This window comes from Spea bombifrons, chromosome 2 (genome assembly GCF_027358695.1).
Source record: "Spea bombifrons isolate aSpeBom1 chromosome 2, aSpeBom1.2.pri, whole genome shotgun sequence".
NCBI lineage: Eukaryota > Metazoa > Chordata > Amphibia > Anura > Pelobatidae > Spea > Spea bombifrons.
Window position 1 is genome coordinate 94,599,038 of NC_071088.1, and position 279,895 is coordinate 94,878,932.

The following is a 279,895-nucleotide window of genomic DNA, read 5'->3' on the forward strand; positions in this document are numbered from 1 at the left end:
GGGAGTTTTGAAGACATTATTGGTCACTATAGACTTAGTTCATGAGATGCCATTCCACAGAACCTGATAATTTTAGATCATAAATATCGTATAGCATAATCTGTCCTCCTGACCCTTTGCTAATTTTAGTTACAAGAAACAATTTAGTATGTATAATGAAGGAAACTGTCTTGTAATTTTGACATTTAGTCGAATATCAAGTCTCCCATTATGCATTGTTTCCAGGGTGGAACATGCAATAGGGCCACTTGACTCTGCCCCTTTGCAGATGATGGTCCATTAGCCATGTGAAAGCATGTAGGGTTCACTCTTCCACTTGAATGCACAGTACACCTACCGATACTGCTTGCCAGAAGGTGGGAAGCAGATGCTATTAAATTTAATCCCCCCCTGACACCTGCACTATTTTGTGGCTTTATGTCCAGTATAGCTAGACCTTCTGAAGGGAACACCACACTTGAATGCATACACTGCTTTTAAAAATGAATGTTTTTATAAGATTAAAAAATAAACAAAACCAAAACAAAAAAAAAAAAACCTTTGAGGTTTAAGTAAAACACGAATAGTGCAACTCCAAGAATAGGGACATAGTATCAACCTACCAAAGTAAAATTAGAATAATTTTAATATTGAACTTTCTAATTCAATATATCCTCAAGAGAGCCTATGTGTAATCCAAATTTATGTACAATTTTATGTACATTTCTATTTCACACAAAATGGATCGCTGCTCAGTTAGTATATTTTTTTTTCTTCCCTACAAAAGAAAAAACAAAAAACATTTTGTACACCAAAAGACTGATACTCGTGGCATGTTATGCAGCTCTGGGAAAAATTGATCTTGTGCAAGTCTTAAAAAGAGCTTAGGCGATTGTGTTCACTAAGAGCTTTTTGAGCAGTATTAGGTCTCAAATAGCTTGTTAAAAGCCGTTCCAACTTCAGAAATCATGTCGCTTGTGGTCATTGAGCGTCCATGTTTTTGAAATGCTTGGTGGTTGCATTGTCTTGTGAGAGAACAGGCTCCAAAGGCGGCCACAAGGAAAGGATTCTGACTGAATAGACAAAAAGAGAAATGGTTTAGAGTACAGCTCCCTGTCACTATGGCAACTGGTCTATAAAAAGCGTAGGGTTAAGCTACTAAACAAATGCTTTAATTAAGGTTTACACATGAAGCAAATTGTGGCGAAAGCGAGATCAGTACCTATGATGCCATTACAGAGTGCAAAAATGAAGCTCTAACAAAAAATACTTTTGGTTGTGGAAACACTTGTCACACAGAAACCACAGTGTAGCAGTTTCATATTCAATAACATACCCATTAATTTTTTCTGGCCCAGCTAGAAATGCCCAGTGTACCAATACACCAAGGGAGCCAGACAGCAGGTCTCCCTGTCCTCCACAGCGGCGACTGCTGCCTTCATGACTGCACACTAACACTGCAATAGGACAATAAGGAAGGATTTGTGACCAAATATAATGCATATTTAGAGAAAACCAGCACTACCATCTGCACATGCAAAATACTATTATAGGTTTAGCATAACATACACAATTTTCTTTTCATTAATACTTGTGAAAAATAAAAGGACACCTTTGAATTCTATGGTTTTACATTTCAGGACAAAATAAAAATCTGTTCCTTAAGTAGAAGATAGGTGCTGCTAATCAAATGCCTCTTGATTCTTTGAATTGATCATCGGCAAGCGTGACCTCCTCTATAAAAGCCGAAGTTTTTGCCCATCAATCTGGGATGGGTTCCAAGGCCACTTCAAAACAATTTAAAGTACATCATTTTACAGTATGAAAGATTATTCAGAAGAAAGCATTCTAGACAGTTGCCAATCCTCCCAGGAGTGGACATCCCGGGAATGGTCAGACCATGCTATTCTCAGAGATACTGCAAAAAACCATAGGAGTTACATATAAGACTCTACAGGCCTGAGAGTACAATTAGAAAAAGACTGAACAATTATAGTTTGTTTGGAAGGGTTGCCAGGAGAAGGCCTCTTCTCTCTACATAAGATGTATTTAGTTTTTCACGCATGGCTTCTCCCATTTGGCTTTATTTTTGTAGAACAAATCAGGACAGTTGTAATATGGCATGTGATTTTTTTCATCTGAGGTTGCATTTACCTAATTTTTAGGCCTGCTGAGGAACAGATGATTGTTATTATGTCCCAATATGTTAAACCATATTCAAAGAGGGTGTACTTTCTTTTTCCCACGACTAAGTGCAAAAAGGAAATGTGGGATGGGAATTACAAAACAAGTCTGGACTGTAATAACGAAGTTAATTAGTATAAGGCTGGTTACTTCTTCTATAGTTGCATTAAATACCACTTATTACTAAAGCAAGTGAAATTCAAGCGCAAACCTCTCCCCCTGGCTGATGGCTCTTGTGGTGTATTTCTGTGTAGAGAGCTCTGTCCACAGTATTAGCAAACTCAGTGTTTATTAAGCAATTGCCTACCAAGGTCCCATCTCACACCAACCTTTGTCTCCATCTGAAATGAGGTCACGTTCTCCTTTCTGAACAATGGTTATATTCCCCATCGCTTGACTGAGTCTTAAAACACTTCCGTGCTGGTCGTTGCTGTCCACGGGTTCTGTGAGCTGGAGTGTTATGGTTAACAAACACGTCACACTATAGTAGACAATATGTGGTACCTCCATGTTTTAAGTATACTTTCTGCATTCTAAAAATTACACATTTTAGCTGTTCCAAGGAATATACACGTTTCAATAAGTTTCTATGTGAATACCGATCATTTTGTTAGTCGATGAGGACATTAAAACATCCACAAAATATGAGGTTTTATGCTACCTTAGTTTGTTAAACAGAGGACACAAAAACACCAGTTTCTAAATGATTAAATCCACTCTTTATCAACACATCTAGTAAACTGTATTAGGAATAGCACCACTAGCCCAATACAAGTGTAAACTGTTGGGAGCATTTAATTATTCTGTCCACTAGGGACAGGTTAAGGTTAAGCCTGCCCTACCTAAAGCATCCTTATCTTTGTGGGAATTAAACCGTTTATGTAAAAATGTTGACTAATTCTTAAAATTCAACTGCCTCAGGTAGCAGGATTCATTCTACTAGCACAGCGAGTGTACACGTTACCATAGCTTCATAAAGCCTGCTGAACTCCATAAAGTTTGGGGTGAGCACAGCTCTCTGGTAGCCTTGAATAATGGCAGGATGCTGGGCAATAAGCCAAAGTCCATCCTAAAACGGCAGGAAACACCAGGTTACAGAGGACATAACAGTGAAGTCACAACAAAGAGCGCCCCTGCAGGATACTTACTGCATCAATTACAATTGGAATGCCTTTAGACTTGGCCTTTTCAATAATGCCCTAGAAGTAAAAAAAAAAAAAAAAAAAAAAAAAAAAAAAATAGTAAGATTGGTTACATTAGATGAAATGCATTTGAGTCTCCTAAGGGCACACAGACATTTATTCAATGTCAAAACAAAAGGTTAATATACTGTTTAATTCATTGCTTTAAAACAAAGATGCATCAAATGTGGCATTATAACATCTTCTAAAAACAAACCTAAACAGTTTGGCTTCATTGCTGCATTTTGTCTTGCTGCACGGTATAGTAATTATAGTTACAGGTCATTAAGTAAACCAAAACTGGCGTATAACTGCATAACATTGCTCCCGTTTACATGTGTTAATGTTAATCTAAGCTATACCTATTGCAGGACATGTTAGGACTTTTTGCCACAGGAGCTCGATGGGTCAGTCTACTACTTGCAGGTGAGTTGACCATTCCAGCTCTGGATTCACTTCCTAAGTCATAATGTGTAGTGAATATACCTATTTATAAATGTACCATGATCTATAACCCACAACAAAGTCTGAAAGTCTTCTCTTCTGAATACACAACCAATGAATGTAAATACATAGTCAGGTACCCATGGCTGCTAAGCCCATCTGGCTGAATTCTATAAATTTGACCTGAATGTGAACAAACAGACCCAAAACTGACAGTATAAAAGTATACTTTATATACGTATAAACATTGTTAGCTTTCTAAAGGATGTAAGAATATCTTCACGATGACTTGTGAAGTTGGGCCAGTAGCATGTGAAGCCAACATGAGAAACATGTTAAATGTTATTTCTACTTAATTATTTCTCCAAACTTAAAGGTTGCAAGCAAACAACAGTTTTATATGCAGAGTTGTGGCACTATATCCTGGAAAGCGATGTAAGAGTGGCTGTTGTAAGACACACAATGTCCTCTGATGGTCTACCTACAATGATAGAATTATGGTGGTAACATCTTAGCACCTGAATCGCCTCACTAACTTCCTCTCCTCTAATTCCCTCCTTGACCCTCTACAGTCTGGTTTCAAACCCCTTCACTCTACTGAAACAGCTCTAACAAAAGTCTCCAATGACTTGCTTTCTGCCAAAGCAAAAGGTCACTGCTCTATTCTAATTCTACTGGATCTCTCTGCTGCTTTCGATACTGTTGATCACCACGTTCTTCTAGACTCACTTGCTTCTATAGGCATTCGAGATACAGCTCTCTCCTGGATCTCCTCATATCTGTCTAACAGTTCCTTCTCTGTCAACTTCTCAGGCAAGACATCATCACCCCTTCCACTTTCGGTTGGTGTCCCCCAAGGTTCAGTCCTTGGCCCTCTGCTGTTCTCTCTTTATACTTCCTCTCTTGGCAAACTAATCAACTCATTTGGCCTCCAGTATCACCTATATGCAGATGATACCCAAATCTACCTGTCTTCTCCTGATCTCTCTCCATCTCTCCTGTCCCGTATTACCAATTGCTTGTCTGCTATTTCTTCATGGATGTCACAACACTACCTGAAACTTAATCTTTCTAAAACTGAACTCATTATCTTCCCTCCCTCCATCTCCACTCCACTACCTGAATTCTCTATCACCATTAACAACACGACTATCTCTCCTACTAACCAGGCCCGATGCCTTGGGGTCATCCTTGACTCAAACCTCTCCTTCATCCCTCACATTCAGTCCCTCGCCAGATCCTGCCGCTTGCACCTAAAAAACATCTCTCGTATCCGCCCATTCCTCACCCAAGAATCCACAAAAACCCTGGTTCATTCCCTTATCATTTCCCGTCTTGACTACTGCAACACTCTTCTGGTTGGCACTCCACTGTCTCGACTCTCTCCTCTACAGTCTATCCTAAATGCCGCTGCTAGGCTCATCTTCCTTGCACGTCGCTCCTCTTCTGCTTCCCCCCTCTGTGAATCCCTTCACTGGCTCCCAATTACCTTTAGAATTAAATTTAAGATCCTGGTACTGACATATAAGGCCATCCATAATACTGCTCCTCTGTACATTTCTGACCTCATTAGCAAATACTCTCCTACTTGATCCCTACGTTCCTCCCATAGGCTAAGGCTCTCCTCCTCACTCATCACCTCTTCCTTTTCCCGTACAAGATTTCACTCGAGCTGCCCCATATCTCTGGAATCTACTCCCAAGGAACCTTCAGCATTCACCCTCCCTCCCGACATTCAAGAAACATCTAAAAACCCACTTCTTCAGAGAAGCATACCATCTTAGTTGCTAGAACTTCCTTGTCATCGATACAACCACCACACTACCTCTCACCCTTTCTCTGTGCCTTATGTTTGTCACCCCATTTCCCTCTAGATTGTAAGCTTGCGAGCAGGGCTCTCTCCACCAAGTGTATCGGTTTGTCTTAGTCTGTCAATTCTTGTCATATCCCTTGAATTTATGTATTGTATTAAGCGCTGCGTAAACTGTTGGCGCTATATAAATAAAGGATAATAATAATAATAATAATAATAATACCTGAATGAGAAATGTCACCAAGTACTCTCAACAAACTAGTCTTTGACAAATACCTTAGCAGTTTCCAGGATGGACTCATCTCTTCCCAACCCTGGTCCTATTACAACGGTGTGCATTCTTGGGAGCCATTTTTCAATCTCAGAAACAGCATTTGGATGGTCACTGTTTAAACAGCAATAATGTTAGACATCAGCAAGAAACATGCGCCACATTTTAAGACCCTGTTAGCAAGCTGTTTTTTTATGTTCTCTCTAGCCAACAGGTATTGTATTGTGCCAAATCACACCAGAACTGACAACCATATACTAATCACATTAACAAAACAAAGTATAATAATTCTGGCTACTAGATATTTCCTCGATACCCAGCAATTGTTGTAAAAAGTACTTACAGAACTGGATGTACAATTAGCTCCGGACTGTATGACTTTATAACAGTTGCAGCTTCTTTGGTACAAAACACGTGGGATAAATCTGCCCCCTGAAAAACAGTATAATGTCAGCAGACTGGACCGCACTCGCAAACACGTGCCACAACCTGGATTAGCATCAAATGGTAACAATACAGAATTTTTCTAACAAGAGACACATTTTGGTTTTATTTCGTTTTTACGTTGCTCATTACAAATGCATAACAGTTTACGACAGATACACCTCAATAAATGACTGGCTTCGTCGGATAAGCGTTTACCTGCTATAAGAACATATAACCCGCCTGAGCAGAGTCATCCTAGAAAAATATTGCTGCCAGCTGTGGGGAGGGGAACTACATATTTTTAAAAGTGGTTATTCCAAACTTATTTGGGGGGACATTACATAAAGTGCAGACAATATACATTTTATTTATAATATTTATAGAAATAAGACCTATTTCTAGGTTATGTCAGGAATAGCATGTGATCTGCGTACGAACCTGGTTGTATATGTACTTACCACTTTAAGAGCTGAAATAGCTGCAAAGTATGGAGCTCCAGTGTATCTGCCAACAAACGGTATATGTCAAGGTCTTTGCTGTAACCTTGTGCTGCTGTCACAACTAGTATGTCATACTAAAAATTATCAGACATATTAATAGTTACATATAAAAAACAATTCTACTGTCAAGTGGCAGAAGGGATGCAGTTACCATAGTAACCTATTAGGCCTAGGGTGACAGCCAGAGGAATATTCCCACTGACTGCTCCACTTTTAGCGGTTTGTACCACAATATTTCACGTATAATCCCCCCTAGGATGTTCCAAAACCTCTTATTAATAATATTAATACGTATCTTTCCAAATCACATTTTTTTTTTTTTTTTTTTTTTAGATGTGCTGATTAATTTTATATATTAGGTTACATTATGTCAGGCCGCAAGAAGGGGTTGTAACAATATAACCAACTGCAAAAGAAGGCAACAGCAAGCTGGGTAGTATAGCTTGAGGCATTAGAAGCAAAACGAGGGAAAGGGGATCGGATTCTACAATCTACAAGAAGGAAGTATTTTCTCTCTCTCAAAGGAGGTGAAATGTTAGACAGAAGGTCAAAGTCTAAAGCTAGACTGTCAGACGCTTACATTATATATTGGCAGATAAGCCAACAATTTTAGGTTAAAGAGAACGTACACCTCAGAAACCCGTTTGTACCATGGCCGGATTGGGGGGCAATGAGACAGACTCATCTTAAGGAGAAGTCACTTAATTTTGCATAAAATATATACGGGACAAACTTAATGCTATCCGTAATACAAAGATAAGACCGACTAAAAGGGAGGTTTTTACAACCGGGCAAAAAATGGGCAGCCTGGATGGGTGAATAGAAAAAGGAGATAAAACTTTTAATAGACCTAAGTTAAAACCGGGTGTATACCGTCTGTAGAAACCAGTAAATCAGGGATATAATATCCTTCATTGTAGCAGAGAAGCCACAGTATACGTGGAATTCCTGGATGGGCAGAATGATTCTATGTTTTTCCCTTTGGTGTAGTTCAGGGGAAGGTTGTCTGACCTTTCTACCCTGTGTGGGCGAGTCAGGCTTGACCCTTTTTCACAAGCGATTACAACGTATACAGCATCTACTCACTCTTGACATCCCCCAACGATGCCTATCTTCCCATCCTGTCCTTTGTGCTTTTTTGAAGTAAGAGGTGGTATAACATTCCTCACCAGCTGAAAAATGTTCTCCATGTCCTTAGCGGGGCGAGTCGGTCGTAGAGAGAACGATCTCTCTAAAACTGAGCAGAAAAAAAGTTTCAACATTAACATCATGATCCCACCGAGCTTTGAAGTTACAGGAGCATTCCTGCTTATCATCCCCCCCCCATAGTGACACCGAAACACTACAGCAAAACAGATCAGAACTGGCAAGGTCCATAGGTTTTACCTCCATCAGTACCAGAAGGAGAGAATAGGGTTGAGTTTTATTTTTAAGTACCTTTTCACTTATATATTTGCTAGCCAATTGGCTAGAACATTGTAAAGGTGAAAAGTAACCCCCTCTTGTCATTTTTCAATGGCAGATGCCCTTTAAAATGTATAACAAAATTTGTATGCATAAGAACGAAGGAATAGCATAGAGAAAATCAAAGACTGCTCACATCCCTCTAATAAATTGAAAGCACAACCAGATTAAGTCTGATGTCAATAGGATTTAACATGGGGAAACATGTGAAGGGTTAAAGCACACTGGGAGAACATCTGAAATAGAGAAGAAACATTATTAGAAGTTACATTCGCTCACATTTTATAATTTTGTAAATCTTTTCAGAATTCAATGACCATCAGTTACATGGTAACATCAAAAGCGTATGCTAAATAATAAAGGAGGTTTGTAGGACAGTTACTCACACAATGTAAGTGTTGCCCAAAGTCTTTGCTGCCACAGACACTGGAGAACTTCAAGCAAACTGCACATAAAAGTTGCCCAAGTTTTAAACCCTGCACTGATGCCATGTCACATACCAGATCAACTCAAAGAAAGGTAAGGAGGCAGCACGGGAGGATCCGCTGCCACACACAGAAGCGAGTGTGCAACAGCAAACCGAAACAGGACTCTCTACCTCCCCATATTCTACACACTGTGTATTCCAAGAGAAAATCATTCTGTATTGCACAATGTGCTGTATTTTTAAAGGGAAAACGGACATTTTAAACACACAGCTCAAGAGCTGATTCAATCTTGCCTGTAACATACCCGGATGATTTATGGATGGCGTAGGTTAGTGGATAATTCTGCAACTGTGAGACGAGACCGCGTCATCCACACCAATGAAGCCACTATTTATTTTGAGACATCAACCTTCTCTAAAGGTAGGATTAAAGGAAAACAGCGAAAATATGCATTTCCATTACATGGACTTTTTGTGTTATACCTATAGGAGAAGAAAAAGCAGATGTAGCCGTGTTAAAGGGCATTGTGTATGCTCGGAGATTGGACCTGTGAGGAGGGCTAGCATGGCTGGAGGCTGCCGTCTGAGAAGCAGAAGAGATGCCGCTAAGCATTTGTCCCAACATCTGTAACATCTGGATTTCTCGCGTGTGCTCTGCTTCCCGGCGCTTTTCCTCAATCTGCAGTCTCTGCTCCTCGTATTTGTAAAACTTCTCCTCCGCGTCCATGCTCTGCTGTAGGAAGCGCTCCATCATTGCGTCCAGGGCTACGCTGCAATGGTGCTTCTTGGATTTCTTGAGATGTGGAACGTGTGGGTTTATGTTGGACTGAATAGGTTTATAGCCTGTGATGGAAAGTAAATAAGATGCACTCTATTAGGTACCAAATAAAGTGTGGAAAATAGAAGTATTTGTAGCGGGATGAATGGAAATCAAATCATGAGGTACATGGCCTTCCAGCCATTAGCTTCCATGCAGCATCAGGTTCTAACCTTTGAGACGGTATGTGAAGATCTCCATATGGCACCAGTGAGTACGTTCAGTTTTCTGCTGCCCTGCATGTAATCAGCATCATTCAGCTCTCTTTCTGCATGGCTGAGCACATCTCTTAAGTACTGAACTTAAAATACACTGGATCTTCTCACGGACTTGGGGAAAATGCCTCTGGTGCCACCAAGTGTTTCAATGATGCAATCAAGGTCGTTTTAGCATATTAAGTAAAATGTACCTGCCAATGATGGACTCTTATAAAAGATTCATTCTGTAGGGCAGCATTAGAATGAATAGAGCCCTGCAGTAAACACGCTCCAGAAGGATCTGTTGCCATGTGTGTGTATGGTATATATCCCAATAAAATATTCATTATAGATAATAAATGGTACAGGGAGGGCTCCAAGCGTTCTAGAGAGTATAATGATTGCATCATTTCTCAATCTAGATGAGATTGGGACCCCTTTACTGCCCCATTCTGGGGACTTGCAGCTCCAATGCTTTTTTCTTTAGCTTCCATCTAGTTATTTTAAAAGCAAGGTTCGGGGTCTCACAATACGTCACACATTACTAGAGTGTAACTCAAAGCATTAGAGTGCGAGCAGTGATGTTACCCCTAGGAAGGGAATGGCTCCCCAGGTGACTATACCCAGAGGCAGCCGGTGGCCCGTCACAGTGACGGGGGGAGGGGTGTATAGGCTACCGGGGTGTGCACTCACCATCATTGGGCGGCACTGGGATGGCGAAGCTGGTGCCTTCCTCCACTTTGATGGGGCGCTCGGTGTAACAGGAGGCGCCCTCCCCTGAGTCCTCGGTGAAGTTATCTTGGGACGACTCGGGGCCCCCCTCCCCGGCAGGTTCCTCCTCGTCCTCCATCTCCTCCTCCTCTTCCCTGGTGTCCTGGCGCAGCTCCTCCAAGCAGGGGGGCTGAAGCAGTAGGATACCGGGCGGATCTGGCAGTGGTACACAGGCCGGTTCCCCGCTGATAGCCGGTGCTGGCCGGTTGCTGAGGATCCTGTCCATCTCATCGTAGTAGCGGCAGACATTGCGGGCGTGCCCGTTCTTGTGGAAGGCCTCCCGGGCCTGGTAGTACTGGCGCTTCAGACCCTTGATGCGAATCCGACACTGCTCAGGGGTGCGATGAAAGCCCAGCTCTCTGAGCCTGCCAGCTACGTCCCGGTACACATGGCTGTTGCGGAAATTACCGTCCAGAGCATACTGCACGTCCGCCTCCCCCCAGATGTTCAGCAGGGCACGGGTCTCTAGGTCCGACCACAGGAAGCCCCGGGTGCTGGTGATCAGCTTCTGCACACTCACTGACATCCTGCCGGCCACCGGTATCTTGTCACTAACTGGGCTCACCGAGCTGCACCGGGGGGGCGCCTTACTCACTGACACTTCCCCATCTCTATTGTACCCGGGCCCTGCCAGCCGTACTGAAGAAAGCGGCTGCCCGTTGCAGTCATGCCAGACACAAAGCCGGAGCGGCGGCGGCGGCAGCGGGGAGGCACACACGCCCACACAGTGTCCGGGCGAGCCGGTCTCACAGCGCAGCGAGGCGGTTGCGAGGGGCACGGCCAGGACTCATGCGGCTCTGTATAGGCAGCATACATACGGCTCAAACCCTCGCGTAATACTAACAATCCATTTTGTAAATGTTATCATTTCTCAATAAAGCTTCATGGAATCAAAACATCACAACAGGATAAAAAAAAAACCATAACAACAAGGGAGCCAAGTGCACGCGCAGACATAACGTCATCAATCTGTGTTTAGACTGTCTTATGGCGGGTGTGAACCTTACCGGCCCGGCCCATTCATAGACAGCAGATGTCATACCCCACAAACATGGTACACCCTATGACTCCCAGCCAGCTTTCAGTTGGACACGGACTAGTTTAGGATTTTGAGAGAGGTAATACGAAAACAGCTATTTTTACATTCCCTTTTAATTTGAGAAAATTCCAAACATTTGAAGTAGTCGCAACCATTGCTATATTTAGCAATGTCCAGACCCCTACAGACTCAACACAATAAGTCATCAATATTTGCTATATTTAGCTTTCATGCACAACTGCCAATAATGGATTTGGTTCAATACAAAATGAATTGAGTGTCATGTTCCTTTTCATCCCATGGCGGCTGGGATCAGCAATGCTCCCATCCGCACCTTACCCAGACCGACGCACTGTTGTGACGAGATCAGCAAAGTGACATAACAGTTCTGCAGCGCGACCGTCAGGGAGCACGTCAACTTTTAGATTACCAAAAATAATTGAAAATGTAAGCAACGGTACTTTAAAATATCGTCTATTAGACCACTTGGTAATGTATACCTTTCAGCAACAGAATTATGCAATCGCCCAATGTTAATCAAAATCTCAAGCTCTATAAGTAAATTATCAGATATTTGGCTACTCTTTTACCCAGGGCAAAAATATAAATATGATACTCATAACTTGACGTAGCGTTAGATAAGAACCATCTAGTCCACCTATTTTTCCTGCCGTAAATACTCAGACCTTAATCCGTTCTTCGTTTCAGTTTTGGTCTATTCGTTTTTGGACAATTTTCGTTTCCTGCCCTTTTGGTTTGGATGAAATTCTGAGAATTTTTTTTTGTCCTTCACTCATTCTCAAAGTCTACCTGGCAGATGAAATTCAATGTAGACAAATGTAAAGTCATGCACTTCGGGGTAGCGAATGCACAAGCAACCTACACCCTAAACGGTAGTGAATTAGGGGTAATGATAAATGAGAAGGATTTGGGAATTGTTATAGACAACAAACTAGGCAACAATGTGCAGTGTCAGTCTGCGGTTGCTAAGGCCAGTAAGGTATTGTCGTGTATAAAAAGGGGCATCAAGTCACGGAATAAAGATATAATTTTGCCTCTGTATAAATCAATGGTAAGGCCGCACCTTGAATATACTGTGCAATTTTGGGCACCTTTTCTAAAGAAGGATATCATAGCACTAGAAAGGGTGCAGAGGCGGGCTACAAAATTAATAAAAGGAATGGAGCACTATAGTTATGAAGAAAGGTTAATTAATTTAAATCTGTTTAGTTATTTAGGGGATATGATAACATTATATAAATATATTCGGGGCCAATACAAACCATTGTGTGGAAATCTGTTCATAAATAGGACTATGCATAGGACACGTGGTCATGCATTTAGACTGGAAGAAAGGAGATTTAGACTAAAGCAGAGGAAAGGGTTTTTTACAGTAAGGACAATAAGGATGTGGAATTCTCTGCCTGCAGAGGTAGTTTTATCAGAGTCTGTACAGACGTTTAAACTGCAACTGGATGGATACCTGGACAAACATAATATTCGGGGATATAATCTTTAATTATGGGGAAACAGCTTATTGATCCAAGGAGGAATCTGACTGCCGTTTTGGGGTCAAGAAGGAATTTTTTTCCCTGGTTAGTGCAAAATTGGAAAGAGCGAAACCGGGGTTTTTTGCCTTCTTTTGGATCAACCGCAACAAATTAACAGATATAGGAAAGGCTGAACTTGATGGACGCATGTCTTTTTTCAGCCTATGTAACTATGTAATACCTCCCTTCTCTGCCAAGTGCTTCCATGTTCCTGTCTCATTTTCTGCTGCTTCTTGTTCTTTCTGGCATCAGCTCCGTTATTCAGATACTTCTGGAAATAGGCGGAGCCAACTCACACACCCTGTCCCCAATTGGAGGAAAGGGGGGGGCTGTCTCCGTGGTACGCACTGTGACTCCACCCTTTTGCAGAAGTACTCCAAGAAGACAGAATAATGCAGACGGATTCAACGAGAAAAAGAGGTAAAGAAACTGTGTCCAATATTCTGGCCTCTTGGAGCACTTCCACATAAGGACAGAGCCATGGCGCGCACCACGGGGACAACCTCTCCCCCGATCCTCCAATCAGGGGAGACTGTGTGCGCGGAGGCTCTCCCCTTTTGTGTAAGTGCTCTGGGAGACCTGGTTAACGGAGCTGATAACGGGGAGAGGCGGACAAAAAAAGAAGACAGAAGAACAAGAGGTTGCAAGAGAATATGCATAACTGGGGAAAAGAAGATGGGGACACGGAAGCGCTTGGGCTTGGGCAATTTTAACTCTGTGTGTATTCACTAACTTGGGAGACTGCAGGCAAGATGAATATTTAAACTCTGTCCTAAAGCCATATGAGTCCTTGATGCACGAAAAGACTAACATTTCATAATCATAATAATGTCAGACAGTTGAAATGTTCAAATTCCAGGGCTAGTAAATGCACCTATACATCTTCCTTTACCTTTGAAACAGTTCCATTATCCTGTAAATCATTATTAGAATTGAAAGTAACATGAAATTTGTAGATTTCATACCAAAAGCAGGCTTGCTAGAACTTATCTTCCATTGAGGTGCCAAACCTATTCCTGATCTGTGCCCAAGGGTCTGCCTTATTGTATGGTTTCTCTTCACATACAGCCCAACCTATGTCAGATACCTCTCTAGTCTAAATAATAACATTAATTATTAAAGTAAATAAAATAATGCTATTTCCCCCTTCTGTTCCATATACTTGGAACAGTGTTTTTGCTGTCTAGGGCTATTTGTAGAACAAATCAAGTGCCAACCAATATGCAATAAGTTATTGATATGGCTGCAATGAGAGCCTTTGAGGATTGCTTGTATTTATATTATAAGGTAGCAGGTAGTGGTTTATTCATTATTTCAAATAATTAGGATTAAAGCAGCAGATTCCAATTATAAATCGTTGCAGACAGTAGTAGTGAATGAGAATCGAGGCGCTGAGCTGCACCTTCGCCCAGTAGTTTCCTACTTTGATTCAAGTTGCTATATTAAACGCAGCTGCCAGGGAGGTACCTGCTTCCTGTAGACAGTACAGCAAAATAGCAGCTAAGACCCCCGTAGTGGCCACTGCTACCCAGGCACTGAGGGAGCCGAAGACCGCCATGCCCTGTCCACCACCTCTTACCTAACGCTGCGCACCGAGCACCGATCATTGGTGGAACTTCCGGGAGGACGAACTGACAACAGCCTTCATCCAGCTAACTGACAGCAGACATAGCCAATCAGAAAGCTACGCTCTTCCCACTACACGAAAACAAGCCTCGGAAGCGTTACAGTGATCGTTCAAAATTGTCTCTAACGCAGGGGCCATTTAAATGGAGCCAGTTCCTAGGAGCGCATAGAATGGTGGTGTTCATGCAAATTAAACTCTACGCACTCTATACGTCTACTGCTGGTCCGTGTTACCTCTCGTGTTTAACACTCTCCAATTCAAAACAGACAAGGAATTGCTTTTTACTATCATTTCCACAAGTGACAGTTCGCGAGGCTAATGAACTGTGTTAGATCTGTGTAGGGACTCCTGAGCGGCGGACGCCATAAGGCGATGCGGAGTTCTTAAATTATTTGAATGCCCTATATATGGATTTGCCAGAGCTAGTTAGCTGCATTATGGTAATTTATCCGAAATGGTAATCCCACTCTGTGTGCCCAGTGTAAATAATGTTTCTGATGCCCCCCAAATCCTTAGTCTTCTTCTGTAAAATACCGAATGTAATACCGGGCTCTGATCACCCAAAGGCAAGCAGGCAGCAGCTATAAATATATATATATCAAACGTCCCGTGCGGGTGTTAATAGGCCTCCGTATGCTGTGCTGCCATCTAGTGGTGATTTTCTGTTGTATATTTACAGGTTTTTAGCTACCTATATCTTGTGCCTGTCGACCTATCATTTTAAGTGTATTATCTAATCCAGGGCTGGATTGCGGATGACTAAGGCACGTTAAATCAGGGCTGCCAATTGAAGGCTGCCGACTTCTGCCTGTTACATTTTCATGGTCAGACTCAGCGAGACCCGGTCTGCCACTCATCTGTCATCGTAGGTGTTAGTGCTGACACCCACTGGAAGTTCACTCCAGCCTTGCTGAACTCTCCCATTGCCCCTCCTGCTGGCAAATCGCACATATTACATAGCTAGGCTATGGAGCCCTGTTTGCTGTTCAGTACAGATCAGGAAAAAGAGATGGAGAAACAAAGCATTTTTCCTTTTCCAAAAAATAGGAGAAAATTACATATAAATGTCAATCTACTAATTAAATAAAAAAAATATATTTTTTTTTGGGAGCCCAGTGATGTCACCATGACTTCCCTAGCATCAAAAATGTGTATGAGAGGCCCCCAAAGGGATCTCGAGGCATACTGCACTGGGGACAGTCCAAAGAGAAAAACAATAACAGTGTAGTGTGCAACCATGTGTGCAGAAACATTGACTGTGACATCAGGGGAACCATTTGGCCCATCTAGTCTGCCTGTTGTTTCTGACGTAAAGACTCAAACTTTATCAGTCGTTAGACTTAAAAACGCCTCTGTCCATCAGGTGTCATTTAGTGGTCGATGGCCTTAAAGAGCCAGGACTGCTTCATTTACTTTCTAAAATATCTTTTTTTTTGTTAAGTCTCTGCTGCCCGCACTGTCTTTACTGGAGGATTGTATATAAAATCTCTCTGTGCTGATAACACCTGAAACTGTATCATTTTAGTAAAATAATGATGCTATCACACACACAGATAGCTTGACCCCCTTAGGCTAGACTGAGGATTTTACAAAGAACAAAACTGACAGACAACTGTAGCAAGCGCTGCATATTGTATCCTGAAATGAACTCCGGTAACAGATTAATACAGAAAGCGAGAAGGTTCCATTCATATTCTAACATAATCTTATTCAACATTAAGGCTCCAACTTTACAGTTCAGTATGTTATTAGCATACCAGAAACAGCGGCGTTTCCTTAAATCAGATTCTGAATAATATGCAAAGTCACAGTTTGTTCTCACTAAATGCAATTAGTCCTTTGAGTGCTAGAGGAATGTAAATTACTTTTTGAAACAATGAGCTCCACAGCACCTATGTTACTAGAAGCTTATGCTGTCCCAGTGAATTACTACGCTCAGCCCAACCAACTCATATATATATTGCAACCCCTCCATTCAGTGCCCATTAACAGTATACTTAAAGTAGGTCCATTCTTTGCATATGCCAGTCCAGGGGGTGACTGGCCAGGGCAATCACTGCAGTGTACAATGTTATCTTGTGGTTATTGAACCAACCTTTGTTAGATTTTGTCATTGTTTCTTAGTTTGGAGAGTGATGCCCCCAGCAAATGGAAATGGGTTTGCATGATCTCAAACTTTAGTTCGGTGTAAAACCAAGTAACTTCATTAGTCCTGCTAATATGAGCTTGGGATAAGGATATTATCACCTTTCTGTCATCTCCTTCTTGGGGCCGTATTAGTAGTAGCACGCACCATGCACTTGTGATATAGGTAAGTGCAGGCTAAAACCTTTCATCCCAGGGCAAGACCACTCAGAAGCCCATCGTTACAATCCATATTAGAAATATAAATATACATGTGCTTCCATACCCCCTCCAGACTAACTGATCACGTAAAACATGAATATACTTACCTCTACAATCTTTAAGGCTCCAGAATCACTCTGACTGGCAGATATAAACAGCACTGCAGTCTTACCTACTTTTTAGCAGTTTTGTGTGTATCTCTCGGGCATTTTGTATCCCCCAGTGGTTTACCCTCTACCATCTTTGTTGAAGGCTATTTTAAGCATCCGCATGTCATTAAATAACCATATCCCAAACTTCTTTACTTTAATGATATATGTACTCTCAAAACACAGGAACTGGGGTGCAGAAAAAAATGGCAGCAAGTGCAGTTTGCTTGCCGAAGAGCTGGAGTGTAGGTTCCCTGCAAGTTTGGAGCTGCAAACGAAGTTGGGGATTTGGTCAGAATTAAAGGTTTCCTCAATGCTGAAAAGAACAGGCAGATACTTATCCATCAAGCAATACCCACAGGAGACATCTGATCATCCCCAAATAAATTCTTCCACATAACAATGACCCCCAAACATACAGCCAAAGCCATTAAGAACTATCTTCAATGTAAAGAAGAACAAGGAGTCCAAGAAGTAATGGTACGAACCCCTGATCTCAAAATCATTGAGTCTGTCTGGGATTACATGAAGAGAGAGAGAAACAATTGAGGCTGCTTAACCCCTTCAGGACTGGCGTCCTCTTACTGCGTCTTCCCTTGAAGACCGCAATTGTATTTAAATATTTTGAGTGGAGGAGAGAGTGGCTGCTACGGATCGCTGGGGACACCCAGCGGTCAGTAGCTGCCGCCCCTCGCGATCCCAGCGTCCATAGCGACGCTGGATCGCACATCATCGATGACGTACCTTGTACATCCCGGTCTGGCGGTGACAGATGGAAGTACCAGGTACGTCCCGGTCCTGAAGGGGTTAAATCCACAGAACTGTGGTTAGTTCCCCCAAGATGTTTGGAACCTACTAGGTGCAAGAATTGATGCTGGTTTGAAAGCAAAGGGTGGTCACTCACTTTGCCTTTTGTTAACTGATAAAAATAAACTATGTCTATTTTTTTTAAAGCATTCTAACTTTACAGCATTTTTTTCACAACAATCAAAGGGTTAAACTGCACCGTTTATTAGCATGTACAAAATAAATCTCTCAGATATGCAAAACTGTGTCAAATCCCAGCTGGTATAATTATTTTATGCAGTATGTGTTGCCTAAGCAAGTTAATTAAACATGCCAGATTTAATCTTTCTAATATGAGAAAATGGATTCACTGTGGTTCTCTCAGGACTTTTTTCTATTCCACATCTCATTTAAAGTAAAGCTGTAAAGTACATTTCTTGTATAATTAAGATCACAAGTGAACTAGGATACATATGTATACCAGGGCTGCTTAACATTTTAATTACAAGAACATCGGGGAAAAACAAGATTCCCTCGAGTGTAGGGTGGTATGGAGCTATACCTACTGTATCACCCTACACTAGAGGGAATCTGCACAATTATAAATGACTTACAACCACTACTAACAGATGATACATAGAAAATTGAACAAACATTATTGAGAAAGGTACTAAACCATGCAATATATGTATGTCGCTGTTCCATTTTGTGCCCTGCAGCTTCCAAAACTCATAAAAACCTATGTATGCGGGGTATTTCTGTAATCTGGAGATGCATCTGAATACATTTTGGCAGTTTCTCTGTAGTTGCATGTAATCTGTGCAAACACGGAAAGGTTGGTGAAAAAGCAGTGACAATCAATGATACAGTAACCAACTGGTAGCATGATAAGTGTCCAAAGCTAACTACTGAAATGTCCTGGGATTTCTTCTCTCCAAAAAATATATATTTGTATAGGGGTATTTTGACCTGGTGGGCTACCAAACAGTCCCAAATAAGACATAGGCTTCACAAAATAAAATTAGAAAATTTCAAGCTTGGAAAACAGACATGCTTTTTCAAATATTTTCATTTTTAATGTGTTATTCATACTAAATGTTGGACTATAATATAACCCTGTTTTATTCCCTTTTCTATTCCTTGAGATTGAAGGGTTTACGGAGCAAGAACTATTAAAATGTGTTGCATGCAAACTGGAGCATGCATCCTTTAGCTTTTGGATGTACAAAATGAGACCTCAATCTACCCTGGCTGCCTTCAATGAAATCAGGATGCATTAGAATGTTCACTTCTTAAATATACTCATGTGCATTCCCATTTATGTCATTGAAGCAACAGCCTACCACATGAATTGTAGCAAAACATTAATGTTCAGATAGCATACTGATTTATTTAAAGTTCAGCTCCCATTGACTAAGAGTTCTTCTGAGCATGTGCAAAAAACATACCAATGTATGCTCAGTATTTCAGTAGAAGTAGCTGGGGGAGGAGTTAATGAGACAATCGTCTAGAATGCCGGCATCAATTTGCATGCAGTAAATCGCACCGGAGCCCATGCAAAGATTAACGTGAAAATAAGGCTGGAGTGTCTATTAACAGAAGTCTCTCTTGTACACTGAAACATGTGAGACCTCTGCCAGGAGCAGTAAGGGGGGCTGCCGATGAACCACTACACTTTATCATTACATACAGCCCTAATAATGCCACTACTTTCAGTGTACATTGTTGGCACTCTAAGCCCAGTTTTGAGGTTCTAAGGGTTAATATGTGCGAACCCAAACATGAAGGGAATGCCTTTTGGTATTATTGATTTTACCTTGCTATAAAGTATTTCGAATTTAGAACCACAACTTGTCAGATAAGTGTCATTCACTGTACTCCTAGCATGCCTGGTTACGGGGAGATGGCCCAAAGGATTCAACTGCTGTCTGGTTATCCATTTTTGATGTTGGTTTGGAGAAGGCTGTCCTCTTTTTCAACTTGTTTTCTGTGGACACTGTGGTCCGAGTTGTTCAGGCTTGTGCAGGCTGTGACTGTGCACCCACTCCTAATTCTCTATAAAGCAGAGAAGAAAGGCAAACATGTTCCAAGCTGCTGCACAAGGTCACTTAAAATCCCCGGATTAGATTTGTTTACGGCATCCAGCAGCATGCTTGTTACTACTTGACATTCATCCATATTATGACTTTATAACACTCCACTTGGCCGACTCTGTTCAAGCTCCCATATCTAGATGAAGTCATTGTGAGGATTGACTCCTAAAATTACATTAAGCATACGAAGGCAGATTTTTTCGTCAGGGTTGTTCTCCTCTTCCTGATTAGTTCGTCACTGGCTGACACAAAGCGTTGGCTAATGTTTTTAAGGTTTGGTGCATCTCAATGACGAAATAGAAATCTCTAACTGGGTCACAGTTAATAAAATAATATCTTTTAATTACAAAACTTGCCAAGCTTAACCTGAAAAGGATCCCGGGTGCCTGTAAAAATCAGCATTGAGTGCTTTCCATGTGATCTGAGGTGATTAAGTTGTCTGATTGTAGATAAAAGGATCATGGAACCCTGGTGGATTGTAGTATTGGATTATGGTGATGTAAAGTCTATTGAATATTCTGCTTTATATAGCTGCAAACAGGGCTGAACTTGCTTCAGGGCCTCAGCAGTCTGACTGGTCCAGGTGAGAGGGACTCACCCAGGGGCGTAACTAGAAACCTCAGGGCCCCAGTGCGAGAATCTGTTAAGGGCCCCCCCACCCCCCCCACCCCCAACCCATCTATCCCTTTCTCACAATCTACCCTCTCCCTCCCTAACCCCCCTTCTCACGATCTACCCACTCCCTCCCTCCCCCCCTTCTCAAGATCTACCCACTCCCTCCCTACCCCCCTTCTCACGATCTACCCACTCCCTCCCTACCCCCCCTTCTCACGATCTGCCCACTCCCTCCCTACCCCCCCTCTCACGATCTACCCACTCCCTCCCTACCCCCCTTCTCACGATCTACCCACTCCCTCCCTACCCCCCCTTCTCACGATCTACCCACAATCCCTCCCTACCCCCCCTTCTCACGATCTACCCACAAGACCCTCCCTACCCCCCCTTTGTAGGTCACTTACCGTCGCCGCTGCTGCTGCCGCAGCCGCCGCCTGCCTCAGTGCTGCCCAGAGTGCTGTGTTGGGAGCGTGAGGCGTTTGTCTCGGGTGCCGGCGCTTCACTGCTGAGCGCCGGCATATGACGTCAGTGGCGGCAGCGGCGACGGCGGCAGCAGCGGCGGGGAGCGGAGGCATCCTGGATTTCTGTCAGGGGGGCCCAAGAGTTGCCGAGCGGTCGTTTTCAGCAACCGCTCGGCACCCCTTGGGCCCCCCTGACTGGCAGAACTCCAGGGCCCGGTCACAGTCGCGACCCCGGTAGTTCCGCCACTGGACTCACCTGTCCCACGAAGCGGTGATCTGATCGGGTCCTGCGACGTGTGGCAATCATCCTCCCTCACTGATACTGCGCACCTGCAAATGACATCTCACTGACTAACTATACATTATGCAGGGCCAACCAAGCTCTTCCTGCAGCAGAAGCATGTTGGGGTTGGACCTTGATGATCATACCTGGGAACTTCTCGGCTCCGGCTACCCGGAGCCTTCCCTTGCCGGACGCGCCCAGGACTGCACACTGATGTCGGTGGGCGGTCCCACTGATGACGGTGGGCAGTCCTGCTGATGTCAGTGGGTGGTCCTGCTGGCGTCAGTGGGCGGTCCGGCTGATGTCGGAGGTGTCCCCACTGATGTCAGGGGCTTTGCCGCTGACGGCAGCGGGAAACACCCCCATTTAAGGGAAAAAATGGGTGAGGAGTGGGGCGTGTCAAGACCCCGCGACTTGGAGAAGCGGAGGCGCAGCGCTCACCCGGAGAGTTCCCAGGTATGGTGATAATGAATAGTGAAGTCAAGAAGTTGGAACCAAAACCATCTTTCTGATCCTTTCTGTCAGCCCGCGCGGGAAGAGAATGTTGTGTTTAGAGTGCCCCCTTTTATTTCTGAGCCTCAGGAGCGCCAAACGGAAAACTGGAAATGGGTGAATCCAAGATGGCTGTCAGCATACACTGTACAGTGTCTGGCCCAGGTCAGTCACTCATCGCACATCCCTGCTCCTGTGAATTCTCATTTCAGCTCTCACTTTGGTGAATAAACCCCAGTGCCATACTTCAATGCAGTGGACCCTGTCATCCTAACTTTTTTGGCCATTTTAAATGCACACGTATATTTACTCACAGATACATACACTCCCCCACATACTGATCTGCATTGGTACACCTGGTTATATGAAACCTCGGGTCACCCCTGTTGTGCGGCTGCTAAGTAAAGGTAATAAAAATGTCTCAGTAACCCGAGCCGCGTGGTTACAATAACCTAAGGTGCGTGTGATCGGTCTGCAATATCTTCACTTGGCCTGGAGAACAGTGTATATTGTGGCCGGCTTTATATCCATACAGAGAAGAGCAAGTCTTCTGCCCTTATCTACAGCAAGGCGTGATGTTCTAAAACACTACCTAAACATGTACCTAAAAGCTCACCTGATCTCGTACAAATTTAGGCATCTCGTATACTGTAGGGTCTGATGCATGCGGGGAGAACACAACTATTTTTAGCTAGCTTGTACTTAAAGTCACTTATGCTTCTCAACCCTTGCCTGGTTGTCCCTATAAGGAACTGGTTTGTCAACCTGACATGACCCCGCCGAAAACTATCCCTGATATAGGCACCCTTTCCAGACATATATACTGGTGTATATGTGTGTGTGTATACTGTATATACCGGTATAATCATTTAACATAATTATTTAACCTTTAACACTGCAACTTTATTTATCAAGGAAGTAAAGTGTTGGCACACGTATTAAAAAGTATTACGAGAAATAAAATAAAGCCACAAAGGACCAGGATGCTCATTAACAAGAAACCCCCACCGAATTCGGATTAAGCCAAACAATAATGAATACTAGTCACTTTGCTTTTGCAGGACAGTGGGAGGGGCTAGCGTTGGGGCGGGGCCTAGAACAAACTTCCTGGATAGTCGCCGTCCCTGTTATTCCGAGTTAGCAAAGTGCTCAGAAGTGGGGGTGCAGCACCCCGTGACAGACGCCCGGGCTGCGTGCGCTGATACCCCGTGTGGGGGAACTACTGGAGCCCAGGCTATGCGTGTGCAGCGCTCGTCCACCGGCAGCGAAGTTTGAGGAGTAGATGGGGGGAATCGGCAGCTGGTTTTCATGGGCAGAGAGGTGTTCGCTCAGCTTCGGTCTCCGCAGCCCCTGACTTTGCAATCGGGCTTCTAGCGAGCAGCTGACTTTCTACCACGCCCGGGGTACAGGATGAAGAAGCCAGACGTGAAGGTGGTGTTACTGGGGGACATGAATGTGGGGAAGACGTCTCTCCTGCACCGGTACATGGAGAGGAGGTTTCAGGACACCGTCAGCACAGTCGGGGGGGCCTTCTATCTCAAACAGTGGGGGGCCTACAACATCTCCATCTGGGACACCGCAGGTAAAGCCCGTGCTGCAAGCACCCCAGGGGGCATAGTGGGCACTGGGTCACCCGACTTTCTGATTGACGTGTTCTTGTAGCTCAGGTGCAGAGAACTTAACAGCAGAAGCGCATAAGGAGTGTAAAGTAGGCTAATGTTTACAGGCAGGGAGCCCACATCACATTGTGCTGAGTAGAGAACTTTCACAAGTCATGTGTGCTGTCTGGTTGTGGGTTCTTAAGGGCTGAAACACAGCTCTATTTACTGATCGTATTCGCAGTCAGACGAGGTGCTTCTGTTTGCTAGCCCAGGCTGGGTGGAAGTGGCTAGTGAACTGTGCTTCTGAGCTTTGTTGGGCATGATTTTGAAGTTATGTCTGAAGAATGTCTAAGAATGGCTTATTATTTCTTGGGGCACATTGTTATTTTACTGGGCATATGTAGAACAATCGGGAGACGTTTGTGACTCACAGACCTTTTTTTTCCTATGTATAAGCTTTGCGTAATGCATGGTAAATGTGAATAGTCACTTACCTTTATGTTTCATGTGAATTATCGCCTACTAATGATGATCCACTGGGACTTGTGAAGCTAGTATTCGGGCATGGAGGCTACCTAGAGATCTGGACACTACACTGATTTGTGTAAAGATCTGAAAAGTACTAAAAACAGAAGTGTGTGTGTGTGTATATATATATATATATATATATATATATATATATATCTATATATATATCTATATCACACACGCATTTGGATTCGGACTCGACAAACCCTGGTCGCTAGGTCGCCATGACGAAAATAAATCAATCGGATGTCACGGGTGCATGGCTTCCAAGAGTGTGGGGTTGGCAGGTATTAGCACATGGTTGTTGTGTGTGTGTTAGTGTATGGCATTATTGTGAATTTATGTCACAATATTGTGTTAGTGTACATTATTGTGTATGTTGTTAGCGTGTGTGATTGTGTAGTGTGTCTGTGAACATATAAATTCAGCATATGTGTGTCTGTCTTATTTTATTTATTGTATTTTATTGTTTTCCATAGGTTTAGTGACTGCCCATTGTCCTTAAGGGGTTAACTTGACTTGCTAATAATTTAATGTATTAGTAAATTTGTCATCTTATAAAATGGATTCATGTTTTCACTTATTTTTTATTCCTTTTATGAAATAGATTTAAAAAAAAATACATTTGTTTTGGCTGGCTCCTAGATCCAAACCAAATTTGTAACAACATTTGTATCTGTATACATATTTGCCAATTTTGGAATAAGGAAAACCCCTTCCTTGGTGACTACAGGTATTTCAAATACAGCCTTATGTCTTTCCTTCAAAGATAGTGTTTTGTGTGTCTCTAAACTGAATGTCTCTGTCCTACAATGACCTCGTTCCTTCTCGTCCCTTTGGTTTCATTTCACGGCAGATGAATCATCTGTACGCGTGACCTCAGACATCACATCATGGGCCATTGCAGTGGTGTACCAGTGGGATTGCCATTTAATAAAATAGTCATTGTATGATATCTGTTTTCAGCAGTGCTGATGTTTGAGCTGGATCGCACAAGGAAGTGTGATTCCGGTTCATTTTTGTAAAATATTTTCAGGACTAGGAGTTCAAATGTGTCCCTGTCTTCTATGTGACCTTGGCAGATATAGTTGAACATAAATCCTCTGCTTGGGAACCGTTTCCTGAAGCATGAGTTTCTAGAAGCAGCATCATCAGGCAGTTCATGGCTTCAATAGTTTAGCGGATAAAACCTCAGTGTTTCCGCTCCCTTCATCATAGGGACCTGCTTGTCATGCTTTCCCATGAGAAATTGTTGATATTCTTTTAAAGACACAGCTAGCTTCTTGTGAGCATCCAGAAGCATTCAATGATCCAAAGATGGAAAGAGAGAGGTATTTTTTTTGTCTAATATGCCTTCAGGTGAGCTGGAGATAGTGCCCAAAGTAGGGCTACTTTCCAAACCAAATATGTTAAATGGGAACTTCCATCAAACCCTTATATTCTTAATTTATTGTCCTGTGGTGTAAGGAATAATATTATTTTTTCAAAAAGTCTCATAACTAGTAACCATCATCTATTTCTGTGTTTAAGTGCTCCAACAAAAAAAGCAATAATGTCCTTGTGTGATTATACTGAGCTGCCCAGTGTTTCAATATAATTGGTAAAGAAAAAAAGCTGTGTAGATGCAACGTGCACTTGTGACCCCAACATTTATGAGATGCCAAGACCTGACCTTTGTCAATGTGCTCGCTTTTTCCAAAGTAGTGAGTAGGCAGGTGAAGTCTCTTCCTCCTTGATTAAGAAAGCAGAAAACTATTTCAATGTTTCTGCTTGATTAAGAAAGCAGAAACATTGAAATAGGTTTGCCTAAAATATATTGCCATATTACTTCACGAAGAGGGCACATGAAACAAGTGGTTATTCAATGAGAAAAATAGTTGTAGTAGTAGTGGAACCGCTATGAAGAGCTTTAAGCGTTCTGTTATTCGTTGTGTGCGATTGAGTATAGTTACCACCTACTGTATCATTTCAAGAATGTACGCTGAGTTATACCAAAGCTCTAGGTTGTTGTGATGTTTTATTCTGCTCTGAATAATTGAGCTCATTGCTGGTCTCCTAAGTTGGTTTCTGCGATGGCTGGGGGGTAAATATGTGACAGCTTTGGGCGAGTATCTCTCGCAGGACTAGTTAGACAGGCATGATTATAAACAAGCAACCTGGATTTGTTTTTTGGCATGTTAAATACTTTCAAAACAAATGTTAACATAGTTGCAGTAAACGTAAGCCCATAATAACATAAAGCTAGACAAATGATGCAGAACAAATGTACCCCAATTTAAGCTGTCCAGTTACATGAGGCATCCTTTCTGTTTATTGCTACGATAAAAGGAACAAGGGATCTCAAACAGGTCAAAAAGTCACTCGCGCATCAAGCACACTGCTTACCTAGCCTACCTAGCCTAGCAATTCAAGTAATAAAACAATGCGATTTTGTGCTGATTGTGAACTGTGGAGAAGAAGTTGGTCCCTTCAGTCGGATTATTATAAGGCTATAAAATGTAAACAGCATATTCTTACAATTCTTCTATTCTACTGCAAACAGCATTTTTCTCCCCATTAGTACTGATCTCAGCAGAAATGCAGCCAAACCCCGCATCCTGGAAATCATACACTGCTTGTGCTTCTAGATCCGTAGGCACAGCAATGTCTGGAAACAGCTGTGATGCATACTTAGTAACGCAGACAGAATTGGTGTGTGTTTTAAAATGTAGAGGTCATGGTTGACATTTATCATCACAATGTCGAAGTGTGGTCAGGGATGATTGAGTTTGATATATTTGTACATTCAAACTCGCCCATTGTCTCCCTGAGAATCCTGTACCAAATTAGTATGAGTTGGCAGGAGAGTTAAAACGTGATGGATTCACAATGTTAAAGGCTCGTCCCTTGGAATACCAATTTCTGAGCAAGTGCTGCATAATCAGTGTGGTCATGATCCAAAAAATCTTATTAAATTAACTATACTTTATATGGAGCCATCCAATCCTTTTCTTAGAGAAGAAGCTTACTGTGGTTGACCCTTCGTAACGTAACCTCAATGAGGTTTTATTCAACTCCTTCACTTTATTATACATTATTGGGAGCCAACCCCAGTGAACTGCTCCTGGAAAAGCTTCACTGACCATGTATAATGTATAGCTAACACTTAGCCACCAATTACATACCAGGTACGTCATGATGATGAGATTGTGGGGTCACCACTGTAGATAACTGCTCAATGACAAGAGTTGTTAAAAACCCAAGACCCAGGTTAAAAATATATACGTATTTGCCTGAACCCAAGGGGCCCATTTTTCTTTTTATATGTAGATTTTCTTTTATTTTTATATATATATTGAGTAGTTTAGTGAGGAATTAAATAGGGGTTAAAAAAATAACTAAAAAAAAGACAATTTAATATATAGAATATAGGGTGGCTTTACCCTCAGGGGGAGTTATAAAATATATTTAGGTATTGTTTCACATTCATACCAGCTGTGAATAATATACCTATAAAACTGCTAATATATATTTTTAACTCGTGTGTGTGTGTGTGTGTGTGTGTATGTGTATATATAATATAATATATATAATTTTAGGAAAAGGAGAGCTTATATATATATATATATATATATATATATATATCTATATATATCTATATATCTATATATCTATCTATTTGTATGGGCATTCCAAAAATTGCTTTGGTTCTGTAGTGTAAATTTCTTCATTCTCTTTACACATTGAATTATACATGGCCAGCTTAACTCTTCTCAATGGAGATACTTGCTCATGCTGACCCTTTATAATGAATAGTGAAATAAGTTAAAAATACAACTTTTCCTTTAGTGATGAAACTGCAACTCTCCTGCCAACTCCTTAAGTGAGCTCTCAGAAATGTTTATAGGGCAAGTTTCTTTATATAGTGTTACAATTTCACACAGGCCTTTTATTTGTAAAGGCTTTTGTTGCAGAATAAAGTATGCTTGATGTTATTTTTTGACATTCTCTATTTAGACTCACCCATATGTTAATACTTATTTGAAGCAGAGATGCTTACTTCTCTGATAATGCCTGCCCCCATTTGGCCCATATCAATAAGACTGATAAGCCTTTCATTTTGAAACCTATTATATCTCAATTTATAAATGACTGCTTAATATAATTGCCTACGTATGTATTTTGCAGTAAAAGTATACTGGACATTCATATTTAGCCTTCGCTTATGAAGGTGAACCCAGTCAGATTCTCTGGGTTAATATAATCTGTGGATTTCAAATAGAACGTTTTGGTAACGTCAAGGGAAAGCTGTACTATAATTTTGGTGTGTGCCCTATTATTGAACCATGTAACGCTACTCGTGTTACAAACATTTTTAAGATGCCTTCCCACCGCTTCAAATATTTCTCAGCCCACTGCAATTTAGAATTAGCGGCTTGTTTGTTTACTGGAGCTCTTGCAACTATTATGTGGGTTAAATGGTTCAGCCATTGTTATAATATGCATTGTTTATTAAGATATGACGTGTATTTAACCTCCCACCACGTAGAGTAACCCTCAACTTGCCCTAACTGTGCCACTCTTGTTCCTAGACGTGCAGAACAAAATACGACGTGTGTTCCAAATAATGCATACAACGCTTCTGAATCAATTACAAGGAATATACTTTGGTTTAATGTATTTTTTAATGTATAGTAAAATAATGCATGTAACATCGTTATTGTCTAGCTGTTGTGGTGATTGAGTTGTGTTTGAAAACTAAAACCATGCATTTACATGTATTTGGTGTATGTCCATATCCATACCTTTTCTGCTGTGGAATTGGATGACTTGGTGGGTATTGAAAGTGTAAAAAGGGTCAAGCTCTGTTACTATATACACAGGGGAAAGGGTACATGGTATGTGGAAGAACTTTGTTGCCGCCACAATTTCAAGCTTAACTTCTATTGTGAAACGTAACACATTTTCCATGTCTACTCTTATCTTGATAAATATGACTCCTTCAGGTGCTCTTGTGTTTGTCTGCTCCTTGTCATGGCCCACTACCCACCCATTTCCCTTTTAAATTGGGGTTGTTTCCCACTGATGTCGGCTTGACAGCCCACTGATGTCCCGGATAGGCTTCACATAGCCATAGCCTAGAGGTTCGCTGGTATGGTGCCCCCCCCATTCGTGTGCATTCATTTCATTGGGAGCACTTTCCAGCCTCTGACTGGTTGCTTCATGTACTTTTAATATGCATCCTTCCTTGACGAGGCTGTCGGGGACAGTAAACGCTCCCCTTAAGTAGAACATATATACTTTTCTCCGCATTTTGTTGAAAGTCTCTTATGTCTAGTTTTTTTTTATGTTCTGGTCCATGGCTTCAGGAAAGAATGGATGGGTTTTACTAACTCTCTTACCACGTGTGTTTTGTGGTGATTTAGGTCAGTTGCATTTTTTTTTTTTGTGGTTACAGGAAAATTGGGTACTGATTCCAATATACATTGTCCTTTAATTGTTGGTTATACAGCTTGCCAGGACAGAATAGTCATGGAACAAATATGTAGAGTTTTGGAAGCTTGAACAACCTCAGTCTGCCTCAGTTCTGTAACTCTTTATTCTGTTCATTGTTTCAAATCAAGAACGGTCTTGCATCCAACCAAAGCAATTTATAGAACACCCAAAAATATTCAGACTGTGTAATTGCCCTTTCCTCATAATCTCAGTACTGTGCAAAGGTTTAGGCAGGTGTGCTGTAAAGAATGAATGCTTTCAAAAATAGATATGTTAAAAGTTTGTTTTTATCACGTAGCAAGATGCAAAGCGAGTGAACAGAAGAAAAATCTCAATCGAATTAATATTTGGTGTGACCACCCTTATTCCTTCAAACCAGCGTCAATTGTTTTATATGTATGTTGAATCATGATGACTAAATAAAACAGAAACGGCTGTGTAGGAGGAATAAAACTGGGTATGGAACAGCCAAACTTACTAGCATGGTGAGGTTGCTGGAGACAGTTTAATGTCAAAAGTCATACACCATGGCAAGACACTTAAGGGGAACACAGGCATTGGGATGCAGAAAATGTGTTTAGCTGTATCAGTTTGTTAGCTGAAGGGCTGGAGAGCGGTACAAGAATGAGTGTTTGCAGGCAACCGTGAAGCATGGTGGAGGTTCCTTCCGAGTTTGGGGCTGCATTTCTGCAAATGGAGTTGGGGACTTGGTCAGAATTAATGGTCTCCTAAATGCTAAATACAAGCAGATACTTGTCCATCATGCAATACTAGGGAGGCCCCAAATTTATTCTTCAGCATGACAACGCCAAACATACAACCAAAGTCATTAAGAACTATAACAAGAAATCCTAGAAATGATGGTATGGCTTCCACAGACCCCTCATCTCAACATCAAATCTGTCTAGGATTACATGAAGTGGGAGAAGTAACTGAGGCTCCCTAGATCCACAGATCAACTGTGGTTAGTTATCCAAGATGTTTGGAACGACCTACCTGCTGAGCTCCTTAAGACTTAGGTAACGTAGTATGTCATTGCAATAGAAGAGCTCAGTAACGGCTTTTCATAACTAAACAGCAAAACGCTGTCCAAAGTAAAGTATTTTAAAGTAGTTGTGCATTAGAGCCTTTCTGTTGACATTTTCACTTTTTTAGGATTGTTAACTTGATTACACAATGTACATTCTTTCTGGAAATATTGATGTAAAACTGGTATTTTCATCTGGTGTACTTATAGTAGTCACTTTCCCTGCCCCCAAGGACCCCATTAAAAAAAAAAAAAAAAAAAAAAAAGAATGATAGAAATAAGTATCTACTAGTAATTTACTTCTTGAGTTGCAAACAGGACAGTGGCAGCTAACTATGGAAGGGGACCTATATTTATCACAGAGATAAATATCATTGTTTTATATAAAAGTTGGATGTTTTGGTAAACAAAGTAACGACTGAAAATTGTAAATATGCTTTTGTTTGCATTATGTAATCCTTTTTTAATGTGTTCTAGGACGGGAGCAGTTTCATGGCCTCGGTTCCATGTACTGCAGGGCAGCCTCTGCAATCATCATGATGTATGATGTTAGCAACATGCAAAGCCTCTTGGAGCTTGAAGAACGGTTCCTGGGCCTGACTGACACTGCCAGCGATGACTGCATATTTGCAATTGTCGGGAACAAAGTTGACCTTACTGATGACTACGATGTAGGAGAAGTAGGTGAAAATCCTCGTCCTTCCAGCAAAGCCCGCAAACAGGTTCAAGTAGAAGATGCTGTTGCCTTATATAAGAGGATAATCAAGTATAAGATGTTGGATGAAAACTGTGTGCCCGTTGCAGAGAAAATGTGCTTTGAGACAAGTGCCAAGACCGGCTACAATGTTGATGCTCTTTTTGAAGCTGTTTTTAACATGGTGGTACCATTGATTATTAAAAATAAAGTAAACAGACCGCAGGATACTGTCAATCTTGCTGAAAGCAATCACAAGAAGCAATCAAAACGGGGTTGCTGTTAATCATACAAGCCTTTTTGCCAAGACCATGGCTAGGTACTGATGTCGCTAAGACATTGTGGATTGACTGTCCACGATTAATGGAGCCATACAATCCTGGGAAGTTGCAGCTCAACAATACTAGTCGATCTGACAGCGTAATAGTATAAACTGGCTAAAGACTGGATGTTGTCTATGTAACCTAATGGAAATAACCTTCCGTTTAAAAAGAACACAATCAGAAAATGAGATGAAATTTATGTGTGTCAATGTCTAAACACAATCACTTTATTATATCCAACTGATTTCCCTCGTAGATTTCTCTAACAGAATTAATTTTGTTTACCTTTAAACATTGCAGCTACTTTTTATTTTATTTCCTACATGCAAAGTACATAGGTGATTATGTTTAGCCTGTAACATTTTAAAAAAGTGCAATAAGAGGAGTGCAATAAATTCCCCTTGTGTTATTAGTGAACTCACTCTTGTTTTTGATGGAATGCAACATTGCATTCGTTAATTCAAGCCTTTGCAAGTAGATCATACATGAAGAATATTCATGAAGTGTTGTAACAGCAGTGTAATGTGAAAAAATATATACGTTTTCTACTTTTAGCCTGAAATTGACATGCAAAAATCCCATGTCTTGTTCTTGGTAATGATACCTTGCTTTGTGTATGTGTAAATATAAATATGTTTGTAATGATTAACATAAATTATATTTCTATAATTATCATTGAGAGGAGATTTGTATTCTGTGTCGGTGATTAAGTCTTGCATGAAAAATATACTTAATGTGGTATCCAGTTTGGTCTTTTGGGTAAATGAGACAGGACTTCATAAAACCTTACATGTGGGTCCCCAATCTCAAAGGGTAGAGATGGAGTCTGTAATAGGTACCGTATATTCCGGCGTATAAGACGACTTTTTAATCCCAGAAAATCTTCTTAAAAGTCGGGGGTCGTCTTATACGCCGGGTACTAACCAAGTACCGAATACTTACCCAGCCGGAGAGTCCCACGAAGCCACAAATCTCTAGGGGAGGGGCGAGTGGAGAAGCTGCCTCCCCTGGGCCGGTCTTCAGGGCCACGCCGAGGTAGGTGCAAGATCGTGATCTCCCCAACTAGCCCTGATCAGCAGGGCTGGTTGGGGAGATCACGACTTCCCTCTAACTAAACCAACATTAGGGAGCTCGAGGTCTGGCACTTCAGATCTCGGCTTCCCTGCTCCCTAATCACTATGTGCCGGCTATTGATGCCGAGCGCAGTGATGACGTCATGTCCGGGCCCTCGGCATCAATTGCCGGCGCGTAGTGATGAGGGAGCAGTAAACAGAGGTCTGACATGACAGACCTCGCGCTCCCACGACTGGATGGAAGAAAGAAGATAGAAGATGAGAAAGGTAAGAGATGGGGAGAAAGGGGTGTGAGTGCAGTGTATGTATGTTGGTGTGAGATGGTCAGTGTGTTTGTAAGCTGGTGTGTGTGTGTGTGTGTAATATATATATATATATATATATGTGTGTATGTATATACACACATATATATATATATATATGTGTGTATGTATATACACGTGTGTGTGTGTGTGTGTCTGTGTATAGATATATGTATATATATATATGTATATATATATATATATATGTATATATGTATATGTGTGTGTAAAGGCAGGGGTGTGTGGTGAGGGCAGTGTATAAATGTGTATGTATTGACAGGCGTATGTTAGTATGTGTATATATATGTATATATATATGTATATGTGTGTGTGTGTGTGTAAGGGCAGTGTATGTATGTATATGTCTGTATAACAACCAACCAATCACCGGTAAGGTACATCGCTTGCCGTGATTGGCTGGTTGTTGTACGCTGGGTAGAGGGGTAGTCTTATACGGCGAGTATAGTCCAAACTCTATATTTGAACTGGAAAAGTTGGGGGTCGTCTTATACGCCCAGTCGTCTTAAACGCCGGAATATACGGTAAGTCTATTTGTATGTCATGCAAACCCAAAAGGGGAAGACCTGGATGAAGAAGTCATCTGTGGTGTTGGAATGATGACAGCCAAAAGGTAACACATGGAGGCCAGATGATGGATATATGGGGCTTTATTGAAATCGAGTCCATCTATTTATGTGATCTTCTGTTTGAGACCTTTTGTGGTTTTTATTTTTCTGATCTTACAGAAATAAGTCTAAAGGGGATCTTGAACAAGGATGAGAATACCCATGATGGCGTGTACAACCCTCCTGGGGTTTATGGGGGAAATCTGACATATCAAAGTCACCTACTTGTATATGCCTCAACTGTGTTAGGATGACAAAGTTCTAGATACTTTTTTGTTTTATGTAAAGTTAACCTTGAGCCCCATTTATCCAGGCTATGTTCAACAAGCAAACCAGAGTGCTATTAATGTAGTTGTAGTCATGCCTGTTTATTTCAGTGACTGACTCCTTTAAAACAAGTCCTACTAAATCATCTGCTATAAGAATAAATTAAAAGCCAATTTTCCAAGGCTTCATAAACCCCAGAATTTGAGTGTGATTCTTCACTATTCCTTTAGTAGTACCACAAGGTCTTTGTTGAAACGTGAATGAGGACAAAATGCTCACATTCCAGCAGGATTTAGGCTCTTGAAAGTAGTGTTTGAGATCCCCGTTTTAATAAGTAGTCATGCCTAGTTTTGCCCTGTTTGGAGATGGCAGCCGCTTGCGAGTTAAGGCGAGTAGACTTAAGGCTCAGCTGTTAGACATCCCCCAGACAGGAATGTGCGGGTTGTACAGCAGCTGCCTTTTTGTGCTGAGTAACTGAGCAGTGCAGCTGTTACACACCTGTGAGAAGCTCATACGGCAGCTGCCTTCGTACAGGGCCTAAATAACTCGGAAGCTTAAGAAGACATTTTTAGTGAATGGTGGGACGAGCCGTTTTCTTGAAAGTTAATTATAGTTTAAAAGTAAGCAGCCACCATTACAATGTGGCTGATCGCTCAGGCCTTTTTTGATGTAAGCACTTGCCGATTATGAACTCTGGACTTTGTTCACAAAACCACAGGTTTTAGTAAAAGGGGAATTTTTTGGGCTCCTTTTGTAACTGGGAAATCTCGTGCAAGCTGGAGCTAGCTGGTTGTGACCACACAATGGAGAAGTACTGCTGTCTGTCCTGGAGAGTAAGTGGTTCTCTTGTTGAATTTGGTCTGGTCTGGTCTCCTCGGATTGGGATTTCCTGACTTGAGAAACATGCTTTTTAGGTCATCCTTGTTGCAAAAGAAGTTTTGCTGGTAATGCATCAAATAATGAAATGTAGAAATGAGTTCATGCCACAAGGATGGTTGAAGTAGCGATGGTTTTTTTTTACTTTTTGGTTTTCTGCCTAAAAAATCTCCATTGATATCATTCTAAATGGTTGTAGAAAAACTCCAAGACATGTACAATTATACCGTATTACCTTTTATGTGTGACCTGTTAACTTTCCCAGGTATCCTTCCTGTGGGTAAGGTTCATCTTGAAGGTCTGGCTAGCCTACATTTGTCTGATATGGATATGTGCAACATAGAGAATTGTAACCAGCACTTACGTCAGTGACATATACAGGCTTAGGGTGGCAGCTCTCCCCTTGGTGCTAATCCGTGGACAGAACAATTAGGCCCCTGAGTGTGCTGCTGCAAGAGACATCTCCCCAACCAGCCCATTTCCACAATGCAGGCTGTGATGATCTGGCCCTGTCTCCATACAGTCTCTATACACTGCTTTGAACTGGGACATTGTCGTATCCGATGTTCTGCCGAGATTGGGTCAGCTGTGAAGGGGCTGGCTGGGGCACTGCCGTGGATCAGGCCTAGGGCAGCTTCACCATTAACTACTGTTAGTAGCGAGGGCCAGAGGCTAAAGATAATATTGACTAGTCTGGTTAGGTTGTCACTGATATCATTACACACAGTCCTAGGCAATATGTAACTCTTAAAACAAATTTGTACTAAATTATAGGTACCAGCTATAATTTAATTAAATATCTGGGTCACATTCCTTCTTCCTTGGGCATGGGAGTGGTGTTTGATCATGCAGGTTCTCTGGTTGCTTCCATTTCTACTCCACACCTTAAGGCTACCAGGGGCTAGCCCTACCCTCACGCGGTAGCTAACCCCAGGGTGTATGGATACCAACTGCATTAACTCTTTGTAATAGACAGTAGACATTGAATGCTAATCCCAAATCACTCTAATAGCAGGTTAAGATAACATATGGACCATCAATGATAAAATAAAGACATCATTTTATTCATTCTAATTACAGCAACATAGAAACCTTGACAAGCTCATAAAACCCAAAACATATAAAGGAGATATGGTGGTTATTATAAAAGTGTACTGTAACTTAACATTGCACCAGAGCTACAGTGAGCATGGTTCTTTGAAATACAATTCTAATCATAAAATCTACTGGGCAGCACCAGGGCTCGCAGACACAAACACACTATTTGTATACAAATACATTGTACAAATCCTGTCTGTTTGGTGTAGGCTTACCCATGATAACAGACGTAATGACCTTTCCTGCAGATATTTGTTGATGTATGGATTATAAAACAGCTGCTATCTAGAATATGGGATTAAGGAACAATATACCCACTTGCGAAAGCAACACAGGTGTTTTCCACTCTTTCAAATGGTTTTGAAGCCTATAAATGGTGTTTTGTGGGACAGGATTAACAAGGTGTTGCTGGTATAAAAAACAGATCGACAACAAAACATGATGATAGACAACAAATTGAGGTTATAAAAACATAAAATGTTATCCAATAGAAATTTCAATCATTTTATTAATAAACCTTTCATTCTGCAACAATGGTGTCTCTCTGAGTATTTACTGTTACACCCATTGAAGCTGACACATTTTTTAATTTGTATGAATTATCACCCCTTCATTTGTGGAGAAACGCTAGTCTTCTACATAGGATGGTCTTAGTTGAACATACATTTTTTTGATAGATATGTTAATATTTATTATTTTTGTTGTGTATGTTTAGTGTGTATAGATTTTTGGATAACAGAACAAGCGTATGTACACAATAACTGTCAAGCCTCAGTGCTTGTAATGGAAAATAAGCCATCCAGTTGCACATAATATAAAAGAAGATAGAATATAACACTTGTATGAACTCATATATCTTCCACATTTGGAAGAATTTTTGAGATGTTAGTAAAATATTGTGAAAACACCACAGGGTTCTGGGTAATTGGTTCAAAGACATTAGATTTGACAGTACGCGTAATTCCTTACGTCAAGCCTTCCTGATCTATATGTAGACCTTATTATGCAGTTGGTTATGTACAACATGCCACATATCTCACACAATATGCAGGTGTGACATGCTATTTATTTTTACAATACACATCATCTCTGATAGTTTTTTTTTTAACATTCTTTTTCATAAAGTTTGGTGATGAGATGTATCAGGGTTTGACCTGGAGTCACCGGGCGAAGTGCTGCTTTGAGGGGGTCACTCTCCTGTTTCTCCAAGCAGAGGAGCATTGTTTATCCGCTCCCACTGGCCGCCCAAATACCTTCCCACTCCCAACCAATTTAATGCTGTTTGAGCTAGCTCCTTCGCCTTTTGTGTTGCTTCTCCTTTCCCTCGTAGAGTGACACCCTTAGACAAGGGAGAGAGCTCTCGGTAGCCTGCTCTGTGAGGTTCCCAGGTATGCTCAGGGGACATACCATGTCAATTTGGAATAATGTCTATATGCCATCCCAAGAGACGTCCAACCTCATCATCTATATTTTCACTATATGAGGGTCACAGTGAGGATGCTTATGATGGAGCATGGCAGGGTACCACTGGGTGCTCCAGCACTGGGCTGTAGTCTTGTGATTAATTGTGTATTTGATCTGTAACACTGTCACTTTCTCCTAGATATTAACCACTATCTAAAAATAATGAATTTACAATCTATACATTAGAACATTACCCAGAACCCACAGCTGTTTATTATTGTTATAAATGATGGGAGATAAGCAAGGCATCACAATGTGGGAGATATACTAATGTACTCACAAGGTTATTTTATTGGGTTAAAGATGTAATATGTCAATTCAGTGACAAATTCGTTTACCAGCAGAGAAGGTCTTAATTCAAGCATGTTGAAGTAAAGCTTAGTGCATAGGGTGGTTAAAATACAAAATATATGCATATAAAAGTATATTTTAACACATTTCAAATCAATTTATAGCTTGTGAGGTAATAAGTTAAAATTGAGCACCAATATAAATTTTGTTTAGTGTCTTGTTTTTTTTTTTATTAAAAAAATCTTTATTTGCTGTTACAAATTCTTCATGCACACTTGGCATCGGCTGATGTTAGTTCGAATCAGCCCTGCTTTCAATGTATCAGCAGAAGGAGAACTCTGGAAAGTCTGATCAATAGTTGTAAGCCAGAAGCTATACTTATTTGCAAAGTAGTGGCAGGTCCCACGGGCACCATTGCATTCAATGAAAGGAGTGGCCCTAAAGTCTTCCAAACAGCTGCCAGGGGAGGACAAGGACTGTCCACCACCCTCATCTCCAGCCGCAGTGTGCTGTACCAAAGAAAGAAGAGTAAAACATCAGGAATTGGGCACATACAACTTATAAATTTATGTATATATATATATAAAATGACATTTAGAATGCGCAAAACGTCAAGAGTATCACATAATACCAGTAAAGGCAGGACATTTTGGATTATTTGTTAACGATTATACATTTGGATTTCTGCTGTAAGATGCAAATAAGATATATATATATATATATATATATATATTTATTTTCCATTTTCAGTTATTTGTGTCATATGCTTGTTTGGTTTTAAGATATTTAAAGAATGATTCTAAAATCAAGCAGATTCTGTAATTGATATTTTCTGTAATTTAAATTGTAGTCTACTGTAAGTAAACGACAAAATAAAAAAGACTGCACAATGTTTCATTTTGCACTGGATACCAATGTATACAAAACAGAAAAAATGTTTGGGCACTTGATGGGTAAATGTGCAACACCCCTATTGGGCATAAGATAACTGGTAGCAATGGCATGTAGCATATTTTATCATATGACACCTGTACACAATAGCTGAATAAGAGTTTGACTGGTTTGAAATGTCATATCTTTTATATAAGGAAAAAAGGATTACCATGAGGAAGGAATATCCAATCCATAAACTCCTCCAGCCTGCAGGGCAGTGTGGGATAGACATATCTTGGCTGTGGACAGCAACAGCAACTGCTGGAGCCTCGCAGACTGTGCAACGGCTAATGTATGGTTTAATCTCTTCTTCAACTACTGGCATCATTGGAAGGGGAGCTGTGGTTGAGAGCCAGTAGGATTTATCATTACGACTGGCGTAGTAGCAAACGTCACCTGGATTGCAGTACAGGAAAGGCATTGTACTGAAACGCTGCAGACATGATCCAGCCAGACCTGTGGATACAAACCAGAGTTCACTTTCCATCCTTGGTGTGTGCCAAATTCATGTACTGTCCATGTCCAAGTGAAATAGTTTATAGTACTATACCATTACTTAATGTTAACTGAATAACCTCATTTTACTATTAAAGCTTCCCACCTCACTAGAGAACAATGAACTGTTTATTATCCATTAGCCTGAACACAACATTCTAGATTAATATTCATACAAATATATAATCCAAAGATAAGTAGGTATATATATTGGCCTTCCCCACTGAGTGCACAAAAATATAGTTTATTTTATAAGAAATAAAATACCCAAATCTTGGTTGTGTGCCTTTTCCTGTCCTTCAAAATATAACAGACTATATCCGCTCCATAACTTGGCCATGCCAACAGGGCACATTGGTTCTTGGTCAGTCTGGCTGTGCTTCACCAGGAGATAGCCAATGTTGACGCTTCTTCCTGGCATACCTGGCAGCCCTGGAGTACCTGGTGACCCAGGAACACCTGCAAAACATGCGCCATATATCATCAGCTGCAAGGGCACAACATGATTGATGCAAACCTGACTTAGGAGAAGGTGGTGCAGACAGATGTCTAGAACATGCAAAGCGAAAGGCTGTATAACCGAAACCCAAGTTAAAATAAATTACTTTGAAGATTTATGGTGCTTAATGTCACATAACAGATTTAATGACCTTAATCCTTCCAACCAATTCTGAAAACATAAATAAAACAGAGGTTTTACACATTACTCTGTAATACAAAATGCTAGAACATGAGCTAAAACAAAACACAAACAGTAGCCAGTCAGAGGGTTGGTGTCTAGCTGCTCGTTGTCTGTACATGCGCTGGAAAGACAAGGGTTGGACTTTCTGCTGGTCTAGTGGGGTAGGAGAAAAATCTCTGGCCTCTATGGCACAGATATATTTTGCAATATTCTCTTGTTGTATCAAATGCATAGATCTCCTTGCTTGAAAGATTTTAAGATCATTCCTTGCACCAACACAAGGTGGCAGGCTCAAAAACACAGAGTATCAATTTAGGATGAATTCAATTTATTTTATCTCATTGGTTGTTTACCTTTATAACCAGTGGGACCTCTTTCTCCCATGGATCCTGATTCTCCTCTGTAGCCAGGTGTAGCAGGCCAACCTGTTATACCAGGTAATCCTTCTTTACCAGGTACACCTGTAAGACCTAAAGAGGCAGAAAACATACAGTAAGAGACCACTTTATAGTACCACACAGATAATATTATCAAATGTATCCAAGCATACCTTTATCTCCTGGAGGACCTTTAGGTCCAACATCACCTGGGACACCATGTGGACCAACAATTCCATGAGGCCCTGGAACTCCGCGATCTGCTATTAATTGCCTTGGCGCAGGTGGCAAACCTGGAATGCCTTGAGGTCCCTGCAAGCCTTTTAAAACATAAAAGGGAACATTTTGCTTTTCCCCATATTCAAAGTGACCTTCATATACTCCTCAATGTGTGCATGTTTATACACTTGTGTATAGAATGAAACAATGCCGTGTTGAGTATAATAATGCTAGTTCACAGAGCCCACACATTTTACTTCTACAACTCCTGCAGTAACTGAAATAACCCAGATGAAAACACATTAGGGGCGGGCTGGGCCATGGGGCAATTGACCCCCAGGTCGCCCTTAATCTAAATTAAACAGCCGTGTGGCTGCCCACTGAGGTGGCTGATTCGGCCGTGTCAGGGCTGTCATTAATGCAGGGCAAAAGCCTTCAGCATTGCCACTGCAGTCACTGCGGCTGCGAGTTTTAAAGCCACGCCTGCGGCTTTAAAATCATTAAGTGGCCGGCGTGCCTGCACCATGCCGCTCAGTGCCTCAGTGATGCTCTTTGTGTCGCCCCTTTGAAGACGCGACATGCCGCTCAAGGGGGGTGCTCACATGGAACAGCTCCTCGTGACAGGGAGAAGAGCACGTTAGAGGAGAGCAGTCTGCAGAGAAGGAAGCCAGCAAAAAAAGTAAGTATTAAAAAAAATAAAAAAAATAGTTGGGGTGGTAGGTGGAAGGGGACCCATATTCAAAGGGGGGCTGCCTTAGGACAACAATTAAATACAAAAAGTGGGTGGCTGTGATTGGGGCATCACATAAATCAATAAGCAAAGGGGGGTGGGTGGCTGGGGGCAATACACAAGGGTACATTAACTAGTACAAAAGGGGGAATCAATACACAAGGGAGGGGGGCTGGCTGGGGACATCACAGACCAAACACACACCAGGACAGGCTCTGCCACACCGACACCCAAACACATGCACCAACGCCCTCCTGAATCTGTAGTTACTTCAGAAGACAAAACTTTCTAGGCCCAGAAATCAGTGAGAGGAAAAGTAAAGGTTTTGTGGTTATTTGCTCTGTTTCAATCTAAATATTTTATTAAAAAGGATGAGTGGCACTAAATTGTGTCTTCAGACGTCGTGTGTATGATGACTTTTTTTTAAGTGTACTGATGTACTCCCAATCCCATCACGTTACATCAATATGTGTTAGAAATTTGGTGGCGCAACGGGCCCCTTTGACTAGACTTGCCCCCCAGGCCTTTGGCTGCCAGGCCTCCCTGAAACACATCAAAGACATTTTCTGAGGGAATCAAACATTCCATTGCTAGATAAAAATTAATATCTTATCACAGCTAACATCTGAAGGGATGTTTTGTATAGTCTTCGGAAACAGCCATTAGTAATCTAATTAGAGCTGAAACAACTAATCGATAAAATCGATAATAATCGATAATGAAAATCTGTTTAATCCTCAAACAGAGATCGGATTATAACACCGGAATCCAGATCCCCCGCAACGCTGCAGGGGACCGGGATTCCCCTCACTGTCGGCCGGTCTCTCACTTCCGTCTCTCTCCCCCTCCCATCTGCCTCCTCCCCCCTCCCATACATCACTCTGCCTCTCTACCCGTTACTGACAGGCACTTTCCCTGCAGCTTCATAGAAGCCTCAGTGTAAGTGAAGGTGAGTAACGGAGTCTGTCTGTGCGATGCAGACCCCCACCGGCTGACAGAGAATCATCCTCTCTGATAGCCGGTGAGGGTCTGCATCGCACAGACAGACTCCGTTACTCACCTTCACTTACACTGTGGCTTCTATGAAGCTGCAATGAAAGTGCCTTCAGTAACGGAGCCGGTTAGAGAGGCAGAGCGGTGTATGGGAGGGGGGAGGAGTCAGAGGGGTGTATGGGAGCCACCCTCCAATACACCACTCTGGCTCCTCCCCCTCTCATACGCCACTCTGCCTCTCTACCCGGCTCCCTGGTGTCTTGTCAGAAACGGAGGTTCACAGGAGGCAGAGTGGAGTATGGGAGGGGGGAGGAGGCAAAGTGATGTATGGGAGGGGGAGGAGCCAATGTGATGTATGGGAGGAGGCAGAGTGGAGTATGGGAGGAGCCAGAGTGGAGTATGGGAGGGGGAGGAGCCAGAGTGGTGTATGGGAGAAGGCAGAGTGGAGTATGGGAGGGGGAGGAGCCAAAGTGATGTATGGGAGGGGAGAAGGCAGAGTGGTATATGGGAGGGGGAGGAGGCAAAGTGATGTATGGGAGGGGAGGAGCCAAAGTGATGTATGGGCGGGGGAGGAGGCAGAGTGGTGTATGGGAGGGGGGAGGAGGCAGAGTGGAGTATGAGAGAGGGGAGGAGCCAGAGTGGTGTTTGGGAGGGGGAGGAGCCAGAGTGGTGTATGGGAGGGGGAGGAGCCAGAGTGGTGTATGGGTGAGTTATAGTGGTGTATGGGGGGTATTATGAATTTTTAGGGCATATAGGGTGGTATAAGGCATATGGATATTAGGCATATCAGGTGGGCATAAACATATCTGGGGGTAAAAGGTTTATCAGGGGGCTCAGTGGCATATAGGGGGTATAAGACATCGATATTAGGCATATCAGGGGGGCATAAAACAAATCTGGGGGTAAAAGGTATATCAGGGGGCTCAGTTGCATATCACTGGCATATAAGGAGTATAAGGCATATCAGGGGCACAGTGGCATATCAGGGGGCACAGTGGAATCTGGCATATAAGAGGTATAAGGGATATATGGGGGCAGAGTGGCAAGCTGGGGGTCAGATGTGCATAACTGGGGGCAGTTTGGTAAATAAAAAAATTTAAACAAGGCTTTTTTCTCAGTTTTTATTAAATATGAAAAATAGTTAACATATGAATTAATATTTACTAATAACTTTGTATTAAAACCTAGTTTGAGAAGCACTATGTTTGGGTTCTTGTAGCTTTTATTATTATGTCAGTAAAATAAGAAGGTGAATAGAGAGAGGCCATTGCAATAAAGAGATGAAAGTGTAAATTGTACGTTTTTTATTGCAATTTTTCTTCAATTTAAAATAATGTATTTTTTTATCCGATTAATCGATTAATCGACAAAATAATCGGCCAACTAATCGATTATTAAAATAATCGTTAGTTGCAGCCCTAAATCTAATATTCTCCTATGGTCCCTGACTGGGTAGAACAGCAACAGAATTAAGAGTTTAATTAGCTTCAACACCTGTTCCATTGCCATGTGCCTTTAATATAGAAACAGACAAAAAAGCATTTAGTCAAGGACCTTAACATGCAGAGATCTTGTCCTCTCACCCTCTGCAGTTTGGTGTTAGGGGGCAAAAACCATTACATTTACGGTTATGGATATAACACATGGTATGTTTTGTCGCAATTGACATTAAAACTGTAGACATTTTGTCACTCACCTGCTGGTCCCCTGTCACCTTTCACTCCTTGAGGTCCCCTTTCTCCTGTAAATCCAGTTATTCCAATAAACCCCATCACTCCTTGGTCACCTTTATGACCTGTTAATTTAAAAATATAATATAATTTGCACGTATTTTACTAATGTATTTATGGAAAACCTGAAAGAAAGAATGTGTTCATTGGAAAACAATGTATAGACAAATAACTTTGCCCCGAAGCTGTCTTCGTGCTCACGCACCAACCATTTCTCACCTTAACAACTCTCTAGATCCCACACATCACATATGGCACCCATCAACATCACAAAGTTCATATACATTACTCAGCATATATGGCAATATGTACACTAGACTTGTTCTTGTCCTTCTTCATCTGCATATCCGCGGACATGACCTCCCCGTGAACTTCCGTGAAATGCTTTCAGTGGTTCCTCTCCCAAAATTGGAGGATTGGAGAGAGAATTTTTGTTCATGGGAGGCTATTTTTGGTAAAATGGCGAAGTTTCTGGGAACACCCCCTCCCTTGATCATCTAATCGGAGGAGAGGACATCACCGGAAGCTCCACCATTTTTGCAGATATTCAGCAGGAGGTCATGTCCGCGGAGATGTGGATGAAGAAAGAAGACTGAAGACAGAAGAGAAAAAATAAGATGCTAGAGAAGAAGCAGAGCTTCGAAACATTGAAGTGGAAGACATTTCAAGAGCCTGAAAAAGAGAATGAATGAGAATAAGAGTGTGAGAAAGAGAGTACAAGAGAATGAGTTAGAGTGATATATGTGGGCGCCAGACAATGATTTTTGTTTCTGAATGTAAAAATTCAAAACAAATGGGAATTTGTTGTCCGACAAATAATGGGCCCACAATGAACTGAAAAATGAGTAAAGATTGTTTATGACCTATATACACTACAAACCAACCACATAGAACTTACATGGCTTCAGTGAACCACACTACACTCAAAAGGCACCCACTTATTAGCTATACAACAAAAACATTGATATGGAACAGACATTTTTTGGGATGAGAAAATATATATTTGATACCTTTTGGTCCAGAGATACCAGGGATTCCAGTAAAGCCTTGTGGTCCTCTGTCACCAGGAATTCCTTTGGCACCGTAATTTCCTGGTAGCCCAAATAGTCCTTCTACTCCTTTTGTTCCCGGCAAAGCGGAAATACCTGGACTTCCTTGTGAACCTGGAAAACCTGAAAGACCATCCAGTTAAAGCAGCAGTCTATCGGTATCATTAATACTGTATATTCACATTACCATAAAACTAAACTGATTTCAGATAGCTCAAACAAATGTACATAGTTCAAACCATTAACCACTGCCTGAAATTCAGTTAACAGTTGCCACAGAGAACATGGCCATAAGCTTTAAAGATTGATCCATGGAACCAGATGCCTTGGCTGTTCAAATCATATACTTTTTAAAAGGTATTACTTTGCTAGAGCCAAGATGTACAAAGCACTATTTCAACTTTCCCAAAAACAACAAATGTAATGCTCTATTAATATAGCTTTTACAAGAGACAAACATGTTACCTGGTAACCCGCTAAGTCCTGGATCTCCCACATCTCCGGGTATTCCAGATATATTGGAAAACCCTGGCAGGCCACGTGGTCCAAGCAATCCGGGAAGACCTCTAAAGCCAGGTAAACCTAAGAGGAGGAGAAGTTGGTTTATTAGATTACAATCCGGCAATATGTCTGCAACATAAAAAATAGGAATACATAGGACTGCAAAGAAAGATAGTGGATATTCTGTATTGGAGTTCGATGTACTGTTGGTCTTTACCCATTTCATCTGTAAGCTGTGCATTTAAACATTTGCAAAATATTTTATAAATGAGAAAAGGCTATTTTGTATCTCTGACACTTCAGTACAGACAATGTGAATGATGCAGTGGCGAAGATCTTTAATGTAATAAAGTGATATATAAAAATGTACCACATTTTATACATAATAAATGACAAATACATATTTCTCCATCTTGGGGAAGGTGGCACATAACTGTATTCATAATTTCATTCATAGATCGAAACACCAGCTGTGACATAGCTGTGTTTACAACAGACAAACTACTAAGGTAGTCAAAAATAAAACATTAATGCATTGCCAATGCATTACCTAATATACAAAGCGGCAGAATGCAATACCAAGTAAATGGTATACACAAAACAATGAAGAAAAAGGGTACTACAAATGCATTGTCATTTACATCTATTTCACAATAATATGTAACATATGTATATGACAAGCAAACGCAAGATCAATTTCCAATGATGTGAACCATGCATCATATTTCAACAAACATCTAAATAAAATAACATACATCATTGTATTATAGTTTACTCCTTATTTTGTGAGATTTTAGACATTTATACATCAATATTCATTTTGAAACATCTCAGAAATATGACTAACCTGAGTCCCCTCTGCTTCCTTTAGCACCTGGCTCACCAGGGAGGCCAACGACTGTGCTATAATCGCCTGGTTCGCCCTTGGAACCGCCGAGGCCTTTCATCCCTGGCACACCAAAATTATCTGCTCCTGTTTAGGTAAAATCACAAAAGTTCGTATTCCTGTCTGTTTTTTGGACTAATAGTTAGTGCTGGATTGGAAATGGCTGTACCTGGTTCTCCTTGATATCCTTTTGTACCTCGCAGGCCATCAAGTCCCGAGATTCCTCTTAAACCTGGAAAACCTGTCGCAAAAACACACACTTATCTGTCTGATGAAAAAAATGCCAACCCAGCCAGTACCATAGTCCCAAATCACATATACTGTATACTGACTGCACAACAATGTTATTTTACTGTACTTGTTCCAGTATTCAAGTCTGTGTCTGGGTAATTCAAGTGTCCGACAATTAAAATGTAACCCAGATGTGCAGATTTTTTTTAATCTGCTTCCTCAGCACTAATATTTAGGGGATTATAACATATACCTACAACAAATGTACTGCAACTCTTTGCATTTCTAACACACAACATGAATATACTGAACAGATGTGTTTCTTCTGGTCTACATGCACATTTAAAGAAATTTGGTTGGAAGCATCTAATGTAATATCTCGACTCACCTTGCTGACCAGGTAAACCTGGGTTTCCAACATTTCCTTTAGTGCCATCAATTCCTGGAAATCCTTGATCTCCCGGGGAGCCTGGTAATCCAACCTGGCCGGGAAAACCTGTAGCAGAAGGAAAACATTTCATCCAGTTTGTCATAATGCTAATGACATATGTCAATCTCAAAAGGCAAAAAACTTAAAACTTGGCTATCTCATACTCGATAAGGCTCTTATGAGCAACAAGTCTCAGCTTGTTAGTTGGCAATAAAATTGCAGCAACAAAACTCCAACTCCCAAATTCTGTAAAGCCAACTCGCATTTGCAATCAAAGAAAATAAAAAAAAAACAACTTGCATACACTCCCATGCAGGACATGTATAAATATCTGAAGGCAACTTGCAATTTAACTGCCTGCAACTGCCTGCAGCTTCACAGTGAATCTGAATGCCCTCACCTGTAAGTCACAGGTACTTGTAAAATCCACAAACAGTAAAATTGTGAATATGTGAGTTGTATTGTGAGTGTTAGCACGAAGGTTCAAGTGCAGACTAAATTGAATCTCTTCTTATAGACTCCACTTCTACTGGAGGACCCTAGAGTCAAGGGCTTTGATGGCCAGAACTGTTTTTGTATTTAGTGAATGTCCTATTAAAGGGAGAGGTCACCTTGTAGCCCTTTTTCTCCTGGTGGTCCGGTTTGTCCTTTTACACCTTCAATGCCTGGCAAACCATTATCTCCTGCTGTTCCCTTTTCTCCAGGTGTTCCTCTCAGTCCTGAAAAGAAAGAGGTCTTCAGTTTTCTCATATAAAATGAAAAGGATCCCAGACTGCCAGCAGAAGCGGTAGAGGCTAATGTGGTGAGGGAATTTAAACATGCATGGGCCAAATGGTTATCCTGAATCTAAGACAAGACCAAAACTTATTAAGGTTTGAGTCTTTACATGACTAAGGTCGAGTAGTTCTTATCTGCCACCAGATTGTATGTTACTATTTTTGCCACAGACTGGTGTATTATGAGAGACGAAAACATCTGTACTAGTAGGTTGGTACCAATGACATGGGTAGTCCCAACAGTATTGTCTGAGAAATGATTGTTCTTCTACATTGAATAATATTATTATGGATGTATAATTTAATTATAATTATCCACCTTCTTCTTAAAAGTAGGAGAAGTAAATACCTGGCAGTCCAGAATCACCAGGTTCACCCTTTGCTCCCCTTTCTCCAGGTAAATCTATGATGTCTCCTGGGTCTCCTGTAGATCACACATATGGTACAGAATCAGATTTTACATGTTATAATGACTTTGTATTTATTGTCAATAATTGTGACCTAGTATTGATTTTAGTACAAACCTCTTTCTCCAAGATCACCTCTATCGCCTGGAAACCCAAAGAGACCAGGAAGCCCCTTTGTTCCCTGCATAAGAAAAAAGTATTGTTTAGTAGTTGTCTTGATCGATTAGGTTATAATAATAATAATTTCATAATTAGTATTTCCAATTTATTTCCTTTATTTCTCTCTCGTATACATTCATCTGTCTAAATTGGACATGTGATTTAACATAACACAATTCTGTGAAACACTTATTTCCATACAATTTGTTACTAGGCTTTTTCTACTTGGGTCTTAGTGTTGTCATGAGTCTTGCAATAAAAGAAGAGTGAAAGTATGTTCCGCTGTCTTACTCTGGGGCCTGTGAATCCAGGGAATCCAGGAATGCCTGGTGGGCCAACTTGTCCCGGCAGCCCTGGAACACCACCTGGGCCCAGGTCTCCAGATTCTCCTTTTTCACCAGAGTCAAAGCTTGGCATGCCCGGTAAACCTGGTATTCCTGACTGACCAGGAGAACCAGGCATTCCTTTACTGCCTAGGGGAAAGAAAAAAAGTTTTAATAAAAGCATATACATCTGCTCATGTAGTTTTTTCTCTGCCCCTGTAAAGTGTGGGTCTTTTAGCAAGTCTAATGTCCCTGATACCCCCACTATAGTAGAATGTATATTAAAGTACTGAGTGTGTATACATTGTCCATAAAGTGGGAGTACTTTACTATGCATTCTTCCAAAACATGAAAGAACACTTATCTGACCCAGAATCTGAGTCTGGGGTCTAAACAGACTCCTGCATGCAGTGTTCTGCAGGACCAGCATTGGAGCAGACTGGTGGTGAGTTCATCACATGCAGTGAGATGCATTCATCTGAAATTATCTCATGCAGGACATGTAGCTGGAGGAGGCAGAGTCCCCCCATGCATTTGCAAAACGCACCACACGAAAATTGAAAGAGGCCATGTGTCTCCTTAAAGTGCCTATGATGGTAGTAGTGTCCCTTTATGGTATAACTCCACTGAGGTTGCATGTCCTCACACTCTTAACACAATTTACACTAATCTGCTAGTGTCTGCAACGTTTGTGAATTGCAGATAAGAACATGCAAACACTTTTTTTTATAAAAAAATCCAGCTTTTACTTTTTAATTTGTCCCTTTCCTTCAGCCAAAAATGAGGATTCATGGCTTTGCGCATCATTGGATGGGCCCAAAAAAGGTAAATTATCTTTTTTCTCCAGAGGTTTTGCTGGATCTCACCATCTCCTCTGCTCCGACCCACTACTTGTCAATGTATAATGGAAGGTAGGCAATCAGCTGAGAGGGTTTTCTTGCTGAGAATTCAGTGAATGCAAAAGCCCAAGGAGGCTGGAACGTGTATTCAGCAAAGAAACCAAACTTGAAAACAGGTACTTTATGTGCATGTTAAAGAGCAAGTGAAATTGCTGGTAAACTGTTTAGTTGTCCAGCTCTACAGTAGCTGTCTGTTTACATAGTAATCCAGAATGGAGTTGCTTTGTATTTTGTGTATTATTTTATTTGTACCGTAACAATAAATCTGTTGGATTGAACCTATTTTTTCATGCAACGTGAATAAGATATCACAACATATAAGTCCCAACTCGCAAGCAGCTTGGCTTACAGAATCTTCCTGCTGATGCATGCAAGATCAGGCGGTCTAATGACTGTTTGGTCTCCTCTCTTTGAGGATAATATAACACCTCAATAAAAAGACTGAATCCTCTGCGGGCAACAAAGTGAAACGTCTTACCCTTATGTCCAGTGAATCCTATAAATCCAGGGGTGCCGTGATCTCCTTTCTCCCCCTTCACAACCACAAGCATCTCTGGATTTATGTGGGGTGGCTCCCCCGGTTTCCCAATTGTCCCACGATCCCCTATAGAAGAAAGCATATTTATGTAAAAAAATCCAAAGTTTGAGAAGTTTCAGCTACACCAAGAAAGCAGTGTTTATAGGATGCCTCATTGTGTTTAAAACAGTGTCCACGTAGCCCATAGGCTGCTTGTGCTTTTCAGTGTTCAACATACCTACAAATCCCTTCTATTTTATTGAATCTGATGGTGCCTGGAACCCTAGACTAAGCTTCTGAATAGTAAGTGGCTATGCCATGTGAAAATCTAGATATCATCTACTTGAAAAGTTTCAATTTGTCAATACGTTTTAGAGAAAACATTTGTTAATGATAATATTTCATGGTATATAATGCCACATTATAAGCCACCGCAAAATTGATAATTAACCAATACCTTTTGTGCCTAGAACACCTTGGACCCCTTTTACTCCAGGAAAACCAGGATTTCCAGTCTCTCCCTTAATTCCTCTCCATGCAGGCCTTCCCTTAACACCTTTCATTCCCTGGAAACCATCCATGCCAGCGGATCCCTTTTCACCTTGAGTATTTAAAAAGAAAAATAATTAATAATTATCATTAAAATATCATTGAATACCTACACTTTTGTCATACAACAGAATGGGGCAACCAGCTGTCCGAGTCAAGATGGCAAGCCTACCGAGATGGCTGCTTTGAAATTGACACAATTGAACATTATGTTGTTTCCTACCTTATTCTGTGTCATTTAGCTGATTATTCTTTGTGGGTTAAAAACTTTACAAAACATCAGCAGCATGAGTTACCTTTTGCACCTGGGAGACCATCCATGCCTTTTAGACCAGGAAAGCCAGGTTCACCTTGTCTGCCTCTAACGCCAACAAATCCCACATCCCCCGTATCTCCAGGTAAACCCTTCATGCCAACCGGACCAGGTGGTCCCTGTTCTCCTTCATCGCCTCTCTGTCCACGTGGCCCTGCACATTACAAAAAAACAAAGCCATGGCCATATATGCTGAAACTTTCAAAGCAATATCTATTCACCTGTGGTATTAAAATGTATGAACATGAAATACATGGATTCCTTATGTATTTATTATTCCGCCCAGGGATACACTTGGAAGCTTTTGCTTGAAAATGTGTGATTTTTTTCCCCAATTACTACAACAAAAAATAGTGTGTTCATTTTGATCAACGGGTCTATTTATTAACATGAGAGTCTGCATAAGAGCTGCACATTTTAAATACTTGATATCGATATGCAATGAAAAGGGCCAATCCTAGGAAGCTTAAGAAGAACTGAAATGTCCTTAAAAAATGTGATATCAAGAAGCTGAAACTTTCTTGCAAACTAACATAAACTCTCGTAAACTCTCATAAACTTTCGTACACCTTGTTTTTTGTTTTTTTTGGAGTGGGGGGGGTCAATGTCTTAACTTTTGCAAAATCAAATAAACCAATCCCGTTCCCAGGATCAAAAAATACCCTTATTATAAGGGTATAATAAGGGTATTTTTTGATCCCGGGAACGGGATTGGTTTATTTGTAGTTGTAACTTACCCTTGTCCCCGCTGGGGCATTATTTTGGAATTGTACTTTTGCAAAATATGTGCTGGGCTATAAAATGTTAACCTTCGCCACTAAGTATACAATGTGAACAAATTGTCTGTAGAAATGTTTCTCATAGCACCATTAATTCCTGACACTTTATTCCTGGTGTTATCTGTACTGTATGCAAAAAAAGCAACAATGCAAGGATAAAAATGCTGCACAGAACCAAAATAGTCATAACTGTCCCTCTTTGTACTCATTTCTACATTTCAATCTGTCAGCTTTACACATAGCATCCAAATACAGAGGCACAAATAATCAAGGGCATCATGGCTAAGTTAGAAATAACTCCAATTGTGTTTAATAATTAGCCACCCTCAGTTTTACTTCCTAGCAAATAAGTATACTCTATTATAAACTTCCAGATGCTTGATTCTCAGAATGCAGTTTTCTTCTACTTTTCGATGTCCTTCATAGTATTGTCAATCAAGCACTTCCCTCTGCATTCTTACACAAACTCCTGAAATCCTATTTTTATCATCTGTCCATTCAGAAAGTCTCCTCAATGAGTAGATCTTCTGTTGTCATCAAATGGTGGCTTCACCACAGTCATCATTTACTTGTGGAACCCATGAGTTTGTGAAAACCCATTTCGGTTTCCCTTTGAGATGCAACACGGTATAAAACCACATTCTCTAACCTGGAGCTCCTGGGGTTCCTTCTGCTCCCGTTGGCCCTGGCTTCCCTGGCATTCCTGGAAATCCAAAGGCTCCTGCTGGTCCTGGCAGGCCGCTAAAGCCACGGACTCCGGGATCACCCTGAACGCCTTTAAATCCGGGTATACCAGGTCTACCATGAACACCTAAATGGGGAAAAAGAAGTAGAGACAAACATTATAGGGAAACTGCATCTTGAGAAATGGAAACGCATACAATTCTGTAAGGTAACACGATGCAGAATATATGTTACTTATTCAAAGCTCTCTTGATGCAAGGGGCTACTGCACATTGTGCACCACAAAACAAAGAAAACTAACCTCTGGCTCTGGCCTCTATCAACAGCCACTTACTACTTTTATAATTACTTAATATATGTATAGTTTATTGATTTATTCAGCAGCGCCATGCAATGGGCAAACAGAACACAACAAGTAGTGCATAACATAACAATTTGGACTGGGACAAAATGTAAGGAGGGCCCTGCTCAAATGATTTATCTTATCCTATCTCCAGTGGCGAAACGTGGAACCACACACACAGAATAATCAACGACCATGTATTTAATCTATAGCTGCATAAACTAATTATTATCACATTCACCATATCGAGCTGCAGATTTACACAATGCAAACATTGCTGTTAAACCAACACGGTTGAGGGACTGTTAGAGATACTGCACCTTGTAATCCCGATATGCCTTGATCCCCTTGTTGGCCCTTTAGACCTGGGAGGCCAGGAAGTCCAATATCTCCACGGGGTCCAGAGGGTGCTCCTAGCACATCACCTGCAGCTCCTTTATTTCCTAGAAATCCCATTAAGCCAGGGTTTCCTGTAGGACCCGGTGCACCTGGGAATCCGGATAACCCAAGTTTACCCTTTTCTCCCCGTGGTCCTGGAAAGCCTGTGATTAAAAAAAAGAAGGCTATTATTGTCACATTGACCATGTCCAGGAGTCTTTGAGAGAAAGTTCGATAAAACGTATGTCACAAAGTACAGCTACATAATAGCCAAGTCAACAAACCATTGGTTTTTATTGATTGTATCAGATGAAAAATAAGTGTTCAAACATATTGTGCTGTTTTCTTTTTTGTTTATTATAACAGTTCTAGTTTTTGGATGTTTTATCAGTTGCATTTGACCATTTGTATGTGTTCTTGTTCTTCCATCTTAGTTCTTGTTTCCACCAACATCAATTCAGCATATAGGTAATAATAATAACCCTGTTAGAGACCACAGACTGTGAAAAAGGTAAATGATAAAGCATGAAAGGACGTGGCCAATCAAATAAACGTACTGAAGAATCTTGTTAAAGAATAATATAAAATATTTACCTGGTGGACCCGGTAGACTGTCATTCCCAGTATCCCCTCTGGTTCCTTTGATGCCTTGACCTCCATCTTCTCCCTGTGTACCTGGCTGTCCTTTTGGGCCCCTTAAACCTTGGAAAAAATACATGATAGATATTTCATGAATATTAATAAGGTAATCCTGTTAATAACTTAACATAAACATCTTTAACGCGGTACAAAATATTTGGGCCATAATTTGAAAAAACATATTTGCTGCATGTGGAGGACTTTGAATGGATTTTAACAGATAATTGCATATTACCACATATTTTATTAAAATTAATATATTTCTATTATATTAGACATCCAAACATAGAAATTGTAGGGAATGACATTTACTGATTTGGCTAATCAATTTTTTTTAGTCTTGCCTTCGAGGAGTACTGTCATAATTTATTTTATACAGAAAAATAGTGAATATGTAATCTGGGGATAATTGTAAATTTTCAGCCCAGCTGTGTTTTGCTATGAATAAGTACAATATGTGCCATGACAAACAGAACAAACGTATCAGGGATCTTATAGAGTTCTATACCAATATAAAATATTACCATTAAATCCAGGTAATCCAGGAAGTCCAGGGGCTCCTGCAGGAGCTGGCGGGGCCACCAACGCACAGCCAGTACCTGCAAAGGGATATAAAGTTATACATATTTATGATCAATATCCTATATTCAACTGCATATTTCCATCATAGAGAACACGAAGCACCCAATCATTCTCACTCCTAACGCAACAGAAGTACTAGTAATCCCAAACATTTTGCTGCTGATTCAAAATGACATGCCCACATTTAAATACAAGTTAAATACATGGACAACCTGCTTGGCAATACACTATAAACTGGTACACTGTTCTGAACGTACATGGAAGCAAGAAGAAAACAAATGCTAAGAGATGCTGTTAGCTACATCGTCTACAAATAGCCTATCTCAGTAGAGATTATTCTTTTCTAAAGTCACTTGTCATCAGACATTTTTCTGCCTGAGCAGCTGTTGTGTGGCCACTAGAGGGCGCCAACTGCTCATCTAGTCAGTGGAAGCCCCTGGACCAAACATTTTGAGACATTATTTACCATTTCCATTATGTGTGTGATGTTTTATATTACACACGTGGTCCCCTGAAGGGCCTCAGTTTCCTCTCCCGCCAGTGATTTTAAAATATTTTATACTTCAAAATGTTAGTGAAAAAAGAGCCAGGAAATGGCTAACGGCAGGAAGCTGTTATACTGTCTCCGATATAAACATTTGCAGAAATACCTTACTAATTAAAGGGACAGTCTAATGTCCCGTACATGCCATTGGTGAAACACCTCCATAGTGCTTTTTACACCCGCAGGAGTGCTTTTTACATATGTGCACCGTAGGTCACATTAGACATCTTGAAACTCACGCAGAAAGCAGCTTGCTCGCTGCGAGTATTAAAGTTGTTGATGATGATGATATTATTTGATGAACAGGATGTGAACATTACCTTCCCTTCCAATCTCATTCTCTTCGTTGGATTCTTTGTAGCAGTCACCTGCAATGACAAGCAGTAGTCCATGTAAATAGGATCCTTAATACAATTTTAAAAGAAAAAAATACTGGCAGTGGTGATAATCTGCACACATATCCACTGTTTTTTCCTATGTTCTATATTGGTTAATATGCAATGGTCCCATAGCAGTTTCAAAAGGTATGTTATGTTATATAATACTTGTTATGTACTGTTTACCCATTGTCAAACAGCACTACAGAATATGATGCCGCTATGTAAAATAATACATAATAATAATATGTCCAATATGTGAGAATGGCACCAGGCTCATAACACAGTTAAAAGTGAGCCTGTTTCCAGGACAATAGCGCCATCTGCAGGCTTTCACTTGTCTGCTCGAGCTGTGGCAACTGCGATGACCGTACGCTGTCTCAGAGCATGAATGGCTGAGAATCCCCTTCGTTTATGGTTTCCCTGATAACATGCTCCAGGGGCAGGTAATAACACACATGTAAATTTTTTTTGCACATGTAAATTAGCTTAGGACACTACATAGAATATAGCTGTTATTCCTAGCTTCTATATATTTTGTGACAAAGCTCCCATGAAGCCTGTGCCATTGGCTACTCACATGTAATAGGAATTATGAATAAAAAGTAATCCATGTGGAAACTGAAAAAACTGCTCTATGCTTAGTAATAAATAGGCTTAGTAAATAATTAAAATATTTTATTCTTCTAAAAACATTATTCAGTAGATCACAGTCCTGTTAAGCCCTGCTCCGTAGCCACATCTTTGGCTGTTTGTAAGTATGAGCTAGAGTACTTTTACTATTTTGAACTACAGTTTCTTTTTATATACAGTTTCTTTTTATAAGTACCGCAAACGTCAGTGACAAGTCTTATCAGCTATAGTAACAAACCCAACATTGAGATGAGTATTACTGTCTTCCATTTATTGTCGTCATTATTATTATTATTTTAAGATTGGTGTGTAACTATCGTAACTATTCCTTTTTCATTTGTTTTACAGACCCTACTCCTTAAATAAATAAATAATACAAAAGCATGATGTGTGGTACATAGGCCATGTGGCAGGGCTGCATATTGAATGTAAATCTGTATACCTGGTTGTCCCGGAAGTCCTGGAAGTCCGGGAAGTCCATTGAGTCCTGGGCTTCCTGGTATGCCACGAGCCCCTTTTGGGCCTGGTAGTCCTATTCCAGGTAGTCCAGTCTCACCTCGACCACCTTCGGCCCCTGTCAATCCTGGAAAGCCACGGTCACCAGGCAATCCTTTTATACCTTCACCCTGTGCAAAGTAACCACCAAAATATAAGCCTGCAGTGTTACCCTTATTAGATGTCATATTTACAGCTACAATAATATGGAAATGTCCTTAGTTTTGTCAAACCATACTCTTCTTCTCCATGTCCTCCTGACTCTAGACAGTAGTCTAGTGTATTACTGGTGCATTCATTTTTGTGAAACAAAACATATAGGTGTTTACAAATATATTTACCTGACACTCTTTCTCAACAGACCATACCCAGAATATATTTATGCATTCATTCATTTAATATTGTCAAATCCAAAACTATTAACAAGGGGTTTCACTCACAGGAGGGCCTGGTGGTCCAGGGTTACCATCGAACCCATCATTGCCTGGGAGTCCATCAAAACCTCCAGGACCAGGTATACCAGGAACGCCTGGAGTTCCTTTTGTGCCTTCATACAAAATAAATAAAAATAATTAATATCATAGAAGTGAATAGTTTGTATTTGTAGAATAGGCTACAAGATTCTGTGTAATTCTTTCACCTTCTTTCTGTACCACATAACTGCATCTCACATACACTCACTTTCAGATTGCTCTACCAATCACTATATGTTAAGTGTCAACTTTTAATGGACACCTGTCAATAAAGGGCATACATATCATATTAATTAAAAGCAAATTCATAACTAAAATATAATTGTCTTTAAGGAAGCCTTCCCTGCAACCAGTCTTTGCACAATGTATGGATGAAGCCGGTAAGCTAGGGTAGCTGTCTATCCAGTACAGAAGATGCTGTAAAGCATACAACAACATAAAACAGAATTGTTTAAATGCTCTTTTGGGATTTCTTCTTCTTTGGAAGTTTTTTTACCCACTTAGTGATCCTTATATTCTACCTTCCCCATTTCCAGCTATACTCTCTCTCACTCGCCTCCTTTTTCTGCCATTCTAATGTTGAGGGAGAATGAGATTTGTCCCTTTGCCATTTACCCTTTAACGGATCAGAACAATTTTCATTTCTTTGCTTTGTTTTCAACACTTCTTACCATATTTTTCACTAATAATAGCGTTTTTATGGCCAGTAATGGTTTTATTTGAAACCATATTCATGACCAATTCATGCCATTTATAAGGACAAAAATATCAGTGTATCTTAGTATTTCTTCCACAGGGTAGGTAATTGCTTACATGCATAATTTTTTCTATATTTTAACTGAGCAGGTTTTTTTTTTAATGTTTTATTCTTTTTAAACATAATCAACATGTTATTGGTCCACTGCTCTTTATCAGCAGTGTAAAATGACAAGGGATGTCATCACAGGGGTAATTTTTACACAATTTTAATTTATTTAAATTATTTATTGAAACATTTTTTTATGTTTTTTTCAAGATTTAGAAAATATGTGCCCTTTATTCACTGGTCTCTCTGGATGCCAGCTCCAGCAGGGAGTGAATAAAGTGTGTCCTGAGACTATAACAAGTCCACCTTACTGTGTGGATCACTGAAGATATTTGAAGTGTGCCTGCACGGACCTTCTCTACTGAGTAAAATAACTGTAGCTTGAAAACCTCTCCTAACTACAGAACCAACAGTTCAACAGTATAATAGTTGAATCAGTTTGTATCTCTGAACACAAACTGTAGTAATTAAAAATCAGCATGTGCCTTTACCTTTTTCTGTAGCATACACCGTGTCACCTTTCTCTCCAACAAATCCAGGAGGTCCATCTTCACCGTTTGGTCCCTAATCAAGTTCAATTTACAATTAGATCTTTGTCAATGAAGAGGTAACATCAGAATAGCAGGGAAACAAAATAGCAAAACATGGAATCAATGGTTATACTTTGGACTCATAGAAGAAACCCATGTTGGGCCAAAGTGAGCAGATACAGGGACACACGTATGTGATATATGCATTTACATTTCATCAGTTTATTTGAGAAAGATTAAGCTAAAAATAATCTACATGATTTTGTTGGCTTTCATAATACAATTTGTTGATGATAACAGAATATACAGTAGTAAATGTGAGCTACTAAGCAGCCATTCTGCTTTTGAAATGGAGCTCATACTAGGCTGTTTATTTGATAAGATCCCTCCTCAAAGTTTTAGAATAAGGTAAAAACAATATCAATGTTGTTTAATTTGGTTCTTACCTACAGCGAACTCACAGCTACCTGGTGTGCTGTAGACTGTCCCTTATTTGAATAATCTTATCATGTGATACAAATGCTAATTTTCAACCATATGGTTCACGTTTTCTTTTTTATTTATGAAAAATACAGATACGATAATATTGTCATGGCAAAATATGGATAAAATTGTTAGTATCTCACCTGAATACCTGGAGCCCCTGGTAGCCCAGGACCTCCTCTGTCACCATGCTCTCCTTTGTTTCCTTGTACCCCAGAAAAACCTGGAAATCCCACAGGACCAGGCTCACCCGCAGGGCCTTTTAAAGCCTCATCGTCAAGACCACACCGACAATCTCCTGGTTCACCTGAAAGGTGCAAGAGATCACCTTTACCGAACTGAGTAATTCACTGGATCCCCAATTCATTCCGTATATTGAGTCATTTACAGAGCCTAAAAGCACCCTTGAACATGATTTTTGTAAGAACGCCTTACAATCCAGTGGTTAGTTTTTCAGTCAAATATATATATAAAAAAACCCAATGGGTTTTATGTAGAAACAAGCCATTTTGCAATTCAAGAAGGACATGCCCACCTTTAAATCCCTTGAATCCTTGAATACCAGGAAAGCCTCTCCGTCCACTTTGTCCGGGCCAGCCAGGCCCTCCTTTTCTCCCAATACGTCCACCTACCAGTATAGGAAAAAGATTTATGATATGCACACTGGGGATCAAAGGAAGTCTAACAGCGCGGGCAGCGAGGAAACTCCCATTGGCTGCTTAAATTTGTAGAAATGGTGGCCAATACCAAAAAGCGTGTTTTCAATCACACATCAATTCACATGTACAGTAGCTATAAAAGGTGTCCAGAGTACAGATCTTTGTATTTTAAGTCATAACCTTCATATTGCTCTTGACTTTTAATGTCTAGTGATCCTTAAGAGACATTTATATTTCAATGTTATTACATGGAGGCAAGGTCATCAGATGAACTCTTTTCATTGCTTAGCAAAAGCAAACATTTACCACTAACCTGGGTAACCAGGGGGGCCAGGAGGTCCTTGTTGTCCAGGCTGCCCATCCAGACCTGGTGGCCCTGCTTGGAAGGCAGGATAGCCTGGTTCTCCTTGGTACCCTTTAGGACCCCTCTCCCCTTTCAGACCAGGATTGCCAGGTGGTCCTATGTAAACAGAGAGAATACTAATACCAGAGATATCTGGACAACATTACAGGATTAAAAGTCACATGAAAGATACAATGCACTATACCTGGAAAAGGGCTTGGAAAACCCATCAAGCCCGGAGAACCAGGTTCTCCTTGATCGCCATCATCACCATTATGGCCAGGGAGTCCCGGAAATCCATCTTCCCCCCGAAAACCTTTAAAAAAGTTAAAATATATATATAGTATACATCTAGTACTTTGCATTTACCCCTTATGTTACATTATCTGACCATTCTGAGAAAGATATATATATACACACACATTATGTATTACATCATTATGTACATCATGCACCCCAAAACACAAGTATTAGTGCACAAAAACCACACTAGCCCCTATGCTCCCAAAATGTGTCCTATTTTAACTGTTACGGTAACTAAGTAAAACATTTCACTTCGGAGAACAGGTCCAGTATGCTTTGAAGACTGACATACAGTATGTTTAATCAAGTTCCTGATATGTTAGCTGTATGTTAGTTAATTTAACGCCCTACCCCATAAAAAGTCTCTACCTTTTATTGGTTTTGGTTGTTCAGCATAAGTTACTGGTCCTGGTGGGCCTCTATCTCCATGATTACCCTAAAAACAGGTCAAAGAGGAAGAAGAAAGGAATGCATGTAAAGTTAACAGCAAATTGTTGGTGGGAGAACTGCAGATACAAAAGAAATACAAGCACTAAACTACCGAGAGTAGACAGTTTATTATATTCACATGATGGCTTGCGATATTTGGCTGTAAACAGAACCACAGTACTGACTTAGGGACTTAGTGAGTTCTACTGGGGGTTGTTACAACAGATTTTGTGGCTTAAGAGCCAGTAAGCTTTATTTTTAATCCTTATATATATGCACATCCTAAGTGTTAAAAATACAGTTTTACCAGCTCTTTCACCACAAAATCTTATCGTAACAACTCCCAGTAGAACTTCTAAGTCAAGATATTGAAACAAGGAAAATTATTTTGTATGGTAATAATGAAAATAAGAAAATGGTACAGATTTTCTAATTAAAAAGAGGAGTAAAGAATTGTCTACACCATACAAAAAATATTATATATATATATATCACCAAGATGTGTGGTAAGCAATTAAAAGGACGATGTTCTATGTCATTCTCATGGTCATTTAGGGCTGCTTGTTTGAGGATGGCATTATAGAGCATAATATATATATATCTAATAAGAGAAAATGCTAAATAATACTTCCACTTAAAGTTTTCCACATATAATAAAAAGAAAAACATACAAAACAAATGCGTTTTCCACGTGTCTAATAAAGTAATTGTGCTTTCTTTACAAATTCCCACTCACATTATGCAGAGCTATGCAGCTCTATTTGTGTAGACATTGGGGTCAGATCTTAGAAATCCCTTGGATAATTATTTTTTGGATGATGACATTGTATCATTCTGTACCTTTCTGAATATACGGTAAGTACGGTATTATTTGATGCATATTACTTTATACAAATAAGTGTTGATTTGCTTTATTTTGTTTAATACATAGAACATGATTATCGTTACACATTTATACTTCATGTGTATTATATGTAAGCTTTGACACGCATGGATCCAGCACTAAACTAGAGAAGTTTGAAAAATATCCTTTTAATATGGTAGACTGATAATACAATTAGGGTTTTTTTTATACACATCTGTGTCTATACCTTTTGTAACATATGATCTGTCTGTTTCCAGTACTGAACAGAAATATCGTAGCTTAAGGCAATAGATGAAAGGGTTACGATCAAATGTTTTTACTTCAATTTTCTATCCACAACAGCTCAGGAATTGTCGGGAACTTAAAAAAAGGGGCTTTCCACACAAACATAAAGTCCTTTGAAATATCCCTGTACCTCTCCTAAGGAGCAATAAACTCAAGAAACGGCTTCAGAAGATGAGTATGGTGGAAGTGAGTCACTATAGGGCAGACATAACGTTGATGTTGAGGGAAGAACAGATGTATCCTTACACGATATTTTACTACTGGGTTTATGCCACTTAACAATTTCTTCCCATGCTTCCTAAGTTTAAGGCTAGTGATTTTAAATTGCATCTGTCACATTTTTAATCCCATAGTATATATGTATAATTCAATATGGAGGAAAACCTACATTCAAAATGAATAATTGAGGTTAAGAAGACCCTGGTAAGCCCATACTGCAGCATAAACCTCCATACCGCAGTGGTGGCAGCTTCAGCTTCTGGCATTACTGAATGATATTTTCTGCATGCATCGAAACTACTATGAACATTAGAACAGATCCACAGTGGTAACTCAAGAATAACACATTCAACTGTCGGAGCTTCTAGATGGAAGTAGGTGGCTGTGACTATGTTACCACACTCTGTTATTTTGGAAGACCTCCAAAAGGTAACGTTGTCCCCCTTTTTGACTACTATGTGTTCCATTGTATAAATAACCTCATTGTACACAAGACTCAAAAAAGAAAGGGAGAGTGTTTAGGCTTGGTACTGTTCACCCAATAGAACTCAAACACAACACTTAATCTTTCTAGATGGTAGACAACTTTCATTTATTTTACTTTTCATTTCATTTGGACACCACATCTTCCCATCTTTCCCTCTAGGCTTGGATTAGTAAGAGTGCTCTACTTTTAATCATTCATTTTTGTGGCAAGTTGGTTACACAAATTGACCAGCTCATCTTCATTTACTGGTTCCAGGTTTTGTTTTTTCCCCTTAAATCCTGTTAGTGACAAAAAAGCAAATGTTTCCTGCCATTCCCTGTCTTTAGTCTAATTTGTTGTGTGGAAGACATATTGGGAAGACGTTATACAAATGTATATACCGATTTTTTTCTTGGCAGTTACGGTATTTTTCCTCAAACACTAGGTGCTACAATATACCATAGATTGCATACCCATGGTTAGCTCAGAAACATAATTTTATATTGATATTTAAATACAATATTTTGATTTTTTTCCTATACACTTTTGTTTAACAATAGGACATTCAGAGTCTAGATAAGGTATATATGACATTATATCTTAAGTACACTTAGAAGATGTTTCCATAAAATGTACTGTTTTTCATTTGCCATTTTCAGTCTACAAGTATTATGTCATCTTTGCTCACTGTTCATGTATGTAGCCCTGCCGGTACCATGTGTCACAATGCACTTCTTGGGTAACAGATACTACACAATGAAAATCCCTTGCTAGATCATGACGCAGGGTATAAAGCGATGTCTTTGACTGCACTTTAGTCATTTTTGTGCCTGATAAAAACCCATATTGTTCATATTGTCAAACTATGTAGGCATGAATACCAACATGAAATAAAAGTGTATTTTTGAGGGTGCACGTGGAGATTTTTTGATTCTTCTGTATATAAAATATTTTTATAGGCCAACTCTTGTTGTCTTTTATTAATTATATGGTGTATTCCTCTGATATTTTTTTTATTTTTTAAAAGGTACGGGCAACTTTACCGTTTGAGTATTTTCCCTACCAGAGTGTTATTTTTTCAGTTAAATTCAGAGTTAGCCATATATATGTACTGTATGTTTGTGTGCATATGTATCTATATGTATCAGACAAGGTAGTAAACTTACCTTAAGTCCTTTGTTGCCTGGTAATCCAGGATAGCCAGTAATTCCAGGACGTCCCTGTAAACATTAAATTAATATACAAATACACAGTTTATTACAGTACTTAAAAAATATTAACATTACATTTCTTTGGAGTATTTATTTATATCTGTAATCATCTGAAAAAAAAAAGAATGAGCAAAAAGCAAATCTCTACAATTTGATTGTATGACCATGGGAATAAAGGACAGTAAATGTTCAGAACATTTATTAGGTTTCAAAGTCGACTATTATTTCTCAGAAACAAAACTAAATATATTCACAGCCCTAATGCGAATTGAAGAACACAGGACTACTTACATCTCCCCCTGGAGGGCCTGACACACCAGGGTTGCCAGACGGTCCCTACAGTGACAATGAAACAAATTATTAGTAACCAAGGAATGGTTGTCGTATGAAAACGGAAAACGTACAGCCAGATATTTGATTTGTGCTATAAAATATAACCATAGTGGTATGTTGTGCTCAATGTTAATAACCCTAATGCCAATTTGCAGCTATTCAGTTAAAATAGGACATCCTTGGCTAGATGCAAGTTCAAGGAAATTTAATGTACCGTATCTGCTCGATTATAAGACGACCCTGATTATAAGACGACCCCCCAAAATCTGAATATTAACTTAGGAAAAAAAGAAAAAGCCTGAATATAAGACGACCCTAAAGGAAAAAAGTTTTACCAATAAATGTTAATTCATGTAAACTTTTTTTTTTAATAAAAGCTATGATTGAGAAAAATATTTTTTTTTTGTTTTTATTTCTTGTATTTTCCAACCTGTCCCCCAGTTACGCACATCTGCCCCCAGGCTTGCCACACCAATATGGCACTGTGGCCCATGATATGCCTTTTAACCCTCTATATGCCACTGTGCCCCATGGTATGCCTTTTGACCCCCTATGTGCCACTCTGCCTCCAGAAATGCCTTATACCCCTATATCCCATTCTGGCATTTAGGGGGTTAAAATGCATATTATGGGGCAGAGTGGCATATAGGGAGGTATAAGGCATTCCAGGAGGCAGAGTGGCATTAAGGGAGTTAAAAGGCATTATATAGAGCACTCTGCCTCCAGAAAAGCCTTATACCCCTATATGCCACTCTGGCATTTAGGGGGTTAAAAGGCATATTATGGGGCAGAGTGGCATATAGGGAGGTATAAGGCATTTCAGGAGGCAGAGTGCACTATTAAATGCCCCCTTAACGCCACTCTGCCTCCTGAAATGCCTTATACCTCCCTATATGCCACTCTGCCCCATAATATGCCTTTTAACCCCCTAAGTGCCAGAGTGGCATATAGGGGTGTAAGGCATTCCAGAAATGCCCTACACACACACACACACACACACACACACTTACTTACTTACCGGTGCTTCCAATTTCCTGCTGTATTGCCGGGGCAGCGGGTTGACGTCTCATTCCGCGGCAGCCGGAAGGAGGTGGAGTTGGCAGCGGGGGTTTGTATGCGTCCGTCGCAAATACCTTCCCCGGCTGTCAGAGATCAGGAACTCTGGAACTCGGATCTCTGACAGTCGGGGAAGGTATTTGCGACGGACGCATACAAACCCCCGCTGCCAACTTCACCTCCGGAAGCACCGGTAAGTGTGTGTGTGTGTGGGGGGGGCGACGACAGGAGGATCCAGGTCCCCTGCAGCGGTGCGGGGGATCTGGATCTTAGTCTCCTAATCAGACCTATATTTGAGGTCTGATTAGAAGACGACCCCGATTATAAGACGAGGGGTATTTTTCAGAGCATTTGCTCTGAAAAAAACCTCGTCTTATAATCGAGCAAATACGGTATATAAAAAGTTGCAACTTTGCTACTGAAATGAAATATGTTTGTGATATCGTCCCAAACCCAAATATCTGCCTGGCCTCTGTCTCTAACTGGATGTCTCCACGATTCCTAAGACTCAATCTCTCCAAAACCAAACTACTCATATTTCCTCAATCCAATACTAACATTCCCGCAACAGTCTCTCTCAATGGCATTGATGGAATCATCTCCCCCATCCCCTTACGCTCACTCCCTTCGTGTCAACCTTGGCTCTGACCTCTAACTCACTGCCATCATCCAGTCTGTCTCAAAAATCTGCCGTCTTCATCTTCAAAATATTGCTTGCCTTCGTCCCTTCCTGACACAAAATTCCACTAAGTTTCGTGTCCATGTCCTCATTATCTCCCCCCTTGACTATTGTAACTCTGTCTTAGCTGGTCTCCCTCTTACTCGTCTCACCCTTACAATACACCATGAACACTGCTGCCAGACTTATCTTCCTCACCCATCGCTTTACTAACACCCCTGCGCTCTGGATCTTCACTGGCTGCCTGTGCGCTTCAGGATTCCTTTCAAAATCCTGACTCTTAGTTTCAAACCCCCTCACAGCATCTTCTTACATGTCATCACTCTCTAAACACACTCCTGTCCAGTCTCTCCGCTCATCTGATGATCTCTGTCTGTCCTCTCCTCTGATTTCTAGCTCTCTTGCAATGTTTCTCAATAAAGATATCCTCTTTAGCCCCCTCCCCAGACTATCCATCTTTTCCCCTGCCTTTGGTCCTTCAAAAAATCCCTCAAGACCCACTTCTTTAAGGACGCCTATGAACCCACCTTTCCTTTAGCTTACCGTTCCTAGTCGCTCTTCTGCAATATTTATACTGGTGTGGCTGCTCCATCCTTAACAGTGGAACTTTTATCTTGTGTAATACACCCTAACTCCTTCGAGACTGTAAGCTTGTTTGAGCAGGGCCCTCCTTACCTGTTGTTTCTATTAGTCTAATTGTTATGTTAAATACTACTTGTTATGTCCTGTTTACCCATTGAACAGTGCTGCTGAATATGATGGCGCTATATAAAACAATAAATAATAATAATAAAATATCTATCTTTTTTAAGTGTTTACCCTTTGCCCTGGAAATCCCATGACACCGTCTTCTCCCTTTTCACCAAAGTAAGCAGTTTCACCCTACAAATAAAACACATACATTATGAACTCCTAATGAAATTCCTTAGTTTTAAGAATCTGCAAATATTTAACATCTAAAAGCGTAACATATTTGGCATACTACTATTATGGAACCATTAAGATGATTTTGTTTACATACTCAACGCAATGGTATATAACGCTAAATATTTATATCTTATTCAAGGACAAGTTTCATTTGAATTTATTACGGATAACATTACATCCTGGACCTAACTTCATAAACTTCATATACATACCCAATGGCCACCGATTCGGACATTGTTCTACTATGTAACTTGCTCTTACATAATGTGATTTCTTTACAGTTCAGTATATTTTACTTGAATTTGACCACTATTAACTTACTTTAGCTCCACGTTCTCCTTGTTCTCCTGGTTCACCCTTGGCAATCTATAATAAAAAAGATACCATTTAACTATATTTAAGTAACACGAAACCAGCATGTACATTAGTTAAAATACTACAGTTAAAAATAATAAGATAAATATAAAAACTTCTACTAAAAATTCACATTCCCTTATTCTGTTTACACTGTAAACTGTTTTTTATCCCTCTCTTCCTTCCATTATTTCCAAAAATCAGTTTTTTTTTTCTCAATTTCTTTTCAATTTTTTATATTTTAATCGTACATGCCTTACTAGTTCAAAATGTGTAAAGTTACAAAATGTATACCCTTTAACCATAAAATCCTTCTTGTTTTTGAATGAAAAAAACACTTACTTGACCCTTTTCAGGGAAGAATACATCTGTTGGCTTTCTTGCCTCATATGGGGGACCCGGTGGTCCTGGATTTCCAACGTCCCCCTGTAAAATATGACTTAATTAAGGTCCGTTTAAATTAAGATCAAACTGCAAACTATATTAACAACAATAATTGAAACGGTGGAACTTTTCCTTTATAGAAATGATCTTTATGCGTGCTAATCAATACTTGGCATGTAAGTTTTAACGCTGTATGATCTTTAACCCCTTAATGACAAAGCCTGTACATGTACGGGCTCAAAATGCATTGTTTTCAATGGGTTTAGGGACCGCCCATTGTCCTTAAGGGGTTAATCACCTCCTGTAAACAAATACATATGACGGCATAACTGTTACAGATTTGCATAAAGAACAATACATTTGTCTTTTGTCACTATCCAAAATGTCCTTTATTGCTTACATACTGTATTTATATACGTTTCCATGGTTATGAACAAGTATAGTAACAACACAATAGAGCACTGTTAGGAGCAATAACCGCAAGGTTTTAAAGTAATTATTCTAAAAATAATACATTATTACATTACTCAGAGCTAGAAGAATGTTTGTAGCCAGAATTAAACCAGGAAGAAAATAAAAGGAATATGATTTTTGTTTAGGAGCCAGGAAGCAATGCATATGTTGAGATGGTCAACAACAGTCAAATTCTGCTCAGCTGCATGATTCGTGGGAAAAAATAAATCATTACCTGTTCTCCCTTTTCTCCAATATAACCGATGCCCTTGTTACCCTATAGGAAAGCAAAGAACGTATCTTAAGTTAGAAGACATTAGAAAGAGAGGCTGAATCATCTAATGCAAAGGTTATATTCTGTGTGCCAATGGTTTATTAAAGGTTCAGAGAATATTACTACACAATATAACTAATGTTAATAGGTTTTATTTTATTTTTATTCTACTCATCCAAGAAGCAGTAGGAATTTGTCTCTTTTCAATGTATCTTACCATTCAAAAGTAACCTACACAAATTCTGAGCTGCAGTAATGATCGCACATGACACAACGAGAGGTCATGTCGTACCCCATTGGTCACACTCATCAAAGACTCGCTGTTACAGAACTTACAAGAAATATGTCATCCTTTGAACACTGAGGATTTTATTATGGCTAGCATGTGACCTCAATGATACTTAACACCCACAATATAATTCCCATTAAGAAAAGAAGAAGTGAAAGTGTCACTGCACATAAGCGAAATCTGCACTCGCTCATGCATTGTCATACACGGTACAGATAAATAGAAGGTTGTCGATTTTGTATGTAAATCAGTGATATTGTAACATCTTCCATATGCCTGGCAGCAAATAATTGTACAAGTCATTGTTAGTAAATGTAATTATTCTCAGTTTGAAAGGCCTCATGTGTGCACAAAGAGGCTTTGGGAACCCCTTCCATTGCACTTGCATTCTATGGCTCTGAATATAAAACATAACGTAAGAACAGCCCCGTAGGGAAAGAATTGGACGGAGGGGCCCCATGAATGAAGTGCCGGACGAGGTACCCCGTGGAAAGCCTAGTGTTAAGGGTTAAGGCATGACTAGGCAAAATTTTAGCACCTAAAGTGTTAAGCCTTTCAGGCACGTGCAAGACCAGACGGGAGGGGGTAATTGCCCTCCCTGAGGGGGTATATAAAGGGGGGGTTTATGCTATAGGGTCAGCATTTTAAAAAATATTTTCCCGCCCATCCCTCCCTGATTTTTGCGTTAGCCGGGGGCTCAGGTTTTTACGCTGGTACGGTGCAGGAGTTAACCATCTAGGTATGGTTACTTGTGGTGCACAGAGGTATAAGTGCAGAACACTCCAGGGGCAGCTGCCCCTGTGAATCGTATGGTCGTGTGACTGCCGCGCTGGGGGACGCCGGCAGTTCCAGCAGGGATACAGGTGGATACGCCCATACCAGCAGGTTACTTCATGGTTATGATTGGTTATCATTGTGGTTGTTATTTTGACGGTGAAATGTTTATATACTGGGCCAAAATATGTTTGGCTAATAAACGGTTATAAAGTTATCAATGTTGTAAACATTTAATAAAGGTTGAGTGTCGCGGTGCTGTGTTATATGCGGTCCGCACCGCGGACAAATAAAATCCATAGTTGACAATTAATAAAGTTTTTGAAATAAAGAATTGTCTCTTGTTTTATTTAGAAGGTGGGGGGGGGGGACCGAAACTGGACGCTACTTCATTCATGTTATTACGTATATTAATGGAAATGCTTTATCTCCACTTTAAAAAAAGTTCTGGTTAATGCTTGACTTTGCAGTGATAAATGGTGAGCAGATTGCCCCCTGAAATTTATGATCATTTCTTTAACACCAGATATTTAACCCCTTCACAATGCATTGTCTTTAATGGGTTTAAGGACAGACAGTTGTCCTTAAGGGGTTAATTATCTGAGAATGGTGTACTGCAGATGCTCCTTTCTCAAACCATTCTATTGGAGCAGATGGAGAAGAGGTCAAGTATTTGTGACTTCTCATGGATGAAAATAAAATCAATCAATGGGATCAGAGAACACCAAACAGTATTGTGCAAAACATGGGGGGCTGTTGGGCTTGAAGTTGAGATCAATAATGCAATCAGTACACCTGACCTACTAGCCACTAACAATCGTTAACAAGCACTAAAATAACCAGAGAGTACTAGAAATACAGAAGATTATACAACTGAATGTTGGCTTGAAAACTAGGCTCGGACTCACAATTCCAAAACAAATGTTACAAGATGAGAGATGTGTAAACAGGTTCAACTTACCTGTGGTCCCTGAAGCCCTGGGGGTCCAGGTTGCCCCTATACAAAACAGAATGTAAAAATAAGTTTGTTTCAGTTACTAAAGTTTAATATATAGAGTAGCATCTATAACTAGAGACAAGGCTCCTTATTTGAATCTGGAGATATATATATATATATATATATATATATATATATATATTATATTTAGCTCAGCCTAGAATCTGATGGGTGATGAATTATAATGAATCTTGGTGGTCCTGACTGTAGTAGCTTGAGGAGGTGTTGAGATGGGCAAATTAAGAGTCACTGTAATATGTGGCTCTGTGGCAGCCTCAACACTGGTATTTACAGCCTTCCCTTTTTTTTAATATTCCAGATAATGTCTCTTTCCACACAACAACCAAACCCTATGAGAATATTATTACAGCCAATGATTTCAGGATTTTACTTGGACACAAATGGTCAAATTTGCCATACTTTGAACTTGTTTGTGTTATTTTTTTTTTGTTTGCTTTAAATATTTGTGCCCGCAGCTCAGTTATGGACATTTGGCCTTTTTTGCTTACATAGTATTGGCATAAATATAACATTTTAGAATTTGCTCTTCCAATTAAAAGCATTTGATGGTTCATTCACTTGATATAATACCTACTTGTGAGTTTAGTATTACATTATTGTTTGCAGGGTTTTATGGTCATTTTCATTTTCTTCATCACCCCTTGTGTATTGGTGCCCAGTATTGGCAACAATTTTATTATCTATTATTCATATGCACAAATTGCTTGGCACATTGTGACATGATTATTCCATGTGTCAACATGGTAATGGCGGCCACCACTGGGGGGGCTACAAGTTTGTTTATTTATTTAAACCAGAACATACAGTATCGTGGTTACCCCTAAAAATTGGCGTATTTCTCACTGCCTTAATAGATACGCATTTGACCAATATTAACAACATTCAATCACACAGACCACCATTATGTCCTCCCATGTCCTGGTGAATGTGAAATAGTATGTGTAGAATAAGCAAATTAATCTTTACATACACATGATAACGCAGCGGACGATTAGAATTTTCACCGTAGTAAAAAATGACATGTTTTAATGTTTATAAACTTGTTAATAATAATAATGTTAATAATAACACCATATATCTCGACAAAAGAAGATACACATACCGGTAATCCAGGAGTCCCAACCGGGCCTATGAATCCCACCACACCAGGAAGACCTGTAGGACCCTGTGAATATCACCAAATTATGTAAACTTTTGTGTGATTTAATGAAATTAAATGATTAAATGAATGATTACATGTGGTATAATTAATTACACACAGATACAAGGGGATACTTACTGCAGGTCCAGTCAATCCTGCTTGACCTGGATCACCCTAAAAGGACAAATATAACACAGGGTTATGCCAGGACTTGCCTTCTTAGTGCACCAACACCCTTTTTGAAATCATAACAATAATAAACATAGGAAAAATGAGTATGCCATAACCAATTCGGAAACTTATGTTAACAAAAACGCCCATTTTTCAAATACAATAATATTTTTGGTTAGAGGCAGTGAATTTTGAAACTCACAAAAATAGTTTGTAAGAATCATTATTTTTTGTTGCCGCGGGAAGCAAATAAACATAATATGTTAGAATAACTGGGGTAAAGTATTAAATATACAACAGAACAGTAGGTGCATAACTACATAAGTATATTTACTTAACTACAATATACTAATAATCTTTAAAAATTTAACATTTGCTACATATAACCCCAGAAAGTATATCCAGCGTTATTTTAAGCACAGAGTTTCTGGTATGGTTTAGCATCCAGAACCTGGATGATAAATACATATATAATTGACAGAATTATAAGAAGACATTAAATGTGATGCAACGTGATATGAGCAGCTGGTAAACTACTTATTGTCACTTAGCTAATGAAGCACTTACCCTGAGTTTGTTTCTCATATCCGAAGATATATAAAAAGGTTCCCCTTTTGCACCTTTGACACCCAGTCCGCCCTGTTCATAAAAATATTGTGGCATCAATGTTTATGCTAGATAGATAAAACATTTCACATGTTCGTGTTCAGGGCGTAAACTACAAATCATATTTAACATTGAAAACCCATCAAGCTCCAAGATGAAATGCAATAAACATCTTATTTCATTTTCCAACAGCTCAACCAATACCAGAATCCAGAATTTTGCAATTACTCTCCATATTTTGCAAGTCCAATATTACAAAGATATTATCTTATATATAGATATATTTGTAGTTTTGCCATTATTATTAAGTTTTCCTAAAATCCTGAATAAGGAAAATGTCTAGATCGCTATAACACCACACAAGGACAATAGATATTTAATTCAAATTAACCTAAATAAAGATTAGTTACTTAGCACCATTAGGATGAGTCAAATTTACCTAGTTTTGGGGGTTATGTATAAAAAAGGGATTCTGTTGCATGGTTTGGAAAGTGGTCTTAACACCATAGAAACCAATGGGACACTCCTGCTGATTGGAATATTGCACCGGTTGCTATGGTGATATGACAACCTTTAAAACTCTTTAAAACTTTTTTTATACACAAATTCCCTGTCAACTATTTAAAACAGCCTGGGTTCATTAAGATGCTAAGAGGAGCTAACCATGAGAGGATGCCATATCAGAGAATGCAGTGGAGACATTACTAGATTTCCATAATCTGAAATTATCTGTTAATCTTGTTTCCCTACAGTTACATTCCATATGTAATATATGTATACTTACAGAGACACCAGGTGGACCTCTGGGGCCAAATCCTCCTTCCCCACCAGCATCACCTTTTGTCCCGTTGCAGCCATCATGTCCTGGCTTTCCCCTGGGACCACCCTGTCCTGTGTGACCCTGTCCATTGGGAGGAGAGAGACATTCAGAGACCAAATCAAAGTTTTTCTATTAACAGAACTTCCAATAATTTATTTCCAAAATGTAATTATTTGTATATATATATATATATACACATGTGTAGTAATTTGGCTGAATGTAGCCCTCTAGGCCTGGAAATGCCAAGTTTCCAGTGTACTTGAAACCCATTCTATTTGGGAAATTATCATGCATATTATGAAATGAAGATGCCCATATTGAACGCTTTCCCAAATGACTCATGAATTGACTTTGCCCACAGTATGATTTTTGTTTTCTTTTAATGAAAGTTTGCTAATTGTTCCCAGGAGATGAGTTTGGTTCCACTCTCATATGACATCCACAATTAGGACTCTATATGCAACCAACCGAGTATAAACACAGGTATAAAATAACAAAAATAACCACAATCCTTCCATATTTTAAAAACACTAAACATATTAAACATGTCAAAACAAAAAAATGACATTCACTGGATTGTGTCAAGCATGTAGGTTATATGAGCATGAGTTCAAAGTGTTCTAAATTTAATATTCATATTACACTCAAGATTTTACTGTTGGTGGTTAGCGCTGAAAGTATTAAATTGCAACATGTCTTTTTAATGCTTGATAGATAACAGCATTTTAATTTACTTACAGGTACACCATCAGCTCCAGGAAATCCTGGGACACCCCTTTGGCCCTACAAAAAAATAAATTATTGTTTAAGAAAGACTCCCATTAATACATTCCATAGACATATCTCAGGAAGGGCCAAGAAGCATTACCGCATCTCCAGTTGGTCCAGCCCCTCCATGATAGCCTCGATCACCTTTGTCTCCTTTACGACCTTCTAATCCTGGTAGACCTGATATTCCTGGTGGACCAGATGGACCCTGTCCTCCAAGAGCTCCTGGAGCACCCTGCAACAAAATGAATACAGCATGGGTACACAAATGAGATTTAAGATTGTAAACCTGCGTCTTCTGATGTTTGTCAGACATGTATAAATGTTTGGTTAGGAAATGTAGCAGAGTTGGTGTGCCTTCAGCTCACCAGATTATCACATCAGGTACTTGCTGCTGGAAATGGATGCCTAGACATTCAGCAATCTATAAAGACTCATAGAGAGAAACAGAACTTAAAATGAACCGTATTTCAATGTAATATACACGGGAATTACAGAACCCCATGATTAAGGTTAAAGTAGAATAATTTAATTATTCTGACACTGCAAAGTCTTATGATTCTAATATTCCCTACCAGCAGGTGGCGCTGTGAATCAGCCTATAATTGCTGTAGTCCTGCTAGGCCAAATGAGTTCCCAATAAAATGAGCACCTCGGTATAGTGATAATATCTGTTTTAATTGAATTATTCTTTAGCAAACCAATATACCACACCGCATTTAAAATAATTGACTGGATCTTGCGTGGCTTAGTAGGAATCAGCTATATCAAACATTTAACTAAAGTTAAATGGGTTAGAATAGACTGGGGAATGTATCCCAGCTTCTGTACACTCCCATTATACTCAGAATTGCAAGTAAATGTGCAGCATGGGATCTATACATACACAGCAGATAGCCAGTGCCAGTTGCCTATGCTTTTCATGTAAATTATTTAAAATTTTAACTTCCATCATGTGTACTTTCAGTAAACACGGCTCAAAAGAACAATGAGTATTGAAACTGATGTCAACTGCTAGGGCTAACATTGTTCAGTATATCCTTGAGCTACAACCTGGTTTGAGGAAATGACACAGTTATCAAACTATGTTTTTCGGAGAGGAAATGGTCATTCAAAACACGGAACACAGCTCTCTATTATCAAAGCAGCATGTTTGTTATTTTTTTCCAGCAGATAAAATAGAATAATACAGCTGATATGAAAGCTTAACAAGAAAAAAAAAAATATATATATATATATATAAAATTCCAAATTCCAAGTAAATATATATCTCGAAAGAAAGGCTGGATTTGCCACTGGTTAATATGGACATGTCATCTGAAAATAAAGTGACATTAATTAATACAACTGAGTATATGAGTGTCCAGAATGGCGATAACATACTTTCTACTCCTCATAATTAAGTATGTGCCCAGTATGGATGATATGTTCTTAATTTTCATAAAACATTTAAAATGTTTCCTTTTCACTTGAACTTTTATGTTCTTTTCACTCTGGGATATACTTTTATCCATCATTTCCCATTAGCCCAGACAGCACTGTTCTGATGTACCCCAAAACATTTTAGGTATCCAAAGCTGAACATGGGGGGGCATGGTTTGAGGTGAATGGGGGGGCATGGCTAGAGGTGAATGGAGGTGCATGGTGCATGGTTAAAGGCGAGGTTATGAGCAGTGCCAGCAACAGGGCCATTGCCCTACCTTCATTTTCTAGCCACCCTGTGATGTATTGAAGCTCAACTCCGGGATATGACATCATATTGCAGTGCCCTACTTCAATATGTCGTAAGGTAGTAACGTAGGAGCAAAAACATGAACCTACATTGATTTCACATTGATTTCACAGCTCTGTGGGCAGACAGGGGAGAAACCCTAATCTCCTTAACACCCTATGATCACTATTGCTCACGAATCCGGGACAGCGAAGCAGTTTTGCGGAGCAGTGTCTTGAAATCATGAGTGTACCCTGTTGAAGCAGGACACTTGGGAGGTATGCTCTTATACGGGTGTATATTCACACAGTCTTACAGTACTTACTGGTTTCGCTTAGACAAAACATTAGTTGCATTCTCTATCGGGTTCAATAACTAACTGTTACTGTATTCTTTCTTAATAACAAATACACAAGCTTTCAAGTTTTTTTAGTTTCTAGCGACTAATAACCATGTTTTGAATACTACATTTAGTTAATGAAAGTGTTGAAATCACAGGATAGGTGAAACAGCTGGTTTAAATGCACATGCTTTCTTTAAAGTTTTTGAGAAAAAAAATAGTAGCCTTTTATTCCAAGTCGTGAGTCTGCATTTTAAATTTTGCGAAAAGAATTTAAGTTATATATTTACTTTGTTCTCATTAATATATGCACTAAATAGGGAGAGTCAATGATTAGAGAATTGTGTGCCGTAGACAATTACCTAATAACCAGAACATACTCGCACCAGTAAGCCAGCCTTTACATGTAAACCTCTATATAAATGACTCTCATGTACAGTATTGTTCTGGATGAAAAAAAAATATGCAGAAAAAAATATTAGCTTATCATGTAAAATCTTGAATGGACAACGTCACTGTAGTTAACTACTGTTCTTTTGTGTGTTGACCAATTATAGAAAGTTGGATTTTTTATTAGCAAAATGGTAACTTTTTTATCAGACGTGGACTATTCAGAGCATATTATTGTTGTCAATCTGACCCAATGTGCTAGAAACCCACAGTTTTGCTCTGTTTATGTGATAGCTGACTTTGACAGGAAGGATAACACACAATTTAGGCTAAGAGGGACCACTGGTTTTGACAACAAAGTATAATTGGCTACAAACCATCTTTGACACGAGTCTACATAATCCCATTATAGCCCTGTGTGACCCTTTCTGTAAATAGGCAGGTAAAAAATAAACCACTTTAGATAAGATTAGGCTCTCAACAGATACCGCAAACTTGCTAGGCAGATGTGGATATCAATACCCAAGGTTAAACAAGGTTGTCAAGTTAAAAACCTAGCTAACAGGAAAAAATGCTGTGGTTAGCTTTGAAAGATTCTTGTTTCAAAATATAAAATAGGAAAAATGCCTTTATGCAGGCTAGGACATCGCTGATTTACTAAAAGACGATACAACTTTCAGATAATGTGAATAAGGGAGGCTTGCATTAGTCTTGAATCAGGCGTTTTGTAATGGATAAATTACAGCCAAGCTATCTCTAATTCTATGTAACAGCGGAAGTGCCCCGTTTACTGCATTCTGCAATGAGATTTTGTCAAGCTATTTCCTGGACTGTCTTTGAAAATGTGCGCCATGGGTGCATTCAGAGGTGTGGCCATGAATGTGGTTTCACTGACAACAGGTAAAATGTTTGGTTTAATAGAAAATGAGAAGAGAAAAGACAAGAAAGAGGAAATAGAAGATACGAGAGAGAGGATAAAGATAAAGAAGAGAAAAAGAGGAAAGGCGGGAGAGGAGAAAAAGAGAGTGTCTTGACATGACCCAGGAGCGCTTACCGCAGGAGTTCTTTGCCCTGAAATATCTAGCAAAGGATGGAGCATCAAGACAGGGGACAGGCGGACAGGGACAGCTAGTAAACCAAAGCTGGGTTTGGTACACTAAACAGGTAGTCAGACAATGCCAATGTCAATACAAACAGGGGGTAGTCAGGATCACAGATCAGGTCAACAAGGTACAAAATCTCAAGAAAGAAGGTAGTCAGAGCAGCCAGGAATCAAAATCAAAACTTTAGGAACGATCAATAAGGAATTGCAGGAGCACACTAGGGTGCATCACAGACACACCCCCTGCTGCACGCCCCCTGCTGCGCCCTATTAGGGGTGCCTCCTTCACTCCCTTCCTGACGGGTGTATGCTGCATAGAGACCTCATACCAGCAAGATGCTGTCTGGCTGGTGGTAGCAGGTCTCAACAGTGTGACAGAGATTAAAGAGAAAGAAAGAAGCCATAAGAGACAATGGAGGGAATACAGACAAAACGAGAATAGAAAATAAGAAGAAGAAGAAAAAAAAGGAAAGAGAGTGAAGAGGAAAGAGAAAGAATAAAGAATAGGTGATGATGGAAGAGAGAGGAGGGGAGGAGGAAAGAGTGAAACGAAAAGAGGAAGAGAGGAGAGAAAAGAGCAAAATGAGAGGAGAGAGAAAGGATAGAGGAGAAGGAAATAGGAGAGAGGAGAAAGAAGGGAGAGAAAGGAAATCAGGTAAATTGGAGGATGGGCAGAAGGTGGCATGTGGGGCAGAGAAAATGGAGAAAAAGAAAGAAGAATAAAGATATGGGAAAGAAGAAGGAGCAAAAGAAGATAAGAGCAAAAGTGGAGGAAAGAAGAGCAATAGAAGTCAGTAAAACCATTTAACTGGCTGAGAATAATGACATTTGAGCCCCTGGGGGTTTAATCAGAAAAATAGAAAATATACCTGTTACAGCTTCAATTTCACTGTGATTGGAGTAATAGGGACAATTTCCATATTGTGCATCCTAATAAACATAACAGATATCCCCATACGATAGTGGCATGTTATTACTAATTTAACTGCAACGCCCACTTTACATATCCCATCATATATATTAAAATCAACTGTCAGTATACATGTTTACTTTTACCTTTTTTTTTAAAGTTTGAATGTAAATACAAAAACAATACTAAAGGTAGGTAAGCTGAGATGGCTGACTGTATGTGCCCAAACTAGCATTACATAACTTAATCAACTTCATGTCCTCTCCCCATCCTTACAAAGACTGCAACTTAATAAATACCACCAATACCTTTATGTGAAGGAGCAATCATGAAGATCCAGAGAACAGAAAGTTATGATATCTTCCTCCATTGTGTACACATGGCTTTTAATACAAACGCATTGTACATTATTATTTTATTATTTATATTATTTAGTGTATAGAGCAGGAATATATAAGATATATATATATGTATATATAAAAAAAACAAATTTGCTGCAACCCAGCAAATTTGATGGACATTCAATTGTTTTCTTTAAATAGTATTTCTCAATGACTCTGGCTTACTTTGATTCTGCGGGTATAAAATTGAGAGAATCAATTTAATAACAAGAAAGTCACTGGCAGACCAATTGTTTTCTAGTAGTGTGTAGGAGTGTTCTCAGGCATTCCCAAACAGATGTTTCGTGTCAACAGGCGGTGAGAGCTCCAAGAGCTTTACAGCATCTGTCCTGTTTTTGATATTTGTGAGAACATTCTTTCATCCAAAAAGTTTTCCCTGATGAAATTTGGAAACATAGCTCCAGTAGGCAGGAAGATAGATTCTCAAAATAAGGAGTCTATGATGGATGACTCAGACACTGCAGATGTGAAAAAGTTAAAATATCACTGCATGCTGCATATTTTCTTCCCAGAGGATGAAAATGTGAACTTTACAATAATAATAATTATAATAATAATCATCATAATAATAATACTATATCTCTGAAATTAAACTAATTAAATAGTTGCAATTTTCCCCAAATCTTCTTCCCCCAGTGAATAAACAGACAAAACAGAACTGTTGGCTGCTATAATGTAATACATCATGACTACTAGTATTATATATATAGATATAGATGACTTTATAACATTGCCTATATAACACCACATTTCATTGTTTATTTCATTGAAATAAAACTTCTACTAAATGCTAATATTTTTGTTAAAGTTCATGGCCCTAACACTTTAAGGCCAGCGGCCTCATAATGATGTATGTGTGGCTGCCGGTTGGATATGCACAATACATTTTTATGTTCATGCAGAAGGCTACAAGGCATATCCACTCCAGCACTGGAGTTGCAGATCAGGTGAATATGGAGCACTGTTGGCCAACGGTCCACTTGCATTTGTCCAGTATCCCAGATGGCCAGTCCTAGAGCTCTGCACCTGACCCCACCTACAGTATAACTTAATCAAACATGCCTGACTTTGGTCATTTCAAGGTCTATGTCCTCACCCTTCGCTAGCATTTGCATGGTGGCAGTAGTGCCGTGCTAGAATTCCATAGTTGCCTGTCCTTGATGTAATGTGTAAACAAAATGTCAAATTAGGGATCAACCCACAGGTGGAACCATATGACTTTTTGTCTGAACACCCTATTACACGCTACTTTGCCCTCTCAGTACTCCGCAGAAGGAGAAAAAAAAAACTTTGCAGTCTGCATTCTGTTGATTTAATACCCATGTAAATCCACAAATCAGTAGCAGCTTGTGAGAATATGAACAGAGCAATGAAAAGAATGTTTGACTCAAACAAGTCATGAAGCGGAGAAGAAACAGAGTACTCATTTAATTAAAGAGTAGAGCATCTGCGTGCACGGAAAGTAATATCATTTCACATAGCAACTACTGATGTGAGGTTTACAACAAAAAACGCAGTACTACTGTTTTTGCAAACATGATGCCAGCACAATAGTCTCCAATATTAAGTATTACGTAAACAGATGCTGGAACAAGAACAACTTCCCTGTTATTAGGGACAAGGATTAATAATCTATAGGTTTTGTTGTATCATCTTCATTTTCTGGTTTTACGAATATATTATGGGTTAACAGTAAAACAAGGAAAACATGTAACTAGGGGTCTTGGCGTCTGGGAAAAAATATTGGAGGTCTCGTTTGACATGGGCATCATATCTGTTTCTGGAAGTGGAAGGAGGCAAAAAAAAGGTGTGCAGGTCCTTTGCTGCTGAGCATCTGTGCCTCTTGCCCCAGAAAGAAATACATACAGAATCCATTGTGACAAAACTAGGCATGAATGATAGGATTTTAGGGAATAGGGATAAGGAGGTAAGTCTGAGACTCTGACTTATCCCTTTTTCTCCCTGATTTCCAAGAGGTGAGGGGTTGAGCATGGACACATAACGCTGCATTGCATGACCCAGCGGGAGTAGCTAGGCAGCTAGCTGGGTGAGCTGCATCACGGAAGCTTCACAGGCTAAGTGACCAAACCTAAGGGTTAAGCGGCCAATCTTGACACACAGGTGCCTCATTAATAGTGTCCAAAGAATGCTTGTGGGTTTCATTGAGGTTAAAATGCAGTGCAATCCCACAGATTCAGCTCCTTGGCAAACAATACAGACATGTAAAATTAGATAGGCCTTGCCAAACTTGGGGTACTTAATAATAATGGTGTTTTTGAATAGTATTAGTTGAATTCTGGCTTTGTTTTGGGATTTGAGTTTCTTACTGAAAATATGTGTGGGCATGTAAGTGTGCTAACATGTGTCTTTGGGCGTGTGTCTTGATATGTTAGTATGTGTGTGTCTGGGCATGTGAAAGTGTGTGTTGGAGTATTTTAGTTTACAAACATGTGTCTTTGGGTATGTTAGTGTGTGCGTGTCTGGGTATGTTAATATGCGTTTGACTGTGTGCGTGTGTTAGTGTTGAGTGTGTGTGTGCGTGCGTGCATGTGTTAGCGTGTGTGTCTAGCTGTATGTGTGTTTGTCAGGATGTGTTTTAGTGTGAGTGCCCCTCCCAAGTTCAGGCTCTAGATCTGCCCCTGCTAAGGGTGGAGTTTAATTCAGTTGTGCAAGAAGCTTTCAAATTACATACTAGATTTTCGTGCAATTCTTACAAATTGCCAAACTGTTGTATCTTTCTGTGACTTTGCATTCTCCCAAGTGTTCATTTTATCTGAGAGACCTTAGTTACCCATGTGGGTCCTTACATCTTTTATAATCAGTTGACACTTAAATTGTTTACTTTCAATGTTACTTCCAATGTAATAAGTTCAGTCAATTGCTCTGTGTCTCCTTGAACCGTCCTCCTGGGTGGCCCGCTCACATGACATAAAATACATATGGCCAAAACAGGCCTCTATTTAACATTTTAACATCACAGTTGATTAATTAACTGGAACAACTCAGCCTGTCAAGTCAGCTACAGTAATTATTAACTTATTTCTCTGTTTTTTTGTTCAACCAAAAGCTTATTACAAATAGTACTGAGATGATTAGGTAAATTGTTGTTTTTAAGCAGCTCTATGACATAAGCCTCACAGAACAGTGACACCAAAACTTTACATAACAACTGTTGTTAGTATTCTTATTCTTGTTATTATTATTAACATGTTTACAAATCGCCCAGTAGAAAGCTGTGACAATTTATGACATTTATATTTAATGGAGACCATATTTGTGGTTTTCATCTTCACTTCTTGTAACCAGTATGCACAAGATATTCTTTTTTTTGTAAAACTAGTACATTTAAATAAACTGGTAGTTGTTTCAAAAAAAAAGTCAATTATGATGATTTCATCTATTCTGTAAAACCAAGATAAGATGAAAAACCATGGCATGGATCTTACACATTCCAAGCCTTCAGCTCATGGATATAACTTGGTATTTCTATATAAATTAGCAGAGCAGCTGAACAGACAAAATGTATATTAGCTATGGTTCTCAAAGTAAGACCATTGGCATTACTTCATTCTACAAGGATTTCCTGAATTATGCACAGCAGAGTGTCATAAACTAAGCTACCACCATCATTTTCCATTTATTCCTGCCCATGGTTGCTTTTTGAAGCCTGTTTGGTGCCCTCAAATTTATTTTATTCACTTACATTAGTGGCACCTGAAGGGACACTGGACAAGGTGGCTACAGCAGGGGTGCCAAACCCCATCGTCAAACACAAGGGTACCATTGAGTTGCTAGAGCCCATTGGGTTATGTGACATCACGTTAAGTGACCCAGCTGAACTCATATCTCCCAGCTTCTACCCCCAGTGAATCGGGATGCTGAGGGGGGAGGGCGATGTTTTGGAGATAGCGCTGACACCTTAATTGCGGCCCCAAATCCTGCTGTAACAAACTCTACCTCTGTCTCGAGGCCCAATGCATGTGCTTGCAGTATAGTAGTGCTAGAACTGCACTTTATATGTAATCCCCATTGTGTATAACTCAGAATAGTGCCAGGTATTATCCTGAAAGTTTATAGCATCTGTGGCCATTGGGGACTGGTGTTTGTACCAATTGTACAGCGCTACGCAATATGATGGCACTATATAAAACAATATATAATAATGGTAATAATAATGATGCTATTAAGTAAAATTACATTATTATTAAAACATTATATTTTAACAAATTATTTAAATGAAAATAAACTGTATAAACAAATATATTAAAAATAAGTTAAGCTGTAATCCTGTCATAAATATATACTGTTGCTATGTTGCGGACACTGCATACATCCAAACTACTCAGTTTTTTACATAAATAGTACCACAAATTGAAGAATTATACAGGGTTAACTCAACTCTTCCTCCAAAAGATGCTGGGATGACTATAGTGCATTGTGAGCTGAAATTGTAATGCTCCTTCACACCATTTAATGAATATACCCCGAAGTTTCATAAGAGTGCTAACACCTGGGCCTTTTGGTTTAAATCTGTAGCATTCTCATGCTTTCAAATCAGTTTATGGCTGATGTATCTCCATATGAATGCTACGCTGCCTATTTCTTTTAAACAGCTAAGCCAGTGACGGATTTAACAATCAGTTTTTGTTAGATTTTAGTAAAGCTCGCATAGCTATAGCAGCTATTTGTTGTTTTTTAATTTTTTTATAAAATATGTTACAAATGTTGATGTTCTCGCCTTTTCACTGCCGGAAGCATGAGGAATTTTAAATAGCTATAATGATTTATAACCTGGCCTTTGGGGCAGAACTTTGCTGTTCCTTTTTTCTAAATCATACTAGAATTTGGGAAAGATTGCTTCGTGTCCCAATCACTTGATTATCTGCATAACTTATCATTACACAGATCTTTAAGGGCTTGATATGACCCTTATCTAGCTCATAAAATGTACCCAGTAAACACTGTGACCCCCCATTCAAGAACCAATCACATCTGCTCAATATCATACTCGGAAATGTCAAACAGCCCACACAGACATTCTTTCTCATTCCTAAAATACTTCCACTCTAGTACAGAAGCCTTCCATCTTTCTGCAGCGGGATTCATTAAATTAGGTGGATCACACATATAATAACCGATTCATAAGACATACTTTTAACAGCTGTTTGTCTCTTATATAAATTCATTTTTAAATATTGAGAACTTGGCACATATTCAATATGGTTTTGAGACTTACAGTCATATACATAATTCTTTAAAAAATAGTTAATTAAAAAAGTAGTTGTTTCCCACTGCTACCACTTATAGAAGCTAGAGAGGGTTCAAATGTACGAGTGCCATGCTCCCTGTATGGTGGTGTTATTTTCCACTTAATTACGAATGAATTAGAAGTCCCATTGAAAGAATCACCACAAGACTATGAATGCCCCTTTTTTTACTGCCCATGTACATCACTTACATCCATTGCCAAGCATTGGGCAGAGGTGGCTGCCCTGCTTCTGTCATTGAGGACCCCCCCCCCTTTTACTTTCTATATTTCCTTTCTTTTTGGCTTCTTTCGTGCATATTTTTATGTAATAATTTTTATGAGATATTCCATACTATACATCCAGTAGTCATTTAAGATAATGTTTCTAGCATAGAATTTCCTACACGGGTCCTATTCATTAATCCTTGTGTTTTCTTATCAAAGAACAAATTTGGGACAGCCCTATGTGGGATAAGGGGATAAGAGAAGAGAAAAGGATAAGGGGCCTCTGCAAGGATGGGGAAGTCCACATTTAAGCACTCATAATCTACACAATCATTAAAATCATAACACAAGAGAATTAAACGTATTTGCTTATTTTGCCTATTTTAGCAGGGGTTAAAAAAAACCAGGAGGATAAAAGGGAGGGGGAAGTGTCAGGGGGCTAGAGTGGATGTTTATACTGGACCCTAAAATTTCATATATTTCAAGTCAGCTGTATTATAGACATTTCCTGCATCTGGGTATAATTAAAGACATTTGAGCATCTGTACTTCTGCTTCTCCATTATGCTACATAGTTCTCAGACGCAGGGGGTATGAAAATGACGATGTATGATAGACATATCCAATATGGATGATGTGACTACGAAATTTAGGAGCAACAGTTCAGTTCCTTGAGAGTCTGCTGATGCATTCCCGACAACCTTAAAAGCTGTCCCCGGAGCCTAAAGAGAAACAAAGCATTTTTTCCATTTATTCTCATATTAATCTGATACGTCTTCCTGTTTGACAAGGGGGTATCCAGGAAACAATGACAGGATGCGGTGTCTGTGCTTTATGTAATGGTACCAGCTGAGCTATATATTTTTGTTGTCAACAACCATTTTGAAATCATGTTGGAAGCCAAGGTGATACTTGCACCGAAAGAAAAAAGCAACGTAAAACATTTAACATCTCAACTAAACATTGGAAAACTCATAGCTGATCTTCCTGATTAATAATCTTCAATCTTCTACTGTCCTCATTTCTATGGTAGGCACAGCTAAGACAATCGTCCCATTGGATGTACAGAAAACACTGTGAACGTTAGGGGTTTATTCACATAATATGAGCCTGTTTGCCAAACAGATAATATTCTTAAAACAGACACTGGCCAACACAATACATTTACATTCTTTGATTTTAGACTAATGCTTCCATGACTGACAATAAGCTAGCTGCTAACTTTCCTCCTAACTTTCGGAGCAAGTGACACACCGCCCAACCTAAGTAGTTGTTTCCCTTCTGAGGTAGTTTGCGTATCAACGTTCAGATCCCAAGCATGGATGTATTTATGTGGGTGCTGCTCAACACAATGTGTCCCTCACACCTCGGACATTGGTTGGTGGCATTTTTCATGGGATTATAACATATATTTAGAACAAGAAAGTGTTAACAATACACAAGCTGTGGCATCTGAATTGAATTAAGTGCTTTTGTGATTCTTGCCTATGCACAGCAAACAAATGCAAATGCATACATCAGATAATGTAGAAATACTATATTCATCCGGACTTCTTTCCTGTTGAACAGTTTATTTTGACTGATTTGGAAAATTAGAGTCTGCCATTCTCATTTGCTGTACTCCATAACACTGCGGTAACACAGCTTGGATAAATACTCCCACACAATTTCATTTTTTTTGTGTTTCCAACCAATCTGTTTTGATGAGATTTTTGGAAATGGAAAATGTTGATTACATCTTAATATGGCTTATTTGAAACCAGACTGAAACATCGTTTGCGTGGTAATAACTAACATATATATAAACGTCTACATTTTGTAGACATGAAAGCTACAAACTCCATAATGTTAATAAAAATCTATGATTATCAAGAAGGAAATATTCATATCAATCAATATTTCACTGTTTTACGCTAATGTGTAAAACCCTCATTGAGATTGGTTGTATTTGTTGTATTGTACTGTAGATTGTAGATAAAATGTATATCAAATTATCTGCTCAACAAAAAGCTGCCTCATCATCACATCAAGACATCATATTTTTTTGACAAGACTATTTCATTTCCATTATTGTAACAGTCTTACCAAAGTCTTCTCTGCAGAGTGCACTATGTGAATTCATTGATGGACTGGTTGACAACATAGCACAATTGTTCTACACAACATGTAGACTTTTGTGCGTTTGTTGAAGGTCTACTTCAGACAGTTAACATATTTGACTTCTAAAAATGAAGGCTAACAATTATTAACCATGCAAATAAAAACATTTATCATATAAGCAATGACTAATATGAGGTACTTTTTCAGTAATAGTATGTATCTAATTAGTGAATGGAGAATGTGTGTTTAGAGAACATCTAGAAAAGGGACATATGGTTTTAAAAAAAGAAAATCTAACATGGGATATTGCAAAAATAACATTGAAGAAGTAATTGAAAACAGAGGCGAAGTTGGAAAGACATAAAGGATGAAATCTCACAAAATGATTTTTGGGTGAAATGGAGAATTTTTAAACTACACTGGTTTGGCTTTCTTTTCTCAGTTTAGGAAGTATATTAGAATACATTAGTTAGGAAGTATACCTGTACCTGTTAGGCCGACCTTCATGCTACATCCTTCTAAATGTGACAGAGAACGGAGTAGGGGGAATGGAATAGGATGTGTATGTTAACCCCTTGAATATACATACATTGATTGATGATATCCCAGTCTAAGGAGCGTGGTTTTGTGCTAACAGTCGGCCTTTAGGGTTTGTATGTGTTTAGAAATCTAATCCTTATGATTGATAACCTCTTCAGTGCAAGACGTGACCATTGGCCTATAATTTGTATGAGCGGACAAGACCCACATTTCAATTATAAACACCCCCTGGACCACATGGGGAGGGTAAGCATGACGGCTGGCCTATGCTGGGCCGGTAGTCAGTAGGCACGCGGATCATTGTCTCATGGGTAGTTGGGATGGATGGTGTTTTTCTTATCAAGCTTTAGGCCTAAGCTGTCAAGTTGTTTTATCACAATGAGAGGGGTTACACTGTGTGATGTGTGTCTAAGGCAGTGGTGTCCAAACTGCGGCCCTCCAGCTGCTGCAGGACTACATCTCCCATACTCCTCAGCCAGCCCCTTAGCTGAAAGAGCATTATGGGAGATGTAGTTCTGCAGCAGCTGGAGGGCCGCAGTTTGGACACCCCTGGTCTAAGGTGTTTAAGGTGTGTTTTTAATTTTGAAACACCTTAGACACACTGATTCTGGTTATTGAAATAAGATTTACGGTTTGTTACAGTAGGGGGTAGAACATGAAAATAAGGGATCTGCTTGTATCATATGCAATTTTATTTCTGATTCAAGCATATGCCTGTGCATAATAACCTGAGCTGTACTTAATGGGATCATCACATGCTTTTGGGAATGTGACTTGATAAAATTATCTTAGCATGCACCAAGTAAGCTAAGTATAGAAAATTGCTCTTGGCAATGTGGGCCAATGTCAGAGGTAAACCATAAAACACAAACCAAACCTTTTTTGTAAGTTTAACAGAATTAAATGTATATTAGAATAAAAGTGACTAGTGAAACCCAAAAACGATTCCTAATGAGGTATACTAAATGCACCAATATAGCCTACTTTGCTTGAAAATTGTTCTGTTCAGCCTTAAGTCTGTATTTATAGCACACAAGTTATGTAGTAAGAGTTCTTTTGCATACTATATGATCAAAAATTGAAATTTTTTTTCGTATCCTTTGTTTTTCTTCATTCTACTTTTTTTTTTTTTTTTTTTTTTACTAACATTGAAGAATAGAATAATCAATAACCGTCTGACTGTAAATTGTAATACCATTCTACAGCTTAGGTTATTTTAAATGGTCTTTTAAGTTTGTTCTCATAGAACTACTGGTGAGGTATGGCTCAGCAAAAAAAACTACATAATTCAGTTTGAGGATTCCATATCTGGTGCAGAACAGTAGAAAATTCCAAACGTAACATTTTGCCCTAATACGTCAGCCGCAGAAAGCAAACCTTAAACATGATGCAGCTGCGGAATTAATTGTTTCCAGCTCCACATTTTCCCTTTAAGGACATTTTTATTTTGAACAGAGGTACTGTCCATGGTGCATAGCTGAGATGACCCATGCCGACAAATGTTTGGATACTGTGGGAATCAATAACCATTGGAATAACACAACAACAGGGAATTGCCATTCAACCTAAGCTAAAACGCAGTTGTCTCCTCTATTTTACATTTAGATGCGTGATATAAAGAATCCTTTTGTTGAATATGTTCCAGGAATGTGACACTCTGAATTAAACCAAAGAAGTCAAAGGGCATGAGAATAAACTGTCTATTCCCTGGTGAACAGCAGCTGAAGACCATAATGCAGACCACTGCAGTAAAACACTGTACAACAGGAAGTGTCCTATGCGGAATGTGTGTTCTACGCTCATTGGTCCCATAACACTCTACAGTGCTTGGAGACATCAGCACAACTCCAAACAATCAACTATTGTCTTCTTACATTTCATCTGACATGCTCCATGTTTCAAACATTAACAGTATATTGCCCGGAAACAATTTGACAAGCGTTAAACAGCATTCTATTGTGTAGTAGATTTGGTGACAGTCTCTTTATATGCACCAGTGAGTTTGAGAACTAGGTCAGTGTTGACATATTCTGAAGTAAGACTATCCACAGAATGAAAACGTAGTGTCATATAGAACCGTTTAGAGGAACAGGCCTTAAACAGCTGTGAGGGATTCCCCCAAAAGTGAAAAAAAAATGAATCGGTTTATTGATGCTATACATAATTTTTCTCATTGAATGACTTGGAGTCAAAACTGTGATAAATTGTTCTTCCAGTGTACAAAAATGAAATATTGCTGGTAAAAAAGCAACTAAAATACTGTTTACTATTAAGTAGGCCGGTCAAGGGCTATTTTACGCACACTAGACATAATATACACTTGGATACAGATTAAGCTTCACAAAATGTTTATTTTATTCCATATATTTGCGTTAATTCATTTTGAAACTGCTAGCTTTGTAACTCATTAAAGAACTGCCTTAATGAGGCACACATAATCCACATTTCCAAGAGAACCATAGGAGGCAATAGTGGAGTGGCTTATGGGTAGCCGCCAATCACATTTGTGATCTATACATTTTGAGCATCTCCACCCACTAACTATTTACCACTCATCATGGGAATAGAATTTAATGGCAAATAAGACACACTCGGCACATCAAGGCTAATCTCTAGCTTTTCCAACTATTTCTCACATCACATTGTATATCCAAATATGTATACTTTAAGGCATTGTAAGAGGGCCATTGGAGGACTAGTGCAGACCTTCATGGGAAACAGATAAAAGCATGCTAAGAATGGAACTTGAATGGCTTCTTTTTAGCCCCACTCACGTTCCTCTTAAACTGCCCTTAGAGAGGTACTCTCCAATTACCACATAAAAATGAACCATTGTTAAGCAACACAGAAACATCTAGGCCCCCTGCGGCATAATCACCTCCTTCTGTACTATACACTGTATACACTGTACTATCCGTCATGCACTTTCTGCATATCTTATGAGTTAGCCTTTCCTTTTGTTGTATATATACAACATAAGTATATGTCCCATATTTTATACACTATAAAATCATTCCTCAGCTGTACCTAGAAAGGTAGCAGGTATATCATATGCATTTAACATGTTCACCGAGGTAAGGAAATACAACTGCTGTCATCATCTGCCCTCCTGTTTCCCATCTGACAGCGCAGGCGAAATAACTCGTCTCAGCAGATTCCTTCTAAGAATATTCATTTGTGGTGGTGACATTCTGAAAGGGTGCAGAGCAGTGAATTGTGGTCTCATTAAACAATATGCATTCCTTTTCTTCTGGTTGGTAGATAGATAGCAGTACATTGTTCCAGCGGCTTGGAAATCCTTCCCTTTTCTAGTAATGCGTGATGCACTTCTACCCTCTGAGCTGGTTATAGATATGAAGAAATGTTAAACTATCACAGTGTGCACGACGTTCTCAGACACAAAGCATTCATTGTGTTTTATTACAACTCTCATACCAACAACCATATATTTTCCTTTAAGGAAATTATTCATTTTTGCATGCCCAGTGGCCAAATTGGGCATAGAGGGGCTATGGCACATGTGGTGGGTAAAACATAAGGTGGCATTAACGCCGGGTATCATAATCTGTGTAAGGTGACTCCCAGTGCCAGAGGAGCAAGTGTTGGTAGGAATGAAAGAAGCAACACTAATGGAGTACAATAATGCATAGAGTGGAATATGGAGTGAACTGCAAAGTAGATTCCAATAGGCATATACACTGTCTGGGAAGTTGTAGTTCCATAACAACTGGAGGGCTAACTGTTGTCTATTCCTCCTCTATATTAAACATTGTATGTCATAATGACAATGGTTTTTTAATTTGATAGTGTTAAAGGGAAGTCCCACTGAAAATTATATTTCTTTCTCCTTGAGCATAAAACACATAAATAAGAGTAGCATCGAGAAAAACTTGGTTTTGTTTCATTTTGCTCCTATAGACTTCTTTATGTGATATTTTGGGCGACTTTCCCTGTTCAGCCACCATACTGAGCTATTTCTTTATGGCAATACTAATGATGCTTCCTAGACTTTCATTAGTCAAAGTGTCAGCGTAGTTGATTTAAACTGGCCATTCTAATGTTTGGATTAAGAATCAGGGTGTTTGTAGTACATTGTGCAAAAGATAAAAAAGCAAGAACACATACAAAACGGCTACTAAGTAGCTGCCTTAGAAAAACATTGCATTACGCAAAACTATGTCTATTTAAAAAAAGAAAACAGCACAATACCTAACAATTCAGACATATTAGATGCAGTACAAGCAGACAGAGAAGAGGTATAATAAATAACTGAAATCCTGTTATGTGATTTTCAGGGATATTCCCATAAATGGGGCCAGTACAGGCATGCCTCTATGGTTTACTTACTGTCATGTATACACTTTAGCTGTCAGAAAGCAAGCACATACGCTTGCAATTAAAACAGCATAATCTTTGTATGTATAAACTACTTCTTTCTTTATTTATCTTTGTCTCTGACGTGCTAGGTTTCTCAACCTCAAAAACATCTGAAATTATGTATTTCTGAATTTTTTTCATTTGTTTGCTTTTTTAAAATTGTAAATCTAAACATTTGATGCATACATGGAAAGCTCATGACATTTCTGCCCTGCTTGAGCTGCCCTGGTCCACTGTTAATACTATTATTGTGAAGTTGAACCTTCTAGGAGTAACAATAGGTCAGCTATGATGCCATATGCCATGCACACTCACAGTGTGGGGCTGCTGAAGTGCGTTGTGCTTAAAAATTGCCTGTCCTCTGTTTCAAACTGCCTCTGGAAGCAACATCAGCAGAAGCAATGTGTCAAAGGCTTTATGAAATGGGCTTCCACGGCCGAGCAGCTGCACACAAGCCGAAAATCTCTATGCCAAACGTCGGCTAGAGTGTAAAGCACAGTGCCATTGGACACTGGAGTAGACACTCTCCGAAGTGATCTGGAATCTGATGGATAAATCTGGGTTTGTCTGATGCCAAGAGAACACTACCTACCAGAATGCATAGTGCCTACTGTAAAATTTGAATACTTCCAACTTTGTGGCATATATTTGGGGAAAGCCCTTTCCTGTTCCAGCATGAAAACATGGTTGTATGAGTGTGGAGTGTGGAGTTACTCAAGTGGCCTGCACAGAGCCCAGACTTTAACCCCACTGAAAACCTTTGAGATGAAGAGCAACACCCATTGCGAGCCAGGGTTTTTCATTCAACATCATTGCCTGACCTCACAAATCATATTTGGGGTGAATGAGAACAAATTCCCAAAGAGACACCCACAAATCTGGTGGAAAGACTAAAGGCTGTATTAGCTGCAAAGAGGAGACCAAGACTATATTATTGCCCATGGCTTTGGCATTGGATGTTCAACAAGCTCATATAGGTGTGATAGTCAGGCATCAGAATACTTTTTGCCCATATAGTGTATCAATTGCAGGCTGAACATTTTGAGGTCCCTTTGTGGATCTTGGGATCCTTCTAAATTAATTGAAAAAAGGACTGAAAGCTAAGATCAATTGGATCCCACATGTCCCAACTAGGTTATATTAGGTCTCCACTAAGCTGGTTTAGGTGTGCTCTGTAGACATGAGTAGAGACTCATCTTGGTCCATTTTGGTAGTCCTATGAGCACCTTGACAAGCAATGAATTCTTGAAGACTTCAGATCTGAGTTTAGTCAAATGCACTCGTAATATACTACAGTACATAATTTTAGATATAAACTCAGTAGATAACATGTAAATTAACTATATCAAGGATGCGCTTGGCTGAACTCAAATACTTATTTTTCATGAATTAATTGTTTGCTCATAGAATTGCCAAACTGAGCCAAGTAAAAAAAACTGCTTTGTTCCCAATGGAGAACAGTTCACATGTCAAAGCACACAAATTCCATATACTTTGTCAATTTTGCCAGTCTTAGCCTAATAAAATGAATAGTGCATATGCCATTTAAGGACACTCTCATGAGATCACTCCCTGATCTATGTGATATAAAGAGTTGTGTGGGAAACATTTTGTTCTGGATGCAAATTCAGTTATGACAGTGTCCTAAAAAACATCCGGCTATCATTTCTAAATGATATTTAATAATATATAGTGTCCTATCTACAAAAAAAAGAAAGGAAAACATGAGGACTTTTGCAGCAGATACAACAACCCTCAACATGAATGAACGTACTGTACGAAAGTAGACTTTGCCAGCTGCACTACATCCTACTTGAATCTTGATTTTCTAAAATACTGAGTACATAAAAGGACATGCCAGCGCATGGCCCGTGTAATTCTTCCTAACTCCAAGAATGTTTATGATGATGGTCATTATTATTTTATAACAAACTTTAATAAAGAAATCTAATAGTAATAATAATAAGACTGCACTAACATGGCTTTTACAGAGTTAGCCTACATTTTTTTAAGAGGGATGCTACTAAAGTAAACAAATACACCGCCTATTAGGTTACTCTTTATTAAATGAGAACAAGGGTTGACCATGTACTAAATGATCTTGTATAAATCAGTAGATTTTTTTACCTCCAGTTGCAACTGGTCCACCAAAACTTGGAATGTTCCCTTAGCATCTATTAAGCTGCTAAATCCCTCTGTATATTATTATTTGTAATGCAAGTGCACTTAACTTAATCAGTCCTACCCAGTCCCAGACATCTGACACACCTGGCAGGCCATTGGCCAACATGGCACCATACACACCCGTTGGAGTTTACAGATCAATGCAACTTTACCTAGATTACGAAAAGTTGGACTGCTCAAAACGGGTTAAAAACGTAGTTTGCGGCCTCTCATATCCAACTGTTAGCCTCACCTGTGTGATAGGCGGCTGCCGACCTTAAAGTGCTATTGTCGCCTCGTATTCCTAAATCCAGCTGTGAGCCTTACCCCACACAAACAACACTATTGCCAAAATGGAAATAAAGAAACACGCTGACGCACGAGTAAACGTATGCTTAATGAAAATATAAACTTGGAAAAGGACACTGCATCTTTGTGGACTTGCAACTTTTCAAATTATTTAATAATCATGCAAACATGTTCAATCAGAAAATAATAGTTCTACATATTCTACAATTTGCTTCAAGGTCAAAAATAGTGAGTCTGGGAGATTCTATCCATTTGTAAATGTCATGGGAAATCTTTATTCATTTTTGACCTCAAAGGACAAAAATAAGTACAGACACAACACAGACAATGGCAACAATACAGTCATTCTTAATTAACTGCCAATCTGCCCTTAATTTGAAAGGACCTTGGTGGAAACCAGTTACCACATTTTTCCAAATTGTGGGATGATAACATGGCAAACGCACAAACGCTAGTCCCATCTATTCTTCAGGTCTGGATTTACATGGGATATCATTTTTTTCTCAATCTGTTCGAAACCTCAAAGACTTTAACAAGACGCATTTGCATTCCTGACATCTAAACAGAAGTGGAATCATAAACAAGATCTGTTTGTTTTAGGAAAGCATCAACATCCTTGTGCACGAATGGTTTATGCAGATTAACAAACGGATTTATATGCTAGTCGGTTTCTAGAAAGCACTACAAGGAAAATTTATTTCTGCAAAACAAATCTGCATCTAATTTGTCTGAATTCTGTCTCATTTCCAGGGCTTGGTAGTTCAGCAACAGTATTTTGCAAGATGGGAAAGAGACTTATGAGTGGACGAGAAATGAAGAGGAGAATATTTAGCTTTTGTGTTCTAGGGATTTAAATATTTTGAAGACTTCCTATTTATTTCAATCATTAAAACGATTTGCAACTAAGATATACTTCTTTTACTGCCCATTCAGGAGAGGTAATGGTCCATCATTATAACTGGCATAAATAGGGCAAAAGATAAAGCAATGACCATGGAAATCAACTCAATCTGTCTTCTGATTGACCTATAGTTAGAAGATAAACAGCTGTTTGCACACAAATGGCGGTATGGCACAGTTCTGAGTTTGAGCATTGGGATCACATGTCCTTTGTGTTGATGTAAGCGATAATGATCTCTCTATTTATTTCTACTAAGTCCATAGAGATGCCCACAGCGCACACATGGGTGAGTGGACTCATAAGGATAGCATATAAAGTTGCTCTTTACTGCCGCCACTGGTCTAAGGGACACATTAAGAAGATAGAGACCTACAACTGTTAGGATTGATTATCAATTGTGTTAGGGATCGGGCCCCTTAAAAACCTTGAGAGCCTGAGTATACTCACGCTACATCAAAAACATCTTTCACTTGTATTTTAATTCATTTTCACTAACAATACATTAACACATTTACTGGCAGAAAGTGGATTGAATTGTAAAGAGGTTGACTCCTAATAAAAAAATGTTTGTGTTTACGAAAAGTTGGACCACTCAAAAAAGGGATTAAAAAAAAAACTTGGCTATGAAATATAAAATATCATATATGAAAATGGAGGGTAACATAATGTTAATATGTTTACTTCTAACATGTTGTAGAAAAGATCCTACAAATAAGCTTCTTAACCCCTTAATGACAAAGCCCATACATGTACGGGCTCAAAATGCATCGTTTTCAATGGGTTTAGGGACCGCCCATTGTCCTTAAGGAGTTAAAAAAATTCACATTCATGCACAATTACAAGTTGTTTGTATGAACCTTACATCTCATACACAGAGTTATAGCAAGATGTGATCTGCTTTTCAAGACTTGTTCCAGCTATTACTCATCAGAGTTTCTTGTGTGTAGTGAATGAGATCCATGAGAACTAATTCTTTTGAATGCTGTGTTTACTTCTCAACAATGTTGAAATAGTTTTGTCCACCAAGGACAGCACTATGCAGGTGCATGAATACATCTGTTTGTGATAATTCCTGCATTATACTATTTCAGAAAAAAATAAAAATAACCATGTACACTGAATAAATGTAAGTTGGCTTTGACATCTATTCATCTGTCTTTCTTCCTCTTTTCTTAACAGGTGCAGTTGAAGACCTGATAAGGATGTTTGGGCAACTTATCATTTCTGAATTACCGTGCAAAACATTCACATTTAGTCCAAGGAAAGTGAAAAAAATCCATTTAACAGTCCAGTAAATGTTAAATGTAAGCGTTTGCCTTAAGTAACCTTTTTTGGAGAAGACTTTTGAACTGAAAATAAACACTTCAAACTGTTTTGAAGCTAATTGTTGCTCAGAGATTTCCATGTCCTCTGTGCTCGTCAGCTTGCTCTTAGCTAACTAAGTGGGACATCATTTGACATCAAAGTTTTACACGTGATGTTTGTTTAAAGCTTTCATATGTCACAAAACTGCTTCTACATTCTTTGAAATTTTGTTATCTCGATAAGGCAAACCATTTTCCTGCCAAAAACTTACAGTCCAATTTCAGGAACTTCCTAATAGGCTAGAGTCACAAGTATATGTTCAAACAGTCTTACAGCTACTCGGGAGGGGCATTTCTTGGCTTGGATACTGTAACTCCTATAAAATGACTTCAGATTCTTTTAAGTTGCTGACAGAATAGAGGCTTGTATATTACACAACTCTTCAGTTGGTGGTAGATGCTGTCCAGATGTTGGCTTCTCCTTTCTGCAGGATGTCACCACCTACTAAGAGGAGGCTGCACAAGAACATCTATATTTACTTAGAAGTTTCTCTGTATGCTATTTCTTCTTGGGAGTACATGAGGTTCCTTATTATTATTATTACCTTTTATTTATCAAGCACCATTTCAATGAGGTGGTTAACACACAGATAATGGATAAATATACATTAACACATACAAACACAATAGTAGTTGTGAACTTTTAATTTGAAATCATTGGTTGCCAGTATTTTAATACCACTATTATTTCTGTATTAAGACAAATTATATGCCACCTTTCAGTTTAGAGGGTTTGAGGCAGGGGTTCTAAACCAATACCAGTGGAAAGAAATAGAGTAGCATTTGAATGTCTGAATTTTATGGATGTTGTAGTGCAAAATAGTTGCAATTCCTTTTACCTAATCAGTAGTATATTTATACTGGTTGAGCACTGCTCTAGGCCTGACCCAGGGTAATGCACTACTAGCCACCAAGCCCTTGGCACATATCCAGCTGTCGTCTGCACTGATGCCAACGATCAGCTGCTAGCCTTGAAGTGCCAGGGCCACTTGGCCATGGCCAGTCCGTTTCTATGCACAAGCTGGCTCTGGGTTTGGCTGAAGGTGAGTACTTTGCTCATGAGTGCTGCCGAGCAGAAGATGCATTTGGACTATTTCATAACCTGCAAAGCAAAAAAAAACCTGGGGGGGGTGGTGGAAATCATCCAAAATGTACACAAAGGACTCACAAAGGATGAATTCCTCTATGTATTAGGATGAATAAAATCGCAAGGCCATATGCATGTGAAGGCTGGGTTGTACCTTTAACTATTCCACTAGATACCAGTATAGTTATAAGACTCTATACCATCAGATAAACTAGTGAATAATATCAAAACAGTGCACACTTTAACATTGCTTCTGTCATACAAGCTACAAAATTGCCCATCTTACAGTCTTTAAAGACTATAAAGATGCTTTTTTGACTGGCCATATCACATCTGTTTGGTGATAATTGCCATTACATTTCAACAGAATCTGTTCATCTTTAAAGAATTTTGGTTTGTAAAATAACAATAAAAAAGACTAAAATTAGTCTAAAACCTAAAAATCCAGATGCTGATACGTTACTTACCCGACTTCCTTTCTCAGGGAAGCACTGACATCCTTGACTACAGTCTCTTCCTCCGCAGGGACCGGTGTATGACTTGCCACCCTAGAATTAAAGATATACACATGAATACACATTGATGGAAAGGTTTAGCTTACAAAGCTGTTTTACTGCTGAAAATTGTCCAATGTTGGACATACTGTACAGCTGGATTATATATGCAGGGGTAGGTCAGATAATTTGTAATATTATATGGCTCTCTGTAGCTTTCATTTATCTGTCAATGTATTGTTACTAGAGAGACCACCAAAAACATAGAAACATAGAATACCACTGCAGATGAGAACCATTTGGCCCACCTAGTTTACCCATGTTTCCCGCTGTAAGAATCAGATGGAAATCTAGCCATGCCACTCGTAAAATGTAAATAATTTTATATATATATATATATATATATATATATATATATATATTGGTGAAAGCTCTTTACATTTTTGCCCTATTTATATTTTAAAGTTACTAAATGCTCTGTAAGTATCAGTAAGCATGGCTTTAAACAGTAGTCTGACAAATGTAGAATTTGTCTTTACCTAATGTATTGGTTTGTCTCAGTCTGTTTATGTCAGATCATTTAAATGTACTAGAAGAAGCTGTGTGTTGCTATATAAGTAAAAGTTAATAATAATACTAATAATAATTAATAGTCGGTGACCGCCTCAAGTAGCAATTGCTACTTTTTTTTAAAAATCGAATTACCCTCCAAAAAATCCTACATATTAAAAACGACCTCTGACTCACGATAATATAATAAAATGTACGGCAACAAATGTTGAGCATATTTTTTTTACTTAAGCCGAATACTCGCCCACATATATTTCCTGCAGCACATCTGGCCAAGTCTGTAAATACCATAGATTTTAATTGAATGGAAGAAAGAAAAAATACATAGCCTGAAAGTATAATATCCAGCGCTTAAAAAAAGAGCCTATTGTTTTTCTACTTGGAACACTATGAATTGAATCTATGTTAAAAAAAGCTTTAATTGCATTCTTTTGCAACCTTTTACATATTTTAAAAAAAGAAAAACGTATCCTTAGATCAAAAGATGATACCTGGGACATTTCCAGCACTGGGAGGAGGGAAGGCCAGGGCTGAGTTGGGGAGACATGACCACTCATGTGGGTGCTGAGTTGACTTGCAGTAGCCATGAATGGAGACAATACGCAGAACCTGGGTGGAGCCAGTCACGACCCACCCAACCTGGAGATGGAACATTGCCCTGGAGGTCTGTTAATCAGCTTTGACTCCTAGGGCCTCTATTGTGGGTTGGGGGTCAGTCATGCAAATGGGCAGGTTTAGCCCCATGAGGGGCAGGGTTAGTTGCCTAAAGGGCGGGGCTAAACCCAAAAAGATTAGAAATCCATGAGAGGGGTATGGAATATGATCTGAATGGTCATGACTTAACATCACTCCCATAACCTGGAGAAAACGCAGGGTGACCCAAAGATCCAGGGAAGGAGCATATCAACTGAAGTCTCCAAGTGAAACCTGGAGTGTTTCAGGTATGGTTATGCTGTGTTAAGGAGCTGCGGTTGACTCACAGATTTCAAATTGCTGCTACCCACCTCCACATATTTATGTTAATAGCTTTATAGAAAACTTACACACAGCAAACAATCTCTAGAGCTAACGGCTTTGGTGCATTCTGCTAAGACAATGCACATAAGTCTTAGGAAATGTGTTGTAGAATTCCAATGCAATCTTCTCCGGGTGAGCCATGCAAAATTAATGAAAATTGGCATGAAACTGTGGAGGGTGGAACTGGAAAAAGGTGTTTTTCTAGGAGCTCAGAATGTTTAATTGGTACAAATGTCATACAACCCTAAAGGTTATAATACCTTGTATAGGAACAGCAAGCAATATGCTTATAAATACATTGCATAAGGAAAGTACACTATGACTCTTCTAAATACCTTACTTAGTTACATCAATTACTATGAAGGTGTACAACAAGCAATATAAAAAGGTCTTGGTAAAGCCTCAACACACAGAGCCATGTCTCTAACTACATCCCCTAAAACAAACCTGCTCTTCCTGCGAGATAGGTGGGATTACTAAAACGATAACTCCCACATTTTTGAGAATTGATTATATTAATGGGATCATAATCTTTGGCAATCCTTGTTAATCTTTAATAAATAAATAAAAATAAGTTGATGAAGTACAGTACATAGATATCATGGAAGACCCAAATCTCCAAAAAGCTCTAGCAGTAAATAATTCCAATTCTTTTAATTATTAATAAATGAGTAGTCCAATATGGCATTACGTTTTTTTAAACAATGCAACATTGAACAATGTACTTTTAATTGCAGAGTTGATTTTGGTTGGAGAAAAATCTGGAGGATGATACTTGAGTATAGTTTAACAATCAACCAAGACGTTATCATTACACAAACAACTACTGGCAGAAACATAAACATATAAATATTTAACTTCCCTTCATTTAATCCAAACCATGTCTCCTGACACATCTTTCACATCCATTTCATTAAGCTATCCTGCATTGTTTATTATGAGAAGGTTCCATGGTAAGCAGCTTGTTATAAACAATTTCACCAAACACCTGCACAATGAAAAAGTGTACTGCAAATAAATGAATCCTTTTGGGAGCAATATTTTTCTTTACAAAGAAAAGTAGCAACCGGTTCCCATAAACAAATGTCCAAACAAAAAATGTTTATGATCCTTTTAATCACCAATATAATACAAATAAAATAAAACACTGCGAAAACTAATTGCAGTTGCTCATGAAGTTTTTTGGAAATGAAAAACAAAAAATGTAAACAGAAATTAATTGTTATAAATTATATTTTGGTATGGACACAGCCTGGGTTACCATAGATCGTGTCCCTTAAATAAAAAGACAGCTCTCCCTATGTTTGCATGGGGTACAGTTCCACCTGCATGCTGCACTGTGCTAGAGGAGAAACCAAGCGGCATGCTGTCAACATGTCTGTGATATAAATTTAACTTTCTTTCGATCCAATATAATCTGTTTTCTTTCTTTCGATCCAATATAATCTGTATTTATAGATTGTAAACTCATTTCCACAGGGCACTCCTCAATTTTTGGTTACAGAAGTACAAATTGTTTTGTGATACACTACTTGCTTTGGCCAATGTACCCACTATACAGTTATATTTTATATCATTTTTGCTTCGTAAAGAGAATTAAAAATGGTTTAGAGTAGGAAGGAAGAGCCCATCAATAACAACATGAAAAAAGGAAAAAAGAAACAACAAAGAGAGGGACATAGCGATGATGTTTTTAAGACCGATTTCCATATAAATTCCTTATAACCCACTTTAAAATATTTTTATCTGGTAAGATATAGCCAGGCAATATGTTTCTTATTCATTTGGGAGTGTTTCAAAATGTTTGTGTAGGAAAACCTTGCATGTACGTAATGCTATCCATTTAAACGCATACAGTATGTCCCTTGGTAGTCTTCTACATTGAATGAGCCTCATACTGTAACCTTCCCAACCAAGACATCTACAGGAATGTGACCCATCCATCATCCTGTAGTATACATGGGGGCCTTTTCCACAATTATCATGTGAACGACAGGAATTCCCCTTCAAACTACTTCAGGAAGTAAAATCCTACCACAATGCAAGAGTATCTTGTATAATTAAAACCGACCTCACTAAGGAAATAGATCCTCGGGCTAAATAAACATCCACTTTTCCATTCAGTGTAAATCTTCCTCTGCGGAATTACACTAATCTATGCTAAAAATAAATAGCCCCATCTGCCTAGATTACCATATTCTGATATTTCCAACCTGAGAAATGCTTAGGAACATCCAAAGAAAAGTGATATGCGTATGTTGAACCATGTAAAAACACCTAGCTTTAGAGATTATATTTTACTACTGAAAATAGTGTACACAGGGACATGGCCAAACGAAGTTTGGGAAAGGCAAATGTCAATAATATAACACATGTATGGATTATAAATGCATGACATCATAACCACATGGGTTCAATGTTGGCAAGAGAGGCCCTAGAGGGAGCAGGGAAGAGATAGCCCCTTTGTTTCTCCATCAATGGTATGGACAGGTATACAAATACCAGAGGAGAGATTAGGCTCACCACTTTATGGTGGTGGTACTTCTGAATGTGAATTGTCCTTCTAATCTTTAGCAGATCTGGAGTCCATGTTCTAAGTTTATATGGGTTGTCATCTGTATTAATAGGGTTTACTTTTCAGAGACACAACAGAGCTATCTCAAAGTGTATTTTGAAACAAGCAATGATGGCATGCACTATGAAGGGATTTCAGCCCAATCTTTGTCTGAAGCTAAAATTAACTGTCTGGTCAAATAGGATTCTTCAGCCATGGACAAAAGGATCATTCATGGCAAGAGAGAACAAATGAACTGATCTTCATTTCTGTTTGCTGATACGAGCGCAATTTATTTGGTGAAAGATTATAAATTATACTTTTTGTATAACAAGACTGGCAGGTTTACCTGGTGCATCATATATCACGTTAAACTGTGTCCTGAAACTGCATAATATTAACTACAAGAACCGGTGGGACTTTGATTCATTTGATTTGTCTTGCCAATTTAAAAAGGAAGTGTCCCCAAAACAATAGGCAGGTGTCTAGAGTGTAATTATTACGCGAGAGGATTTTTTTCAGTACTTATTTTTTAGGGTAGCCTCATGTGTATCCCAGGGGTCTCTGGCCTACCTACTGTGCCTTCACTCTCAATGGGTTGGCTGGGGAGATCCTGGTGGGGAGATCACAGGATATGACACAAAGACATACAGTGGTAGGTAAGGGATGGTGGGCTAGGGTGCCCTGGGTCAGTAATAGGGCAGTAACCCCCAGTAATTTAACTATGCATTATATCACCTCAGCCATTTTGTTACAAAATGAAGTGTAACTTGTAACCTACTTCTATATAGCAACATATGCTGTCTCATCATTTAACCCTTTTTACATTGTATTTTTGTACTAAAACCAAAGTATCATGTTTTATTTCACTATAGTGGCAAAATAAGACTATTCTTGTAGAACACCATGCTCCAATTCATAGCAAAATGGTAAAACAAAGTGTCTTATTTTCTTTGTTTCATATTGCGCTTTATATTGGGTATATTCATTGCCGTATACGAGTTAAAGGTGCTGTTCCACCATAGCAGATACATAATTTTTTTCTTTCCACTGAGTGTTAAATCACCCCCCAAAAAAATCCAAGGCAACAACTTGTCAGTCCCTGCTTTTCAGTCACAAGACAGCATTGACATGAATAAAGTAATATTTCTGTGAAGGGTATAGGCACCCAACTGTATTAACAGTTAGGTTTGTTAGTTCTAAAATATAAAGTTGGCAAATAAATCTGAATATTATCTTTAATGACATTTTATTCTAGTTCTAACTACACCTGGATGTTGCTCACCAATTTAAATTTCCTTAAGCACGATTGCTGAATTAGTGTTATAAGGTTTTATTTCTGCTTATGTGTGTGTTTTGTTTTTTTTCGATGGTTTTATCTTCCATTGTAATGTAGTTTATTGTAAGCCCGATAAAGAACATATTTCTTAACCTATTTTTGATGACTTATTGTTAATTAAAATTTAACAGACAAGGATTGGCAAAAATATAACAGTTCTCTTTGCCTTGCTTGTGCTAGAAGTGAAACCTTTGCAAGCAGCAGATTGTATCACTGCACATTATAACTTAATGGCCCTTGGGAACACGCAGTAAACATATAAACATTAAAAGGGGTAGTCTCAAATTAAGTCTCAGATATTAAAATAAGCAAATGAACAGGGGCCTTTGAGGTTGATTACCTAACAGCCCCAGAGTTGATTCCTTTTGCTTTATTTGGGTGGCAACAGGAAGCCTTAGAAATATGACCCAGACTTCTTGCTATGGGCCCACAAGGAACATAAGGAAAACCTTTGTCGCAACATATAGATTTCCATTATAAAAGCATAGTTCAGACAGACTTGTTTGATAATATGATGTATCTGGTTGAAGCTGAAACCCTTATCTGTTATCTGGAGTCTCAGAGGTATAAATAACTAGCAATGTCTTCTTGACTGCCAGCAATATAAGTGATACTATTTTCGAAGGGAAGGAAAGGCGTCTCTTGATATCAATGCTTTTTGTTTTTTTAAGGGAATCTGTGAACCATAAGAAATGTTTTAGGTAACAATATGAACCCGCAACAGTAAAATAACAATCTATGAATGGTGAACTGGACAAGTTACGATACTATGTATCTCAACGCTAGCCAGGTTAGTGCACTTAGTGAACACACTTGAAATACATACATTTTGGTTATTTAGACACCTGAAAACTGTAAAGAGAGTAAAATGTTTTCTACTCAATTGCCTTAAAGGGATTTACACAATTTGGGGGTAAACAGTGATCTAAGTGAAGTTTATGAACAGAATGTCCCAATATCAATATTATTATTATCTTTTAATTATATTGCGCCAACAATTTACGCAGTGCTTATCAATACTTTATATCAGGTCAGGGTCATCAGGGTTAGGCATTCTGTGTCTTATCTTTATACTGTATATGTTGTTATTCTTTTCAGAATCTCATCATTCTCATACTACAAACATTTCCCTATTTTCCCATGAAATACTTCCCTTTTATCTACAAAAGTGGAATAAGCCCTCCTCTAGAAAGAACTCCTGATGTTTTAAAACCACATTTCACCTAAATAGTATCAGATTGTTCTACAGTTTAGTACATGGAGATAATTTAGCATTTCTATCTATTTAGTCTAAAGGAAACCAACCTTGATTTCATAAATTAAATATAATTGTTATGTAAAATTATGTGACCCTGAAATTCATCCCTCACATCCAGTCCCTCACCAAATCCTGCTGCCTTTACCTGAAAAACATTATCCTGAATTTGCCCATTCCTCACAAAAGAAACAACCAAAATACTAATCTATTCCCTTGTGATATCCACCTGGAGTATTGCAACTCTCTACTAACCGGTCTCCCCCTCTCCTGCCTTTCACCGGTCCTCAACACTGCAGCTATCAATCTTTCTCTGTCACTGTTCCTCATCTGCTGCTCCACCATGCCAATTGCTCCACTGGCTTCCCATAGCCTTCAGAATCAAATTTAAACTTCTGACCCTGACCTACAGAGCCCTTAACAACTCTGCACACCCTTATATTTCTACCTTCCTATGAAAATACACCCCTAACCGCCCTCTTCATTCCTTCATTTCTCTCATGACTTGCGTCTCTCTTCTACCATCATCAACATTTCCCACTCCCGTGTTCAGGATTTCACATGTGCTGTACCCCTTCACTGGACCTTCAAACCTATTTTATAAGCACTCTAAAAACCCACAATTTTCAAGAAGTGTACAACCCTTTGTCCTAATGCTCTCGGCCAGCATCCCAATCCATCTGAACAACCAATAACCTTTACAGATCCTGACTCAACCAACCCATCCCCATCCAATCAGTCCTTTCCTACTGTTTTACCCCCCCAACCAACAACTAGATTGTAAGCTCTCATGAGCAGGGCCATCTCCTCCATTTGTACTAGGTTATTGTTGTGTGTGATTTATTTTTACTAACTTTGCTCTTACAGCGCTACGGAACCCGCTGGTGCTATAAAAATAAATGTAAGGTAATTGTTAAAATACTAAACAGATAGTATAATGTAAAAAAGTCGGTTACAGATGGAAGCTGAGGACTAGCCATTTGCTAAGGTTGAATTGAAGCCTGTACAAATAAACTGTGCTAATTGTATTTAATACAAATAAAGGAATTCATTCAAAAGCAAGCAGAACAAAACAAAATGACCTAAAACTAACCTCTGGAGGAACTGCATCTGGAAATGAAGTTTTAAAGAAATGTAGAACTATCACACACAAAACTGCAAAATAATTCCCTAAAATGTTTTAAAATGTTTAAAAATGATTTAAAAGCAAAAATCCTGCATGTACAAACTAATTAGAAGTGAATTAAAGCATGATTACACTGCAAAAATGATGAACATCAGGCTTGACACATTTTTATACCTGGGAACTCTCTGGGTTTTACCCAGAGAACTCCAGGAGAAGCATGTTGACACCCGAATCGTTCAGGTCACGGGAGTGGGGTCCCCCACTTCCCATCCATTTCCCCTTTAAATTAGAGTGTTTTCCACAGGAACGCAACCTGACTGCATTCCCACAAGGGTAGGCTCCGGGTAGCATTGTCTTCTAATTATTATGTTTTTGACTACTAAAAGTAATGCTACACCATGTTCCCTCTTCCACTTAAGCTAACAAAGTTAGAATAAAAAAACAGCCCCAGCACCAACATTGCACTCAAAGGACTTGCCCCTGCACCCAGGTCGCACTCTGAGGACTTGCCCAGCACCTTTCTTACTATCTACCCTCTCTCCCTTGTTTCTCACTATCTACCCCATCACTCTCCCTTCTCACTATCTACCCTCTCCCCCTTTGTAGTTAACTTACCCTGCTGAAGTCCTGGGGTGTGCGCTGCTTTTTTTCTGACCGTTGGGATATGACGTCATATTCTGGCTGTTAGCATGAAGGGCTGGCCACCACAATCAGGGTAGCGCCTGTGCACGTGACGGCAGGGAGCAGAGGAGGCAGAGGGGCACCGAGCGGTAGCTGAAAACTTTTTCATGAGCGACTGCTCGGCGCCCCTCTCCTCCTCTCCCAGTCGCCTGGCTGAGGTGTATCCCGTGCACCTGCCATGGTGTGGCCCTTAGTTACAACATTTCCTATTCAATCATATCTTTCCGGAAAATAACTAATTGTAGGACAACTGTCTGCATCATATGCAACATTTAAAATTACTCAGCAGCCATAGCAAGCTTCAATATGTTCCATTCCTTCTACAGAAGACCAATATGTTCCATTCCTTCTACAGAAGGCCTGGCTTACTGATATGATTTGTGGTTTATTTTTACCCTGGTTTCATTTAATGTTCCATTTGTGCATCACACATAAGTGTGAAAAGGAAGACTGGTATAAGGGAGGAGAAGAACATCAAGCTGCATGGGAGAATATGCTCTGATAAGCCCATAAATGAACAAAGAAGCAGAATCATGATGGGCTTTATATGTGAGGACCAAGATTTAAAATTTCACTCTTGAGGCAATGAGAAGTTCAGAGAGGGCTTCATAATGTGGAACAGCAGATAAGAAGTGATGTGTGAGGAGAGAGTTGAGTTAAACAAATTCCAGACAAACCCGCGTTACAGTAGCTAAGAAGACAAACAATAAGTTGGTAAGCAAGTGCTCTTGGGACATCTGAATGGGGAACATCATGTAAGGGCATGTGGTGAGATTATAGAAGTGTAGAAACAAGATTTGATGCCAGATAACAATCATTTGACCCATCTAGTCTGCCCATTTTTCCTTATGTAAAAATTTAAGACCTTAATCAATTGTTGGTCATGCTTGTTGGTAAAGTAAAAAGTCCTTACATACATCTAAAGCTCTGGACCTGTAGTTTTAGATTGTGACATCTTGTTCTGACATTTCTCTTGAAATAAATATCCCTCCTGTTCTTTGTCAAATCCCCTTGTTAAGCATTTAAATGTTTTATCACATGTCCCGTCTCTTTTCTTTTCTCCAAGCTATACATAATGAGAAGGTTTTTATGTAGAACTGAGACAGTAGTGACAAAATGGATTGAAGGTGGAAGTAGACGGATGGATGATTATTAGTTTGTTTTGGAGAGACTGAGTTTAAAGCAGAATTGTGGAATTGCAAGGAAGTTGTAACCAGTAAGTACTTGAAAGATGGGGAGAGATCAGAGAAGGACAGGAGGTTCATATGAGATGTAAAAAGACAGCAACAGAGGGACAGTAACCGACCCTTGGCAGAATCCAACAGAAAATGTAAAGGGTGCAGATGCTTTGCCAGAGACAGCAACTGTGAAGGAGCACTTGTATAGATATAAGCCACAAGGGGACAATTGTTATAACTATAGAGGATAGCTAGTCCAACGTTACTATGGGCAACACCAAAAGCAGCAGACAGATCCTCTTAGAAAACACCCTTATAGAACATATCTGTAAATAGTTCAGCACAATGACCAAATTTATTGCATGTGAAATTACATATTCTGATCTAGCACAGCGGTGTTCCGTTTGTCTTTTCATCTTATTTATGGAGTGATTAGGAAAAATGGTCACAAAGTTTTATTTGGATCTGCTGAAACCTCCTTCCACTTAAATGATGCTAAAATTCTGTTTGATTTATAAAAAAAATCTCAGGGCTTTTTATGAATGGACATAAATTATATTCTCTTCATTCTCCAAGGCGTTTCTTATCTTGAGAAGAATTGAGCAACATGATTCCTAAAGAAAGTAGATTACCTTGTGTAACCTGCCTCATTTCCAAACTCACTGGTATGTGACCTACTTTAACTCAACAGGGTAAAAGTAAAACATAAATGAACGCCATTGCCAGGGGTTCCTGCTACTGAAAGTATGTGAACATTACTTGACATTTTGTACGTAAAAAAGGGACAACAAGGTAATAATAAACATGTGGAATATGCTAAAGTAACCCGAGCTGGGCAAAACCATCAGCGAGGAATGGATACTGCATTGGGAGGGAGGGGGACTTCTCTTTTTGGATTTTATATATATATATATATATATTTATATATAGATATAGCTATATATGACCTATTTTCTCAAATGTCACATGCTTTGATACTTTGTTGGGCCTGTGTTTTGATGTACTTTGATTTTGAAGCATGGAAATTGATAAAATTACAAAAAAAAATAAAAAATATTGAGATGCACACATAACCCATTCTCCATTCTTTCCTGACACGCAGCATGGTAAGATGAACTATAGCCAGAGGACAGCTGGACAAATGGATAGAGATCTTAAGTTAGGATATTACATTATTACCAATATCCAAGTCTCATCACTGATCGTGTCTGTGAGCACCAAACCACAACAAGCCACCACTAGTACTGTCTCACTCACGTCACAACAAGAAGAGTCTCCCAGTCCTACTCCATGTAGTTCTCGGTTTTTCTTCCCCTCTGGCTGACCTGCTCTGTATCTTGGGCTGGCTGCCCATCATTGTCTATTCTGGCTGGTGCTTTTTTTTACATTTTTTGTTTCCTTAAAGCAAGTTCTTTGCTGTATGTGGAATAATGGCATGTTTTTTTCTGATTTATGTCTGTTCTCTGGAACATAGTGTTACAATTTAAATAAAACCATCAAAATGTGCACAATATGGGCAGTATAACAACAATATAACACATTAAGCATCATGTTACCATTTCTCTGTTTAAAAAAATTACAAGCATTGTTGTAGGTTCCATACCATCAGTTAACATTTAAAAAAAATACTAGTTTGAGTTTGTGCATGCATATATTACAAATAAATATTTAATAAATATTGTATGCTGTATATAAATATATACAGCATACAGTATCTTAGCTTCAGTAATCATTTTAGTACTTTCAAGCCATTTTCAAACAGCTATCAGCTTATCACCCTGGGCTACTAATGCAGGTGCCTTAAAGACCACCACTCAGCAAGTCTGATTTTTCTATGCCATCAATAAATGTTGCAGTTATTTTAGTGAGTGTTGCTGAGACTGCTGTGCTAAACTCAAGGTCAAAATCATCATCAGCAGTACTGGCAAAATGAAAATATTTTAGTGCTGATAGTTCTCTATGTGTAAAAAGAAATTGAGTAGAGGGTGGATATCTTATGTGGGGTCCTTCTTGCCCTTGTAAGCTGCCACGGTTAGTGTAAGGGCGCTGACATAGGCCTAAGCAAGTTTATCCCACTGTTCTCTTGAAAAAAAATTCAACAGCCAACAACAATGACCGTCAGGATTTTAAAGTCAGGATTTTAAATTAATACACGTATATATATATGTGGTCTTGAAAACAGTCTGTTGTGTTGTTTAAAGGACGATCCTCATAAAATCTACATGAAACGCATCAGAGAACAGTACACTGTGTGAATGGCAGTGCACTGGACAGAAGGGCACCATAACAAAACAGTGTATGTCAACAAGACTTGGTGGGCACACTGGGCATCATCCCAAACTGACTTAACATGATTGCAGATGCTGCCTAGGAAAACAACTTACAAGGGGTGTACTGGTAATGATGGTACAAAAATAGTCTGGACCGGCCTCCTGGCTACATCAGCAGCCTAAACATTTGGAGCAGGTCAGCCCTAGTGTTCTTAATTCCAAGGTTTCATTATAACCTAATATAATATGTTAGAAAATGATAACATTCTAAAAAATATCACTGGCTCAGGATGGGGTAGCAAACTGTGCCAGAGCAGCTTGGCTGACAGCCCATAACTATTTAACTTCCTTAAGTTCACCATAAAAGCTTTCCCAGCAGAAACCTTTCCCAGCTAATACAGTTAGACATTAAAAAGACCTCACTGACCCCACAACCCCCCCACCACAGCACCCTTTGGAGTTTAGAATGGAAATGCATTGAATTAGAATTTTTATTTGTATGAATTCTACAAATCTGATCTCTATATTTGGGGAGGAATCCTTTACGCAGTACTGGTATTTTGTTTTAACTACATTATTTGCAAAGGTGCCCATGTCATATATTGCCTTATTTGTGCATTTCCTACAGGTTCATGTTAAAATGCACGTGAGGGCGTTAATCATTTACAATACATTAATCCAAGCTTCCAAAGCATGCTTTTATTAGACTGGTTCTGTTGAAGTATATGAAACAAACCAGGGATAGCCTTAAAATAAATCGGTGTAGTTCATCATTTACAAGGAAATAGTTCCCCCGCAACAGACCATTGCTCTGAAGGGTGGAATTTTTAAGGAAGACTAAAACAAGCTAGGCAACCATGTCTTTTGATACAATGCTGTGTTTTAACAAGAAGCAAGTACCTATCCTCTAGATATATTGCAAGTAGGGCCCTGTTTATTTGACGCATTGGTTTGTCTTAGTCTATCAGTTCTAGTTTTGTCATATTCATATATTTATTGTAAGATGTGTTGAGTAAATTGTTGGCATTATAAATAAAATATAATTATAAGTGTTATATATTTATCCAGTGTCTCACAACTGTTTCCCCAGGTTGGGCATGACTGGGGTCTTCAGAATCAGGGTTAACCCCCTCACAAGTATTACAAGGTAGACACCAGTTATTCTCACAGAGATAATTCAGTCGTGGAAAATGGCTACATAATTGCTCACACAGAGCTTCTTTATCCATGTTTGTGTTGGCAAACTATCTTAGGTGTCAGTTTGGGCGTAGCACCCCACCATTATTTTTACATGACAGTTTATTTTGTAATTAAAGATCTCTAAGCGTTCCGGTGCCCTGGAGAGCACATCACCTAGGCTTGTCCCGTCACTGTCCCTGACGTGCCAACTCAGCCTCTCTAGTCCATTTTGAAGCCAGTCATTTGTAGAATGTAATCTAGCAGCACACAACCTTGCATTCTCAATGGGTGTACAAGTCTGAGCCAGTAGACATTTGCGTGAGTCTTGGTGGGACAAAGAACCCAAGTGGAAAATAAACAAGTGAACTATAAATGGAAAAAAAAAAAAAAAAAAAATGTTGCATATGATGCAGACAGTTGTCCTACAATTAGTTATTTTCCGGAAAGATATGATTGAATAGGAAATGTTGTAACTAAGGGCCACACCATGGCAGGTACACGGGATACACCTCAGCCAGGCGACTGGGAGAGGAGGAGAGGGGCGCCGAGCAGTCGCTCATGAAAAAGTTTTCAATGCGTCTTGCCTCTGGGTGACATTTTGATATTTTCAAGGACAAAAATGTTATTGTTCCCACCTAAGTAACTCATCTGTCCTTTAGATCATTTTAATCTTTGGTAACACACTAAAAGGACGTAACCAATCACATTTTTGTTTTATATGAAAGGACATATGGTAGGTGCGTAACAATTGGATTTTGATTGTATATTCACCAAATGAAATGCTCACTTTGAGCACTGGACCACATAACCCTTATTATTGCAATTATATGGAAATCATCAGAGATGTTTAATAAAACGTTTTTTTTAATAAAAAACTTAATAAATTTTTTTTTCAATAAATCTTTTTTTGGCACGGAATGCAAAATGAGTTCCAAATTCAGTTTTTTGCATTTGGGAATTAATGATTTCCTAAGGGATTTCTGGCCTGCTATGAGTCACGTTGCATGGTGAAACCTGAACACGAATAGTCTCCAGTCACAGACAATCTGGTTTTCTTGTTTTGGAGAAAGAATGCAAAAGAAAATAAGATCCCGGGATTGTTGTGTGCTAACATAAGATGGTTGTTTTTCTAATTTTTTAGACAACATACAAGAATCAATACAATTCATTTCTCTGTCATTATTAGAATTACATTTGGATTAAAGATAATCAATAAGAAGAGCATTGAATAATTATTGTTAATATTTATTGACATAGTGCCATCATATCCAGTATTCGTGAAACTGTAAAGTTGGGAAACAATTTGTGGCCGCATTGGGCCTGAAAAAGACCCAAGATAAAACATTTCCAACTTGCTGTAGGGGGCCCATCTTATTGACCCAAGTTAAGTAAAAAAACATTGTAGTTTTCTGTAGCATTAAACGTTGAAATCAGTGACCAATTCACAGTCAGTCACGGAAACCAAGAGTTGCTTAGTGTCAAGTATTTCCATACAAATAAATATATATACTTACAGCATGGACTAGATTAGCAAGCAGTGCTACCAATGCAAAAACCACCAGGAACCTAAACAAAAAGAAAAATGAATAAAGTTCTTTAGGTGGCATTTCCAAAATATTACCTTTTCAACGAATTGCCTTCATTTCACCTTTTTATGAAAAGAGGTTTGGTGTGACTTAAAACAATTCACATTTACATCTGTTTTAAACTGGAGTTATATGAGGGCATCGTCTGGCTTACATTATATTATGTTATACAAATCATCTTTATATGTCTCTATAGTATCCCCAAATGTATTTGCTTTTGAACAGAACTATAAAATAAGATTAGCCATGTTTAACTATTAGCACAAGTTGCACAAGTTAGATAATACAACCACTCCTTTTTCAACTTACATCGTTATAACTGCGTTTCTAAGTGCGATCACTGCTTAAATGAGTTTATTCTAATTAGAAACAACATTCCTAGAACTGGTAAATGTCCAAACCCTTACCAGAAATAATTATTTACTTTATAAGTAAAGATAAAATAAATGGAAGATAAAGGGAATAGCGTCCCATCAGAAGAGGCTAATACAGTGGGGGAATTTGAACATGTGATAGACATAAAGCTATCCTGAGTCCAAAACAGGACCAAGGACTGATTAAGGTCCAAGTCTATACATCAGGAACATGGGCAGGCTAGATGGTACATATGGGTTTTGCTGGAAACACACAATTGTCTTCTGACACACAAGGAAACATTTGACAGGTTGTGAGACAGACACTGAAAAATCTCTTGTGTTGGTTTAACATTGTAAAATCTTCAGATGATAAAATGGCATGACTGATAAGATACATTATATCTGCTTACCATACAATAAGTGCAATTGTTTTTAATCTAAGTGGAGCAGCACCTTCAAAGCTTTAGTTTGGGGGATTTTTATGTAATGCAACTTTTTAATATATCATTTGTATTTCTGGCACACAAAAAAACGTGAACAATTAACCAATGGCAAAACAATTACACTTGTGTCCTTATGACTGGATTTGACTTCTTTTTATATTGCTGTTCCGCCAATGGGTGATATTAAAAGGTGGTAATATTTCCCAAGCTATTATGGGTGAATGGATGCAGGCAAAGAAAAGGCAGACCAAAATAAGGAATCAATTACAAAATACATGTTATGATGGTTACTCCTTTTTGTCTCTTATATACTAGTTGCATTAACATTAATAAACGTGCTCTACCAAAATATAAACAGAGGACGTCGCCCATCTAGTCTGCCCAAGATGTGGGAGGAGACATTATTGGGCAACAGATGAGGTGGGTCACTGGCAAGCCTTCACCACACTGGATATCGACACAAGCACCTTTTTTGAAGGGATTTTAGCTGGCTCTGCTCTTACTTATACTCACTTTTTGCCCGCTGATAAGATAGTATGAGACAAGAGTTGGTCTCAAGCCTGGTTTGAGTCTATGCCAGCTCAAGTGGTTTGACCTAACTATAACTTTGCCCATATACAACGTCACCCACTTTCAACCAATGCTGCACCTACCTAGCCTTAAATATAATTTTTTTCTGTACTGGTTCATTGTTGCCAAAACTGCAAACTAGGGTCTGTTCACTAACACTCAAGTTACAGAGATAACTTAACTTACTTAATTTATAACCACTCCACTAAGCCAACCTGACCAGAAAATGATATATCCAGTGTTCAAGCTGGTAATCGTGTCTGTTAGAGTTGATGTTGTCAAGCTGAAGTACTTTTTCAACTCATTTGTACACTTCCAACTAGTCTGAAGTTGACTGTCAAAGAACAGATAAGTGTGCTTTTCATGACATCTTGCTGTTTCCTGGCAGTCAAGGTGACTTAATGTGGTTGAGTTGACAGGTAGCTCTATTTTAGTTACCCCAATTTTGTTGGCCTGATCAGTTCTACTCAGTTTATGTAACAAAGATTATCTGAAAACATTCAGATTAAAAAACGATAACATTTCAATATTCAAATATACAGTACATAAGATCAATGCCACATTTTATATCTATAAGATGTAATAGCTCTGCACTCTGCAGGGAGCAGGGAAGCAAGCTGAGTTTGCACAGCATATTATCTTTTCCATCAAATAAGAGCAGGCTGTCAGTGAGGAGCACTTATTGCATTTATTGCCAGCTGAGAGCTCTGGGTTTTCTGTACATGCGCGCACAATATAGGCACTGGGCCGTATTTTGATATAATAGTGTAGCTGTTGATTAGAACTTTGCTGTCCAGTTAGCATTATGGAACCCTTGAAATCCGACTAAAATCTTTATAGGAATTCTCCATTTAGTACTGGATTATATTATTTCATCAAAGATGCCATTCTACAAATACATTTCTACAAATACATTCGTATCTTTGACCAGTTTAAGGTATATTAATGATCATATACTGTTTATCTAACCAAGTTAAGTTGAAAAACATGATTTCAAAATGTTTTTCTTATTTCCTTTTTATTAGCATATATTTGTTTCAGGTGTCAGTTCCACTACACTCTCCAAAAACACCTTGCACATAGGTTGAATGTACAAGATCAACAAAGCTTTTTGGCAATGTGGCTGAAATAAAAGAAGAAAAAGAAACCTAGAAATGGTACATTTCCAATCAGTGCAACCAGAAAGGGCAACTTTCCCCTTCCCTTTCTAGCTGCCCCTCCCTCAGCATCCCACCACTCACCATGGAATGTTCTGCTGCCTGTGCATGGAATGGTTCAGTGTTCTCTCCCTTATGGGCTGCCTCTGGTTGTGCAGTGGTTTCCCCATCTTACACTTGATTTGTCACTAGTAACGATCTAGAAAAACAAGAAGCAATCAGCAATTCTACAAACTTAAGGAATGATGACACTGTATATTGCTTTTGAGGATTCAGAAAACAAACACCTGGCACTTCAGCGTTTAAAGGGTTAAGAAGAAGACCAGCATTATAAAGTTAATATCACACTGGCTACATTGGCTACACTGGAAAACATGGGGTTTATGGGTGACATTCCTTACAATGTAGAATAAAAATAAGAATAAATCATTTTTTTCCCACTTGCCATAATATACAGACTAGACATTGTAAACATAGTTTTGGGGTTAATATGGGCAAATACTTACATTAGATCAGCAACATACAGAAATCAACTTTACAGCAGACTGCATTAATGCATTAGGGTATTAAATACATTGGCAATTATCATTTATATCTAGAGCTGGGATTCCGTTAGAAATGAAATAGTTAATATAAAGTGTTCAAATGTTTCCATAGCCCGCGTTCAATGTAGCCTTTCTGCACGCAATCGGTGCTTGTATTTGCTTGGGTCTGGATACATGCTTATTGCTGCTGGGACTTCAGAAGTGAGTGAAGACACACGGACTACTACTTCGCTGATCACAGAGACTGATCAGCTGTCACATAGCGTCTTCTTCAATGCATATCCACAGATAGCCCTTTGGCCAACACAAGCCCCTTAAGTAAAGAGACTCATCAGAGAGAAGCAGCGATAGCTGATCGAGAAAGAGACAATTACTGAGTGCTAGAGAACCCTTGACTTCGAGTCATTTTGTGGCAATCTTACTTATGTCTGAGTGTCTCCCGTTAATCCGAAGTCAGATCATCTCACTTACCAGCAGAGTTGGGAGTCAGTGCTCCGCCAGTGAGCTCATCGCCGTGCCCAAGCCCCAGCCGGGAGATAGGGGGAGTGGGACTGCAGCGCTTCCCAACTCCTCGGTAAATGTCTTCAACCTGAGAATGGGTGCTGCTGCCCGTGTGCACTTCAGCTGCAAACAGGATGGTGGGTGATGCAGTCTCATTGATGGTCCCTATCTGGAGGGTGGGGGATCTCGGTGGGTGGGGTGTGAGCTCCTTTCTTCAAAGCGCATTTCTTGTTGAGCCTCCACTAGACAAGAGGAAAGTCTGGAGTACTGGTGCTTCATCTCTCTCCTGCATGCACAGTATTAGGAGGAGGAAGGGAAGCTGCCCCCGGTGAGGTGCCCCGGTGTGTCTTTGTGACTGTGGGCTTGTGCCAGGCGTTGGACCATGACCTGGAGACTGGTGGCCACACTTGTCATCCTGCTGGGGCTCATCAGCAGCACCCAATCCGCGGTAAGTGTGAAGACCTTTCTAGTATGATACATACAGTGACCACCCAGAGCCACCCTAGGCATACACATAGACCTTCATGAGGACCACTTGTGATACCATACTAGGTACCGTACATAGAACCTTAACACTCAGGTGTGACTCACTGAGTGTGACTTAACATTATGACTTCATTCATAGTATCCATGGGCTCCAGTGCCACTTCTTGGGCTGACTGTGCCTCCCAGGACCATATGCTACCATCGCCACAGTCAGTGCCCACTGGTAGACATAACAATTGGCATTCAACGACCATATCACCCAAGAATCACATCGCACTCTGACCACAACACTCACATCAGTATCTATCCTTACATACTGAGCACAGATCCTAACTTCAGTTCATAGACATCAAAGCGTCACTCCTCAGGCAATACCAGATCTAACACCACATGTCTCAATGACCATTAGATCTACATCTTACACCTATACAATATCTTAAATATTACTCCTCAAATATGTCTGACACATAACTTAGTGCAGCTTTACATTATTTATAAATCTGTTGTAATGTCACTGCCTCTCAAACACACAGATTTGCATTAGTACCTAAAAATGTTCTTTTTTTTGGGGGGGATGTCACGTGATAATGCCTTGTGCACCCTTTCAGTACCACAGCATAACAGGATTTAGTTAAAGCAATTTAAATTACAACTTTGTTAACTCTGTTTATAGTCAGTGTTCTTATAAACTAAATAGTGGTGAGTGTGACATCATATAACCCAGATGTATCCACTGTGTAGCCAAGGTCATGCCATTGATATTGGACTGTCTAGAACACACACTTGCCTTTACAATGACAACTGTAGGCAAATTGCAACAAACGACTTAAAAGTTGCAGCCAATGCAGCCACAGCCATGTTCTAGTTCCTGCATATACCCGCATGTGCAGTGTGTGATAGGGGAGTGTGTTTAATTCCAGGGCTCTACAGGAATGAGAGCACAGAAGCTGCATACAGTTGAACCAGTAGCCACACACTATGCTTTGTTAGACAAGGGTTAAAAGATTTAATGTAATGAGGGTTTTTTTTACTGAGAGGGTGGTAGATAAGTGGATTAGCCTCCCATCAGAAGTGGTAGAGGCTGATGCAGTGAGGGAATTTATGGGATGTATGGGATAGGCATAAAGCTACCCTGAATCTAGACCAAGGACTATATAAGGTCTGAGTCTCTACATCAGCAATATAGGCTAGAGGGGCCAATTGGTTCTTATCTGCCACCAAATACTATTTTTCTATGTCAAAACCTTTTTTTTTGGACAGGACTCCTCCTTTAAGCCTCTGCTAACAATCTCACTCTGCCAAATAGTGTTCTGCTTATTTTTTCATTGGTGGCACATGAGCTTTTCTGGAAGGCTAAAATAATATTGTCATGGATGGATCCTGAAAAGATTAAACGTGTGCATGCGCAGTGCAACCAGTTGTGCGGGCTGCCAAGTACCAAATGAGTGATGTCCCTAATTGTAACACACATTGTCTCACTAAAGCCACATCAGACATATGGGTATCACTGCCCCAGTAATTACATTAAATCAGCAGCCGCCATGTTCATGTGTACCATATGCATGCCTGTAGCTTAACATGTGTTGCTTACAGGGCCACATGTTGAAATTAGATTTAACAATGGTAATCAGGAAGTGTTTTTGCAGTGATGTGACAGGACATGAATGACATTATTGCCTGAGACATTAGGTTTAAGTTCACTACCTGGAATTTATTGTCAGATTGATATATTATTATTATTATTAATATATATATATAATTATTATTATTATTATCTTTTATTTATATACAATACATATAATATACATTTATACAATATTGTCAAGAGTATTAATAATTCAAGATACAATAACACCTATTAATCTGGCATTTGCACAAAACCTCCTGGCTGTTACCACTCTTCTGCAAATGTGGCATACTTTAGCTTAATCACTGAACAGGAACAACATTATAGAGCATGAAAGCTTTGGGAGCGCAGTGTACAAAATCTAACATGGAAATGGCATACTATATGGCCTGATCAGTGTAGTTAGACTGAACTGTCACAAGATCAGAGCAGTGTCCTGCAAACTGTCCCCTTGTCTTGCAGAAATGTTTATATTTTGTACTTATATTCACAACATTTTTAGCCCAAGGGAGCTCTGATACCCTCCTGCGAGGTGGGATTAGGCAGGTGCCAGAGGTGCACTGGAAACAGCCGTACTTTCTAAATGGGCTGCAGAATAAATGTCCTGTGGTCTGTCACGATATGTGAGCTATCAGCGATCCGGTCCCGCATATTATGTGACATATGCAGATACGGTTGGGAAATGTTGTAACATGACATCATATCACAGGGTCTGAGCACGTCATTTGCTAGAGCTGAGACTTTACATCTGTCTACTTTTAGATAAGTCTGGAATAATAACTCTATAGATCCTCAGCTTTCCAATAAGGGCTGTCTTTACCACAGGGCTAAAGAGGCAGCATCCCCATGCACACATTTTACTGTACTCACATACTGTGTGAGGCAGATTAACTACTGGGAACATCATGGAAATAGGTTCCATTTGTGTTTTAGTAAACATTCTTCCCACCACTTTTGTCCGCTTGAAGCACCTTGGAACGCTCGTGCAAGCTAGTGCTGGAACTGGCTTGAGATATGTTGGCCAGAATGCATCTCCTGCAAGCCAAGAGGAGGGGAAAGAGGACATGTGCATGGAGTTGTGGTGGGATCTGCTGAATCCTTCCAAGGTGGAAAAAGTGTCAGTGTAAAATATCAGACCCCCGACCCACCATACGCATGTGTGGAATGTGTTTTCATTGATTTCAATGGGATGGTTTTCCTTAAACTGATTGGCTGCTTCAAGCGTCAAACCTCAGACCCCAGAGAGGGTGGGAAGCGGCTATTATTGTATTTATTTTTTCTTAAATAAATGTATATGAAAATACTTACAGAGTGCTTTCATATGCATTCATTGTTTAGGGGGATCCCTTTAGTTTCATCATCCTTTCTCAGAAATGTGTTCTTAGAGAAGATAATAAGGAAATGTTTTCTTATTAATTCTTATTACATTTACATAGCACCAACAGACTCCATAGTGTTGTACAACAAGGTTCTACATTTACAAAAAGACAGAAGATGTTGAAGGCCCTAGTTCACTTTTATTTTATATATTACAGTAGAAGTTGTTCTCAGATCTATTTCTAATCTTTAGCAACCAGAAGCATCAGTAGAACATGCCCAAGTTCTTTTGGATATTGTTTTGAGGAGCAAATGTAAAAGGAAAGTTGGATTTGGCAAATGTTGAATGTCATGGAACCCACAGTTGTGTTTCGTGGATACAGCTCATTGTATTAATGTACACTGACACCCTACCAATGTATCCAGTACTTTAACTTGGCAAAACCATACACACAACGGGCCATACACTGTATGGATCAACTATCCGAATTCAGATATACGTTTTATCAATCGCTCCTCCTATATGTGTGTGAAGCTTTCGTGACATCTTTCTCCCTTTTAGCTGTAGCCAAGTATCTATTACGTTTTGAACCAGATCCAGAATACATTCCATAATGAAGCATTGCTTAACAATTGTCTCCTTGTATGGCTTTTATATGTTACCATGTTTAAAATTACATATATTGGTCAAACTGTAGACGTTTCCACTTAATTCTGTAAACATTAAGGCAAGTTGTTTATCTCTTTTGTAGAATATATATGCATGTTGCACTCATTCATTAGTGATCTTGTCAGACTTAAAATCCCTTTGCCTCATGAATTAAATTAGGACGCATGGATAGTTTTTGCATAAACTGTTTTGGTTAAAGGTGCTGTCCCACCAACACTACTGAATTGAACACTTTTGTAAACTAAGTGCAGCATGAGTGTTACAACTGTTAAAGGGACTCGCCAGTCATCATGTACACTTTAATGCATTTGATAGCGGAATGGTTTCTTAAAATTCTCATGTTGCTAGTCCTATAAGTTAGTGTGAGAAGGCTACTTGGCTTTACATAGCCTCCCTCCAAGTTGTCAGCCGTCTCCTCGCTGTAAGCATTTTTTTCTTAAATGGCCATACAAGCTGTTTCAATTTTCACTTATATTACACATGTACAACCACCAACCATCACGAAAGAAACCTAGGCATCAATGAATTAGAGTTAAGAAGAAAAGTATATTTCAATAATCTAAAACAAAAAAATGCAAATTAGGCAGAAGGAATACCTCCAATTTGCTTAATTTATATATAATAACCCCTTCGCATCTATAACCGTATTAACTCCACCCTCCATGAGATTGTTGCCACATTAAACTTTTGAATTGTAAAAAACATTTTTTATACATTTAAAACGACATCTGAGTGTATATCAATTGATTTATAGTAGGGACATCAGGGTTTTCTTATAATTAGGGACGCCTATGGAAAATAAAAATGCTTAATAACTGCTGGACTAAAAATGCATTTTATATGTGCATGCTGGGTTAAAGGGGCCATCTTTTCAGTGGTGTATTCTGGCCAACTAGAGTGGCAAGTCCAGAGGGTGGCAACCTCCTCTGCCACATAACACGGAGCCAGTTACCCTTTTGGGAGCTCAGACTCCCTTTTGTGGTACTGCTCAATGGGCCAGTTAAGGAGGAAATCACTGGTCTCCCCAGCCGGCCCATTAACACTACTCTTAGCTTACTTCTTACTTACTAACTTACATTAGCTTACTTCTGCCTGCTGCTGCATGCTGGAGTGTCTAGATAATCCAGCACTCAGCATTGAGGACCATGGTAAGTAGGCGGCTGCATTGGCAGCGCCAAAGATAAATACGACAATGCATCTGGTAACCTTAATTTAAAGGACTGGCTCTACTTAGAGCTCGATAACAATCAATAATCAATTTTTTTCAAAGTTTATCCAATGCAGTTTCTCTTCATCGACCATAACCCATGTTTTAACATACCATATTACATAGCATTGTGTATTATGCTTTTTAAATAAAACGTACGGTACAAGTTAGAATAATGTGTTAACTTACACGAATGGTCTTGGATCCTTAAACTTGAAAGTTTTTTTTTCGCCGCTCTTTTTCTGCACTTACAACTTCTTAAAGGTCTAACTGTTAAATAAGCAAGGTGCCAAACTTGGCTTGGAGGAAACGTAACATGATAAATGAGTTAAAATTAAGAAAATCTCGTATTCTATTAAACTAAATGCATATCCTGAATGGCCAAAAGGCATTGTTTTAAGAGTCCTTTAATTAGCAGGTAATTAGCCTGAAAGGTTTAAGGCTCTTGAACTTTGCTGCAATAGCATGGTAACGCTTTAGCAGAGCAGCGTCCTACAAATGAGTTTAGATGAGAGAGATGTCATTAGTTAATGGTGTAAAAAAAAAAAAGTAAAAGGCAAGGTCTGGAGTTCATTTCCAGTCAGTGTTGTATAGATCTACGCAGGGCGATGTATGTACTTTGATAGTTTACAGCTGTACAGAATATAAAATTCAGAACAAGATGAACATTGTAGATGACTTTGTATATTTTGTCAACTTCCCATCCTGCCCAGACAAAGAATCATTACTTAGGTATCCCTACTATATTATTTTTGCGTGATAATAACATATCCATTTCATGTAATATATTCATGTCTATTTTTTTTTATTATTTTAGTGTGTCCACCAACTTTGTAATAGTAATGTTAAGTAAGAACATGAACTCATCTGTAACGGACCCATTTGTTGGCCTATGTGGCCTGCCACCTGTGTCTGGGCCCTTGCAGGATTTGGGGCCCAGCTGGGTTCGTCACATATGGAAAAGAGGACATGTGGTAAAAATTACAAACATATTTTGGTCCTTTGGTCATGACTGAAGGGGTTAAAACAGCCAGTCAGTGGCAGGAAAGCACTCCCATTGAAATCAATGGGATCACTTTTTGTGCATGGAGGGGTCTGATCTGAGGAATGGTACATATGATGGCTGGAATGTCCCTTTAAGTAAACAAACAAACTAGACACATGTTGCCTCTCAGTAAGCAGGATTGTATGCATTTGCCAACAATAACTAATGATTATTAACATGCTGTGTTGAAGCAAGCCTTCCCTTTAAGTAAGTCAGTTTAAGACTGTAATGTGGATTTTTTTTGTTGTAAAAATAATATGCTTGCCTGCATCTTAAAGTGAGATTGATTTTCCAGTCTCCTTTCCTTAGATATGACGTATCTGAGAGCCTTCACATTTTTCAACCAGTTTTCCCACCCAAGGGCTTATGCGTAGGAAGAATTAAGAATAAAACATGATATGCCCTCATTTTCTTGGTCTCATTTCCTGTGTTGCTTTAAGGTTTAACTTAGCAATTGAGTGTAACTGTAGAGATCAAATGTCACTAGGAATGGATGTTATTTTGAACTTTTAATAAACTCTTTTTAATGCAATAATTACAATTCTGGTGCCAAAGCATGTTTCCTTTATTACTTCCATAGTTATACCGATTGAAAAAAAGGCTTAGAGTCCTTCAGGTCCAATTTTTCCAAGTACCTATATCTATAGATCCAGATGAAAGCAAAAACATGCAAATTAGCCATTTTTTCAGATTTTAACCTAGGTCAACATTACCTGGAACTCTCCAGGTTTTCCCCGGAGATTTTGGGTAAAGTGTAGGGCTGCAACTAACGATTATTTTAATAATCGATTAATCGGCCGATTATTTTTTCGATTAATCGATTAATCGGATAAAAAAAAACAATATGCAAATTTTTCGTTTATTTAAAAGAATTTAATGAACTGGATGTTAAAAAACAACTTAAAATTTACATTAACATTCTTATTTTGTTATGATGTAATAAAAAACAATATTTTCAAAGTACAAGAACCCAAACACAATATTTATGAAACAAAATAACCCCAAACATTCTGAAAAGAGGTGGACTATTACTGTTCAAGAAACTTTGCCCCAGCACTTTGCACTTTGCACCCAGCACTTTGCACCCAGCACTTTGCACCCAGCACTTTGCACCCAGCCCTGGCACTTTGCACCCAGCACTTTGCACCCAGCACTTTGCCCCAGCCCTGGCACTTTGCATCCAGCACTTTGCACCCAGCATTCAGCACTTTGCACCAGCACTTTGCACTTTGCACCCAGCCCTGGCACTTTGCACCCAGCACTTTGCACCCAGCCCTGGCACTTTGCACCCAGCACTGGCACTTTGCACCCAGCACTTTGCACTGTGCCCCTGCACCCAGTCTCTAACTCTGCCCTGCACCCAGCCCTGCCCCCACATTCTGCCCTGCCCCCACACTCACACTCTGCCCTGCACCCACTCTGCCCTGCACCCACACTCACACCCTGCCCTGCATCCCCACCCCCACTCTGCCCTGCACCCAGTCTCCCACTCTGCTCTGCACCCACACTCACACCCTGCATCCCCACCCCCACTCTGCCCTGCACCCAGTCTCCTGCCCTGCACCCCCCACCCCCACTCTGCCCTGCACCCCCACCCCCACTCTGCCCTGCACCCCCACCCCCACTCTGCCCTGCACCCACGAACCGCTCTGTGCGAATGGAGCCACTCGCACAGAGCGGTTCGCTCTGTGCGAATGGAGCCACTCGCACAGAGCGAACCGCTCTGTGCGAATGGAGCCACTCGCACAGAGCGAACCGCTCTGTGCGAATGGAGCCACTCGCACAGAGCGAACCGCTCTGTGCGAATGGAGCCACTCGCACAGAGCGAACCGCTCTGTGCGAATGGAGCCACTCGCACAGAGCGAACCGCTCTGTGCGAATGGAGCCACTCGCACAGAGCGAACCGCTCTGTGCGAATGGAGCCACTCGCACAGAGCGAACCGCTCTGTGCGAGTGGAGCCACTCGCACAGAGCGAACCGCTCTGTGCGAGTGGCTCCATTCGCACAGAGCGATTCGCTCTGTGCGAGTGGCTCTGTGCGATCCGTGCACATAGACATGAAGAATACTTACCTCCGGAACGCGTCACATCCGTCACGTAGCTAAAAGAAGGCGGAGACTGCAGAGCGTGTAGCAGAAGCGGGGAACGCTCGCGGAGGTAAGTAAAAGGAGCCGAGTGCTCCAACAACGAATTGATCACTCGATTAATCGATAACGGAAATCGTTATCGATGATTTCCGTTATCGATTATTATCGATTTTATCGATTCGTTGTTTCAGCTCTAGTAAAGTGTCACCTCTCTAGGTCATGCTTTGTAAAATCTCAGTGTTGCAGAAACAGAGTTTAGTCACCACAGAGAATCTCCAGGTCTTGTTGAAACACACAATTTTTCAGCATTTGGGGGTAGCCCTGCATGTGACATCAGAGGACTATCCACTGACATCATCAGTCGATGTCAATAGACCATCCACAGAAGTCAGTAGATCCACCCACTCGCCTCCCAAAAAGGGAATGTGCCGGGTAGCTGGAGCCTGAATGTTCCAAGCTATGTTTCTTTGGTTAGTGACAATGCCACAACGTAAACATAGGATAAACCTGGGATTGTCTAACGGATTTTTTAGAAAAGTGTCAACACTAGCTATATAAATTTCCCATTATCACTTTATGGATTAACAAACCAGACAGGCACACAAACTGACGCCACTAGAGGTGTGAATACCTCCTGGCACCTCGATTTGATGACTCCCATCCACAACTGATTTTAACACTATTGACTGATCAAAGAACCTTGCCTTAGACTTTTTGATGATATCTGCTTCCCATTCTGAACCATGTTATTGGACTGATACTTAAAGAGAGGTTTTCCACATTGTTGTATAACATGCCTGATGAAGGGACCTGAGAGGTCCGGAAAGCTTGCAATCTATATATACTCAGTTAGACAACCAAGGTATCATTCAAACTCCACTTGTCTCCCATCTAACCTATGCAAGAGATGTTAATATGAATGGGGCATAAATAGGCTGAGAGACAGACTATAGGCAACATTTGTTATTAGGAAGTGAGACAAGGAACGAGCACCCTAATATTTAACCATTTTTTATATTCTCCAACTCTCATAAGAAAAACAAAAATGATCTTATGGGAAACCAGGATGGAGTTGCCAGTTTCTACCCCTTAAACAGCTTAATCCAGCAGCTGTCTAGTTGACTAGAAGGTAAAGGAACCGTTTCGTGCCCCACCATCACTGAATGCATATTCAGTACTTTGTAAGTACTTTAATTATTAATTATTTTATTGAAGAAGAAAAATAAACGTATCTTGGTAAAATACTGCAGCTCCAGGGCTGCAATGTACCCTTCTCTGCCCAATGATAAAATATAACCTATGTCACAATTTACCCTTAAGATATAGACATAACAATGTAAAGCATAGTATAAGAACATGTAAAGAAAAAATCTTTAGACTGCCACAAAAATCCCACTCTGTTCATCAACACATTCATTATTTAATCGAGAAAACAATAGAAAATGTGTTCTATAGATGCCGATTTCTTACAAAATGCAATGAATATTTTGGCAACCCAGCCAACACTCTGAAAAAAATGTATGTCTTGAACAATGGGCTCGATTCAATGACCTGTCTAAACGTTAATTGTTTCAGTTGTGGTTGGAAATATATGATTTGTGATTCAACACCCTGACGAATCCCCAGATAGTAAGCCTGGGTTCTAGACTACGACTACTAAAAAAAGCTACAGTGAAATCAATAAACAGCTTTTACTAAGCGGTTCAGTGTATAGTATGTTTACATATACTTTCTAGACCATAAACGTCAATAGCTACAATCTACATTACACTGAAACACATCTGAAAAATGTTTAAACACTGTACAGAGCTGAAGGAGAGGCACAAATGGAGTATGCCAGTGACAGTAACCAGTGGATTGAAACATAAAACACTGTTTGCCCTGTGTTTAATCTGGATTAGGAGTAACATAGATTTATTTATGACCACACAATGAACACACTTCTTACATATGTTTTCTTAAATTCTCTGTATATATGCATGTGATTACAAGTACATATTATTTAATAAATATTGTGTTAAAACCTTGCATGTAAAATAAAGCTAGGATAAAAACATTACAAATGTCATCCATCCACCTTTGCCTAGCTCCTTTTTAAGTTAACAAAGTAAAAAAAAAAATGTTCCTGTGTTTCTACCATATACTTACACATTTGCACATACACTCATTCTAACACTATACACGTATGCTTACATGTAAAACACTGACAGCTCTCTCCACTGCTCTCACCGCTCCCCCACCCTCGTGCCATGTAGAAACTGCTGAGCTTCTACTGTGTGGTCACCTAATGTGTTACATGACCCTGCTGGACGTCTTAGTTACAAGGCCCTTCTGATTGCAGAACCTGAGGCAACCTATGTAAAGGATGGCCTTATCCATACTCACTCCTCACCCTCTTCTCCTTTCAGGTGTTTGAGGCTCCAGCCTCAATGTGCATCTAACCCCTTTATTTCAACCTCAACTTTCATTATTTAGAATTAAAGCATGCGTCCTTTGACCGCCATATGAGCAGCAGAAATGATTGAGGTCAGTGGTCTTGCAGCAGAGACCCCAATCACATTGGGAAGAGGTGGGTTGATAAAATAAGGTCTCTAGACCTGCCTCTTGCAATGCCACTTTGGCTGGAAGAAACATTGGGGGGAATGCTAGCTATCTATATCCCTATTCACCTAAAGTATGGCAACATAATGTGTAGTGGGCAATTTTGCAACAAAATTATTTAGAACATTAGAGAGATTTATCTCTTTAACTATAAATTTTCTGGTTGCATGAATTTTATTTGCTGTAACAAAGCAGCTGTTTTGGACACTTACATCACCCTTGAATAAAATGTTTAAAATGCCAGGAGTCAAGCGTGTGAACAAATGTTCTCCCTAACTTTGTAAAAAAAGGTTTTAGTTCTTTTTCCAGCTCATTGTTCCTCAATGAAGGGAATCTGTGTTGCATTTTCATGTGATGACGTGCTTGTCTTACAGTTACGGAGTAATAGCAAAGTGAAATCAGACATCTGAAAGAACTTATGAATGAAATACGGAAGCCATTATTCTGTATGGAGGATCTAGAAGTCCACATTTCATGTCTCAGGAAAACAAAATTTTACAGAGTTCAAAGAAATATGTGGATATAAAGTATTTTAATAACAGAACTGATCAGGGCTATCTTTCCCATTCAGCAAAACATGGCAGTCACTTAGCGTTTGCCCATGTTAACCAGATGCTTTTCACATTTTTTGCTGATGGACATAATATAGAAATGTCTTTGATTTCCTGCAAAATGCAAGTTGCCTAGGGCCCCACACCCACCTAGCAGGAGACCCTGAATGTAACTACCATTTACATATAAACATTTTTTGAAAACGGGGTGACCTTTGCACAATAGTATGCCTCATAAATAAAGAAGGCAGTTTAATGACCTGTTATGTTTAAATTTAATAGAGATGTTCTCCAAAACAATCACAAAAAATGAAGTTGCAAAGGCTGCGTAAAACACATGGAACAATGGTTCACACAGATATTTAATGCCAGGCACGTTCTTACACAGATTTTGTGACTGAAGAGGCTTAAAAGACTTGGGTAGTTTGTAATAAATGCCAGGATTTCTTCTTCTTTCTTATTATAAAAAAAAGTCTAATTACATTTACCAAACCATTTTTGCACAATGTTTGAGCATATTAGGACATCTTTTTTTTGATATTCATATCTGAGACCCTGAGTTGTCATGGTTTTACTTCATTCTACGGGGCTCAGGGATTATGGGCAAATACTCAGGGGCATTATCTCTGGAGCTTACTTCTTCATTATCTACACATTACCTACACAATATTTGAACCCTCCACATCAGATATGTTAATTCTTGCTACTATTAAAAAAAAAGTTTAAATCCCTACTATTTGAGAAGTTATGGTTTTTAGAAGGGGCGTTGTTAGAATCATTTTGTCAATTCTGCCTCTTGTAAGTAGAAAGAGGCTCTAGGCTGCCCTACCTGGGAAGTTAAATCCTTTATTTTCTATTTACTATTTTATAAGAAAAATGCTTCTTGATGTGCCTCACCAAAATGTTCAGGGAATTTTATTGGTATAATTAAAGTGGCCCCATCGGCCCCTTGTCACTCCCAGTAATTTACATACACAAATTTACACACTACTGTAATGCTAACACACATACACACTGACGGAAACACACACATATTTACTCATATATTAACAAACTCTATACTAACACACACTCCCTCTAACACACGCTTACATATACATATTCTTTCTAACATTTTTGCCCCCCAAGGGACACTTGGGAGAAATGTAGTATACTTTGAAAGCTCCACTTCTTCGCTGTTCTGTGGAAAGCTCCCGTTTTGTTATTAAGTCCTCAAATACAATATTTTATTGGGAAATTCATCTTCAAGTAACTTTCCTTTAAAAGCAATAAGTAACTGTCACGTATGTGACAGTCATTTAAATTCCACTCTTTAAGATAGTGATGTATGCATGTGTTCTTATGTTGATGCTTTTCGAATAAAGGATAATTGTATTTTGAATATTTCTAGAACTGTCAACTATGAGTGCCATTCATGAGCTGGAGAGTCTATCGTTTTTATGTCACATTTTCATGTTGACCTTTATTAGAAAAATTCACCCATGGCTATTTCATGAGAATAGATCTAGCTCCTTTTAGTCTGCCATATAAATGGCACTTTTGTTTAACAGAAGACTACAGTAGAACATTCCAGAACAATATCTTCAGATCATGAATTTGAATTATGTTAATAAAAATGCACATTGCATTCATTGTTTTTTTTCCACATTTTAGTCTTAAAAATACTACACAAGATACGATACTACAGATTAAATTAGAATATGGTTCTTTGAACAACCTGCACAGTTTGAGAAAAAATTACACATAAATCAGATAAATGTTACTCTGTCCCTTTCATAAGGAGGTTTCAGTCATAGTATAATTAGGATATTATTCTAATTAGGATACCACTGCAATAATTGGCTTATTGGTTGATGATTCATACATTCTTTTCCAGTACTTTCCTTGAAAAACTTCTCTTTGTAGACCATCTTTTGATCTCAGTCGTTACATTGAATATAATGCTTTGTGCTCTTATGTAGCAGACTCCTCATTGTTGGTAGATTCTTGGGATCACTTAGCAGTTTTTATGGAAAACAATAAAAAGTGGTTCTCTAATGATCAATTAGCCTTTTAAACTTGGATTAGCGAACACAACGTGCCATTGGAACACAGGAGTGATGGTTGCTTCTAAAGGGCTTCTGTACGCCTATGAAGATATTCCATTAAAAATCATCCATTTTTAGCTACAATAGTCATTTACAACATTAACAACATTGACACTGTATTTCTGATCTAGATTTTTTTAATGTTTATAATGCAAAAATTTGCATATTCCCCATGCTTTTTGGTATGAAAGTATCTCAGCCTACTTAACATTTTACTAGATGGGGGACAATATAATCCATGGCCCCTAGTCTAGCTGTTGATCCTGAAGACTTTACATTCAGTTGCTTAATTATACCGGAATATGAATAATAAATATTTACCACCTACTCTGAATTGTGAAAAGTCCATTCCAGAGAACAAAACGCATATAATACAGTTTCTCTATTCTTATCATTGAATGACATCTGCGAGCACCAAATAACAGTCACATGTTGATGTATTTAGCTCAACAATCTAAACTTATTAAACCGGTGTTTCTTTTATTTTTCCTTCCACTATCGTTTCCTCCCATTCTTAGTGTTCCTTCCAAGTTCACCAGTGTTGGTAAAACATCAAATTGTTTGTTTTAAGAAAATAATGAATGTCCTGTGCTAAGGCATCCCTAATACAGAATGGACCAGACCAAGACAACCAAATCTTAAGGAACAATTTTTTATTTGGAGCCAGATGTGTTGTTGCAGAAAATCAGTACAGGCATCATTTCCCTCCTCTTTGCTTCTTGGTCCTTGTGGGAAATGGCAGGTTGCGTGGGGAAGCAGGTTGGTCACCCACTGGGGTGAGAATAGCATTAGATAAGATTATTGGCAATAAGTATGCAGCGCTGTGGCCAAAAAAACGCTGCCCACACCAGGTGATCAAAAATATGCCCCATGTAAGACATGTTAGGTATAAAAGTACTTATTTTAAATGGTAAATAAAATGTGTGTGTTTAAGTTATTAAGGTTTAGTGAGTTTTATAGAGATATCGTCTGCTCTAGCTGACATTTACTCTTTATACAGAACTTGTTGAGCAATTTAAAAGGCTTTTGTCTTTCTAAACTATTATCAGATTATAAAAATACTACATTATTCTATCTTGCAAAAAGTGATTTTTGGTTATTGTTTTCTTTGCATTGTTTTTCTTCTTTGACTTTATGCCAAAGGAGTCTCTTTTCCTGCAATTGTTTGCGTTTCAATGTACGTCAATAAGTATACCACCTTTATCTGTAGTGTTCTTCTATACTGATTTCTGAACTATTTTACAGTTTACAAAAAGAAGCAGCAAGTTACGCATCTGGACCAGGGTCATTTAACTACTAAGTGACATGTTTGCTTCTCACTCGTTTAGTGTTCATTTTCTACAATTACTGTCACAGATGATGATATTATCTCACTATAAAGGATAACATTGTGTTACGTTGTTTACTAAGAATACACATCTCTCATTAGCTAAGTTGTTAACTTTCTTTTTTCTTTTTTTTTTTTAAAAAATGTATAACTAGAAATGTATTATTTACCGGGATATATAGTTATTTTTTTAAACCCACAATGTTATGCTAATATTTATTTAGTTCATTCTACAATAACACGTGCTCTGAAATATGTTTAATAGTACTTGGGGCTGCATAGGAGGCAATCAGGGAATACATCTGGTGCAGGCAAGCATTGCCAAGCTTAGAAATTTGGCGAGGACATGGTGAACTTTTTAATTCTACCGGGGCTTTTACAGATGTCCTGGCTTAAAAAAAAGCCACAAATGTGATGGTGTTGCAATGAGTTTTCCAACACTTGTATGGGTAGTATAGCAAGACAGTTGACTTTTGGAATCTTCACAAAATGTGTATGAAAAACATGGACCATTAACATTAAACACCAATAAAACCCTTATTATAATATTAATACGTATTATGATATTTTATGCTACCATAAAGTGAATGTACAAGGGTTAGATGCCATCATTACATTTATTCTCTTGAACAAGGAATCACTGTGGAGTAAGATTAAACAAAATAGTTTAGGTTTCTCCTAGTAATACTCAATGCATTATTGATATAGAATCTTCTCATATTGGAAATTGGGATGACTCGCAAAAGTAGCTTTTGTTACAGGTATATGTTTTTGTTCCATTGTAGTCTGTGATGCATTTACAAGGGGTACTGTCTACAGACTATGTAACTACTCTGGCTGCACCAGGATAAAGTTAAAACCCATATCGCATGGAGAAGGTCCTTATCTAGCGACATATCAACTCTTTACACTGACCAGCTTCAGAGAAGACAACAGTGAAATGAGTTTGACTCCCCAGTAGCCTGTATGGTAGGACTGACCCCCAGTACTTGTCACATTAGACATAAAAAATAAGCCGTGATCATAGTTCAAAATAAGCTTTAAATAATCATGTCAATTGAGACTGAATTTGGATAAAAATGATTTTCTACAGTCCATTTCATCTCATTCAAATATATGTCCATTCATTGTTCCTATAAAGCAATCCAAAAACACAAAATGGACAAGAACATGGAACGCTTTGTCCTAATGTTTACAACATAGGGTGAAGATGGAACATCCGAATGCTTTTGTGGAAAAAAAAATAGGCTTATTGTGCCCACCCAGAGTAAAGAACATCGAGTTCAGAAAATTTGTTGACTGAAAAGACACTTGTGTAATAAATTGTCTTAACTAGAACTTGGAACAGATAGAAGGTGGGACAGAAGCTGTCCTTTAAATAGCTACACAAGATGGTTCCAATTTTCCTGTACTTTTAAATCATTTTTCCAATGTTTGGAATGTTATGGGGTAATAAGGATTGATCTGTATTATCACACATGATTCTAAAATAGGAGTTAAGCCAGAAATTTTGTGAATGTGGACTCCAGGTTGTAAACTTTGCCAAATGACTCATTCTCATCCGTTAGGGGAGAAAACATTGCTATGCTGACTCTAGATGTAGAAGCCTACAGGTGCAAAATACCCCATCGCCATAAATCTTCAGCCTCAGGAACCACATTTGGCAGTTTATTTACTCCAAATCTAAGAACAGTTGAAACAACTATTTCCAACATATAACAAACATTTGAGAAAAAAAGACATATTGTTTATTTACGTTTGTAGAGAAGAAAGGAAACTTGGGAATGGAAGGGCCTTAACTGCTAAAACCATCTATTACAGTGCTTTACTCCAAAACAATATTTGTGTACTGCTATTAAATGTTTGCAGAAGTAGGTTATTTAATATGAAGGTGCAGATAACAAATAGAACAACCCTAGATAACCTATGCACATATTTATATTCATATGTGTCTGTTTCATATATAACATCTATATATATATATAACATATATAACATATATAACATATATAACAAATAAACAAAGTAATACAGTACTTTCCTAAAATCTACGAAATCCATAGACCTATGATAGGAAGTAACTACTCTGGGGGGTCTCAATTAGGAAACACTAAGCCCTTGCACTGAGACACATCTCTAGCGGCACAGCGTAAACCCATTGCTCATATCCCATCAACTTCCTAGTGATGTCCGACCTGTAAAGAATTGCTGTAAGGAAGATATTCCCATCATTATATGTAGAGGTACATTTTCTTTTAGTGGTATTACATAACAATGAGCTACACGATGCCATGATACATTTTAAACTATACTAAACAAAATATCATTGGTTAAACGGAGCCTTTTAGATTACATAGATGTCGCCACTGGCTAAAACTGAATGTAGCTAATGTCTCTGAAATAAACCAGGTGCTTTGTCCTGTGTCATACAAAGAGAAGCTGTTTGTATTTCTAATGACCGGTCGACATTCCTTTGTTTTTAGGACACTTGGGGCAAAAGGTTAAATCTAAAAACAAATTAGATTTACAATACAATTTAACAGGAAAGCCAGGTTTGTGTAAGTTTCCCGTCTAGTCAGGGAAAGATGAACAGTCCAGTTTCCTCCTTTTTAGGGACTTGTTTTTATTTAAAGCACCACCAAAAATAATATGGTGTTTTTCCTTACACATAAACAAAAAAAGAATGATTTTCTAATATTGATTTCATTTTTATTCATTCAATCTGTCTTTGTACTGATAGCTTACCATATGTATTTTATAAACCTGTGAGCTAATATTCCTGTACCAGGGTACACCAATTCTGACAGGATTTGATGGGATTTGAAGGCCTAGTAACCCAAAAACTTCAAAGAACTTCCTACTCACTTAAAAAAGTAATATATATATATATATATATATATATATATATATATATAGTTTTAGAAGACCATTATGTTATATGGCGCTAGAGAAAGAAAATATATATAGGGAACACACAGATATAACATGGTAAGAGAGAGACATGGAGACAAGACCAAAAATCTAGGCAGAAAATATGGGAGAGAAGGTAGGTGATGCATATGAAGAAGGCAGTATGGGTTAATGTTGAAAATTGGGTAATGAGGTGGTATATGTGACAGAGTCAGATCCATGTACTTCTCAATCTAGCTATTTGTACCAGAATAAATGTAACAGAACAGGGATTATAAGAGATGAATGGGAGTTAGACTGAGATGGGGGGGGGTGTATAATGAGTAAACAATGAGGGAGAATACAGTGTCAATAGATGAAGGTACAATGTGGTAAGCGTGGAAGTAACCCAGAAATGTATCCATATCAGCCTATGTGCTTTTTAGTATATATTAGCTAATTTAGTTACGTAGAGCAAGAGAAACCAGTTGTCTACACAGTCACAAACCCCAGCCCAAATGTGGTTACTAAAACATTTCGGCTTTTTGGGGGGAATAGCTATGCAATTGAAAACTTTACAAGAAATATTATCAAACCAAATAGAATATTTTGAAAATCTGTGTCAAAGAAGGGGCATTGTGTTTTAGACGATATGGTCAGACATGTGACTAGGGAGCAAGGCTTTATTGGGACTATTTAATGTGTCTTTGTAACCTATTAGTAGCTATTTACTCAACTGAATAACAGCTTTAGAAGAAGAGTATTCCTTACACAATTACATTATTATGATTTTTAATATTAATTGATTTATATAAAGGCATCATATACCACAATGTAGCACAAGCGGTAAACAGACATAAAAAATAGTGCATCGCATAACAACTTGGTCCTGCAGAATTAGAAAGTGAAGACAGCCTTGCTCAAACAAGCCTACAATCTAGAATGTACAGTACAGTACAAAAAAGAAACACAAACCCTATGAACATATTAACTACATTCCGTTTTAAACGTGTGTCTCTCATGACAAATTAGTTCTGTGTTTGTATGAGATCCCAACAACTTGATTTATAGTTACCCATGTGTCCTATGAAATGTATAACAGCTGTATTTTGTCTGTGTGACATTTTACAACCATTTGTAAAGTTTAGAAATGATTATAGACAAACTATGGAATGAAAGTTGCTGACCTTGCCATACAATTCCCTTTGATATAAACCACTCCTCTGCGCAGTCACTGTATGTCATAACAATACAGCTCACCCACCACATCAGCACGTTGTGTTTGAAATCCCTTTCTATTTCTCTTTACTGTTGATACGTTTTAATAACATGTAGAATTGGATTGAATTTGCATGATGTGCATTTTATTCGTAGAAATATTCAGCTTTCCGTGTGCAATGATAATTCTTCACACATTGAGGCTTGGATCTGGCCATCTTTACCATATCACACAGCACGTAGAAATAAATAAATCTGCACTAACTGGAACTTTGAAACAAAAAATGTTTTTTCTCTTCTCTCTGATGGTGGTCTAATTTGTTTTCTTAGCTTTGGGTCACACAAACAGATTTATTTATCTTTTTTCCAGATGTAAGTGTTCGCTGTTGTTTCCATCATAATTAACATCTTTTGGAATTCAGGACACAGTGTCAATCAGGCATTGTGACAGGCGCACAAATACACATATACATACCGGTAATATACAGTGATTTGTATTAGTTTGCCTGCATTAATAACAAGGCTGTAGAAAGAAGCAGGAATTATTCGTGTTGAGTTGCAATTCCGTAGTAAGGTCTTTACATTTTGGGAATGATGGTAATTGTAATTGTGAACACGAACTCCATATGTTGCCCATTGAATAGGGTTGCATATCTCCAAATGTCCAACTTCAGGAAGGACAGTCCATCTTTGGGACCCAGATTCCCCTGTGCTTCTTTCCAAGGAAATCACGATGTTTGTGGGTTTCAAACTATTATAGTAATCTACAGTTCTTAAAGATACGCTTTCCTGATCTCAGAATCAGAAGTCTCCTTTTCAGATTGAAATATATGTCTATATATCTATTGTGGCATAGTTAGAGAGGTTTTCTATGTCAGTAGCAGGTTGGGGCACTCTCTATTCCCAGCATGAAAGGGTACCATTAAGAGATAGAAGTCAGCCCTTTAAGGTGAATTCAATTAACCTGTACAATGTGACTGGTTTATAACTGGGAGCTGGATTAGCTGGCCAGTTGGTCAGTTAGGGAATATTTTGGTTAGCTAAAGATATAGTATGTTAAATTGACTATGGTTTCCTTGGATGAAAGTTTTAACTAGCAAGGTATTCCTGATAGATGGTATGGCTTTGCATCAATGTCTCCTTTTTCCTCTTTCTTTTTTTGTCTCCTTCTTTCATCTTTAAATTCCCTTTCATTCTCTCTCACACTTGCTCTTTTCTTTCTCCACTATCCATTGTTTTTTCTGTCTTTCTCTCACTCCACCTCTCTGTATCTCTTTTCTCTCTCCTCCTTTCTTTCTATGGTTCTTTCTTCGGTTCTTCTTTCTCTCTGCCCCTCCCTCTTTGTTACTCTTTTTTCCTCCTTATTACCCTTCTCCCTCTGTCAGTATTTCTTCATTCCTTTCTCCATTACTCTTCCTTTCCATCTTCCATCCTTATTTCGTTCACTTTCCTAATCTATTTCTTTTTCTACCCACTATTTTCTTGACTTCTTGAGGAAAATGCACATTGTGTAGTGACCCCCTTTGGAGATTGCCATAGGGGAACACCTGTGCTGCCACTGATGACATTGCCAGTATGGTACCTCTGTACAACAATGAGGGGTAAGAGCATAGAGGGGCTGTAGGGTCAAAAAACTTGTCCTCATGGAAATTTACATGTTAAGTGGGACAGGGACCAGCATGCAGCATGTGCACTATGACAGCACAGCCCTGTAGGGAGAGAAATGGACGCAGGGGCCCATGACTGGGGGGGCCTGGGCTGCCCTTCCTCTCCTCCCCCACTTTCACCTTTTGCACTTTATAAATTAAGTTACTAATCTGCCCAGCTACATGTAAATCTTCAGATTAGGGGGTCACTCGGGGTTGGTCAGCAGCCCCTGGTGACACCCCCCATAATATGGGCTATAAATTTGGCTCCCTACAGGGTAGGGCATTACTCTTTAACTGCCTTTTGCCTGAAAATATTCCCTCCCACCCTCCCCTTTTTTGTGTTTGTTTCTATGGGGTAGGGTTTATGCTGGCATGGTGCTAGAGCTACTCACCTTTAGGGGTGGTTGGCTCGTGGTGCACAAGCCTTCGGGCTTAAGTGCAAGACACTCCTTGGGCTAAGGGCCCTTGCGATTCCTATTGGTGCCAGGGGCTGACGGGCAAGGGACGCCGTCAGTCACAGCGGGTATACGGTTTACACGCCTATGCCAGATGGTGTTTATTCATTGACGGTTTCACTGGTTACTGTTTCAGTTTGATGGTGTTTAGTTAAGTGTTAAAAGGGGCGTTCGTTAAGCCCCCAACACATTGGTGTAAAGTTTACAAAGGGTTAATGGTACTTAACCCTTGACACGTTAATTGTGTTAGTGTCACGGTGCGGAGATGCAAGTTGGATTGCACCGTGGACAAATTAATCCATATCTGACTTTTATTGACATTGTTAAGAAATAAATAAACTCAATTTGTTAAAATGACATTTGGTGTATGTCTTTATTTGTGGGTATGGGAGGAGGGGGAAAAGGGGGCTGCCAGGTAGGCCCTCCTCCAGTCATGGACCTTACTTTAAGCCCTGTCCAGCACAACAGACAATTCTCATGGTGACAAGTATATTAGCCTAATTTTAACCAGTTTTGAAGTAAAATACAATTTCCTGAACTGTGTGTGATTTATGGGTAGTTTTGCTGGGTTTTTGCTTCATGTTATGTTTGGCTCTGTAAATGGCTGAAACTAAGTTGTTTTAGTTGTTTTTAATCGGAATCTGATGGTAGAAAAAAATAAATTTTATATTCAACAAGGAATGAACAAAATACAGAATAGTGTTCATTATTTGATTATATTTTTGTTTCATTTTTTATTTAGTTTCCCATTTGGTAAAATCATCTATAGTTTCCTGTGCCAAACCAAAAAGAAAATGCTAAAAAAAAAATAAGTAAATAACATTCTAAAGCCCATCAATTATGATTAGTTTTCCATTCTGTTTTCATGTTCTCAGATGCATAATTATTTTTGCTACTGGCTTGTGCTTGGCTGCAAAAGTAAGAAATAATGCACAAAAGAGTCAAAACAGAAAATACGATACATATGGGAGGGGCAGAACATGTATAGGGGTAATATTTGTAGAAGATAATAAGCCAATCTGGTTAGATGCTTCAAAATTTAGTTCAGCTGACAATACTGTATAAGAAATTGTTGAGATTAAGGCATCAAATCCTTTTTTTCTACTACTTACGTAGAGGAATCTCCAACAGGATGCCAGTAACTGAGACGGCCAGACTACATCAGTTTCCACATATTCCTATAGCAAGCTGCTCGGAATTTGGCAGATAAGCTATGTGTTCATGCCTCCTTATTTGGTTGGGATGCTGGCAGGTTGAATATACATGATATCCCTGTGAGTCCTAATCAGGTATTTGTAAAAGGATTGGATGGGAAAAAACTGTAGAATGTACAGGGGGAGATAAAAAAAAATGAGAACAGAAACATATGTCATCCGCACCTCATATACAGATATGATGTTCTGCTTATTACTTATTGCAACCCCCACATTACCTGCTCTGAATAGCAGAATGGAATGCCAAATGGTGTTGATAAATACCGGTACATAACCCGTTATCCACAGAGGTATGATGTTTATCATACAGGGAAATTCTTTGCATTTTTAGATGATCTACTGTGGATATTACTTACTACTTATTTCTTATGGCTCTTAAAACATATCTGCTCTGGATAGTTTCTTGAGTAGTAACGTAGCAAGATATGAACAGTTGGGGAGGGAAAACTCCCATAATGCAGACTGGAGATTTAAACTGATGTATGAAATTCCAGCACTTTTTTCACCTCTGTGTTTACGTATTTTGTTGAGCATGTAATACATGTCTCCGTAATTAGACAAAATATTTGTATTCGTCAGGATAAACCGAAACTGTCGTATTTGTGTTTCATGATTATTGTATTCTTTTAAGTAAAGAAGCCTTTAAAAAAGAGAAGAAAATATGTTTTTGTACGACTTCACTACATTAATGTGTGAAGTACCTTTTTTCTCTGATTATCACATGACTCGGGCACTATATATTAACATACAGCTAAACACATAAGACACAGGAGACTAGAGGTCGTTGGGAAAGTGTAAGGCCACAGCGCTTTATTACTGTGTCAAATGCAAGAAAATAGAATAAGAAAATATGAGATAGGTTATGCATAAATAACATGTAAAACCAAATAACATTTTGTAGGGATATCCCGCCAAATACCATACGGAGACCGTTGGGTCGGAACACCCTACCCTTTGAAAGTTCCCCCAGGGACTGACCCCGTGGAGAAATTAAATTGAAAACATAGCATACCTATCGCTAAAATTCCACCATAAACCAAAATCAGATACAGAAAGGGGAATGAGGAGGGAGGGCGGGGGTTCACTGCTTTAAAGCGCTGTTCAATAGTATCTGACCAGTGGCGGGAAAACGGTCCCCTAAATAGACAACCAAAAACCCCACCCAACAGGTTGAGGAACCCCATAGGATATCCCTTAAATGACCTCTAAATCCTGGCCAGCATGCTTGCTGTTAATCTAGGCCCGGTCATGCAGCCCTTCCTCTTAGCATCCAGGGCTTGACTTGAGCACGCAAATGGAGTAGGAAGAATGGGTTTCTAGTCCCTCATTTTTGAGCAATGAAATAGTGTGTTGACGATTAAGAAGAGATGGTTCTTGGTCGACACAGAGTCTCTGTGACCACAATGGACAATCCACCGGCACAACTACAGGGGTTATGAGAGTATAAATGGTCACACAGGTCTACAGATCCTGGGAACCCTGCCTTTATGATGGCAATAGCTCTGTCCATCTGTAATGCTAATTTCTAGCCACTATACCATGTTGTAAAAAGTCAATTCATGGGGGAAGATCCAGATATATGTGGAAACATTCTACCAAGAACTTTCAGATGCATATATTTACCAACCAATTCATTTTCTGGTCTGTGTGCAATGTACTATTTTGAGAAATGTTCTATTTTGAAAATTGTGTATTTATGGCAACAGATGAATCTAAGTTGTAACACATCTATATGCATTTGCCTACAAAACGTATTTGACAAAAATGAAATTAATATAAATTGTTCTTTTTTGCAGGCTTGCAATGGATGTGGAACTAGCAAATGTGACTGCAGTGGTGTTAAAGGACAAAAGGTAAGTCTTGTTTCAAAATAACATGGAAAGTGACAGTTGTGATTTTATTGTAATCTTTTGATGTGATGTATTGGGTGTTCTTACTACATTCAGATGTACTAAATATTTTACCCGAGGAATCCTGATTTAAAGCACACTGTATTTGTACAGCATGTTTGTAAGTAAAAACATATGTATAGAAGCTGGTAGAACTCTCAAGTAAGAGGTATTTTACCTTTTTGTGCTTAATCACAGTGTCACATTGATGGCCTGGGAAAGAAATGAGAAATACAGAGAAACTTTAAAAATGAAATTAAACCATTCTGTACTGTCTATAACATGTGCTTCCATTTAAATTGACAAGGGCCTTCTTAGGGTGTGTTATATTTAATAAGCTCGTAACCTTGGGCAACATGATATTGGAGCCTCTCAGTTAACCATCCCCAGCAAGTTGTCCTGTGACCTTAAATGATTGCATCCAGTTATTTAATAGTGTCATTCTGCCTTTATGTTATTTTACTTCAGCGTATGGATAGTATGCCACAAAAAAAATGGAAAATCAGCTGTCCCTATAGAATTTACTATTAGAACTGCTTCTTACAGAAGAATATTGATACAGGGCTCAATACAATATACTGTAAGTGGTTTAGAAGCCTCAAAAATGATTGAGCTTGGTCGAGTTTCTAATGTGCCAAATATAACATAAAAAATGTCTTTAATTTAGTTTGATTACATATTATAGTTTCCCATGGAATACCTGCAATATAACAAAATGCAGAGGAAGTCATTAGTGCATCAGAAGCCTCACGTTATTTTACTTACCTGTTTTAGAATATAATATCTATATAACATTTAAAAGTAAACACAAAATAATTATTATTATGTTTCAATTGATATATAAGATATATGATGATCCCCTTCATAATATATAGTTCATGTGGTGTGATGGAATTCTTCATATAACTGGAACATATGTACAACTCACTACTGCACATATGTAATGAAATTCCCTACAAACAGAGAAGAACCTGACCTGTTTTGAAAGGTGAACACTCCAATCACCCTCCCAACTTTCAAAGGTCCAGACACTCCCAAATGACCCTCTTTAAATAAATAAAATACGTTTTTTTCCTTTTCTAAATCCTTCACTCGGTTCCATGAATAACTAACCGAAGTCAAGTTTTGGTAAACCTCTACCGCCTAGTGAAACCTCTAATGAAACCTCCTAAAAAAAAAGGTGTCCCTCTTTGGCCAGCTGAAGTGCTGGACAGAGATAAGCCCAAGATGTTTTCAACGTCAGTGTATTAGCCAATTCTAGATTGTGTTTTGTTCTCATTGCGGTACCATTTCTTGCAGCTGTGTGTGGGTGAGTGTGTGTGCACAATCTATTAGTCCCTATGGATTTTACTACTTAAAAATGTAATATTGCAACATTCTTTTGGAACACATTAAATCTGGAAATGAAGTTTCTAGAAAAACAAATCATCCTAGAAGATCGTGTGTAAATTCAGCATGACCATGAATTAGAACAAAAATGGAACACTTTAAATTAGCAAGGCACATTGTGAAAAATGTGCTGTAACTACAATGCTGGTGATTTAATCATTACATATGGAACGGATCATATAACCATGTAGGATAATCCAATGATTTTTGGGGGTTTAATGGACAGCAGACAAATATATTAAACAAATAATACAACATTAATAAATCAATCAATAAATAAAGAGTTTGAAAACTGAGGTAGACGTTATTATATGTGGTGAAAATAAGTCTGATATATATATTTATTGCTATATCTGGGATTTCACCTGTGGGCTGCAAAAATCAGAGCTTGTCAGAGCTCTCCATGCAGTGGTGCAGTGTTCAGCCATACACACACCTGTACCAGGGTTCCTGTCACTCCCTTCCCACTTTTCCAAGATAGGGGGCTAGCTACATGTGTGTATGCAGCAAGCCCTGCACTTCCTACCACCTATACAACAGGAAAGGGAAACCAATGGGGGCCAAGCCCTGACAAGTTCCTGGTATCCATGTGGATACCCATCTATACATTGTTTACAGTTAGGATTAAGTCCAATGGAAAGTGAAAATTACATTTTATGAAACACTATATAAGCAAGAGCTTCTTTTGTGTTCCTTTGGAACACAAAGAAGTATACAGATCCCAAATGTGCTTGAGTACAACCTTTCCTCATAACACTCTCCGCCAGCATCCTGTCTAAGCCATCTGAACAACCACTAACCTCCACAGATCATCCTGACTCGACCAACTCATCCACACCCAAGCAGTCTTCTCCTACTACTTTATTTCCCCCTTAGCCCACTAGATTGTAAACTTTCAAGATCAGGGCCCTCTTCTCCCTTTTTACCCGTTTGTACCAGTTTGTTATTGTTTGTGATTTTAACTTTATTCTACAGAATCTTCTGGCGGTATATAAATAAACCTTAGTAGCCAACAAATACCGTATTTGCTCGATTATAAGACGACCCTGATTATAAGACGACCCCCCAAAATCTGAATATTAACTTAAGAAAAAAAGAAAAAGCCTGAATATAAGACGACCCCAAAGGAAAAAAGTTTTACCAGTAAATGTTAGTTCATGTAAACTATTTTTTTTAATAAAAGCTATGATTGAGAAAAAGATTTTTTTTGTTTTTATTTCTTGTATTTTCCAACCTGCCCCCCTGTTACGCACATCTGCCCCCAGGCTTGCCACTCCAATATGGCACTGTGGCCCATGATATGCCTTTTAACCCTCTATATGCCACTGTGCCCCATGGTATGCCTTTTGACCCCCTATGTGCCACTCTGCCTCCAGAAATGCCTTATACCCCTATATCCCATTCTGGCATTTAGGGGGTTAAAATGCATATTATGGGGCAGAGTGGCATATAGGGAGGTATAAGGCATTCCAGGAGGCAGAGTGGCATTAAGGGAGTTAAAAGGCATTGTATAGAGCACTCTGCCTCCAGAAATGCCTTATACCCCTATATGCCACTCTGCCATTTAGGGGGTTAAAAGTCATATTATGGGGCAGAGTGGCATATAGGGAGGTATAAGGCATTTCAGGAGGCAGAGTGCTCTATTAAATGCCCCCTTAACGCCACTCCAGAAATGCCCTATGCCCCCATTTAACACACACACACACCCTATACCCCCATTTAACTAACTAACACACACACACACACACACACTCTCTCATCCCCCTTCCCCCGCTCTCCCCCCTCTCTTACCGGTGCTTCCAGCCGGGGCAGCGGGTTGACGTCGCCTTCTGCTGCAGCCGGAAGGAGGTGTGGCTAGCAGCGGGGGTTTGTATGCGTCCGTCGCGTATACTTTCCCCGGCTGTCAGAGATCAGCTCTCTGATCTCTGACAGTCGGGGAAGGTCTATGCGACGGACGCAGACAACCCCCGCTGCTAGCCACACCTCCTTCCGGCTGCAGCGGACGTTGTCTACGCGGATCGTGTAGACGTCAACCCGCTGCCCCGGCAACACAGAGGAAGCAAGGAAGCACCGGTAAGTGTGTGTATGATGGGGGGGGGGGGTCGGGTGAGACAGGAGGATCCAGGTCCCCTGCAGCGGTGCGGGGGATCTGGATCTCAGTCTCCTAATCAGACCTCTATTTGAGGTCTGATTAGAAGACGACCCCGATTAGAAGACGAGGGGTATTTTTCAGAGCATTTGCTCTGAAAAAAACCTCGTCTTATAATCGAGCAAATACGGTAATACTCTATTAATAGAGTAATATTACTCTGTAATAGGCATGGTCACATCTCTAAGATTAAATAGATAAAAGCTCTACCTTGCAATGGGCCTTTTAAGCAATCATGCCAAGGTTTTGAACTAACAAACAATTGCTGCCATTTTCCATAGTCTTTTGCATGTCAAATCATGGAAAGTAAAGAATCTGACAGATTCTGACAGAAAAATCAAGATGGTGGGGGATGGACTATTTCAAAATATCCCACATTTGCAGTAACGCAATAAAATTGATTTACTCTGACAAAATTCCAAAGGAGTGGAATTCCATGTATGATAATGGCTGAATTATCCCAACAGCTGGCACGCTGAGATCATGTAATCTCATGAAGTATATTCTTCATCTTCGTGCTCCAGCTGCATTTTGTCCCAGATGAGTTTTCAGAGGGATTTTGCTTTCCCACTCCACGCTAAAACATGTTAATTCCATTTAAGACAGTTGGTTTGTCATGGATTATTAAGGAACTTGAAGTCCATTCATTATATGTCTGTGTATCAATGGTGGAACCAGTGAATGAAGGGCGTTGATTGAGTAATATATTGAATTGCAAAGTAGTCATAGAAACAAATATAAATAATACAGTTGCTGTTGGGTTTGTAGGATACAGCTCGAGTATTCAGAACCATGATCATGATCTTTTTTTTTTTTTAAACAAAAAATGTGTACTGGAAAAAATGGCTGATATGATAACCCTATATATAGGTGATATTGTCACAACACCTTGCGCACCTGAACAAGTCAGAGCCCTCTTACAATAAATGACACTAACTACACATGTGTTGCTCCTGCATGATGGGCTTGGTTGGAATTTGTTGAAAATCATCTCTGAAACCAGGTGGTCAGTCCACGTCTAAATGAAACTATACATTATACGGGGCCAGCTTTTGCAAGACAGACTAAGATGGCCATGCATAACATGCAAACGTCAAGTTGAAACAATTCAGAACTTTAAATATTGTGCGAACAAGGAAGGGTGTGTTAGTCAGATGACAATGTTACCATCTGTGTCTGAACATAGTGTTCCAAATTTAGGGAAATTGACAAAACATATGGAAACTGATTACAAGAGCAGAGATCTTAATTCATGTAATTATTCTGAGGACATCCGCTTGCTGAGTCAAACTTTATCATTGCCAAATGCCCAGTATAAACATTTCTGATCAGCCATACTTTGCAAAAGAATGTGGCCAGAAAACAATATTGTGTCATGCATATTACGTATTAACAAGCAAAGGGCCCTACATGAGAGGAAACATGGAAATAAACAGAAAAATCTCATATATTAACACGTAAGCACCACATTGATAAACAAATTTGATGGCCACATCATTGTCATCTTAAAGTACTACAAATCTTTACAAGAAACCAAAGTTAGATTTTTAATCCCTTTGCAATTCAGTACTTCAAGAGTTACAAACTGCTAGTTATTATTCTGGGAAGATTAGCAGTGCTTCTAGCAGTAATGCACTCCATCTCTAGAGAAACCTTGACTAGACTACATATAGTGCCGAAGCGGTGAGGTGAGATGGCTGTTTGGCATCTACTCGTGTCTGCAGGTGATCAGATGTTTTGCACAATATCTCTTGGAAGATATACATCATTTAGCCAACTGGCTACACTTAAAGACTCCAAAGGTATTTTAAAATGCTCATATCTCTTTAATAAATCATAAGGAAAATGGTTAAAGCCATATGGGTCAATGTGAAGCTGAAGTCTACTCAACTGTGACACATTTTATTGGGCCAACAAAAAAGTTGTGGAGTCACAACCTTTGGGACCTCAGTGATCTCTTTTTTTCAGATGGAATGACTAGTCTAAGGCACTCTTTATTTGACTACCTGCCAGTGAGGTCAGTTATTATTACCCGAGGAATGTTTCCCTGTAAAATCACATGGGGTCTTCCTCTAGATTGTAGTAAAAATACTGAGCTGCGGTTGTGTGTGTTGGTCTCAGCAATTACCTGCTGCACTAGTATTCATTCACAGACCAGAGACTAATCTCACATGCAGTTAAGGGCCACAGTGCATTCTGGGAAAAACTGCCTTGGGCCACTGAATGTCATGCATTTTTATGTTTGCCTTTATTCAAACTCAGGTGTAGTTTATGGCATTTTGCAAACAAATTATAACTGCTAAATGAAAACATTTTTTTTATAAATTCTGGCCATTTTTTTTTAAAAAAATTGCTACTTTAGTAAAGATACGTGTTCATACTAAACATAGGCATACAATATTTTTAATATAAAAAAACCCAATTAAATCTCGAAAAATCTCTAGCATTTTTAAAACAATGATAAATGCTACACAAATATTGAATGCATGGTGGCTTGTTAACATTCGTGAAGCTCCAGTGTTACTGTATGCAGTTCTATGTTGGCCAAAGATACTCACGGGATTTATGAAAAAAAAATATTTCATAAGATTCCATCAAGTTGGACATATTTTAGTATCCAACAAGATGTGCAATTGAAAATATCTGTTGGTTATAATGAACTTGATTTAAATTATTTAATGCCTCTGGGTAGATTAAAGCAATATACCAAAGTATCCTAGCAGTAGCCTAATGTTTAATTTATATAATCATTTCTCAATTCCATTCCTACATAAACCTGAATAATTGGCAGACTTGCCTAGTTCAGCAGCGAGCATCTTCTCTTACTGGCATTTCACTTGTGTCTGCCTTGCTTTCACCTTCTAACAAAGGGGACTTTTGCCACCGCTCAGCTTGTATGTGGACTTGGGTCTCTTTGGTTTGTCATTACCTTATATTTGATCTGCTTTGCAGAATTTCAGTATAATATTGTTAGAAACAGACTATAAGTAATTGATGATTCATTGTCATCATAAGGAGTGCCTATGATGTGATACAAGAAGAAGGCAAAATATAATAATGCTTAGCATGAAAGATCTAGGAATGACCCATGATCAGGCATGCATAAGGAACAAATGCATATTGCTTTATAGGATTATATTCTGGTAAATTCTCAGTTAGAAGTACAGCATATTGTTACACATTTTTCTTTCCCTAATTTGGGAGGGCATCAGATTTTTTCCTGTCCAAATAAAGCACTGGTTATGCACATGAAAGGTAAAAACTCATCTAGCCCTTTAAGTCTTCCTTAGTAGTCTCAGGGCTTCCCCTAGTGGTGAAAATATAAAAATACAGGTATTTAAATTGATTGTAAAATAGGCTAATTTAACCAACCTTTATATACCTGAAAACAAGCCTTACAGATAAGGGTAATTACATTTCTTATATTTTGTTATTAAAGATCTTGGGTTGTTGCATTGATTTCATATTTTCTGAAATTAAGTCATACGGACACATGGACAGTTGGGGATTCTATAGGAGTCCCAATTCACCCTCTATCAGTAAAGAAACTGGTGATTATGATGGAATAACATCACAGATAACATTTAAAAGATATAAATGCACTATGTTTTTAATACAAATATATTTTTTAAATAACTGGTTCTTTCATTTCACGTAAGTCATTTTTATATATTAATAATATAGAGATAGATTCTTGAAAATCGCAAGTAATATGCACCGAAAATTGGTTGTCTGTTTTAAAAGATCAAGTATACTATTTTATATATATATATATATATATATATATATATATATATATATATATAAATTAAATCCATTGTATTATGGGCTGATTGAAAATTAATACCATTAATACACCAAATGGCTGCGTTTTAAATCTTTTGGAGGTTATAACATGCATACATGGTGTCATTATTCAGAATGTTTCAAGGAGTATCTGAAATTTGTTGCAGAGGAAAACATTTTTTTTACAAACCCACATGATTTAAGAAAAATTGAATACATTTAGAAGTGAATAAAAGTTCACTGTTGTGAATGTGCTTCCAGCCTTGTTGTGAATGTGCTTCCAGTCTTTAACAAATTAAAAAATGATCATTGTATTTTTTCACAATACTTGAGAACTGCAACAAATAAAGGAACAGTAGCAGCTCTTAATGAGTTAGTTTACCAGTCCCTATTTTTAGCAGGGGCTAATAAATATTTTTTATTTATTTATAAAGGACTTCATTTTTAGACAGATACGTGTTTCCACCTCATCAAAGTCTCTCTTCAGAATCCTTTCCACACAGGTTTAATTGAGACTATAAATCTGTAAAACATCCAATGCATTTGGAGAGAACTCACATTTTTGAACATTTAACTGCCATAAATCAAGCAAGAATTCAAGTTCTCAATTTAAATGTACTAGTTTTCACAGAATGAAAAACACGGTATTATGATGTCAAAGGAAATTTCCTGTACATAAAATAAGAGATTACATATTAATACAAATGACATGAATTTATGGTGTGAACATGGCACGTGACTGGAAACTCCTTAGAGTAGGCAGCAAAAGATGTAATTTGTATAGATGTGAAATGGTTATTATAGCATGTAGCACATACACTGACCATATTTCTGATTTCTGCAGGGTGAGAGAGGTCTCCCTGGTTTACCAGGCATAATAGGTTTTCCTGGATTGCAAGGACCAGAGGGACCACCAGGGCCATTGGGTCATAAGGTAATCAGTTGTGACTGCAAATAAGGATTTTTGTATTACTGGTTATAAATAATATTCCTTACAATGTTTACATTTGTATTGCAGGGTGACACAGGAGAACCAGGATTTCCAGGAACAAAAGGAACCAGAGTAAGGGAGAATTCTATCTCGGTTCAACAAGCAGCCATGGTTCTTTTGGCCATTTTTAATGCCTTAAGCAGGGTTTAGAAATTTAGAAATGTATGCAATGAAGTTGTGACTCTGTTTGCGCTCTGTAACAAATGAGTTATTAGAAACGATTGCAGACAAAGAGCTGGGTTCATGGTTTAACAGATTGGAATCGGGACATAAACTAAATAAGTAACAGCATAACTATCATTCCAGATTTAAATGAATAAGGGTTATGATATTAATTAAAATCAGAGGGGAGCCCACTATCAATGATGTATTTATGTTTTTTGACTGGTCAAGTATATGTCTCCAGCCACATTTTCTAGAACTTCAGCTGCTCACCTATTATTCCCCATAGCTTAAAAATACAGCTATTTTTAATATCACATCTTTTTGAAAATGTGACCTTTTGTCATAAACCCTAACATTACCTCTTTCTACTCTATACAATTTACAAATCCTTTTCACTTTTACACTCCAAACCATGTTTGAAATGGTTACTATTGGGCCATCTGGTAGATGGTGTGGTATTTTGTTGATTTGTGTCTTCAACTTTTCTTTGATTTTAGGGTCCTGCTGGTTCACCGGGATATCCAGGAAACCCCGGCCTACCTGTAAGTACACAGAAAATACTGGAACACATACACTTATCTTCTAAATTATTGCTAATATTACAAATTCTCTTGTGTGGTAACAATTTTTTTTTCATAGGGTTTACCTGGACAAGATGGCCCACCAGGTCCACCTGGAATTCCAGGGTGTAATGGCACAAAGGTAAGTAGTCTCCTTTAACAACATGTATCAAAGTGGTCTCTTCTCTAAATCCCCAATTATTTCGGCAACAGATTAGCTAAAACATTAATCAACTGGGGTGCTGAAATTGCCAACTGTACATGTCCATGTTCTGTCCATGTAGTTGTTCAATGCCCACATGCAGTAAGCCGCTCAAAGTAGAGTTTCTGCAAAACTCCTCGTACTCACAAATGCTAAAAGAACCCAATCCATACCACTTAAGACTTAAGATGCATACTATTTCATATTACATACATATTTACATTCAGCATAGTATTGTGCTCCTTTGATGCCCTGCTCGTGTGGCGTGAGGATGATTACGTAGAGTCATGCTATGGTCAGAAGGAGGGATTTTGAGTCAGTGCAGCAAGTACCCGTGAAACTTGCATTGAGCGCCCCCCAGAAAGGGAAGGACACAACATAAAAAGCATAAAAGGTATAAACATTGAGATTTCTGGGTAGCTGCTAGAATAATAATGGCCAATAAATACACAAAACAATGCATAAAATACAGCAAATACTATTCAGATACACCTATCTAAGGCATAAATATTGGTGATTCCATCATGCTATATGGCCAAATATTACGTTGCCCGCCACTAAGTCAAAGTTGCCCAAGTTTGATGAGTCCTATCTAATTTTACATGGCTATATTGCTTATAAGTGGCTGAATCAATGGGACTTCAATGGGTTTTAACCAAAATGAGAATCTGAAGCAATTTAAAATTTTCTCTGGACACCATGAATGAGGCATCTATGTGTGGCAGGTGGAGCTGCTCAACCTCAAGGTTTGGTCAGCATAAAAAGTAAAAAGTAAATACCTGCCTCCGGGATTGGGGTTGGGCAAGTGGCAAACATCTGGTTGGCCATTCATCCACCACCAGCAAGCAAGCAAACCTGCTCCATCCATCCATGCTTCTAGGGATTCTTGCTTGCCCATGGTCCAATCAATATTAATGATGACCCTGAAGAGGATGATCATGATTTCAATTCAAAATCCATCTAGAGCTGAATTAAGAGTTCATTATTTGGTTGATGTAAAGCTCTGGTTCATGACATGCACGCCAGAGTGTCTAACAAGTAATTTAGCTCAAAAGCCATATAGGAAATGTATGTATAAACATACCTGAGAAATTTCTGGCACCGGCTACCTGGAGCGCCCCTTGTACTAACACCGGTGGTTTGCCCAGCTGATGTCAGTGGGCGGCCCCCCTAATGTTGTGGGACACAAACTATTTTTAAAGTTTGGGAAGTGGGACGTGCTGACGAAACCCAGAGAGTTTCAAGGTATGATGTATAAACCATTTGGAGTACAAGCAAGTTTTCCTTCCAAAATAATGTGAAACTCTTCTTTGCCCCTTCTAGGGTGAACAAGGACCTCTTGGTCCTCCTGGGCTTCCAGGTATAGTTGGATATCCAGTAAGTATTACATTTTACTAATTCATTTTTTCACATATACAAATGTATGCATTTTTGCTACTTAAATATGTGTAGAAACTACAGCACCAAATACCTACTAGCAATGCTATAAATGTGGACTTATGTGTACATTTCGTCAAAACCCCAAATACTACTTTCTAAAATGTAGTAGATGTATTGTGCAAAGGAAAATCCCATTGATTTAAAACATTCAACATAATGACTTTATTTTCCCTTCTGGTGTGTCCGTCTCAGATCAGTCAGGGTACATATGTGGTTATGTACTTGTTCATACACTAATATAGTATAGTGCTTAGATTATAAAAATGATCAGAAATCTACATTTAACTTCCCAGTGGCTTCTTGTTCATGAATCAAAATCAAAGAGATGGCCTTCAGTGTTAGGGCTGTTTATAAGATGTAGAATTGATTACATAACTTTTCAGTTTGAAATGTTTTTATTAAAATATATTTGAGATGAAAGATTGGGGTGCTGCTGGTTTTCAGTTTCATATGCCACCAGTCATTAATCATGATCATGTTTTTATTCTTTGCCTCATTTATATGCTATTTGTTTTTCAGTACATAAAAAGCTCCCTACTCACTATGTCACCAAAAAGCATTCATTATTGTTAAAATTGTTACATGGTGCTATGGATTTCCATAAAGTATCATTTGTTGCCAGTTTCAATGGAAGCATAATACAAAAATCTAAATTTATATTTAATAGCGCGTTGTTAATCATAGCACCAATCTTCTGTTCCCAAGCGCCAACAATTTATGCGGAGCTTCTTACAATACATATATTGAAGGGGTATGACAAGACTAGATTTGACAGACTAAGACATACCGATAAATTTGATATACAGGGCCTTGCTTGCAAGCTTACAATCTTGAAGAATGGGGTGAGGGCAAACGTAAGTCACAGAGAAAGGGTGAGAGGTAGTGTGGTGGTTGTATCAATGACAAGGAAGTTCTAGCAGCTAAGATGGTGCGGCTTCTCTGAAGAAGTGGGTTTTTAGATGTTTCTTAAATGTTGGGAGGGAGGGTGAATACTGAAGGTTCCTTGGGAGTAGATTCCAGAGATATGGGGCAGCTTGAGTGAAATCTTGTAGATGGGAAAAGGAAGAGGTGACAAGTGAGGAGGAGAACCTTAGCCCATATTTTTTATGAGGGCAGAATGTATGGAAGAGCAGTGTTATGGAGGGCCTTATATGTTAGTACCAGGATTTAAAATGTAATTCTAAAGGTAATTTGGAGCCAGTGGAGGGTTTCACAGAGTGGCTAAGCAGAAGAGGAGTGGCGTGCAAGGAAGATAAGCCTGGTAGCAGTATTTAGGATACACTGCAGAGGAGAGAGTTGAGACAGTGGAATGCCAACTAGAAGAGGGTTGCAATAGTTAAGAAAGGAAATGTTACGGGAATGAACCAGAGTTTTTGTGGATATATCCTCTATAATATCATGACATATATTACATTGTATGTAAATAATTCAGGTTTAAGAAACATGCACTGAATATGGCTATTTGTAAACTATTGCCCTTAAAACTGGATTTATTATGTTTTAAAAATAATATTGACGGCACTCCAATCTGTATTATTTTTTAGGGACCTCCAGGATTGCCAGGGATGAAGGTATGTGTCTTTTTTTTCTAATTTTTTTAATTATTACTTAGGATACTTGGGCCTTATCCTAGTACCTGAACCAAGAAACACATGGACATGCTTTTATTGATGAAATAAAGTTTACTTCAGCTATTGGAATAATTTAAAATGGCCATGGTGTCCCTCCAATTAAGACACAATGACGATCCATCCTTGTGTGCCCTATCCTTCCCCGGTCATGGCACCTTAACTGGTATTTCACCTTTTCAGGACTTATTCTGGAAGAAAAAGGTTTGGTTTGCAAAAAAGAAAGAGCAGTAATGATGGGTTGGTAGTGGTGTGTTAAAGTATTTTTGAAGGCTCCTCTTCCGAACACTTTGGGGGGAGTTGACAGGAGAGTTTTCAGGAGAGTTGTGGTTTTAATGCCTTGACTTCAACATTCATTGTGAAAGGTCAACATGCTTTTGTTACAGGTAGAGCTTAGTATAATTAAGTCGCTAATAACAGACAATGAAGCAAGCTGCTGAAACCACAACTCTCCCATTAGTGAATAAACCCCTTATACTTCCATGATGGTGTGATTCACCAGGTTGTTATAGATTTTCTTTGCTACCGAAGTACCATATAGTTAGGAACTCTCACCAATATAGTGGGAACTCTTTACCTCGATACACAAGCATATGCAGGATGTCAACTGAGAGGTTTTATACAGTGTCATAATAATGTCATATTCCTGTGCATTCGTCTTCATTTATTAGATTATATTACAATTTAATATATCTGTACAGTTTAGCCATGTTTAATTTTGGCATTAACACCTTTTAACTCGTTGCATGAAATACTTCAAACATTGCTTTTTTTCCAGGGAGACCCAGGTGATGTGATCGGAATGATGGGATCCACTATAAAAGGGGACAAGGGATTTCCTGGGATTAATGGATTGCCAGTGAGTTGTCTGATTTCTTACTATAGAGTAAATTGTAATGTTTGGATTGATTCACATTTTAAGATATATAATCCTTTCTATTATAGGGTCCACCAGGTTTACCAGGGATCCCTGGCCCTATAGGTCCATCTGGCCCACCAGGGCGTTTGGTAAGTAACCAATGTATACTCTTTAACCCTTTGCAACGGAGAGCCAAGTGAATTGCTTTTTGCTTGTTTTTTAAATTATCATAGAAGCATAATTCCTGTTAGTTGGCAGAGAGGAGCTCTTACTGTTCTAGATAATAATGCTCCATTACTGTTCTAGATACTTATTTATCTAGTTCTGTTCCATGTCACAGATATTGTCTGTGAACATTAATTCTGAATGTTTGACAGGTACATGTCTAAATCATTATATTTTACTCAAATGACCTCTGCCATCATTAATTTGTAAAATGGCATTCTAATGATGTAATTTCTAGATTCAAAAAGTCATGCAAAGATAATTATTATGTGAATAATTACTAAAGCTTGCTCTGGAACATAGGAGAATATGTACCAATAGCAACAATGTACTTATTTCAATATATATAAGGTGTTCCCATTGCTGTCGTTTGTCTTTAGTACAATTACATCTTATTGCTTTTAGGGTCCCCCAGGACCACCAGGGCAACCAGGACCAAAGGTAAGAACCAACTGATAATATGCCTTAACCTTTTGAGAGCTGGAGGTGTGCATGACATACGTGAGATTTGAAGAGTTAATTATTTGTTCTTATTACATCTGAAGAATGGATTACTGATGTCTCCAAAGCTTACGTGGCCCCACATTCTTATTCCCAAGTTTTTGTCCACTGTAATGTATACCAAACTCATTTCGACCGTCTTCTCTGGGACCAATCGGCAATCCATTTTTGTCTTTTTTCCCTTGGTAACATTTATCAACTCTGCAAAGATGAATTATTGTTATTGTAATTAATAATAAACAGTTGTTAAAAAGTTCTTATGTTTGTCTTCCCTAGGGATCAATGGGAATAAGCTTTCATGGACCAAAGGGTGAGAAAGTAAGTCTCTCTTGTAATACTATTTAATGTTTGTAGCAAATAATAAAGTAAAAACAAATTTGAATTTAGGTAACTTTGCCTCAGCACTAAACAGCATAATGGCTGGTTGCCATAGTCATAAATAATAGTTTATAACAGGTGTTATGTTAAAACATGGAATATATGTGAAATATTGATAAATATAATATGGAAGCGCTATGTGGATGCTATGTGAATGTGTTGATGCTGTGTGAATACAATTCAGTATGATTATTGGTATTGTTTTATAGGGTGATCACGGAGCTACTGGCCCTCCTGGACCACCAGGCCCAGCCCCACATGGTCAAGACAGCAAAGGAATAATCATAGTGTATGGGGAAAAGGTAACACATGTATATATGTATAAGACTGTTACATATACCCATAGCGATCCGATGCAATGTTGCAGGTCACTGAATTCTAATTGGCTTTATATACAATTTATATATTGTCATTTTCATTTTTCAACATGGGATCTTCCTGAAATTAACTGAAAACTTTACTTGATGCACCCATTCGTTACAGCTCTGTTCTGTTTTGTATTGTGTTGTAAAGAAGTTGCAACATATATCAATGGCACAGACTGTTTCTAAAGATGAGGGTGGATTTGGCATTAGATTAAAGTGCCTAAAGGATATGAACTCTGAATTTTTCTTATTAGGGAGAAAAGGGCATTCCAGGTGAAAAAGGTGAACGTGGTGATCCAGTAAGTACAATGCATTACAGTTATTTAAAAATATATCTGATGAATTATTATTTGAACACAAACTAGTTTGTGGGGCATATGAAAGCAAAAGGTTTGGGCTGATGTAAAACGTAATGAACAGAATGGAAGAAAGGGCACATTCTTTATATTGTTATTTGGCCCATACTATATGATGCATTATTGGTTTATGTTGAGGCTGCAGTTCATCAGTGCTCATCATGTTTTTACCATAGATTCCTTTCCACTGTTTAAATATCATTCTTCTTCTTCTTTTTTTTTTTTACATAACTGGTTCCGTAGTGATATCATTAACCACGCTTTTTGTAAATTTTTTTTGCTCATGTATATAATGTGCTTATTTTAAGGGTGATCCTTTATCCAGTATCAAAGGTGAAAAGGGAGAACCTGGAAAGCCAGGACCAAGAGTAAGTATCTTTGCTTTTTTTTTTTTAAATCAGATATTTATATTTTACTATCTAATATCCTTGTGTTTCAGTAAGACCAAACTCTCATGTTATGCACTACTTGCTATATTCTGTTTTGTGGAATATGATGATGCTATATAAAAGAAAAAATGATAATCACTGAATTATGTCACTATACAGATACTCATAAGAACAATCAGTAATACAAAATACAATATTTTATGAAGGAAAGCTAGAGAAAATCTAATCCTTTAGCAAGTATCAAAGTATCCTTTAAGTTAATTACCAGAAACTATTGGGTTTCTGCCTTTTTCTCCGAATCTATCACTTCACCATTGCCAGTGCTTTGCCTTTGATAACAATGGCACATAATACTATCATAATAACATAGTAAGTTAGGTTAAATAAAGACCTAAATCCATCAAGTTCAAGGGTCTACCTACCCTCCTTTTTTTGATCCAAACAAAGGCAAACCCCCCCAATTAAACTATTTTTCAGATTTTATCACTTTGTGGCTTCAAAAGGTAATCAGATTTATACTTTAATCAAGAAGCTCTAAAATATTAATGTATAGCCCTGTATGTTATGCCTCTACTGTAAATAATCCCTTTCTTTGTTGTGTATGAAGTCTTCACTCTTCCAGTCTCAGAGGATGACCTCTTGTTCTTTGTACATTTCTATGAATGAACAGATCACTGGAGAGCTCTTTATATTGGCACTGTACATATTTATACAATCTTATAATATCCAACATGCCAATTTCCTAGCATATATAGACGCAACCTCCAATCCCCTTATTCATTTTGTAGCCCTCCTTTGCACCTTTTTAGTTCCATAATGTCATTTTAAAAAAAACAGTGCCCAGAATAGATTTTAAGATACTGGATTTGCATTTTCTATTTCATACATTGGTTTTTAAGTCTGATCCCTAGATGATATGTACCATGCATTAAATACACCACTCTACCCATTTATAGAGGACTGCCTAGTGTTTGGGCTACCATTACAGTTGTCCCCTCATTATGCATAACACTTCAAAAGAGACCAACACTTTCTAAAGGAGCCCTTTGTAACCGGCCTTGGCTATCTGCTACCCTCCGTGGGTGAATGTAGCCAGATAGAATTCTAGCTTTTCTAACATTTTCTGGAGTTCAATTCTATGCTTCTCTTACATCTTCATGCGTCAAGCTTATTTTCAGTGCAATATTTATGTAATGTGCAATAAATAATAATTAACTTACATTTTATTTAAGGGGAAACCTGGAAAAGATGGTGATCAGGGAGAAAGGGGGCATGATGTAAGTATTGTTTTATTTTATACAGTACAACATCCAAAGAAGCATCTTCAGCCTGCTGTGACCCAGTTGGAAATCAATACCAGCTATCTCCAACCCTTATTTCTTGTGTAAATTAATCATGGATGTACTAATAACAATAATTATAAGAGTTAAAAAGTAGAAAAATATATTCATTACTTGTCTCATTTCTTTAATAGGGATTCCCAGGTGTACCAGGATCTCCTGGACTCCGCGGTGAAGATGGCGTAAAAGTGAGTAGAAAGTATTATTGCACTATTGGGTTTGTAAAAAGGAGGCCTACCCAAGCTAAATTACGACATAGGAGCATATATCCACCATAGGTTTTGATGCATTGGATATATGCTCCTATGTCGTAATTTACTGATGAGTTGAATGCATTAACCAACATTTGCACATACGTGATTTGCTATAAAATCTATCACATATGCAGAACATGGTTCCCAGACCCCCCACCTAGGACATTGCATCTTTTAGTAGGTTCACAGATTTACAATGTCATTGATTGTTGTTTGATTGCCATTTTTGGGGACAGACTTACATGTCACTTAGTACCAATTGCAGAGTGCTGCGTAATACTCTTTGTATTTTAACTATTTTGTATCCCCATTGCATGGTATTGTTAAGTGTTGTGAAACCTGTTGTCACCCAATAAATGACATGACATGAGCCTTGCTGTCTGACAAATGCAGAATCCAATAACATTTATTATTATGTATTTTATGTACTACATGCTCACATTATTGTTTCCTGCAGGGAGATAAAGGTGATGTTGGCCCACAAGGACCTCCTGGAATTGTAAGTATATACATATATATTGTATGTTAGAACTGAAAACTGACCTTAATATCCTAACATAATATGTTGGATTTCTCTTATTATGCGCTGTGTATGGGTCTAGGTGATACATGATGGGCAGGAAACAGTTGTTGGAGAGAAAGGAGAGCCTGGCTTACCTGGTTATCCTGGGCCCAAAGGAGAAAAGGGATTTATCGGTATGTTATTTACTGTAAACTTGTACCCCCATGTTTGTTTGGTTGCCATATGACTTCTACAAATTGCTGGAGGCAGACAGTGTGGGTAATCTGTAGGTTAGAGGGTATTTCCCTTATTTCCCAGGGCTTTATGCCAGCAGAATCATGTCACTCCTCACTAGGGAAACAATAACATTTGTTTTACCTTTTAAAAGTCCTAAGACCTCCTTCTGGTTTCTAGACCTCCTTAATACTTTCTAGGGATCCCTTCGCATTGGTTTCAATACATAGGTGTCAGATGTACCGTTGTCTAGTTTCTATACTTGGGATCTGATTATAGGGAGGCTATTAAATCACATGCCATGTGTTAATCAGTGATGTTGAAACCGATTAAGGTTAACATAGGTTAATGGAATCAAGCCCAATTTAAGCTTAATTATATGTTAAATCAGCAGAATAGGTGGAACATCGGTTTTAAATACAACATAGGTTTTGATGTATATGTAAAATCATCTCATCATAAGAATGATAGCAAAAACTTAGTGTTGATGATCTGCTGATTATATGAGACACCGCAGAACAGATTAAGAAAAATACCTGCCACGTCTTTACGACTCCCAATGACCTTATAATGCTGTCAAAACTGTTTATGAGTTTTTAAAGGACGCTTTTTAATTTTTTCTTTTCATTCATTCAAAGGTATTAAAGGTATTGCAGGAAATCCCGGACCACCAGGTAAAATATTTCTAATGTGTAAAATATTTGGGTCACATTGCCTTATAATGTTTGATGTAGGGAGGATTTGTGATCAAGGTATCAGATATCTACACAACATGCAACTTGCATCCCAGATATGGCAAGAATGCATACATAGCTCAACTCTAAAATGGTTACAAAATAAAATTTGTACAATACACTTTTACCATCCAAAAAAAAAAGGCGCATAGGTATAACTTTTGGAATCCATGGACTATTTTGCACATCTGCTGATTCAGAAAATGTGTTAGACATTCCACCATGTTTACATTAGAATTCTATATTGAATCTTATAAATCTGAAATGACACTAAATACTATAATATACTTTAGAATTCCATCAGAAAGGGACAAGTCTTAACAAATTGTGTACCAAGGTGAGATATTTTACCGTAGGTCTGTATTCAGTTTACATTTTTACAGTGTATTTCACACATGGCTACTGACTTTGTCAGATTTTTCCCAAACTCTAAAACAATTCATCTGTGCTTTTATTCATGCATGTTCTTTTGAGGTCTGAGTACTAATGTCAAATGTGTTATTCAAAGGCTTGATTATCCCTGGACCTACTGGAGCACCTGGTCTTACTGGTGAAAGGGGTGAAAAGGGTGAGCGTGGTTTACCAGGATTACCTCTTGAGGGACCAAAAGGCAGAGATGGACAACCTGGTCTTCCAGGTTTACCTGGACTTCCTGGCCCCATAGGTAAGTAGGATAGGAACATAGCAATTGGCAGCATATAACAACTATTAGGTGAAACCCTCTGTCTATTTTCCTACTTTAAAGATTCTCACTTAAATGATTCTTGGTTTTGTCTTAGATTCAAGATATGTCTATCCCATACTACTACTCTATCTACCACTCTAAGTAAAACATCTTATACTGTTCAAATCTAAGCTTTTGACCCTTTAGCTTTAGACTATGACCTCTAACATTTATCCTCTTCTGAAAATGACTTCTGTTGTATACTTTGTTAAACCTGTATATGTACTGTGGCAGGATGACCAGCGTTTTCAACAAAACACAGTACATTTTCTACTATATTAGGGTTTAAGGCTGACTCTCCCTCTCCCTTATAGCACAAACCAAATGCCTTCAGAGGCTCTGTTTTAAACTCTTGCAGCGTAGGTTAATTACATCCAACTTAAAGAAGCTGTACTTAATTTATTAACCATATGATACTAGGAATAATGACCTGCAACCTGCTGCTCACAAAAATACATAACTCTGCCACAGTATTTAAATGTTTCTATTATATCACTTCTATCTTCCCTCTTCCAAGCTATAAGGATGTTGTTGTAGTCAGATTCATCGATCGTTCTTCAGAATGTTTGAGCAATAATAGATTTACTTGCTAGGGCAAACCCTTTCAAATTCCATTTAGCAGCATCAAGAGACCATCCAGGGAAATGACGTTTTCACGTTCTCTAAGCATCAGTCAGACCTATTGAATTTATTGCTGAGATATTTCTTCCTACTGTTTGGTAACAGTAGCTCTGGATTTCCTCCCCCGATTCCTCATAATCCTTGCTATTATTGTAGCAGTTTTCATGTAGCAATTAGAGTTCATAGTGGGATATTATAAGGTCTAGTGATCCCTCAAGACTACATGGCTCAAGAAGGTCAGCGGCACTGTACAAATAATACATAGAGATATTTACATTTATTTAAATACTGTGATGCAGTGCTGTAATTTGAATGATCTTACATTGCAGGCTTATGTATAAGAGTCTCTTAAGCACAACCCCCCCCAAAAGTCAAGCCATAAAAGAACCTCACAAGCAGTTTATAAATATATGTTGGTATTTTGTGACCGAACACATCAAATTCACATTAGTAGTATTTATAAAGGCAGGTAAATCAATTTACCTATTGTGCTGCAAGAGGGATTTTCGGCATTGAGCCCATCACATCATTTAACCTTTTTGCCATTGGTAAACTACTTGTAGGAAACGTATTTTTTAATTATGTCTTTAAACATTTCTAATTTTTTTTTGTTTTTCTTTTTCACTTTTTTACTGAATTTATTTATTAAAATATAACCATATGTGTTGGTTTACATTTACTAAATGTATAGATCCCACTCAAGAATGTTTACCTGGACTTCCTGGAGACGCAGGATCTTCTGGTGAGCCTGGACTTCAGGGATTCCAAGGAGAGAGGGGACAAAAAGGTACATTTCCATCAAAGACCATATTGTGATAGGGAGACAGTGCTAGGCCTAACTCAAACTAATGGGGTCGGTTACAAATTACATTAGTAAACTATGTTATCAATCTCTTGTCATTATTTTGTCTGAAGCTAAAGTAATAATGTTTTTGGTAACTAAAATGTTGATGACAAATTAATGGTCACAATGGTTGTTTTACAATAGTCATTTGGTTGCCTTTTTTCAGCCATTTGGGTAATTATAAACAAATGTTGTCTGCTTTTGGTTGTTATGGTGATAACACCACTTTACAAAACTTCATATAACAACAGGAGATATCTGTCCGGTAAAATTAGAATGCATGTGACAAAAGTCCAACTCGCATAGTCACATTTACTTGCACTTGCAGAAATTAATACTTGCATATTTACCTAACAAATATAGTTGCAAAGTTCCCCTGAAAAAATATGCAGTTTAATAATGAAGTATGTGTTTAACTAGACATATTCCACAAAGCATTTTCACTTACAGCTGTGTGAAAATCTGTCTGCAATTTAGCTCTAAATTCAACAGAATGGATTGGTTCAATTTATCTGGCCTGTAAAATATATACATTGTTTTTTGTAATTGACTGGATAAAATCTGGCAATTTTAAGCTTGTATTCCCTTAAAATTGACAGATTCAATCCTGTCAATAACAAAAAACAAATTCAGGAAAGATAAACTTGTGTTCTATGTAGTTCTGTTTGGGATAAAAAATGGCCACAGATTTTAATATGTTTGGGAAACAAAAACAATCCTCCCCCTGACAATGACAACCCCCTTCCCAAAGTTACAACAGCACCATTAACCTCAACATAAAAACCAATCGGGAAAGAGCATACTGAGATTCACCTTTCCCACACCAGGTTCTAAGCCACCAACCAGCTCGAAACCACCAACACCAACCAAACCAGAAACACACTATTTCCTATTAACCAACAATGACACTGATGAGAAGAACCTCAATCATCCTACTAATAACAGGGAGGGAGGGTGGGAAATTCAGGCAAGAAAAACTAATTAAAAGTGACAGTCACAAAATGGAGGGACCTATTAATACAGGACCTTCCAAAGTCCCTTAACCAATGTTCCTTAACCCCATTATTCTAAGGCCACCTCCTCACCCAGTCAAAGCCCCTTTCACTTCGCTACACTGGTTCCATGGGCTACATGATGATCCATGATAACTAAAATCACACTTGCCTCCCATATGTAAAATGATGGCAAGAAAGTGGATGAGGTATTTTGCACACCGTGTTATAATTACTGAACATTTTTGGGCACAAGCTATTAGAGATTAATCTTTTCTTAATATTTTTAGGTGACAAAGGAGATGCCTGTCCAACATGCGATACGATTCCTCAAGGACTTCCTGGAGATCCAGGTCCCCAAGGTCCTCCCGGAGAACAAGGTAAGATTTAACGCATTTATTTTTTTAACATTCATAAGCAAATGTATTATCAGTGTGTTGTGAAATCATTAAAATATACCATATATATGTTGTCTCTTTATATATAAAATGGAAAGGTCCCAACCAATCATCCTTAATTTTTGTTTTTGCACACTGTACTTGCTCCCAACCTTTCTCTTTTTACTGTCTTGTTCCCAACCCATTCTCTAATTTGAAGGGAACCTTCCTTAGACCCCAGGGAAGGTTCTTCACCATCTGTTCTAGGATATGTGCATCATCATCTAATTACTATGCTGTCTCCCCTATTTCAATCTGTTTTCTATGTAGAAGCCCTACTGGGTTTACGAATGATCTCCTCATCACTAGAACTAACGTTCACTTCTCCTTACTCATCCTTCTGGGGCACCCTTTGACATTGCCGATCAACCCCTTCTCCTCATACCCTTTATTTTTACGGCATCTATGACACAGTTACCTCCTGGCTCAAATGCTACCTCTCTCAATATACCTTTAGCATCCCTTTCTTTGGCAATTGTTCAGTCTCCTTTACCCTCTCCATTGGTGTGGCTGAGAGCTCAGTTTTCAGTCTACACCTTTTCTCTCCAGTTCTAATATCTTCTTTTGGATTTCAGTACCACCTCTAGTTTGACGACACATATGCAATAATCTACCTTTCCTTAACTGGCCCTGTTGCAGAGGTGACAGGGCCAGTGCCTCTAGGGTGCCCGGTGTGACCTCTGTGACCCCCTGTTCCTGTCTCCTCAAACTGAATCGAAATAGTTTAGAAAGGGCCCTTCTGACCTGGATCAGTATGGCCCTTTCTAAACTATTTGGACCCCACGGTGAAGCCGAGGCTGCTCACAGGCTATGTACTTGTGTGTATGTGAGGATGGATGTGTAATTGTGTGTGTGTGAGCATGGATGTGTACTTGATTGTGTGTGAGCATCAATGTGTATTTGTGTGTGTGTGTGAGCATGGATGTGTACTTGTGTGTGTGTGAGCATGGATGTGTAATAATGTGGTGTGTGAGCATGGATGTGTAATTATGTATGTGTGAGCATGGATGTTTACTTGTGTGTGGGCATAGATGTGTACTTGTGTGTGAGCATGGATGCGTACTCGTGTGTGTATGAAGGCATGGATATGTACTTGTGTGTGTGTGAGCATGGATGTGTAGGTGTGTGTGTGAGCATGGATGTGTAAGTGGGGTAAGATGAAGAGTGTGTTAGTGAGTATGAGTAAGTGTGTATAATTTGTGTAAGTGTGTTTACTGTTTACATATGTTGGCAACACAGACAACTTGTTTGGGGGCAATGATGGTACAGACCAGCTGTTGAAGTTGGGGGCAACTGTAAGGAGCTACCTGGAGGTGGACTAGGGGAGTCCGAGAAGCCTGTCTTGGTATTCAACAGGTTTAAATCAGCAGGCAGAAGAGAAGTCAGGACACGATCTGGGTCAGCAGTGTTGGTATTCAACAGGTTAAATCAGCAGGCAGAAGAGTAGTCAAGGCACAATCTGGGTCAGGAGGTGATCAATAGGTTAAAGCAGCAGGAGACGGGAACTGGATATCAGGAGAGCAATAGGGAGAGCACAGATATGGGGAGACACTGAGCTAACGAGGTAGCATCAGATTGTTTCTGCCCTTTATTACTCCAATCCATTTCTAAACTCTGCCAAAGTTATTTTCTAGTTCTATCGTTCTTTATTTGCTGCCCCACTGTGCCAGTTTCCCCATTAGCTCCCATACCCTTTGGCATTAGATTTAAAGCACCCCCATATCTTTGCTGTTGTTCTCAAATTCATCCCTAACCGTTCACTTTGTTATGTCCTGTCCAGGACTTGCTTTCCTCTTCAAATGTTGTCACTTCTTCCCATTCTCCTCTACAAGATTTTATCCCTGCTGCACCTATTCTCTGGAGTCCCCCCCCCATCCTATCAGATTCTCCCATAGGCATTCTAACTTTAAATGTTTGCTAAAAATCCACCTGCTCAAATTCCTAATTCCATCCTCCTAATATCCACAACCTGAATACTGAATAGAAACCAGCCTTTGAGATTGCGAAACACTGATTTCCCAACAGGTATAGATTTTGGATATCGACGTCCATGCATCAGCCATAGTCTTTGGATATCTCTTGTTCATATTATTTAGGAGACCCACGTTTCTTGGGTTATGGGCAGAAATATACTCTATTTGAGACATAATTAATATTTTCCAGGTTTTCCTGGACAGCCAGGAATCAAAGGAGATAGGGGTCCACCTGGTTTTGATGGGCTACCCGGAGCACCAGTAAGTCTTATATACATTAAAGTTGTCTTTGCGTATGTTGATTATGTACTGTACCTCAAAATATTTTATTGTACATTGCTTTTAGGGACTTCAGGGTATTCCAGGTCTGAGGGGCAGCCCTGGAGCAAAAGGAGAACCCGGTGAAGTACATTTTGAATCAAGACTGAAAGGAGATAAAGGAGATCCTGGAATTCCAGGACAGCCAGGGACTCCTGGAAGAGAGGGAAGGCCAGGGAGAGATGGTCAGCATGGGCCACCTGGTCCCAAAGGTGTATCGGTATGTTTGTTTTAAGTCAAATATTGTGTGTTGCGTTATCTTGATCTGTCTCCATTAACAGAAGTATTCACCTTGTGTCAACCCAAAGACAATGCAAACATTTATAACTTTACAATCCGCTTTCCTAAAAACAGAATCTTCACATACCTTAATTGGTGACTGAAGAATAAATGGATCAGTCAATGTACCTGTCTCACTTCTCTATCCTTCAACCCTCCTGTTATTGTGCTTTAACCCTTACCGCAAGACTCCTATATTCTATCCATGTTCTTAATTTTTACACCTTTATATTTTATTCCTGCTCTGCTCTACCTGTTCCCGGCCTATACTATGTTAAAGATGACAATCCTTGCTTCCCTTCTTAAGTAAGAACCATAGTTATACAGAATGGTTTCCAATTTGTGTTTTAAATGTTTGCCTGTTTGTTAAAGGTGACAAAAGTGTTATATACTGGTTATTCCACTGATTAACATTAACACATATCTAGGGAACATTTGGGGCCAAAGGGGAACGTGGACCTCCTGGGGATGTTGGATTTCCTGGACCATCTGGTGAACGAGGCTTCCCAGGACTTCCAGGAGTTGGGCCAGCAGGTCAACCTGGGGAAAAAGGGGACCAAGGAGTACCTGGATTTGTAGGCATTCCAGGTCATCAAGGTAAATATTTTATTTGTTCACTAGAAGCTAATCATGTATAATAGATCAGTATTATACTGTTATATACCACCTATTTATGTAATAACTTATTATAATTTAACTTTACAACACACACTTGCAAAATACACACATAAATGATTACCCTCGTATTGGCATATCAGTAGTAGCTGGTACTATCCTTTGGATAATTGGAAGGCTATACATTAAGCATATACCTTACTAATGACTTTATATTATTTTATAAGCCCAGTAATGTATAGCCTAGACAAAAGTAATCTGCACTGTGTTTCTCACAAAGTATCTTATTTTGTTACCAGGAAATAAGGGAGAACCTGGAAGAGTCATTTTGAAAACAGGAACACCAGGGCCAATGGGAAATGCAGGCTCCCCTGGTTTGCCAGGAGACCAAGGTACTACCTTCTCTATTTAAATGGTTAAAATCTGTAGTTTTGTATGTACATGTATTTTAATCACTAATTTTTACAGGTGAAAAGGGATCTCCTGGACTTCCTGGAAGACTGGGTTTTCCAGGCGAAAAGGGTGAACCTGGTCTACCTGGTGTCTCATATCCTGGGCCTCCTGGTGCAAAGGGTACGTATTTCCATTTGAGATTGTATGTACAAATTACAGAGCTGGTAGCGCTCAACTGGACACAAAATGCCTTGACTTGTGGACAACTTGTTCCTACTTATGCAAAAATACCTAACATAACTTATGTATGTGCATTAACTCATCTCCAGGGCCGTGCAGACTTAAGGAACAATAATAAAAGCATACATCTGTGAAAGACAATATATTAATACATTATTATTAAACAAGTTACTAAACCTAAGACTAAGAGTTATATGCAGAATGACTGGAACATCCAACCATGGGCCCAGGCATGGGTGGGCTGGCCAGGGGGCCCCCGGCCACCTCCAAAACTTTAAAAAAAAAGCCACTTGACTTTCCCTGCCCCAGGCCACAAGGTGCCAGTCCCCCTCTTGGCCTAGGTAAATGCATTACAAGGTTAAAAGTTTATCTCTCCTGTTGTATTACTATGGTAATGGTATATTAGTTTGTTGTGTTTTAAGCTAAAATCTTAGATAAACTTTGTGAAAGCTCTTCTACTAAGGGGATGCCGGGATATACATCAGTAGCTAGACACATCTAAAATATGTTGCCACACTCTGTAGTCCTACATATATATGTAAAGTGTTTATTTTCGCAGTTTTTTATGAATGACAATGCCATGTAAAATGGATTATCAGATATAATAACATTTCACATAATTGTGATCCACATGTTAAGATCGAATGGCTCAGCCATCAGATGATCAACATTTTTGTTTATGATTTTGCAGGTCACCAGGGAATGCCGGGACCTCCAGGACTGGATGGTATTCCTGGTCAAAAAGGCTTAGATGGCATACCTGGCATACAGGGACCACCCGGACAAAAAGTAAGCCAGGAATATTAGTCTGATTCTTTGAATTCTCATAACTTTCATGTTAGGGGTGTACTCACTTTTGTTGCCAAGGTGTTAGATATGTACTACCTTCTTTTTAGTAGGTATGGTCCTTTTCACTAATTGAAGAACAAAACAAAGTGGAATTGCACCAACAATTGAAAATGCACCGAAACACTGTTTGCTGGTTTAAAGCACAGTTCCCAGAAAGTGGGGGCATTGTCCCTGATCTCCCATTCAGGCTTAGTATTACCCAGGAATTCACTACCTAACTTTGTAGTATTCCATGGTGTGAATGTGATTAAGTCTGCATCTGAAGTAGTCCAAAGCTAGATATAAGCAAAAGGCAAATTCAAAGCAGTAAGGAATTCTAAATTAGGGGTCTGGTAAGTATTGATGTAACAGCAGCGGTGTATTTTGACTTTGTGCTGCCCTAGGCAAGACTAAACTCGGGCACCCCTCTAATCTAAAATTAGACCCGCCACTTCCTCTGTAAACTCCACCTGTTCCTCTCTGTACGTTTAAAGTGGATACTGAGTGCCTACTTATCTTTAAATAAAATAATGAAAAGTGTAAATTCAACCATTTTTACAAAGATCACTCATCCATGTCAACTATACTATATGGATCACAGACACACAAATTGGTTGAATTAGCATGTGGTCAGTCCACGTGAGCAGTAACGCCACACCAAGGCTTCAACCGCTTTTACTGGACATTCATACCCCATTTGCACCATTCATGCAAGACAGTGCAACTGTACAGATCAACACATCCAATCGTTTATACTACCTAGCACACACAATGACACACATTCACTCCCTACTTATATCAATCAATCAATCATGAAACAGACATTACAAGGTTTTTTTGTCTGCAATCGGATCCTGCGGCGTCGCACACAAGAAATTGCGCGGGAACCGGGAATACCTAGAGTATTTGGCACCTGGGGCGGATCCTGTATGTGGCACCCCCCTCCACACACACTTTAAAACTGCATAGCTTCTATCGTTAGGCAAACATTGACGGGGTTACAGCATCATTGTTATCATTATATACTGAGGCAAAACACTGACGGTGGTACAGCATGACTGTTATCATTATATACTGAGGCAGACATTGCGGGTGGTACAGCGTAATCCCTATCATAAAATCCCTATAAACATTGAGACAGACATTGACAATAATGCAGCATAACCCCTATCACTATGTACTAAGCCAAACATTGATGTGGTGTAGGCCTACCACCTCAGTGTCTGCCTTAGTATAGGGATGCACCGAAATGAAAATTCTGGACCGAAACCGAAAATTTAGCATTCACTTGGCCGAAACCGAAAAAAAACCCACACTTTAATTGAAAGTAACACACCAAAATTGGACAAAAAAATTTAAATAACAATATTAATATACATATACATATATATATATATATATACATATATATATATATATATATATATATATATATGACTGTTAACAGCAATCACACTCCTATCATGCCCAGGCATACCCAGATTCCAGCATGTACTGGTTGCCTGGGCATGATAGGAGTGTGATTGCTGTTAGCAATCATATATATATATATATATATATATATATATATATATATATATATATAAAGTAATATTGTTATTTAATTTTTCTGTCCAATTTTGGTGTGTTACTTGGACAAAAAAAAAAAAAGTAACAATATATATATATATATATATATATATATATATACCGCATTTGCTCGATGCAAATGCTCTGAAAAATACTCCTCGTCTTATAATCGAGGTCGTCTTATAATCAGACCTCCAGAAATGCCTTTAACCCCCTTTTTTTTGTTTTTATTTCCTTTTATTTGCCAACCTGCACCCCAGTTATGCACATCTGCCCCCAGGCTTGCCACTCTGTCTCCCTGATATGCCTTATACCCCCCTACATGCCACTCTGTCCCATGATATGCCTTTTAACCCCCCTATATGCCACTCTGCCTCCAGAAATGCCAGAGTGGCATATAGGGGGGTTAAAAGGCATATCATGGGACAGAGTGACATGTAGGGGGGTATAAGGCATATCAGGGAGACAGAGTGGCAAGCCTGGGGGCAGATGTGCATAACTGGGGTGCAGGTTGGCAAATAAAAGGAAATAAAAACAAAAAATATTTGTCTCAATCATAGCTTTTATTAAATATGAAAAAATAGTTTACATTAATTAATATTTACTAGTAAAACTTTTTTTCCTATAATTAATATTCAGATTTTGGGGGGTCGTTTTATAATCAAGGTCGTTTTATAATCGAGCAAATACGGTATATATGATTGCTAACAGCAATCACAATCCTATCATTCCCAGGCAGCCAGTACATGCTGGAACCTGGGCATAATAGAAGTTAGATTACAGCCTCCCTATGCCATGCACACACTCATTCACAAACATTCATTCACAAACATTAATTAACTCATTCATACACTCATACTCATATTCATGTAATGTATGGCATAGTATTCCTTTTTTCTGTAACTGTCACTTTTCCTCCTCCTCTTCGTTCTTCCCCTTGGCTCTTCTTCTTCTTCTGTGTCCTTCCAGTACAGTGAGCGCGGAAGGCGGTGGGCGCGGCTTCAGTGTTGTGTGCCGGGATATGACATAAAATCCCGATGTACAGCATCAGTTGCCGCACGCATCGCACAGGAGCAGGATCGGAGGTTTGCATTAACAGATCTCCCGCTCCCTTGATTGTCTTTAAGCCAGTTAGAAGGAGATCCTTGATCTCCCCAACCGAGCCTGCCCTGATCTCCTCCTCTTGCAGCGGACATTACTGTAGTAACATAGAAATACAGAATTTAGCGCCAGATAAGAACCGATCTACTATGCTATTATGTTCCTTGAAATGTATGTTTGCTCTTCATGTTCTCTGTATGACAATTCTATTTTTCTTATATTTAGGGTGAGCCAGGATTTGGTCTTCCAGGGCAAAAAGGCCTACCGGGTGCACCTGGGCCAGCTGGGTTTACTGGAGAAAAAGGAAATCAAGGACCTCCCGGTATTCCAGGAGAGCAAGGTTTACCTGGTGTTCCTGGCTATTTGGGAGTTAAAGGTAAAAATAATACAGTATAAAAAAACATATTATGTGGTGTGTGATAAGAATGGAAATTCTTGTCTCTGACAACCTGTTTCTTTGAAAGTAGTACAATGGCTTTTGCAGTACCATCAAAAGATCATTCACCAAAGAGATGTTTACACATGGGAACATGGTTTCATAGCCCCATCCTGTTATACCAAAATACTCACAAACTTCTGGATAGTTAGTAGATTTACCATTTGTGTTAATAAATTAGATACTTTACTGGTATAGTGAATGTTACACTGTAGACTGTTTTTTATAAATTGTACACATTTTTACACATTGTCCTTTTCTCATAAGGTGAACCTGGACCTGCTGGAGCACCTGGTGTACCAGGACCCCCTGGTGTCCCAGGAATGGGTCCACAAGGTCAACCAGGACTACAAGGGCCACAAGGACCACCAGGATTACCAGGTAAATGTATATACAAAAGTAGTAGTTATTATTTGCAGTTTACATATACTCATCTTTTACTTCTAGAATCTATAGATCACTAAGAGGCATCACTAATTGATGATCAACTCACTCTGATCGTTGCGGTTAGATCCACTCAATTACCTAGAAGTAATTTTAATGTTTATGGCAGAGAATAAACATCATATTATCTCACTACTGATAATACATCTTTACAAATTTCAGGACCTGGTGGGACTAAAGGAGATAGAGGTTTTCCTGGTTACCCTGGGACAGATATGCCTGGACCAAAGGGAGACAAAGGAAGCAGCGGCATCCCCGGGCCCACAGGCGCGACAGGAACAGCTGGCCTACCGGGCCTACCAGGGAAAGAGGGCTTTCCAGGACTTCCTGGTAAATTCTTGTCCCTTTAATTCAGTTACATCTTATATTGTTTTAGCGCTCTTCATAATCTGAAATCTATATTTGTAAGGTATGTTTTAAATTAATCTATATATATATATATATACATATATATATATATATATATATATATGCATGAGTGCTCTGTAATTTCAGGACAAAAAGGAGAAATGGGAGTGATGGGAACACCAGGAACTGTTGGCTCACCAGGATCACCTGGGAATCCAGGGCAACCAGGAGAAAAGGGCAAGTCCAATATTAGTTGTAGCTTATAATTAAAATAGCATGTTATTCTAGCATTATAAATGTCATGAGAAAATACTATACCTTATCTTGAAACCCCATGATAGCAAAAACTGAACATGAAACTTGTGACTTTTTGAAACGCTATCCAGCTTGTGCACAAATTGATTGCTTGGTCACTTATTATAAATAGCTGACTTTGCCATTTTATATTAATGTTTCTTCTGTGCAGAGATGATTGGTCACTATGGAGTACAATTGCCATATGGCACAAAAGCAGTTGGCTGGTGAGTTGGGCTAAATGGCACCAGAGTAAACCAGCTAACTAAAGTAGACGGTTGCGTGGTTTAGTAAGCAGTTAATTACTATGGTATTAGCTAGCAGGAGAGAGTGCAAATATTTGAGGTATTCCACCCACACAACTGTATGCCAGTGTAAAAGGGTTCCAGTAAATTATAAGACTATACATATGGACAGACTGTCAGAAGAGTAAGAAGGTATGTTGGGAGACACCTAACAGCAGGAGTGAGACTAGGAATGGTGAGGCAGTGATAGTTGGAAGCAGGGAAGTTACCATTAAGGGGCAAGTCCTAGTTTAAACTTTAAAGGATTAGATACTAGGTAGAGTCTGACAAGATTTGGGAGGACATTCCATTAGAAAGAGTCAACCTTTGAAAAGTACTGTATTTAAAGATGAGATGTAGAGTATAGGACAGAGGATAGGTAAAAATCATCATATGAGTGGAGGGACCAGATAGGTGTGTATTTCACAATATGTGCAAAGTAGTAGGTAGAGGAAACTTTGTAGGTGAGAATCAGGATTTTAAATTGAATCCTGAAGCCGTATAAGCAGACAGAGAAGAGAGTTGTTAGTAGAGCAATGGTTAAGGAAGGTATGCCAATGGCAATGATTTTAAGTTGTAGGCAGCAGTTTCTGGAACTATACTATATGTGAGGGATGAATGAGAGGTCAGAGTCAATGCTTGGATGAGAGGAAAAAAGATAGCAGAAACCTTCTTTTTGTGACTGGAGAAAGCTTGCTTTGGGTAATGGAAGAAGGAGAGTTGAGGGTATGTGAAAAGAAAAAGTTGAATAGATGGGGCTGCAGGAGGGAGAGCCTGTAGAGACTACATGCCTTATTGTGTCATTTTTATTGTAAGTAGCAACATCACAGGTTACTGGGCTAATGGTAGGGATGGCCATGAATGGGTATTAGTGAATTGAAGATGCCGAAATGTGTTTAGGGTTATGAGACAAGAAGGGAAGGGAAGTAGGTTTGCCTAGCAAAGAGTAGGTATAAGTAGTAGAACGTTCTATGAATTTTAAGTGGTAGAACTCTGATGTAGATCGAAGCTTCCTGCAGCTATGTTCAGTAGTTTGGGAGCAATGTTGAAGATATCTTGAGGTTATCATATAATTACCATGTACTTGTTACCGGTGCATATTCTCATATTTGTAGAGATTTTTCCAAAATTAAATATTTTCAAACAGTAAAATACAATATTTAAAATTACAAATGTAAGTAAAATTATAATAATTTGTATTAAGGTGGTGCAGGTATAGCCTGATAACTTTTATGTTATAAAAACTGTATTGGCTTTGAATTGGTTATATTGTCACTAATATATTGTATTTTAGCTATCTTCCCATGTAAAGGTTTTGACCTTCTACTCTGTGTTAAATGTCTTTAAATTTTGTATAGTCTCTATGAAGATATCTAGTGTAGACACATTAAAACTCTGTGTACCATGTTGAACTGCATTTTATAAGTTATTCAAGTTTAAAAAACTTGTTGAATTAAACCCATAGTAATAAGCTCATTGAAACTACAACAGTTGAATTGCATTAACATAAGACCAATTAACTAAAACAGATGGTTAATCAAGGTGTTTATCCTGTGCAGGTGACCCTGGTCCAGTTGGCTTCCCCGGATTGTCTGGTTCTCCAGGACTAAAAGGTCAAAAGGGAGAAGAAGGATTACCTGGCCCCCCGGGTTCCATGAAAGACATAGATATGGAAAGCATGAAGGGTGATAAGGGCGAGCAAGGAGAAAGAGGTATGGGTGTTCTTGAATTTTGGCTTACTTCACCAAATAAAAAATATAATTGGTTTATTTGGGAGATTATAGTTTTGTACTCTTTGTACAGTTCTAGTGGAAAAGAGGTACCCTACAGTACTTTCCATTACATTATCAAAATGAGCCAATGCATAGGACTAATGAATGCTCCATATTAATGTAACTTAAGTAATTTTTGTTCCTGTCAATATTGTGTGACATACCTGGGAACTCTCCGGGTTTCACCCGGAGATCTCTGGCTTCTCCGGTTCTTTGGGTCAAGACCCGAATCCTCGCCCCATTCCTGTCCATTTTCCCTTTAAATGGGGGTGTTACCCACTGACATCACTGGACCGCCCGCCTATGTCAGTGTGCAGTCCTGGCTGTGTCCCGCAAGGGAAGGCTCTGGGTAGCCAGAGTGAAGAAGTTCCCAGGCATGTTGTGTGGCCTGCAACAGGTAGCCAGTGGTGGTGCTAGAACAGTGATGGGCAACCTTTTTGGCGCGGTGTGTCAAAAATCGGCAAAAAATCGAGCATAACTCGCGTGGTGTGTCACTTCGACAAAAAAACATAATTTTGCGCAATTTATAGTTTAAACTACAAAAATGTATAATTGCAATATATAATTGTATTTAATAAACCAAAAACAAATTATTTAACATACCTGCTTAGTAACTACTTACCTTTCAGGAGTCCTGCGGTGGGGGTGTAAGGCCTCTGCCTCCCAGCTCTGCCACTGTATGGAACAGTATAGAGTGATGGGAGTTATGATGTACTTTAGAGCATAATTATATAATGAAAAATACATTGGAAATGGTACAGCATAACACCTATCACTCTCACACATTTACCAATCCACACGCATACCAATCCACACGCATACCAATCCACACATATACCAATCCACACACATACCAATCCACAAACACATACCAATCCACACACATACACCAATCCACACATATATACCAATCCACACGCATACCAATCCACAAACACATACCAATCCACACACATACCAATCCACACACATACACACCAATTCACACACATACCAATCCACACATATACACCAATCCACACATATATACCAATCCACACGCATACCAATCCACACATATATACCAATCCACACATATACCAATCCACACGTATATACTAATCCACACACATACCAATCCACACACATACCAATCCACACATATATACCAATCCACACACACATACCAATCCACACACACATACCAATCCACACACATCCACCAATCCACACATACACCAATCCACACACATACCAATCCACACACATACACCAATCCACAGACATACACCAATCCACACACATACACCAATCCACACACATACCAATCCACACACACATACCAATCCACACACATACACCAATCCACACACATACACCAATCCACACGCATACACCAATCCACACGCATACACCAATCCACATGCATACACCAATCCCCACACATACACCAATCCACACACATACACCAATCCACTCTCACTGTATGCTTTCTTACCTTTCCTCTTTTCTCCTTACATCTCCTTTTCCTGCTCTTCGCTCCTCTTCTTCTTCAGTTCTTCTTCCGAGGGCACGGGGTTCAGAGGGCACGGACAGCGGTGGGCGCGGCTTCAGTGTTGTGCGCCGGGATCTAACAACAAACCCCGGCGCACAACAGCTGTTGCCGCGCGCATCGCAAGGGAGCGGTATCGGAGGTCTTTAACAGACCTCCGGCTCCCTTGAGTGATTTTAAGACGGGTTCAAGGGAGATCCTTGAACCGGCTTAAAATCACTCAAGGGAGCCGGTGGTCTGCGAGCCTGCTCCTTGCGAGCCTGCTCCTCCACCGCCCCGCCCCCCGCTAGTTACGCTAACGCACGTCCCGACCCCCCCCCTTTTTTGGGGGGGTGACACGCGCAGGATTTCCTCCAGCACAGAACGGGTCCTCCAGCACAGATTCTTTCATCCTCGGCGGCCGTGCAGGAGCCGAGGATGAATCGCAGGAAATCCTGCGCGTGTCACCCCAAATGGCTACGCGTGTCACCACTGACACGCGTGTCATAGGTTCGCCATCACTGTGCTAGAATGTAGTATTCAGTCTTACTGCATTTATGGAGTAAGCTTCAAGAAAAACATCCACCAGGATCCATAAATGCATATTTATACAATCTGTAGCGTTACATCATCAACCAGGAATTTAATAAAACACTTTTATAAGTGTATTTGTCAATGTAGCATGTAATTATTTTACTGCAGGTAGAACATTATGTAAACTAACTACACAATAACATTTAAAACTACATTGAAACATATCTACAGAAAGCTTTCAAAAATAACAAATTCCTTTCTATACGCAGGATATCCTGGAACTGAAGGGCAAAAGGGATCTCAGGGTGACTTTGGAGTCCCAGGAATGCCTGGAAAAGATGGAGAACAAGGAATGCCTGGAAAACCAGGTATGCCATTTACAACAAATTGTATATGTGAAACTCCATCTGGGACACCATTTATTGCTAATATTCACTTACATTGTTACAGGACCAAAAGGTGAAAAAGGTTTTCATGGACTAGCAGGATCTCCAGGAAGTCCAGGCCTAAAAGGAGCAATGGGTGAAATGGGTTTGCCAGGTAACAGAAGACACTTTGATAAGCATTTTTGGTCCTACAATAAATTTTGCAGTTTGATGAAGCAGAAGTAGATTTGGTAATATTCTATGTTCTATGAGTTGCCCGGGAACATGCTTCTCGCAACAAGAAAATTTGCAGGTTGTTAGACAGATTTTAGACTTTTGTGTTTTTTTCTTAGACTTTGTTTTTTCTTGTGTTACACTTAGGGCCTACTGGACAGAAAGGGGAACATGGCATTCCAGGGACTCCAGGAGTCAAGGGTTCTGAGGGTGTCAAAGGCGAAAAGGGATTAAAAGGTGAAGTTGGACTTCCAGGTATTGGCTTCCCAGGGGCTCCAGGTTTCAAGGTAATTATGCCAGCTAACACTTATCATGCCATGTATTAGTCACCCAGTGGTACATATTGTAGGGAAATAACTTCACAAACAGCATTCTGATAAACCCATCCAGCATCTCTATGACTTTGCTGTACATGTGCGGTTCATAGAATAATGTCTATGTCCAGAGGCATCTTGGCTGTATTTTCCCATTTTTTCTCATCTTTACCACCACTGCCACTATAGTTAAAAAAACTGTGATGCCTTTGGTGCGAAGTGCATATGTGAGCTCAATTGTGAGAGAATGTTCTGTGCTATTTACCCTGAAATTCCAATGAGAAAGGGTCAGATTGACAGTATGTGTCACTAATAAAAAAAAAACCCTTGATATAAATGTGTTTCTGTGGAGTATGGTGTAGGTCTTGGGGCTTGGTTGAAACAGCCTTGACTTCTATTCCAAAATACTAAGCTTCCAGTAGGTCTATCGCAGTCCAACAGAAGTCTTTTTTCTTTAGTTCAGGCTGGGCATTTATTAATGATACTCTGTGAGATGCTTTTTATATGCTGGTGGCTAGAGCTGTGAGCCACTGTTTCTCGCACGCTTCTTGAGGAAACATATGAGTGAATATCAGTAGAAAATATAATATTATCTAATTTGAGTTTGGTTTAAAAACCTCAAGTCAACAATGTTCATCTTTACATTTTCCAAAGCAAAACATACAGAAAGCACAATTACCATATCTCCATTATTCAAAGACATATGCCAACATGTTTAGAAAGTAACAAATTCATACATATGACATGTTCTGCAAAACGGGACACCAGTGGCCCAAAGTAGATTGTCAGACTGCCAGTTGGGATGATGATCAGAATTCTAACAGTAAACCAAGGAGACATATCTTGGTGATGGGAGGTCTGAATAGATTGAGCTATAACGAGGTATCTGAATAAAAGTTATAGGCTGGGCCCTGCAATGATATTACATTAATTTTGAGAAACACAAGACGGGGCTGGGGCATTGCTGCCAAGCAGCTCAAGCAATCCCCCTCACATTGTGGCACCTGGGGCAAGTGCTGCATTTACCTAACGTAAGTTACTGCCCTAGTATAGGATTGTTAGGTTTTCTGAGAAACAAAATACACATATATGGAGAGAAAAACATACAGGAGTGTCCTGGAATTAGATTATAAAATGATAAAACAGGAACCACTGGCAATGTTGTGAAGTCCCCTTTGAAGATGTTTGATTTTACTATAACTTTGTGTTTTAAATGCATGCTGCCAATGACCATGAAGTGACAGATGATGATCCAAGCCCCTGACAAGTTGCCATTTTAAACTCCCATGGATTTTAAGTGGACACCAACAGAATAAGGATTATATGTTTCTACATTTTTTCTACAGGGTGATCATGGAAGAGAGGGTCATCCAGGTTTGCCAGGTGAAAGGGGAGAAAAAGGTGACTTGGGCCTTCCAGGAATGCCTGGTTTACCAGGTTCTGTTGGCTCCCCAGGGGCGCCGGGTTTTACAGGTAAGTTCTTTTAGTATATCATAAGTTCTTCTTAATTATATGACATAATTGTAGAAATTAACATTATTTAAATAATGTATTCACTAGGTAGTCCAGGACTTGCTGGAGAAAAGGGTGCCAAAGGGCATTCTGGATTTGATGGAGTTCCTGGGCAAAAAGGACAACCAGGTAAGAATTAGTTTTTACATGATGAGTAAATGATTATTGACAAATTCTCAACTTACTTGGTTTACTTCTAGATATAATAATTTGCAATATCATTTTTCTGTTTGCAAAATGAAATTCACTAGTTCATGTGTTCATTTTCCCTGATCAAATTAAATGTAACAATAAAATAAATTTATTTTAGGTGAGCCTGGTATCCAGGGCCCTCCTGGTTCCATTGGTGAGAAGGGTGAACGTGGCTATGATGGTATCCCAGGGTCCCCTGGTGAGAAGGGTGATGCAGGTAAGTCACCCACTGTAACATAAATCTGATTGATGCATGTCTTAATATGTTTATATTGCTGGGAATCATATAGTGACAACTGTGACAAACCCTATAGCATGAGGGCCATACATGTCTCTTTTAGGGGTCCTAAGCACAGTCCTCTAGGGCAATCAGAGTCAGGAACAGCAGCTTTGAACAAAACAGCACTTTATTTTAACCGCTTAAACCCCAAAACCAAATCATAAAAATAAAACCTAGCTCCCAATTGGAGCCCTCTCTAACTTAACTATGCTGGTCTAAACTGACCAGCCTAATCACCCACTACCTCAACCTCCCAGCCAGACCCAACTACACCAGGCTCTGGAAAACCTCCCCCAGACAACACACAAAACGTCCAGGCAGGTATTGCCTCACTTGGCTCAGGGATTGTCTTCTTCAGGGCCTCTCCTTGCCCTGGGAGCACAGGGAACCTCCTCTTCCCCCAACAGTCTCCCTGAGTATCAGCCTCCAGGGGTTTTTAATGCCCAGCACCTGGGCCTGACGCCGGCCTCATAGAAATCCCGGACAGGATCCTGCAGATTTCTTGCCTCCCGGAAAACCCGGCATGGAGTTTCCACAGAATGGGGGAATGGAGCATTGGCAAACCCTGCTCTCCAATTGCTCCACCCCAGGGACCCATATGTATAATCTGCCTAGCAGCTGTACTCAGATGCCATGCTAATCATCTCCCTGGGGTTCACACTGTCACACAACATATAAAGTTATAAGTTAAGGGTAAGCTTTACATCTGTGATGTGTTTAAACCAGATGCTCACCAGCCATATGAAACAAAAAATCAAATCAATCAATTAAACTAAAACCCAAAAAACTTCAAAGAGGCATTTTATTGTGTGTTTGGAATGGTAATAAAGCTTAGTTTTTAATATCCCATGTTTATACTTGCAGTGAGAGGGCATTTGCTAATTGTCTGATAATTGTTTAAAATTATTTTGGTTTTCTATTTTAAAATTTTAAGGATTACCTGGCAGAGGCCTTCCTGGATATCCAGGAGCATCTGGGGAGAAAGGTAAGAAACAACAGGATTGCAATTAGAATCTTTTATCACTGCACTGTAGCAGCTGTAGTTATTTTGCCATTTATATGTTTTAGATGTTTCAATTGTTTCAATACAATCTCATTTCACAAAAATCATGTGAGCAAATCATTGCACCTCTTTAGCCTATTGCCCCTTATGACTAATGCAAAACAAAGTACAAATGTTTTCAATGTAGCACTTTGCTTTCAACAATGAACTACACTGGTGGTAGAAGGAATAAGCAGGGTGGTCTGCATTGTAATTGTTAACTACACAGTCCACATAATGTTACAAAAGGTGCGATAAGTCACATCAATAATAACTTTAAACACAAGTGATTTATCCCAAGGCCCTTAGTCACTGAGACACTATGGTCAAGTTATTATATTTTTGTGCTTTTACAGCCAAGTTTACTCTAAATTAAATTATTTTTTAGGTGCTAAAGGTGATATTGGATTTCCTGGCTCACCTGGAAGTCCTGGTGTTCCTGGAATCAAAGGTGACCAAGGATTCCCTGGAAGTCAGGGCATTCAAGGACCACCAGGTTTCCCTGGTCCACAAGGAATTGCTATGGAAGGACCTAAAGGTGAAAAAGGACAACATGGTCAGACAGGATTCCCAGGTAAGAATAATGATGTGCATGTAGATTATCTCTCCCTGTCCTTTATTCTCCCATTTTCACTAGGCTGGAAAAAATATACACTTGCTGCTAAAGGTCCTCCAAAAATCTAGATTCCGTACAATGGCTAGTCTAAGAAATCCCATTGTTTAAGACTACCTAAGGTTAAATCAATTAGTATCCAATGTGAGTGAAGCCCAGTGGCATATTTTACTTCTGGTGTCTGATATTTTGTGCTACTATATCTTGTGTTGACCTCTAAAGATGCATCCCATTCAGGCTCCTAAAAACAACCAAGCTGGATCATTTGGTCTATTTAGATTTGTCCAGCTCTTCTCTGAGGAAATGTCTGAAACACATTGAAATTTAATATTGTGAAATTCTTCTGAAAATACGGATTTTATGTTCTTTTTAGGTCTTCCCGGACCTGTAGGCATCCCTGGCATACCTGGACAGGATGGGCAAAAAGGAGAAAAGGGAGACAGAGGATGGCCTGGAGCTCCTGGTGTTCAAGGGATTAAAGGAGATGTTGGAATTCAAGGACTTCCTGTGAGCTATGTTTTAACATCTAATAAGGACCTTGAGGGTTAGATGGTTGAACCTAGGTAGTTATATGTAAACTGGAATGATAAACCAAATGATGCAATGTCTGCAGTAAAGAACAAATGCAAGATCCACCAATTACGTAACCATCAGTTTTTGGACACTAAGTGTTCAGTAAATGTTACATTGTTAGCCAGTATTAGCTTATTTTCACATTTATACAACTAACAGAATGTACCATCGATAGTAAGTTACCTACACACGATGAAAGCCTACTGGCACATGTCTTCAGAGTTAGCCCTATAGTTATAAAAATATATCCAAGAATAAGTGACACTAAAATGCCAAATCTTGAAATTTACATACAATCTAATGATGCCCCTTTAGAAAATCATAAGACATTAGTTATTTATGTACCCAGCACTAGAACTAATTTTCCCAAGGAGACTCATGCACATAATGGTGCTTTACATCAATGACATGGCTCACTGGGTAACAAGAACCAAAATATTTTATTCTATGCTCTGTAGACCATCTGGATTTGCATTTACTCAACTGTTGCCCCGGGTGAATTGACAATTCTAGATATATTAGGTAGATACACATTTATTTGTAGTAGCTTTATCATTTATTTCTAAATTGTGAATAGAAAATGGAATCGCAAGAATTATTTACTTTTTAGGGTGATGCAGGTGTTCCAGGTATAACTGGTCAGAAGGGTGATGCAGGTTCTCCAGGCATTCCAGGATTTCCAGGTAAAACTAGAACACGCTGCTTGCTTCTACTAATACTAATTTCTATATGTCTATCTAAAGATCTAATTTTCTAACAAAAAAAACTGGATGATGTGAGCATCCAATTTCAATTTAGCTTACTTAAATCCTTATTCTCTAACACACATATCTGGCTCTGCAATACTATTTCTCATTGGGAAAGGAGGAGCCCCTAATGGTTCCTATGTCACCTTTTAGCTGGTGGGTCAGGTGCTATGGGAGTTAGCCCAACCCATATGTGGCTAGCCTCACCCTTGCATAAAAATACTCTACCCTGGAAGAGGCTTTAATAATAAAATATAAGATAAGATATTATTTAGTTATTTAGTTTAGACCCCTTCTGTTACAGCATTATCTGAAGCATGAAAAGGAAAAAACAATTATTTTATAATAATAAAAATGTATACTTATGTGCAGTTAGTTGGAGTATAAATGAAGTACTTTTCTTCTCAATTCGGGCCAGAAATCTCTCTACCAGAATCACAGATTTTCACATAAAAAAGAAATAAAACATAAACACTATAGTGTTTTCCTTATAATATAAATAATCTATATCGCTGTCCCCAATAAGTATCACATTCACTTTTAATAGAGCAGATTATCACTGCTCAGTATGTGCGTATATGTATTCCTGGTGGGTTTCTTAAGATTCTTCTGATATATTATCCCAAAAGGACTCTGAGGGATTCAATTCACTTTGGTGCTCAAAGGGTAAAAAGAAACACTGTATAGTGTGATACTGCAATTTCAATAGCATAAAAAAGTTAAAAAAGTTTACACCAAGTTGTGGTGGTTGCTCACATGAACACAGAAAAGCTTATTTGTAGCAGTCAAACTGGAAGTTGGATACAATGTAGCGGCGGTTCAATCTCACATATATCCTGATACTTAGTGACGAGAATCCGGATAAATGTGAGATTGACCCGCCGCTACATTGTAAATGTTGAGCAGCTTGTAAATAATTTGTAAGATATTACTATAGCGCCTGAAAACACACCCCTCCAAAACTCTTTAATTTGAAGCATGTACACAATATCAAACCCAGTGCAATATGTTAATGTTACTAGATAATGCATATTTACCTTCATTTTCTTAAGGTTTAAAAGGTACAATGGGTCCAAGCGGAGAGAAGGGAGAGAGCGGCGAAAGAGGGGAGCGTGGACAACAAGGTACGTTGCTTGTAATTATATATTTGAAATCAGCCAATAGGATCCAGTAGGAACAATGCCACATGCCACATTACATCTAAACATTTGGCCCTCAAAAAATAAATTATGGAACGGGAAGATGTACAGAAAGCTATATAAACTATTGCAACTGGAAAGGTCAGTTCTTTTATACTAGAAAATTAGTAGATTAACTGCTGTTTACAACAACACTATTCAAATTTATTTAAACACAAAGTAATAGATGAACTGAAGCTCTCCATAACACTGTGCACTTCCGTCATGTCACATGTGTAACCCAGTCCATTGTTTGCAGTTTCACATAATGCTATAAAAAAAGGACCAAATAATGTTAAAACACCGGAGTTTGATTTTTTTAGGTATACAGGGCCCTCCCGGTCCCGCTGGCCAATTCCAGGTATTTAAAGGAGAACCTGGTGCTCCTGGACCACAGGGCCCATCTGGTCCAAAGGGATTTCCTGGATTTCCTGGGCCCAAAGGAGATCAAGGTAAGAACAATTTATAAATCCATGTAAATTTCTCATGACCGGACATTCTATGGAACCTTGTACTATGCATATACTCATCTTTTTCTTCTAGGACAAATAGGAGCAGTTGGTTTGCCTGGACCAAAAGGTGTAGATGGGTTAGATGGCATTCCAGGACAGAAAGGAGAGGTTGGACCCACTGGACCAACTGGTAAGTTTAAACATTGTGAAACTAGTTATAATATCATAAAGAGGGTCCTACAAAAAACTACATAGAAAAATAGAGAGAAATTGTTTATCTATGTTCCCCAGCACAATTAAGTACAAAACACAGTACAAGCCACACAACAAAGGTTCTCTTTCATTTATAGTTCAAAGTGCTTAAAAATTATCCCTACATCCCACTGTATACATAATGTAATGCTTCAATGGATTATATCACACGCAAATCCTTAATCCCAAATTACAGGAGCAAATGACCTATTACCACTCACTACATTTCTGTGTTGAATGAGAGATGCCCAATGCAGCATGATGAACAACCACCAAAAATGTTTGGGTCAATTTCATAGATCTAGACCATTAAAATCCACTACAAAGTGATTACGTTTGTATAGCAGATATATTGGGTAATTCAACTCCAGCCTTAGAATCATATAATATTCTGAGAACCATTAACAGTTGTACCCGTATTGGATCAATGTGAATGTATTCAATACTAACTAATACATTGTATCCACTTAAAATATTTTTAAGAAGCCATTTAAATGAATCTATTCTCGTCACCTCTGAATGTTCCTTCTGCTGTCTTTCATAGAGAAAAGATATCTTGTGATACTGGCCACTGATATAGAACAATAAGTGATATTTATGGAGTGGTCTTCTAGGACAGAGAGCCATGATGCCAAAAGTGGTGAAATCACAGCCTTAACAATTAGAATGTATCCACCTGTCTCTACTTATATGCGCCACTTATCTCTTTACTCCAGAGCTGATACCAGCTTTAATGCTGGAGCTAAACTAAATTGGCACATGGTGGCAAACGGAGTATTGTATGTGGTTCATAAATTATTTGAATTATTTCTGTACAAATGAATAAATGTTCTAAAGGGACTATTTGCCTTCTGTCTAATTAAGTACACATTTCCATCCCAATATTTTCTTTACACAGGCCCAAGAGGATATCCTGGTCCACCAGGTTCTGAAGGTTTGCCGGGGCCAGTTGGCTTACCGGGAGCCCCCTCCATGGCTCATGGCTTTCTTGTTACAAGACACAGTCAGGCAGTTGAAGTACCCACATGTCCCACAGGAACACAACCCGTCTACACGGGCTACTCACTCCTCTATGTACAAGGGAATGAAAGAGCTCATGGCCAGGATTTGGGTAAGAAGCAAAGATGCTGTTACAAAAGCCACAGAAACACTTTATTCCTTAATACCCTGTAGTTTCATTATAAAAACAGCAGAAATGAATATGACTGAGAACTGTTTGTATGTATATGCAAACAGTATTTCAATATTTCCTGTAAGAAATAATGTGTTGTTCCTCCTCATATGAATGGAAGAATATAAAACAAACATACTATAAACAAACATAAATAGGTATTTTGATAAATGTCCCTACTAGCAATCATTTATCTAAAACATTTGTTAGTTTTTATGTTTTGATAAATTTGGCAATAGGTGGGGGTCATTTTTATACCCTGAGGTGACAACTGAGAAACAAACCAATAGTGGTATATCCTAAAACATTAATAATAACAATAAGCTAGAATACGTGGTCCACGTCATAGATTAGTGAATAGAGTAAGCTATAAACGTGGACGAATTGAGCAGTATTTCATAAAAGTTAAATTTATTTAACTTTTTTTCCTAACTCTTATATATTCTTTTAGGTGCTGCTGGAAGCTGCATGCGCAAATTTAGCACCATGCCTTTCTTGTTCTGTAACATTAATAATGTATGCAACTTTGCATCAAGAAATGACTATTCCTATTGGCTTTCCACCCCTGAACCGATGCCAATGAGCATGGCTCCTGTCACAGGGGAGGAAATCAAGCCTTTCATCAGTAGGTAAGTACAATCTAATATAAAGATAAATGCAGGTCTGGCTAATGTTATATGTATTTCTTTTAAATAAAAATAATTACATTTTCAAACCTTGGTGGTACCCCACCAAGGCTGCTATGGTATTGAGATGCTCTGCCCCCTGTATCTGACCAATGCGATTTCTATGTTGTAATTAAAAATGAGTGAAACCAGTCATTTCTTGGTCATTCTCCAAACTCTTGTGGTGGGGGTAGGGGGGTAAGACATTCTACCCCAATAGAAAGTCCCCTGATTAACTAAATGTAGTGCTTTACATTTTTATTACATAATGGACTAATGAAACCTACACTAGTAAAATATCTCATTGCTATTATGCACATCCTAAACACATATATAAGGATTTTTAATAAGGCGTTCACCCCAATGCTAAGCAGATGTAAGATGCAGGGTTGCTTCAGCATAGAATATAAATATACCTAAAACAAATATCCAATTAAGTAATCTAGTTAAGCAATAGATAATTTAATGACATCCTCTGTTTTCTTTAAAAGCACGTAAAAAGCTTTCTTTGGTGACAGCGCTACATTACGGAGATGTAGTGCCATTTTGTGTTTTGTCAGTGTCTGCATAGTATTAAAATGATAATATACTAATATTTCATTATTCAGGTTCTATCAAGTGCACAGTATATCTTACTAGAATTAAACCCAAAGTAGAAAAGCAGAGAAAGATTAATCTTTACTAACTCACCTGTAATCTAACTCTGATCTAGCTCAGTGGCACTTATTTGTTTCCCTATGTTATATGTTGGGAATAAGTACTATTTCTTCAATTGTATAGGTGTTCCGTCTGTGAGGCACCAGCTATGGTGATGGCAGTTCACAGTCAAACAATTCAGATACCCCCATGCCCAGATGGCTGGATATCACTATGGATGGGATATTCATTTGTAATGGTGAGTGCTCATCATGTAGTACACTGCATTAGAGCATGGTTTGAATATTGATATTTATTATTTCTCAGGCTTAGCTTTACTCATGTCTAAGGGGCTTTACTAGTCGCAGAACGGTGGGTATGGCTGAGGTAACTATAGTTGGAGCACAAATTTATAATTTCCTTGGTTAGCAGACTAGAAGGTCAATTACATTATTTATATCAATTATATAAATATATGTAAATATATAATTAAATTACTTTTAATGAATTCTGTACTGTCCCAACACTGGAGTCAGAATATATAACAAGAGTCATGACAAGCTAGGGTAGATATTTGACAATAAAGTATAAATATTTGTATATTTTCCCTTCAGCAAACCAGTGCTGGTGCTGAAGGTTCTGGCCAAGCTTTGGCTTCACCGGGATCATGCCTTGAAGATTTCCGCAGTGTGCCATTCATAGAGTGCCACGGCCGTGGAACCTGCAATTATTATGCCAACACATATAGCTTCTGGCTTGCAACAATCGAAAGAAATGAGATGTTCAAGTGAGTTACTATTTCAGATTTTTTTTGTCCAATTATAAATACTATTTCATTGTAACCAGAATTGGGTTATAACCAGAAAATATGAAAATGTATTTTATATTCCCACACGATAATGGTTGTATGGGAAATATGAGTGGTATGTACAGTATAATGTATGCATAGGGTATTGTGTTTGTATAAAAGGTGTATAGGTTTGTGTGTTTGGTAAGAATTCACCTTGCTCTGAACTCAACCCTCAAATCTTGTATGATCCTAGCAAAAATCTATTTGTCTTTTAGAAGAGAATTCCCCCAAATATTTTGTTATACTAAAAATAAGCTTTTACTAAAAAAATAGTTTTTAACTTAATCTAAAGTTGCATGTATGTATGACAAGTGCATATTTATCATGTGTTCTAGTACTTTACCTTAGTGCAAACTCAGAATGACACATTGAATGTCTTTCAAGGAAAGGACTTCCATAGATAAACAGATGAGTTTAATAAGTAATTAACCCAAACTATCATTTGGTGGTCTTTAATGGCAACCTCGAAGTCTACCAAATACATTTATTGGAAAAAACGTACTTTTCTCCAATGTACAGAACTTTATTTACTGGTTAAAGAAAAATATTGTTTTTCTATTTTATATTACTGATAAAGTTATTTAAAACAGAGATATTACTTTCATGGTAGGTGATATACATTGCAAATGAACTTCAGAGCTAAAAATGTAAGAGAGAGTGAATGTGTGTATGTGTATAGTGTTAGAGTGGATGTGTATTCATGCATGTTTAAGTAGATGGTGTGCATTTGTGCATATGTGTATGTTTACATGTCTAAGCGCATGCAGTTAGTGTGTGTGTATGTATGTATATATGTGTAAGTTTGTGGTGTTGGATGGACTGTGTGCGTGAGTGTTTGATTTTAGGGTGATGTATGTATGTATGTATGAATGTATGTATTTATGCGTGTTTGTATTGATTCATTACCATTTTTGTGTGTTTTTTTTACCCTCAACATCAGTTTATCATATTGAATATTAAATATTGCAGTACGCTTATTGAGGATTTTTTGTAGTAATCGTATTCGCATATCAGCCTTTTTAGTTTTCTGAATTAATGAAAAGTAAAGTTTTATCTTGGATCTATTGTAGTTATACCTTTTAATTTAGTTACCTTATGAAGTTATGTAACATATAATAAAAATGCATTTTTAAACTGTCCATTTACCATAGACAAAGTATAAATAGATACAAATAAATACTTTGTTTGTGTACCACTGATTTTTACTAAAAATGTGGCAGATAAGTGGAACAGCCTTCCAGTAAGGGAGCACATGAAATGAAACACCCATGGAACAGACATATGGCTATCCTGGTTAAGATAATACCAAGGACTGATTTAGGTTTGATTCTCTACAGATTAAATCGGCTGAATTGTTCTTATTTATTTCTTTGTTTCTTTATAATGAAAGCTCATGTGACCAAAGAAAATTTTTATACTGTGTGTTTTCTTTCTACAGAAAACCAAACCCATCAACACTAAAGGCTGGAGATCTACGCACATATGTCAGCCGTTGCCAAGTCTGTATGAGAAGGACTTAATGACAAATAATATTTCCAATGGTGCTAATAGTTTAACATAAAAATCCTACAAATACTATATCCATGTACCTCACTATTGTAAAATAAGAAAACAGTAAAGTGCGTTATGGGACCTGGCATTACTAACTCTGCTCTACTGGTTCTTGCTCACTCAAGGAAGAAAGCCAATCAAGACAAGCTTCAGCTCTGGCAAAATGGCACTTTTCTCAGAATAAACTACATAGCGTATAAGATATAAATAATGCACTGATGCTATATTACCTAATTCATAAGGTGCTAGGAGAAATGCAGTACCTTATGCTGTTGACTCCTCTTATTCTTGTATAATAATTTTAGATACTGTCTCAGAAATATAAATATTTGTTCAAATCATTGTATAATTGTTTAAGCTGAAGTATGCATTTCCTGTGCCTGTACAAAGTAAAACCAAGATGTGTGAATACATTACTGGCAACAAAATAATAATTTCCCATTATTTAGGAAACAGGTTAAAAATCAAACAAATGCTATGTAAAAACACAGCCAGGATTAATGTAGGTAATAAATATAAACTCAGGTTTTTTTGAATGAACAAGGCAAAATAAGTAGATTATTAATAGGCTTTCTTTATGTTGGGGAAAAAATAAAATTGTCATGCTACTTTAGTTTGAGATTTAATTTATGGCTAATAATATATCATATTTAGCAACCTAATCCCTCTTGCTGTTTACATATAATGCCCATTCTTGATTAATAAGGTCTCCCAGTGCTAATCCTATATTGGAATACTTTACACATCAGTAATAGAACAGCTGTACTCTTTTGTTTCCTTATGTTTTTACCTGGCATTTGCTATTTAGTTATTCTTGCTTAGTGTTATGTTTGTAAGGATACGTGTTAAATCCATTACATTCCCACAATGAAAACTATAGGAACGGTGCATTTTAATCATGGAAAAAACAAACAAACAGATAAAAATAAAAATAAATATATTTCTGGGATAGATTTTGGAATGAATCAGATTAAGCAGACATTCCAGTACCTGACTCGACAGGATATGAAGAACAGTTAGTTTAGTAGCAGAAATTACATTGAATAAGGTTTCTTAGCACTTTTAATTCACTGACAGGATCACTATCACAGTAGGGTTTGTTCACTAAAACATCAGAGTTTGCAGGAGAGTGATGGATTCAACTTCCTTCACAATGTATAAGAAAAGACAATCCCTGCCCATTCTATCTAAGAATGGGTGAGCTGGCCCTGTATAATGCATTGTTTAATCACTGAGGCAACTTTCAAGAGATCCCACTGATTTAAGTATGTGTTATACATAGGCATCCAAACTATTAGTTTTGGCCCTTTATAGTGTAAGGTGAAGTCAGTGCAATGAAGCTGCAAAATCATGCAAAATCCCTCCATAGTGAATAAACCCCATTGGGTCTCAATATATTAGTAACCTATGATACACGTTCTATATAGAATCATTCTCAATAATGGAACCTTTTCTGCACCATAGCTAAGCATATCATCTTATGAAAAACTAGATACATGAAGTATAAAGATATTAGTATAAAATTAGCGGTTGATTAGTATAAAATTAGTGGTTGATTCAGTGTGTATTTAGCCTAGTGGTATCAGCAGTCACTGAAAAAGAAGAGAGCCAATAAATGAATACTATAAAATCACGGTGAAACTGTAGTGTCCAATAACCACACAAACAGTCATCCATAAACCCATACCTGGAAAGTTTCCAGGCATAACCAGGTCAATATTTCCCCGTCTCCGGGTCAGTTTCTTCTTTCTCTGGGAATTGGAGTGGTGTCACTCCCCCTCACACTCCCCACTCGCTAAAAGCAGTATGATGCTAGCCCTGCCCTGTATATGTGGCTAGTCCCTCCTCTATTCATGACTAGTGAGACCCCTTCCTTCAGAAAAGGGAGAGCCCTGGGTGGCCTAACCTGGGATGTTCTCAGGTATGCATGAACAACATAATTATTTTTTCATGTCTATAAAGTCCTAAATTGCGCAAAACCAAACAAAAAGATATAGTTTAATACTATTTACAGTATATTTACTTATCGTTTTTCTAAAAGAATGTTTTCACCTTTCTACTACTCACCATATGCACATTATGATACTTAAAATGAAAAAGATCCTGTGTGTTTCCATTATATAGGGAATTAATTCACCAAAAATAGTAATCTGTAAGTCTAACCTTGGCTCTTTATCACATGTGCCTTAATATATGTTTAGTAAGATTTTTAAAGAAATGCCAATCCACCTTTCTAAGAATGTTGAGGCATGTTGTGTACTTCTTTTCTACTGTTCATAGCATAAAAATGAAAGTTTTTAATAAAGCTGTATTTTTTAATGAATGATTATTTAAAAATGATTCCAAACATAATTTTTTTTAACAAATGTTACTACATTTTCACCGGTCAAAAGTGATCACTCGCAGTGGAGACTCAATTCACTGAAATAGATCTAAGGATTTAAAGTACTAGAGGGTAGGATATCATGATGTGAAATGGAAGAAATGGTTCCTGAAAAAAATGGTAGTAGTGCTTAGCATAAAGTTGTCTGCATTAACATGTTTATATTTCATGGCCTCTAGGTACACATATAATTTACCTTAAGTATATCCCGAGCGACAATGTTTCCATATTCTAGTGTGTTATTCACACTGCTATCACACTGGTAACAGTGGTGCACACAGATGAAATACTATGCTCTTGTTTTTCTACCTATATCCATGTCCAGTCCACTCACTCTATGTCCCAAGACAACAGCTTAAATGCAAATTCAAAATGTAATATTAAAACATAAGTAAGGCACCTGCACTTCATTGGTTGATGGCAGACGAGCTCCCTGCTGGCGACCAATAGAGTCGCTCGCACAGACTTTTAAAATCCTGGTGCCGAAACCATAGTCGCTCGTACAGACCTTTAACTCCTGACAGCAAAACTCCAATAGAGTCGCTCGTACAGACCTTTAACTCCTGACACGGAACTTGGCCAGGGGAGACCATTGGATTCCCTGCTCCAAGAGTTAAAGGTCTGTATGAGAGACTCTATTGGTCCACGGCAGGGAGCTCCTCTGCCTTGAACCAATGAAGTGCAGTTGCAATGCACCCTTCGTGTTAGTTTTCATGTTCGCCCGAATACAAATGCACTAGAGAAAGTCTAGAGAAAAGAATATACAGTTGTGTGAAAAAAGTATTTGAATTCTATTGTTTACATATCAGGACATAAGAATCATCTGCTCCTTAGCAGGCCAAAAAAATAGGTAAATACAACCTCAGATGAACAACAACAGTGTCCTGATTTATTCAACAAAATAAAGCCAAAACGGAGATGTGTGGAAAAACTGAGTACACCCTTACTCCCAAGAAGACAGGTATTGTCTTATAGCGCAAGAAAATTACGCTGCTACTTCTCGCTGCCTCTGGGAGGCGGAAGAGGCCACTACATTGTTTTCCTTGGAGTGCACAAACTCTGCAAAGCAAGTAAGAGATTGCACGCCGAGGGATTTGAAAACAAATTATCAGACCCCACCAGGTTTCAGGGTACTCTGCAACTCTCCAACTCTCATCATCTGTAACTGCTGCTACTAACAAGTTATAATGGTGTCAGCACACTTATATATCTTATAATACTTGTTCCTTCCACTTGTAAATGCTGATTGAACAGAGTAAAAAATATAAAGGAAAAACTACTTCTACCATTCAGTCATTGATATGTACCCTCCTACACACAGTCCTATCTCACGTTACCTCATCAAGAAGCGCCAAAATGGTTTGTAATGGCGCCAAAACAGCTTGTAATGGCGGATATACTTGGCACCGAATGGGAGACTCTTAACAAAATGTCTGCACGTTTGCAATTTGCTTTCAGCAGTTTAGTTGGAGATCGCCCTTATGTGCAGAGATTTAGATGATTGCACAAAACAGGCAATTTTTGTTAAAAAAACAAGTTTGTACAAAACCGAACGCACACGTCTAATATGACCTATAAATATGACCGTTCCCAGGTATGTTTATCACAACTTGTGCTCTAAAACTCTAGAATTGAATATTTCACATTGGGTAAGTGCAATCTACCCTAAGCATGCACTCTGTAATGCAGGATATACTCTGGAAGTCCTTCAATGCCTACCGTTAAGTAATTGCTACCTCCAGCACCGAGCTCCGGCAGTGACCGTTTGAGGGGCAGATGATGCTGCAGATACCCCGGTTGGAGGAGTGCACCAAGTGGGCCCCCATATGACCTCCCACTCCACCCAGCACAAATACATAAGGCACAAATACAAATTACCCTGCAGTAAGGGAGCGGAGGGGGTAGAATATGCATTTGAAGGTACCTATTAAGTACTTTAATATGTATTTATGTTTGGTGATGCTGCTTGGGGCAATAGACTGTCTCTTTAATAAAGCCTCCAATCTATCTTAAAAAGGGAACTCTATAAATTGGATCATTTTAGTTGTAAAACACACATTATATGGCACATTAATAAAAAAACATGGATAAGATGTTCACCATTGCTACATATAAAGGACATTTTAGTGTATTTTTTTCAGGATATTTTATATAAATATATATATATATATATATATATATATATATATATATATATAGATATATATAGCCTTCAATAATTAGGGCATTTGTGCAAACTATAATGCATGTACATTTTGTGATATATTTGTAAGAACAAAGGGGTGTATGCTTCTATTTGTTCACTCACAGAGCGCTAGGAGTATATTTAGCAGCTGTGACATGACAGACTGCTATTATAGCAGTCTGTTTTTAGCATTTCCTTTGTTAGATGCAGCAAATCTGTAATTGTTCCTGTCTTTCAATCTGCTATTTTGCTCTGTGTTTACTGAAGTTGCATGTACTCTACCTATTACAATGTTTGAAATATCCCACAAAGCTAAATCACCAAGGGCTGGCCCTTTAAGGCCAGCTGCCTCCTGATTACATAAGTGCCACTGGCCCACCACGCATCAGTCTGGGCCTGATCCCAATCTAATGCTACTTTCTAGTAGACCGTCTCTCTTTTAGACTGAAATCTCCTTATGCATCTGTGCTCCCCTAACCTTCCTCTTTTCTAGGAGCAAAATGTATTCAGACAAATAAAATACACAAGTTTATCCATGATGATAGATGCTGATCCAATAGTTTTAATCATTTAGAAGGGAAGTAGTTGTACTTATCAGTGCATGTCACAATCATCAAAAATCATTTTAAAACACGTCAATTCTATTATTATGAGAATTCATTCATAGCTCTAATTTTTTTCGCATGCTGATTGCCTGCCATGCAGTCATGATGATGAATTTGGCAAACTATCACTTAAGTCACGGGTCGGTGTTTTGCCTGTTAGCCACCCATTACCCTTTAACTCCTTAGGCAAAGGTGTGACGCAGGCCAAGGTGTCAGTACAGGCCAAGATGTCATTCTCAAGTTAACACACCATTCCTAAATGTATTTCTTTTTATAAATAATGAGATTGCAATGTCACATATAGGCAGGTGAAAAATTCCGTTCCAATCCTTACAATATTTACCGTATTGGCCTGAATATAGGCCGCACTTTTTCCCCCACTTAAGGTCTTTAAAGCGGGGGTGCGGCCTATATTCGGGGTTTTACGCAGGGATGTGCAGTTCGTGTCACCCGACGCCCGGGACAGCTGTGGACGTATGCGCGATGACCTCTGCTGCTGGAACGTCCGCTTATGGTGGAGCACCGGCGTGACATAACCTTTCGGTTGGCCCCGCTAGACACCAGGGAGTCTGGGGGTGCATTGGTAAGTCAGAGGGGGGGCCTTCTAGGAAGCAGAGTGGGATATCGGTGGGGCAGAGTGGCACTTCTAGGGGGCATATCTTGGGGGGCAGGTGGCCATTTCTAGGGGGTAGGTGGTCATTTCTAGAGGGCATAAAGTATATCTGGGGAGTCAGAGTGGCATATTTGGGGGCATAAAGCATATTGGGGCAGAGTGGCATACCAGGGGGCAGAGGGACATACCTGTAAGTAAGGTGCATTATGAATTAAGGGGGGTCCTTAAAATTATTAGTTTTCTGTCTGTATACAACATATGCTGACAAACTGTATTCATGTTCATTCATTAGACAAAATACTGTTTTACCATTCCACTAATGTGTATTTTTTTCTTAAAAAATATTTTTTTCTTTAAAATAGCACCAAACTTTAAGGGTGCGGCCTATATTCGTGTGCGGCCTCTATTCGAGCCAATACGGTATAAGCATTTAGTACACCACTGCTTGTACTGTATGTCCATTTTAAAACTATTTGAACTTGACTTTACTTTTCTTTAATGTAGTTTCATCTTGAGCTATTTTGCAAAAATAGAGCTTTATAAGAGATACTGTGGAAAAGATCAAGGAGACTTCACTGTGCGTGTCAAAGCTGCCGTTTATGTCAGGACCATGACACATAAGAATTGTTCAGTCTATCTAGTCCGCTCTTTTTTTCTACCTTAAAGAGGAAGAATTTTTTTTTTCTTGAAATAAATGTGCTATATTATACAGTAATATAGGTTATAATTGACAAAAGAAAAATATTTTATGTATTTTTGCTCCTATAACCTTCTTGATTACAAGAGGAATTTGTGAGCTATTCTTGATTTAAATGATTGGAAAATATACAAAGAATGCCATGGTAATGCAATATATTATATATTAGTGATTATCACTTTAAAAATACAAACTGAATTGTTAATTGAGAGACACACTGTGTGTAATTATGTGTTTCATGTTTGATTATAAAATGGCACTTTTTGGACACATTTTTCATGGCTTCAAAAAGGTCCCTCAGTAGGATGGAAACATTTACATAGTTGGCAAAATAAATACTACTAAAATACAGTGCTGAGCGTCATCGTTATTTGTTTCCTATAACCTTCTTTCATCTGCAGATCCGGATGCTGTCCTTGTTGTCAGCCATGTGATATTTTGCGATAGCCTTTGTATGCCATGAGGTTGCATGTAGCACCAGAATCTAAGAGAGAATTGTCTTCCCTTAACAAGTATCCTTCTTTAGGATATGCAGATTTAAATGTCCCTCTTTCCTCTATCCCCAAATGCCATACTTAATGGCATAAATACCAATTAATAGGTACAAATTCCTCATGTAATTGCTGTATGTTTATGCTAATTAGGTTTCTGATCATGTTGTGTAATCCATATGGCACCACAGACTACATAGCAGACAAGCTTAGACACAGTTGGTCGCAACCTTCTTGCAGTGATTACACACATCTAAAACCACTAGCATGATTTTTTTTTTAGTTTCAATGGAGATATCTATGTAAAAATCCAACATAAACTTTGTTGGCTCATTAGGGAGGTAGTTCTTTAAGAAAACCACTAGGTGGCATCAACAAACATACATAATTTATTCAGTTCATCATTTTTATGAAACTCGTCTTAAACGGGTCTTATCTAATGCCAAAATCTATATTTCTTAATACAAACAACTCGCAAATGTATTAGCCTATAAGTTAGTGAAGAGGTGAGATTTGTAGGTAAATAAATATCCAAAGGTAGACACAGAGCTCACCACAGTATGATGGGTCTTTAAAAGTAACCAAAACCCCCTTAGGTATAAAGATGCCATCTCTTCCCTACTACGCAACAGCTACCCATTGGGGTAAAGAAGGTGTAGGCAGACACAGGCCCCTGTTTTACATTTGGTAATTAACTTATTTAGTTCTTTTGAAAATAATGTAAAAGTTTTTTCTGAGTGTTAGCATGCAAGTGGATGTGTCTGTTATGGTGAACCCTTACCTCAACTGACTGCTGAACTTGGTAAACACCCGCACAGGGATTTGGGCGGGGACACAGTCTCCTTTTGTTTTTGCAAATGTATCTATTTATTATTTATTACGCAATTTGAGAACATAATACTTACAGAGCTAATAAATGCCATTCCATTGGGGAGAACGTCAATGTCTTCTGATTCGGCCTCTGTAAAGAGTTTTCATATAACTTTAAAAGAACCAACATTATAAAACAGATAAAGCCTCGACAAAGACCGGGTCCGCCACTCTAAGGGGCCGAGAAGCCCCCCACCAGGGCCGGCCTTAGGGGTCTGCGGCCGCACAAAGCTTAAATTAAAACATTGGGGCTTTTTTTTTTTTTAACTTTATTTAACATCCTCCATGTTAAATAAAGTTAACAAAAACTTTATTTAACATGGAGGATGTTAAATAAAATAAAAAAAAAACAAACAAAAAAAAAACCCCGATGTTTTAATTTAAATTCTGTGCGGCCGCACACCCGTAAGGCCGGCCCTGGTCGGGGCTTCCTGGCTCCTTAGAGTGGCGGACCCGGTCGCAGTTGCGGCGGGCTTAAGGGGCAGGTGCCCCTTATGCCGTGCGTTAATGAGGCCCCATAGGCCCAGTCAGTCCGGTCCTGACTGGGCCTATTTTAAGGTAGGGGCCTGGAGCTGCAGCTCCATCAGCCCCTAAGTCAATTCGGCAAATGCCCGGTGTGCCCGATGGCCAGTCCGGGCCTGTTGTAGTGTAAGTATGCTTTCCTGCCTGCTCCAGTCTTTGCTGCAAAGTCAGGGGTGACAATTTATAGGGAACTGGATACTCTGCGCAGAGCTAGGTAAAGCCTTTACCTTGCCCTTTGTACACAGTATACAATTTGTAGCCATTGAACGAGAATGACTTGGGCATAAATGTAGATAATAAACAGTGTTAAACATCAGACAGGAGCAGCAAGGGCCAATAAGACGTTGTCATTTATGAAAAGGGAGCTGCTGAGTTAATAAAAGGAATGGAACTCCTTAGTTAATAATACGTTGAAATTGTTTACTTAGCAAAAAAAAAGGCGTCTTAGAGGGGATATGATTTCATTATACAAATACATACAGGGTTAATAACAGCTGACCTCTAATGATCTATTGATTAATATGACTGTACAAAAAACACGACATTCATTCATGAGAAATTTTCACTTAAAGCAGTCAATCTTTACAATAAAGATGTGGAATTCACTAGCCACAGACATTGTGCTATCAGATTAGATGCTTTTTAATATGGGCTCAAATTTTTTTATAGAAATATTGCGGAACCCCCAATACTTACTCCTCAGATCAGTGAATGATATTCGATGAGTACGCGCGGAATTCTTCTATTGTTTTATGTTAGTGTGTGTGCAGGCATGTTATTACTGTGTGTGTCTGGGTATGATATTGTCTATGTGTGTCTCTCTGGGTATGATAGCATGCATTTGTGTTAGTGTGAGTGTCTGTGTGTGCATTAGTGCTGATTGTCTGGTTGTGTTAGTGTCAGGGTGTGTGTTAATGCAGGGCCGGACTGGGACTGAAAAGCAGCCCTGGAAAAATTTGGAGACCAGCCCCATATAGTTTATCTCACGGTGAAGCTCTTATACCCACACGCACCCCTTATACACACCCGAGTCACACTATGTGCCATTCTTTTTATCTCATTATTTGTATTAAAATGCCAGAAAGCAAAAGTGTTAAAAGGCCCTAATAAATGAAATGCATTACACATAATGGGATCAAAACATTTACTACTGCGAACATTTTTAGATGAAAGAGTTCCATTTTATTCAGTGGAACAAAACACTGATCACATTATTCTTCACGATATTCTGGTAAGAAACTTTTATTTCCTTATTAATTCATGTAGACTATTTTTTTCCATATTTAATAAAAGCTATGATTGAGACATGTTTGGTTTTTATTTCCTTTCATTTGACAACCTACCCCCGAGTTATGCACCTCTGCCCCCAGGCTTGCCACTCTGCCCCCTGATATGCCTTCTAACCCCCTATATGCCACTCTGCCTCCAGAAATGCCTTATACCCCCTATATGCCACTCTGTCCCATGATATGCCTTCTAACCCCCTATATGCCACTCTGCCATATAGGGGGTTAAAAGGCATATCATGGGACAGAGTGGCATATAGTGGGTATAAGGCATTCATGGAGGCAGAGTGGCATGAAGGGGGTTAAAAGGCATATCATGGGGCACTCTGCCTCCAGAAAAGCCTTATGCCCCCTATATGCCACTCTGCCTCCCTGATATGCTTTATACCCTCTTATATGCCACTCTGCCCCATAATATGCCTTTTAATCCCCTATATGCCACTCTGCCTCCAGAAATGCCTTATACCCCCCATATGCCACTCTGCCTCCCTGATATGCCTCAACCCTCCTATATGCCCCTCTGCCCCGTGATATGCCTTTTAACACCCTTTTTGCCACTCCACCTCCAGATATGCCTTTTGACCCCCTATATGTCACTCTGCATCCAGAAATGCCTTATACCCTATATGCCACTCTGTCCCATGATATGCCTTCTAACCTCCTATATGCCACTCTGCCATATAGGAGGTTAAAAGGCATATCATGGGACAGAGTGGCATATAGGGGGGTATAAGGCATTTCTGGAGGCAGAGTGGCATAAAGGGGGTTAAAAGGGCATATCATGGGGCACTCTGCCTACAGAAAAGCCTTATGCCCCCTATATGCCACTCTGCCTCCCCAATATGCTTTATGCCGTCCTATATGCCCCTCTGCCCCATGACATCCCTTTTAACTCCCTTTATGCCACTCTGCCTCCAGATATGCTGTTGACCCCCTATATGTCACTCTGCATCCAGAAATGCCTTATACCCCTATATGCCACTCTGGCATATAGGGGGTTAAAAGGCATATCATGGGACAGAGTGGCATATAGGGGGGTATAAGGCATTTCTGGAGGCAGAGTGGCATAAAGGGGGTGAAAAGGCATATCATGGGGCACTCTGCCTCCAGAAAAGCCTTATACCCCCCTATATGCCACTCTGCCTCCCTGATATGCCTCAACCCTCCTATATGCCACTCTGTCCCATGATATGCCTTCTAACCCCCTATATGCCACTCTGCCATATAGGAGGTTAAAAGGCATATCATGGGACATTTTTGTTTACTTTATATGGCAAGCCGATCCAGCTTGCCATATTAAATAAAAAATAATATATGCCACTCTGTCCCATGATATGCCTTCTAACCCCCTATATGCCACTCTGCCATATAGGGGGTTAAAAGGCATATCATGGGACAGAGTGGCATATAGGGGGTATAAGGCATTTCTGGAGGCAGAGTGGCATGAAGGGGGTTAAAAGGCATATCATGGGACACTCTGCCTCCAGAAAAGCCTTATGCCCCCTATATGCCACTCTGCCTCCCCGATATGCTTTATACCCTCCTATATGCTCCTCTGCCCCATGATATACCTTTTAACCCCCTTTATGCCACTCTGCCTCCAGATATGCCTTTTGACCCCCTATATGTCACTCTGCATCCAGAAATGCCTTATACCCATATATGCAACTCTGGCATATAGGGGGTTAAAAGGCATATCATGGGACAGAGTGGCATATAGGGGGGTATAAGGCATTTCTGGAGGCAGAGTGGCATATAGGGGGACACACTTACATACACACACGCCGATTTTTTTTGTTTTTAACAAATACAAAAAACATACAATACAAAAAATACATTATTTTACTCACCTTCTACTTCTCTTGACTTCCTGGTAGCTGCACACTGTTCTCCTCTATGCTGACAGCCAGGATGCCACTGACCTGACATCCGGTGCTGCAGCAGTCTGAGCGCGAGGGGGCGGAGCATCCGCCTCACGCTGCTCCCATCACTATGCAGCCATCAGACTGCTGGGAATGTAATCTAAACGGCCGGTGCGTGCTGATGCCGCCGGCCGGAGCTACTTTAACACTTTTTTTTTTTTTATTTATATGGTAAACTGGATCGGCTTGCCATATAAAGTAAAAAAAAAGTATTAAAGCAGAGGCGGCCGGCGGCATCAGCACGCACCGGCCGTTCAGATTACATTCCCAGCAATCTGATGGCCGCATAGTGATGGGAGCAGCGTGAGGGGTGAAAGGTCAGTGCGAGGGGGCGGAGCTTTCACCCCTCACGCTGCTCCCATCACTAGACGGCCATCGCACACGGCTGCTGGGTGCTGATGCCGGCCGGCCGCATCAGCACCCAGCGGCCGCTTTGATTATATTTCGGGCAGCCTGGGGGGCAGCTCAGCGGCTGTCTTCATGGCCGCCCAGCCCACGGACCTTCCGGCCCACCGGGAAATTTCCCGGTATCCCGGTGGGCCAGTCCGGCCCTGCTTAGAGGTGTAAGGAAGATTTACTTTACCAAGTGGAATAGTCTCCTGTCAGCAGTAGAGGCTAATGCAGGGTACTGGATAAGCAATAGGACAGACTAAATGGGCCAAACGGCCAGTGTTAGGTGATGGAAAATGTTGGTTTTACCTAACCATAACAGAATTAAGCAGAACATGGTGAGCAGTTTAGAGGCTTTTTAAGGCACTAGATGAGGTCAGGCCCAATGTATATTGGCATTTGAAAAGGTGTTGCTATGCTACTGCAATTCATTCTTTCTGTTTGACAGCTTTGGCTTTTCCTCGTTAGATGTTATTTAAAATAAACTCACAATTTGACAAGGCACTAAATGTTCTGTTCTGAGTTAATTCCGTTTTAATAGTAAGATGTTTATAGGTTGTTACACGAAAAGGCACTGTGCTTCAATGCCCATCATTTGCTTTGTTTACAATTAGCAGTTCAGTGCACTCTTTACAATGACACGGTGTGGCAGATGTCATAAAAACCTAAACTCAAATCTTATCTCAGTGAATCCCTTAGACAAAGAGACATAATCCTGTTTAGCCCCAGGTTTTGTGGCAAACAAAATCCACTTATGTTAGGGTGAAGAAAAAGCCAGAAAAGGCCAAGGTTCAGTACGGTACATTTTCTCTTGAGAATGTGGACAGCCACATAGCAGCCATTACAACACTTGAGCTTGTCCACTATATGAGTTTAGGTGTTTCAGCAACACTCATTGCTAACAGGTACACTATCTCACAAAAGTGAGTACACCTCTCACATTTTTGTAAATATTTTATTATATCTTGTCATGTAACAACACTGAAGAAATGTATGCTACAGTATAAAGTGGTGAGTGTACAGCCTGTATAACGTGTGCTGTTCCCTTAAAAATAACTCAACACACAGCAATTCATGTCTAAACCTTGGCAACAAAAGTGAGTACACCCCTAAGTGGAAATGTCCAAATTTGGCCCAAAGTGTCAATATTTGTGTGACCACAAATAGTGTGGCCACCATTATTTTCCCACACTGCCTTAACCCTCTTGGGCATGGAGTTCACCAGAGCTTCACAGGTTGCCACTGGAGTTTCCACCTTCCATTTGAGGATGTCCCACAGATGTTCAATAGGGTTTAGGTCTGGAGACATGCTTGGCCAGTCCATCACCTTTACCCTCAGCTTCTTTAGCAAGGCAGTGGTCGTCTTGGAGGTATGTTTGTTATCATGTTGGAATACTGCCCTGCGGCCCAGTCTCCGAAGGGAGGGGATCATGCTCTGCTTCAGTATGTCACAGTACATGTTGGCATTCATGGTTCCCTCAATTAACTGTAGCTCCCCAGTGCCGGCAGCATTCATGCAGGCCCAGACCATGACACATGGTTGACTGTAGGCAAGACACACTTGTCTTTGTACTCTTCACCTGGTTGCCGCCACACACGCTTGGCACCATCTGACCATCGGACCACAGGACATGCTTTCTTGTGCATCATCTTTAGAAGAGGCTTCCTTCTGGGACGACAGCCATGCAGATCAATTTGATAAAGTGTGTGGCGTATCCCTTCAACCTCTGCACCAATGCTGGCAGCACTCATACGTCTATTTCCCAAAGACAACCTATGGATATGACGTTGAGCACATGCACTCAACTTCTTTTTCTTCTTCCATTGTGAGGCCTGTTCTGAGTGGAACCTGTCTTGTGAAACCGCTGTATAGTCTTGCCCACCGTGCTGCAGCTCAGTTTCAGGGTCTTGGCAATCTTATAGCCTAGGCCATCTTTATGTAGAGCAACAATTCTTTTTTTCAGATCCTCAGAGAGTTCTTTGCCATAAGGTGCCATGTTGAACTTCCAGTATGAGAGAGTGTGAGAGCGATAACACCAAATTTAACACACCTGCTCCCCATTCACACCTGAGACCTTGTAACACTAATAAGTCGCATGACACCGGGGAGGGGAAATGGCTAATTGGGCCCAATTTGGACATTTCCACTTAGGGGTATACTCACTTTTGTTGCCAAGGTTTAGACATTAATGGCTGTGTGTTAAGTTCTTTTTAAGGGAACAGCAGATTTACACTGTTATACAGGCTGTACACTCACTACTTTACATTGTAGCAGAGTGTCATTTCTTCAGTGTTGTCACATGAAAAGATATAAGAAAATATTTACAAAAATGTGAGGGGTGTACTCATTTTTGTGAGATACTGTATATACAGTCAAGCACATAGGCAGTAACCTCTAAAGATATACATTGGCAATAGAAAAGATCAGTGACTTTTAATATGACACTATCATAGGATGCTACCTTTGCACAAGTCAGCTTATGAAATTTCTGCACCGCTTGATCTGCCCTGGTCTACTGTAAGTGTTATTATTGTGAAGTAGAAGCACCTATGAGTAACAAGAGCTCAGCCGCAAAGCTGTGGACAATATCAGAGTGTGGCTGCAGGGTGCAGAAGTGTGTACAAACAGCCTGTCCTCTGTAGCATCACACACTACAGAGTTCCAAACCGTCTCTGGAAGCAAAAAGCACTGTGAGTCGGGAGCTTCATGAAATGGCCGAACAGCTGCTTCCAACCTGAAGAATGCTATGAACAATGCCAAGCGTTGGCTGTAGTGGTGAAAAGCACATGGACTCTGGAGTAGTGTAAATGTGTTCTCTGGAGTGATGAATCATGCTTCACTATCTGGATATCTGATGGATAAATTTAGGTTAGTATCCAGAACGCCTGGATTACGCAATAGACAACAGTGATGCAGGGCCAGGAAGTACAATGTTACAGCAAAGGGAGTCTAGGAGCAACTATTTATATAAAGGCAATAAATTAGCTGAAAGGCCACAGGTGTGACAGAAATGTGACATACACATTTGAGATGGAGGAGTTAGCAATCTCACTGACCTCTAGTTCTCCATTTGCAAAACTGGTAGGTGCATGGTCTTTCATGCTCATGGTCGCTGAGCTATACCTCTTAGTTCTAGCATACAAAAGCATTTTAGACAATCGTATGCTTCCAAATTTGTGGCACCAGTGTGGGGAAAGCCCTTTCCTGTTCCAGCATAACCATTTGGTGTGGAGGAACTGGAGTGGTCTGCAGAGAGACTTGACCTAAAACCCACTGAACACCTTTGGGATGAATGAGAACATTGACTGTGAGCTAGATCTTCTCATCCAGTATCAGTTCCTGGCCTCACAAATGGTATTTTAGCTGAATGGGCACACATTCTCAGAGACAGACTCCAATATCCCATTGAAAGCCTTCCCAGCAAAGTGGAGGCTGTTACATCTGCAAATGGAATGGGATGCCCAACATAGATTTGATGGCCAAGTCTCCACATACTTTTTGTCATATAGTGTAAAATAGGTAAACAAAGACCTGTTGGTCCTCTAGGGCTTTCAGGTATAGTTGGATACCCAGTAAGTATTACATTCTACTAACTTATTTTATTCACATGTAAAAAATATGTGATAAAATATAATTTCAAATGTATCTGTTTTGCTACTTACATTTATGAGTAGAAACTAGAGCACCAAATACCTACTAGCTATGTTATAACTGTGGATTTATGTATACCTTTGTGCAAAAGGTGCAAAATGTAGTAGTGCAAAAGAAAATCCCATTGATTAAACATGCTGACTTTCACTTCCGGTATGTCTGTCTCAGATCAGCCAGGGTTCTAAAAGAACATTTGTGGTTATGTACTTGTTCATATAGTCTGGTGATTGGATTATAAAAATGATTAGAAATCTAAATTTAGCTACCCCAGATACCTGTCAAATAGCATTAAAAAAAACACCCACATCAAACGTATAAAAACTGGGGATGCCTTCATACTATATGGCCATGTATTGCTTAGCCCACTGTCAAAGTGCCCCAAATTTAATGAGTCCTGTTTAATTTTTCATGGCTATATTGCTTACCAAGGAGCTTAATCAGTGAGACTGAATGCACAGATTGTGAGGGTTACCATATCAGCCATATAGCCATATCATTTTTCCAAGTGCTTTGAGAATCAAAAACAGGATAAAGTGGGCACAATTGGTCAAAAATAGGAATCACTCCAGTGAGAGTAAAGAGAATGCGTCTGTGGCTGATTAGATGTCTCGATACCAAGGCTGCTTTGTCGTTGTTGGAGGAGGGTTTTAGGATTCCTATTGTGAAAGGTTTGATCATTTTAAATCTGTCTTGGCATACCCTGGTGTGGTTCGGGACAAGGTTGACAATCTGTGAATTTTGCTTTTGGGAGTTGCCCCAAAAAAAGAGCTTGGTAAATGTTGGCTCATCCACCACCTTTTATACTCAAAGGAAAGCTCAATCAATAAGTGTATCACCCCTGAGTTGAGTCTGGCAGAGCCGTAGCTAGCTCCTTTTGCGCCTGAAGCAAGAATGGAAAATTGTGCCCCCCCCCAGCTATTTTGTTAGACAGAGGTTATTTTATTTACACTGCCCTTACACACTGCCTTTATACACACCTGTCCATAAACACACATTTACACATACACGTGCCTTTACACACACCTGCCCATTAACACGCATATACGCATGCACTGCCTTTAGACACGACTGCCCATGAACACACATACATTCTTTATTATGTTAGTATAAACCTTAGCGCAAATTTTATTTTATTTTTTCCTCTGAAGGTTTAATCACATAAAAACAACATTTCCAGTTTCTATGGCATGAATCTATCAGTGTCTGTTTTTGTTTAACGTAACAATTAAGGTTTCCTAGTAAAAAAAAAAATGAATAAGGCAATATTTTACTTTGTTACAGAATTATTTCTGGGAAACATTTGTTTATTTATTGGTACTAGCTAAGTAGCTATGGTGTTTATAATGCTACATTTAAATGTGTCGTGTATTAAATTCAGCAGTGGGACTGCACCTTTAAGATGCAAGTTTAACAGCTCATATGCAACAGGTAGCTTGCAACTTGCAAAATCCCTCCACAAAAATAACACTAGTAATAAAAAATATTAAAAATGAGCATACTCGGAGCCAGCTAGTAGCCTAAAAAGGCTGATTATTGGCCCCACTTCACCTACATGTTGTGCTCTAGGGTGGGGCTAGTTATCTATCTAATAATACCTCTCTCTCCCCCATCCCCTACATTGAAACTGCTCAGAGTATCGCTCTGGAGTGAATCACCTATTGAAGCTTAGTATAGCCTAATGTACAGCTCTTTGTTCATTCTTGAAGTGCAAATTTTAAATGTGGTAATTTTTACTAATGCTTACTTTGCCTATTGTATTAAACAGATACTTCTTTTTATTTTAATACATTCTGTGCTGGAAAATAATCTAGGTTTACGCAAAGGAACCATTATCAAGGCTCAACAAACCCCAGGCGCCAGGTCGCCATGGCAACTAGAAACAACTTCCTGGCACCCAGAGTTTTGTGGAACAAAACTAGCCAGGGCTGCCATTGTAGATCTGGCACCCTAAGCTTTCCTGGGGGGGGGCAGTGAAGAGGGTGCCTTGAGGTGCCTAGCAGGGTTACATAACGTACATTACGTGCCCCCACTGGGTGTCCTGCAGAAAAGCACAGGGTGCCAGAATCAGAATGGCAGAAGAAAGGCATCGGCGTGGCAGGTCTCTATGAGGTGTGGGGGGAGGAGTAATGTGTGTATGTGTGTACAAGTGTATACTATAGTGTCAGTCAGTGTGTATGTGTGCATAGTGATAGTCAGTGTGTGTGTATAGTGCTGGAGTCATTATGTCTACTGTATTGTAGTGCCAGTTTCAGTGTGTATGTGTGCATATTTAGAGTGTGTGTTTTTATATATTAGTGTGTATATGTTGGATAGTGTGTGCATGTGTATAAAAGTGTAGTGTATATGGTGTTGTGTATGTTACACTATGGCATTAGTATGAGCATGAATCGCAGCATGTATCGCAGCATGTATCTCAGGTGTGTGTATTACTGTACAGTGTTAGCATGTGAGTACGAGTGCAGAATGTTAGCGTGTGTGTTACTGTATGGTGTTAGCGCGTGTAAGTTTAACGGTTAAACATACAAGCTTGAGTCTTTATGGTATACCTTTGTTGCTTTTTCTTTTAAGTCTGAGGTAGATTAAAACCGTGGTAGCCGTGGCCAAATACCTTAGTAAGGCCACAGTGGACCAATGGGTCTCCAGTTGTCTTTGCGACTACTTCCTTCCCCAGACAGAAGGTCAGCAAGAGGGCTGGGTTTTCTTGTTCACTCTCTGTAGAGCAGAACCGCTTCAAGGAGAAATGGAGGCCAAAAAGCCAAATCTTCAGGGACCTGGTTGTAATGTGATATTTCCAAGAGTGCATCAGTGCATCAATCTAACAAAATGTCATGTGACATTACGAGGTTTCTCCTACAAAAAAATATAAATGTAATGTTTAAATAAAAATTGTTTTATTGTGTATCTTGCTTTTTGTTTTATACACGTTTTTTGCAATGATTACACAGAAATGTGGTTAGTGTTTATGGTTTGGGTGGATGGCAGATATTTTTGATTATATGATGTATATGGATTATGTGACAATAAACATGACCTAATGTTATAGATTTAAGTTTTTAATGCAGATTATTCCCATCTAAAAATTCCTAGAATCTAACCAAACTAACAGGACGTGTTTTTTTTTATTAAGATTAGAAAAGGATTAGTCTATTCAGTTAAAAAGACAATGATTCATCCTTAATCACTACAGTAACATAATCTGTACTGTATTAAAACAATCTGAAATGGATGACAGCTGGAACAAATTTATAACATTCTGATAAAAGGAACGAAACAATATATAGATATAGATCTCTCTGTGTATCCTAACCTTGTTAAATTAGCATGTTTTTTATTTGTTGTACAATTATTAGTTTCTTCTTAATCAGAATATACATTTGTATAAAGACATAAATATAATCTCCGAGGATCATTTTTCTGAAAATAGAGGAAACGATTAGGGCATACAAGAAAATAAACAAATGGTAAAATTGAAAACACAAAATATATAAATTTAGTAGGCTAGTTTGAAACATTTTTTTTTTTTAAACTTCATTGTTTTAGAACATCTGACCCCAATTATATTAATTATCTAATTGAAAGTGGAATTGTATATGAATTGTTTTGGAGGGTTGTTTAAATAGCTAATGGTATGTGTACTTTTGCTATATATACCTTTTGCATTCCATATGGTGGATATAATGGTTAGTTGGAATTCTTATATATCATTACAGGGTTACATGCTATACACAGCACATACATTAAGCTCTTGATACCCATGCAGGTGTAGGTAGCTCTTTTCACAAGAGCAATGATGCCTATTAGCAAACAGAGGAAGGTTTCTAATCAATTTATTACCTAGCATTACCCTCAGAGGTGAGGAATGGCAAGCCTGCCACAATTTCACTTTATTTCACTTTGTTATTTTCTGTTCTTATCTTTCATAGATCATATCTGCTGTGATGGACACTTGAATATGTATTCTTTCATTGAACACTGTTTGCTGAAGAAATGAATACCTTTATATGAAATTGTATGTTGTGTCCTGTCTTTTCTGAATGATATCCCTGGATGTGGCAAATATTGCCATCTAAATAATTAAGTAAAGCTGTATTATACATCCCTTTAGGTAATGAATGCACTGGTGCTACTAGGTAATGTAATTACTTGGTATAGAATATAAGCATTCTCTTTTGCACAGATGTTGGAACCTTTCCATCCCTCCTAATCTCATTGCCACATATGTGCTTTACCATAATTTTACCCTCCCAGACCTAATCGACCATTTTTAACCTTCAGTATAGTTGCTAACATTTGGGAAAAAAACATTTCCAGGGAGACTTTGCAGCACAGCTATCAATTACTTACTAGAAAAAATATCATATCCACTGTCCCAAAGCTTTGCCCACTTTATCCAACTCACATAATTAGAATAATTTAGCTCTGCCAAGTAGTTATTATGGTGCAGGTTATATCACCAAGTTCCTGCCAACACTACTATACTTTCTTCCACAGCACCCAGATTGCACACATAGTAATTGCCTTGGCACTCAGATTGCACACATATGACTTGTCCAGCACCTTGATTGCATCCAATGGACTTGCCCAGCACCCAGATTGCATCCACGGGACTTGCCCAGCATCCATATTGCACATATAAGACTTGCCTCAGCACCCAAATGGCACACGGAAAGTCCTTTCTTCTTTCACTTTATCTCTCCCCTTTATTCTTTATCGCTCATCTCTCCTCGTATTTCACTTTATATATCCCCTTTCTCTTTATCTCTGCATATCTCTCCCCTTTTTCATTTTCTCTCTCACTTCTCATTATATTTTTGGCAGTGCAGTCCCCCTCTGGAGAAAGTGGGCATGGTTGCAGACACCGAAGTTCATTCGCCAAACTCTGGGTTGGGGCAACTGGTGATTTCCCGGTACAATCCCTGGACTGTCCCAGGAAAATGAGACAGTTGTAGCTTTCCTGAAACATCCCAAGCCCTCTGCAAACCAGTGAAGAGAGGCCCTTGCAGGAAGCAAAAAGCTTTTCTGAAACATCCCAGGCCCTATGCAAACTAGCATCTGAAAAGAGGTCCTTATAAGAATCAAAAAGCTTTCCTGAAGTATCCTAACCCTCTGCAAACCACCATCTGAAGAGAGGCCCTTTCAAGAATCAAAAATGTATTCAACCTCATTTGGACTTCTGCAAGCAAGTTTACTAAACCATATGTTGTATTATTATGCAAGTTTTCCTGTATATGTACCAAATATGTATTTTAGGAAAAATGTTTCTTTTTTTGGGCAAATGTTTACCTTGGAAAAGAACATTCATTTGCTTTGATCGCCTGATGCTCTGGGCTCATACAGCACCTTTATCTAACTATTACCTTCTCTTATTCTCTGTTCCCTCTTGTAGATTTCCTGAAACATCCCAAGCCCTCTGCATACCGCCATCTGACACCAATCACATTTGGGTTTTTTCCTTCAGTATAATATTTTGTTTATCATTGTCATATTTGTTTTACCTAAAAATACTTTTTAATTTTAGCACCACATATCATGTGGGCAGTAATGATTTGTGCAGTGCAGGTTTTGGTTTGGTCCAGTAGGTAGCGGGCGTTAACAAGGCTAGGCGAAGGATTAATAGAGTGATCTTGAGATTTGTGGCTTATAATGGTGGTTTGGTAGCGAAGCATGGCAAGATTGACAGTGACCCATGTGGTCTGTTCAGTCGCGATGGTGTCCATCTTAATGCTGTGGGTATGGACCTATAGTCTCTGGAGGTTCAAGCACTTTGCCAATGGCAGAGAAGTCCCTGTGAAGAGTATTTTAGTGTGGTCTGGTTTGTAAAGGGGCAGGTGGACTAACAAAGTGATGGAGGTTAGAATTATGCCCCCTTGGAAGGAAAGTACATTATATTGAATAAAAATGGTTAATCCCTCCCACTGTGTTTTTTTTTTTTGAACGACCATTGGTTTCAGATGGAGTTAAGAGGGTTGGTTGATGAGCCTTTCATACTAGTTCTAAGCATTGCATACGTTTATACAGAGTATATAATTCTGCTAATTTCATGTTCTGTGTAACAGGAAAATAAAAGCTGGGACCAATTCAAAATCCAACATGTGTTATTGTTATTTATGTTTCCTGCCATTTATTTGATGATTAGAGAATTGTGAAAGGAGGCGGTGGGGCCTTCCTGGGGCATGAGCAGTGCAAGTGTAATGAAAATGTTATTTCCAGAATCAACTTCAAACTTTAAACATGTCCAGAAAAATGAAAAACAGCCTCTTGGTGGCAGTACAGACAGTAAAGTTTTATAAGAAAGGTTACTGAAGCCAATCACAGCAAACAACATTTCTCAAAGAGACATTTTAACAATTAGTGTTTTGTCTGTGGTAGCCTAGTGAAAATACATAGTTCATATTATCCTGTTCTGAATTATTTGGATATTAATATCATCCTGGTGCCAGTCTGCCTCATTTGGCTACAAGGATATAAAGTTTGCTTTAATATATAATCCATAGACAGAATGACTCCAGAGTTATAAGAAAGTCACTAACATAAAAGCATCGAAGGGTACATGACAGTAATGTGTGTGTTTGTGTGCATTTGGAAAGAGAGGAAGTGTAAAGTGAATAACAAGGTTTCATTTGCTGAATAAATTCAATTACTAAACTCTTGCCCACAGACAGAGAAAATACAGCTGAGTGAATACAAGCAGAATTGCCATGCAGGACAACACAGGCTAATTCTGCAAACACAAAACGATCACCTGTTTCAGTACAGTACTTTTGTAGCACACTTCATGAGGTCAACCATTACCTGCCTTTCAAACTTTTAAAATCCACACAGAGGAGTTATGCATGTTGTAGTAGTGTTTCTTAATGTTTTTATTTGTCTGGTTTGGATCATATTCAGGCCAGGCCTGGAATGACCATCTGGCACACCGAGCTGGCCAAAAGTGTTCCATAGTCATCTCATCTGCCCCTACAGCAGCAAATGTTTCCTGCAGTATGTGATACTGGCTGGATATGCCTGGCTGCATGCTGCATGACCATAAAAAAGTAATATCCAGCAGTGCATATCCAGCCAGTGACCACACTTGTGCCACCTACCTGAATCAGGCACTGCTTGGACATTAGGCAAATGCCCTGTGGAATGGCACCCATGGAGAGGCTGCTACATAGTGTTATGTGCTAAAATGAGTGGGGCTGCCAGATGGGGCTGTGTGTGGGGAGGTGCAGTCACATAATGTGGTGTGCAGAAAGGGGGAGGCTGCAGGGGTTGTGGGGAGATGCTTGATATCATATTATTATGTGAGCTTTGTGACATGGTGCATTATCGGGCTGGAAGTAGCCATCAGAAGATGCGTACACTGTGGTCATAAAGATATCGTCAGCAACAATACTCAAGTAGGCTTTTGAGTTTCAACGATGCTCAATTGGTACTAAGGGGCCCAAAGTGTGCAAAGAAAATATCCCCCACACCATTACACCACCACCAGCCTGAACCGTTGATACAAGGCAAGATGGATCCATGCTTTCATGTTGTTTATGCCAAAGTCTGACCCTGCCATTTGAATCTGGAATCGAGACTCATCAGACCAGGCAATGTTCCTCCAGTCTTCCATTGTCCACTTTTGGTGAGCCTTTGTGAATTGTAGCCTCAGTTTCCTGTTTTTAGCTGACAGGAGTGGCACCTGATGTGGTCTTCTGCTGCTGTAGCCCATCTGCTTCAAGGTTCAACGTGTTGTGCATTCAGAGATGGTATTCTGCATGCCATGGTTGTAACCAGTGGCTATTTGAGTTACTGTGTCTTTTCTGTCATCTGGAACCAGGCTGTCCATTTTCGTCCACACAACTGCCGCTCACTGGATATTTTCTCTTTTTCGACCATTCTCTGTGAACCCTAGAGCAGGGGCTTCCAACGCGCAGCCCATGGGCCAAATGTGGCCTGGCGGACTTCAAGGTGCGGCCTGTGTGAGCGTGATTTCCCGGTGGGCCAGCCAACCGCTTAATGATTTTGAAACGGCCGGCATGCAGGCACCATGCCCCCCAGTGAGGCTCCTCGTCCCGCCCCTTTAAGGATGCGACGTGATGCTCAAGGTGGTAGGCTCACTTCGAAGAATTCCTCGTGACAGGGAGAAGAGCAGTCTGCCGGGGAAGGAAGCCAGCAAAGAAAGTATTGTTTTTAAAAAATACTTAGGGTGATAGATGAAAGGGGACCGATATTCAAAGGGGGGTTGCCTTGGGGCAACAATTAAATTATACAAAAAGGGGGCTGCTGAGGGTTATAAGCACACAAAAACAGGGTGGTTGGGGCATCACATAAATCAATAAATAGGGGGGTGGCTGTTTATACATGGGTATGGGGGGCATTACATTAACCAGTACAAAAGGGTGTGAGGGCATCAATACACAAGGGTGTGGGGGCATAGATGCACAAAGGGAGCTGGCTGGGGGCACAAATACACATGGGGAAATATAAAAGGGTGTTGGGGGGTACGTTAATACTAAAGGGGGGCCTGGCTGGGGCATCAATACACAAGGGGGCAAACACACAAACAACAAAGCTGTGTGGAAAGCATTATTTATGCTTTATGTAGCTTAACCCATCTAATATTTTGTTACTGTACATCCACATTGCCATGCAATTGCCCTACTTGTTATGTCTGTTTACCACTGTACAGCACTGCAGAGTATGGCGGCACTACATAAATCACTAAAGAATAATAATTTAAATGTGCTGAAAGCTGTCGAGGTTACAGCCCATCTTTAAAATCTCAGTCTTCAGAGATTCGTAAAAATATATTAATCTCCCTAACAGAAGTAACTCAGAATTTATAACTAATCCCATAATACTAATGCAGGAAAGAATAGAATTTAGTTGATGTGACTCTTATCTGAATGCATACCATACTACTTAACACTTTCCAGGCATAGAAGCATCATAACCTTAAGCTAACAAAATCATGTTTTTGTGGTACAAATTAAAAATATCTCCTACAAAAGATAAATTAAATATAAAATGATGTCTCAAGAAACAGTCATTCAACGCAAATACATTAAATAAACAGTTCTGAAATTTTGGCAGTGTGATAAGGAAATATAAATCTTACAAAGGAAATTACCCGCAGTTACAGAAAACCTGTAGACAAAGCAGTCCTCAGTAATTAGATCTATTCTTACTAAAGTCCATTAGGGTGGATCTTTGGACACATACACAAACATCTCAGCTTGTCTATTCTGTTTACATTTCCATCATGCTGAAAGGATTTCCAAGGATAGAAAGTGCTACTATACACAACCTGTTCATGGAAGATTCTTGGAAAGAACCTAAGAGGATTAGTTCTAATTTGGTTTCTGCAAGCTCTTGTGTGGTGGATGAAAAAAACAAGTAAAGGTGAACATATGTGTCTAAAACAAATGTTTACTGGCATGTATAAAGAAAAAGCTCTAGCTCCAAGTCCTTCTCTGTGACGTATTCACTTAGAGATCAAGTGGTTAGTTGAGTAAACAGGACTGATCGTACTCAACTACGGTCCACATGTCCTCCTATTAAGCAAGTTCAACCATTCAAGTTAGGCCTCTGGTGCATGGGAGAATATATACACAATCTTGCACAACCCGTGGCCATTTTTCAATCAAATGCATAATCTGGTTCTAAGCCTATGAAAGCAATAGCTGACCATCAACCCCTCACATTTTTGTAAATATTTTATTATATCTTTTCATGTGACAACACTGAAGAAATGACACTCTGCTACAATGTAAAGTAGTGAGTGTACAGCCTGTATAACAGTGTAAATTTCCTGTCCCCTCAAATATAACTCAACACACAGACATTAATGTCTAAACCTTATATACAGTATATATATGAAGTCTTTAATTTATCTAGCGGCAAAAAATCATATATTAAAGGGGTATGACAATAAACCTGAATTGATAGATTGAAATAAATCAATTTATGTTAAAGAGGTAAAGAGGGGCCTGTCTGCTCTTTCTTTCCTATCTTTTTCACTCTATCTCTCTTTCAGCCGTAAAACACAGATTGCTGGAGGAGCAGGACCTGTTGGGGAGATCATTGCTCTCCCTCTAACCAACAGTGCGTGCCGACCTCACTGCTGAGCACCAGGATATGATGTCATATCCCATAGATGTATAACCGGTATAACAAGAGGACAAATATGATATGTACAAATAAAGCAAGGGCCGAAATTTTCTCAAGTATACCCACAAGCAAAGCAGTGAACCAAAGAAGTATAGTATTGGATTAATGTCTCACAAAGTCATTTCAGCGGGGAAAAACAAGTTTCAGGGTTATGAATATACAGTATGTAGACCCACTTAAGATCCACTTAACTAGAAATCAGAGTCAGGCTGGCTAACTTCGATGTTAGACTAGGGTTGGACTTAGAAGTGTGACAACATTTACAATCTCAGTACATATTTTAGAATGTCAAGAAAGAAAAGCATTCACTAGTCTGATCTCTGTAGCATAGATTTTATTGGCTTATGTCAATAACATCAATTCCTTTATCACATGATCATATTGCTCCGTTAAAATGTTACTTAAACATTTAATTGAATCTGACTTATATATGGCTCATGGTATGCATATATATAGGGGATATTGGCATTTAATATTATTTCTCATGTAGAACCACACAGGCCTTTTCTCATTCTTAGATAACAACCTGATCACTAAAATAAGACAACAGTGCTAAACTCATCTTAGGCTAAGTACTTCAATGCCAAATGTAAGGCAAGTAGGGAACACCAAGGTTGAAAAATAAAAAAATAGAATGCTAAGAATCATTCAGCCCATCTAGTCTGTCCATTTTTCTTGATGTAAGACGTAATCAGTCCTTGATCTTGTCTTTTGTTCAGGATAACTTAATGCCTATTCCATGCATGTTTAACTTCCCTCACTGTATTAGCCTCTACAGAGGAGAAGCTGTTCCGTTTATATCTCGCCAGCTCAGTAAAGTAAAACTTCCTTATAATACATCTAAACCCTGACGCTGTAGTTTCACACTGTGACCTATTGTGGTAGCATTTTCCCCTCCTGTACTTTGTTAATTGCTTTTAAGTATTTAAATCGCATATTCTCTTTCTCCTCGTTCCTGCAAGATATACATATTGAGTTACCTTAGTTTTTCCTGTTAATTTGTTTCCTGCATTTACCATTTTGGAAGCCCCCTTCTGAACGCTCCAAAATGTCAATATTCTTCTAGAGATCTGGCTGAAGCACCTAGCTCTTACTGCTACTAATGCCTCTAGCTTTACATCTCAGCACTCCGCTTGATTTTTTCTACATTTTATGGCATTGCCTGCTTACCTTTAATTCCTCAGAAATAATTATTTTCAAGCCCCTCTATTTTGTTGTCACTGTCAGGAAAGTTCCCCAATGCTACACTCTCCTTGTGATTTTTATATCCCAAATGCATTATTTTATCAACTGCAACTGCCACACTCTCGACCATTCTTCTAATTTACTTAAATAACTTACCATTCGGCTTGTTCCACCAGAAATGCCTACCCTGTTGCAGACGTTCGTATTATTTGCATAAAGACAAACCTCACCATTAAGATTTGTATTCAAGTAGAACTTCTCTATAAACACACATGATTTACATGTTTCCCTGTTCCTTCTTCCCTTCATCTTTCTTTGTAAAAACCTGAGAAGTAGTATTTACTTAGGCAGCTGGCTTGATCTTTATCCTTATTTATAGAACTTCCTTCATTTGTCTTTAATTATTCCTTGGTTGCATTTTATACTTTCATCACCATTGCTGTAGTAATTTTTATTATGGAAAGAATGAAATGTCAGATCTGCTTATGTTTCTTAGCTTAACATACTAGCAAAACTATCACATTTGTTTGAGTTACAGTTGAGTAGAATAAGACTTCATTGTTTTAAACAGATTAAAAAATAGATCAATATCTCAATGCTGTTTTGTTATTTACTGGGGAAAGATACATCGAAAATGTGAGCAATATACGTTTCTTGAATTATAGACATGTGCATTAACCATGTACTTCACAAAAAGCTAATAAATGGACAATTAAAGTGCGATACCTTAGAGAACCCAAACACTGGGTTTAATGAAATCCAATAAAATACTATTTTACACAGATGGCTACATCCACCAAATTGTTTTAGTCCATTTACTATGAAGACTGAATAACAATAAATCCACATGTGGTTGTGGAAAAAGCAATCAGCGGCTCCTAAACCACAGGCTGTATGTGTATGTTGAATTTGTTCTTCCTTTTCCAGAACAGGGCATCCATTGCTCTTGGAGCTCTGACGTTCACTTCATTCTGCTGTATAAAGAGCAGCTGATTGCCGTATCCATGGGCATCCTCCAAAATCTGGCCCAGATGAAGAACATATTCATCCAACAGTCCTACACTCACACACAGCTGGTTTGCAATTTAGTCCTTAGCGATGAGACAGCAGGATCTGTCACCAAAGGAAGTTGTAAAAGTATTTGTAGATAAAAAATATGGTTATCCCTCATTAGTAGTGTCTTTTTGACTCACTGGTCCTTCTGTATTAGTCATCCAAGAGTGTATGATATAGTGGATCACTCAGAAACAGGTATTAAACAAATCCAATATTTTCATAGGATTAGTGCTTAAGAAAATTGGTCACCTGCAGGGGCCTCCTCTGGCATCAACCAATTAGTTGATGCTAGAGGAGACCCCTGCGGGGATCAATAAAGTTGTTCTTATGGCCCTTTACCTCCAGACGGCGATCCCACGGATTTCCGCTCCCGTTAACCCCTGCGATGCTGCGTAGGTAACGGGAGTGGAAATCCATAGGTTCGCCATCAGGAGTTAAAGACCTTTAACCCTTGGAACGGTGAGACCAATGGTCTTCCCAGGCCAAGTTCCCCGTCAGGAGTTAAAAGGTTGTGCAAGCGACTCTATTGTGCGAGCTACTCTATAGGTTCGCTGTCAGGAGTTAAAGGGCCGCGCAAATGATTCCATTGGTCGCCTGCATGGTCCTCCTCTGGCATCAACCAATTGCACTCTATTGGTGGTTCAGACAGACCTTTAACTCTTGGAGCGGGGAGACCAGTGGCCTCCCCCAGCCAAGTTTCGGCACCAGGATTTTAAAAGTCTATACGAGCAACTCTATTGGTTGCCAGCAGGGGGCTCGTCTGCCATCAACCAATGAAGTGCAGGTGAACTTCATTGGTTGATGGCAGAGGATGCCCCTGCAGGTGACCAATAGAGTTGCTCATATCGACCTTTAAAATCCTGGCGCCCAAGCTGCTGCGTAATGAGGACTGCGTTAACCCTGTATTAGCCTCTTCTACAAAAAAACGAAGAAAAAAACGAACACGAAGAATGTACACGAATATTCACAAACCGAACACAGGAACGGACAAATATTCATGGAATACGAAGATTTTTTCCCCACGAAGACGAACACAAAGACGAACACGAACGGTTGGCCGGCACCCAAGTCTAGTTCATACTACAAAACTATTTTAAATTGTTGCACTAAATGTACGAATGCTTTTTTTCAATTGTTGAAACATTTGAACATAAGAAAATGCTAACTTAATTAGGCTAGATTGGTCTAACAGCTCCTGCCATAAAATTGTATGTTTTTACTGAACCAATGCAGTTATTTTATTAGGCAAACTGTAACTATCAGGCAAGCCCATATTCTATATGATTTTTCCATTTCTAGCAAAATAGACCAAGAGTGGATTATTTATTTATTTACTGCAGCTCCAGAAAACCCAGGGGACTCTGTTGAATATATTAGGTTGCTATCTTGCAGCGGAGACATTGTAAAAAATGCCACAAACTCTGGAAGAACTTGATGGTAAAAATGGTTGCATGGAAAATGAAATATTTTTAAAGGATGCAGGAAATACTCCTGATTGTCAACTTTCATTTAGGACAATTGCGGCTTTTTATTTTTTATATGGATTAGCTAAGGAAACAATTTCACAGGTAAAATTATGAATATGTGCATTTTTGAAAAAAAATATTTTATCCTAGTGTGTAACTAGTGTATGAATTAATTTCCTGTCTTGGAGCTATCTCATCTTCTCGTCCTTCAGTGCTTACACAACCTGTAAGAATCAACTGCCACCAAAGAGAGATATTTAATATGAAGAATAATTATCCAAACCCTCTGAACAGGAAGTCACTGCTCCGGGAGGCGTGTATGTATTGTGGGTTTCTTACACATACTGTACATATCATAAACACCATTACATATGTTATATAATAAATAATATATTTGAAAAAAGCGAAGTGATGTATAAATGATGTCAGGGTCTCACTGGGCATGTCACTTTAAGGCCAACAGCTGTCAACTGAAGTGGATCCGGTAGCTGGCTGGATAGACACATGTTACGTCTTTTAATCCAAACGCAGCAAGCAGCTGCACTTATTCGGTCAGCGACCGCACACTCCAGGACTGCAATCCTCACTTTGACATCAGAGAAAATGTACATGAAAAATCATTGCTATTACTCAAATGAATGGTAGAAGTTGCAAATATAAATCTCAATGAAAGGGCAACAATAACTATAGATAATAGTAATTTCAGTGATGAATGGGTTTCGGTTCTGGATTTGGCATTTTTATCTCAAAGGTGACCATTTACCTTTAAGCTTAAAATGCTATTTATTACCTTGAATCTATAATCATGAGAATTTCCTTTTGTCACAGGTTGCCCTAAAAAATCTTGTATTAAAAATGAAAGGTTCACATGCTTCTCTTCCTAAATTCTGCATTTTAAGAAGGTAGTTAACTTATTGGAGAGAAAAAAAACCAGACCACACCATCTGTCAAGCCAGACAGTAAATGTTATGCAGTATAAAAATCTCACAGAAATAGTGAATTCATAAATCCTTCATTAAACATGACAGCTACATTTAACTTATTTTTAAGGTATTTTAAACTGAATAGTCACATCATAACATTTGTGCTCAATATTTGTTTGTTTAGGGTGGCTTATGTTCAGAAAGCTTAAAACTTAATGCACCATCAGCACACTTGAGCTGAAACAACCCATATTATATAGTGTACAGCATGAGATTATGTAGAAATACAGGATTAACTCAGGTGTAAACACTTTATTTTCTAATCTATTAACTGCAGACATCACACTAAGCAAACCGCAACGTCCGAGCATCATGCTGTTCCTAATGTTCTTTCCTCTTATAACTTCTTTGTGAATAACAGATCCCTTATTGTCATACTGCACTTCTGTTGGAAAGCGATACTTGGGAAAACACATTATTATTGGTATTCCTATTAATTTATGCTGTCATAAACCTAGCAAAGTCCATTTATTTACATAATCTATGACAGCTTAGGGCCTTTAGCCTTTATCATTGCACCATCCAACCCCCCCCCATTAACCCTTACTCAGTAACAACATAACACACATTTGTGGGTAAGGGCCACAGCTTTATCGCTCACAATCAGCTCAATACAACCATAAACCAACTGGCAGCTGCCAGGGGTCACAACAGGCAGATACACCGAACACAACCAAGAGCTCTTGTTCTGGTACCATCCACCTCCACAGAACCCGTCTCCCCAAAGTTTTTCCAGGCACCGGATTATTCAATGAGAAGGAGATGGCCACAAATTCCCGCTTTATAACTCCCTGAGCGAGCCAAATTGGTCAGGAAACAACCTTGTACCAGACAACAACCACCACTTTAAAAAGACAGTATAGCAACAAGCACTGTCCTCCTATATTTGAAAGGCTGCTCCAATCCGGAATGAACGTGAGGAATAGTGTGATGGACAAACTCAACATCTCGCTAAACAAGAGTGTAGGATCCTAGAAAACTGGAACCTACTGTCTCTAAAGTGCATTGAGATGGAATTTTTTCAATTTCTTATGCTAAGCATGGCAATCGGGGGGTCACGAAGGCTTATTACATTGTAATAAACATACATCTGTTTTGTATGACATTTGATTAGAAATTATTTTCTGACAATGTAAAGAAAATGTATTTGTTTATTCTGGTAATAAGTAATCAACGATGTAGTAACGCATTGGAAATTCCCCTTTTTAAGTAAATTCTTGTGACATTTTGACTATGCAAAGGTTTTTTTTATAATTGTATTATTAATATAGGTTGTTAGTAACACCTCATCATGATACAACAAAAAGGTACATTTTTATAATATGTGCTGCCTAAAAAAAGTTGACATATTTTTAGAGCTTCATTTATTTTTTTTATTTTTTTTACTGCTTTCAAATATTCACAGCTCAGATCCGGGGGGGGGGGGGTAACAAAGGTTGCTATAGTAACTACAAATAGCTGGAAAAAAAGAGAAACCGTCCACATTTTTGGGGGAGGGTAGGTGAGAAATCTATATTTTTCTTCTTATTTCATTTTTGATTCCAGCATGAATTCAACATGAATTTTCAAGCTGATATAACTAAATAATTTATATTGATTTACAAAAAAAATATTATACGCTGCATGATTATTACATCATTCAATGAATGTCTAATATATTTTTTAAATGTGCATATTTATTACATGAGATCAGTTTTATTATTAGTTTGACATTATTTAACCTTTGTTGGGTAATCAAAAATATAGCTGTTAATGCTTTTTCCATAGAGCAAACATAGCAATATTTTCTGATTTATCATATTTTCCTTTTTTTTCTTTTCTTGTTGGTTGATAACAGTATCACTGTCACATATAAAAGGTTAAACATGAAAAGCATAACCTTATTGTACAATTCATTTATATCTTTATGAGTAAACCAGCTACTCAGTGTAAATCAAACTACATATTTCACTTAATAATACAGTAAATATTAATACAAATAAAACAAAATAATAAAGCTGCTTGAATAAATTGTTAATCCATTTTCATATTATTAGGAAATATCAATTAAAAAATACAGCAGATAAATAGAAACATTACTGGCTTTTACAAAGAAAATCAGACTGTACACAGGTTTCTTAATAAAACCTAATATAACCTTTCTCCTTATGATTTGTGATTTTTTTTATCTGGTTGGTAAACGTTTTTGTAGTTCTACAAACACATATGAATGTAGAAGTCCTTAATTTACCTTGTTTCCCAGTGACACAATTCTAATGTAAATGTATGTGCAGGTTTTTGTTTAACACAGAAATATTGCAGAAAAAAGAGAAATAGGCTGCAGCATACACTATGTATGCATGGAAATAATATTAATGTGTATATATATATATATATATATATATATATATATATATATATATAATATTAAAAAAATCTCACTATATGATGCATCATTTGAATGTTTACAGCTCAATGTAATTGAATTAATGCCATCCAAAACAAAGTCCTTTAAGGAGTTAGAGTTGCTATAGCTGAGGGATATATATCTGCTCAGATTTCCATAATATTCATACCTGCTTATTGCATTTCATAAATCTGTCAGCACTTGAATGCTTTTTCCAGGTAAAGCTATGTCCCTTTGTGTACTTTTTCCATAATATCTTCTTTCATAAGAAAAATAAATATAAGCTAATTAAACTAACCAAATAGGGTTCAAATGGATTCGAAATTGGCAAATTGTGGAAAAATGTAACCTTCAATGTATCTTTAATTGTATTTTTAATGTTCTTAAATATATAAAAACAACAACTAAAAATAAAAGAGATTTGATCACAAGAACAAACTGGTTTATCACAGATCAAGGCAGGTGTAGGTATGCCTTCCAAAAAAAGCTTAACGCTTCTGGAGGATGTTCACTTTCTTTTCTGATCATTTTGAAGAGAATGCTTAATTGTATCCGGGAGGCATATGACATAAAAGAGAGAAAAGAGAGTAACTGAGTAACAGGCACAGTCATGGAGTCTCTTGTCCCATGCAATCTCATTCTGGCCGATTGAATCAATACAAGAATGAGAGAAACCACAACCCACGCTGTCCCATCTTAGTCATCAGGTCCCAATTCAGTTATAGATGGTGTATTCCAGCATATAATCCGAGGCAAGTGCGCACATAGAGATGCACAGCTTTCAAAACACATCCACACAAAAAATGGCTACCAAAATATCAGCACTCCACTCCTCGAAAGTTATGCAGCCAAGTGTATACACGTTTGGAGAAAGCTGTAAATCCCAGCATTACATTTTCACCTCCCAAGTGCCGTTATTTTTGTGCCTGTTTTTTTTCTGTGGAGCTATTCTTACTCTGGAAAAATAATGTCCCTGAGTAATACATCCTATTTGTGTTTGTGGATGTTGCGTACACCACCCTCTATAAAGAGAGTGCTAAACTCTCCGTAGAGCAAAGTAGCCAATACTTAAATAGCATTGACGACAAAAAATACCAAGAGTAGCTTACATCTCTAACGCCATTTTATGTGACTACAGCTTTGAGGAAATGATAAAACAACCTCTAGGACACTTAAGGAGCAGCATTATTAAGAAATTGCCAAGCTACTGGTAAGAGGCTAATGGCATAGTTTACGAGACTGTGTCTTGGGTGACATTTTATGTTATGCTCATTATTTTTTATAAAGATTTGTAAAGTGCTTTTTATTAACATTTGTACCATACACAAATATTACCCCAATATTTCCCATAGTATTTTGCAGGAATAATTCTTTCAGAAATATGGAATTCAAATGTCATAAAGCTTGTACACTAAGAGCAACTGCTTTACTTCAGCAGGTGATAAAAATCTGTGGTTTCGGTAAAAGAAAGAAGAAAACATGAAATTGCGTTTCCTTGTGTGACAGATCAGAGCTTAATGCAATCTAATTTAAACTCATCAAGTCAAGGTCATGTTTCTGCCTATGAAACTTCTGAAAGGCATGTTGATGCTTACACTTTGATACCCTGGCATCACTGACTAATCAGTCTTTGAGTGTCCCTATGCCACTTACACCAGCTTTATTTCTTCTTCATATTTTGTGAATTGTTGACCCCTTCACCTCTCAAGTAGGTTTGAGAGCAGAATGCTGCCGAAAGAAAATCTTGAGCTTTTGGATCGTGGCTCCTGGTAGGGACATTTATTCATTATTTTTTTTATTAAGGGAAAATAAAAAGTTGACATCTTGCATAATTATCTCTGTGGTACTATCATGTTTTGGTACATGGGGTGATGTCAGCATGAGCTAAGACTAATTCACAGCTTTTGATTTTCTTGCATGGTACGGGACAAGGATTAGAAGTGAGAGTGCCTTGTGTCCTTCCCAGGGGTGCTGCTTTAAATACAGAAGCTTTAATCAATGTTTCAGTAACATTTTGTATAACCCTGTGAACAATGAAGATGAAACAGGCTAAAAAAATATTTACTGCAGAAACAAATGTAAATTTGCCCTTCCCCATAAAAAATAATAAAGAACACCAAGGCACATACATTTACATATATTTTAATAAAAAAATGCACTATATTATACTGGGTCAGTTCATTGGGCTTGCGTTCATCTGCCAGAAGTAGCCAGCCTTCATCTGTAAACCCAAACATAGATTAGTAAATGTATGTGATATAATTGGACTGGGTCACAGGAAAAAAAGTTTAAGTAACACTGCTCTAGATGGCCCCTCAGATTAGGATTCCCAGTGATCATTCCCCACCCACTGTATATTCACTTGCTGCTGGGACTTCCATGACCACCATGCACTAGACCGGGTTAGAGGCACATCCTCATCACTAACACACACATGCTACCACACAAACTTGCTGTAACACACACTCATTGTAGTAACATATACTAACACACACACACACCCTCTCCCAGGAGATACTAAACCTATGCTTAGCCCTGGCACTGTAACACTATGTGCTGACACACATACTCACTCTTACACTAACATACACACTCTAATACTATATGCTGACTCACAGCATGCACCAGCACACACAGTGGCCTTAATACTATACACATATAAACTAATACATACACACTCTAAACCCATACCCTTAAACATACATATACACTCCCTTCAATCCTTTTTTAACTCCTGTGGATCCTTATCTTCAGTGCAGCTTGCACCCTAGGGTCATGTAACATGCATTATGTGACCCTGCTGGGTGCCCTGGTTACTGCCATACACCTTCTGTAGCCTCATCCAAATGACATGACCAACACCGGAGGTACTCAAAAAAGAAATGTGTTTTCTACAAACAAACAACGATTCTATAACCAGAAAAGCATGCATGATTTTTGATCAATTAGCAACCTGTCAGCTGCACAAATTGTACAATTGTACAAATGGACCAAAAAGTGAGGGAAAGTGAACTTTCTCCTATGCAACCAAAGCAACCCATTGATTTAACCGGTTCCATGCCAAAGTTGAACAAGACATGAAATGCTTTCTATTCCAGAGCTGTAATCATAACTTGGCTTGAGCTTGACAGCACCTGAGTTTAGTCTTGAATACTGAAATTGCTAATATCCTTAACCCCTTGACTACAATTGACAGTCCATTAATTGGACCGTCATGACTTTAAACGGGTGTAGAAAGCGATCTACGGTCGCTTTCTTCACCCAACTGGTGTTGCTGTAATGCCTCAATGTCAAGGCATTCAGCGAGACCGATATCGGCATCAAAGGCCATGTCTGGCCCCTCCCCGGGGCGTCAACGTCTTAAAATGTATGTCATACAAAGTATACTGTAGTGTATAGTATACTATAGCTCTGTCAAATCACCCCTATCTTCCGGCAATTAGGGCATTATGTATGATCAATTTAACGTTTGTATGTAAAGGGGCAGTAATGATCTTGATTTGCCTAATCCATTGAGTGGAGGGATTATTATTCAAATAAAAAGTGCATTATTAACTCTGTTTTTCAATGCAACCCATTATCATGCTTGCCTTTTCAGATGCATTTGCACATCTTATATTGTATATCCTTGAGACACCTGCTATGATGTCCTCATATTGCTATTTAATACATCTAGCTTATTTACATTCATAACTACTCCAACAAGACATCATTTACTTTTGGATATTAAAAACCTCAACGACACATTAAATCTTTATTGCTATACTTCATGTGGCCAGACTATTGGCACTATTGTCACCGAATCGTGTTTTGCTTTGTTTACCCTCATTTTCATTAAGAATGTCTAATGGATTGGGGAATATAGCACAGGCACAACATTAGATCTACATTCATTTCCTAGAAAAACTAATGTGAAGGAACTTTATATATGTGACTATCAATCTCATAGGTATTGTACATTTATTACAAATATGCACGAGAATAAAGAAATGATAGTAGAATTAATCATCTCCTCAAGTGTAGCTACAATTTAGCAAAGCACAATAATAACCTGCATAGAAAATATTAATAAATACGAGAAAAGAAAGTAATAATTTTTTTTAGATTGTTCTCTGCAAACAATGATGTTAGGCAAACAAATTAAAAGGATACTATTGCATCTGGGTGTTTTCTGTTTTTTTTTTTTTTATTTATGGCCTTTTTCATAGAAAGATAGGGCGTTGAGGGTATTGATTGATATTGCTAGATAGACAGGCGGTTGTGTGTACTTAAACATTTGTGTATAAGTTCAATAATGTTAAACACCTGGTGATAAAAAAAGGTGCAAAAGATTGACCAAGGTAGGCTGCTTTAAATATGTATGATTTTGGGAACGGTTTTTACATACCTGTTCATTCCATTTCATGGGCAAGGAGTAGTGGGTACTGCCAGGGATGTATTTACCCTGAGCGTTGCCCTGACCCAGGGCAGTTGCCCAAGGTGACCCCTCTGCTGGCGGCATCTTCAGGGAACTGTGCTAAGCTTCCATAGTATAAATGGGCCAGTTGGGGAGATCAGATATCTCCTCTGTAACAGATCCATTGAGTAGCAGCACACCAGGGGCCTGATCATCCATAAGGGGATCTGCCCCCCAGTTTTGTAGCAGTGGCCCCCTGGAACCAGGCCAAGCTTTGTCATTGAGTACTGCACAACCTCTACTTTGTTCATTCACGTCATTGACCTAGACATTGAAGATACTTTTAAGAGAATATATAACTAGACACATGCTTGCTCCCCCCCCCAAATTATGGATTTACAATACTTTAACGTCAAGCTAGAGTTTGCTTTCTATGCTTGTATAATTATGCACATATTTAGCTATCTCTAGGTGTAAAATCATAATTAGGCAAAAAATATGTATGATAATAAAACACAGACTTTTCCTTTCCATGCAGCAGAAAACGATGTAAAAACGCTGTTCTATTTCTGTTTTCGACAAAACACCATAAAAGGATGTTACCTGGCATAAAATAAATTGTATAAAGGGCTGAGTGACAAACAAGATGATGCTTTGCTGTTTCAAGGTAAGCAAGGTAACAGACGAAAAGATTGCATCGTTGGAGGCAGCACTTGGGGAGAAAGGCTGCTATCTGAATAATTAAGGACACAATGTTACAGTCAGATGTAGGTTTGTAATTTAACATTTTACGCCTCCTCTTTGTTCAAGGAGTACATGACGTACCATGAAAGCATCAAGCACTTGTTTCTTTCTTTTACAGACTCATCATTGTTATTATTATTCGCGTCTCCTGTGTGGGTCATTGGTATAACTCGTCACTATGCTTCGTGATTGCTCCTTGGCTGTGTGTCAGTCTGCCTCCGAAAATGACACAGTGATAGTATCCTGGGAAACAACAAATGAAATAAATAACATTATGCAGCACAAATTGATCAAAAGATAAATCTGGAATGTAACTATCTGCAGACATTAAATAGATCTCGGCTTTGACAACAAGTATGATGACAATGTGTCTCGTCCACCTCGTCCTCCAGCCCAGGAGTAGGCTGGAAATATTCTGTCTAGGGCAGGGGCGTCCAACATGCGGCCCGCGGGCCAAATGCGGCCCGCGAGACCTCGAGGTGCGGCCCGCGTAAGATCGGCAGCCAGGGCAACCGATCTTACGCGAGCCGCACCTCAAGCCCTGCTACTTACTTGTGGGAGGGTCTTCTGGACTGCACAGAGGAAGCGGAGTTCACGTGACATCCTACTTCCTCTGTGCTTTAGCAGAGAAGGCAGAGGGAGGCCTCGCCCCCTGCTGAAGTCTGTGAGCGGCATCGAGGAGCTGCAGTGCAAGTAAGGGGGTGGGAAGGGGGTTTGAATGAGTGTGTGTGATTGAGGAAATGAATCTGTGAATGAATGATTATATGAATAAATGAGTGTGTGTGTGTGTGATAGCATGGATGTGTAAGTGCTGGAACCTAGGCATGATGGAACTGTGATTGCTGTTAGCAATCACACTCCTATCATGCCAAGTCAGCCAGTACATGCTGAAACCTGGCCAGCTGCCCCCCTTGTGTATTGATGCTGCCAGCAGTATGGGGTCTGCACTTACAGCCACCCTGTACCAGCATGTACTGGCTGACTTGGCATGATAGGAGTGTGATTGCTAACAGCAATCACAGTCCCATAATGCCTAGGTTCCAGTATTTACTGGATGGATGTGTAAGTGCTGGAACCTAGGCATGATGGGACTGTGATTGCTGTTAGCAATCACACTCCTATCATGCCAAGTCAGCCAGTACATGCTGAAACCTGGCTAGGTGCCCCCCTTGTGTATTGATGCTGCCAGCAGTATGGGGTCTGCACATCACTTACAGCCACCCTGTACCAGCGTGTATTGGCTGACTTGGCATGATAGGAGTGTTATTGCTAACAGCAATCACAGTCCCATCATGCCTAGGTTCCAGCATTTACTGGATGGATGTGTAAGTGCTGGAACCTAGGCATGATGGGACTGTGACTACTGTTAGCAATCACACGCCTATCATGCCAAGTCAGCCAGTACATGCTGAAACCTAGCTAGCTGCCCCCCTTGTGTAGTGATGCTGCCAGCAGTATGGGGTCTGCACATCACTTACAGCCACCCTGTACCAGCATGTACTGGCTGACTTGGCATGATAGGAGTGTGATTGCTAACAGCAATCACAGCGAGCACAGTCCCATCATGCCTAGGTACCAGCATTTACTGGTTGCCTGGGTTGCCAGCATTTACTGGTTGCCAAGTCATATTGCTAATTTTGTCCAGTTGTGTGTTACCTACTTTTATTAAAAATGTGAGTTTTTATTATTATTTTTAAAGGTGGGGGTCATTTTTGGTTTTGGCTAAGTGAACCCTGAATGTTTTGGTCCAGAATTTTCATTTTAGTTCATCCCTAGAATAAATCTAGGGAATCCTGAATTTATAGTCGCAAAACTTTCTAGGCCCAGAAATCAGTGAGAGGAAGAGTAAAGGTTTTGTGTCATTTTACTTTATTTTAATCTGCATATTTTATTAAACGACATATTTTTTGTCACAGGGAAAAATGAGTGCGGCCCGCGCACGTATACAATTCTGATGAAGTGGCCCACTGCAGAAAAAACTTGGACACCCCTGGTCTAGGGGGTCAACGCAGTCAAAATGACCCAAATAAAACATGCGCAAATAAGAAATATAAAATAGGGGCCCAAGATTTTCAAAGCAAAGCAGTTTGGGGGAAATTTGAACCTGTGTGTGAGTAATATGTTGTTAAAATAAGATTACTCACTCGGTGAGTGCACAATTGCAGAGCCACACGGAACACGGTTAAAAAAAAAGGAAAGAGTCTTTGTCTTTAACAGATCTAGGTGACAGAACCAAAATTTGTAGAAAAAAAATAAGAATATCAACACTGTTACTCGCTCAGGATTCACAGGTCACAGGAGTAAGGAGCCTGGTGGACTGGAGTCTGGACAACAAAACCATGCCAATCTCTTGATTGGACCAGCTATAAAGTTGTGCATTCAAAGACCCTGCTTCTCCTTTGAGCTAGTCCTGTGCAATGGAAGGGTTGAACGATGGGTAGCCAAGTAGTGCATGCATGCTGTATCAGTCCCAGAGTGACTATTCCCTAGAATTTATGTTTAAATATAAAATATGCCTTACTGGTTAAAGTTATGTTATCATTCACCATTTTTACTTCCAATACAGGAAGTGTCTAATGAGGTTCCTATTATAATGATATAAGCATCATTTTATTAATATGAAAAAGAAAGCTGAACGGCTTTAAATATAAAACCAAACCACATGACCTAAAGTTAAATAAAAAACTTTGTGTTTCTAGAAACAATTCTCGATAAGACTAAGCGACATTTTCAAGTCATGTAACTAATAATTATCACTATATTTACTCAAGTTCATGAGCTTGACAATTTGAGCCCATTGTTGGACAGAAACTAGTTTAGGGAAAAAAAGAGCTGAATATCATGTGGGTGCTTTTTTGAAAGGGTTTAGTCTGTAATATGTAGTACTTATACGTTCTCCCTTTGTTATGGTTATGATTAAGTAACCCACCTACTGGTGCTACTCAATAATAGTGTCCACAGGCGGCTTTAAATTGCAGGAGAGTCTCAGTGGGTTAAAATGCAGTGCAGTCCCGCTGATTCAGCTCTTTGGGGATCAACATAGCCAAGTAACATTAGATAGGTATTTTGACATAGTGGCCAGCAACAAAGTGGCAATGCAATATATGGCCAAATAGTGTGGCGGAATCGCCAATATTTATGCTACAGGTGCTTTTATATAGTATTTGCTGGGTGTGCAGTGATTTCTTGCTTTGTTGTATGTACGTATTGGGCATTTGAGCAGCAAATTAAATCAGAATTGACTATGGCCATGGGTGGTTTGATTACCAAACCAGAGTTTCCTCCCCATTGTCGGTGCATCTAAGGTAACTTACAGTGTCCTAACAAATCAAGGAATATTGTAATGAGACCCACAGAGCAAAAAAATATTTTGATTTGTTCTTATCTCAGTTCCTGGGTATGTTCTGCATGTTCAGTTCAAGCACTTATAAACTATGCTTGAAATGCTGTTACTGACGTCTGCTTGTATACCATATTACTCTTTATCTGCCAATCATTAAAACTGACATTATGTGAACTCTGTTTTTCCAGAGCATTGTTTTCCTCTATGCTGGTCTTTCCTTTACCAAAGCAGTTTGTCCATGATCAATGTTCTACATCAGCTCACATCCCATCAACAGGCACCGCAACACCTTTTGAAATGTAATGCACAGACTAATATATCATTCCAAACCTATCGCCTTGTGTTATAGTGAATGTTCCTGCTACAACAGATGTGTGCGCGCCCCTTTGGGGTTGAACATTATCACTTTAAATGTCCGCATGCAATGCTAATAAATTGACTTATTTTGCATAAGGAATGCCTGAGGTAGAATCCATTGGTCTAATGAACCAAACAATCACATGACATTTTTTTTCCTAGATGCACTAATAAACATGTACGGAATTTGACAGATTTTGAAATGTATCTCTTAAGAAGTCCATGTCAGTGATTTCCGGGCCCAAAAGCGTAGGTCTTCAGGCACTTCGTATGAGCATTAGTGGATGAATGGGTTCTTCTGATATGAACACATATGCTCATGTGAGATGAAGCATGCACTTTTGATAGATGTTGAGTTGAAAGAGTCCATAACCCACAAATCATTTTTATAGTTACATTGCTGACAACTATGTAGTCTGACAAACCGACTAAATGCATCTTAAGCCAAATAACTAAACGGTAACGGTGATTTAGATTATATTACAAAATGAAACGCGAGCAAACAATAGCACAAAATAAAATGAAAATAATTCTAGTTAGAACTTTTGTGTATTACATAAAAATCATGTATTTCTGGTTTGCTTAAAGCAGTTAGGTATCAATGTAGACAATATTGCACTTTTCTACCTTTCTACAGCAGGGGGAAACGGACAGACTGAATTGATTGAATTGGTCTTCTGTGCTGTCAAATCCCATTTATCTGTGCGTTTTTGATGCTTTGGAGTACAACACAAAAAGGAGTAATAACAGATGGACCATTACAGTTCAGATAGTGCTAACTAATGAGTTGGCACTAGTGAGTATTTATGGGAATAGGGGGTTTATGTTGTGGTTGGGTCATAATGCTTTTTCATTATTTAGTTTATCTGGGTTTTTTGTGAATTTTATGCAAATTGATGAATAATGCTTGGATGCACACAACAAATGGCAATTCTCACTCACTTTGACACTCACAAGCTCACTCAGTCACTGCAGAGTGTGGCTACACAAATTCACAGACAGTTGGCACGCTTACATCGATACAACTGTAGCAGCCGTCACAAACACTCCAAGGAGCTGTACTGTGGGTGATTTGAGGTGAGATGAAACAATGAATCTAACAATGCATTATCTTCTAATAGACAAACTCTCCAGGGTTCAGCCCTTTAAAATGGAGAGCTAAGTTGTTGATGAGAAATGTTTCATCTCAGCTCACCTACAACTTGTGTTGACGAGAATAAACCCCTAACTGCAGACAGTACTAACATCTTTTATCCACTTCTTGTTTTCCATCTTTTATCTATCCAGCATAACGTAAAACAAAAAAATACGAACAATATAAAGTTCAGATAGCTATGTACATATCATAAAAAGTTGCCGTACTTGAGGAGAAATCTAAAAATATGAATAAATATAAAAAAATGGATGAAAACACCTTATGACGTTTTTTAATTAACTCTGTGATTAAAAAAATAAAATCACAGTGAAAAGCACTGTGAGGTCACGAGAGAAATCATTATATTTTCACTCATGTGCATGAATCAAGTTCCTGTGGTTTTTTTTTTTGCTTTGAAGTTAATTTTATTAAAATTAAACAGGAAGGTCATAGCCCTGGACTGACACATTAGGTGGTGGAAAAAGGACAAGGATGTCATGTACTTTTACCCCGCTGTGATAGTCCGACAGATGGCATCTCATATCAACATATTCTACTCATTATAATTCTTTCCCTGTGTGTATTGTGTGTAAATGATATTTTAATGCATATTCCTGCCACTGTTTTCTCACATCGGATTTTTTTCTTGAGGTCAAACAGCTGATCACCCATTAGACTGCTGATTACCTTTCTGCAGTCCTACATATTTATAACACAAGGATTAGGAAGAATTTCCCCGGTTATTATTTAGGACATGTTTATTTCTTGTACATGGTCTGTATGTTACTGGACGTGCTGTTCTTGAGATTGAAACAACATACTTGTAATTCTCTGCAGAGAACATGATGACAAATTTATATAGGCAAGATGTGATGGATGCTGCTAAATACGTCTATTAACAGTAATGCTTTCCTGTTGTCATCATATGACAGGTGTAACAAGAATGATCTGTATCTGCGTGTTGTTTTTCTTTTTCTTTTCCTTCAAGGGTTATTTTGGGTTCGTCGGAAAAAAAAATGTTGGTATGAGGCTCGAAAGTCAAAAAGGTATATTTCTGGAAGGCAGCAACTTTCACCTTATTTTCTTTTGTCCGAGTTAAACTAATTTAAGAATAATACAGTTGTATAAAGAAAAACAGAGTGACTGTACATTACAATTTTTGATAAAGCACTAGCATATTCTATAGTGCTGCTGCTATAGGGTACAATGCTCTGTTTTGCACAAAACCCAGAATCAGGTCATCTACAAATGATTTAGCACCAGGTTCCCCATGAACATGCAGCGCGCTATGGGAGCAAGGCGGCCCCTTCTGTCCGCGCTCTGGTCCGAAGGGAGCGGCAATGCTCAAACATTATTCACTCTCTCCCACACTCTTATTCACTCTCATGCTCTTTCACACTCATTCACACTCTCTGATTGTCTCCCCACCGTCTCCGCTGACCTCATCCATGTCTACCTTTTCCACAGCTCCGCTTCTTCTCTTGGCTCTTCTTGTTCTTCTGTCTTCTTTCGTCATCTGCTTCTCCCCTTGATCCGCTTTTCAACCAGGTTTCCCAGAATGATTCTGCAAAAAGGAAGAGCCTATACTTACACACGCGATTGGAGGAATGGGGAGAGGCTGTCCCCATGGTGCACCCCATTTCTCAGCACTTTCATGAAGTACTCCAATTTTGTAGAAATTCCCACAAAATTCTTTGTTTGCTCCTGGAATAGAACACTTCAAAAACAAAATCCATTTTCAATCCAAACTGTATCTTCAATCCCAAGGTGTTTATTATAAAAATTGTTGGCACCGTAGAGTGGAAAAAATGTCCACTGTGATTCATTTGTTTAACTTTGTGTGTGTGCCTAAGATTTCACCATTAATCCATTAAGAAATGTGGATACCTACAATTTGTTTCTTATGTTGTTTTGAAATGGATTGATTTTATTTTATACCAAATCAAACGTATATCAAGTCTTAGTGAATAGTAGAGTTAGATATGTGAAGGTCAATTATCAAGGATCTGTAAAGGTTCTTGATTCACAAAAGTAAGAAAAAACTCTTTTTTTAATAAAGCAATTGAAATATTTGCCTATCAATTAGTCTGAATATTAACATTAGTGAATAAGAAAGTATCCACATGGTATCCCATATGAAATTTTTCATTTTCTCTTTTACTGACATGTACCCATTGTGTTGCATTGGTAGGCAACAGCAGCATACATCATTTTTTTTTTAAGTTACAAATGTCGAAATATTTGTTCTAGAGAATACTGAGTAAAGCCAAATTATAGCAATCTAGATGAAAAGGTATTTCTTCTCTTTTGATGAGAGAAAAAAACATCGTAGATTAAAAGCAGATTCATGAAATATCTCCTTTTTAAGCAAAAATCACAGTATTTCTCGAATCGAAAATGTAATAGTTTATTACAATGCAGTAAAAATCCACAGTATGCTTTAGTAGTTCACGCAAGTGCAGTGCAATTAGAGCAGGTTTAGTAGGTCTGCACACGTGTAATTTTGTAAACACTAACTGGAAAAGATTTGGACTATTGCTCAAGACACCTTCACTCTCAGGTATTTTGTAACATGTATTTTGTGCATTTAACCTGATTGTTCACATTTTCGCAAGGGCAGAGACTCATCTAGCACAGCCCTTCACCCAAATATGACTTTGCACTTTTTGCCAAAAGAATGGGATTAAGATACCTCTTAAACTGCCACAGTTTCCATGTTCTTATTAAGTTCTTTATTGATTAATTCCCAGGCTCTAATGTAATGAATAATACATTTCAGCAGCCATGTTACAGACTAATCTAGTGTATCCCTTACGAAAAAATTACTGCATTTTTTCTGAAGTAATACTGCAGTTTTTTGGACATGAAAAAACTGCAATACTGCACTTTTACTGCAGTATTACTGCACATTTACTGCAGTTTTACTGCATTTGTACTTCACTGTACTGCAGTTGTACTGCAGTTATTTTTGTACGGAAGTACAATTGCAATAAAGCTGCAGTACATTGAAGTACAATGCAGTATAATTGCAGTAAAAAAAAAAGCGCAGTAAATGTGCAGTAATAATGCAGTACAGTGAAGTACAAATGCAGTAAAACTGCAGTAAATGTGCAGTAATACTGCAGTAAAAGTACAGTATTGCAGTTTTTTCATGTCCAAAAAACTGCAGAAAAACTGCAGTAATTTTTTGTAAGGGATGGAATAGGTACAGTGGCGTGTTTTTGCTGAGTGCTGCACTAGGCCTTGCCCTGAGCAGCGCCCAACTGCCCCCCCACTTACCTAATCACCCACCAACTAAAAACTTTTTAACCATAACAGAATACTTGAGCAAGAACCTGTTTAAAACTGCACCAGCTAGCATTATACCCTGGAGAAGGGACTCCTGATTTTAAGCATTCCATGTCCCAAGGGTCGAAGGCCAGGCTCATCCCAAGCCATGCTTGAAACACCTCTTCCAATTACAACTTAACTAACATAAGATTTCTTGATTAACTTAGCAGGCATTGGTCAGGAGAACACTTTCTGTCTGTTATTAAGGAATAAAGTGGGTCATCTTCGTGAGTCTGTCAACCATCACCATGATTGTGTTATGGTTGCGGACATAGGTATATCTACTATAAAATCCCTCATATATTCTCCCAGGATAGTGATGGGGGTGACAAGGGTTGTAACAAATCTGCTGGCCTGGTATTTGTCTCTTTGGCTTGGGCACAAACATCACAAGATTGGATATATATATATATATTTTTTATTATTATTTTATTTCCTTTTCCATGTTTAGCCACCAAAAAGAACAATGAATCTAGAGTTTTTTGACACCTCCATCCTGGGCTGTAGGGTGATCGTGAATAAGGCGCAGAACATCAGGGTGAGGCTAATGGGAAATACAGTAACAGGGTTACAGTGGTCCGTGTAGATCATGACTTGATATTGTGCTCTCTCCAGCAGTTGTTTGAGCACCTTCTTTATGGTGAGTAACTTGCAGTCACCAATGCTGCAATTTGATACTGCAGAGGACAGTCTCTTGAAAAAAGTAGGATCCTGGCAGTAATGTGTCCTTCTCCACTTGGCATTGTGAAAGGACTGCACCCACCATGAGGCAACTACCTTTACAAATAAAGGATGTTGAAAGTCGGGCATAGCTAATATGGGTACAGTAGTGAGCCTTTGCTTGATGGTTGGGCTTGTGGTGTCCAAATGAAAGGGGTGTGTTTCTTATCTGAGTAACACAATGTATAATCTGGGAGAAATTGTGGATGGACCTTCTGCAAATGTTCCCAAAGATAACAACTCATTTAATTGCTTAAATAGGTGGGTGTAGGCCATGATATCTTTTCATGTGACTGAAGAAATGACACTCTGCTACAATGTAAAGTAGTGAGTGTACAGCCTGTATAACAGTGTAAATTTGCTGTCCTCTCAAAATAACTTTACATTGTAGCAGAGTGTCATTTCTTCAGTGTTGTCACATGAAAAGATATAATAAAATATTTACAAAAACGTGAGGGGTGTACTCGCTTTTGTGTGATACTGGATCTATCATCCACATACAGAAGAGCACAAAGACAGCTGAATCTTTTTACCAGCATATTTATGTGTTTCAGAATTCGTGTAGCCTATAGCAGATTGAATCCCTTAGAAGCTTTTATCTGTGAAATTTTAGATAAGCCTAATAAACTAGCCTCATCAACAACCTTATGCTTTCATTTTCCAAATTAACACAGATGGTATATTCTAAAGTACCATACTTAATACTTCATTTTAACTGTCAAAATGTAACTGCGCCAATATGTGCTGTTGACTTGCTTTAATATAATACATAATGAGCTATTATTGCTATATACACTGTCTTATTATTTTTATCTTTTACTGATATAGCACCAACTATTTACGCAGAGCTTCATACAATACATAATTCAAGGGGTATGACAAGACTAGAATTAACAGACCAAGACAAACCGATACATTAGATGGAGAGAGCCCTGCTCGCAAGCTTACTATCTTGAGACTGTATACATTTACAGTAGAGAACGTATGTGTTTGTTATAGTTCGTATGGCCATTCACTCTCTCCCTCTTAGATGAACACATATTTTTTTCCATATCTCAGATTATTTTATGCAATAGGGATGTAGGGGATTCATCAGAAGAACTCACAATGCCCCTAACTGTGCTACCATGCTGGGGGTATCACATTCACAGAAACACTGGAAGCTATTGCCTATTCTATAGGGAACCCCAGAGATTAGAAACTCCTATCGGCAAACTGTATGGTCTGGTGAATTATGCTACGTTAGATTCCAATCCATTCAGCTTCTTGGCACCATGTTAGGTACCAGCATGGTTTTGTGATCTCAATTTTATTACTTTTCCTTTACAGCCTCTTAAATGATTCAATGGAATTCGTGGGGGTTGCCGCATATGTTTCCAATGGAATCAGCAAAACTAAAGTATACTAGTGTAGCAATACAGCTGCCTGTGCAGAACAATGCTTTTAACCCATGAGATCAGCACTTTTCCTCATTGATCTTTTTTAGTACTTGGGCTAGAACCTCCTAGTAGCTTGTAAACTCGCAACAGTAAGGCTCATCTCCATCTTTACCAATATCTTTTACATTTCTTCATATTATTGTTAATATTGTGTATTGTTAATTTTAATGCTATTCTTAAATTTGTACAGTCCCTGTAATAGCCAGAATTCAACAAAATAGTCATTGTAGTGTAAGTCACCTTTAGCTGCCTGGAGTCTGTTCTGCTGGAGGGGTTCCTGCGAGGGTCCCTGCCAAGTGCATGCTTGCTTGAATTTCTTGTACACAATTAATGTTATAGTATGGTTTTATTGTGAAGGCAAGTTACCCTTAGGGTGGCCACATCAGCCATTTTGACAAATTGCTGATCAGGACATGTAAAGTGCTTTCTTCCTATAAAATCACAACCGATTCTCCTTTTCATGGTATCCTTAAACAATTAGCTATAGTGAGTAAGCAAAAGTTATCGAACCATGTTTTTTTTTCCTTTCTTTTCTTTTTTTTTTTTTTTTTCCTTTTTATAGTTTCTAAGATTCTTGAGACCAAGCATATTTGAAATGCAAATCTTAACATAGCATATTAAAAAAATTAAAAGCAAGGAAAGATATTGATAAAATTATACCAATGTAAAACATACTGTCATTAAATTTTTATGTCACAGCACTGGTAATTGAATTTTCTTCAATGGTCAGTTACTGACGCACTGAGAGAATTGGTATATATTGGATTGTAACTTCAACTTTATGATGCAGTTTAATGCCAGGAAATAGAGTGTGTCTAAGTGCAACTTATTGGTTTTTGCATAGTAAACCCAGTTATATAAATTAGACAGAATAATTATTGGGGCAGCTATAAAAAAATTATAGACGATACATAGGAAAACAGATGTCAGCTCCATGTCAGTAATGAAAAGGACACAAAATTACAGTATTTGCCGATTTTAATGGTACCCCCCAAATTTAGGATTTTATGGGGGGGGTGGAAAAAAAGAGAAAAGGCCACTCTGCCACTCACTCATACACACATTCATGTAAAGGAGGTGCAGGAGTGGGGGTTATAAGGTAGGTTTTTATTGAGGACAGATAGGGCTTTGCTTTCAGATAATTTTTCACTGATTTTACCTTTTTCTACTGTTTAAAATGCAATAAAGCATGCAAAAATGAAAACAAATGATCTTTTTATATCTCTCCTCTTTCTCTCTGACACAAGATCAAGATGTGGCATTAAGAGAGAGGGAGTATTATAACAATTCAGTGTACTTCCGCAAAAAGTCGGAGACTCTCCCCGTCTCCTGTGGTTTGCTCTGTGGCCCCACTTTTTTGCGGAAGGCCAGAATATTGCAGACGGAGTCGCAGACAAAGACAAGCGTCTCCAGGTTGGACAGCCCCTCCTAGGTACGTCACTGGCGGTCTGTGCTCAAGTGCCTGATGGGACAGTCCGCCCCTGCTGTGTCCAGTATATACATTTTGTTCTACAACTTTACGGTGAAAATGGGCCTGGATACTTTCAAAAGGGACATGTGCGTTTATAAACCTTAATTAGGTTCACTGTTTCCAATGAATTATTTATAGGGTCTAGTCACATAGAATCGAGTTGCATTAGGTTAGCAATTGGGTCCAGTTCTTTTAGCCCAACTCAGATGAGTTAACAGAGATCACTTTTGGTGGAGTGTGAAAGACTAGATTACATCCAAACGGCATCACATATGTAAAAGAAAGAGAAAAGGGATTCTGCAACACCACATTCTGAATAAAGTGAAACATTAAATCAGACTAATGTACTAATGTTCCAAATTCAATTGCCTGCTTAATTGATGTAGAGCAGGGGAGTCCAATATGCAGCCCGAGGGTGGTTGGTGGCTGTGATTTAAACCTTCAGTCAAAGAGAGATGAGGGATGGCACTGATCCGGGAACCTTTGGTAAAGAATACAAGAAACTAATGAACATTTACACACTAGAGAAGACTAAACACCTGAAAAATATAGTCTATGTAGTCTATCTATAGCACTAGGAAATGTCCCAGTTTCAGTAAAGTTTCTTACCCTGCTATAACTTCTGAAATCATGTTCCTATCTTTCCCATAGAAATAAGATGAAACTAACACAAACCCTGATCAAGGGTGACCACATGTCCCAGGTTCCAGAACAACGCACTGTAATGAAAATCATTGGCGTCCACAATCAAAAACATATTGTTTCCTAATGATTGTCTGTGCGGCATTGTCTGGAATCACTTTATTCCCATCCTGTGTTGAATCAGCTCATTGGTGGCAGTAACAGAATTTTCCAGGTATTCTCTTTCCTATCCAGGAATGTAACATTACACACTTCTTGATAAAATCAATAGGACCGGATTGAGAATTAAAAGACATATGGCCGCATGAGTGGCAATAACAGTGTGTGACTTGAAGTCATTTTGTATTATTATTACTTTTTTAATTATATCACACCGACATATTACGCAGGGGTTCTTACAATACATCTATTCAAAGGGTCTGACAAAACTAGAATTGACAGACTAAGACAACCCGATACGTTAGGTAAAGAGGGCCCTACTCAAAAAGGTACAATCTAGAGGTATTAATAGATTTATATTATATGAATGCACAAGATGGAGATATATTATTGATTATTACGCTGAGACTCTTATCAGATTCTCACTGCTAACATGTAATACTTGATAGACCAGAGAGGGAGCAGTCGTCAAAACACAGTTCTAAAAATAAATTATATTACATTGTGCTTCCCAATTGGATAGAAAATCTTATCGTCAGCCCCCACAGTCAAATACATATTGTTTTGTAATGATTGAACAATGATCACAATAAACACATACTTTTTTCTGTTATTTGTATTTTGTATGCCATGGATACGTGGCAATCCAACAAAGTAAACTGAAGTAAAATTATTGATCGGTATCTTTGTGAGTACTTGTGTATTTATAAAATAGTATGGAATGAGCTGGGGAGAAAACTTAGCCCTAGCAGTTTGTCTTGTGGCTGATAAGTGCCAAAAACACTACCCCAAAAATCTACCCTAGTGGTACAACATCTTTAATTATCGGTTGGTTAAAAGCAAGTTTTGTTTCTTCACCGGACAGGCTGGATGATGTAATGCAATGTTTATTTAGATATTAGTTCCGTGGATGACAACTAAACATTAAAATGGAAATCATAAAATGTGGAGCACATGGTTTTGTTCAAACAATTTTGTTTGCAGTTCTTCAGAAAGAGAAGCCGTGTTCGCTGATATCTGATGAGATCGGTTTGCAGATATTTATAGGTAGTTTTGTGCAATCGGCAATGAGTAATGACACGGGTCTGCTATTTTCTGGGATTTTTAATATAAACATAAACACACTATATACAAAAGAAGAAATGTTGTAAACAAAATGATCTATCCTTGCATTACTGTAATCATTGCTTATTGAAAAAGAATTGGCCTATTTTCTCCTTTTCTCAATGGAGCTCTGGTACCATAGAAAACAAACTGCGCTTTGCTCTGTGTATTCACCAAACACAGGTAAATAATAGCTGAATAGAGAAATGGCACTGCAGATGGTTTCCTATCTTTTCAGAAAATGGAAAAAAATGAAAACATAATATACGTAACACATGAATGTTCAATAAACAATACCAAGTCTCTGTACATTAGTCTAAATATATTCCACATTTCAGGCATTATTTGGATAATACGTAATATGAGGCACTGATAAATACAGCTTCTCATATTTCACATACAGCTCCTAAAGTATAATTTATATCTGTATTTGTGTTGTTTGTGCATAACTTGCAGTTCCACACAAGACCACTGGGGTATGCATAAACTCACTGACTGTATCCTTTTTGTGCTCCAATCCTATGGTGATTCACATGTTTGATGGGTCTGAATATTGCTCATTAAGCATGTTGTCCCTTTTTTTATGGATCAATGTACTCTTTGCCATCTGTTTGGGGTTGCCTCAGGGGCTGAAGGTTACCAGACTTCTACATAGCAAGGGGGATATTAAGGTAAAGCACCAAACTATAAATGCTGCTTGTTTACCGCAGTTGGCCCTTCTGTGATTTAGCTAATGTAGACTAACACCATGCTTTTAAATCTGTTTTGGATTAGAGGAACCTGTTGGTACAGCTTGTTATCTTTAAAAATAATTAAATTGCAGAGACCTAAGTACAAAAAGTCCAGACTTGAATCAAAACAACAGCCTTTATTTATGAACCAAAGACTGTAACTAATGTCTGCGACACTAGCATTTAATTATTATTATCATTATATATTTTTTTTTTTGCAAGCACGCTGATTTCCCTGTGGCTGTGTGCCCTAGTCATATAAATTCATGCATTTGTCACCACATTGTCACCGAAGAGAAAAGCATTGCTTGATAAATTACAGACTTATGAGTGTGGCTCTTGGTGAGGGGTGCTCTTGAGCCACCTGTTGGCAAAGCGCCTGGCCCCCATTTGGCTTCCAAATGGGGATGTGACAACATCAGTGCAGTCCCTGTCCCAGGTGCCAACAGTCCTTTGTATACCTTTGGTGCTTTTTCCAGCCTCCCTGCTTCACGGCTTGGTTCAGCTGAACTTTAATATACATTCCAACAGTGATTGAGTTGTCGACACCACCGGTGCCCTTACTGTCGGCAATAGAATGCATCAAGTTATTAGGGTGTGATAAATAATGCAGTGTGTTTGTTTTTTTAACCCATTTATTGATTGTTAGGTACTGGGAAAATTCTCCAGGAATTAATAGTGGTTAGCATCCATTGTTGCTGGTGTTTTGTGACATATATTTATTGTATTGGCAGATATGCAGAATTTCCTTTTAAAGGACACAGGTTGTCTTTATTTACTAGACATTTTTTTAAAAAAGCTCTATGTTTTAGTGTTTTAACATATTTGCTCTGCTTTGCATCACCAACAGTCTGACACACGGCACTGAATTCCCTAACTGGAGATAACCTTAGTGTATATCAGAAATGTGTCAGCCAAGTGATACAATGAACACTGTCGTATTTGTCTGGACATCAGGCTTTACAGTGGAGCTTTGTCGTGTATATCTTATTTGCACAATTTAATTGTGTGAAGTGAAGAATGTGTATTAGCAGATGGAAAGAAATGCTTGTTCTTTTTATCATGGAAGTGTGCTATCAGCAAAAAAAATACAGAATAAAGCCGTCTGGAAGTGGCCGGAACAGCGGACGTATGGAGGAACCAAACATAAAAAAATGATTCTCGTTTTTCATTAAATTAATTATTAAAGGTTTAAATTTACCTTTATCACCGGTAGATAAGTTTATGCACAAAGAAGGTCCTCTGGTTAATGGATAGGTGATGGCAACCTATATGTTTTTTAGAAGTGCTGATAATGATTATTATTTTTTTTTATATAGCATCATCATATGCCATAGTGCTGTACAATGGTAGTGTGAGTTCTGTGGGTTTTTTTTTTTGCCAATAACAGTATTTTATGGGGGAAAAGGTTCTTACCATTACAGACGAGTGAGTAGGATGTTGTGTGGTACAAGCTGAGCCAGGGCTTATTTGGACTCCAAGAAACGGTAAAAAAAGTTTATTGTAAGTGTCCATAGTGGTTGAAAACCCAGAGAACAGGAGTCTCAGCTGGCTTGGCTCCAGCTCTGCTTTCATTTATTTTCAAAGCACTTTAGGTCGTGTGTACTCAAACTGTACATGACGGAGCGTTATAGGTACCTAGCCAGGGTCTACACAAGGAGTAGTATATAAACTCCCAAAGAGACAACCTAAACAGGAAGAAAGTGTGCCATAAGGCAACTATCAATGCCATCTAAGAGTTAAACAATAGCCATATAAATATTGCAAAGCTATTCAACCACTGCCATGATTATGGGCGCTGTAAAGGTACATGTAGTGAAATATTTTTAATAAGGAGGACCACGTACCATTGGGAATCATGGAGAGAGAGGAGTCGGTAACACTATTCAGGTAAAAGAAAGATATCATAAAATGTGGCTTTGATAAATGTGGTGCAGTCCTACTGCCCAGGTCTTGAAAAGATATTGCACTATCCCCATTGTTCTACTTCAACTTCTTATTAAATAAAGACATCAAGTAAAAATATACTATTATATAAATAAATTGAAATATTTTAAGGAGTGTGCATATGTAAATTGACATTTCCTATTAACTCTTGATGTACTATAACATTTATTAGATAATGGGAACTATACACCTAGGCTGTTTTTTTTCCCAATAATGATAATAAAACTGTCATTTATGACTCAGAGATAGCATAGTAGCATTTCAGCTATACTGATAGTTCATTTTTGTCTACTGTATGTTTATATTCTGCAGAGGAAAATATAATTATTAATATTCATTCTTGTTTGCACAGGATACTTTCACACAAAACATTGCGCATGGATGATGGTTTGGTTCCTAGAATAGAACAGTCAGAGCAGAAACAAACCAGACTCTCCTCTCTATATGCCTCTTCCTCTGTTTTTGCTGACAAAACTTTTAGGGTACGGAAAAGTTCATTAATTCTTATTGGTGAATACATATGACAATGCCTGAGAAGTTTCCAGGTTAAGCTATCTGGAGCTCTCCCTCTTCTGGGGGAGTGGCTTAGTGTGTGGGTGGAGTTAACTATGTAAAGGGGCAGGGCTAGCTGCGCATAGGGACGGAGCTAGCCTCAGACATTCTTATGTCAGCAGGTGTGGGAGGGGAAGTGGGCGGGAAGTGGGCAAGGTCAAACACAGCTCCCCTTCCCAGAGAAAGAGGAAACTGACCCGCACATCTGGGGAAGCAGAGCATCACCCGGAGACTCTGGGTCAAACCCAAGGGAGTTCCCAGATATGCATAACACAGTTATGGGGCTAACCTGAGATTATTTAGATTATAAACAAGCTGGACTCTCCACACTATCTTGTTTCAACATGTCACAACCCCTTTCAAAACTGTTGCTAAAGAAACTCATCATGTCATAGTAAATTAGACTATTTTCTCACTGCAGAGGGATTATTTATTTACCCCTGCACTGCCTTAACATCTCCTATAAAACCATTCATTAGGTAAACCACATCTTGTATACCCAGTTTCATATATCACCCTTTTGAATGTATTCTATCGAACCAGTATTCCCACACAATTCATGAAAAGGCATATGTTTTCAAGAATTGGTTGCAGTTATTTATATTTGGAGATTCTTAGAGCTACGAGTGTACTTCCATCAGAGCCACACAAACGATTAATAACTATTTTGACTAGACTTCACTCCTCAAATGGTCTGTATATTTCCACAAATTTTGAGATGTATTCACCAAACCAGAAGTTGGAGATGTGAACATTTCAATCCACCAACTTCAATGTTTGTTATGAAGAACCAACCCTGGTGAATTTCTCCTTTAAAAAGAGCAGAGTTCACCATTTGTAACGCAGAGCAAATGTAGAGTGATCTCTTGAAAATCATCCCACACAATTAACTATGCATTATTAGGGGCCAATCTTTCCCCTTCCCTTTAACAGTAAAATATTTCCTTGTAAAGAAATGTATCAGAAAGACAGGATTGTTAATGAATACTAGAAGAAAAATCAATATGCATAGGTTCTAAAATGTATTAACAATTAATATTTTTATTGTGCAAATTCACCTAATTTGGACAATACCCTAATTTGTTGGCAGTAAACCATGTTTTCCATGCTGCTTAACCTAAACTTAAATTGTTGAAAAAAATTAAAACCTATATTGCTCTGATAATGTCACTTCACAGAAATCATTAATCACTGTGGAAAATATTTTGGAGGAATGAATCATAGACCTTTGCGCCAGAGTGGTGAAAATAGGCCATATGCAGTGCTAATTGTGATTATTGGAAATTTGGGAAATAATAGAATGAAAAACATCCATGTCACATTCCACCTATCCACTTCCACTTATCACAGAGAGAAATGTGAAAAAAAAAAGATTATGAATTAATTTCCTCACAGGGAGAATTTAACCACTAAGTCATGTTCTCCATTCCCCACATATTGCTATTCTGCCATCACAGACAAGGTGCAAATTTTCAACTAAAATTTAGAGGTGTAAAATAATTGAGATTTGTTTTAATATATTGTAAATTGGTTTTAAACATTCCTAGATTTGGCATTGAATTTGTTGATATGAGTCCGGTGATTCCTTTTCTGGCACCCTAGTGAAATGCCATTTACAATTAAGGCGGTAGTGCCGCCTAAAGCCACATATAGAGCTCTTTATAGAGATGCTGTAGGAAAGGGTGGAGGTTGTTTGGAAGAGGTATTGAGGGATTGGGTAGCCAGTAACTGTATGGTTTTGTTATTGTTTATGTTATGTCCCTTTTTCTGCTGCTGATACATGTGTGTGTGTGTGTGTGTATCTAATTCATTAATATATAATATTATAAACATCATAAAGGTCCTTGTTGGGGAATATCACTTATATCTTAGGTTCCTAGCCATTGCTATCAGTTAAGGAACCATAATCTCTAGATTTCACACAGAAATTCACAATCCTACTGTGAACACTAAAAGGGCAACCATGGAAGAGGCTTGTAAGCAGAAGAGGAATGCAGTTATCATTATAATCCATACCTTTAAGCCATTTATACAGTAGAGTGCAGAAGTCACATAACCCTAGTGTTGACCTTGAATAGTTGAAATGACTATTTTGCTTTTTTATGAATATGAATGTTGAACATGTGCTTTTTGATTCTATGTGGATAAACTGTCATCAATGATGCAAGTGGAAACAACTTCAAATATTCTTTCACCTCCATTAGAGAGTCATTGGGAACCTGCTGGCATAATCATATTTGATCCAAGTCAAATATATCATTAATATAGTTTTTCTCTACATGCAGTGCTAAGGTATTACTTAGTGAGTTTGATTAAAAATGTTGCCGTCTCAGCAAATTTAGATTAAAAATTATGCCTGTTCTTGTAGCGTTGGCTACAGTCCTTGTCATATGCTGGGACTACCGCTGACCTTGTAAATGGCCTGGCATATCTAAGAAGAACTCACATTTCTTTCAGTTTTTATCAACTGTATGATCATCATGAATATATCACGAGCAGCACAGAATACCTGTGTGTTTCCCTCAATCACACAAACAATAAATACATATAAAAATCAAATAAAAACTGACAGAAAAAAAATATATTGTGGTGGTATTTCTGATAAATAAAAATAAATACAACCATTGAGTGGTTTGCTTTAATCAATATTGCAGATATGTGGTGACCAAAAAACAGAAAAACATAAGCTAAAACATAGCAATCGTACGCAGCGCACCACCATGATAGGAAGCATGGAACCTGAGCTTGGTGATCTTGTTGGAGACATACAAAGTTCAACAATTTCAAAGTTGGAGCACAGCGCAGAAAGACACCAGGTGAAGCAGTAGACACGAAACCAGTAGATAATGCGACAGCAATGGTTTATTCACTGAGGAAAAAGGAATAGGCAAAAAGCAGTACAGTAAAGCAATCCGTGGTCAGGGGTAGAGAGAATCAGCAAAGTCTATGTAATCAAGCCAAGGTCAAAGTCCGTAGAATCCAAAAAACAAGTGTCCAGCAATAAGGTAAAGGGATATAGCAGGTAACCAGAACAATCACGTAATGAATGTACAGGGCTGCAGGTTTAAATAGCCCGCCAAAGTCTGACTCCTCCCATAAGCCCTCCTTCCCCCTTTATACCATATTCATGGTGACTTCCGTCACCACTATGTAGCGCCTCCCTGCCTGCCCAACTGCGCCACCGCCGGGCAAGGACACACGTGAACGGTAAGTTCCTGACACATTTAAAAAGACTACTACGCTATATTCCCTGTTTTATTTGTTTTTTTCATATTTTGATCACCACATATCTGGAATATTGATGAAAGCATGTCACTCAGATATTATTTTTATTTTTGTTTATCAGAAATACAACCAAAGCGCACAATATCACATTTTTTTCTTTCAGTTTGTATGATCATCATGGTGTGGCATACATACATACATACATACACAGATACATAATATAGAGAGAACATAAAAGCGCACAAAAAAGCATTTAATGTTTAACAAAAAAAAAAAAAATCCCAAATCCTAAAAGAAGTGTAGCCAAATTGCAAAATGACTCTATTCACTAAGGCCACAGTTTGCTGGGGAATTGCGGTTTAAATCCACTAATTTGAAGATGCATTTTAGAGTGAGCTTCAAAAAGAATTATATAGGCTCTGTATGACACATTGTTAATCAATGAGAGTTCTTGAATATCTCTTCACCGGTACATAAAAAGAAGATAAGCTCCTCTATTCACATAAATTACATTTACAGTGATATGGCAGTGAGTTGGATAGTGCATCAAATGTGATAAAGGCAACCTGACTTCCTACCCTGTGGATAAAATCTACGGTATATATAAAACTGGAATACTCTATTATTCTGGTTGTGTGGAATGTCCAACAAGAATACTGTTTGTACAGTTAAAAGGATATACTGACAATGATAAATATTACTATATTTATTATGAAGCTTGGGTGTGTACCTGATTAATATGCTTCTTTTATACTCTTTGTTGATCAGTTCTTTCAGGTCTTTGCAAACATGAGACTGGATAACTGTCCTCTAACTTGTTTAAATATGGCAACACAATTACAACTTTGCTGTGGTTTGTTATGAAGTAATTGTGTATTGTAGAATATAAATACGTTTGCTCTATTTCTGTTTTGTATTAACTGCAATCATTTCAAAACATTGACTTTCTGGTGTTATTGTTTTTAACTGTAGTCTGGTCCACATACTGACAACATAAACAATAACTATTTGGCTTATGAGTCTGTGTGCAGGGAAGATAGGATGCTCTCCATAGCAGAGGCTGGAAAGCAGGAGTTTCAGTACCACAGAGTAAGACAAGTGCAAAGTCCAGGCCAGGGTCTGTAACTAAACAAACAACCAACTGAGAATGGGTACCAAAGAGGCAATGTGACAAGGCATCTGGGCCAGGCTTCACGAACAGGTAAGCAGCGAGATAAACAAGAAGTCCAAAAGGGCAAGACAGTACAAAGCCTTGGTCAAAACAGAGGATAATCACTGACCCCTGCAAATCAAACCATTCTTTCTGCCATCATTGATCATAGTTTGTCTCTGCAAATATCTCTGCTGTCACGTCCGCCCACACTTGAGGCACTCACAGCGGACGTTCTTCTGCCCAGAATACCGCTACCAAGAGAGGAGCCCTTAGTAGAAATAATCCAGGATTTAGATGATCCCAACAGCAAGGAGGCCTTAGTGCAGGCAGGTTATATAGGTACTGAGTTAATGTAGCAAGGTATAGGTACAGCTTCAGGCAGGATACACACAGGCAGCATAGCACGGAAGGTTTCAACTTGAGCAGGATGGTCAGGACAGCTGGGTCGGTACACAAAAAGGGTAGTCGTACAAGCCAGGGGTCAAAACACAATGCAGGAAGTCAGACGAGCCGCATGATACAGGCAGAGGTGCAGAATCACTAAGCAGAGAGTAGTCAGGCAGGCAACAATACACTGTAATGGACCGCAACAGTGTGCTAGGGAGAAGCTTTTCCGGATTTTTTAATCTGGCGCCTGCTCTGGACCCCGCCTCCTACGCCATGCCCGGACCTCCAGCCGTCCATCAAATCTGCGGCTCCAGCTGCTGCCCAGAGTCCCCAGCGACAGGAGAACAGGTAATTTTCTTCCTCTGGGGATTCCTGCGTTGACGGGTAGCTCTTTGCTCACCCGTAGTGGGACCCCCAGACCCATCCTTCTGCCTCCCGTGCCGGCGGCAGGAACGCTAACCGCGTTCCATCTCGGGTAACTGTCGTCTGGTAACGGGATCCGGGACCGTGACACCTGCTACCCAGAATCATCAGTGTACTTCTTTGTACACACAAATGGAGTGATTCCAAGTTCAGTAACCATGTGTTTTGGTAAATGGAGCTAGTTGTATTAGTGAGAGTGTGTTTTGAGTTGCCTGACAGTACCAGGGACTAAAAGAATAGAGGTCATGTAATTATGTGCTGGCAAAATAAGGAAAAAAACAAGTCCAGAGCACATAAGGATCAAGAATTTTCCAGAGTCTGGCCAAGTAACGATACCTCAAACACTTGTATTTCATGCCACTTAAGTAAAGTATTATTGTGTTCATCATGAATGAAATGAGAGACATTAGGATTTAGGATTAATAAGCGGTACATCATCCCCATAGCAGTATTCCTAAAACTCTGTACCAGTACACAGTACACAGTGTTCAAATGTTCTCCTCCAGTAGGCACTCTTAAGATATATATTTCATTTCTTCACTTCTCACAGCACTCAATATCGTTTAAGTACTTTGATGTATCTATCTATCTATCTATCTATCTATCTATCTATCTATCTATCTATCTATCTAGCTATCTATCTAGGTCTATCTGTGTCCTCCTTGCTGGAGTGCTTTTTAACATATTTAATTCCATGCAATAAGGTCATGAAATGTCTGAAATTGAATCTTTAACATATAGAATCTGCAGTATGACTGCGAAAAATGCTACAATGAAACCCAATGGAAGCCTCTGTCCCTAAGCAGTTCAGTAGGCTTCACATTAAAAATAAAATATTTTAGTAATATTTTCTAGAGAATCAAAATGTAGGCATGGAAAAACGTAGACAGTTTGAATATACTGTTAAAAAGCTGGCTAATTTACCCTTTAGTTTTAGTATGTGCCTGTATTGCAATGCAATGCAGAATAGTGTCGTTTATATGGTGCATATATAATCAAGTAATCACATTATTACTAATTTTTGTTTCACAATTTGATACAAATGTATCTAAAAAATACAAGAAGGCTTTCAACAATGAAGTTGATTCTTGAGGGATGTGCAAATGCAGAGACAGAGATCCAGCCTGTGACGGAGACTCTTATCACTAGTTAATTTTCTATTGTGCTTGCCTCTGTCTGACTTGCTAACCAGCATGGCAAAGGTTAACTTTCTCCCGTAAGCAAACACTAGTTCCAAGTGATGGCCATTAAGGATAATAGAAGCAGACGTAGGGGAGGTTCTTTTTGCTGATAAGTTTCTGAGGGCCACGGCCAGAGGTCAGAATATTGATAAAGGGGCACACACTCCTTTTTTGTTTGGAGTACATAATAATAAATATTGGTAGCATTAGTGCACCTTAATTGCATACTGAAGTGTGCGGTACTTCTTTTTTGATTGCATTTCCAGGAACGTGTATTTTGTGACTGTTCAAGTCACTTGTGATTGATCTGCCACCGGAGTAGTATTATTGGTAAGTACGCTGCCCTACAGGCCACTGGCCCACCAAGCATCTGCTAATGAATCAGATTGGTGGTCTGGCTCTGCTATCAGTAATACATTTAACTGTTTCTTTATGTTCCACATTGACAAAAAACTGTCATACTGTCATCGTATCAACAGAAAGTAGGCTGATTATAAACCTTGGGTAATTGTTAGTGTAAATCTCACTTCTCCTATAATAAAAATAAATATTACACATTCAATACTTATTACATTCTACAGTGAGAATCAATATATCAGAAGAAAAATCATGGCAATTATCTTGTTAAGCTAGTGTACCTAACTCACTAACCATACAATACTTACTTAATCCAACTGTAATTAGACAACGTTATATTCATTATTATCCACGCCATTGATTTCATTAGGACTGCTCAGGCAACCTCACTAAGCAAATTGTATTACTATGTCAATGACAATACAAATACACACTGCATATTCTGGATTAGGTCTTTCTGGTTGCATGGTCAAGCAAGATAAACCATTAGACACAGAAATGAAATGCACAAGACGCACTTACTATGATAAACATAATATGATTTTTAATCATATTTTATTGTAAAATGCACATGTCATTATTACGAGTGCTCCCAACCACAAAGACCTTACCATCAAGGGTAAGTCTAGGGTTAGTAGGGCCTGGGTGCGATCATAGAAGTATCTTTGGCGACACCACCTTTGTGACTAATTCACACATGCAGACTCGCTGTAACACTTGTTCACTCTAACAACATTCACTAACACCATATAGCTTACACACATGCTAACACCATAAAGTAACACACTGTCAGGACTCTGGCAAGCAGGTTGGGTAGGAGCCCAGTTGCAGCGGATACCAAGGGCTCTGTCTGTACCCCACGATGACTGGTAGGTAGGTAGGTACAGACAGGCAAGTAAAGACACAAGAGGCTGGACAAATATGTAGTAAGCTGACAAGACAAGTAAGTAGAACACAGGATTAGGTCTTGACTGGCAATACAACCACAAAGCCCTCGGACAGGGCACACGGCTGGAAAGCCTTTGGACAGGGCAGATGTGGTCAGGCAAGCCAGGTGAGTACCAGGAGATAACGAGTAAGAGCCAATTCAGGAGCCAAGAGCAAGGTCAGGACAAGCAGGGTCAAAACAGGAAGAATCCAACACGGAACAGCACAGGGCCAGGAAGTAGAGAAACAGCAAAAGCTGAATACACTTCAGTGTAAAGGCCCATACAGTAAGCATTGATATTACATAATCCAGGCAGGCAGGGTGGGATCCTGGCATACACTACATTATCTACTCAAAAATGCATACATTCGCTAGCTCAAACACCATATATTTGCATTAACATATACACACTCTCCAACACCATACACTAACACCATGCACAAAGTCACTTTAACACTACATATCTGTCACGGAGCTGGCTAGTCCGACCGACTACCTCCGCTGTCTTGTGCTCCCTTAGCCTGGGACAACACACTTTCCCCGGTTCCCCAGTCACTAGCCGAGACTCAGTGTAGGGTAAAACCAAACGAAGACTGATTTATTTCTCACACACAGCACTGGATATATCCAGCAAAACACACATTAGCATAAAATAAGACATTGGGACACAAACCGCCCCCTTAATTGCCCAACCTCCACTATCTATTGCTGGCCAAAACCAGTTCCAGGGATGGCCGGGGTAAATGTCTGTAGTGGAGGACTCATACAACACATTAATGCACCATGGGGTGGGGGGATCTGATAATAAACTGAAACAATGGTGGTCACTCCCCTTACGAAAAATTACTGCAGTTTTTTCTGAAGTAATACTGCAGTTTTTTTGGACATGAAAAAACTGCAATACTGCACTTTTACTGCTGTATTACTGCATTTGTACTTCACTGTACTGCAGTTTTACTGCAGTTATTTTTGTAAGGAAGTACAAATGCAATAAAGCTGCAGTGCATTGAAGTACAACTGTAGGTTTGCAATATAATGACGTACAAGTGCAGTAAATGTGCAGTATTGCAGTTTTTTCATGTCCAAAAAACTGCAGTAATTTTTCGTAAGGGTCCCTGTTACAGATTCTGGCTGTCTGCTGGAGATAATCCCCTCAGCCAGTGATGGGATGATATACTGCTGGGGGTAGCCACAGAAGTCTTTACAAACCCAGGGCACATAGTCAATAGGGAGGAGGCTGGCAGTCAGGCCTCTCCAGTGGTCCCAGTGATGGAGGGTTCCGTCACAACATCCATATACAATACATACACACGCACACTCTGCTATCCCTCTAGTTCCTTCTTGCATCATCAGTGTATCTTGCACTGCTCTCTCTTATTCTCGTTCCTGCCCCCTCCAACCCTCCCTCGTAATGTGTGTTACCTAACCGCGCTGGGAACTTGGGTTACTGAAGTGCCTGGGTGCCCTGCACCCTCCGTAGTGCACCTTTACTTATCATTATGGGGCAAGTTTAGGCTCTGCTTCAGAAAGTGGCCCAGGCATGGCCCTCATTGGCTACAGAGGGTCAAGCCAACCACAGGGGAGTGTAGTCTATTTGTGACTCCAAAACAGACTTGAGTAAAACACATAATCATGCACAAGGATACCTAAGAGTTTACAGTCTGTCTGTCTGTATGAATGCACTGTTTCCTGGCTACATTCTATAAAGGTTTGTTCAGGTCTGAATGCATACATGTAGGCAGTGTACAGAATATTCCAAAATATAATGTCAGTGTAAATAAACATGTGGTACCAACCAGAGTCTGGTTCTTCTTGGAAATTACAATCATAATAATATTTTCTGGCTTTGTTAACACTCAGTGGTTTTACTTTGGATTTAAATCAAAATATTTTTCAGTTCCTGTAGATCTTTAGAAATAACTGATTCATAATCTAAGTAGTTCTTGTTTTTTAACCACATAATTAATTCCAGTAATGATTCTTCTTGCTGGAAAATATTTACAAAGAACAATTTGAATATATGAGTTTTCTTTATCAATTCATTTCTGACCAACCCTGATTTTTTGGCAGTTAAAAGGTATTTCCCTTTGTTGAACTTGGACAGAGTAATGTCAATTATTAGCCAACTTTTCTGGTACTCTTAGTTTACCTGATCTAATTCTACTGAATATAGCCAAAAGGAACTTTTGTCCTGGTGTATTTACAATTACTCATACTGTCCAACATATCAGGTGTCGGGAAAATCAGGACACCTGTGTCTGGTAAGCGTCACCAGTCATGGAAGTGGGGGCTGGTCCCAGAAGTGGGGAGGATAGGGACATGGCCACCTGACCACCTTACCTGAATAGAAACCTCGCAACATGAGTGTCATGAGGAGGCATGTGGGAGCTGCAGGGGAGATCTGTGCTACAAAAGCACAGACCTCCATTGCTTTTTCATCTACCTGGGTCAGTCAGAGGAGATCAAAGGAACTCCCCAACTGGCCCATGCTTCCCATGAAAAAGCAGGCATTTACCCAGGTAATTGGGACTGCATCATGAAATCAGGGACTGTTTGGAGGAATGGTTAGAGGTAAAGTACAAGAGGGTATTATTTTAATTTATGTAAGTGCAGCATTAAAATTTTTATTATCAAAAGGCAATCTTGCTACGTACATCAGTATTTCTGCACTTTTCAATGTGGGCCCCGTTAAACTATTTAATACAATTTAATTTATTGGATTTTTCAATCAGGCTGGAGACCACAAAAATCACATGGTCCAGTCCAAAGTTGAGCTTGTCCAACCTGAGTGTGTTAGAGTGAATGTGTGTTAGTATGAGTGTGTATATGTATGACCGTGTGTAATGGTGAATATGTTAGCATGAGAATGTGTGTATAAGTGTAAGTGTGCAAATGCATATATTAGGTAATGGACAACATTCCTACGTGGAATGACCGTGCAAAGTGTTTCTTTGGACCATTCAGTTTATTCTCAAAACCATTAGATAAAACAGCTGTATGTTTTGACACACATATGACACTCACTGATGCAGTTAAGGACTAAATATGTTATTACTATTGCAAACACGCAGCATATAAAGGTATACTGGTAGGCATAAGTGTTAAAATCCACGCCAAGGGTCAAATCCAAGTTCATGAGCAGAAATACCTAAAGCCTCTGGATGCAAGTAGGGCCAGAAGCTAGGAGCATGCCCAAGAATATATAGGACCATGATCACCTAGCAAGCCGCAGGTGAGGCAGAGGAAGACATGTACCCAACGAGCCAAAGGTGTGGTATAAGCAGGATTCAAACCAATGAGCCACATGTGTGGCATGGGCAGGCCTGAAGCCAATGAGCCACGGGTGTGACATAGGCATTGGAGGCAATGTCAATGGGGAGCCCAAGGACAGCAAACCCTAAAGCTACTTAGTGGTTAGGTGTAATACCAATTTCTTATTTGTGAAGTGGGGTTTATAGTGAAGAGGAGTGGCACCTACTAGGATGCTAGGCAGTACTAGTGTTAGGTCTTAATTGGTAGAAACAACCTCCACTTTAATAGATGGACCCACATTCTATTTACCCCTACAGTGACAGCTAAGCCTTCCCTTCCCTACCGTCTTACACAAGATTACACACAAGCCTTCCATAAAAGTTATGTGCATCATGATTACGTGAGGAACTTTCTGAGGAGAAGAGAAGCTACTGTTAGGTCCTTGTAAATTCAAATTTTAAAAAAAGTCTGATCTCTACATTGAAGCATTTATCAGGTCCATGGAGCTGGCAGCCAATATGGCTGCTTACCATTACGGTAACCATTGATGCAACTTGAAATCTAAGTAGAGAGCTGTGATCCCCATTGGCATTCATGGATCAGAGGCTATGAAAATACAGATGCCACACGCTCAACGGTATAATACCTCATGCCCACAATCAAAGTAAGTAAAAAGTATAACTAAAAAGACAGCGTGAGACAAATCGGTTTGTATGGCTGTAACCTAAATGTAACTATAGCAAAAATACAGAGGTTGGCTCCACCTCCCATGGGATAAAATGTGTTCCGATTCTAAGTATCCAAGTTTTTGGAAGATACTACACTTATTGCAAACTGTTCCTCATTTAATTTTAACCCTATGAGTATGAGATTGATGTAATGTAAAATGTACATTTAATTCACTGCACGGCTCAAATTATACTAATTGGGAGAGTGGAATGTTTCCTAGAGGGCAATGCTGTGAATTTCTAAGCATTTCTCTGAACTTTTGCAATACATAAACTGTGGTTTCCCGTATCATGTTGTCACAGCCCCATGCTAGTTGTGTGTGTTAAATAAAATTAGAGCAATTTACATTCAGTTCGCACATACATTTTCCTTTGAAGTAGGATATATCAGCTTACAAATAATAGTGAATATATTTTCCTTAAATATTCACACAAGCCCTCATCACCAGAGCTTTATATTTGCATATGTTTAATGTATAAATTATAGCGCTTGTGTTACATATTTCAGTAATGAAATGGCATTGCTCAGTCAAGGATCTGGAATAAGCATATGGACGGATGTTAAATGGCATGGTTTTCTTGAAAAATTACTAGAAAAATAATGTATGCTTGTGATTTCTATGGTTTTACTCTTCTGTGACATAAGTCACAATGGTATGAATACTATTTGGTTTTGTAATCTTGTTTTAAATAAAGTATATAAGGAATATTAAAATCCAACTCTGTGATTATTGCAGGTACCAGAGATATATATTTCACTCCATCCCAATATCCTTTTGACCTTGGGCTGAGTGAGTGTAAGGCAAAGTCAAAATGCTGACAACATTAATTGTCATCTTTCACTACCCCAAAAATGGCACTCTAGACAAGCAGCTCCAATAAACCTCTTGTACAATGCCTGCAGATTAAAAAAAGAAAATAAGCTAAGAGTAATATGTGAAGCACACATAAGATAAGTTGTGGTGGGGGTTTCCATCACCCCTCCACCTAAAATTAAGGGGGTAGAAGAGGCATTAATAAACACCAATCTGTAACCACCAGACAAGCCCAGAGGCTTGCTGTTCTTGTCTTCACGTATTGCTCTAAGCCTCAAGCACTAAGCCAGTGTCTAACCTCATGCTGATAGGTCCCATTAAGGATAAATAGCTCTCCATGAGTGGTTATCTGGCTTTTGTATTTCATCTTGCAGTGAAGCAGAGGTCTGTATAAACAGACCTTGCACTCCCTTTATTTAGGGCCAATATGAATAATCAACCAGTCAGTCAGCAACCTGGCCACATGCCACAACAGAGGCCTTGGAGTGCCCTTTGTGGCACACGTGCCATTGGTTCGCCATCGCCGTACTAGAGAATATGCCTTCCATTAAAATGACATGCAAAGAATTTTCTCTCTCTCTAGTCTCCTTCTGTGTGCCTGATTCCTAACGACTGCCACAGACTACCATTTTTAGACCTCTCGCAGACTCTTTTTCTGTCACACTAACCTCCACACATGAACGCTACCACCAAACCACAGTTCAATATGTGATCAGCAGCTTAGAACTGGAATTCTGGCCAGAAGACTGTCCAATCGTAGTGTACTATGATTGGACCTACATTTAAAAAATTATTGCTCTTTGACAATTCCCATGCTGACAGGCTTTTATGTAAAGAGAGATGCCATATAATTTGGCAATCTTACATAAAAGATTGCAGGTCGAGGGAGAAGAATGCATATTTTAAAAATCATAAGACTTCAAGATACTTGGGGAAATATGTCACTTATTAAGTACAATTATTTTTGTTAGATAAAATTACTTCTTGAAATGAATACCCAGGCCAAAATTCTTTACTGCTCTTATTTTGATTCCAAGACAAAGGAACGTTTGCTAAAACTGACAAGTATGGGGAATTCCAAAATAGATGAAAATTTGCAGGATAGCGCTAGTATTAAACAACTTAGGGAAAATGGAAATCTTGAGACTGAATAGCTCTTTTGACACTGCTGAATAACATACTTGTTAGTTCAAAATGAATTTCTATCAAAATGTCTGAGAAATTCTGTGTACCTTTTTTGTACATAACATGCAAAACAACATAAAAAGAAGATATTTGTCTTGTACCCACATGTTTAAAGCCACATGATTATATGATATATAACGTGCACTTTGCATATTTAGGTTTGTTGCTTGTACTTAAAAGGTTTAAATGTAAATATAAATCTGCTATTGGATTTCAATTGACTTTATAAGGACACAAAGATGCAAATATCTTTTTTTGCGGTATGCTTTTTGCTTACTGAATATATAAAGTCAGAATAAATAAATATATTCCTTATTTGACAATGCATATTCACATGTAACTGAAACATAGAATGCATTATCAGTTAATATAGCTGGGTGAGCCCAATGCATAGGTCACACAATAGTGCGACTATCCGGATATGTGTGCAGTGCCATCCGTCTATGTGGACGCACATATCCACATACAAGGACACTGCTACCCTAAATTTCTATAGTCGTGGGAAGAAAATAGGGACTGGGCATGCCTAGACCTCGCTTCTGCACCCAGATGTTATGACCCGGAGAAACAGAGAAGCAGCACTCTCTGGGAGAAACCTGGAGATTTCTTTGGTATGGTTATGGAGAAGGAGAGTCAAATACCTGATGAAACAGTTTAGTGATTTCATCTAGGGGTCAGAGTTAAGGAAGTAAAGGGTAGTGTTGGAGTACTGTTAGTGGATAGTGAAGATGTTAAGTGGTAAGGTTATAGTTAGGTTACAGTTAGTGTATAATGGTAGGCATGATAAGATTAGATCACTGGTTATTTAGTCCGATCAATCATCCATGACCTAAAAGGACACAACTTAGTGATCAGATTTAGGGTTCAAAATGTTAAAAACTAAAAATGAATATTGTAAAATTAAATCAAAAATATGTAAAATGTTAGATCAGATCACTTGTAAGTTATATGTTTAGCCCACTGACATTTATCAGTGAGAACAATCAATAATCCATGATTAAATAATAAAATGTAAATAACTACAGGCCCGGGAAAATAACTTTGGCAAAAAACATCCCATGTGCAAGATAAAAGTTAAATGAGGTATCTTAAGGTTTACAGGAATATTTAGTTTGCGGCAGTTTAGGGGTAGTTCAGGGGTAGCCCCCTAATTCTTGTGGTGTGCATCCCTGGCTAAACAGTAAAAAGGTGGAAATCACTTTTCACACTCATTATTTGGTGGTCTCTTGTTATTGAGTGATGCTCACATATCACACATGTTTCATACCCATTCTAGGTAGCCCAGTGTGCACCATCCATCTCACAATTTGCCTGACTTCTGAAAAGGTACAGAAAAAAACAACAATTCTTTGTTCCCATTACATTTGTGCTTGCAGTAGATCACATAGAAAAGCATGGTGTGCACGTTCCTTGTTCAACTGTAAAAAATGCTGAAAGCACTATAAACTTTAATGAATTAGGGGCCTATTATGCAAAGTTTACCTACCACATACATGTGATATCTATGTGCTCTGGACTAGTGGAATATATTGCATTGTCAACTTTCTAGCTATTTTCTGTGTAGAAGATGTGTTTGGATGAACACATCTTCTGGGGCACGATAGGTACGTCTTATTATTTTTATTTATTTATTTTCCTTTTTTAAAGAATGCATATTAAAGTACTCACTTTGTACTTTAATAAACATTCTTTGTTTATTATGCTGTCCCTTTAATGCACACAACACACTCACTACAATAATAAAACCATTAAAGTACTATTAAGAAGATGCTCAATCACCATAACAAATGTGTAATTGGCAAATTTATTTCGGGATGTCCGAATAGGACAGTCAACATAAAAGTGAAGCAATGATATATGGGGGCTCATTTTGTGAGTAATGTGCTAATGTAATCAGGCATCTCTTGATTCTTGGAAAGTCACTGAATAGGAAAGTTGTTTTTTTAGACTTATCATGAACATAACGGGAAGCTCGTAAACATACACAACACTCAATGACCGCCACTTTTATTTTACTATTTTAGAACAATCGTGTCTTCTTAGCATAAAGAGTTCATTAAAATCAAATGTTTTACAAGATAATGCTATAGTGGGCACCCTTCAAATATAACCTTTTTGTGGAAACTGCAATTAGGTGCTGTTATATTGAATGTAATTATACATGTGGGAGGTCAATGTAGCAGAAAGATACAAGTGCACATTATTCCAGCGTTCCATTTCAATCTGAGCTGTTAACTATAAAGAAGCAATTTGTATGTATTAGCTTGAGGAGAATAATCTTAAAGCGCAATCATAGCAAGTACTCCTATTATGGCTGACAAGACCATTTAAAATACCTTGTATCTTATGTTACTAAGGCAAGTAAGTGCAAAGCAACCCGGAATTAATGTCATCATCGTTAATGATCAAAAGGGAAGAGATCAGAAAATCCACAGAACCAACCTTTGGATCAGAGTTATCAGGACATATACAGGACATTAACCTATAACCTACTATAAGGGGTTCATTGTTCATGGTTTTGTCCTTTATTATGCTTTTTTTAAACCCATTAGTATCTTAATACTACAAAGCCAGGTATGTGTTCTGGATTTTGTTTTCTGGAGTATAATTCCGGCAATCTTAATATTTACATATGGAAAATCAGCATTTAGATAAAGCAACATTTGCCAAGAGGATCATTTGATTTTTTTAATAGATTCAATAAGTATATAACAATCAATTTAAGGGTAAGAAGATTTGTGGGCATACAAAAAGCTGAGTTTATTACAAACGTTATTTTCATTTGAACCCCCATTTTAAAGATGTTTTTTACAGACTGAGAAATTTAGTTTATAAGGAAAAGAGGGAAATTTGGCAAATATATAAATCAACGTATATAAATCAATGCACGCAACTTCCATTTGATTTTAATCGTGTCAACAAAGTAGTAGAGAACATTAAATAAATACAGACCAATGTAAAATGCAAATTTCACTCGGATGCACTGAAATGTGTAAAAAGGGCAGAAACCAAGATGTGTCTACATCTCTTCTACGCTAATTTAATTCCGAACAGGTGCATGTATAAAAATATACATTTATGCAATTATAATTTTTAATTCCATAAATCTGCCTTTTTATTGACATGTCATAACATAAGATCCTACAACAGTATTAAAGGGAAGGCATGCTGACCTAGGCCATAGAATGTCTGGTAGAAAACTAGTTTAGGATTTATATGTCACAGTGTTCATATTTTAAATCTCCCCCACCTCCTTATGTACATGGGGAACATGTACATAACAGTATGTCAGAATTACCGTAATAACCACTAAACACAAAATTCTCCATCAAGAATATCTATATGAAACTTGTGAATAAGAACACAAAAACCTTTAAGATTTTTTTTTCCCTTGTGGTTCAAAGCTCACCGATTCCCTTTTCTTTGTGTTACATCTTATAACTAGAACTAACCTTTTCCTAAGAAAATGTGAAGGTAGCAAAATTTGACATTTAATTAAAAAAAAATAGATCAGGACAGGGTTGTTTCCAGTGATATATTTCCCATGTTGTTCCTCTAAGGTAAAATTTGCTTCTTGGTGGCAGAGTTAATCCCTTCAGCACTATATGCCATTCTTTATTAAAAAAAACACGCAAAACACTGGCCATCCTTTTCATGAGAAATATATTACCTAGTCTTATGGTAATTTTCTATAGTGCCATGCACTATAAATGCTGTTTTCTCCAGGGCTTCCCCTTTGTAATATGATTTTATTTCACATAAAGGGAGCTCAGTTCTATTATCAGAAAAAATAAAAAAAATTAAAATCTAAAGTTTTCCTTTATCACATAAATAGAATGTTTTTGATCTCTTATTATAAATACCATATACTATATATATATATATATATATATATATATTCATGCTTTGATTTCATAAAATATTAAACAAAAAGGAATTTTATTGTACCTAAGAGCGCTTATGTTAGTTAGTTCTAAGAATATTTTAAAGTGGATATCACTTTGCCTAAATCATTCATATTACAGATCTATATTTTGTATAAAACATTTTAATTGTGTTTACATATTAAAGTAATAATTATATACTTATTCAAAACCTTCATTACCCAATGGGAAAAAGCCGCCCTAGCTTCATGTTCCCATTATCTGCCTTATTACCCCTCTCCTTTAATATATCCTTGCCCAATTGTAGCCATGTGTTGCTGATTGGGTCAGACAGTAGTTCCCCTTTAACCAATTTATAATACTTTTTGCTTTGCTGTACATTTTCTTATCTATAATTTTCAAAAAGTAGCCGTGGAAAGCCTACACGTCTTATAGGCACACAATCAAGGATCACTTATGTTTGATGTACTGATAAAACACCTTTAGTTGATTCCTGTTCAACTACATTTGAATGTAATACTCACATAATTTAAGTGATTTACTGTGAAGTCACCATATATTAGGATTATTACATAGTGACATGACAAGAGTCAGCACGTTACTGAGAGAAAGCCAGATGCTTGGCATAATATCCATCCTTTTCTGTAACAATACAAGACTACAGGTCGCCGTGTTTTATAACTTGATATGGGTCAGGGCAGTCCGTGTCCATCTACCTGTCAGATCAGCTGCCAAGGAGCATTCAGCTGACTACCAGCTAGTGTAAATTGTATGAAGTAAATACAGGTAAGATACACAGAGCAAAATAATGAATTTCTATATGCTACATACGTACATAATGAATTAATCTGCTGTCAGATTTATACATATATAATACATACAGGTATAACGGAATTATATACTGGTCTCAGAGAGCTTATGATTTATTCCATAAGCTATATCCTTTTCCCAGTCTTTAGAAAGCTACCTGTGCATTGCAGCATCTGTCTGGTTGATGGCTTCCAGCAATCAGATCATGGAAAAAGATGAGAAATGACATATTCTTATGGTTATATCAGGTATCTGTTCTAGCTACTTACATGAATAATCAGTTGCTCCAACTCTATTTGATCTCATCTCAACTAATCTACCAAATCTCATGTTAAAAGGTTGCATTGTACAGCGCTATTGAATTTGATGGCACTATATAAAACAATAAATAATAATTGTATAACACATTCCAGTGTTGTTAATTTCATTTAGTTCTAATTCAAATATGATAAGCATACAACAAACAAACTGGAAAAGCCAGTGAAACTTGGAAAAAATACTACCTACATACTACCCTTTATATGCAACATCTTAGTCTAAGTGCACAGCTTAATACAATAGAGAACTCATCATAATCATATTTTATAGTACATGTGCAATAAAACACACTCAGGCTTGCGCTCAAAAATTAAGATAGAATTGATGAGGGATGTGTTTAGGCCTAGAATGGAACAGTAAGAAGGGCAGGCCATCTACTAACAAGACTGCTAAGGAAGCAGAGAATCTGTTTTTCCTTGATACTTGTTGGTTAACTCCCCTCCACTGAGCGCAACGCTCTCATATGATGTCATAACCGACGGCTACACATGGTGCAACCACTAGGTGGAGCAAGTAAAGGAAACCAGTACCGTTGCTGGATCACAATGGTGTAGACTACTTACAAAGTTATTGCAAAGGGTGGACATAATATAAAGTTGGGGGAAAAGTAAAGCATTACCAAAGCAGATTTGTAAGATGATTTAGCATTACTGTAGTAAAGAAAAGAAAATTTTATTCAAAGTTCACCCTGCACCATTACTGTACTGATCCCCATGATTATCATAAAACATTCTGTTCTTTTACATTCTGTTCTGTGCATCGAGATGTCCATTGGTATAGCCAGTTAGTGAATTGTTCAGACATAATCCATTACACATAAAATCATAATTTTACTTTATTCTAACAAACTCTATTGCAATAGATTTCTGGGGGAAAAAAACCCTGAATAGTCTGTGTTTAATTTTATTATTGGTATTTCATTTCCAGCCTTTTTTGTATAATTACACCATATTTACTTCTGCCAATGAAATCAGAGATGCATTTGCCTTCCATGCTGCCCTTGGCCAGACCAAAATAACAATATATATAATATATAAATAAATAATAATATTTTTTTATCCTGCCAACGTTTTAGACATCCGAAAAAAAAATATTTTGCAGGCAAATGTAGAAATGAACATACCAGCCGTTTATGCAGTTGGAACTGCTCTTGGGATTGCCTGCGTGTGAAAACACTAAAGGAGCCCCGTCTTTTCCAGGGTCAAAGGTAATTTAAAAAAATTCCCCTAAGAAACAATTACCAATTCAAAAGAAATTGGTAATAAAATAATTTTGAAATAACTGAGACATGTCAGTTAACTAAATTATTTCAGATCTAAAAGGAAATAAAATTAAGAATTCCCATGGTGACTCTTGTTCCTCAATATTCCGTAGATATCTAAATGATTGTTTTTAATAGAAAAAGCCACTCAATTTTAAGTGGTCATCTAAATAAATCTATAGCTAGATAGGCAGTTACCACATTGACCCTTATATTTTAAATACAATCATACAGTACATACGCTATAATATACAATCATTGACATTAACCCATTAAATATAACAACATGGGAAGCTGTCTATTACCTCTGTTTAATGTGGAATATGTTTCAGCAAATATAAAAGCTTGAAATGTAAACCTAGTTCAATAATGTTAAAAAAATCTCCAGATAAAGAGGGGGCAAATATTAGGTTTCTTAACATATTGATATGTGTGAGGACATTTTTTGAAAACTAGTCACTTAGGCAAGGGATATCTGCAAATATTTATTAAAAATCCATTTATTTTTGGAAAACATTTATTAATTCATTGAAATACAAGAAAAAGAGGAAATGTTGTATTGTGCCTTGCCAGGTAGAAGCGGATGCAGGACAGAGGCAACAATGAAAGGAGGGACAGATGAATCAACGGACTTCTAAAAAACAAGATAAATTATATTCATCATTAAATCCATTTGAGAAAATCACATTTAATCACATCTATTCTGCCCTGACCTTTGCTCATGACCCCGACTATCCGTTTGCCTGTTCCCTGAATTTATCTTCGTGTTCGTGTATTATTGGGGACCCCTGGTTACCGGTTCTTCTACCTGGAGTCTCCATTGCTCTGTCTTGCGTAGCTTCTCATCACCGCTTGGGGCCGCCATTCCTAAGTACTGCAGCATGGATCCACTTCCTGACCAGCCGCTAGTGACAGTAGTCAAGACAACTTGCTGAAGTTTAAACCAAGCATCAGAATGGAGAAAAAGGGGATTTAAGTGACTTTGAACGTGGCTTGGTTGTTGGTGCCAGACGGGCTGGTCTGGGTATTTCAGAAACCACTGATCTACTGGGATTTTCACGCACAACCATCTCTAGGGCTTACAGAGAATGGTCAGAAAAAAGAGAGAAATTTTCAGTGAGCGGCAGTGGCGTGGACAAAAATGCCTTGTTGATGTCAGAGGTCAGAGGAGAATGGGCAGACTGGTTTGAGATGATAGAACAGTAGCTCAAATAACCACTCGTTACAACCAAGGTATGCAGAATATCATCTATGAATGCACAACACGTCGAGCCATGAAGCAGATGGGCTTGGCAAACTTTGGGCCACTTAGTACCAATTGAGCATCATTTAAACACAACAGCCTACCTGAGTATTGTTGCTGACCATGTCCATCCCTTTATGATCACAGTGTACCCATCTTCTGATGGCTACTTGCAGCAGGATAATGCACCATGTCACAAAGCTCACATCATCTCGAACTGGTTTCTTGAACATGACAATAAGTTTGCTGTACTCCAATGGCCTCCACAATCACCAGATCTCAATCCAATAGAGGACCTTTGGCATATGATGGAACTGGAGATTCGCATCATGGATGTGCAGCCGACTATTCTGCAGCAACTGCGTGATGCCATCATGTCCATATGGACCAAAATCTCTGAGGAATGTTTCCAGCACCTTGCAGAAAGTATGCCATGAAGAATGAAGGCGGTTCTGAAGGCAAACTGGTACTAGCAAGGTGTACCTAATAAAGTGGCCAGTGAGTGTAGTTTCTGGATTTGCATTCTTCTGTGCAGTACCCACAGCAAGTCCACTCACAGGCAGACTCAAAGAACAAACAGCCTATACCAGTTATTAATCCATTACGCACCAGTTACAGAAAATACATTGTAATTGCAGTGCCCAACTGGCTCCAGCACATTGCAAATGACATTGAGTAAAGAAAGTATTAATCGTCTAATGTGAAGTACCAAATAAATGTATTTCTCTCTTCGTTATACTTTATTAAGTAATTTGGATATAATAGAATTTTGTGAGATGACAACTAGTAAATTATCCCTTAAGGAATAAAAAAATAATAATGTCAAGATCCATAGCCTTACGTTAATGGCACTTCCTAATAGTGTCATTGTCAATGTGACTTGCTAATTTACCTAACTGGCACTCAGTGTTAATGATTATTAAAGTTGGCAGTAAATGTACACGGAACAGCTGTTTATTACATAACCTAGATATACATGAACCCAGCTAATTTTAAAACGTCAAGGTTTAATGCAACTAAACTGCATCAGCTTTTTTTAACAAAAATTACATCTTTCTCTTTATTTGGAGGGTCACTAAATTCAAAAACCTGTGAAATATCTCAATTTGCTACAAAAAATTCTCACACTTGCCTACAAAAAAATTAACAAAGGCTCTTTGTCAAGGACAGAGACACTGGCTCCTCAAATTGTTTTTGTCCAAAGCATGACTCATATGTTGTCTGTCAAGTACCTATTCATAGGCTCTTCGAAGGTCACACAGGAGTACTTCATGACAGCTGCTTGTCTCCCATTTACATATCAAAATACTCCAACAATAAATCATGTTTTATTCTAGATATAAAACTTTGGGATATAGACTTACCACAGAACACACAACAATACAAGATGTACACACGGGTAATATGAACATTTCTATACAACTGTAACAATCGCAATTCTTCTTTTAAAATTCTGTACCGGAACGTCTCCTCCAAACTTTGATCTTTGACATTAGTCTTGCCCAAAAGTAATCATTCTCAGTTTAAAAACCTGTCTCCAACGGGCTTATGTGAAAAAAAGAACACAAAAGTGATTCATTGAATCTATTTTCTGGCCATATTAGATTAATTAGGAATTAAGGATTTTTATCATTTCTGACATATACGCCATGTGAATGGTTTTACTCTATGGGAGAAAAGGCTTCTCCAAAGAGTTTGGAGAATTGATTGTAACCTTTAGTGGATATTCTGTTTGATTGATTTCTTGTGATAATGAAAATGCCTATTTAAACTCCCCTAAAAACTCCATTTCAAAATATACAACATGTCAATATACAACATGTCTTAAATCACATAATTTGAAAAAAAGCATGTGTTTTGAATATATTGCAATTTGATTTCTAATTTTTTTAATGGAATCCTAATAAACTGATTGGCACCTCATGATACATAAAAGTGTCGCGGGGCAGAAATCCCATCCTGATTGTCGAATTCCTGAAAACTTTGTCACAAATCATTGCTGCAGTTGCAGTTTTGCAAATGTTTCATGAATCCCCTTGTGTTATAAAGCTATAAAATTTCTCTGTAAACAAATTATTATAAATCTTGGGTGGGGGTGGGGGCTATGCACACAGATCATAGTTATGTTTGCTTCTAAATTTTATCTTGTGTGTATTGTGTGTGTGTATATATATATATATATATATATATATATATATATATATATATATATATATTGTATATATATATAGTATATAAAAAAGGGCTGCAACATACACTTTAACAATGAATTATCTACTGGCATATCTACCAACAGTCCCAAATTTCCCAGGACAGTCCCATTTTTTGGGTCCTGTCCTGCCAAAATAGGGTCTGTCCTGGAATAAAATGATTGTGTATGCACAGTGCATTACACTGTGGACAGGCACCTCTGCGTTTTTACTGTATATGTCTAAGACACACACGGCATAAACACTTGTAAACAAACTCCTAACTACCCATTCTCTGTACCGGGTAGCCTAGAGCTCGATGCTGCAGGATGAGGCAGAGTGCGTGGCCCCACTCCCTTTGTCCCATGGTCGAGGAAGACAATGTTGATGACTATGTACTTGGTGTAAATAAGAGTATAATCTAGTAGTTCTCTTAACTATTAGATTGCAATCCAAGATGGGAACTGTCACTTCCCCAACCGTAATCAAATGGTTAAGGTACCCTATAATAATCGGCCATGACAATGGAATCACCAGGGTAGGAAAACAGCTGTATAATCGCCCTAGTTGGTCACAACTGGTTGTGGCCAGATTTGATCCAGACATATCAGACCAATGGGCCTTTTTTATGGCTCCCAGTCTGTCTAAAAAACATAAGTTTTACTGCATCACATAAATCATGTAATGGTGTCCCACCCCGTCTGTGGCACCTAATCATATGCACAACGGTTGTCCAAAAGAGAGGCTGGAAATTATTACTAGACATGCTAGAGTCCCTAGATATACTGGCCATCGCCAAGAATGCAATGAGCTCATTTATTAGGCTGAATGATCGGGAGGGAAGTAGAAGGCATACAGAGTACCCAGCATTTGGAAACAGTGACAGGATTTGACAGGATGTCTTCACCAAGGTTTTCTACCCATGAGAGCCAGGAATTGGGTGACTGCACTCAGATGAATTATTTAAATGTCAGTGTCATGTGTCAGTCTTTTAAACACGCTTGACAATAAACCAGAGCAGGACATGCTGTACAGGCAGCAGTGCGTGTTCTGAGAAACCAACTTACACTAGTGCAATGGATCGTGGGCCGTGGAAAGAGCAAATTTAATCACAAATCAAATGTTTTTCTCATTTAAACCGTTAAACATTGTTCAGCTTTATATATATATATATATATATATATATATATATATATATGCAAAAGCAAGTCAAAAATGAAGCAAAAATTTGCTCCTAGTGGCCAAAAATCTCCCTAGCCTTAACAGACTGTAAACAGGACCTTGTTCTCCTTCTTCACCAATATGTATTAAAGGGGAAGTCCCATGGATTTTCTTTAAGCATTAAACACAATGCTGTATACAGTAATGTAGGTTAGCATTGTCAAAAACTTGGTTTTATCTCATTTTGTTGCAATAAATGATCTGCATCTGCAGACTTAAAGGCTGCCATTGATGTCAGTAATGTGATGTTATGGGTGAATTTCCCTGCTCCTCACAATGCCACACTAAGCTGATTCTTTGTGGCAACGATAATGAAGTCGGTCCCTTCCCAGACTAGTGATTAGTCTTTTTGTTTACTGCAGGAAGCATGATAAGGAGTCAGGTTAGTAGATTGGGCTAAGATAACAGACCTAGAACACATACAAATGGCTAATACGCAGCTGCCTCGAAACATTATATTATGCAAAAACTAGAGGTGTTTAAAAGAACAACAGCACAATATTTTTGAAAACATTTTTAATCTGACACTAGTAATAAAAAAATTGGTGTAAATGTGTTTTGTCAATTTTAATCTTGTTAATTTTCAATAGCGCTATGGAATCTGCTTCGAAATAAAATATAATTATGTAATTAGTCATCTTGCCCTTGGGTCATCCAATCCATTGGGTTTTTCCACTAGAGGAAAACCTTTCCAACTAACCTTTTTTGTAAATTTACAACTAACTAATGTATAAATACAAACCCCTGTAGTGCATGTAGAATAACATACCCTTCCCATAATAACAAAAATCACATGTATTTCCAAAAATTCATAGTATCTGATTTATTGCAATGTTGTAAAAATGCAATTATAACAATACGCGGCTTTACTGTGGGTGGCTCATTAAAAAATTCAAATTCTAATTTCTGGATGCACTTAGTCTTTTCGTTTTGGAAAAGGCAACGGGATTTATGTCTAAATGCTTAAAAAGAGAGTGTGCTGATCATAAATAATGTCATCTATCAGAGGGAGGTCTCTAATCTAGCATGACAAGCCGTGAAAATGAAAAACCCAAACATACAATATGGAAGCACTGGCCATTCATAAACATCATTGGAAAATGGGGGATGGGAGAAAAGAGAGACATCAAAGCAACGCAGAATAATGAATAAACCATTCACATCATATTTTGCCATTGATATGGAAAGAGTGTGATGGAGAAAATTTTCCAGTAAAATAATATGTTACAACATGCCAGAGAATGTAGATATCAGAACCATTACAAACAAAATGATACGGCAAATGGGAAGTTTTGATTACACAATAGTCACGTAATATAGACAACCAACCAAGTGTGAGGGTCAAAAAGAATGACAAGTCGAATAATGCAAAGAAGCTGCTCACAGATGTTGGATGTTGCTTAGATGTTAGTTGTACATAATGTCTGATATATATTATGCAGGTTCTAGTGTTCTATATAAGCCTATATCCCATAGTAGAGGTGGGACCTTTCTTTGTTCTCTACCCCTTTTGTTGATTGTCTCTGCTTCACTTAAGATCAGTATGTGGACAAAAGAAAAAAAAACAGAAGGGAAGATGTATTGCACAACCATAGAAAGTATGGTTTTTTTTATTCAAGCAAATAAAAATTCGGAGTTATTGTCCATACCCAGGATATTAATGAAGGAACATATCTGAAGGGCACATGCACACAGCTGGTATGATTAGCCAATAATCCAGGACGCTGAACGGTGACTATTGGGGGTTGGGGGTGGCTGCAAATGGACTGTCAGTCAAAAACCTCTAGGTCCTGTGCGCAATACTGTGGACTGTGTGCTAGAGCAGATCTCCCTTTGCTCGGTAGGACTGCCAATAGACCAGCTCCTTTGACCTACAAATCTCAATCTAAACATCACTGGTGTTGGACACAAGGTGGGGTGTCAGAGGCTGCATGATCAGTTACATAAGCATTTTGATGCATATATACATATGTGTCAAATTCCATGCTTTCAGCATTTTTCAAAACTCATTTTTGCCAACGTCTTTAGATTTATTCATGTACCCTATGTACTAATTTGTTGTCTGAAGCCCTCTTGTTAAATGCTAAGCTAAGCTATATTTTCCATTACGGCGACAATAATACCAGGTCTATCAAGGTCAGGAACGATGGATATCTCATGTTACAGCACATTTTGGACAATGTGTTCTAATGCTAGGGGAAAAAAACGGTATATGTAACCTTCTATATATGTGAAAAAGAGTAAAAAGAGTTTGTCTTCCAATCTCATACACTGAACTGGTTATAAGTAGCTTTTAGATAACGCCACTGACTCAACAGACCCCTATAAATGCCACCATTGTCTCTTCTGGTTTGGGCCAACAAGCAGCTGCTGTAATTATAGGCCAGTAAGATTACTATTAGTGTTTATTATTTTCAAGTAGAAGTCGGCATTGCACGTGCGTTTATTATATCAAGATGAAAAACTATGGGACGCATTCATTACAAAGCAATGTTTAATATGTATTTCATCACTAAATTAATCCATAGCCTCTGATTTGAAATCCAGAAATAAAAACTAATGTAAAAGAATCTCCTTTTAAATGTTTTTTCTTCTTATCATTTTAAATTGATTAAAGTCACCTGAATGGTTGGATTGCCATAACTCTTAAAAACCATTGCCAGCAGAATATTCAAGCTTTGAAGCCCTATTGCAAAAAAAAGCTCTGTTTACATTAAGACTCTTATTTTGGCTATAAACAAAGCTCAAATGTTAAGGGAAAGTGCACTTTCCCCGTATAACTTACAACAGTAACGTAAGCATGCACATGACAAATATTTGTCAATTATTCAGTGTTTTCTGAATTCCCAGCATTACAATGTGATCTCATCAGGAAGATGAAAGGCAACGCAGAGCCAGGCAGTAATCACCTGCTCTACATAGTAATTAAGGCAAGAAAAGGACATAAGCCCTTGAAGTACACCCCTCGTACATCTCTTTGTCTCCTGCTGCTTGATCCACCTTAGACAAATGAAGCCATTTCCAAATTTTTCTTAACAAGACATATAAGCTAAACAGGTACGGGTTTTTTCCTGGTTACTCAATTTATGAATAAAGAAACAAGGGAACTCTAATTGAGCCTTAAATAACAAATGGATTACTCCCTGGATTAACATGGTATCTATGTACAATGTGTTCCAGTTTATAGGTGATTAGAATTTATCATGAAACCAGTTTTCACTTTACTTATATAATCATTTGTATTATAGATTAGCGCCCCTTAAAACATAGAGCAGCCCCTGCATTTACTTTTATCAAGACCTGGGCTAGTAAGTGCACTGGGGGCAACTGCTTTTAGTGTAATGTCTATAGACCATGTGTGTGGCCCATCTTGGTTAGAACGGGTATCTTTATTGGACATAAAAATAAGCATTGTTTAAGTTAAGAAGCCCCGTAGTAAATTGATTTATGGAAGCATAGACCCATTCACCGAAGATTGGAAGACCTACCAATACACTTCTCCTTACATTAGTATTAGTGTTCTTAAAAGTCAACAATAACCTTACCCTAAACACAAGCCTTCCCTTAACCATCCAAACCGTGCTCTAAATTTTCTTTAAAAAAAAACCATAAACAGAAAATGTTTTGAAAACAATGAACAATATTTATAAAGAACGTTTCTGGGCCAAAGTTCTAAAAAGCTACACGGTCTACATTAAGCAACGTACGCTAGGACCGTGTGTTATATTCCCCAGTTAGCTGTATTCATTGCAATTTATATTAAATTGCTGACATTTTCACAAACATGGGCTCTCCACAAGAGATATTCAAGTTTAAGATTGACAGGGTAAATCAACATATTTTTTTCTTGCTTCTGATGCAACTTTGGCATTGGTGTTATGCTGCGTGTAATATATTTCTTCATTACCACTGATCCAACCTCTTATTTTTACAGGCAGTTGATTTTAGGCTTTTGGTTGTGGTTGGGGAGATACCAGATGACAAATGAATAATACTTATTTCAACCATGCGCGTCAGCTACTGAATGTGATTCCAAAGGGTGGGGGGGGATGGGTATCTAAAATCTCTGGCAATGATTGCAATGATTTACATACAAAAAGCTGCCAGATGTTAAAGGGTAATTTATCGCTCCCTTCTCTTGATATGCCATGCCATCATTTTTTTTTTTTAATGCAAATGCATTTTAGAATATTTGCGCATTTTACTGGGATACTGAGATTTTGGAGAAACGCATTTTATAATTTCACACATAAGATTTAGGATATATATAAAAAAAAACGATACATTTTTGATTGCGTACCATAACCAACTAATAATTGTTTTAATTCAATTTTATCATTTGTGAGTGAACTTATTCACTTATAGAAAAATAATGGAAAAAATTAATGTAGAAAAAAGTGATTGTTGTAATATGTTAATTCCAGAGACAAACACTTTAATTACTGAGCTGTTTGAAGCAAAGACCCCATCCCAAGTCAATGTACTACGGCTTGAGAAAGCCTTTAGTAATAGGGGAAACAAAAGCATAACAATGCATATGGCCACAGGGCATGAACACAGTCATAGATGTGAATGTGACAGAGAAGGTCTTTCAGTTACCATAAACACAGTCACTGCTTTGGTCTATTCTCTGGGAACGTAAGCAGCTTACGAACCTTTCTTTGGGTCCACAGAATATTTTTAGCAGTTGTGTCATTGAACTATGTTTAAAAGAATTATGAGGTAAATGCCGCCATTTCCTTCTTCTTTCAGCTCATTCCGTAGATTAGAGTAATACAATGACCACTGAGGGACAGCAATTAAACAGGAATGTATTTTGTTGTTTTAACGTATAACTAAATTGTGTCAGAAATGAAACCAAACGAATTGATTTTGGTTAAGCTCACCTCAAATACAATATCAGCCTCGACCTTATACACCGAATAAAGCTATTCATTTGAGGATACAAATGTGCCATTGTAACCAAGCCCCAATTATGACCACTTTTCTTGGCTACTCTTCTTTTAAGCCAAGATTGGTTGACACACTAGAGCTTAAATGGTATGGTTGAAGTGAATAATATCAAAAGGTTTTTGACTTCACATTATATCAGGGAAAGGCTTATCTCTCTTATATTTTTTTTTTTAGGTATTGGCAGGAGATAAGGTCCATTCAGCCCATCTGATCTGCCCATTTTCCTGTTGTAATGATTCAGACCTAAACCTGCCCTTGGTAATGTCTTAGATTCAAGATAGCTTTATGTTGAAACTCCCTTACTTCAGTAAACGTGAAACTTCCTTACATTAAATCTAAGCCTCTGCCCCTCCAGTTTTAGATGATGACCTCGTGTTCTACCAGTAGCGTCCCACTGCGTTAGCTGTAGAAAGAAAGAGCAAATATGGTGAAGTTTATACCTTTACATTATGAACAACTTCATCTTCGATTATATACTGTGCCTGAAGAAGAGATCTAGGTAGTCTAGAAAGCGTGCAATTGTTTGTAATTCATTTAACCAATAAATATATCATATTTACCATTTTCTTCTTTCTTTCCACCTGTATTGGGAGGAGAACACCGTAGAAAGTTTAGAAAGCGCAAGGCTGGTTTGGAAAATAGGCATTATTTGTTTTTGTTTTTTTCCATAAAAGAAGGTCATCTTTCTTCTGTAATCATGCACATACCTCTTTTATTTCATTTTAACATATGGAAATAACGTTTGAACCAGTGAACTGAAAAAATAAACATAATTACAGCATCATTTCTGTTTACTGAAATGCACTAAAGATTTTTTTTCCTTTATGACTTTGTTTTGGTACGAAATTGTTGTTGACAGAACAGCCTAGCCTGTGTTTTCTCTCTTATGGGTTATTCAGTCATCAGAAAATCTAAAGTAATATTTTCCAGATAAAAACGAAAAACAATGAAACGCAGACACAAGGGAATTGTTTTCCCAAAGAAAATGGATTGTAGATAAACAAAAATGTGAGTATTTGAGTTCACCGCAAACATCACTTGAAGGGCTTGACATTTACCGTGAAAGAAAGTACCTGTTATAGTTACCAAGCTGGAGACTTTTTGTCTCAAGAGCCAGGAATAGGTGCCTAAGCATAATGCCAAATGACTTAGACAATAAAGACAACTGACCCTTAAGGGAACACTCTAGCCATCATATGCACTTTAATACTTATGATAGCCGAGTGGGCACCCCTCCCGCAAACACATGGAGGGATTGTGTAGAACCCCCCCCCCTTTTTGCCTCTTTCCCTGCTTGGCTTGTAGCAGATGTGTTTGGTGACTGTACCCATATGGTATATTCGCTGCCAGCCAGCTCCAAAGTTGGCTCATACAAGTGTTCCAGAGGGCTCTTATGAGACCCCCTGTGTGCATACACAGAACGTGCTCCAGTTGATTTCATTGGAGCTTCAGCTTCTCCTTAGGTTAATTTATTATTGTTTTCAGGTTGAAGAATACATATTAAAGTACTTACATAGTACTTTAATATGCATGGTTGTTTGGGGGGATGCTCAGTAAAAGCCATGACGCTAAGCTTGCGTGATTCTGTAATCTTATATGCTTAGTGGGAAACATGTAATGTCACCAAATTACACAATAGTTTACCAGTTCTAGTTAACGCTAGTGTTTTTAGAACAAGTGGATGTCTTTTGTTAGAAGGAAATATCAATGATCATTACATTTAGAATTATGTGATAGGAGCAAAATGCTGTAAATGTTGTGAATTGTGAAACGTATAACCAAGTAACTGAAGATTGAGATTCCTTCAACATAACAAGTCATTATTACCCATGAAATATGGAAACTGATGACATGAAAATATGAAGATTGATACTGGACATATTTGTTCTTGTGAAATGTGATGAACTCTAACAGAACAGCTGTTTCCTAAAAGCACCCATCAGTCAGTAAATGATCTGGCCCTGTTAATGGAGCCAATTCTGGTGCAAGACAGGGAGAAGGGAGACAATTTTTTTATAAGCAGGCAGGTATGGTTTTTTGAACATGTAAAAATACATTAGGATGTACTTTAATATGCGCTCATCATCGGTCAAATAAATCCTGCACCAAGGCTCCAATGACCCAAGGAGTCCCATGGTATGAGTACAGGTCACTATGTGATCCTACAAAATATCATCCAGGAAGATGATGTCATTGTCCTACAACACAATTTAACAGCACCTGACATTAAGCCTTGTAGGTACACGGTGACAGTATTTACACTTGTATCTACTGAATCTGTTTGTCGTTATCATGACCGATGAATGAGCAGTGCATTCTGTACAAATTATGTGTTAATATGTGTAAGTGGATTGTCAAACGGTGAATAGGAGGGAAAAGGGTCTGTTTCCAAGTACTTAAAAGAAAAACAGCCTATCCCTATTTGTGGGTGATTACTAATATTTTTAAAATATATATTTAACCCCTTAAGGACAATGGGCGGTCCCTAAACCCATTGAAAACAATGCATTTTGAGCACGTACATGTACGAGCTTTGTCATTGAGGGGTTAAAATGTCAAAGAGGTAGTCTAGGGGTTCCCTTATAGAATTTTGGTCCTCATGTTCTTCTCCATGATCTTCCACTAACAGAATGCTAAAAAACAAATATATATCTAATGTACCGCTATAAAAAAGCCTGCTGATCATTTTACAAATGTAAGAATTTTCCAGTTACTAAGAAGCGCATAGGAACCAGTCAGGGTATAAATCCTTCCTAAAAACCTTGTTACGCTAGAGTCACTTGCGGGAGAATAGCAAGTAAACACACAAAAATACAATTCTTCAAGCCAGAGCATCCCAGCGGAAAACTGCAGCTCTCTTACCCTATGTGCCCTCGTCCCTTTTACTGCATCTTGTTTACTGCCTCACATATGAATTTTATCAGGAAAATATGATTCCACATAAGTAAGAGAAGAATTGTTTTGATATATGCAATAAAATAGACGTCACCGTTCTTTGAACAATCAACCTTAACCTAACAATGCATATGGAAAAAAACTGCACATAGATGAATACGACAATGTACATGAAATGCAGTATAATTTATTAACACACATGCTGTACATATAGTGGCAAATTTCATTTACGGGACAACATAAGAAATCTAAAGAATGTACCTGTATGTATAATCCAATAATATATTTCTTAAACACCTTCAAAATCATTGTTTAATATAACTCTACCAAAAGTATATATATTTTATGCAATTTGAAGTTCATTATTGAAGAACCAGCATAGTATCACAGTGGGTTTACGACAATCTCATTGTAAATTCATGTCACATTTGCTCAATCTACTTCTGGAATTGAAATTGAAGCAGATCAAAACAAAAATGGAATAATGTCCTGAAATAAACCCGAATGGAAAAAAACAAGCAGAGATTTGTCATTTTTTTTCCGGCAAATTGAGTATATTTTTTTGCATACTAGATATAAACAGGAAATATCCGAGGATCAGTGCCAAGGTAGTCTTCTCTGGTCTTGCTGACGTAGGGTATACACAGGTAGAGTTGTGGTGAGGCTATGCTACAGGCTACTTCACCGCATGTACAGTCCAACAGAGACATGAAAGGCTGGTATTGAGCTGCCAATCCCAAGTCAATAATTGTATCATGAAAGGACAAGATCATAGTCCTTTAGAAAGAAAATCTCAAGCTGAAAAGAATATCAGATCTTTCCCATAAGGGTTAAGTTCAATACCTCTTCAAAATGAGAAACTATGATACCTATCAAGTTCAACTTTTTCCAAGTATCGTTATCCTTTGTTTAATACTAGGAAACAGATGCAACCATTCGTTCCCCAGCTTGAAAAAATGCTTAGAGGTATTATAATGGATCAACACGTGTATTACTATAGTTTTACGGATTTAGCAAAAAATAAGTTGCATCTTTAAAAACACTGTCTTTTAGGACCCTGAAAGACTGAGTGAAGAGGGATTACTTACCTATGAAACCACTGATAATGGTTCATTATCAGAAAAGAACAACCTTTACATGCAGCATATTTTTAATTCAAGGTTTTATTTACTTTGAATCGAAAACCCACAGCTTTTTTTTTGGTTTTTGGAAGCCCGAGGTACTTGAGCTCTTTCGGTCGTCTACTGTACATCCAATGTGAATAAAAACGTTGCTGGTGATCCAAAATGATCAGGTACTCACTTGATCTTAGCGAAAAAGGCTGAGCCTCCTCCTTACCTCTCAGACCAAAGCCTAGGCTGGATCTTCTTCAAGGGGCAGTGGTGACACAACCCACTCCCTCCACTAAAGCAGATGCTTCAGTGACCCACTTTCACTGTAGCATTTGGTGGCCCTCGGCACTTAACTCATTCTGAAATCAAACAACCCATGCACTGAAAAAAAAAAAACAATAGCGCTTTGTGAATGATGATATGCCATTCCTTTTCCCAGCCACATAGCTGGAAATTAAAAAAATACCCTTTCACCACTCACCATAAGGCCAGGATTAAGAATAGGGTGAAAAATCAATAGTACAGGTAAGGGTCCAAGGTGCGCTTATCAACATCATAGGTGGAGTGCCCTTCACAGCGTCTCCCTTACTTACATCTCATCACTCATCTCTTATTAAACTCCTAATCGGTCTCTCCGCTCATCTGATCATCTCCTTCTGTCCTCTCCTCTGATTTCTAGCTCTCATGCACGCTTGCAAGATTTCTCAGGGCTGCCCTATCCTCTGGAATGCCCTCCCCCGGACTATTTGTCTTTCCTCCTGCCTTCGGTCCTTCAAAAAATCCCACAACACCCACTTCTTTAAGGACGCTTACAACATTGCACGTCGTTTAGCTCACCATTCCTAGTCCCTCTAGTATGTTCATGCGGGGTGGCTCCTGCTCGTGATTTAACTATTGTTCACGCTGGCAACAGAACCCAAAACATCCACATCAAAATGTTGATCTGCGATTGCAGTTCTGCAGCTGTAAGATATGCTAATGATGCACATACACCATAATGTGACTTTTTTGATGCTAACCCTTCTCCATTGAAATTAGTACCAAAGTGCTGAGTTCTTTGGATTATCATCTGATTACTTGCTATTTATTGTCCAATGATTTCTTTGGCTCTAGACCTCCGTCTGATTTTGACTTTTCCTGTTTGCTGCCTGACCAGACCTAATCCTGTTATTCGACTACCCGCTGCCGGATCTTTCTGTACTTTGTTGAGGACTTTGTCTGGGTTAACATCTGGCCTTCCTACTGGGATTCTCCTCCAGTTACGTTGTGACAGCTATAAATACAAATAGAAAACTGCACATTATGCTTAATAAGTATATACTTAATGGTAAACGTATCAAAAAGAATTGTATAACCTATTAAATAATAGAGACATAGAAAACTATGTCTACTGCGGAGTTTCTGAAAGGTAATGTCATAAGATAATCATTTTAACATTAGTTCTGAATGCAAGTTGTCATATTTTATAGCAGCAAGTAATAATAATAATGTCAATATAATAATACAACTGCCTTCCCATCTGGAGGCTGTCCGACTAACAGAAGCATGAAGCGAGACTCTCTTCTTAGGCTAATAATTGAATAAATGCATCAAAAGTGAATGTGTTGTGATTCTGTTTATACGTAAATGGTTTATTTTACTGCAGAGGGTTATTTAAAATAATATAAGAATTATAATCATTGTGTATTTAAATAAAATACCCCATTACTAGCAGCTCAGGGACGGTCCATGGAAATAAAGAGACATAGTTATTAACAGGATAAGTGTCAAGACGGGTCTTGTCCAGCTGGATGACCCTAGACAGACGAAATTAGCAGTTGAAGGACATCACAGATGCCTGACTGGAGAAACCTGAATGCAGATTGTGAACTAAAAAATATAGACCTTTTCACCCCATCGAAAAGTTTTGGATGCATTCATATTCATCCTGGTGAATACTTTATATTTGTGGAAGACAAGACCAAGAGCTGGTTATGGTCTGAGTCTCTACATCCGAAAAAATGGGCCGACTAGATGGGCCGAATAATTCTTATCCACTGTTGAGTTTATTGTTTGTATCCTTAAGCAAAATGGACAACACAATGTGTCAGTACTTGTCTATGTCTGCAGAACATATCGTGGCTGGAATCCAAGTCACCTTGACTATTTATGAAGATACTTTAATCTTTGAAACATCTGCGGTCATCTACTCCATGTTTCCTCTACAATTTCTGTTGCTTGTGAGAGAATCACATGTGGGAGCTCCATAAAAACAATATCCGCGGACAGAATTTTGAAATAGATATTCATACCAGTGGCTGCTAAATAAACTTATGGGAAACTACCTGATTTGGTTCCAAAACAGTAAAGTAATTTATAGTAGGCTTGGAAAGTCAAAATTTTAACGAGAACTACATTATAATTAACTCAATTATTGAACAGATATATGCAAATGTTCTGAAAACGGAATGTACTGTTCATTAGGCTGTGTTTGAATCCACATTAAACCTCCCTCCGAGTCATTAAGGCATTTATATTTTGTAACCTAATCTTATTCATTTACTTAGCATGCATTTAATTATATTTATAGAAGACACTTGCCATAATGAATAAAACATTTTTTTTACAAGATATTTTTCACCTAATCCCAAAGGCATCTGTTGTTTGTATGTTCAAAGGAGGAAGGTATATATATATATATATATTTTTATTATTTTCAGAAATACCATTGTAATGCAGATTAGTTGGACCTCCTCTCAAGACAGGTGGGAGATCAAATGGAATTGTTTCGTACATGAGAGGAAGCAGCATGAATAACTCCATTACCCAATGACTTTTCAAAAAAGACATTATAAAAGAAGAAGGCGTGATTTAGAAGACCAGGGGTTAACTTGCAACAATACTGCATATAACTGGAATAGCCTTCCAGAAGAAACAGTAATTGCTTACATAGTAAAAGAGTTCAAGAATGCTTGGTATGTGCATAAAGCTATCCTGAAAAACAAATAAGTGAGACTATGAGGTTTCAAAATGTGCAGACTGGATGGCCCAACTACATATTATCCTCTGTCACAATATATTTTTGCTTCAATTACAGCTCTAGCTATGGCCCAGCGGTGATGTCATTTCGATAATGGTGAACTAATCTTTAGGTAGAGAACAAAATGTTATCCAAGTAGTGTTCTAGCTAAATTGCTTATATACCGTATTGTCTCAATTATAAGACAATTACCCAAAATTTTAATATTTATTTACAAAAAAAGAAAAAGCCTGAATATAAGACTAAACTATAGAAAAACGTTTTACTAGTAAACATTAGTTCACATGTAAACTATTTTTTCATGTTATTAAAACCTTGATTGAGAAAAATGCATTTCTTGTTTTTATTTCCTTTTATTTGCCAACCTGCCCCCCAGTTATGCACATCTGGTCCCAGGCTTGCCACTCTACCCCCTAGATATGCCACTCCGCCCCCTAGATATGCCTTATACCCCCCAGATATGCAACTCTGCCCTCCAGATATACCAATGCATCCCCAGACTTGCCCCTCGTATTCCAGACTTACCTGGTGTCTAGCGGGGGCAGCAGGTGGATGTCTGTGCGATGCGCGTAGACAACCTCTGCTGCTGCCTGGCACTTCCGCCAGGGCTTTTATGACAGAGCACCAGAAGGTCAAGCCACGCCGGCGCTCCTTCATAGAAGCCCCTAAAATAGCACTTGTAGAATAATGATATGTGACAGAATTACCAAACATTACATATATTCCTGTTGTCAATAATGTGCACCCAGCTTGGATGTGCCAGTGAAAGGGACACTTCAAGTATCATGTGACAGCTTAGCTGCAGCTTCTAATTCAAGTTAGTCTTATTGGGGTTTTTTTTTATTTATTTAAAGCAAAAAAAAATAAAAAAAAACTTCTACCTGTTTACAAATCATGCTTACTGTTTTCCAGCACAGGTGGTTTATTTTTGAATAGTTTAATCCAAAATGGCTTGCTCTGGATGTCATAGCAACGGGGCAGGAAAGTAACAGGATTACCTTAATACATCACAAAGTATTTTTATAAATACACCACCAGTTTTTAATAAAATTTTAACATTAAATTTTAATGACTGTTATGGGAATGTTATTCTTAAGGAATCTAGTAACAAAATAATAGAAATTCAATTTGTTCTTCTACCAGCGAACTGGACCATCAAAGTAAAAAAAAAAAAAACCTATAAGCAAT

General features: G+C 38.7%; 4 protein-coding genes across 7 annotated transcripts; 2 read left to right on the plus strand and 2 right to left on the minus strand.

Moving 5' to 3' along the window:
- Positions 1-604: 604 nt before the first annotated feature.
- Positions 605-14,749, minus strand: NAXD (NAD(P)HX dehydratase). 4 transcript variants are annotated; one of them, XM_053455259.1, is made up of 11 exons: positions 10,397-11,004; positions 9,173-9,532; positions 7,885-8,035; positions 6,757-6,802; positions 6,216-6,304; positions 5,878-5,986; positions 3,312-3,362; positions 3,128-3,232; positions 2,493-2,613; positions 1,316-1,436; positions 605-1,052 (listed from the first exon to the last, which is right to left on the minus strand). In XM_053455259.1, the coding sequence occupies exons 1-11, from the start codon at positions 10,998-11,000 to the stop codon at positions 902-904; spliced, it is 1,908 nt and encodes a 635-aa protein (XP_053311234.1). In that variant the 5' UTR covers positions 11,001-11,004; the 3' UTR covers positions 605-901. The 4 variants fall into 4 exon arrangements, with proteins under 4 accessions (XP_053311234.1, XP_053311236.1, XP_053311235.1 ...); XM_053455261.1 differs by lacking the exons at positions 9,173-9,532; positions 10,397-11,004 and adding an exon at positions 14,643-14,749; XM_053455260.1 differs by lacking the exons at positions 9,173-9,532; positions 10,397-11,004 and adding an exon at positions 14,531-14,633.
- An 8,274-nt stretch (positions 14,750-23,023) lies between these two features.
- On the plus strand, positions 23,024-31,881 carry RAB20 (RAB20, member RAS oncogene family). The gene is made up of 2 exons (XM_053457531.1): positions 23,024-23,497; positions 31,024-31,881. The coding sequence occupies exons 1-2, from the start codon at positions 23,326-23,328 to the stop codon at positions 31,524-31,526; spliced, it is 675 nt and encodes a 224-aa protein (XP_053313506.1). The 5' UTR covers positions 23,024-23,325; the 3' UTR covers positions 31,527-31,881.
- A 5,656-nt stretch (positions 31,882-37,537) lies between these two features.
- On the minus strand, positions 37,538-115,439 carry COL4A2 (collagen type IV alpha 2 chain). The gene is made up of 48 exons (XM_053455263.1): positions 115,290-115,439; positions 114,358-114,472; positions 111,676-111,727; positions 96,966-97,046; positions 73,432-73,566; positions 73,302-73,346; positions 72,528-72,644; positions 71,705-71,776; positions 71,105-71,140; positions 70,928-70,990; positions 69,769-69,804; positions 67,706-67,747; positions 66,976-67,059; positions 66,601-66,645; positions 66,172-66,234; positions 63,576-63,620; positions 63,240-63,293; positions 60,179-60,245; positions 59,712-59,822; positions 59,477-59,623; positions 59,040-59,132; positions 58,648-58,811; positions 57,983-58,055; positions 56,654-56,760; positions 56,161-56,344; positions 55,029-55,076; positions 54,107-54,181; positions 53,538-53,645; positions 52,886-53,107; positions 52,188-52,349; positions 50,743-50,913; positions 50,355-50,498; positions 49,859-49,984; positions 48,450-48,631; positions 48,117-48,180; positions 47,942-48,016; positions 47,428-47,535; positions 46,775-46,882; positions 46,325-46,396; positions 46,117-46,242; positions 45,234-45,350; positions 44,730-44,891; positions 43,686-43,784; positions 40,221-40,367; positions 40,024-40,140; positions 39,256-39,447; positions 38,663-38,949; positions 37,538-38,069 (listed from the first exon to the last, which is right to left on the minus strand). The coding sequence occupies exons 2-48, from the start codon at positions 114,441-114,443 to the stop codon at positions 37,815-37,817; spliced, it is 5,169 nt and encodes a 1,722-aa protein (XP_053311238.1). The 5' UTR covers positions 114,444-114,472; positions 115,290-115,439; the 3' UTR covers positions 37,538-37,814.
- Positions 115,440-115,567: 128 nt separating this feature from the next.
- On the plus strand, positions 115,568-187,615 carry COL4A1 (collagen type IV alpha 1 chain). Its single transcript, XM_053455264.1, has 52 exons — positions 115,568-115,767; positions 139,545-139,601; positions 147,806-147,895; positions 147,980-148,024; positions 148,615-148,659; positions 148,757-148,819; positions 150,203-150,256; positions 151,864-151,890; positions 152,726-152,806; positions 152,893-152,955; positions 153,437-153,472; positions 153,809-153,850; positions 154,120-154,212; positions 154,530-154,574; positions 154,940-154,999; positions 156,253-156,297; positions 156,495-156,548; positions 157,072-157,113; positions 157,217-157,310; positions 157,989-158,024; positions 158,593-158,748; positions 160,121-160,216; positions 161,556-161,645; positions 163,866-163,936; positions 164,022-164,213; positions 164,701-164,869; positions 165,187-165,279; positions 165,356-165,460; positions 166,212-166,309; positions 169,244-169,394; positions 169,722-169,835; positions 170,061-170,228; positions 170,394-170,483; positions 172,384-172,536; positions 174,910-175,008; positions 175,091-175,180; positions 175,387-175,526; positions 176,900-177,026; positions 177,114-177,194; positions 177,376-177,474; positions 178,472-178,522; positions 178,968-179,153; positions 179,566-179,699; positions 180,376-180,448; positions 181,564-181,635; positions 182,013-182,141; positions 182,233-182,331; positions 183,292-183,504; positions 184,016-184,193; positions 185,010-185,124; positions 185,480-185,652; positions 187,154-187,615. Exons 1-52 carry the CDS (start codon positions 115,702-115,704, stop codon positions 187,233-187,235), a joined length of 5,025 nt encoding a protein of 1,674 aa, XP_053311239.1. The 5' UTR covers positions 115,568-115,701; the 3' UTR covers positions 187,236-187,615.
- Positions 187,616-279,895: the final 92,280 nt, after the last annotated feature.

Coding starts and splice junctions, on each gene's coding strand:
- NAXD (XM_053455259.1), bottom strand. CDS start 11,000: ATGTCAGTGAGTGTGCAGAAGCTGATCACCAGCACCCGGGGCTTCCTG. Junction 9,533..10,396: donor CCCAGTGCCGCCCAATGATG/GTGAGTGCACAC, acceptor TTTCCATCACAG/GCTATAAACCTATTCAGTCC. Junction 5,987..6,215: donor CTAATTGTACATCCAGTTCT/GTAAGTACTTTT, acceptor CTGTTTAAACAG/TGACCATCCAAATGCTGTTT.
- RAB20 (XM_053457531.1), top strand. CDS start 23,326: ATGAAGAAGCCAGACGTGAAGGTGGTGTTACTGGGGGACATGAATGTG. Junction 23,498..31,023: donor CTCCATCTGGGACACCGCAG/GTAAAGCCCGTG, acceptor AATGTGTTCTAG/GACGGGAGCAGTTTCATGGC.
- COL4A2 (XM_053455263.1), bottom strand. CDS start 114,443: ATGGGGAAACCACTGCACAACCAGAGGCAGCCCATAAGGGAGAGAACA. Junction 67,060..67,705: donor TTGGAGAAAAGGGAGAACAG/GTAATGATTTAT, acceptor CATATTTTACAG/GGGGACGTTGGAAATCCAGG. Junction 66,646..66,975: donor TCTTCCCTGAAAAGGGTCAA/GTAAGTGTTTTT, acceptor TTTTTATTATAG/ATTGCCAAGGGTGAACCAGG.
- COL4A1 (XM_053455264.1), top strand. CDS start 115,702: ATGACCTGGAGACTGGTGGCCACACTTGTCATCCTGCTGGGGCTCATC. Junction 163,937..164,021: donor ATGGGCTACCCGGAGCACCA/GTAAGTCTTATA, acceptor CATTGCTTTTAG/GGACTTCAGGGTATTCCAGG. Junction 183,505..184,015: donor AGCTCATGGCCAGGATTTGG/GTAAGAAGCAAA, acceptor ATATTCTTTTAG/GTGCTGCTGGAAGCTGCATG.